The sequence below is a fragment of the Macaca mulatta genome, chromosome 1 (genome assembly GCF_049350105.2).
Source record: "Macaca mulatta isolate MMU2019108-1 chromosome 1, T2T-MMU8v2.0, whole genome shotgun sequence".
NCBI lineage: Eukaryota > Metazoa > Chordata > Mammalia > Primates > Cercopithecidae > Macaca > Macaca mulatta.
Window position 1 is genome coordinate 237,965,383 of NC_133406.1, and position 275,850 is coordinate 238,241,232.

Below are 275,850 nucleotides of genomic sequence, written 5' to 3' on the forward strand. Positions count from 1 at the left end.
GGAGGAAGGAAAGAGCTGCTCCTTCTGGAACAGAAAGGAGGAGGCCGCTCTATCCTGGGGTTCACGGGGCATCCCCAGAAAAGACAGTTGTGTGGCAGAGCCAGGCAAGCGTGCCCACCAGGTGTGCCGGTGTGTATGACAGCAGGTGTAGGAGTGTGCATGCAGGTGTGTGTGTGCAGATGTATGTGTGTGTGCATGTGTGTGCCAGCAGGTGTGTGTGGCTGTTCATGTGTGTTAATACAGGTGTGTGTGTGCAGGTGTGCGGGGGTGTGCATTTGTGTGCATGTGTGTGCATGCAGGTGTGTATGTACATGTGTGTGCATGCAGGTGTGTGTGCAGGTGTGTGTATACATGTGTGTGCATGCAGGTGTGTGTACAGGTGTGTATGTACATGTGTGTGCATGCAGGTGTGTGTGCAGGTGTGTATACATGTGTGTGCATGCAGGTGTGTGTACAGGTGTGTATGTACATGTGTGTGCATGCACGTGTGTGGGTGCAGGTGTGTGGGAGTTGCAGGTGTGTGCATGCAGGTGTGTGTAGCTTTCAGGTGTGTGCATACAGGTGTGTGCAGATGTGTGTGGGTATGTGCGTCCATTCAGGTGTGTACTGGAGTGTGTGTGATATGTGCACATAGGTATGTGTTCAGGTGATTGTGTGCAGGTGTGTGTAGGGAGAGAGGCTGCAATGGTTGGATCATAGAACATAGGCACTGGTCACATGACCCTGCACAAATTCTTGGACTTCTCTGTGCCTCAGTTTCCTCCATTTTAAAATGAGAATAGGGCAGATCCAGGTTTTGTAGGCATGAAGCTTTTCAATTTGGGAGCCCACTTTAAGAGAAAGGATATAAAATTAGGCACAGTGCCTGGAAGAGGCCCATGCAAATGAGGACCCTGAAATTAGCTTTCCAATACACGTGTCCAAACGGGGAAATACAGCCCCCTTTGGACGGTGCCTTGAGATCAGAGGCAGGACAGGACTGTGGGAACACCCGCCTAGGACTGGCGCTGTGCAGGTGTCAGGTTTCACTAATGGCCTGGGGTACACACACACATATGTACACACATGAGCACACATGCACACTCACATGTATAACATGCAACCGAGGCACATACGCACATGTATAGGCACACATGCATATGTTCATATGTACATGTGTGCATTGCACTTTTCCACACACATGGCCATATACATGCATGTCTATGTATGTGCACTCACACCTGGGCACATGCACAGATGCACCTCTATGCACAGGCACACACGCACAGACTCGTAAGCATGGCATCTACACACATGTATGCACACATGCACACTCACATGCAGACACAGGCACACATGCGGAAAGGGCTTTTGTGTTTCTGGTGCCTTGAGAAAGCTTGGGGCTTCCTGGAGAGGAGAACATGAAGGGAGTACTTGAAGCCAGAGCCCAGGGAAGGCCCAAGACCCAGGGGGAGACGGCCAGCATGGCAGCGTCTACTTTCCCCTGCAGCACCACAGGGCAGGCAGCAGGAAGAGCCTGGGGTGCACCCGGTTCCCATGGTGGTTGGTTGTGAGTGGCCCCCACCAAGACCTGAAGCAGTGGGGCCCCCAGTTGACACCCCGGCCCAGTGGGAGGAGGGGCAGGAGGAGTGTGGGCCTCAGCCCAGCGCCCCCAGCCAGCCCTGAGCCCTGGAAGGCCTGGAGGCTTCTACAGCACTGTGGGGATGGGGAGCCCAGAAAAGATGGACACGGAACCCCTCAGGAGACGAGGGAGGACAAAGAGGTGGGTGTGTTTGAGCTGGAGAAAAAAAAACACTAAGAAGATTCAGCACACACCAGTGCCATGGAGTCAAGGTCAAGACCAGCCAGACGGCCAGGTCTCCGTGGGAAGGTCAAGACCAGCCAGACGGTCCAGCCAGACAGCGAGGCCTCCGTGGGCACTGTGGGCCTTGTCCTGGGACTATGGGGAGGCGCGGGAAGGGCTTGGCAGGGGAGCAGCATCCTCAGAACGGGGGCTCCTGCTGACCAGCAGACGAAGAACGTAGGCCACAGCCCACTTCCGAGGACTCCTGTGCCCCCGGCATCCCACGGCACGGGGCCACCTGTAACAGCCAAGGTCCTAGAGCGTTTACTGGTATACTGCCATGATTTCAGCATTTTTAAGAAATCAAAATCCAATCATGAGGCCAAGATCAATAATCCAATTGCTCAATTTATTAAAAAAGACAAACCCGGCAGAGCCTGGAAGTCTAGCGGGTTCCCATCCACGGAAGTCATGACCAGTACCCACAGAGCCCAGCGATTCCAGCTTCAGTCCAAAGGCCTTCTTCCAAAACAGTGAAATGTGTGCCCCATGGTAGGGGGATTGATGCAGTCATAGACACATCAGAACCTCCGTGCAGACGGAGGAAGCCTCAGGACGAAGACAACAGGATGCTCTCTAAACAGTGAGAACTTGCTGTCAAGAGGAAAAGAGCAGGGCCTTCAAGAAGATTTAATTTCCCTGTTTAGAAAAAAGAAAGTGCAGTTTGCTGCCAGTATTCATTTAATTTTACGTAAACACGCTCTTTGAGGCTGAAACAAATCTGACTGATTTTCAATGTGGAAATAAAATATAAAAACTGTTCTTGGAGTTATTTCTAAACAGAACTGACATCCGAATCGTCTGATTATCAGAATTGTCTATTTCAGAAAAATCGGATTCATCAAACCAATCTTCGGCCAACAAGCGTTTGAGAACAATGTCACCATCACACACGGGAATGGCATGGCTTTCTGCAGTGATCGAAAATTACTGCATTTTGTTAAATGGAAATGCCACGACTAAAAACAGAATAACAGAAATAGAATGATGGCTTTTGTTTCCAAAGTCGATATTCCAGAGCAATGGGAAAATAATAATAAAAGCGAGATATTTTTTGGCAAAGCTATCTCAGTAAACGCTGCAGCCGCAGGCACTGCTGGTGAGTATTCTCAGGGCAAACAGGAAAAGGGTTCAAAGAATGTCTCAGAGTCCAAAGAGCAGTGGCACCGTGAAGTGGCTGGGTCTCCATCCTTCCCGTCATGGCATCATTGGCAAGCTGGGATGCTGGGATGGCTACTTTTCCCGCAGGAGATGCAGGCTGACCTCAGCTGCTTCGAGTCCAGGCTGACCACTGGGATATGTGGATGCGGCAGCAGACAAGTTCACAGCAGCCCTGGGGCTTCCTCAGTCCATCTCTTCCTCACCCCAAAAAAACCTGCTTCTGCCGTGAGGACAAGCTCAAGCTAGTTGTTAGAGGATGAGAGGCCACGCAGAGGAGAATTGAGGTGCCTCAGCCCACAGCCAGCCCAGCCCTCGACCATGGAGAGAGCCAGCCTGGACCTGCAGGGTCACCCTACCCCATCCTCTGCTGACCAGAACCACAAGAACAGTGATTGATGTGGATTATTCCAAGCCACTGACTGCTGGGGTGATTTGTTAAGCAGCGATCACTGACCCACATCTACCACCCAGACTGGCATGCAGGGGCATTATCATGGCTCACTGCAGCCTTGACCTCCTCTTGGGCTCAAGCAGTCCTCCATATTAGCCTCCTGATTAGCTGGGACTACAGGTGCAAGCCACCTCTCCCGAATAATTTGACCTTGACCTCCTCTCAGGCTCAAGCAATCCTCCGTGTTAGCCTCCTGATTAGCTGGGACCACAGGTGCATGCCACCACTCCCGAATAATTTTTGTGTTTTTTGTAGAGACAAGGTTTCTCCATATTGGCCAGGCTGGTCTTGAGCTCCTGGGCTCAAGCAACCTGCCCGCCTCGACCTCCCACAGTGCTGAGATTACAGGTGTGAGCCACCACATCCAGCCTCTCCAGCTTTTCTTTTATTACATGATGTTTAATTTTTTATAACATACTTTGCTTTAATTCATTTATCTGCTAAAACTGTCTTTTAAAATAACAGTAAATGTTTGATGTCTATAGTTTTGTAAACATATATTTTTGCTTGATGTTGTAATATACTTAAGAACTTTTACATCTCAAACGTAGCAAATGTTTAGTTTATTTGATTTTTAAATGAGATTTGAATACTTTAAAAATAATATGCTTTTTCAATATCATGAGAATAAACAGCAGAAGAACAGAACCATGGTGGCTATAGCCACCAGTGCCAAAGCCTGGGCAACACTCAAAAATGCGAACAAATCCCAGGTTGGCACTGCCTGATCCAGACCCTGGGGTCCTCGTCCTCCTGCCCAGCATGGGGTGCTGGCTGTGCTGAGGCCGCCGCCAGGACTACAGGAACTGAGTTGCGTGATTAGGTGCGTTCCCAGATGACCTCTGGGCAGAGGCTGCAGCTCCAAATGGGAGGGCCACGGAAAGGCTAGTCTCACCCTTCAGGCCAGGGAGCAACCTGGCCCCAGGTGGAGATGCCTGCTTCCTTCTGCCGAGATCCTTGCCCAGCCTGGCCCTCCTGCTCCCTGTCCCCAAGCCCCAGCTGCCACCCCACAGGGGTCTTAAAAAGTTAAAAACCCAGGAGTTTGAGATCAGCCTAGGCAACATGGTGAAACCCCATCTCCCCAAAAAAGACAAGAATTAGCCAGGTGTGGTAGTGTGTGCCTGTGGTCACAGCTACTTAGGAGGCTGAGGTGGGAGGATCACTTGAGCTGAGGAGGCAGATTGCAGGGAGACGAGATTGCACCACTTTGCATTCTCAAATGCAACAGAGTAAGAGCCTATCTCAAAAAATCTAAAAAATTAATTAAATTAAATTAAATTGCAATCATTTTTAACGGGGGAATAGCTAAATTCCTTAAAACATTTTAGAAGGATTTAAATTTAAATTGAATACAGTTCAATTTTTTAAGTACTTCCATCATCTCATAAACAAACCTTCTCAGATACTTATTAAATGCCTCTTGGAATTTTAGTGAATTAAATTGATACACGTAAAATAATCTTTAAATTATCTTAAAATTCCAAAACTATTTACAAACTTAGTAAAGTCATTCTATACCATTGAACTTAAAATTACAAATCTGAGTCAATTCCTCTATTACAAGTCTTAGAATCAAAAGGCCAACCTATTGGATTATGTAATATACCACATTCTCTTAAACATGGCAAGTGCTAAAATACCAAATAGAAAGACATTATTTCTAAGTTTATCCACAAGATCTGAACATGATTGTTTGGCCTCCCTGTGCCAGTTCCGTGCTGGCGCCTATTCTCCAACGGAGAGAGGTGGTGGCTCACCAGTCAGATGATGACTTGGGTCCAAGCTGCCTTTCTCACGATCCACACAGTAAGGCTTTTCAAAACCACTGTGAAATGGCTCCAGAACTAAACAGGGTTGGTCTCACAGTCCAAGGCTGTGGGTTTCAATCCAGTCATCTCCCAGTGCCCCAGGGAAGTCTGTCACCCTCAACGGGGCTGGCCTCATTCCCTGGCACCAAACAGATTTGAATCAAGACTAGATGAACCCAGCAGAGTCCAGCAGGCTGCAGTCAGCCACAGGTCCTCAGAGAATGTAATCCATAAACAGTCATCGTAAGCCACCAAGATACAGGGTATATTAGTTCATTCTCACACTGCTAGGAAGAAATACCTGAGACTGGGTAATTTATGACGGAAAGAAGTTTAATTGACTCATAGTTCCACATGGCTGGGGAGACCTCAGGAAACTTACAGTCATGGCCGAAGGGGAAGCAAACACGTCCTTCTTCACATGGCGGCAGGAAGGAGAAGTGCCGAGCAAAGTGGGGGAAAGGCCCCTTATAAAACCATCAGATCTTGTGAGAACTCACTCACTATCGTGAGAACAGCATGGAGGAACTGCCCCCATGATCTAATCCCCTCCCACAAGCTTCCTCCCCCAACATGTGGGGATCGCAATTCAGATCACAGTTTAAGATGAGATTTGGGTGGGGACACAGAGCCAGACCATATCACCAGGCTTGTTTCTTACTGCAGCAAAAGCTGGCAGAGGTACTTTTGTTGCTCCTCTTAAAACATAAAAATGGCTTCTCAGCTGGCGTTGCAGACACTAGCATGCTGCCCGCCACATCCTTCAGTCCCCCTGTAACTCCGACTGAACTCCACTGAACTTGGATTCTTTTCCTCTGCCCTCGTAGGGTAGGACAACTCCCTTGGGTGATCAGGTGGCTTCCAGTTGAATTCTGCCTGTCTCTCTCTGCTTGAAATCATGCTACACACAGCTCTCCAAAATATGTAGGTATAATCCTGTTAGTCACTAAGCATACAATTCCAAAAATCGCACACCTCCCCACCTGGATGTGAGAACAGCACCTCGCCACCTGGCCCTGTAACATGTGTGGGGGTTCTCTGGGGCAGGGGAGTGCCTCCTGAGTAAAGACATTTGGTCGAGGTTGTGTGTTAGAGTCCTATTCAGGGACATCACAACACATTAACCAATTAAAGGCTCTGAGAAGTCTTGCTGTGGGGAAACACATTTCGTTGTATTTGACCCTGTGTTTCCCCAAACATGTCGCATGGCAGAGCTGGTTTCCCAAGCCCTGATGAAGGGTGTGTTATTTGCTCACCGTGGTCTGTTTCCTCTCCCACCTTGCCAAGCCTCCCTGTGGGCAGAGTTTTCCTCCGCTGACCCCACTTGGCCCCCTCCCTTGCTTCAGTAGATGGTATGGGAGTGAGCATGCTGTCACAGGCCTCCTGTGGCTTGGCTCTGCCCTTCTTGCACCTGCCCTTGCTATCAGCAGTCCCCATGGAAGAAGACCAAGGAGTGAACTGTTGTAAGCCACCAAGACACTGGGCCCATTTGTTACTGCAGCAAAAGCTGACTGGTACAGGAAAAACCACACCACAACCAGAAGCAGGGGTCAGCCACAGTATCAGCAGCAGCCTTGTGCCACTGGCTTCAGTGGCAAGAAAACCTGCAGGAGGCTAGAAGCACTACCAAGTTGCCACGAAGTTCAGGCAACAGCTGCCCAGGGGAATCGGGAAGGCAGACTCTGCGCCTGATGACCTGTGGCTGTGCAGTTTCTGAGACAGGCTCCAGGCAGGATGCACTGGCTTCCTTTAGCTGCCTTGAACAGGAGGCTCTGCAAGAAGGGGGCCTTTGAGAATCACTGGTCTGCTTACAAGGTGGGATGAAAGTGGGGAAGGTGCACAGATATGCTGGGACTGTAGGGTCAAAAGAGGCAATTCATTCTCAGGGATAGCAGCAAGATGTCCCACGTAAGACACAGCCTGAGACAGAGGCCAAATCAGGGTCAGGGCTCTGTGTCCTCTGTAAGGCCCCTGAAGTGGGGTTAGGGCAGCTCCTCCTAGACACCTGTGATGAAGTCAAAGAGAGAAATAGGTCTGGAAAGAACTGTGGCTTTGGAACATGGATATGGATGGAATCGAATATCTTAATTCTAAAAAGATTTCCAGAAAATCATACTGACCAGAGGGCATCCGGCCCAGCTTAACACAGACGATGCCCATTCAAGGTGAGATGCAGCCCTCGGTCCCAGCTTCCCATGAGCAGGGAGCCAGTTAAGCCCCTCAGCGGTGTTCCTCAAGGCTCTGCAGAAGCAGCCCAGGAGGACACAGGAAGGGAAGGACAGCCCAGTGTCTGGAGCTCCTCCCAGGGTGAAGAACCAGCATTCCTACCCCAGCACGGGTGACATTGCAGCCAGTCCCAGGGGTGTTTCAGAATCCCCAGGGACCAGTGACTGCTGTGGGTCCCCTGATTCCCCTTCTAGGTGGGCGCGTTTACTGAGGCAAGCCTGTCCCCGGCTCCGTGCTGTGTGGGGCCCAGCAGGACCGGTCACTCGTCTTCTTAGTGCACAGTTCTCCAGGTTGAAAGGAGCCACGTGAGCCACAATGGTCATCACCAGATGCCGGGTGCCATGCTTGATGCCATGACTGGCTGAGGCTTTCATGGATTGGGTGTTTTGTGTGCATCAGTGAAGCAGACATTTGTGACCCAGTATTGGGGCAGGCGGTTTCACTTTCCCACCATCACTGGTTCCCCTGTCACCTCCCTGGAGGAGGATGTGTTCCTGGTGCCACTGTGATGCATCATGACTCATGGAATGTGGACACAGATGAGGTGCGGCCCCATCAGCTCCACAGAAAATGCACTTGCAGGGGTCAGCCGAACCCCTCTTGCTCCTTCTCCCTTCTGGTAGTTTCCTATCAAAGATGCAACAAAAACAGCAGAAATTTACTACTGTTCTGGAGGTCAGAAGCCTCCAGTGGGTCCCACTGGGCTACAATCAAGGTGTGAGCAGGGCTGCCTTCCACCTCCAGGCTCCACAGAAGAATCCGTTTCTCACTTCTTCAGCTTTCGGAGGTTATGGCATCCCTGAATCACGGCCCCTTCCTCCACTGTCTCCGTTTCTCACCTCCTCAGCTTCCGGAGGCTGTGGCATCCCTGAATCACAGCCCCTTCCTCCACTGTCTCAGTGGCAGCCCAGCTGAGCCCAGCCTCCACCCTCACAGTCACTCTGCTCTTGGGCTCCAATCCTCCTGCCACCCCTTGTGAGTATCCAGGTGCCAGGGCCCTCTCCATCTCAATATCTCTAATCATACCTGCAAAGCCCCTTGAGCCACAGGAGGTCACACGTCCACAGCTCCCATGGACTAGGGTGTGGACATTTTGGGGGAGCCATGATGCTGCTTCCCACACCTCCATATGAACCTATCATGGTCTAGACAGATTCTCCTGCAGCCTGGGGCCTGGAATGCAAAGGCCAGTGGGGCCAAATCAGCTGAGCTGAGCTGAGCCAGCAGAGCCACAGGCAGCAGCCGCCCCGTGAGCAGCTGGGAACTGCTGAGAAGTGGAGATGTTTGTCACAGCAGCAGCAACTGGCAGATACTTGCTATCCGCACATCCTGGGCACACATGGGCACCAAGGCTGGGGGTGACAGGTGGATTTTCTTTTCTTTGTAGAGATGGAGTCTCCCTATGTTGCCCAGGCTGGTCTCCACCTTCTGACCTCAAGCTGTCCTCCTACCTTGGCCTCCCAAAGTGCTGAGATTACAGGTGTGAGCCACCATGCCTGGCCATTATTTTTAAATATCTTTAAACTATTTTAAAATAATTTTTAAACATCGGCTTTTCTTTTTTCAACTGAAACCTAAAGTATTTTTCTCACTTCGCTTCCTAGAACTTTATACCCTGGGGTTCTCTCCTGACAGCCAAGAAGGGAGTTTTCCTGTCTACCACCGAGAACTTCCCCTGAGGCCTCCCCACATCTAATCATTAGGAAGATAACATGGTCATCAACAATAAAAGCTGCAGAGGCAGGCGCCTGCACACGCGTCAGATCAGAAGGTCATTCAGGCACAGCAAAAGGGGCCCACCCTCCCCAGGGACGACAGCTTCCCCAGGGCCGGGGAGCCACAGTCAAGCCCCCAGGCCCACAAGGCAATTGCAGGAGACTGCAGCCCCCACTCCTCGCTGTCCCCAAGGCACTGCCAGCCGGGCTGTCTTCAGCAGCCACACAGCCAAGCTCAGCTCCTATTTTAGCCGGAGCCTGAAAATGCCGCCATGCAGCCCCCTTTGTGGACAGCCCTCCACACACCTCACACCCCACTACGGCTTCAGCCCCTGGGGATCCCCTGGGCCGCTCTCAGGGGCTCCTCCTCTCTCTTCCCGGGCTCAGACACGGGCCTTAGAGCTAGAGCCGATCCTGTGCCAGCTGCTGGGGCTGGCCTGGAGGGCCCTGTGACAAGGACCTTAATCCCCTGGGAGGGCCAGCAACGCTGAGCCAGAACTGCCCCCGTGGCTGTTCCCCTGCTGGCCTGTGACCCCTGGGGCCCACCCCTACCCTACCTGCCTGGAACCAACAAACCAGGTCATTCTGCCCAGCAGGGCCCACTGGGCTGGGTGCCAGGGAAGGCAGGGAGAATGCAGCTCTTGGCCCCGAGGAATTCATGGCCCACTGGTCCATTCGAGGCCACATCCTCACAGGACAGGGGTCTCTCTGCCTCACAGTAGGAGAAGGGCAAAATGTTCAACAGAGAGAAGAAGACCGAAGTGCTGCAGATTTAGAGCTAGGGCCTGGGCAGTCCGGGAGGGCTGCCTGGAGGTGGCTGCCCAGAGGTGGCGGCCTGGTATCCTGACCTGGGTCCCAGGGTATCCCAAGAGTGGGAGGAAAGAGGGAGCTGAGGGTCCAGACATCTGGACAGCATCCTTGAGTCCCCATGATTTCCTCACAGGGAGAGGCTCGCTCTGCCTCCTCCCAGAGCGTGATCCAGGCCCCCATGTCCAGTCCTGCACCACGGGGTTTCTGGGAGGAACAGAAAGGGCCTGTGCAGTGCTGAGTCCAGGGCCCAACACCAAGGAAGTGGTCAGCAAATGTGCCCGGTCCTAAACACACTGCTGTGAAGCCGCCGTCTCCCCCAAGGTCTCCCACCACAACGCACCTCCAGGAATTGTGCAGACCCCACCCAGCCCCCAGCAGTCCCTGGTGTGAGGGAACGAGGGGCAGGTTCCCAGGCCCTGCACAGGGGCACAGGGAGAGGGTGAACCTGGCGCTGGGGAGGGTGGCACTGGGTGGCTTTGAGGTTCACACCTAATAATACCTGCTGCTCATCCCAGGCTGAGAGAGCTTTGGGGGTCCTGGTCCTGCTGCTGTCCTCACCACAGGAAGGCCGGCCGAGCTGGCAGGGGCACCGAGACAGACGGAGAGGAGTGTGGCATCCCCAGGAGGACAGCTCCCCAGTCAGGGGGCGGTGGAGACGGCTAGCAAGTCCCTGCAGCTGGCAGGAGGGAGTTCAGCTGAGCTCAGGGAACCGACAACCCCCAGTCGTGTGCACAGCAGGGGCTGGACACATGGTCCTCTCCTCGAGGGCGCTGATGAAGTTACGTTAGCAGCATTTAGTCCAGGAGCACATGCGGCCACCCAGCCAGTCTCAGGCCTGGGACAACATGGGCACAGGGAGGGGAGGGCAGGGGCTGCAGGCTGCCAGACCCAGGGGCACATGGAGCAAGGTCCAGGGTTCAGGAGGGCTCAGGAGGTCCTGGGAGGACCAAGTGTCTAAGCAGAGTCCAGGGAACCAGGAAGAAGGTTCTAGAAAAGGAAACTGACCAGGCAGAGGCTGGTGCCAGGAAGCAGGCAGTACGTCCCGTATGCTGCGCTGTGGCCTGCCGGGCCCACTGTGACCAAGGAGCAGTGGGAGGTGAGGGTGGCGGAACCCAGGCCATATGCTCAGCTGGGGCCACGGCCTCCCCAGGGAGTCCACGCGCTTCTCAGAGTGAATCCTCCACATGCTGCCCCAGACTCCCAGGAGGCTCTCGTTCAGGCAGATCTGGGCCGGATCTAAGGAATCGGACTCGCTTGCCATGGGGCCGGGCACCTGCACCACTCGAGGCCTCCCCGGGTGAGGCCCTAGGCCCAAGAGGGCGAGAACCGCCCCACCCCACCTGCCGGCAGAACCTTGGGCCAGGCCCACACTCCCTTCCCATGTGGCAGTTCCCAGGCCAAGGCCGCAGGTCCCTTGAGGCGCAGGGCAGGTGGCTTTGCCCCATCGTCCCCTCCCTACTCTGGGTTTGTGTCCTCACCCTTAACAAGGCCGCCTCCCTCCGTGCCAGGAGTGGCCTGTGCTGGTTGCTGGTGCTTGCTGCCCCCTGAGCCATCAGGCATGTTTCTGCCTCCCCACGGGAGACCCAAGGGCAGGGATGGTGGCCTCTCAGCTGGGGCTGCACAGTCACTCCCCGGGTTGCACCAGGATGGGAAGGCACAAGCAGCCGGCCACAGGCACCCAAGGACAGGCTGAGCGGACCAGGGCCAGCCCGGGAGACCCGAGCAGGACGTGGTCAGCGGCCGAGCTGGGGACTGTGTGCTGCTGCTGGTTCTAGTGCAGGGAGGGCGGGGCACCGCCCTGTGTCCACCACCAACTCTGCTGCGAGACATATGTCCCACGCCTGGGGACACTGCCAGGTCCTTTCCAAGGAGGATCAGCCCCCCCCACCTCAATAAATGGGCACAGGGAACTGAGGGAAGAGCTGCAGTTCTCACGATGACATGGACACGGCCTCCGCCGCCAAGCTCGTCTTTCCTGTGTGGGTGGCTACACGCGGCGCCAGCTGCCACCTGCACAGAGCCGTGGAGCCAGGTCCTCGGCAGCCCTGCCCACCCCAATCACACCTGCGAGGCCGGCAGCCCCAGCTCCTCCACAGCCCCAGACCTTCCTCCGTGTGTCACCACCGGGCTTCTCCCATCACCGCAGCCCTGTCAGCCCAGCGAGGCCAGGGCACCGTGAGGCTGCTTGGCAGGGTCCTCACCGCCCCTTCTTCCCACCAACACCAGGGCCCTGTGGCCCTCAGGCCAGTTAGTGACCCAGCTCCAAAATCCCACCCTAAAGTTCTGCTTTCCAAGACCACCTTGACCTGGGCTCCCCAGAAAGCACAGCCTAATGCAGGGGGCAGGGGGCCTTGGGGCCGTTATCCTAACAGGAAGAACAATCCCCAGAGCAGTGGTGACCGACAGGAGAGGGAAGCCGTAGGAGGTGGTCCCAAGGAAGACAAGTCCCCAGGTGTCCCCTGTACCTGGCCCGGGGGAACCCACGCAGCAACCTGTGCCCAGGGCCGCCTTTCGTGCAGCAGAAAAGGAGAGGTGCTCACACTCCCTGCTCCCCCGGCCTCCCCCGGGCGCTGACTGTCCTGCAGGCTCTGGGCATGGCTGTGTGGCTGCGTCCTCAGGAACCCAGGCAGGAGGCAAGAGACAGCCCTACTGTGTTGGGTGGTACCTGACCGAAATCACCCAGAGCCCACATCAAACGGAGAGAAGGCCAGGGAGGCCCAGAGGGTCTGAAATGGAGCATGGTGGGTGTCTGAGGCGGCAAGTAGCCGGCCAGGTGTCTGTTTTTAGGATGCCAACGTCGGATGCTGCGGGCGCAGGGCTGGCCCGTGTGTCTGCATGCTGTCCACGGCTGCTTTTGTGCTGCCATGGTTGAGTGGAATGTAAACTTTGCAATCGGAACCCTTTCCAAAAAACATCTTCAGCCCCTGCTCTGGAGTGATTCACGGCCAGACGTGCCCCCACTCCACAGTGCTGGGGAGCCTGCTGCACGTCGGGCTGATCTAGGCACTGGGGAGCGGGGGGTCGACGGGACGTGTCCTGCCCCCCGTGAGCCGGCACTCTCGTCAGGGAGACAGACGGGAAAACGCCGACGCTAGGCAAGAACCTGAGCAAAAATACCAGGGAAAGGAGGACGGGATGGAGGCTGAATGGGGCAGTCAGGATGGATGCCAGGGCTCTTTGGGACACAAAGGCCCTGGAGCAGGAACTGCCCGGCGTGTCCAGGGGCAGCAGCGAGGCTGCGGCGTCAGGGCCTGGGACTCACCAGCTAGGGCTGCAGGCCTGGGGCAGGTTCCCACCTCTCTGTGCCTGGGCTTCCTGCTTGCTGAAACAGGGTGGTGGGTCTCAACCCCATAAGGCTGTTCTGCAGGTGGGGGAGGGTGGGGCACATATGTCTGGTTGATTAAATGGCGTCTCTTGGGAGGAGCAAAGCCCCAGGTTGGCTGAGAGGCTCAGGGTCCAGGAGAGGGGCTAGGCACAAAAGCAGAGGACCTGGACTTTGGGATGGGAAAGTCCGGACAGGCTGCTGAGCTCTCTTCTCAGCTCAGCCTCACCTGGGCCCTGCTTTAGCCTGCGGGGTCCAGCTGTCACCGGCTAAGGCAGTTTCAAGCCTATCCCCGCCCTGGATATGGGATCACTCTGCCTTGAGCAAGAACCGATGAAGTGGGTTTGCAAGAATCCCTCTGCCCTGGTGTCCCCGCTTTGTAATCTCCCATCCACCAAGCCCCTACCCTGCTCCTGGGCTGTGAACCCCCCCTAGTCCTGGCATCCGGGGTCGAACCCTGTCTCTCTCTCCTACACAACAGTCTTGAATAAAGTCTTCCTCACCAAGGGTCAGGATAAATTCCCTTTACCAGGGCCCCCCGTTTCCTGGTCTCACCCAGCCCAAGCACCTGCCATTCAGGGGCCAGCCCGAGGTCATCAACCGTCACCTGCTCACAGCACCCTGCTGATGGGCATCCCAGAGACCACCGAGGCCACCGCACTGAGGCCACCCCACCCCACCCCCACCCCGCGGGAGAGGTGGCCTCGCCTGACTTCATTAATCTCACACCGGTTCACGTGTCAAAGTACACGCGATCTCTTGTAAAAATGATCTGGCTGTTAATTAGGCTGTTTATAACTTGTTTCCCCGGTCGCTAATGATAATTAACATGCAAATTAGCTCAGGGAGGGGAGGCTCTGGGGCCCCCGGTTCATTACCACGTTAATTACTGTTTGCATACTTAAGTATCACAGATATAAATGGCAGCATTTAGTGTAACGGGCAAGATGATAATTATACCAATGGCATTTTGAAAAGTCATTTCGCTGTGTTATTTTTCTGCGTGATTAATGATTCTGGGTTGCCTGGTTAATAAACTTCGTTAGTTCAAACCGATACAGGCTGTGTACACAACCCGGCTCCCAGTCCCCGCACCGCGTTCATCAATCTCTCCCCAGTGCCGGTTGGTTGGGAAGTTTCAGGAAAAGGAAAAGACAAAGGGGGACGTGGAGCAGCACCGGGTCTAGGAGCTTCTCAATCTTCTCGGTTCGACAGGAGCAGAACCCTGCCCTGCCCAGCTGAGTCCGGGGAGACCTGTGGCTCGTGGCTGACCTACTCCCAGGGAAGCCGGGCTCTCCCCTGCCCAGTGTAACACAGAGGTCGGAGAAAACATCTCCGCACGTCCTCCCTCCCTCTTTCCTTCCCTCACTCCTTCCTTTGCTTCTCTTCTACCTGCCAGGCACCTGCTGGGGGGCGGGAGCCCCACCCTGACCTCACCTACACACCAAGGCGGGAACGCCACCAATGCAAACAGGAGCTCGTGTCAGTGTCGGGTGGTGAAGGGGTGGGGGCAGGGAGGAGCAGGGGTGGGGCTGCGTGAGATGGGGAAGTCGGCCAAGGTCTGTTGAAGGAAGGATTGAGCCCAGACCTGACGGCTGTGGGGGCAGCAGCCGGCAGTGCAAAGGCCCTGGGGCAAGAACAGGCTGTGGGGAACAGGGTGGGGTCCAGCCCCGGAAGGGGACATCGTGGCTGGGCTGAGTGGCCAGGCACTGGGAGATGATGGTGCAGATCCCGAGGGTGGGAGCGGACAGGACCACGGTGGGCAGCCTCGGGTGTGCAGCCTCACAGCAGTGGGAGATAAGAAGCCATCACGCCCAGGACATGCCTTGACAGGGAAGCTGGGGACCTACAAATGGGCCAGGTGTGGGTGTGAGCACAGACGAGGTCTTGGAGGAGCCACTGGGACTGTGACCCCTTCCTTGCCCTGGCCCCGTCCCCCGGGGCTGGGTGGTCAGATTCCCTGCAGGCCAGGCAGGACGCTGCGGGGTTGAGTGTCCCCTGGAGGCCTCAAAAACCGGCCACACAGGGCTGGGCAAAGCTCCTCCCCACCCAGAGTGCTAGCCCCCGAGAGCCTCCTCCCCCAGCGTCCCCCAAAGGCAATGAGAAGTCCACAACTGAACTGTGGGTCCAAGGGAACCCCCAAGCCTCCACTGTGCCAGGATGTGAATATGGCAAACCTGCTCCTCCCGAAACAGGCATCTGACCCTCGGCCTTACCCACAGTAGCCCCCAGAATGCAAAATGGCCCTCAGAAACCACCCCTGCAACTGAGATCACAGCACAGCGGGAGCAGCTGGCGGGTCGGGGCCAGGAGGGGTGGGGGCTCCTCCCCCCACTGCATTATTGATCAAGGATGGAACAGGAGCCCGGGGAACAAGAGGAGCTCAGGGGCGGGGGTGGGCTCTGCCTCGCTTGCCGGCTGCCAGGCCTGCGAGTAGTTTAACTCGGGGAGGGAGGGCGTGGATTGGAGAGGCCTCCCCCACCCCAGGCTCCACCAGGGAGGGCTGTGCGCTTCTCCGCCTGGCTGTCCACCTGCAGGTCCTGCCTGTGTGGCTCAGGGTCAAGAGGCGAAAATTTCATCTGGTGATGACCGGGCCCTCTGGCCCCACCCTGGTCCTGTGAAGCTGCCCAGGTCTCCTGGACGATACCCCAGGTAAGCCCCGGGCCCAAGGGGCTCCCCTGAGCTGAGATGCTCCAAGTCTTGGGGGAGTGTCCTAAGGTTTGGCATCTGGGGTTTTGAGGGGTCACATACCCTGGGAGGGCACTCTGGGGCACATGGGATGGAGGCGCCTTGGGTGGCGTGGACACCGAGGCCAGAGAAATGGCCAGAGCTGCACCTGCTCCCAGATCAGGAGGGCGGGGAAGCACCCCTGAGAGAGCCCAGGGGCACCCTTTTTGAGGTTTGGGGCACAGCTTCGAGCTGTTGCTAAGGCCTCCCCTCTCTAACTGGGGTTGGCTTAGCCCAAAGTAATCTGCTTCCCCAGGTGAGCACCTGCCTGGGAGGAGGGGCAGGAAGGTGGGGAGGCTGTGGCCCTGGGGAACCTGCAGGGGGGCAGTGCAGGGCTGGGCCCCAGGCCTAGGCTGTGGGGTTCCCTCCCTTTGTGCTGTGATGGTAGGAGGACAAGGACATGCCCCACCACCCCAAGGTCACCAAGGGCCCCAGATTGTGGCACGCTGGCAGCCCCCAGTGGCAGGAGGGTGCAGACCTCCCTCCCAGCTGGGGAGAAACAGCCTTGGGGCTGCTGGTGCTGGTGGGGCCTTGGCAGGGCCTGCAGGCAGGTGCTTGGCAGCAGCAGTTCACAGCCAGGCCCCGACTCCCAGTTGCGTGCCTGACCTTTGAGGGCACTCAAGTGTCTGGAGGGCAGGGGGTTCCTGCTCTGGACTAGGGTGAATGAAGCTCACCTGTTTGTATAAAGACAATACGTGCCCTGGATTCCTCCTACCCGTCCCTCTCGAGGAGACTCTGAGGAGGCCCTGGGAAGGGTTCCTAAAGACTCCCTTGCCCAATAGGCACACCCAGGCCCACTCTGGGGGAGCAGAGAAGGAGCTCCAGACAGGCTGGAGAGCCTGGTCCAGGGGCAGACACCTCGCTGCTCTGTGCCACCTGCAGAAAGGGCAGAGCGAGCCCCGCCTGCAGCCATGCCTGCCACGGCAGCCCCATGCACGACCCTGTGAGCCACGAGTACATGAGGTCAGCCTCGAGGCCGTCCCCAGTTCCTACCAAGTCAACTGCTTTCACTGCCGGCTTCAAGAACATTCTGGTGACAGGGCTCAGAGCTCTTCCCAGAGGATGGCGTCTTTATCCCAGGCCTTCGCTGTGACTGGGATGGGTCCTGCCAGCTGCAGGCCCTCCTGAGGGCATCTCTGGTGGGAACCATGTGCTCCTGCTTGGCCCCGGCGTGGGAGCCAGGCCCGTTCATTTCTACAAGTCTGAGTGTGGGCAGTGAAGGGGTCCTTGCTGGGGGCTGACGCGGAGTCCTGCCCCTCCCTCCACCCAGCCAGGTCTGACCACGTAAACGGGGGCAGCCAAGCAGGCTCAGAGCAGGAGGAGTGGCTCCCAGGGCGTCAGAAGCAGCTCCTGGGCCCTTCGCAGGGGTCTGTAAGGACAAGCGGTTGTTGTGGGTCCAGTCAGGGCCGAATGTTTCCATCACCCTCAAACCCTGTTTTCCCCGAAGCGTCGGATGAGCCAGCTCCCTACGCGGTCAGTCTGCTAATGGTCTTGAACGGGAAAGTGTGCAGAGGGCGAATGATCAGTGTCCCCCGCCCCCCACTAGCCTCGAGTTGGAAATGCTGGAAATCCTTTTGACTCACAAACTAAAGCAACACAAACCCAAACACGAGACCCTGAAGCTGCCAGGCACCGGCCTTAGCCTCCCGGTCCAGCCCAGCCGCCCGCTTTTGTCTGAGGCAGAATCAGAAACGAGAGTGCAGAGTGAGAGGTGACATGGAGGAGGCCCTGGGGTTACCTGCATCCAGGTGGGCTGCTCTCAGGCAGGGGCTGTGATCGTAGCTCGGGACCCTCCGAGACTGCCAGGCTCATCTGGCCGGTGCTTGTGGGCTCCGGGCAGGGCACCGTGCACAGGGCGGAGACGCAGGGGGCCTATCGGCGCTGCTGTGATGGCAACTGTCGCACAGACCTGCCACCTCTGTGCCCCAGGCTCTTCCACAGCCCTGGTGACAGCCCCACTCCATTACAGCTCTCGCCTAATTAGGGCAATTAAAATGAAAGTAATCAACACCGAGTCATGGGAAATCTCTTAATAAACTGCCCCCACTGCGTTACCTGCACAGGCCTTGGGCCCTGGTGAATGTTATGCAGCTGAAGAACGAGGCCAGGCAGCCCTGGCCCTGCTGAGCCCCTGCCCTGCACCCTCAGACTGACCCTGATGGCTCTGCCCACACTGCAGGGGCTCCACACCCTCCCCAATGGGCCGGCGGGCACATCCCAGGAGCCCCAGCCATCGAGGGGATCATGGATGCCACCCCCACTCCCAAGGTCCCCACCCCCAAAGGGCACCCCCAACCCTGCTTTCCTGAGCCCCACAGAGGAGCCAGCATAGGCCTGGTGTCCAGGCACCTTGGCATCCTGAATCGGGAGGGAGCTCTCTCAGGGACGCACCACCCCCATTCCCCCTACCCATGCCTGCCCTCCAGGGCTGCTGCCTGTGCTGAGGTCTCAGCCTCAGGGACCTGAGCCTGCCTCCAGCCACCCCACTCAGTCTTTCTGCTCCTGCGGCATAGGCTGAGGGTAGCCACAGGCTGAGGGTGGCCATGGGCTAAGGGTGGCCATGGGCTTAGGGTAACCACGGGCTGAGGGTGGCCATGAGCTGAGGGTGGCCACGGGCTAAGGGTGGCCATGGGCTTAGGGTAGCCACGGGCTGAGGGTGGCCATGAGCTGAGGGTGGCCACGGGCTGCAGGTGGCCATGGGCTTAAGGTAGCCACAGGCTGAAGGTGGCCATGGGCTTAAGGTAGCCACAGGCTGAAGGTGGCCATGGGCTGGGGGTGACGTTTCCTAAAACAGTCCTGAAGCTGCCACCCCTTCCTCAGCGACAATCAGGGTGCAGCAGGCTCAGGTCATGGCTCCTGCAGCTGCCTCTGGGCCTCAACCCGGTGACGGGGGAGGGGGTGCCCTCGGCTCATGTGCCCTGCCCTCCCTAGGGCACAGCTGGCTCAGCAGGCGCAGGCAGGACAGGGCTGCCTAGGCCTCCCAGAGGGAGGAAGGCCGAGGGAAACGGGCTGGCAGTGCACGAAAGGCCCCAGTCCCAGCCGACACAGGGAACAGCCTGTGGGGAGGGGCCCCAGGACCGGGTGACAGGGACCTGCAAGAAGAGAAGTCAAGCTGGGTGGTGAGGGGCCCGCGCAGCAGCCCAGGCAGAGCTCTGGGGGACAAACCCAAAGCCTGAGTGCACTTGGTGGGCAGGCGGCCCCACCTGCCTCCAGGAAGCGCCCTCCTCATCTGTGTGGAGAGGAGGCCGGGGGCACCCTGGCAGGGCAGGCAGGGCAGAGGCTGGTCCTGGGTGTGGGTTCTCCATCCCACAGGCCCCCTCTCCCCCAACACCCCCATGACCTCAGGGTTCTCTGCTCTGAGACAGCCCATTGGAGCCTGGCTGGGGCAGGGCGGGTGGGACCTCAGCCTGGTTGCCTCTGGCCACAGTGGGGCGCTGCAGGACAGCCAGGAGACCCGAGGGTGTTGACGCTCTCCCGGGAAACCGTGGGCTGTGCCTTCCCCAACCCACACGGGGCAGTCGCAGGAGCCCCTCCCAGGCCTGGGCCCTCCAGCCAGCCACATCCCTCCGTCCCCCACCACCCACGAGGGAATCTGGGTCCCCCGGGCACAGCCGGTTCAGCCTCCAAGCTGCAGGCGAGTGTGAGTGTCTGTGTGTGTCTGAGAGGGATGCTGTGGGCTGCCTGCTTGATGAGGGAAGAAAGGGCTGTGCAGAGCTAGTTCCTCAGGTCAAGTAGCTTGGGGAACGGGAAGAGGGGAGTACCAGGGGCTGTCCCTAGAACTTCAACCTCAGAACTGAACCCCCCACCCATGGGCTAGGGTGGCTCCCCTGACCCAAGGGCCTGGCAGGTGCACTCGGCCCCCACCTCGAATGGCCCAGGTGTGAGAAGGTGGGCAGGGGTGTGGTCCTGGGTCGCACTGAGAGAGCTGCCTGGACTGATGGGGGGGGTGTGCCTTCCTGAGGGGCTCAGGGTTGGGAGAGGCAGAGGGTGGGTCTGGGCGTCCTATCGCTGGGCCCTCACCCCTCAGGCTTCCGTAACCCAACGTGGGCACTCAGGGGTCAGGTGTTCTTAGAGGGAACGGAGCTGGGTGGGGCCACTGTCCCATTCTGCAGAGGAGGAAGCTGAGGCCCCAGAGGGGAACAGTGGGCTGGAAGTCAGCCTGGGACACCTGGTAGGCCCCACCCCACCAGTCCAGGATCCCCCCAGTTTTCACCCAGTGAGGTTCACTGACCCTGGGGTCATTGGGAAGGAGTGGAGGTGGCTCGAGGCTGGGCACAGGTGGCCACAGGGCAGGTGAACTGGCCGCCCTCTGTGCACTCACCACGCTCCCCCACCCCCAGGTACTCTGAGGACAGGACATGGGCCCGTCGGGATCCCGGCCATGATGTCAGCCCAGGAGCTTGTGGCCTGCCTCTGCCGGGAGGGGGAGCAGCACCTGGCACTGGGGGAGCCGCCCCTGGCCACCGCCTTCTACCTGGCTGCATTCAGCTGCCACGCCCCCTCAGCTCTGCAGAGCGTGCGGACTGCCCTGACCCAGGCTCGGGGGGCGGCGGTGGTGGCCACCCTGGAGTCCTGGTGCCGCGGGGACAGCCAGATCCCCGCCATCCACTGGGACGGCATGGCAGTGGTCTCCCTGACAGGGTCACTGGCCTCTGCCTTCCTCGGCGCCCTCTGCCCGGACCACCCCTCTGCTGTCCTGCACCTGCTGGCACGTCTGCTGGCCCGCGGGTGCCATGAGGAAGTGGCACAGCGCTGCAGCACCCTGCTGGACTCTCACACGCAGCAAATCCTGGAGCTGCAGCTGACCCGTGCCCTGGCCTGGGTCCTGTCCGGGGCGCAGGCAGCGGATGGTGTGGCCGCCTATCTCCAGGCCTTTGCCTCCAGTGCCGACCGGACAGTAGCTTTCATTCGCACCCACCAGCAGCCCTACCTCCCCCTGCTGCTCAGTGCTCTTCAGGACTACCTCTCGGGGCACCTGGAGGTTGGGCACAGTGCCGGCCAGTGGGACTCCGGTGGCCAGCGACTCCTGGCGGCTCTAGACCCCAAGTGCACCCGGAGTGACACCCTGTCACCTGAAGCTCTGCTCCACAGCGGCAGGTATGAGGACTGCCTGGCAGCATGCAGCCGGGCCCTCGAAGCCCGTCCCACCGGCAGCAGACCCCAAGGTAGGAGGACGGCATGGCCCCTGCAGAGCCAGGGTGAAAGCTGCCCCCGCCACTCCCTCCCCACATAGTTATGTCCTGCCGTGATGGGGTGAAGCTGTGATGGAGCTGGGGGCCCTCAGTGACAAGAAAGTCAGGCCCTGCCCCTTTGGAGCCCCCAAAGACACAAGCAAACTGCACGCTTTAAGAAATGGGACATGCAAGGTCCTGCTCCAGCCGGTGATCAGGGAAAGCTTCTCAGGAGAGGGGTCATTTAGGCTGAGACTGAGGGTTCCAGGCAGCAGAAGCAAAGTGCCAAGTCCTCACGGGAGCAAGAGCTTGGGCTGCCCCTGCCACTGAGGGGGCCAGGGCGACTGTCGGAAGGAAGGGGAAAAGGGATGGGGACTGCAGACGGCAGCTGTGGGGCTAGATCCTGCTGGCCTCCCAAGGCCCGTGGATGTTACCTTCAGTCTGTGAGGCTGAGCTATGGAGTGAGGGGCTGTGAGCTGCATTTTTTTTTTTTTTTTTTTTTTTTTTTTTTTGGTGAGAAGGAGTTTCATTCTTATTGCCCAGGCTGGAGTGCAGTGGGGAGATCTCGGCTCACTGCAACCTCCACCTCTTGGGTTCAAGAGATTCTCCTGCTTCAGCCTCCCGAGTAGCTGGGATTATAGGCACCCACCACCAATGCCTGGCTAATTTTTGTATTTTTAGTAGAGATTGGGTTTCACCAGGTTGGCCAGGCTGGTCTCAAACTCCTAACCTCAGGTGATCCACCTGCCTCAGCTTCCCAAGTGCTGGGATTATAGGCGTGAGCCACCTCGCCCGGCCTCTGATCTGCATTTTCAAACTTTCCTCTGGCTGCTGTGTGCAGAATGTGCCAGAGGAGCCAGGGTAAGGACAGGACCTGCTGGGAGGCTGGGAGTCTGGGAGTCTGGGAGGCTGAGAGGCTGTGAGGCTTGGAGGCTGGGAGTCTGGGAGGCTGAGAGGCTGGGAGGCTGGGAGGCTGAGAGGCTGTGAGGCTTGGAGGCTGGGAGGCTGGGAGGCTGAGAGGCTGGGAGGCTGGGAGGCTGGGCGGCTGAGAGGCTGGGCGGCTGAGAGGCTGGGAGGCTGGGAGGCTGGGAGGCTGGGAGGCTGAGAGGCTGGGAGGCTGAGAGGCTGGGAGGCTGGGAGGCTGAGAGGCTGGGAGGCTGGGAGGCTGGGAGCCTCGGAGGCTGAGAGGCTGGGAGGCTGGGAGGCTGAGAGGCTGGGAGGCTGGGAGGCTGGGAGGCTGAGAGGCTGGGAGGCTGAGAGGCTGGGAGGCTGGGAGGCTGGGCGGCTGAGAGGCTGGGAGGCTGGGAGGCTGGGAGGCTCGGAGGCTGAGAGGCTGGGAGGCTTGGAGGCTGGGCGGCTGAGAGGCTGGGAGACTGAGACAATGGTTCAGGAGGGAGATGATGGGATTCAGATCAGGGAGAAAGAGTTGCAGAGGAACCATGTGTCTGCGAGTTGGAAGTGACGAGACTGGATGGATTTAACGGTGGAGAGACAGGCACAGAGGAGGAGGGTCAGGAACGTTTTCTGGGAGTTTGTCTCGAACAACTGAACCGCGGAGGGAAGCGCAGATGGGAAAAGGGATCAGAGGTTTAGACACTCCCAGTTTGAGACACTGCTCCTGCCTGGTCCCTTCACTGCCTCTCCCTTCTGGAGGAGCACCCGGGGCCACAGCCCAGCCTCCTGCCAGCACCCACCACCCTCGGACCCCCGAGCGCCTCAGAGACGAGGCTGCGTCCCCACCCCAAAGGCTGCTGTTTGGATTCAGTGAACATGCGTAGCAAACCCTTAAAATAGTTAGTGCTTTACACACAGTCCTTTGAGCCCATCAAGCCTCATATCATTAGGCAGCCGGACAGGTGAGCCCTGAGGTGAGAGGAGCCTAGTTTGAAAGGGGGATTTAGAGTCAGCACAAATAAGGGATTGAAAGTCAAGGCTCCTGACAGAGGCAGGGAGTGGGGCCATGAGACGTTCTGGAGCAGACAGGACCTCCTGGGCATGAGTGTGTCACAGGGCACTGCAGGTCCCTGCCCCTTCCTCGTGCCCCACCCCTCCAGCCCCCATCCCAGGCCAGCAGACATCTGGAGGTGAGGATGGCAGTATTAGCTGCCATTTACTGAAGAGCTAGTGGGTGGGCCCCATTTGATGGGTTTGATATGCATAATCATGGAATCTGCAGAGCAACCACCATCCTCACGTGACACGGGGCTGCCAAGCGCACACAGAGTGCAGGCGGCTGGGACTTGGCCCCTGGGGTGCTCCTAACCGCCCTCCATACTGTGCTTCCGGGGAGGAGCAGCCCAGAAGGACAGGAAGAAGGAAGAAAATTCGGAGCCCACGGGGTGACAAATCAGGGCCAGAAGAGGAGGGTGTTTGCAAGATAAAGATAGGTGGACAGCACTGAGAGCGGCTGCGATGTCCACAGGGAGAGGACAAGGAGCGTGCGTTGGGCGCGTGGTGCCAAGGTTCCTGGTGACCCCAACGAGAGGGTGGGGCAGGAACCGGTTAGAGAGAGCTGCAAAGTGAGAGGGAAAATTTGTTTCTGGAAATATGCTAGCACGGATACGCCAAGATCCAGCCCCCACATTTCTAGTAATGTTATATTTCTGGTAATGTTGAGCATTACCAGAAAATGATCAACAAAGTCACACCAAATCCTGAGCTTCTGAGGAAGGAGGGGACCCCGGGTGCCCAGAGCATAGGCACTCAGGGGCTGGTGGGTGGGGGCCGTGCCCACAGCAAGGGGGCCCCAGGAGGGAGGGGTCTTCCACTTTAAAGATCATGCAAGGGCACGAATTGAGGGTGGGGGTGGGGGTCACACTAAAGTTCCCTGCAGAAATCCAGAACCCCCCAAGGGTTTCAGCCTTGGGGAACGTGAGGGAAGACCCAGCTCCTCCAGGAAGGCCACCAGAAGCTCGTCTGTGTCTGCTGTGGCTCTGGAATGTACGGGGAACACCTGCACTAAGAACTGTGCATCCATTAGACCCAAGTCACTTAGGTCAAGGGACTCCCCATATTGCCACCACCAGCACAAGCATGGTTTACGATGAGAAGAGAAGAAATGAATTTTCCTATAACAGACTTTTTACAAATGTGGTTTCCTGCAACAAATGGCCTTCCATCTGTAGGTTACTTTCCAAAGTCCTTGGAAACGTTGCACAAATCAGTCACTCCATTTGTACCTCTGTGACAGAATGCCACGGGCTGGGTGATCCATAATGAGTAGAAGTGAATGAGCTCCAGTTCTGGAGGCTGGAAGTCCAAGACCAAGTCCCAACAGGCTTGGGGATTCAGATTCCAAGATGGTGCCTTGAATGCTGCATCCTCACTTAGCAGAAGACAGAAGAACAAAGAGGTGAAAGGCACTGAACGTGCATTAATCCCACCCAGAAGGACAGAGCCCTCCTGGCCTAATCATCTTCAAAGGTCTGACCTGTCAATACCATTACAATGGCAGTTAAGTTTCAGCATGAGTTTTGGAGGGGACATTCAAACCGTAGCAAAAGCCTTCTATCATCTGGGAACTTTCTTTTTTTTTTTTTTTTTTTTTTTTTTTTTTGAGACGGAGTCTAGCTCTGTTGCCCAGGCTGGAGTGCAGTGGCCGGATCTCAGCTCACTGCAAGCCCCGCCTCCCGGGTTCATGCCATTCTCCTGCCTCAGCCTCCCGAGTAGCTGGGAGTACAGGCGCCCGCCACCTCGCCCGGCTAATTTTTTTTGTATTTTAGTAGAGACGGGGTTTCACCGTGTTAGCCAGGATGGTCTCGATCTCCTGAACTCGTGATCCGCCCGTCTCGGCCTCCCAAAGTGCTGGGATTACAGGCTTGAGCCACCGCGCCCGGCCCATCTGGGAACTTTCTTTTCCCTCTTTAGTAAGTAGATACACAGGGGCACACAATGTATGAGGATGAGATACAGAATAAATACCACTTCCACTCAAGGTAGCTGCTAAGTAAGCATCCAGGTACCATGATTTCCTACGTGCTTGTCTTCCAAAAGGACCGGGACGACCACTTCCGACTTGTTCAAGGTTCTTCATTAAGAGCTGCTGGGAAAGGTGACAAAGCATAGCCATGATTCCTGCGTTCCTCCCAGCAAGAGACGGAGTCTGTTCCCCATACAGAATCTGGCATGGCCTTGTGCCTTGCTGGGACCGATAGAATATGGTAGAAGTGATGGCTTGTGCTTCTGGAGCACAAGCCTCAGAGGTCCCACAGCTTCCACCTTGTAATGCTCCCAGGGTAAGGAAGCTGGAATCATGATCAGTGAGAGAACACACAGACTCACAGGCTCAGCTGACATCCATCACCAAAGGCCTGGACACATGAGTGAGGCCACCTTAGATTCTCTTGTCCAGTAAAGCCACTGGATGGCTGCAGCCACCTGAGCAACTCCTGGTAAGACCAACCGAAGAACTGTCCATCTTAGCCCAGCCCAAACTGAGGAATAATTATGGGCAAATATAAATGGTTGGATTTTCCTTTTTGAGACAGGGTCTTGCTCTGTCTCGCAGGCTGGAGTGCAGTGGTGCGATCATGGCTCACTGCACTCAATCTCCCAGGCTCAAGTGATCCTCCTGCCTCAGCCTCCCAAGTAGCTGGGACTATAGGTACATACCACCACAACTGGCTAATTTTTTTTTTTTATTTTTTGTATAGATGGGGTCTCACTATGTTGCCCAGGCTTGGTTGTTGTTATAAGCCACTAAGTTTTACAATGGATGGTTATGCAGCAAGAGTTAGCTGAAATAACTGCTGACTAGGTCAAAACATCAGTTTTGATGCATGTTTTAGGCAAAATTTGGTCAAACATTATAATATAGAACTTAAAATTTTATGTTTCCAGAATTATATAATGTACTACATTAATTCTACATTAATTAATGGAATAAAGAAGAACATATTATCATTGCAGTAGATTCAGAAAAAGTCTTTTATAATATTTAACATTCCCAGAATTTTAACAATCAAGAAACAGAAGAAAACTTACTTAATTGAAAAAAGATAATATCTACTCAAAACCTACCATAAATATCATACTCAATGGTGACAATTGAGAAGCCTTCCATTTAAAATCAATTACAAAGAGGCTGTGCACTCTCCCAGTTACTCATCATTGTGCTAGAGATCCTAGCCAATGCAATAAGGTAAGAAAACAAGACAGAACATGTAAGACCAGAAAGGAAGTCACAAAGTTATCATTATTGCAGGCAATATGATTAGCTATGTATATAGAAATTCCAAAAGAAGCAACAAAAAGGTATTAGACATAGTAGCAAAATTTAACAAAATATGCAAAACATTATTTATATTTATAAACACCAGCAACAAATAGATGCTCTGTGATTTTAAAATATACCATTTACCACAGGGACATAAAATGATTAAGTTCTAAGAGTCATATGACTTTATGGAAAAAGTATAAAACTTTATTAAAAGATAATAAAGAATACCTATAGCCATGCCTCAGTGACTCATGTCTGTAATCCCAGCACTTTTGGAGGCTGAAACTGGAGGATCCCTTGAGCTCAGAAGTCTGAGACCAGCCTGGGCAACATAGTGGGACCTGGTCTCTAAAAACTTTTAAAAATACAAAAAAATTATCTGGACACGTGGTGCATACCTGTGATCCCAGCTACTTAGGAGACTGATGTGGGAGGATCTCTTAAGCTTGGGAGATGAAGGTTGCAGTGAGCTATAATCACATCACTGCATGCCAGCCTGGGCAACAGCAAGATGCTGTATCAGAAAAGAAAAAATATCTATATAAATGGAGAGATATTCACTGTCCACAGAAGAAAAAGGAGGATGAGGAGGGGAAGGGAGAGGTAGGGGAGTGGGGATGTGGGACAGGGGAGAAGAGGAGAAGGAGAAGCAGAAGATGGAGAAAGAAGATGTGGCAGTAAGAGGATTTGCTCTACCAGTTAATACGAAGCTATACGAATCAACATAGAAGTTTATTGACTTCTATATATATCTATATATCAGGGATAGATAGAAAGACCAATAAAATGAATTAGAGAGCTCAGAAGCAGACCCACATCTATCTAAAACTTAACGGGTTACAGAGGAGTGTTGCAAATTTATAAGGGAAAAAAAGGAGCATTATTCAATGGACAGTACTGATTTCCTACCTCTCACCTTGCAAAAAAGTGAATTCCAGGTGGAAAGTGCTGCATTTTACAGTTTCTGAAAGAAAATATCTGAGAATGTCATTGAGATTTCTATGTACAGGTGGGCTTCTTAAGATACAAAACAGGGAATCAATAAAGAAAATTTTAATACATCTGATTAAACTAAAATTTAAAACCTCTATTTTGCCCATAACTATAGAAAATAAAAGGACGATCCACAAAAAGAGAAAAATGCTTGCAAAATATACAATGAGCAAATCAATTAGTATGCAGAGTATTTGAAGAACTCCTACATATCAATAAGAAAAAAAAATTCAATACAAGTCTTGGCAAAAGCATTCCCCAAAAGAGGAAACACAGATGGCTAATAAAACATGTGAATAATATTCAGCATCATAGTAATGAGACAAATGCAAAATTAAAACAATGAGAAACCATTTTCCACCCACCAGATTGGGGAAAAAATTTAATAAGTGAACCTCACTAGTCATCAGGAAAATAGAAATTAAAACAATAATGTGATAGCATTTACATTCCCCTCAGCCAGTCAAAAATTGTCTATCTAACAATGGAAGATCTGGCTTCAAGTCACTATGGAATAGCTTGCCTACATGTCCCAGAGATAATGATTATAAAAGCCGGATAAAATATTAAAAGTGACTATTTGAAGGCATGGATAAGTAACCCAGTGCAGGCAGAAACCAGCAGTTGACTCCTGAACAATGGTGTTGTGTGAGGTGAGATGTGCACCCTGCAGCTCTTCGCCCAAGAGGGCTCCTCAATCTATGAGTCATTGTTCAGCAGACACTGAAGTTCTCCTGGCTTGAGGTAGCACAGACAGTTCAGGGCTGAGAAAAATGGATGGAAAGTTAGATAAAGAATCCCGAAAAGGAGGGAGCCACGGAGTGGGTGCAGCCCCAAATCTGTGTATTAAATCTACTTAAATCTTCAGTCCACTGAAGTGCACATACAGGGGAAAGGCTAGGTGGGCTGAAAGAGCAGGCACTGGAAGCTGCAAAAGCTAAATGAAGACTTCAGCGGTGTCTGCCAAAAAGCAATAGAATTTGGAGTTTAAACCCAGTCAATTTCACTGCTACTAAAACAAAACTCAGCCCTCTTCAGAGGAATATAACTGAATTCAGAGTCTCCACAAAGTGTCCATCATGCCTGGTGTGTGGGAAGAAACTACTATTCACGCAAAGAGACAGGAAAATAAAATGTGAGCTACAGTCAGGAGAAAAAGAAATCCCTCAAAACTGACTTCAGGAAAATGTGCCTAATGACTGAACTGATGTGGAATCTTCATAGATAAATGGAAATAATATAAAGGAACCAGGCTGGGCGTGGTTCCTTATAAACAGGAGTGCTAGCACTTTGGGAGGCTGAGGAGGGAGGATCACTTGGGCCCAGGAGTTCAAGACCACCCTGAGTGACAAAGTGAGACTCCAACTGTACAAAAAAATCCAAAAGTTAGGTGGGTACGGTGGTGCATGCCTGTAGTCCCAACTACACAGGAGGCTGAGCCTGAGGTCAAGGTTACAGTGAGCCGTGTTTACACCACTGCACTCCAGCCTGGGTGATGGAGCAAGATCCTGTCTTAAAAAAAAAAAAAAAAAAAAAAAAAAAGTGTATGGCAAATCTAGAGTTGAAAAGTGCAATAATTGAAATGAAAATATTAGAGACAGCAGAAGAGTCAGTGAACTGGAAGACAAAATAGAGATTACTTGATACGAAGAACAGAAGAAAAATGAACAGAGTTTGGGTGGCCTGCGGACAATATCAAAAAAATCTCGTATATGTAACTGGAATCTCGGAAAGAGAGGAGAGACCACCCTTTCACATGGGAAAGTAAATAACAGCCCCCCCATCACCCCCAGGCCCGAAGGGTTCTCCCCTGGCTGCAGCTCCCTCGGATCCATGCACTTCTGCAAAACTCAGGGGCAGTGTTGTGTTCAAGGGTCAGTAGCTGACAGGAAAGGCTCCAAGTGTCTTTTACTTTGGCCACCAGAACTAGACAGAGTGGCCTTGTGGCTGCTTGCCTGGCTAGGCTCAGGGCGCCAGACACTTCTGCACTGGACTCTGCGCTTACCACAAGGGCAGCAGGGCAGGGACCGCAGGGGCTTTGCTTCTGCACCCTGTGTGGTATTTTGCCCTCTCCAGAGTCCTGTTCGAATGCAACGGATTGTTGCTATTGTTACTATTGAATGGGGTTATAAGGAAAAGCTGTTTGAAAATTCTGAAGGAGTCAGTGCAAAAAGCACTGAAGCAGAAGCTCAGAGGTCTGGGATGAACCCTGTGAACGTCCCTCCCCTGCAGCACCTTCATAACCTGTAAAAATAAGGTGGGGCCACGACCTGAAGCCCGCCTGGCGCGGAGTGTTCCCCGCCTCTCTCAGTGGCCTGTGCACCCTGCCTGGGGCCCTTTTTGGGATGGGGCGGCTACACTTCCCTACCAGTTAGAAAGCCGCATTCCCGTTTGCTCAGACACGAAATGTAACATGGGGCAGGGGCGGGGGGCGGGTGTGGGGGGAGGGTACCGCCCCTGACCTCACTGACTCACACGATGCACCAGGCCCCTTGCAGGCACTGGATGTAGGTAGATCCGTTTAATCCTCACACCCTGCGAGCATGGATCGTTATAACCCATTATAGTGCAGACCAGGGAACAGACGCAGGAGACTCCATAAATGCCCAGGTCCATCCTCAGTAAGCGGAAGGGCATGCATCTCCGGTCCTAGACCTAAGGGAAGAGCTCGGCTTCAGAGAGGGAAGCGCTGGGTCCTTACTTGGCCCAATGAAGGCAAGAAACAAAGGTGCCCAGGAATAAATGGCCACCACAAAGGTCATAGAGTTGTAGCCTCAGCTCTGCCCTGGGAGTGGAGGGGCACTGATTCCCGGGCGGGAAACTCAATTCTAAAACCCATTGTTTAAATGTCAGGCAGGGGAAAGGCGTAACTGAATTTGGTTTGCACTGAGCGGTGGGAGTGACTCTGAACCCACCCTGAGAACACAGTGTCGCTGGCAGGCACGGTGGCTGCCCCCTCGCCGCTTGCCCAGCACGGTTCTCTCCCTGACCCATCACTCACGGGCCTCGGGCCTCCTGCCAGCTGGTGTCATACCCAGGGCCACCCGGAGACTGGAGGGAGATGCCCCGGGCAGGAGGACTCACAGGTTCCTGGGTCCAAGCCCCGGACCTAGTGGGGACCTGCAAGTGGCACACCCCCGGGTAGTCAGCCCCCAGGCAGGACCCACGCCTCTGTTTCTCTCCGCAGGTGAGCGCCGGGCCGCCCTGCTGGTCACCCGCGCGGCCTCGGCCTTCTTCCTGGACGGCCGGGCCCAGGACGTGTTTGGGGACCTTCAGGAGGCCTTCCGCGAGAGCCCCTCTGGGGCGCGGAGGCAGTTCCAGGCCGTGTTCTCCGCCCGGGACCAGGAGCGTGTCCGGGCTCAGGCGCAGGAGGTCGCGGACGTGGGCTTCGCCCGCTTCCAGGAAGCCGTGCGGAACCATCCTGAGTTCCGCGAGAACGCGGGCCGCGAGCTGCTGGCCCCGGTAACCCGCGCGCTCCGCGTCCTGCTTCGTCTGGCACCTACCGGGGCGCGACCCGCGCTGGGAGCCCGCCTCGCCGAGTGCCTGCTGCTGGCGGGGGACGCGGCGCGCGCCCGAGCAATGTGCGAGCGCCTGCTGCGGCCCGCGCGCCCTGAGGACCCTGCCGGGGACCGTGCGGGGGACCGAGCCGGGGACCGCGCGCCCCTTCTGGCTCTGCGCGGCTTCTGCGCGCTGCACGCCGGGGACTCGCAGCGCGCCCTGGAGGATTTCCAGGCGGTGGTGGAGCAGGGGGCGCCGCACCCGGGGGGCTGTGTGCGCGCGCTGTGCGGCCGGGGGCTGCTGCGGGTGCTGGCGGGCAGCGCATTCCTGGGCACGCTGGACTATGTCACCGCCTGCAGGCTGCGGCCCGAGGAGGCGCTGCTGGCCGCCAAGGCCTACGTGCCCTGGAACCAGCGGGGGCTGCTGCTGGCCGTGCTGCGGGAGGAGGCCCGTGGGATGCTGCAGCGATCGCCACGCGCCGGGCCGTCGAGAGCGCAGGGCCGGAGGGAGGCCGCGGAGACCGGCGGCCCCAGCACACAGGAGGGGTGAGGACCCGCCCGGGCGCGCTGGGGCTGCTGCTTCTCGTGGGTCTCCTTCGAGGTAGCCAGGGATGTGTTTCCTACTATTTTACAAAGGAATGAACGGAGGCAGCGTGGCGGGTAACCTCCCAAAGCACCCGAGGCAGGTCTAGCTCCGCTGCTTCCATAGTAGGGGCGGCAGTCCCGAAATGGAAAGGGGAAATTAAAAGCCGCGGCTCACATTTCCTTCCAGGCCTTTCGTTTCGTGCATATAAAATAGCTCACCAAACCGAGTCTGTGCTGGACATGCGGTTCATTTGCTAATTTTCTTACTCAATAGGTCATGACAATTCCCTTTGTGGCTAAATGTGTTTCGGTCAGCACCGCCCTGACCTGCGCCCCTGCCACTACTCCTTCCAGCAGTCCTGGGTTACGTTTGTTTTATTTTGTTTTGTTTGTTTGTTTGTTTGTTTTTGAGATGGAGTCTCACTCTGCTGTCCAGGCTGGAGTGCAATGGCACGATCTTGGCTCACTGCAACCTCCACCTCCTGGGTTCGAGCCACTCTCCTGCCTCAACTTACCAAGTAGCTGGGATCACAGGCGAGCGCCACCATGCCCGGCTAATTTTTATATTTTTAGTAGGATGGGGTTTCACCATGTTGGCCACGCTGGTCTCAAACTCCTGACCTCAAGTGATCCTCCCACCTGGGCCTCCCAAAGTGCTGGGATTCCAGGCGTGAGCCACCGCGCCTTTGTTCTTAGCTGGAATCCATCGTGGGTAATGTCCTGTACCCAGAATGTTCTCTCCTTAACACGGAGACAGGCATGCAGTTCCTGGGTCAGGGAGCACGGCCACTTGTAGGATCCTTGACTTCAGGAGCTGCCCCCACCTCACCACAGTCTGGCCACCGCCCATCCCCCACTCACCCCTGATGCTCATTTTGCAAATTCTTTGCCAGCCCAAAGCCCAGTGGGTGAATCTCTAGCTGCTTTGACATCCCTCGTCTAATTGCTGGGAGGTGGCAGGAAGGGGTTTCAGCAAAGTTAAAAGCACTGAGAAGGGGGGCATTCTTGGGGGGCATCATTGATGTCAGCCTCCACCCCAAGGCACACACACAACACACAACACATACATAACACACACACAACACACCATACACACACCATACACACCACACATACAACACACACACACACAACACACACACAACACACAGCACATACATAACACACACACAACACACCATACACACACCACACACACAACACACACACACAACACACAACACATACATAACACACACAACACACCATACACACACCACACATACAACACACACACACAACACACACACAACACACAACACATACATAACACACACAACACACCATACACACACCACACACACACAACACACACACACAACACACACACAACACACAGCACATACATAACACACACAACACACCATACACACACCATACACACCACACATACAACACACACACAAACACACACACAACACACAGCACATACATAACACACACACAACACACCGTACACACACCACACACACAACACACACACACAACACACAACACATACATACACACAACACACCATACACACACCACACATACAACACACACACACAACACACACACACAACACACAACACATACATAACACACACAACACACCATACACACACCACACATACAACACACACACACACAACACACACACACAACACACAACACATACATAACACACACACAACACACCATACACACACCATACACACCACACATACAACACACACACACAACACACAACACATACATAACACACACACAACACACCATACACACACCACACACACACAACACACACACAACACATAACACATACATAACACACACACAACACACCATACACACACCATACACACCACACATATAACACACACACCACACACACACCACACATACAACACACACACACACAAAACACACACCACACACACAACACACCATACACACACCATACACACCACACATACAACACACTACACACACACACCACACACACACCACACATACAACACACACACACAACACACACACAACACACCATACACACACCATACACACCACACATACAACACACCACACACACACACACCCCACACACACACCACACATACAGCACACACACCACACACACACACCACACACACACAGACACACACACACACACACACACAGAGTTCCTCTGCCTTCCGGGTGTTTGATTCGCATGGCTTTGATTTGCTGGTGGTGAGGAACTTTCATTATGTGATGGCGTTTATATTTGTTCTCTGGGAGTTGTGAAATTTGAGGCTCTGGCCCCATTGCCCAGTGAGCGCTTATTAACATTCCCACATGGACACGGGAACGTGCTGCATGCAGCCGCATGTTTCCTTCTTCTGCCTGCGCGCACACCCCTGAGCCCAGCAAGGCCAAATCGTTTGTGCTTTTGCGGAAAAGGAAACTGAGGCAGGGTCTGCTCAGGGTCAGCCCTGCCACTGTCTGTCTATACCGCCTCAATCCCACCTCCCACAGGGTGAGGGAAGGGTGAGGGAGGGCGTGAGGGCCGTGTGATAGGAAGGGCACCTTTGGCCTCTGGGGATGGCATGGCATGAGGGTCCCTCCAGAGGGAGCTGCCCAGGCCAGGTGCAGGAGATGGGATTTCCCCACTGCCCAATCACCTGGGCAGGTGGAGGGGTTGTCAAAAGGGGCAGGCCCCTCTGAGCTGATCTCCACCCAGGGACGCCCGCGGCGTGCACCAGCTGGCCACACTGCTGATGGAGCTGGATTCGGAGGACGAGGCCTCTTGCCTCCTGGCGGCTGACGCCCTGTACCGCCTGGGCCGCCTGGAGGAGACACACAAGGCCCTGCTGGTGGCCCTCTCCCGGAGGCCCCAGGCAGCCCCTGTGCTGGCACGGCTGGCCCTGTTACAGCTGAGGAGGGGCTTTTTCTATGATGCCAACCAGGTGAGGAGGCCCGGGGGGTGAGAGAGGGCAGGTGGAAACGGGCCCAGCTGGGAAGAGGGCATAGGCCTCCTGTGGACTTGGCGCTGGACCCTGCAGTCTGAGCTTTGGACCGGGCGACTGCATTCAGCCCCAGCTCTGCACCTGCTGCAGGCCCTCACCTGTCTGACGCTCAGTCTCCTTATCTGGGTCCAGGTCCCATGGGTCGTCATGGAAATCAGCTGGGGCAGGTCCCTGGGGTCGGCAGATTCCCCGCATGCATAGCTGCTTTGTCGTACTTGCTTCCACTGTGGTTATGAAGCAGAAGGGCCAGGAACCGACTGCAGGCCGAGCTTCTCTCCAAGTCTCTCACATAAACTAGGCTTGGATGCAACCCTGCCTTGGGGAGGGTAGCAGAGGGGCCCTCCCTTCCTGCCTCCAAGACCCCCCGCTCCCAGGAAAGGCAGACCCTCACCTGCTCTGGTGGGATTCAGGCCTTGGGGCCTGGGGTGAGGGCCTTGTCGTGCCTTCTTCCCCCCGGGGCCTGGTTTGGGTTCTGATCTCCTTGCCCTGCCCAGGTTCGGATGCCCTGAACCTGCATCCTCTTGCTCAGCTTGGGGAACCCGTGTGCCCACCAGCGGCCAGCAGGGGGCAGCATTGGGCCTCCTTCGGATGGAGCTGCGGAGAGGGGAGGTTGTGGGGTGGAGGTCTCCCCTCGCTCAGAGACCTGGTCCTACTTGGCCGTGCTGGGCTTTTGCTCTGCGTCGTCTGAAGGACTCCCTGGCGCCTGTTGACCCTTCCTGACCTAAAAGCCCCTTCCTCTGCTTATGGGAGCACACCCATTCCTTGCTCCAGTGGGCCCACTGGGGCGGGGTCTCCACCTCCATGGGACAGAGAAGTCCTAGGCTCAGGACCCTGAGAGCCCCAGCCCAACAGTGCCATGCCACGGACAGACGCGGCTCTGACTGCAGCCCAGAGCAGGCTCACAGCTCCCCTCCCTGCCTGCTCCTCTGCACCAAGCTGGGGACACAGTCCCTGCCTGCTGTGGGACCCCCACCTGTGGGGAAACAAAATGCCCCCAAAGGCTCAAAAGGCCACGCTGCAACACACAGCCAACCTCCTAGTACTCAGATAGGGAGAAGCCCCCAGGCTTATGGACACACAGCCAGGGGCTGGGGGAGGCAGCGAGCAGGAGTACGGGATGATCAGGGTGGCGGCACTGGGTGTGCCCTGGGGCAGAGAGGGTGGGGTGAGGAATTGCCAGGGGCATTGGCACTGGGTGAGCCCTGGGGCAGCAAGGGTGGGGCTGGGGGTGTTGGCACCAGATGGTCCCTGGGGCAGTGAGGATGGGGTGGGGGATGGCCAGGGGCGTCGGTACAGGGTGGGCCCCAGGGCATCGGTCCCAAGGGTGTGGGCAGTGACTGTGGCACTCCTGCAGTTGGTGAAGAAGCTGGTCCAGTCCGGTGACACCGCCTGCCTCCAGTCCACCCTGGACATCTTCTGCCACGAGGACCGGCAGCTGCTTCAAGGCCACTGCCATGCCAGGGCCCTGGCCATCCTGCGGGCACGGCCAGGCGGGGCCGACGGCAGGGCCCACACCAAGGAGGCCATCGCCTACCTCTCTCTGGCCATCTTTGCTGCAGGTAGGGGCTGCCCACCTGCTCCCAGGGCCCAGTCTTGTGCCGGGCACAGGATGGGGAGCCTTTGCCGTGTTGGACAGTGGGGACACGCGTGCTCCCCAGGTGCAGGGGCCTCAGGAACACCCACGGGGTGGACAGGGCAGGGGCCACTCGCTGAGGGCATCTCGCCATCAAGGTGGGTGCACCAAGGCCTGAGACCGGCCTCTGAGACCTGGGGCCTGAGCTGGGATCTGAGCTGTGCCCTGCCTAGTGCCTGAGCTGCTGTCCCAGAAGCCTCAGCCCTGAGGGAAAAGGGCCCCTTTCCCAGTTAATGACAAGGAGGCAAGGTCCCTGCTCCCCTCAGCCCTTCCGAGAAACAATGACTGAAGCTCCTCCCGTGCACGCCTGGCCTCCCCACCCGGGGACACCCAGCGCGGGGGTGCTGCCTGCTTCTTGGAGTCAGTGCTGTTTTCTGGTGGGACCAAGTGTCTGGAGGGAAGGGGATGTTTCCCAGGACTCACAGGGATCTCCCGGGGTACAGGGAGTGTGAGAGCCTGGACCTAGATCAGGCTGCCGCGTGGAACCTGGCCATGCACTTAGTGAGCACCCCTCACCCTCCTCTCTCAAAGGCGGATGGCAGAGTAGCCCATGTGGGCTGGAAGTGGGAGTCGGAGAGCTCATTCTGGGATAGAACCTGGCACGGAGAGCATGCCCTGAACGCGTTGGTGGGAACGTGCACAGCCCAGAGCAGCCCAGAGCAGCCCAGAGCGGCCCGGCATGTTGTCCCATGTCCGTCACCAGACAGACACCTAGAAGGGGCACGATAATGATAACCTCTTTGGGGAGGGGTCTCTTATGCCCAGAATCCAGGGGGCTCCTCCTAGACTGCCCCATATCCAAGCCTCACACCTTCCTGCTGCTGCCACTCCAGGTCCCACCCCAGGACCCTGACCCCCTGCCCTTGCCTGGCCTCAGAGGCAGCTGCAGTGCCCCTTCCCTTGGCAGACCCCCAGCTGTCTCCAGTCCTGGCACGGCTCCTCTTGCCCCGAAGCCAAGGCCCCCAGGTCCGCCGTGACTGTCTCTATGTGTCTCAGTGCCCAGTGGTGAGCCCTGAAGCTCATGCACCCTCTGCCCTCCCCGACCTGGGCAGGAGGGACACTGGGGGAGGGACCCAGCACAGGCTCCTCCCAACCCCATGCCATCTTCCTGCAGGAAGCCAGGCAAGTGAATCCCTCCTTGCCCGAGCCCGCTGCTATGGGTTCCTGGGCCAGAAGAAGACGGCCATGTTCGACTTCAACGCAGTGCTGCGGGCTGAGCCGGAGAACGTGCAGGCACTGTGTGGACGGGCATTGGTGCACCTGGCCCTAGACCAGCTGCAGGTGCCACCCCACTCCCCACCTGGGCCTGGGCAAACGGGTGGGGGACCCAGGGAGTTGCCTCTACCCCAAGGAGAGAGGGAGCCAGGAGGCCGTCCTGAGCAGCAAGATGCCCATCAAAACCTATGTTCCCATCCCCACCTGTACTGCGGCTCATGGGAGCCTGGTCCCCACAAACCCAGTTTCTGGGAGTCCTGCCCTTTCGTCCTCCCAGCCTGTCTGCATGGATAGACGTGCAAGCCTTCAGAGGTACTACGGGTCCTCCCCAGCTTAAATAATGCTCAGTGCATGCAGGGGTCCCTCTGGGGCTGTTGGCCAGGAGGTGTTCCCGCGGCTGCATTGGTGGGGCTGCCTGGCCCCCGGTGTTCAGAGGGTTTTGGAGGACATACGCAGAGGGAGTAAGTGCTGGCCTCGGTCAGCCATGTCTGCCACAGACAGGTGTGGGGATTCAGCCCCTGGACCCTGATCTGAGCTTCGTTTACTTGCTCTTTAAGTTCAGTCTCTATGCATTTAAGACTTTCTTCTGCAGAAACTGCTCCAATGTAAAATAAAAGTTGAGAGAGGGGCAATGGCAAGAAGACAGATCCCGTTCGGCTGGGGGAGGCCTGTGTGCTGGAAGACGGTTTCTGTTCTGTTTGATTATGAGCATTCTTTGCTTGCAACTGCACTGCATTCTGTGTGGTCTGACTCTGAGGGACTCACACTGGACCTGTGTGCTCAGCCCAGGCCTGCTGCCCTAAGCTCTGTCCCTGGAGCCTGAAAGAGTTGGGTCCAGCTAAGCAACCTCAGCCAAATCATTTCACCTCCCCAGGCCTCAGTTTCCTCCTCTGTAAAAGGAGGAGGGGGCTAAACAACCAATGGATCACAGAAGAAATCACATGAGAAGTTAGACAATGCTTAGAGACAAGTGAAAATGAAAACCACACACCCCAAATTATGAGACACAGGGAAAGCAGTGCTGAGGGGGAAATGTATAGCTGTAAATGCTTCCAGTAAAAAACAAGAAAGATCTCAAATCGACAATCTAACTTTACAACTTAAGAAACTAGAAAAAGAACACATGAACAGAAAGAAAAAGAAAGAGAGAGAGATTACAGCAGAGATCAACAAAACAGAGGATCGAGAATAGAGAAAATCAATGAAAACAAAAGTTTGTTCCTTGAAAAGATAAAATTTGACCAACTTTTTGCCGGGTGGACTAAGAAAGAGAAAACTCAAATTATGACAATCAGAAATGAAAATGAGGTTATTATTACCAATTCTACAGAAATAAAAAGAATTATAAGATAGTAATAGGAACAATTGCAAGCCAATAAATCAGCTAATCTAGATGAAATGGATAAATCCCTAGAAACACAAAACCCACCAAGACTAAATCATGAAGAAACAGAAGATCTGAATAGACCTATAACTAGTGAAAAGATTGAGTCAGTACTCAAAAATCTCCCAACAAAGAAAAGGCCAGGACCTGATGGCTTCAGGTGAATTCTACCAAACATTTAAAGAACTAACACCAATCCTCAAAGTTTTCCAAAAAATAAAAGAGGAAGGAACACTTCCTCACTCAGTCTATGAGGCCGGCATTACCCTGATACCATAGCCAAAGACACTACGGGAAAACTACAGACCATTATCCTGTAAGAATATTGAGGCAAAAATCCTCAACAAAATACTAACAAAACAAATTCAGCAATTTGTTAAAAGGATGACACACATAACCAAGTGGGATTTGTTGCTAGAATGCAAGAATGGTTCAACATACAAATGTCAATTAATGTAATATACCACATTAACAGAATGAAGGGGGAAAAATGAACATCTCAACTGATGCAGAAAAGCATTTGACAAAATTCAACACCCTTTTATGATAAGAACACTCAACAAACTAGAAAGAGAAGGAAACTGCCTCAATATAAAATCCATATAAGAAAAACCCACAGCAAATATCATATTCAATGATGAAAAAGAAAAGCTTTTCCTCTAAGATCAGGAACAAGGCAAAGATGATCACTTTTGCACTTCTACTCAACGTTGCACTGGAAGTTATAGCCACAATAATTAGGCAAGAAAAAATTACCAAGCATCCAAATTTGAAAGAAAGAAATAAAATTATCTCTGTTCTCAGATCTTATATGTAGAAATCCCTAAAGATTACACACACACACACACACACACACACACACACAAAACCTGTGAGAACCAATAAATGAATTCAGCAAAGTAGCAGGATATGAAGGCAACACAAAAATCAGTTCCTTTTTTATACATTAATAATGAATAATCTAAAAAGGGAATTAAGAAAATACAGTCACCACTTGGTATCCACATGGGATTGGTTCCAGGACAACCCTCAGATACCGAAATCCTCACATACTGAAGTCCTACAGTCAGCCCTGTGGAAACTCCAACCCCTAGATATGAAAAGTTGGCCCTCCGTATATGCGGGTTTCACATCGCAAGAATTGATCTGCATTTGACTGTGGATTCAGAACCCACCAATATGAAAGGCTGACTGTATTTATTGAAAAAAATTCACATATAAGTGGACCCACATAGTTTTAACCCATGTTCAAGAGTCAGCTATAATTCCATCTACAATAGCATTAAAAAGAATAAAATACTTAGGAATTAACCAATGAGGTGAAAGATTTGTGCAATGAAAACTACAAAACATTGCTGAAATAAATTAAAGAAGACATAAACAAAGGAAACACATTCCACGTTCATGTATTAGAAGACTTCATGTTGGTAAGACGTCAGTATTACCCAAAGTGATCTACAGATTCAATGCAATATCTGTCAAAATCTCAATAATGCTTTTTACAGAAGTAGAAAAGATAAATTCTAAAATTCCTATGGAATCTCAGGGGACTCCAAACAGCCGAAACAATCCTGAAAAAGAACCAACAAGCTGGAGGACTCACACTTTCTGATTTCAAAACTTACTACAAAGCTACAGTGATCAAAACAGTGTGGTACTGGCACAAAAACAGACACAGAGACCAATGGAACAGAATAGAGAGTCGAGAAATGAACCCTCCCATATACGGTCAAATGATTTGACCAAGACCATTCAATGGGGAAGGGACAGTCTTTTCAACAAATGTTGCAGGGAAAACTATGCAAAAGAATGAAGTTGGACTCTTTCCTACCACCACATACAAAAATTAATTCAAAATGGATCAAAGACCTAAAACTATAAAATTATTAGAAGTAAGCACAGGCAGAGGCTTCACAACATTGGATTTGGCGATGACTTCTGGGCTACAACACCAAAGGCACAGGCAGCAAAAGAAAAAATAAAGTTGGATTTCATGAAAATTAATTTTTTTGTACACCAAAGGACACTATTATAACAGAGTAAAAAGGCCACTGACAGGATGGAAGAAAACCACAATATTTGCAAGTCATATATCTGATAAGGAATATCCAGAATACACAGAGAAGTCCTAAAACTCAACAATAATAAAGACAAAAACCCAATTCAGAAATGAGCAAAGGACTTAAACAGACATTTCCCAGAAAAAGATATACAAATGGACAATAAGCACATGAAAAGATGCTGGACATCACCAATCATCAGGGAAGCACAAATCAAAACAACGAGATATGCCTCACGCCTATCAGGATGGCTACTACGAAGTTTTTAAAAAGAAAATAACAAGCACTGGTGAGGATGTGAAGAAACTGGAACTTTCTGCACTGTTGGTGGGAAGGTAAAATGGTGCAGCAGCTATGGAAAACAGGATTGCCATTTCCCAAAAAGCTAAAAACAGAACTACCAGCTGGGTGTGGTGGCTCACACCTGTCATCCCAGCACTTTGGGAGGCCAAGGCAGGCAGATCACAAGGTCAGGAGATCAAGACCGTCCTGGCTAACACAGTGAAACCCCTTCTCTAATAAAAATACAAAAATTAGCCAGGTGTGTGGTGGCGCGTGCCTGTTGTTCCAGCTACTCGGGAGGCTGAGGCAGGAGAATTGCTTGAACACAGGAGGCAGAAGTTGCGGTGAGCCAAGATCACACCACTGTATTCCAGCCTGGGTGACAAAGCAAGACTCCAGCTCCAAAAAAAAAAAAAATAGACCTACCATATGATCAAGCAATTCCACATCTGGGTCTACATCCAAAAGAAATGGAGGCAGGGTCTTTTAGAGACATTTGTACACCATGTTCATAGATGGCATCATTGTTCACAAGAGCTTGGATGTGGAAGGCACCAAGTGTCCACCGATGGATGGGTGGATAAGCCAAACATGTTCTATCCATACAATGGGGAATTATTCAGCCTTAAAAAGGAAGGGAATCCCGGTACACACTACAACATGGATGAACCTCGAGGACATTGTGCTCAGTGAAATAAGCAGCCACCACAAAGGGACAAACACTGTGTGATTTCCTTATATGAGGTTCCTAGAGTCATTGAATCACAGAGACAGAAACCAGAATGGTGGGTGCTTGGGATTGGGGGAGGGGAATGGAGCAGATTTAACGGGGACAGAGTTTCAGTTTGGGAAGATGAGCTAGTTCTGGAAAGGGATAGTGGTGACGGCCACACAACATGAGGAATGTATTTAATGCCACCACACTGTACACATAAAGATAATTAAGAGAGTAAAAGTTATGTTATGTATATTTAACCACAATAAAAACAAATTGGAAAAAGAGGAGGGTGGGTGCTGCCCCTCCTGGGGATCAGAGGAGGCACCCTGGGGATGTGCCAGGTGCTGCCTGGCCCCTCCCCTGCCTGTCTCCCCGCACAGTGCTCCCATCAACCTTGAGTGAATGCAGGTGGGGCGGGAGAGATGCGGCTGAACAGTGGTTCCTCCAGCCTATAAACAGCCAGGACAAAAGGGACATCCCCTGTGATCTGCTGGCCACGGTCTTGGGTACCAGCCTGAGCTGTCGACTCAACAGGATGCAGGGCAGGGGCGGGAGGGTTCCACTCCCAGGCCCATGACAAGAGGCTGTCACAAGGGAGACCTGCCCTGAGGCAGCCACAGCTCCGGGGCCCTGTACTTTCTCGCTGGAGGCTGCCAGAGACGAGGGCACTTTCCAGCCAAGAGCAGTGTTGAAATTGGCTGTCTGCCCTGATGCTTCGCTGGGTGAAAGCACAGCACAGAGGCAATGTGCCTCCCAGGGTTCTGATTTTCTTAAGGGCTGGAGTTCCAGGAAGCAAGGAAAAGCAACTCTAGAGGCCAGGAGGACGACAGCTCCAGAGGCCATGCTTGCTGCTGCAGGGCAGGCTGCCAGCCCAGGGCACCAAGTTTCCCCCAAGCCCACTGGCAGGCCTGACTTCCATGCCAGGCTGGGTCCCAGGGAGGGAGACATGCATTCGGGGCTGGGAGCCAGCTCTCTGCCTGCCCTTTCCTGCACTGGACAGACATCTGTGGCTGGCAGGGACACGCCCATTTAACAGCTGGATGTGGCTATAAGGGATCCTTGGAAACCTACCTACAGGTAGGTGCTGGAACCTCCTCCAAGGGGTACCATGGGATCCTGTCCCTTCCTCCCGCTCTGTCCAGGGCCACAGGGCCAGAGGCAGGGAAAGTCAGCCAGGATGTCGGAGGGCTAGCGTGTGGGAGTGATGGTAGGAGCAGGAGCCCCTCGCCCCATCATGCCTGTGAACTTGCGCATCCAGGAGGTGGGCCGATGCTGCGCCTCCCCCATGCCCTCTGCCTCTTCACCCTGAGAGGAGGACATGGCACAGGCTTGAGGCTGTGAGCTCTGAGTCAGCGCTGGGGCTCAGCAGCAGGCCCCTCCTCTTGGCCAACAACCCTGTCCTGTCTCTGGGCCTTGGTTTCACCCCGGGGAACATGCGGGGTGCTTCTTCCAGGCTGTCAGATGCTCCCCGGGGGTGTGGGGTGCTGCTCCAGGCTGTCAGATGCTCACCTGGTGGAAAAGGACAGCACACATTCCAGGAATTCAGACACTAACCTGGAGGCAGGACTTGTCCACGCTGTCGGATGCTCCCCTGGGGGTGTGGGGTGCTGCTCCCAGCTGTCAGATGCTCCCCTGGGGGTGTGGGGTGCTGCTCCAAGCTGTCGGATGCTCCCCTGGGGGTGTGGGGTGCTGCTCCCGGCTGTCAGATGCTCCCCTGGGGGTGTGAGGTGCTGCTCCCGGCTGTCAGATGCTCCCCTGGGGGTGTGAGGTGCTGCTCCCAGCTGTCAGATGCTCCCCTGGGGGTGTGAGGTGCTGCTCCCGGCTGTCAGATGCTCCCCTGGGGGTGTGGGGTGCTGCTCCAGGCTGTCAGATGCTCCCCTGGGGGTGTGAGGTGCTGCTCCCAGCTGTCAGATGCTCCCCTGGGGGTGTGGGGTGCTGCTCCAGGCTGTCAGATGCTCATCTGCCAGTAGAGGTGCTGTTTTACGCTGCCAGATGCCCACTTTGGGGTGAGGGTGCTGTTCCAGGTTGTCAGATGCTCCCCTGGGGGTGAGGGTGCTGTTCTGTGCTGTCAGATGCTTACTTAGAGAACTGTGGTTCTGTTCCAGGCTATCAGATGTTCACCTGGAAGCAGGGTGCTTTCCCAGGCTGTCAGATGCTCACCTGGGGGCAGTGGTCTTGCTCCATGCTGCTGGAATCTTACCTGGGGTTGTGTGGTGCTGTCCCAGGCTGTCATATGCTCACCTGGCGGTGGGCCTGGAGTTCAAGGCTGTCAGATGCTCATCTCAGGCAGGGGCTTGTTTTAGGCTTTTAGATGCTCATCTGGGGGTGTGGGGTGCTGTTTCACACTGCCAGATGGTCACCTTGGGATTGGGGGTGCTGCTGTGTGCTGTCAGATGCTAACTGTGGGTAGGCACTGCTCTTCCAGGCTATCAGATCCTCACCCAAAGTTTTAGGGTGCTGTTCCAGGCTGTCAGATGCTCACCTGCACGTGGGGGTTCCATTCCAGGCTTTTAGCTGCTCACCTGGCTGTGTGGAGTGCCTATCCAGGCTATCAGATGCTCACCTGCAGTGTGGGGTGCTATTCCAGGCTGTCAGATGCTCACCTGCAGTTGTGGGGTGCTGTCCCAGGCTGTCAGATGCTCACCTGCAGTTGTGGGGTGCTGTTCCAGGCTGTCAGATGCTCACCTGCAGTTGTGGGGTGCTGTTCCAGACTGTCAGGTACTCACCTGCAGTTGTGGGGTGCTGTTCCAGGCTGTCAGGTACTCACCTGCAGTTGTGGGGTACTGTTCCAGGCTGTCAGATGCTCACCTGCAGTTGTGGGGTGCTGTTCCAGCTGTCAGATGCTCACCTGCAGTTGTGGGGTGCTGTTCCAGGCTATCAGATGCTCACCTGGAATTGTGGGGTGCTGTTCCAGGCTGTCAGATGCTCACCTGCAGTTGTGGGGTGCTGTTCCAGGCTGTCAGATGCTCACCTGCAGTTGTGGGGTGCTGTTCCAGGCTGTCAGATGCTCACCTGCAGTTGTGGGGTGCTGTTCCAGGCTGTCAGGTACTCACCTGCAGTTGTGGGGTGCTGTTCCAGGCTGTCAGATGCTCACCTGCACGTGGGGGTTCCATTCCAGGCTTTTAGCTGCTCACCTGGCTGTGTGGAGTGCCTATCCAGGCTATCAGATGCTCACCTGCAGTGTGGGGTGCTGTCCCAGGCTGTCAGATGCTCACCTGCAGTTGTGGGGTGCTGTTCCAGGCTGTCAGATGCTCACCTGCAGTTGTGGGGTGCTGTCCCAGGCTGTCAGATGCTCACCTGCAGTTGTGGGGTGCTGTTCCAGGCTGTCAGATGCTCACCTGCAGTTGTGGGGTGCTGTTCCAGGCTGTCAGGTACTCACCTGCAGTTGTGGGGTGCTGTTCCAGGCTGTCAGATGCTCACCTGCAGTTGTGGGGTGCTGTTCCAGCTGTCAGATGCTCACCTGCAGTTGTGGGGTGCTGTTCCAGGCTATCAGATGCTCACCTGCAATTGTGGGGTGCTGTTCCAGGCTGTCAGATGCTCACCTGCAGTTGTGGGGTGCTGTTCCAGGCTGTCAGATGCTCACCTGCAGTTGTGGGGTGCTGTTCCAGGCTGTCAGGTGCTCACCTGCAGTTGTGGGGTACTGTTCCAGGCTGTCAGATGCTCACCTGCAGTTGTGGGGTGCTGTTCCAGGCTGTCAGATGCTCACCTGTAGTTGTGGGGTGCTGTTCCAGGCTGTCAGATGCTCACCTGCAGTTGTGGGGTGCTGTTCCAGGCTGTCAGGTACTCACCTGCAGTTGTGGGGTACTGTTCCAGGCTGTCAGGTACTCACCTGCAGTTGTGGGGTGCTGTTCCAGGCTGTCAGATGCTCACCTGCAGTTGTGGGGTACTGTTCCAGGCTGTCAGATGCTCACCTGCAGTTGTGGGGTGCTGTTCCAGGCTGTCAGGTACTCACCTGCAGTTGTGGGGTGCTGTTCCAGGCTGTCAGATGCTCACCTGCAGTTGTGGGGTGCTGTTCCAGGCTGTCAGATGCTCACCTGCAGTTGTGGGGTGCTGTTCCAGGCTGTCAAGTGCTCACCTGAGGGCAGGGAGCTCTTTCCCACCTGTCAGATTCTTATGTGAAGTTGTGGGGTTCTGTTCTATGCGTTCCCAGGTGAGCATCTGATAACCTGGAACACATCCTTCATCCCCATGTGAACATCCAAAAGCCTCTAAAATGCACCTTCCATCCCCAGGGGAGGATCTGACAGCCTGGAATGGGACGCCCAGCCTCAGGGGAGCATCCTCACCTGGGTGCGGTCACTGCTGCTGTAGGCTGTCAGACGCTCACCCGAAGGTTCGAACGTCGATCAGGCTTTCAGATTCTCACCTAAGTGTGCAGGTGCCATTCTAGGCTGTCAGACGCTTACCTGGGGATGTGGATTGTTGTTCCTGGCTGTCCAGTGATCACCTGGGGCTCTGGGGTGCTGTTTTGTGCTGTCAGAGGCTCACGGTGGGTTTGTTTCAGGCTGTCAGATGCTCACCTGAGGGGAAGTGCTATTCCAGGCAGTCAGATCACCTGTGGGTGGGGGTGCTGTCCCATGCCATCGGATGCCCACCTTGGGGTGTGTGGTGCAGTTTCCAGTTGTCAGATGCTCATCTGGTGGTGGAGGGTGCTGTTTCAGGCTGACAGATGCACACCTGGGTGTAGGGGAGCCGTTCCAGGCTGTCAGATGCTCCCCTGCGCGTGCAGGGTGCTGTTTCCGGTTTACGGAAGCTCACCTGGGGGCGTGGGTGCCGCTCCAGGCATTCAGATACTCACCTGGGGGTGTGGGGTGCTGTCCCATGCTGTCAGATGCTCACATGGGGACGTGGGGTTCTGTTCCAGGCCATCAGAGGCTCATTTTGCGGTGTGGGGAGCCATTCAATGCTGTCTGGTGCTCACCTGGGGGTGTGTGCTGCCCTTTCAGGGTGCCAGATGCTCACCTGGGGCTGTGGATGCTGTTCCGGCTGTCAGATGCTCACCTGGGGGTGGAAGGTGCTGTTTTATGCTGTCGGATCCTCACCTGGGGGTGGAGGGTGCTGTTTTATGCTGTTGGATCCTCACCTGAAAGAGTGGGGTTCTGTTCCAGGTTGTCAGACACTCACCTGGGGCTGGAGAATACTGTTCCAGGCTGTCGGATGCTCCCTGGAGGTGAGGATGCCATTCCATGCGGTCAGATGCTCAGCTGGGGGTGTGGGCGCTGTTCCAGGCCATCAGATGCTCACTTAGAGGTGGGGGGGGTGCCGCTTCAGGCTTTCCGATGCTCACCTGAGTGTAAGGTGCCGATTGAGGTTCTCAGCTGCTCACTGAAGGTGTGGGCTGTTGTTTGAGTCCGTCAGAGGCTCACCTAAGTGGTGGTACCATTCCAGGCTGTCTTATGGTCACCTGGTGTTTTTCCGGCTGTGAGATGTTCATCTGGGGGTGGCAGGTGCTGCTCTGGGCTGTGAGATAATCACCTGAAGGTTGGTGGGGGGTGATGCTGTAGGGTTTCAGATGCTCACCTGGGTGTGGGAGTGCCTTCCCAGGCTGTTAGATCCTCTCCTGGGGTGCAGGGTGATGGTCCAAGCTGTCACATACTCACCTGGAAGTGTGGGGTGCATTCCAGGTATCAGCTGCTCACCTGCGGGTGGTGATGCCGTTCCAGGCTGTCTGATGCACACCAGGCAGGAGGGTGCTTTTCCTGCTGTCAGGTGCTCACCTGGGGGTGTGGGTGCTGTTCCAGGCTCTCGGACACTCACCTGAAGGTTGAAGTGCTGATCCAGGCTGTCAGATTCTCAGCTAAGTGTGCTGGTGCCATTCTAGGCTGTCAGATGCTCACCTGGATGTGTGGGGTGCCATTCTTGGCTCTCAAATGATCCCCCGGGGATGGAGGGTGCTGTTTTACATGGTGAGATGCTCACCTGGGGTTGTGGGGTCCTGTTCCAGATTGTCACAAGCTCACCTAAGGTTGGAGAATGCTGTTTCAGGCTGCTACACACTCACTCGTGGGCATGGATGCCATTTCAGGCTGTAAGATGCTCACACGAAGGTGGGGGTGCAGTTCCAGGCTGTCTGATGTTCCCCTGGAAGTGTGGGGTGCCGTTCCAGGTATCAGCTGCTCACCTGCGGGTGGTGATGCCGTTCCAGGCTGTCTGATGCACACCGAGGAGGAGGGTGCTTTTCCTGCTGTCAGCTGCTCACCTGTGGGCTGTGGGTGCTTGCTGTTCCATGCTGTCAAATGCTCACCTGAGGTGGGGTGCTCTTCCAGGCTGTGAGATGCTCACCTGGGGGTGCTGGTGCTGCTCCAGGCTGTCAGATTCTCGCTGGGCGATGTGGGATGCTGTTCCAGGCTGTCAGATGCTCACCTGGGGATTGCAGGCTTACAATGTTCCCCTGAACATGTGATCTGCTGTTCCAGGCTTTCAGGTGCTTACCTGGAGGTGTGGGGTACCGTTCCACCCTGTCAGATGCTCACCTGAAGGTTCAAGGGTCGATCCAGCCTATCAAATTCTCACCTAAGTGTGGTGGTGCCATTCCAGGCTGTCAGATGCTCACCGGGGCGTGTGGGATGCCCTTCCAGGCTGTCAGATGCTCACCTGGGAGTGTGCGGTGCCGTTCCAGGCTGTCCGATGTTCACCTGCGGGTGTGGGGTTCTATTCCAGGTTGTCAAAGCCTCACCTGGGGTTGGAGAATGCTGTTTCAGGCTGTCACACATTCACCTGGGGGTGTGGATGCCATTCCAGCCTGTACAATGCTCCCCTGATGGTGTGGGGTTCTGTTCCAGGCTGTAAGACGCTCCCCTGGGGATGTGGGGTGCCATTCCAGGCTCTTGACAGCCGTATAAACTGGATATAATCCATGAGCAAATGTTTCCAGACACCAAACAACAGGCAGCAAAGAGCTGCAACCCTGAGAGACAGGAGGCCGCAGGAGGCAGGCACCATGCACCCCGGTTCCCTGCCTGGGGAGACATTTCTGCTGCTGCCCATGGAGGGCGGCAGTGGATTTCTGAGCTGTGGGGACAGAGATTGGCATCCCAGCCTGCTTTGTGGCTGGAATTTGCATCGAGGGTAATGGAGGAGAGGGGAGGAGAGGGGCTGTGTGGGGAAGGGGTATCTATGTGTCCATGGAATTCTTCACAGGTCCTTGTCTGCCGCCTGGGCTGCACAGGCAGGGGCAAGACTCAACTGCCCAGCAGTGACCACCTGTTGTGGGGCCAAGAGCTGAATGGGGGTACCAGGGTCAGGCAGGGCTGGGATCCACTGGAATTCTAACCCAGCCAGTGCAGAGAGGCTTTCTGAACATCTTGGGCACTCAGTTGAGACTCCAGAAAGGTCACACCCTAAAATTAAGATTATACTTTAGGACTAAGTTCAAAAAATAATCCTTCCCTAACAAAGTACAAGATAAAGCCTGTCAGGGCCAGAATGATCCACCAGTAATCTACCTGCCCACCAGAGTGAAATCAGCCCCCTTGCAGGACAGCACCACAGCCCTGTCTACCACATGCCAGACAGAGCCCAGCACAAAACCAAGAACTGCTAGGCACGCAGAGAACCAGGGAAATGGGACCAATAATAAGAGAAGAAGCACTTCATAGAAACAGACCCGGAGATGGCTTAGATGTTTGGAATTTACACACAGGGGCTTTTAAAAGCAGTGACATAAACATGTAAAAGAACTGTTTGCTATAATGAGTGAGCTGATGGAGAATTGTAGTAGAGGAATGCAAAAAAAAAAAAAAAAAAAAAACTGTAATAATCAAGTGGAGATCCTAGAGCTGAAAAGCAGAATATCTGGAATTAAAAACTCACTAGGGAGGCATATCAGCAGATCTGAAACTGCCAAAGCAGGACTAGTGAACTCAAGGATAGACCAAAGAAAATTATCCAATCTAAGGAACAGCAGGGGGGAAAAAAAAAAACAAACAAACTCCGTTTCAAATGATGAGAGCTGAACTGAGCATCATGGCTCACACCTGTAATTCCAGTACTTTGGGAGGGTGAAGTGGCAGCATCACTTGAGCCCAGGAGTTTGAGAACAGCCTGGGTGACAGAGTGAGACTCCCTCTCAAAAAAAAAAAAAAAAAAGAAATTTTTTTTTTTAGAAGAGATGGAGTCTCACTCTGTCGCCTAGGCTGGAGTGCAGTGGCACGATCTCAGCTCACCGCAACCTCTGCCTCTTGGGATCAACCAGTTCTCCTGCCTCAGCCTCCTGAGTAGCTGGGATGGCAGGCACGTGCCACCACGCCCAGCTAATTTTTGTATTTTTATTGTATTTTTAGTAGACGAGGTTTCACCATCTTGGCCAGGATGGTCTCGATCTCCTGACCTCTGGATCCGCCTGCCTCGGCCTCCCAGTGTGCTGGGATTACAGGTGTGAGCCACTGCACCTGACCTCTAAAAAACTTTTAAAAATTAAAAAAAAAAATGAAGAAAACTTCAGTGACCAGTGGGACAATTTCAGGCTGTCTAGCATACGTGTGATTGGACTCCCAGAGGATAGGGAGAACGAATGGGGCAAATATACACAGGTACTTGAAGAAATAACAGCAGAAAAATTCCCAAGACGCTCAACAAATCCCGAGAGGAAAAGCACAAAGAGAACCACCCCTAAGAAGGCACATCTTGGTCAAGTTCCTGAAAACAAAAGATAAAGAGAACATCTTAAAAGCAACCAGAGGAGTGAGTAAATGACATACAACAATGTGAGCGACAGCAGATTTGTCCCGGAAACAATGGAATCCAAAAGACAGTGGGACAGCACCTTTAAGGCACTAAAAGAAAAAAGTACCAACCCAGAATTACCCATATTGTTAAAATGTCCTTCAGAAACGAGGGTGAAATTAAAGACCCGTTACACAAATGGAAGCTGAGAGATCCGTCATCATTGAACGGTACCACAGCAGTTCCTGAGGGAAGGTGGTGAAATTGAAGAGAACGGATGCCTGATAGAAATTCTCTGCTGGAAGAAGTGAAAAGCATTTGCAAATACAAAAGGATGTATTTATTTCTTCTTTTAATTGCTTTGAACAAAGCTATCTAAATTAAAAATAGGCTTGGTGTGGTGGCTCACACCTGTAATCCCAGCACTTTGGGAGGCCAAGGTGGGAGGATTGCTTGAGACCAGGAGTTCGATACCAGCCTAGGCAATATATCAAGACCCCATTTCTACAAAAAGTTTTTAAAATTAGCTGGGTGTGGTGGCATGCACCTGTGGTCCCAGCTACTCAGGAGGCAGAAGTGGGAGGATCACTTAAGCCCAGGAGTTCAAGGTTGCAGTGAACCAAGATCACACCACTGCACTCCAGCCTGGGCAACAGAGAGAGACCCTGTCTCAAAATATACATTATAATTAATTGACTTGAAATAATGTACTATATGAGGAAATGTATTGCTCAGTGTATGACAACAATAACACAAACTGTGGGATAATGGAAGTTACTGCTGTGGGGATCTCACATTTTAGGTAAAGTGGCACCATATCAACTGTACATAGACTGTGGTTGGGTGCTCACCTGGGAGCTGGGGGCTTGTTCATAGCTGTAAGGCTACGTATTGTAATTTGCAAGGCAATTGCTAGAAAGATAATATACAGAGGCATAGTTAAGGCCAGGTGCAGTGGCTCACACCTATAATCCCAGCACTTTGGGAGGCCGAGGCAGGTGGATCACTTGAGATCAGGAGTTTGAGACCAGCCTGGACAACATGGTGAAACCCCATCTCTATTAAAAACACAAAAATTAGCTGGGCATGGTGGTGGTACACCTGTAATCCCAGCTACTCAGGAGGCTGAGGCAGGAGAATTGCTTGAACCTGGGAGGTGGAGGTTGCAGTGAGCCAAGATTGCACCACTGCACTCCAGCCTGGGTGACACAGCGAGACTCCATCTCAAAATACAAATAAGAAATAAAAATTAAAAAACAAGAAAGAAAGAAACAAACAAACAAGCAAATAGGACACCTGGAGAACCAATAGAAGGAGGACAGCCTTGAAGAGGCTCTAGTGGTCCCCTGCTGATGGCCAGGTCAAAGGTCAGATGCAAATGACTTATCCTGATCAATCCACTGATCACCAGCACTCCCCTGAACAGGCCCAGCCTCTGTCCTGGCTTCCCGTGTGTGGTCAGGGCCTCTGCAAACCTCTTCTCCCTCCCCGCCTCCAGATGGCATGCCCAGTGCTGGGCTCTCCTACCCACGTGCCCACCAGCCTCAGGCACCAGCCCAAGTCCACTTCTGCACCCTGCAGTCTCTCCCTCAGGGTGTGCCTTGGCCGGCTCCACCCTGATCTCTCCCTTGGCAGACCTCTGACCTCTGCCCCAACTGGCTGCCACCCCGTGTCCTGCCTTGTGTTGTGCACCAGATGGGCTGGGCACCCTCCTTCCACCGCTCCTGGGAGTTGTGGGACGGCAGTAACTGGGCTTTCTACACTTCCGGCGTCCCCAAGGCCACACGCACTGGGAGGAGCACCCGGATACCCACAGAGATCCAGCATCCCCCGCTGGGAGGTGACAGATGCCTCTGTGGGGAGGGACAGGCGTGGAGGGAGCCAGCTACAAGCTGGGAGATCGAGGGACCCAGGGAGGGCTCGCAGACCGCAGGCTAATCAGGAGATGGAAATTAGCAGCATTTGGCCTCAGAAAAGGGGTTCTGGGCCTGAAAACTTTCAGGGTCAAGGTCAGCGAGCTGGGTCCTTTCAAATGCTAACCAGAATCAGGAGGGATGGTAGGAGGCTGCAGCCACAGGAAAGCGGGAAGAGGCAGGAAGCTGGATGTTCAGACCCTCTAGGATCCCAAGGAGAAGATCAGGGAATGAAAAAGACAGAGCCAGCCCTCCTACTCTGACCCTCCACCCAGTCTCTCCACCTAGGACAACTCTGCACCCGCCCACCCTCCCACCTTGCAGGAAGCCATAGACGACATCCTCTCTGCTCTGAAGCTCGGCCCCGGGACCGTGGTCCCTGAGCTCCGCTCTCTGAAGCCGGAAGCCCAGGCTCTCATCACACAGGGCCTCTACTCCCGCTGCCGGGCCCTTCTGAGCCAGCTGCTGGACACTGGGGCCCCTCTCGAGGACGAGGACACCCAAGGCCTCCTTGCTGTGGGGCAGGCGCTGATCAAAATCGATGCAGGGCAACTGGACTGGCACCTCCTCCTGGTGGACATTCTCATGGCACGGGGTATGTGGCAGCCCCAAGGTGGGAAACACAGGGTCTGGGCTTCTGTCCCTGCTCCTCTGACCTCTGTATCCTTTTCTAGAAAATGGAAGAAAGAGACGTGGACCACAATAGCTTCCAAGGTCCCTTCCACCCCAAATCCCCTGGCCTCTGGCCCTGCTCCCTGTGTGAGGCCTGGTGTTCAAAAGCCTCTCCTCTCTTTACCCGGCTGGCTCTTTGCTTGCAGTGGAGGAGAAACCGAGGCATGATCTTGGTCCATAAAAGGTCTCGGACTCTCGGCCCCCTCATTGATTCACGCACCTCCAGCTGTTGTTTATCAGGCACCCATGGGATGCCAGGCCCTGTTCCAGGAGGAACTGTCATAAGCCCTATGTGCCAACATGCAGGCCTTTCCTGCAGATTTCCACATCCCCCTGGTGATGTGGAAACCATTTCACCGCTAATTCCCAAGGCAAGCTCTCTCTGCAGTCTGCATTTGCCCACCAAGGGCTTCAGGGACCCCAGGGCTGCTCCCCGCGTGCTAGTCTGCTCCAGCAGGCCCAGAGTTTGCCTCTAGTTGCTCGGGAGAGAAAGCAGCCCCTTGTAGTGTCCATGGTGAGGGGGCTCAGCATCGTGGAGTGGGGTCAGAGGTGAGTCCCTGTGACCTGCCTGGAATCACGGTGCACCTCTGCTCCCAGCTCCTTCTTCCTGGGGCTGAGCCATCATCACCTCCCCGAAAGCCAGTATAGGGCAGGGAAGGAGCAGCCAGCAAGTCTGAGCTCTCTTGCACCTCTGCCCCACCCACACACTGACTGTCCCTCCTGAATCCCTGACAGGCAGCTATGAGGAGGCTGGAACCCACCTGGAAAAAGCCCTGCACCCTGCCTCAACGTCAGAGGCAGCCCGGGCCCGGCTGGGCCTGCTCCGGCTCAAGAAGGGAGACGTGCCAGCAGCTGCACGGGACCTGCAGGGCCTGGCCGAGGTGGATGCCCCGGATCTCAGCTGCCTGCTGCATCTCCTGGAGGCCTCAGAGCGACAGAGCCTTGCCCAGGTGCGCAAAGAACCCCACGGATCTCCCACGCCAACCTTCCCCAGCACACAGGCATGAGACCCCTGGGCCGTCCACCCGGGCAGCCCTTCTTCAGTCTCTGCGGTTGGGTTTTCAGTTGGGTTTGGGGTGGGGTGGGAGACACCCAGTTCTGGCCCAGGAAGACAGTCTCTGGCCATCTTGGCCCTACAACCCCACCGACCTCTCAGCCTCTTTGTATGGGATGTATAAGCCACAGGTGACTTGGGTGCAAGAGAGGGAAGGGGACCTTGCCCTCAGGGCCAGACTGAGCCAGCCAGGGGCACCTTTCCCGGCAGGAAGCCCACCCCAAGCCCAAGGCAGGCCTGGAGAAGGCACGTGGGGGCAAGGCAGGCTGGGAGGCCAAGAGCACAGCAGGCTTTGAGGTCCCAGAGACTCAGAACTACACCCCGGCGGGGCCCGGACGGGATTTCACCTCTTTAATGCTTCCTGACACCAGCAGGTTCTAGCACTCGGGGGCCACTTAGGAAAACAGAAACCACGCTAGGAAGAACAGAGGGATCTCATGGCGGGGTCGGGGCTACACCAGTGTTTAAGGGGCAGTTCGGTGATGCGGAGGGGGCGCCGCCCCTCTGGGCTGAAGAGCAAGGCTGAGATCGGGTTACCGGGACCTGGAGGAGACGGCCGGGCTGGGGGGGTCTCAGAGCTCCCAGAGGGACTGGGGGTTTCGGAGCCAGGAGGAGGGGGCTGTGCTGGGGTCTTCGAGCTGGAAGGAGGGCATGGCAGGGGGCGGGAAGCCTGGCTGGGGCCATGGTCCTGGAGCCCAGAGGCGGCGGCTAGATGGGGTCTCCTGGGCGGGGGTCACGGAGCCCGGAGGCGGGGCTGGGCAGGGGTCTCCGAGGCTGCAGACTGGGGCTGGGCGGGGGCGCCAGGAGGCGGCTCCTGGTCGAGGCAAGAATCTGCGGGACGCGAAATGGTTGCCTGGAGACGCGGACCGACCCGGAAGTGAGCCGACAGCGGTTTCGCCCCGCTTCCTGCGCCCCGTGCCCCGGCAGGCGGACCCCTCCGGGTGGCACTGCGCCTGCGCGGCCCGAGCCGCGGGATCAGGGGCATCTGGGGTCAGATTGAGCCCCCTTCCCCGTGGGGGCGGCCCGGGGGCTCCCGGGGTCCGACAGCTGCTCGGGGCCGCGCCCTCCTGCTGCCATGGACCTGGCCCAAATGTGCGGGGCCTGCGCGGGCCGAGGCTTCGCGACCATCCCGGGCCGTGAGCTACGTGTCGGGGGCGGGGAGGGGGGATCAGGTGCCTCGGCCCGGAGATGGGCGGCCCCGCGGGCCGCACAGCAGGCCAGGGACGTGGGTTCGAGCCCCTGCCTTGCTCGGCGCCGCTCACAGCTGGCAGAAGAGGCCACACTGTGCCCCGCGGGAGCCCAGCAGCAAAGCCGGGGCCGTGGGACCCCCTCGCTCCGAAGCACGGACCCTGGGCATGGACCTGGGCTTCACCCCCTGCAGCCGCGCCCGGCGGGGTCCTGAGTGCGCTGCGCTCCCCGCGGGAGGGAGCGTCGAGGACCGCCTGGCTGCTGGAAGAGAGGCAGGGCCAGCGAGAAAGGCGGGGCCTGCATCGTGGCGTGTTCCTCAGGCGGTGGGGAGCCCTTGCAGGTTCTTGAGCAGAGGAGGAGCCCAGTGAGGCGAGCGGATTTCTGGTCGTGGTTGACTCTGTGAAGACACTGGGTCACAGATGAGGCAATTGGGTCTGGGTGGGTTCAGGAAAGTGCCTGGGAGGAGTGGGGGCACAGACAGGCCTAGTCAGCAGCCGCCCACAGCAGAGGCTGTGCCCTCCGTCCATCAGCCCCAGGAGGAGGGTCTAGGGTGCTCAGAGACCAGGCAAGGGCCATATCTGCCACTGTCCTGAGACCTGGGACAGCCTTCAGAAGGTGGGCAGAGTGGAAAGGTTGGGCAGCAGCCACCTCAGAGGGCCTGTTGGAGAGGTGACTTGGCCCAGAGGGACGGAGGGAGGAGGCTGCTGTGGTCACCCAGGCAAGGGAACCTGGGCCCAGCTGGTGGGGTGGTAGGGCTGCCAGGAGGGGACCATGAGAAGGTAAATCCAGGTCCCTGATCCGAGGCCCAGGGAGAAGAGCGGTGGGCAAGGATGCCAGACCTTGGACTGCCGCTGGACCTCCAAGGGTCAGAACAGCACTTTGGCAGCTTCTGGGGCAGTGAGAATTACAGGGAAGGGTCCTCTACCCTGGGTCCCCCCTCCTGCCCTTGCCTGTGGTCAGCCAGCCCCTCCAGAAGCAGCGGGCAGCTCCTGTGCAGCCCGGGGCCCTGCCCTACCCAGGGAGCCAGCAGAGGCTGGCTTTGCAGAAGAATGCTGTGGGGCAGGGGCGGCCGGGCTTTTGAGGCTGACCCCACTCTCCGTGCCTCTCTCTGTGTCCTCTGTGCAGGCTGCAGCCTGGGAAGCCGGCACCCTACTGGACGCAGGGCAACCCAGGCGGGCGCTGGGCTACTGCTCACTGTCTGTCCTGGCCGATGGCAGCAGTGCTTGTCACCTGCGTCTGCGAGCCACCTGCCTGGCCGAGCTGCAGGAGTTTGGCCGGGCCCTCAGGGACCTGGACCATGTGCTCCAGGAGACTCTGGGGGACAGTGACCTCCCAAGGCGGGCAGAAGACTTCTGCTGTCAGGGTCGCCTGCTGCTGAGCCTGGGGGACGAGGCAGCCGCCGCAGGGGCCTTTGTCCAGGCCCTGAAGCTAGCGCCCACCTTGGCCCAGAACAGCCTGCGCAAGCAGCCAGGCCGGGCCCCCACCGCACGCGTGTTCCTCCTTCGCGGGCAGCGCTGCCTGGAAGAGCAGCGTCACCCAGAGGCCTGGACGGCGGCCGAGAGTGGCCTCCTGGTGGACCCCGACCACCGTGGCCTGAAGAGACTGAAGGCCAGAATCCGGAGGGAGGCATCCGAAGGCTGCTGGCTCCAGTGACTGGGCCCGACCCCCTCCCCGCCCTAATCACGGTCCCACCCTAGCACCTCACCCAATGTCTAGGCCTGGGAGTGCACCCAGCTCCCCAAATCGGGGAGGTACCCACCTTGCCCTCCCCACACCCCCTTCTCAGTCCTCCCCATATCCCCCTTCCCAGCCCTCCCCACACCCCCTTCCCAGCCCTCCCCACATCCCCCTTCCCAGCCCTCCCCACACCCCCCTTCCCAGCCCTCCCCATATCCCCCTTCCCAGCTCTCCCCACACCCCCCTTCCCAGCCCTCCCCACATCCCCCTTCCCAGCCCTCCCCACACCCCCTTCTCAACCCTCCCCATATCCCCCTTCCCAGCCCTCCCCACACCCCCTTCTCAACCCTCCCCATATCCCCCTTCCCAACCCTCCCCTTCCCAGTCCTCCCCATATCCCCCTTCGCAGTCCTCCCCATATCCCCCTTCCCAGCCCTCCCCACACCCCCTTCCCAACCCTCCCCACATCCTGCTTCCCAACCCTCCCCAAATCCCCCTTTCCAGCCCTCCCCCACCCCCTTCCCAGCCCTCCCCACACCCCCTTCCCAGCCCTCCTCACACCCCAATTCCCAGCCCTCCCCACAGCCCCTTCCCAACCCTCCCCACATCCCCCTTCCCAACCCTCCCCTTCCCAGTCCTCCCCATATCCCCCTTCCCAGCCCTCTCCACATCCCCTTCCCAGCCCTCCCCACACCCTGCTTCCCTACCCCAGCATGAGTCAGTGTTGGACAGCCAGCCTCACGCCTTTTTGCCTTGGGAAGGAAAGGGGACAGCTTCCTACTTACATGAAGGGACCATCCTAGAAGCTTCACAGTCCCTTCTACCACCAGCAACCTCATCCCGGAAGTTGGGGCCCTCTTGGCCCACACCTGGGGCTCAGACCTAGAAGCAGCAGCCCCAGGTCTTGTCCCTGGTCTGGGATCCTACAGGTTGGACAGGATTGAGGCCAGACCCCTGGGGCCTTTGGGGAGACGGTACCAGCCCCAGAAGCCCCTCCTTGGCTGTGAAGCTGCATTTTGCTTGGACCCTGGCCTGAGCCTGGGGCCGGCTTCCAGTAGAGCCTGGACCCTCCCCAGAGACAGAGCTCCCAAATGGGCCCAGCCAGCCCATACCCCAAGCTGACCTTTCAGGGTGCTTTTCATGGGGGTCCTTCATTGAGAACCCAGTGCGCTGGGGGTAAACTCCCTCCCTCCTCCACAGGCCCCTCCCTTCCAAGCAGAGGGACCACCGAGGGGCCCTGATGAGCACAGTCCCCAGGCTCCCCCCAGACTTGTCTCCCAAAGCTGCTGGAAGGTATCGGTGGTTCCACAGAGCAAGAGAACAGCTGGTTCCTATACGTGGGTTAAACGTCCCCAGGCCTTGCAGCTGCCAGTGAGCTCGGGGACTTCTGGGTGGGGCAGAGGCGGCCAGCCTTTGCCCATCACTGTGAGTGTCAGACTGAGGCCTCAGCCCAGGGCTTTCTCTCGTGGCCATGAGTGAGAGACAAGCTGGGCGGGCTGGCTTGATGCAAAGCGTGCCCCCGAGCCCTGCCTGACTTCACCCTGGGGAGACAAGGCCACCACCCCCGTCCTGGCTTCTCTCTCCTCCTGGGCACTTGCATTTGTCATCAGCTCTAGGGGATCATGGAGGTTGCAACCCCAAAATTCAGACAGGTGACCTGGCCAGTGACACTGGTGACAATGGTCACCTGCCACACAGCCTCTCAGCTCAGGTGGCCACACTCCTCTGCCCCTGCCCCCTTCCTCTCCCAGGTGGATCTTGACCACACCTGTGCCATTCTCTCTTGTTCAACTCTGCGATAAATCTAAAAAAAAAAAAAACTCTTTTTAGGAGAGTGAAAGGAAAATAAATCTTGGGGCCCGAAAATCACTAAGCTAAAGGGAAAAGTCAAGCCGGGAACTGCTTAGCGCAAGCCTGCCTCGCATTCCATTCAAAGTCATTCCCTTGCTCCCTGAGATAGATGCATATCTGATTGCCTTCTTTGGAAAGGCTCATCAGAAACTCAAGAGTGTAACTCCATGTTACGTATGTTGATTGATGTCTCATGTCTTCCTAAAATGTATGAAACCAAGCTGTGCTCTGACCACCTTGGGCACATGTTGTCAGGACCTCCTGGGGCTGTGGCACAGGCGTGCATCCTTAATTCTGGCAAAATAAACTTCCCAAATTGACTGAGACCTGTCTCTGATTTATTGTAGTTCACAAGTGAGGGAGCAGAGGCTCCAGCTACGGGGGATGGGCTGGTGGCTCAATGACACAGATTCTGGGGCAGCGGGACCACCAGCCCCTTTCCCTCCTGTCCTGGATACCCAGGGCCTGACCTCAGAAGGCAGCTGGCAAGAAAGGTGGGGACCCCAGAGGCCCGGCTGTCGTCCCAGCACCCTGTGTGCCGCAGAAATGCTGGTGAGCCTCTTCTGACCTGTGCGTCTTCTCTAAGTGGGGCTCCTCATTCCTGCCCAGAGCGTAGCTGGGCAGACTTAGGGGAGAGGCCCTGCTCCCAGTGGGCAGAGGAAATGCCTGTTGGGCATGTCTGGGCTGCACCAGAGCACAGGACCTGCCACCAGTAGCCCAGCCTGAGAGTGTGGGGCAGTCACAGGCAAGCATCTCCAGGGCCTGAGGGCAGCCCCCACGGCAGGGTGGACACAGCAGCCTGGGTGAGGGCAGCCCCGCAGCAGTGTGGACAAAGGCTAGTGCCCTTGAGGCACACCCTGGCCCCAGGGCTGCTACAGGAAGCACTTCCCTGACCCCCGTCCCACCTGCCTCCTTGGATCCCTGAGCCAGGGCTTCTCTCCGGATCTCCACATCCCACAGGCTACCCCGAGAGCAGGACAGGCAGGGAACACCCATTTTCCCCCAATCTCCCTAGGAGATGGGATTAATGTCCACCTCCGAGGTGCTGGGCTCTGGCTATGCAGGTGTCTGGGGAGGACTATCTATGCAGGTATTTGCAGGGGATGGTCTGTGTGGGTGTCTGGGTGAATGGTCTGTGTGGTTGTCTGGGTGAATGGTCTGTGTGGGTGTCTGGGGAGATGGTCTGTGTGGGTGTCTGGGGGACGGTCTGTGTGGGTATCTGGGTGAATGGTCTGTGTGGGTGTCTGGGGGATGGTCTGTGTGGGTGTCTGGGGGGACGGTCTGTGTGGGTGTCTGGGTGAATGGTCTGTGTGGGTGTCTGGGTGAATGGTCTGTGTGGGTGTCTGGGGGATGGTCTGTGTGGGTGTCTCGGGGGACAGTCTGTGTGGGTGTCTGGGGGGACGGTCTGTGTGGGTGTCTGGGTGAATGGTCTGTGTGGGTGTCTGGGGGGATGGTCTGTGTGGGTGTCTGGGGATGGTCTGTGTGGGTGTTTGGGGGATGGTCTGTGTGTGTGGGTATCTGGGTGGACGGTCTGTGTGGGTGTCTGGGTGAATGGTCTGTGTAGGTGTCTGGGTGAATGGTCTGTGTGGGTGTCTGGGGGACGGTCTGTGTGGGTGTCTGGGTGAATGGTCTGTGTGGGTGTCTGGGTGAATGGTCTGTGTGGGTGTCTGGGGGACGGTCTGTGTGGGTGTCTGGGTGAATGGTCTGTGTGGGTGTCTGGGTGAATGGTCGGTGTGGGTGTCTGGGGGACGGTCTGTGTGGGTATCTGGGTGAATGGTCTGTGTGGGTGTCTGGGGAGATGGTCTGTGCGGGTGTTTGGGGGACGGTCTGTGTGGGTGTTTGGGAGGATGGTCTGTGTGGGTGTTTGGGGGGTGATCTGTGTGGGTGTTTGGGAGGATGGTCTGTGCGGGTGTCTCGGGGGAGAGTCATCTATGCAGGTGTTTTGGAGGTCTGGGTTTGCACTGCCCTGGGCACCTGCAAGTCTGTGGTGTCCAGTGACTGGGGTAGGTCTAGGGGTCTGCGGTCTCCTTGGCCTTTAGCCTCTTTTCCCAGTTTCTCTTGTCTGGCAGGTGCCAGGCTAGCATCCGAGCCTCCTGCTGTCACCTAGAAGCAGGGAGAACCCGGGAATAAGGGGTCCCAAGTTTGGCAGCCCAGGTCACCAGGTGGTCTTGGGCCGGGCTGGGGGCTGCTGGGCTGGGCAGGCCTCGGGTTGGGGAAGGAGGAGCATGCACATGGCCGACCTTGGGGGATTCAGAGTCCAGGGAGCCCCTGCTGAGAATAGGCCAGACTCCTGCATCTGTTTCTCCTTCTGTGGCTTTGTACCTTAGAGACAAGAACACTGTGACATCCAGAAAGGGCCTGCTGGCACCAGGGCTGTCAGGCAGGTGGGCTTGGAAGGGCTCTGGCCTCTCCCCAGGGCAGGAGCCTCCAGCCAGGCTGGACCCTGGCCCACTCCCAGCTCCCCAGAAAGGGTGGTCCCAGCTTCTTGCTTGGCTGGCCTTGACCTTGTTTCCATTTGGGCCAGCAGCCCAGGCAGCCTGAGGCCAGACTGCAGCTCCTGGACTGGTTGCTGGGCTTGATGGCAGGGGGCTGCCAGGACAGCCAGCAGGCGCCAGGGAGCGACTTCCCTGGCTCAGGGTGGTGTCTGGGATCTGATCCCAGCCTGGCTGCAGCTCAAAGCCTTTCTCCTCCCAGGGCCTGGCCAACCTAAAGGGCCATAGACAAAGCTTCCAACAGCACCCAGCGTGGGCGATCTGGCCGGGGCGGCCGTGAGGAGCAGTTTGCCATGGGACCCCTAGCTCTGTGGCCCAGCCCCGCCCAGATGCCCTGACACATGCCCAAGGCCTGGGCAGGAGGACTCGTTCTGGGGATTCGGAAACAGAAGCTAGGAACCTCATCAGGCCTGGAGAATCAGAAAGAGCCTGCTCTGCCCAGAACCCCCGTCCGCAAGCAGGGCTGGGTGCAGGGCTCACACTCTGATCACTGAGGACCCCCACAAGCCACACAGCTCTCTGCCAGCGCCAGCTCCCCGGCCAGGGCTGCCCACCCTCTGTAGCTTGAGGTCTGAACCTCACAGGTTTTCTGTGGGCAGCGGGAAGCAGCCAAGCCTAGGCTAGTTTCCCTGCGTGGGACCCTCCTGGCAGCCGGCGCCCACCCCCTTCAGGACCACCCCTTCCCCTTGCACCTTGGCAAGGTCCCCAGAACCCACCATCCTCCTTGGAGATTGCAGAGAAAGAACACCCAGGGTGAGGCCTTTGCAACCCCCTCACTGGGTGGTCGGGGCAGAGCAGAGCGTGTGGAGTGGGAGAAGGGCCTGGCCTTCCTCTCAGCAGCCCCTGGGGCCCCATTGGACTGAAAGGTCAAGAGACAGAAGCAAGGGAGGAGGGCGGCTTGGGAGGCAGGCGCCAGAGACCCTGAGAAGGGCACCCATGAGGCAGGGCAGCCCGGGTGCCAAGAAGCTGCCTTTGGCCCCTCCCCCCACCCCCACAACACTCCCAGTGGAACTTCCTGACTCTGAGGCAGGAGTCACCGCCTCCAGGGAGCCCATGCCTGCATCACAAAGGAGGCCCGGAAGCCTGCAGGCAGCCTCAACTCAGCCCCAAGCCACTGCTCTCCCATCCCGGTCCCTGGAAATCCACCCACTTGGCCCAGCTCACCCCAGCGCCAAGCCACTGGGACCCAGTCTCCAGGGGCCTGATTGTGGGTGACGGCCACTCCTGAGTGAACAAGGTGAGTTGTGCTGAAGGAGGCGCCCGGCCTGCTTTCCTGGGCCTTGAAACCCTCTCCAAGCGCCCAGCCCCTTTCTCACGAGGCTGGATGGGGTGTCCTGTGTGTCATCTCGCCTGTGCTGAGGCAGGCAGCCCCCTCTGGCATATGGTTTATCTTACCCAAAGGACCCGCTGTCCCCCATCCATAGTAACCTGGAGAGGCCAATAGTGTCCCCATGGAACCGCAGTGCCTTCGCCTCAGCAGACACTCCACACCTGCCCTGGGTACTCGGCTCAATTTGAAGGTGTTTATTTGATGTGTGCCTTTGGGGCGCATGGAGCCATCTGTGGTCGCCTGCAGGACAGAATGAACTCAGGATGCAAGAGCAGATACATTAATTCTGATCAAAGTAAGAAGTTCTCGGGGCCGGGCGTGGTGGCTCAAGCCTGTAATCCCAGCACTTTGGGAGGCCGAGACGGGCGGATCACAAGGTCAGGAGGTCGAGACCATCCTGGCTAAAATAGTGAAACCCCGTCTCTACTAAAAAATACAAAAAATTAGCCGGGCGAGGTGGTGGGCACCTGTAGTCCCAGCTACTCGGGAGGCTGAGGCAGGAGAATGGCGTAAAAACCCGGGAGGCAGAGCTTGCAGTGAGCCGAGATCCGGCCACTGCACTCCAGCCTGGGCGACAAAGCGAGACTCCGTCTCAAAAAAAAAAAAAAGTAGTTCTCGGAAGCCGAGCTCAGACTTGTCCGAATGATTGATCCATTCATTCATCATTCATTCATTCACTCAACAGGTGTTGACTGAGGTCTCTGGGGTGGGGTTGCCCGTCTAGGTGAAGCGGCCCCCACAGAGGGAGCCCCATCCCATGGAGCTGATGTTCTCAGAGGGCTGAAGAAGTAGCGAAGGGATGTGGAGGTGGAGCCAGGAGTCCCTGGAGAGACACAGAGCAGGGGAGGGGATGAGGCTCCCCACGTTGAACCCAAGACCGGGCCAAGGGAGGCCCCACTGGGAAGGAGACCTTGGCAGGAATCTGGGGAGCCGCCTGAGTGGGTGGGGAGGGTCAGGGGAGAATTCCGGGGGGGCCTGCCTGAGGGTAGGGGGAGGGCATAGTGAGAGGGGGAGGAGGGCCAGACAGGGTCCTGATATCAGGGCAAAGCCCGGCTCTTCCTCCAAGGGTTTGGCTACCAGGGGCCAGGGAGTGATGACCTCTGACTCTAGTTACAGGCCCCTGGGCCCTGTGGTGGGGATCAGTGCGGGAGACAGACCCCTCAGGGGAGGTGATGGGGCCTGGAACAGGCAGTGAGTGGCCCGAATGAGAAAGGGTCCAACTGAGATGGGCTTAGAGGCTGAGGACTGGCACGGGGTGTGGAGGCAGGCAAGGGAGGCAGATGATTCCAAAGTTCAGTTTCAGCCACTGGCAGGACAGGGGTGTCTAGGGGCACAGCAGAGGCCGTCAAAGGAAGCGTCTGCACGAACGCCGCAGTTCACAGGGCCAGGGACTGAGAGAGGTGGTTGAGGGGACAGGAAGGAAGGAGCGAGGGACCTGGAGGAGAGGAGTGAGGTCCAGGTCCCTGTCCCAGCTCCTCACACAGCCAGAGGTCAGGGAGCCCTGGAGGAGTCGCCGAAATGAGCTGGCCGTGCCACCTTTGCAGGGTGTTGCCCAGACAGGCTAAGGGATGTCTAGAATCCCTCAGGGAGTCAGGGACAGAACTCAGGCAAGGCCAACAGAAGGGCGTGGGTGGGGTACAGGGGGGCGGAAGCACATTTAGCCCAGGTGCTGGCAGTCTCAGCAGCCAGTCCCTGACCCTCCCGCAGGCAGGCCTGGGCCTGGTCTCCTTTTGCTGCTCCCCCATTATCCGCCCTGCCTGGTACAGGGTTAGGCCTGGGGCTCGGCACAGCAGGTGTGTGATTGTGTGTGGTGACTGAAAGTGCTGGAAGCCCCAAGCACCCAATCGCTTCCCCAGGGCCGGGCAGCTTCCTAGCAGGGCTCTGAGTGCCGGCGAGGGATGTGCATATCCATGCATCTGCTCACATATGTGCACACTCACACACACACACGTGCATATCCACACACAATCATGCACATGCACACACGCGAGCACACGCACACATGTGCACACTCACACACAGAGACACACATGAACACACGAAGAGTACACACACATGCATGCATATCCACACAATCATGGACACACACGCACGAGCATACACGCACACACGTGCACACTCATGCAGTCACTTGCACACACAAAAGCACATGCACACACGTGCACACACACATGCACAGACAAGAGTACACACACACATGCATATCCACGCACACCATCATGCACACACATACACGGGAGCACACGCACACATGTGCACACACAGTCACACACATGCACACATGAGAGTACCCACACACATGAGAGAACACACGTGCACACACACACATGCACACACCAGAGCACACGCACACGTTCACACTCATGTACAGTCACGCACATGCACACACCAGAACATGTGCACATGTGGTGCATACAGTCATACACCAGAACATATGCACACATGCACACACACAGTCATACATATGCACACGCCCAACCACATGCACACACTCATTTGCACATATGTGTACACTCAGGTTCACACTCACACACACACGTACTCACATGCACACTGGAGCACACAGACTTGGGAGCCTCCTGAATCCGTGTCCTGTGCCCCCAACTCTTCCTGCCCAGCTCCCTGTCCTGCCTATAGCAGCTGCCTGTCCCCAGCCATGTATTTTCAAGTGCTGCCCACTGCCCACCTGGCTCCAGGAGGTGTCCCCTCCATGGTAACAAGGTCAGGGGACGACCAGAGCTGCACACCAGCCAGGTGGCTGCCAGGGCTGACACTCAAGGCTGCCTGGCCCTGCAGGTCCCTTCCTGGCGCATGTAGTCACTGCCTGTGTGGGTGCCTACTGCTCTGGTCTCGCCCATCACTGGCTTCTGGGCTCCAACAGGAAAGGTGGGCTGGGAGCCCGGAAGCCCAAGTGGCCTCCCCGACAGCGTCACTGACCTAGCGCTCAGACCCACAGCTCCAAGACCCCCAGCATGAGCAGCCCAGGCGGGCACCACTGCAGAGGTCCCTTGACAGCACAGGAACTGAGCCTCCTGGGTCCAGCTCGCGACCCCAAGCTGGGAGCATCCCAGTCCTAGAACCTCCATGCACTCAGAGACTGGCCCAGGGGTAGTGTGGAAAGTCCCGGGACCCAGTCACCCAGGGTTGTGGGCTTGGAGAGGGAGACGGGAACAGAGTGTTCCAAAGGCACCCAGCGCCCGCTCCCTGCCAGCATCTGGCCCTTCCAGCTTCAGGCCGGGCTCGGGGAGCTCCACGTCCCTCTCCTCTGCCCTGGGCCTGCAGGTTCCTCCGCGGTGCTCTCCAGTCCAGAACCCTACTGATGGGGAAGTCCGAAGGCCCCGTGGGGATGGTGGAGAGCGCCGGCCGTACTGGGCAGAAGCGCCCGGGCTTCCTGGAGGGGGGACTGCTGCTGCTGCTGCTGCTGGTGACCGCTGCCCTGGTGACTTTGGGTGTCCTCTACGCCGACCGCAGAGGTGAGTGCGGGTGCCCCGCCCCCGCCTGTCCCCGCGCCCGCTCTCTGCGCTCGCCCTGCTGCACCTGCTGCATGGTCCGCCTGCCCCCAGACCGAGCCCGCCCGTCAGATGGGGCAGGCGGGTCTGCGCTGGGCACCCAGGGGCTCCCGGGGCCGAGCTGCGGACTCAGAGGCGGCGGGAGGAAAACTGACCTGCAGGGAGCCTGCAGCGCCTTCCAGAAAGCTCTGCCCCGGCCCAGACTCCCGCGCGGCTCCGCACCCGCCCGCCTCCGCCTCCTCCGCCGCCGCGGGACTCCCGGCGGTGGGGGGCGCAGACCCGGCCCCCGCCCCTCCGCCCGCCCACTCCTTGCCTGGCCGCGCAGCCCCGGCTGGGGACCACCGGCCTCCGTGTCCCTCCCGCCGGCCGGGCTCACCTGGCTGCCTCCCTCCGCCGCTGCCATCCTGCGGAGAGACCTGAGGGTCCTGCAGCCCCCGCCCCGCTCAAGGCCGGGTCAGGTCACCGGACCACGGCGGGAGGGGACCACGCTGGGGTCCCACGGAGACAGAGGCGTGACCAGGGGTGCTCGCTGGGACCTCCGGCTGTCCCAGGAACACCGCCCCCGCCTCCACATCGGTCCCTCTCTTGCTCTCCCCTCTCGGGTCATGGCCTCCCAGGCACTGCAGACCTGGTCACCTTCCAGCCGCCCCGCCAGCCCCTCCGCAGGCACAACCCTGGTCCCTCTGAGCCGGCGCAGCGTGCACACATCGGGGAGCAATGCTCACCCCCGGGGCAGGTGCACAGGGCGCTCCCACGGTGGCAGGTACCGGACTCAGAGCTCACAGCGGACCTCGCACCCCAGGTCCAACAACGGGGCGTCCAAGCCTGTGTTACTAGAATGTCCCCTCATGTCTGGAGCCCTCCACACTGCCTGGGACCACCCCTCCACCCTTGCTGGAGGCTGTGTCTGTGAAGCAGAACGGGGAGCTGCCTGTGGATGTGCAGGGCAACCCGGCCCGGGGCTGCCTGGCGGGGCCCATAGGCAGTGTGACTGCTGCCCAGACCGCCGTCCCTGGCCCTCTAGGGTCTCCCCCTGGGACAGAGGGGCCCTGCGACCTCCACGGGCGCTGGGCAGTGGGGGACAGGAAGGCTTACTCACCCTGAAGAGCCCAGAGCCCAAGGCAAGCTCTGTTCAGAGCCTGCAGGGCTCAAAACAGCTGCTTTCCAGGCTTTCATAAAACAGGGCTGACCCCTCACACACCCTCGGCTGTGGGGTAGGAGGGGGTCCTCTCTCTTCTTCTGGGTCATGCCAAGAGGCCTGAGCCCACCCCTCCTGGAGAGACCCTCCCTGCCCAGCCCGGTGCCTTGGGAGTGCCCCACAGTGCCATGGATCTCAGCAAAGCCTGCATCCACCCGCTCCAGTGTGGAAACGGGCGCTGGACCCCTCGCTCCAGGGCGGCAGAGCCCTCTGTTCCCCCGTCAAGACCCCTGTGCCCCCACAGGGATGACCCCACAGCTGAGCTTGGCCTCAGTCCAGGGTTGTTTCTGGAAGGTTTTCTAAGCAGTTACTATCATTTATTTCTATGTATTTTCTCATTTCCATTATGACTTTTTCATTGACTTATAAGTCATTTAGAAATTTTTTTTAACTTCCAGACATGAGTTTTTAGTTACTTTTTTAAAATTATTTATTTCTAACTTAATTGTGTTGTCAGAAACCACTGTTTATGCCATTATTTATGTGGTTCTTTCTTTGATATTTGCTGGGCTTGCTTTGGAGCTAACATTTGACCAGTTTTATCAATAACCCCTGTGCACTGTGGAACGGGCTTAATCACCGAACGCTGAGTGACAGGGTCTAATACATCCACTACATCAATCCAGTCTTCTACATATTGGCTTTTTTTTCCATTCTTTTGATCTGAAAAGAACGAAAGATTTTGAAAGATCAGGAGAACGATTTCTTAAAATCGTGTACTGAAGTGTACGTGTTAAATCTTGCACTAAAGAATCACCCCTTCTTGTAGTTACATCAAATCTTACCTAATTTACCTATTTAAGGTTATGTTATTATGTGAATGCAAATTTAGGTATGAATTACAAAATTAGTTTCATAAATTTAATAAATGTCATAGTAAGATACACATATGAAGTTAATATAGCTTTCACTGCATGTAACTGTGTAGTCTCCGTTTCTGTCTTAACAAGGCTTTTTGCCTGAAATCCTGTTGCGCCTGACATGAGTGTTAGCTGCTCATTAGCATTTGCTTTGTCTATTTTTCCCATGCTTTTGCTTTGAAACTTTTCATCTCCTTAGCTTTAGATGTGTCTCTTTTAATCGTGTATGGCCGGATTGGGGCTTTGTCTATCTTTTAATTGGAGGATTTTGTTGGTTCATAATTACCAGGATGACTAAAATATATGTTTTTCCTATTGTGTTCTTTTCTGCGGCTCATGCTTTTTTTCTCTCTTTTCTTGCCTTGTTTTGGATCAACCTAATATTTCCTCTATTTTCCCTCAACTAACTGGGAAGTTTTATATTTCTGTCTTTTTGACAGTTTTCTTCGATTTTTTGTTTTAATTATTTTTTAAGTTATAAACTTTCTTTTATAAAATCAGATGTTTTTACAAAAATGACAGTGAGAAATAGTCTCATGTCCATCCCAGAATTCTACTCCTCTGAAGCAGCTGTATTCATTTTCTAGTACAGGGGTTGGCAAGCTGTGGCCCATAGACCAAATCTGGCCCCTTGCTTGTTTTTGTAGATAAAGTTTTATTGGAACACAGCCAGACCCATTCGTTTATGTACTATCTATGGCTACTTTCCTGCTAGGACAGCAAAGTTGAAGAGGTGAGATGGAGCATGTATGTGGCCCACAAAGCCTCAAATATTTACATCTGGCTTTTTACAGAAAGTCCAACCCCCAGACCAGAGTGCCGCCTCATGTGTATAAACCTGGTCCGTGAACACTTCTCTCTTTATCATACAGTTTAGATCATGAGGAGGCATTATCCGATTGTGGTTAGCACCCAGGCTCACAGTTTTTGACCACTCTGAGAGCTTCATCCACATACCTCTTCCCCAAATTTCTTTGTCGCCAATTTTCCAAACATGCTTCTTCCAAGCCCTTGACCATCCAGCCAAACCATTGGCTAAAGCCCATGAATCAGTACATAATCGCACATCTGGCCATTTCTCCTTCCAAGCAAATTGCACAGTGAGGTACGCTGCTTGAAGTTCTGCCCACTGGGAAGATTTCCCTAAACTGCTGTCCTTCAGGGATGTCCTGGAAAGGGGCTATAGTGCTGCAGCTGTCCACTGACAGGTGTACCTGCATATCATGCAGAACCATCTGTGAACCAGGCCCTAGTTTTCTATTCCTCTGTCAACTGGTCATAGGGAACTCCCCATGAGGCCATCGGTGCAGGCTGGGGAAGAGAAGGCAGGGGTGCAGGAGTGGAGACCGTGGGCATTTGAGCCACTTCCTCAGATAACTTACTTGTGCCTTCAGGACCTGCTCAAGCCCGATCACGTATATACCACTTCCATTTGATGATGGAGTGCTGCTGTGCATGAGCCACTTTATGGCTACGTGGGTCAGAAAGCACCCAGTTCATAATAGACAATTCAGGTCACATGGTGACTTGATGACCCATAGTCAAATCTTCAGTTTCCACCAAAACCCAGTAACGGGCCAAGAGCTGTCTCTCAAAAGCAGAGTAGTTATCTGCAGAAGATGGCAGGGCCCTGCTGCAAAATCCTAGAGGCCTCTGCTGTGTTTCACCTAGAGGGGCCTGCCAGAGGCTCCAAACAGCATCCCTATCTGCCACCAACACTTCAAGCGCCATTGGATCTGCTGGGTCATATGGCCCAAGTGGCAGAGCAGCTTGCACAGCAACCTGGACCCATTGCAGAGCCTTCTGTTCCGGACCCCACTCAAAACTGGCAGCCTTTTGGGTCACTCGATAAATGGGCTGGGGTAACACACCCAAATGAGGAATGTGCTGCCTCCAAAATCCAAATAGGTCCATTAGGTCTGAGACACCTTGTCTCAGATGAAACTTTGGGCTCAGAATTTTGAGTTAATGCCAGAATGAGTTCAAACTTTGGGGGACTATTGGGAAGGCATGATTGGTTGCAAAATGTGAGAAGGATATGAGATTTGGGAGGGGCCAGGGGCAGAATGATATGGTTTGTCTCTGTATCCCCACCCAAATCTCATGTCAAATTGTAATCCCCATGTGTCAGGGGAGAAGCCTGGTGAAATGTGATTAGATCATGGGAGTAGATTTCCATCTTGCAGTTCTCGTGATAGTAAGTGAGTTCTCACGAGATCTGGTTGTTCGAAAGTGTGCAGCTCCTCCTCCCTCACTCTCTCTCTCCCCTGCTCCACAATGGTGAGACGTGCTTGCTTCCCCCTTGCCTTCTGCCATGATTGTAAGCTTGCTGAGGCCTCCTAGCCACGCTTCCTGTACAGCCTAAGGAACTGGGAGTCAATGAAACCTCTTTTCTTCATAAATTACCCAGTTTCAGGCGGTTCTTTCTATCAGGGTGAGAATGGACGAATACAAGTAGAGACTGAGCTCAAAAGCATTTGCGCTAGGCCCAGAACACACTGTTAAGAACGTAAGAGCTATTGCTGTCATTAGTAATATTGTGTATTATTGGCAACATCATAGCAATACGCTGCTGTGGGAGGGTCTGAGATACTTCTTTGCAGACTCCGATATTTGTCAAAACATAAAATCAGGAGCCTCATGAACAGTGTTTAAATTTTTACATAATAATACTTTGCACCATTTGGTATATGGGTCTTTTTAAAATGGTATATGCAGATGGGTTTCCTAATATACAGAATTAGGCACACGTCTTCCGTCAGCACGTGAGTGTGAGGGATTAAATTCCTCTGGTTAGGAGTTAGCTGGCCGGGGATTCTACTGCTGTTGTTACCCTCAGTGCACCTCAGACTCACGTTTCTCCAGCAATGAGCTCCTGTTCCCTGTGCTTAGAGAAGTCAGCCTGGGGACCAGATGGTTCTCTCCTCTTGCCTGCTCCAGCCTTGGCCTTGAGCAGCCTGGATGCCCGTGACACAGAGGGCGTCCTCCCCGTGCCCTGGTCCTTCTGAGAGTGGTGGGTTGTTGTTGCTGGTCAGTACTAGGCTCAGGCTGGAGGTGGGGGCTCTCTGGTGTCATGGCCCAGTCTCAGGCTTAGGCAGGCCTGGTATACCTGGGGCTGGGGGTGCGCCTCTTGGCATCCCTACCCCATTCCCATGTCAACCAAGCTTTGCCCTGTGCCTGAGTTGCCCACCCCTCCTCTAGCAGCAGGAGACCACTGCTTGATGTCAGTCTAGAATTCTGGGTCCACGAGGATCTCCTGCCCTTCCATGGGCCGAGGATTTTTACTCCTGACCCTCCTATGGAACAGGGGATTTGCCTGCTCCCTGGGCATAAGAGGGGTTCCACCTGCCTCAGTGATTTAAAGCTTTTGCTCCCTGCCAGACGAGCATAGTTTCATGCCTCAGCCAAAGCAGGTCCCTGCCTCCATCCCTGGGCCACCAAGGGAGGCTCTCTCCAGCCTTCTGAGACCCGCCCCAGTCTTTCTCATAGGCATCTGGGAAAGGCCATGGACAGAACGTGGAGTGAGTGAAAACCTCTTGGTGGTGGGGGCTCCCAGCTGCTCCAAACTCATGTAGCAGCCCACACTTGGCCTGTAAGAATGTGTGAAAAATTTTAGCTGATTTCTTCTGACACACTTGGAACATCTCTTACTCTCAGGTCTTGGCCAAAGTGAAATAATTTACGCATCCGGCCTTTCCCTAGAGGGCCTTGTCACTTGGAAATTTTTTCCCTTATTGTCTTTGACCTCAGGTCTTGGATGGGCTCCAAAAAGTTGGGTTTTTGTAGATTATTTGCCTTTTTCTTATACAGAAGGAAATGATATTCAATTGAAGCTTTTGATGTCCTAGGCAAAAAACAGAACTTCTCTACCTTAAATTTGTATGTGCATATTGAACTTAAATATTAAACTAATCAATATCTCCATTATTTCTTCCAAACAATACAAGCATTTAGAACAGTTTAACTCTTCGCACTGCTACCCACGCTGTTCACATTATTGTTGTTAAGAGCTTGGTTTGGTTTCTTTTTTTTTTTTTTTTTTAAGATGGAGTCTTGCTCTGTTAGTCTGGAGTGCAGTGGCGTGATCTCGGCTCACTGCAACCTCCACCTGCTGGGTTCCAGGGAGTCTCCTGCCTCAGCCTCCTGAGTAGCTGGGACTACAGATGCCCGTCATCATGCCCAGCTAATTTTTTGTATTTTTAGTAGAGACAGGATTTCACCATGTTGGCCAGGATGATCTTGATCTCTTGACCTCGTGATCGCCCACCTTGGCCTCCAAAGTGCTGGGATTACAGGTGTGAGCCAATGCACCTGGCCTTTTTTTTTTTTTTTTTTTTTTTCTTGAGATGGAGTTTCACTCTTTCACCCAGGCTGGAGTGAAGTGACGCTATTTTGGCTCACTGCAACCTCCGCCCCCCAGATTCAAGCGATTCTCCTGCCTCAGCCTCTGGAGTAGCTGGGATTACTGGCGCCCGCCTCCACCCCCAAATAATTTTTGTATTTTTAGTAGAGATGGGATTTTGCCATGTTGGCCAGGTTGGTCTCGAACTCCTGACCTCAGGTGATCCACCCACCTTGGCTTCCCAAAGTGCTGAGATGGCAGACGTGAGCTACCGTACCCAGCCGAGAATTTGGTTTCTATCTTACTTTTTACCTACTACAGATCAGCCACATTACTATTTAACATGGTCAATGTTAACTCAGATCTTCCCCTATCCTCATGAATTCCGTTACGCATCTTTTTTCTTACATCTTGGGCAGTTCTTATTAAATAATTTTTTCTTCTTTCTGAAATATATACTTCGGAGTCTCCTACTCAAAGTGTGGCCCACAGACCAGTGGTGCCAGCCATTGCCCGGGAGCCTGTTAGAAATGCAGAAACTCGAGGTCCAACCAAGGCTGCAGGACCAGTGTTGGTATTTCAGCAAGACCCCCAGGTGATTCATCTGCACATTCACGTTGGGAAGCACTGGTTTAAAACAGTGTTGACCACATTTGCTTGATAATCGGAATCACCTGGGGAAATTGTTACAAATCCAGATGTTGGGCCCTCCCTCAGTTTGCCTGGGCCACAGTCACAAAATGCTTAGGTGGCTTAAAAACAGAAATGTATTTTCTCATAGTTCTGGGGGCTGTGAAGTCCAAGATCTAGATGCCAACTGAATCAGACCCTCTTGTCAATGAAAAGAGTCAAACTCTGTAAAATATTTGCAGAGATTCATTGTGAGCCAAATATGAGTGACCAATGGTCCGTAACACAGCCCCAGGGGGTCCTGAGAACATGTGCCCTAGGTGTTTAGACTGCTTTGAATTTATACATTATAGGGAGACATAGACATCAATCAATACATGTAAGATATGGCTGGGCATGGTGGCTCACACCTGTAATCCCAGCACTTTGGGAGGCCGAGGCAGGCCGATCACCTGAGGTCAAGAGCTTGAGACCAGCCTGACCAACATGAGAAACCCCATCTCTACTAAAAACACAAAATTAGCCGGGCCTGATGGTGGGTGCCTGTAATCCCAGCTACTTGGGAGGCCGAGGCAGGAGAATCACTTGAACCCAGGAGGCAGAGGTTGCAGTAAGCGGAGATCGTGCCATTGCACCCCAGCCTGGGCAACATGAGTGAAACTCCGTCTCCAAAACAAAACAAAAAAAAATGTACATTGGTTCAGTCCAGAAAGGTGGGACAACCCCAAGTAGGGGCCTTCAGGTCACAGGTAGATTCAAAGGTTCTCTGACTGCAGTTGGCTGGAAGAGTTTATCTAAAGACTTGGAACCAGTAGAAGGGAATGTCTGGGTTAAAATAAGGGGTTGTGGGCCGGGCGCGGTGGCTCAAGCCTGTAATCCCAGCACTTTGGGAGGCCGAGACGGGTGGATCACGAGGTCAGGAGATCGAGACCATCGTGGCTAACACGGTGAAACCCCATCTCTACTAAAAAAAAAAAATACAAAAAACTAGCTGAGTGAGTTGGCAGGCTCCTGTAGTCCCAGCTACTCGGGAGGCTGAGGCAGGAGAATGGCATAAACCCGGGAGGCAGAGCTTGCAGTGAACTGAGATCCGGCCACTGCACTCCAGCCTGGGCGACAGAGCGAGACTCTGTCTCAAAAAAAATAAAATAAAATAAAATAAAATAAAATAAAATAAGGGGTTGTGGAGACCAAGATCCTTATTACATAGGTGAAGCCTCCGGGTAGCAAGCTTTGGAGAAAATAGACTGTAGTTCTTATCGGACTTAGTCTGTTCTCTCAGTCTTAAGGTCTCTGGTTTTGTTTGTTTTTGAGACAGAGCCTCATTCTGTCACTCAGGCTGGAGGGCAGTGGTACAATCACAGCTCACTGCAGCCTTGACCTCCTGGGCTCAAGTGATCCTCCCACCTCGGCCTCCCAAGTAGCTGGGACCACAGGCACGTGCCACCACACCTGGCTAGGTTTTTCTATTTTTTGTAGAGATGGGTCTCACTGTGTTGCCCCAGCTGGTCTCGAACTCCTGGGCTCAAGCAGTCCTCCCGTCTCAGCTTCCCAACGTGCTGGGACTGTAGGTGTGAGCCACCACGCCTGGCATGTCTCTGATTTAAGGTGAATGCTGGTCAGCTGTGCCTGAATTCCAAAGGGAAGAGGGTATAATGGGGCACGTCCAACCCCCACTTCCCAGCATGGCCTGAACTCGTTTTTCAGGTTAACTTTGGAATGCCCTTGGCCGAAGGGAGGGTCCACCAGTCACTTGGAAAGCTTAGTTTATTTTTGGTTCACACTCTCTTCCCACAGGCCACATGCATTTTTTTTTATTATTTTATTGTTTAAAAATGTTTTCTCACTTCAATAAGCTAGTCTACCAAATGGCCACCTTCTTCTTATGTCCTCACATGGTGGAGAGAGACAGTGAGCTCTGTCATTTCGTCCTCCTCTTATGAGGGCACCAGCCTTACTGGGTTATGCCCCCCACTGGCCCTGCCCATTGAGCTGATTTTAAACCTCCTCACAGGCCCTATCTCCAAATAGTCACATTAGGGGTTAGGGCTTCAAACCATGAAGTCAGTCCATAACAAGCCCCAAACAGGGTAAGACCCAGGAATCTTGTAGGGTAAGACCTCTGAATCCCACACGCATTTGAAGCCTTGCTTGTGATCAGACAAGTTTGGGGAGCCCTGCTTGAAAATCATCTATCAGCAGTAAACTCTTGGCTCTTGTCTATGTGAAAATTACTTTATTTAGCGCTTGTCCTTCAGTGATCGTTTGATTGGTTAAACGAGTCTGAGTTGTTATTTTCTCTCAATATCTTGAAGGTTTAGCTTTCATGTCTTATGACTCCCCTTGCTGCTGTTCAGATATGGCTTCAGAGAAAAGTGCTGTCAGCCTACCTGCCGTTCCTCCGTTGGGTGAACGATCTTTTCTCCCTGTGCCATGTCCTCTTTGTCTCGGGTATTCTGAATTGTTACCATGAGTTGTCTAGCTGTGAAATTATTTTTATTTATTCTGCTGTGGATTTGTTGTGATTCCTGAAGTTGAGCACTGATAACATTTATTAATGTTGGAAAATTGTACCCATTATCTTCCTGGATTGTGTATCTCCCACATCATCCCTTTTCTCTCCTTTTCCATTTTCCACTGCGTATCTGCTCCGTTTTTCCCACTGTCCTCCATGTCTTTCAGCTTTTCTTTCATATTTTCCATCTCTTTGACTTTCTCCTGCATTCTGGGTCAGTTCTTTAGAACTATACTTCATTTCACTAAATCTCTCTTCTGTTATGTCTATTGCTTAACTCGGCCTTTTGGATTTGTAGTTTTTGTTTTTTAAATCTCAACAACTATGTGGTTTCATTTCTAGAGTTTACAATGGATCCTTTTTCAAATTGATTTTTTATTGTTCCTTGTTCTTGTTTTTGATTTTTTTTTTTTTTTTTTTTTTAGATAGAGTCTCACTCTGTCGCCCAGGCTGGAGTGCAGTGGCACAATCTCAGATCACTGCAATGTCTTTCTCCTGAATTCAAGCGATTCTCATGCCTCAGCCTCCTGAGAAGCTGGGATTATAGGCGCCCACCACCACGCCTGGCTAATTTTTGTACTTTTAGTAGAGATGGGGTTTCACCATGTTGGCCAGGCTGGTCTCGAACCCCTGACCTCAAGTGATCTGCCCACCTTGGCCTCCCAAAGTGCTAGGAGTACAGGCATGAGCCACCACACCTAGCCTAGTTTTGATTCTTTTTAAAGCACTTCAAGCCTACTTATGTTATTTTATTTTAGCAATTGGGGCCTTAAAAACCAGCCCAACACTCACTGGCATAAAACAATGATTTATTGTGAGGCACCTCCACTGTTTGCCTGGGGTCATCTCACCTAGGCTGGGCTCAGCTGGGGTGCTCTGTCCATGTAACTTTCATCCTCCTACTAGAACCAGCAAGCATTCTTGGGCAGATCCATCTCCTGGCAGTGAAAGAAATCCAAAAGGACAGGTGGAAACATGCAAGCCCTCTTAGGGCCCAGGCTCAGAACTGGAACACTGTCATTCCCACCTCATTCTGTTGGCCAAAGCAAGTCTCATGGGCCACCCGCAGTCAAGAGATAGAAGAAAAAAAATCCTTTGTCCCTTTTGTGGGAGCAACTACGGAGTCACATGGCCAAGGCATGGCTGTAGAGAGGACTCAGTCTCCAGAGCCAGTGGTGCCAGCTGCCACACATTCTGGATCAGATCATTCCTAATTGGCAGCCTTTGGGGTTCTGGTTTTGCTGTTTGTTTTCTCTCACTAATGTAAGATTTTCTTTTTAAAAAATGTAAATACATATTCAAATTGGCTTTATCTATGGGGACTCTATGTTACTTGGGCTGAGAAATGTTCCCCCTGGAGAATATGTATTTGTTTTCATCAGGCACCTTGGGACACTACCAGCCTGGAGTTGCTTTAAATTGGCTTCTCAGCGGAGGTTTCCTTGGCCACAGAGTTCTGTAAACTCAACAACGGCATGACAAGCCATCTGTGATCACACATCCATCAGGGAGTGTGTTTCTTTCTCCACTCTATGAAGTTCTTTGTGGCTTTGTTTCTTCTGGAAGAGGGATGGAGAAGAGAAGAAAAAGAAAAAAATGTAAATCATTTACATCAGGGTTGTTTTAGTCCGTTTGTGTTGCTCTTAAGGAGCACCTGAGACTGAGTAACTTACAGAGAAAAGAGGTTGATTTGGCTCACGGTTCTGCAGGCTGCACAGGAAGCATGGCTCCCCATCTGCTTCAGGCTGTTCCATTCATGTTGGAAGGTGGAGGGGAGCCTGTGTGTGCAGGTCATATGGCAAGAGAAAGAGAGAGAGAGAGAGAGAGAGAGAGAGAGAGAGAGAGGAGGTGCCAGGCTCTTTTCAAGCCATTCATGAAGAATCAGGTCTATAACCCAAACACCTCCCACCAGGTCCCACCCCCAACATTGGGGACCACATTTCAACAGGAGACTTGGTAGGGAAAAATAAACCCTATCCAAACCGTGGCAGAGGTCTTATTCAAATCAAGGAATTTGGAAAGCTTTAGGAAAACAAAACTTACAGAGGACATGTCAAAAATAGTGTTTAAAAGGTAGAAAGCCTTTGTAAAAATGATCGGCATATTACAGGAGTTATTCAAGCAAATATAAAAGAACAAAGAGAAGATCCTGTGTCAACTGAGTATTCAGGAAAGCTGCCCCTCTTTGGAATTATGAAAAAGAGAAATCTCCTTTGGGGGAGTTCACTGACTGTGATTCCTGTGATCATATTTTAATATTAGGGTAAGACTTTGTTTCTTTTCAGCCATTGTGTCAAAAGGATCTCACTGTTTTTGCCTTTTCTCTTAGAAGAACAGAGATGTCAAATGGCAGTATGGGGTCTGGAGGTCTAAACCCTTTCACTCCTCCCAGGAAAGTGATCTTGGGTGTATGATCTTGCCTCCCCAACAGTTTTCCCAAGAAAAGTAGAGATGAAGTAGAGATGGGGAACCTTATAAGCTTCTTTTTTTTTTTTTTTTTTTGAGATAGAGTCTTGCTGTGTCGCTCAGCTCACTGCAACCTCTACCCACCACGTTCAAGCGATTCTCCCACCTCAGCCTCCCGAGTAGCTGGGATTACAGGCATGCACCACCATGCCCAGCTAATTTTTGAATTTTTAGTAGAGACAGGGTTTTGCCGTGATGGCCAGGCCGGTCTCAAACTCCTGGCCTCAAGTGATCTGCCCGCCTTGTGATGATTAAATGAGACACTGTAAGTTAAGGGATGACGTGGTAAAAACATGCCTAGCTCATCTAACTCAGTTTTTTTTGTTGTTGTTGTTTCTTTGTGTTTTTTGTTTTGTCTTGTTTTGTTTTTGAGATGGAGTCTCACTCTGTCACCCAGGCTGGAGTGCAGTGGTGCAATCTCAGCTCACTGCAAGCTCCACCTTCCGGGTTAATGCCATTCTCCTGCCTCAGCCTCCCAAGCAGCTGGGGCTACAGGCACTTGCCACCACACCCAGCTAATTTTTTTATTTATTTTTTATTTTTTATTTTTTGTATTTTTAGTAGATACAGGGTTTCACCATGTTAGCCAGGATGGTCTCAATCTCCTGACCTCGTGATCCACCCGCCTCGGCCTCCCAAAGTGCTGGGATTACAGGCATGAGCCACCGCGCCTGGCCTAACTCGGTTTTGAAAGTGTTGCTCAGGAGCCCACTCCATCCTCAGGCAGCCCTTGATCTGCATCATCTGGTGAATTTCCCTGGGGTAGATTTCCCCCAGCAACAAGGCTATGGGAAATCCTATGTTGGGAATGCAGCGGGGGCAGTAGAGGCAGGATGCAGGCATGAAGGAGGCACAAACTCGCCTCTTCAGTTGTCCTAATTTATTCTGGATACATCTGACTAGATGGGAAGCAAATGATTCAGAGGCATTGTTTGTGTCCAGGTCTCCCATCACACTTTGCTCCCTTTACCCTCCCTCAGGCTCCTCATTCCTGCCCACCAATCTGGTCTTCCCACTGGTTTCACATCTCTTCTGAGTGAAGACCTTCTAGCATTTGTTACAGTGCACATCCAGTAGAGACAAATGCTCTTGGCTTTGGTCTAAAATGTCTTTATTTCACTTTCACTTTTGAAATATATTTTTGCTGGGTATAGAATTCTAAGCTGATAGTACATTATTGTTTTTTTCAAGCACTTAAAGAGCTCATTCCATCGTCTTCTGGCCGTCATTCTTTCTGATGAGAAGTCACCATCATTCTTACGGTTGTTCCCCTGAATATAATGTGTCTTTTTTTCCCCCTAACTGCTTTTTTTTTTTTTTTTTTGAGTTAGGGTCTCGCTCTGTTGCCCACGCTGGAGTTCAGTGGCATAGTCACAGCTTACTGGAACATCCTCCCTCCCAGACTCAAGCGATCTTCCCACCTCAGCCTCCCAAATAACTGGAACCACAGGTGTCCACCATCGTGCTCAGCTAATTTTTGTTTTGTAATTTTTTTATAGAGGTGACGTTTCTCCATGTTGCCCAGGCTGGTCTCAAACTCCTGGACTCAAGCAATCCACCTACCTCAGCCTCCCAAAGTGCTGGGATTCAGGCATGAGCCACCATGCCCAGCCCCACTGACTGCCTGAATGTGTCTTGAAATTAGTAATTCTGAATTTCTCTTTATCTTTAGTCCTCCACAGTTTGACTACGATGCTTCTGGGTATGATTTTCTTTGTATTTGCCCAGTTTGGGATACACTACCCTTCTTGGGGTAGATTTATATCTTTTGCCAACCTTAAATATTTCTTGGTCAGTGTCTCTTCAAAGATTGTTCTCTGGGTCTCTAGTTACATATATGTTAAGCCATTTAACATTGTCCTACAGGTCTGAGATCTTCTGTTCAGGTTTCCTTCAGTAATATTTCAAACATTTAGAACAATTTTAGATTTACAGAAGCATTGCAAAATAGTACAGAAACTCCTATATACCCCACCCTCAGTCTCCCCTATTATGAACATCTTTCATTAGCACACGATACATTTGCCACAAGTAATGAACCAACAGGATAATATTACTATTAACTAAAGTTCATATTCAATTCAGATTTCCCTGTTTCTCCTCATGTCCTCTTACTGTCCCAGGGTCATACCCAGAACACCACATCTCAGGCTACTCTTGGCTGTCATGGTTTCTCAGACTTTCTTTGTTTTCTCGTTTGTGTTTTTGTTTCTTATGATCTTGACAGTCTTGAGGGTTACTGATGAAGTGGAATGACCCTCAGTTGGAATTAGCCTAATGGTTTTCTCATGATTAGACTGGGGTAACACATGTTGCAGAGGAAGGCCGCAGGGCACAGGTACACACTTTCAATGACTTGACTTATCACTTTGATGTTAACCTTAATTGCCTGGCTGGAGGTAATGTCTGGTTTCTGCACCGAAAGTTACTTTTTTCCCTTCTTTTTCATAGTGCAGTCTTTGAAAAGAAGTCACTGTGTGCAGCTCACACCTGAAGAGTGGGGAGTTATGTTCCACATCCTTAGAGGCAGAGTATTTGGATTTCTTCTGTATGAGAGATTTGTCTATTCTCCCTCATTTATTTATTTACTCAATGATTTGTGGATATTTCTTTCATACTTGGCATTATAATCCACTACTATATTGCATTGCTCAAATTGTTCCAACCCTGGCCATTGGGAGTTGTCAGTTGCTTCTATGACCCTCTGCTGTATCCCCATTATCATGAATTTGGGGTGAGTTTTTTGGGGGGAGCACTTTCTTACTTTTTGACACTTCAGCATGCTCCAAGCTCATCTTGTATGTTTCCTACCCCAGTTGTATAATCAACCGTTTTTCTAAGGAGCCCTGGCTTATTTTATTGGATAATGGTTTCAAAAACCAAGAGCTTCTAGGATAATGTGGTATCTGAAAAACAAACAGAAACCAAGAGCTGGGTCCTATTCTTTGCTTATTGCTACTCCTCGGTTGGTGTTGCTTCTAGTCTAGCTCACCTGGCAGAGCAAAGGAATATGTGTGTATACTTGAACCCATCTAGATACTCGTACCTATAAATATTTATATGTGCAACCATCCGCATCTGTATTAAGCTAAAAATGAGTTCACACTGATGTCTCCAACTCTACTCCACCACCACATAAACCATTCTAACTTCCTTCCTTTCCTTGTCTGTAACTTCTCACTGCAACAGCAATAAGCCCAGCCACCTACTATCCACTTTTGCCATTCCAATATACATGTGTAGTGGTTTCAGAATTAAGTTGGGATCCCATGAAGGACAACTTTATCAACTAGAGTACAGCGCTTACATACAGCTTCCTTTGCTTTTAGTCTCATAGACTCTACTCATTTCTAAAGTTACTTAGGTCAACACTTTATTCCCCTATCCGTTTCAGTGAGATTGTTTTACACATTTGTCTTGAGTCTTATTCTGCATTTCATCCTGGGATTCCCCTGACAGTCTAAATGATTTTTTAAATTTGCATACAATAAGGTTTACTATTTGTGCTATAAAGTTCTACAGGTTTTGACAAATGCATTCACTATTTACCTTCGCAGTATTGTACAGAATAGTCACCATTCACAATCACAGTATTGTACAGAATAGTTTCACTGCCAAATGCGTTCACCATTTGTCACTTTTTGCCCCCAAGAGTCCCTTGTTCTTCACCTGTTCAACCTTTTCAACATCCATTTTCCCAAACTCCTGGCAATCACTATTTAACATCTCTTCTCTCTAAAGTTTTCTTTTTCCAGAATGTCACATAATTGGAATCAGACAGTATGTAGCTCATAGCCTTTTTGTTTGTTTGTTTTTGTTTTTGAGGCAGAGTCTCAATCTGTCTCCCAGGCTGGAGTGCAGTGATGCAATCTCAACTCACTGCAGCCTCAACCTCCCAGGCTCAAGCAGTCCTCCCACCTCAGCCTCCCAAGTAGCTGGAACTACTGACATGTGCCACCATGCTTGAATGACCTTGCCTGCCTTGCCTGGCGTGTCTGCCCCTCCTCATGCTTTGACTCCAGAGGCAGAGCAGCCACAGGCCTCTCCTCCCCTCTCCTGGGAAGGCCTCATTCCTCCCTGGAATTTGACTCATGCTGGTTTCTCCATGTCCTCAGCTCTCGTGGGTTTCCAAAAGTGCCCATGCTGTAGCTTCTCCAGCTTGCTCTCCTGGCTAGGGTGGGGGCCACAGTCAATTTCAACTTTCTGCATCCTAATCAGAAGCAGAAAGCCCTTGCCCTCCTTGTCACCACTTTGGTCAGAGGTGATGTCCTTCGAATCCACCCTTTTGCTGAGGTGGGGTCCTCTGGAGTCCACAGTCCAATCTGTGGTCCATAGGCTCTGGGTTACTGCAATTGGCAAACCCCACAGAGCAGCCATGTCTTCCACTCACACTCACCGCCTCCTTTCCGTTGCTGGCCTGGGGGGTTCCTTTGCTCTGAAGCTCAGCCTTGCCCTTCAGCACTTTGCCTTGATGTGTGCAGTATGCAGCACTTTCTCCCTGTTTCCACTGGGCAATGGGCTCCTTGAGGCCTGGGCCCTGTTGGGCTCACATGTGAACTCCAGTGCCCAGCATCCGACCTGGCTCAGTCATCATCCAACGTTGGGTTAATGGCTTTTTGAATGGCCAGACCCCCAAGGACCTGATATTTTTGTGGCTTCTAACACCCTCTCTGCAGTCTCTGCCCAGGGCTAGGCCAGGTTCCAGGCCTAACAACAGCCCTGACCTGAATGAGCCCTGTTCCTTCCTTCTACTCAGTCCTCTGTGTGCCTCACTGCTGAGGAAATTTGGCCCCAAGCCAGTTCTGAGGGTAGCCAGGCCTGGTTTGTCATCTCTCTGGACCTGGGGTCCCCTCTTCTGTCCACCCCACCCTCCTCTCCTACACTTCTCTCCAGGCAGTTGACAGCCATCCCAGGAGCCCCTGATGCTGACCAGGCAGGCCCCTCACAGCAGTCAGTGGAGGGATGGAGGGAGGGTGACTTGGCACTTTCAGCAGACAGTGAGGGTGGAGGGGCGGGGAACAAGGGTCATTAGTCAGCAGGAAGTCACCCTCTCTGAAAGGGCCCTGTCCCTCTAAATGAGCCTGCCCTGTGGGACCCCAGGAGCGTGCCACCTTGTGTGGGCCTGGCCAGGGTCAGGAAGATCCTGAGGCAGAGGAGGCTGTCGGGAAGAGAAAGGGCTCATCTCAGGACCCCTCTAGGCCCTGGTACATCCGGGATCTTGGGATGCGTGGAGGGAGAATTAAAGGGTGGGGCTGGCGAGGCAGGACACACTGCCCCCCATTCAAGCCCAGCGGGAGACAGAGAAGCAGGCCCTGCAGTGAACTCTGTGCATCTCCTGTCTCGCTGCCCTGGGGACCAGCCCTCACTACAGAGGTAGGGCTGCAGCACCCAGCACTGTGGAAAAATGCCGTGCTGCCCCAGGGAGGCCCCCAGCACCCCAGGGAGGTGCAGGCAGGAGGCTGCAGCTGAGCGCTGTGTTTCTCCCCAGGGAAGCAGCTGTCACCCCTTGCTAGCCGGCTGGGCTTCTTACAGGAGGAGAGGACCTTTGTAAAACGAAAACCCCGAGGTAGCCTTTGCCTTCCCTTCCAAAACAGCCCCAGACAGGTGGGTGCAGGCCTCCCAAGGTGGGGGGACTCCGTGGAGGGGCAGAGGCTGGGTTCTGCCCAACCCTCACACGCCGAAGGAGGGCCATGGGGAGAGGACAGCGGCGGGGACCTCAGCCGGGTGCACCTGCTGAACGTGGGAGGCTTGCTGGGCACTGTGGATGCTCCGTCCCAGCTCCTGCATGACCTCGGCACATTCAATTTCACCGACTGGCACAGGGGTGGGGCAGGCTGGGGCAGGGCATGCAGAGAGGGGCAGCAAGGCAGGCTGCCTGGAGGAGCTGGCCCTGGCAGCAGGTGAGAGTGGGCTGGGCAGAAGGCAGGAGGGCAGAATGGCCGGCTTCAGCCCTTGGGGCCTGGAGCGGCTGTGGGGGTCCGTGGAGGCAGAGAGTGTAAAGGGGTCCCTGCAGGGGTCAAGGACAAACGAAGCTCACTATCACTGAAGGCCTCAAGCCTGGGCCACCTGGGGAGGACTTGGGCAGCCAGGCTGGACCACCCATGGGGGTGGAAGATGGGGTGGAGGGCCACGCCCCAACCACCCACCCCAAGCCTATGCCCTGGTTACCCTGGCCTTGCCCTACTGGCTTCAGCCCATGCTCCACCCACCCTCACCTTGCCCCGCCCACCCCAGTCTATGCCCAGCCCCAAGCCACACCCACCAGACCTTGCCCCGCCCACACCCACTCCAGTCCTGCCCCACCCTCTCTGCGGCTCCCCGTGCTCAGGCTGCTCCTTGTCCGCAGGGATCCCAGAGACCCAAGAGGTGAGCGAGGTCTGCACCACCCCTGGCTGCGTGATGGCAGGTAAGCCTGGCCCCCTTGCCGTCCACAGCCTGCCCAAGGGCTGGGGGCTTCTGGCTGACACTGACACAGGCCCCGCCCAAGGCCCGGGGAGCAACTCCAAGACACGGCCCTTAGAGCTGGGTGGGCCAGACTCGCTGTGGAGTGGGGGGAGCTGGTGTTCTGCTGGCATCTGGCACCCGCTGGGCCCCCAGTCCCCAGCCTCCAGCAGCCAGGCCCTGCAGCAACAGCCATCCCGCCTCAAGAACCCCAGCGGCTTTTGTCCACATTTATAGAAAGAAAGGTTCAATGAATAGCCCCACTTTCTTACCTCAAATTTTCAACCAGGAATTTGTCTTAAAATTGGGAGTCAGGTACCACTATTTGCAGATGACAAAAACTGTTAACATGCTGTGAAAGCACCAATAGTGGAGAAGCTCTGGACTGTGACTCTTCTGCCCGTGTTGGGGGCTGGGGGGCCTGTGGTCGCGCCTTCTGTGAGGTCCCCAGTCCCAGAGGTGGAGTGGCCAAGACCAACTCGGACAGAATTTGAGGGGGCCGGGCGCGGTGGTTCTCACCTGTAATCCCAGCACTTAGGGAGGTGGGCGGATCACAAGGTCAGGAGATGGAGACCATCCTGGCTGACACGGTGAAACACTGTCTCTAATAAAAATACAAAAAAATTAGCAGGGCTTAGTGGCGGGTGCCTATAGTCCCAGCTACTCGGGAGGCTGAGATAGGAGAATGGCGTGAACCCAGGAGGTGGAGCTTGCAGTGAGCACTGCACTCCAGCCTGGGCGACAGAGCGAGACTCCGTCTCAAAAAAAAAAAAGAATTTGAGGGACGGTCTTGGGTTGGGGGTGCAGCCCAGCTACCCCAGTTGAAAGCTTTCAGTGGGAAGCCTGGGGCTCCCCTGTGCCCTGCACATTCGGAGTTGCTGGGCCAAAGCCAGCCCCTCTGGGAGAATACAAACCCCCATGGTGGTGAGAGTCGCCCCTCCCTCTGGGGATGAGTAAGGGGGCAGGGGGCAGAGTCGGGACAGAAAGGCCCTGGCCGACAGCCAGGAGCTGGGCCCAGCTCACAGGACAGGTCCACCAGCTGAGCACCTCCTGTGAGCAGGCACCGTCTCAGCCATCGCCTCAGCCTGCAAGTCAGACTGCTGGTGTTCCCAGATTCACAGACAAGGAAATGAGTCTCGGAGGGTTGGGGCTCAAGGTCGTGTGGTTAATAAGTGAAAACCCAGCCAACTCATGCCGGAATTCCCAGCAACTCTGGAGGCCAAGGTGGGCCACCTGAGCCCAGGAGTTCCAGACCAGCCTGGGCAACACAGAGAGACCCTGTCTCTACACATAAATGTTTTTTGAAAAGCATTCAGGCAAGGTGGCACACATCTGTGATCCCAGCTACTCGGGAGGCTGAGGTGGGAGGATCATTTAAGCCCAGAAGTTCAAGGCTGCAGTGAGCTGTGATCACGCCACTGCACTCCAGCCTGGGCCACAGAGTGAGACCCTGTCTCCAAAAATAAATAAGTGAAAACCCTAGCACTGAATCCAGGTTGGGGGATTCCCTCTCTGCAGCTCAGAGAGGGTGGTTAACTCTCCCAGGGCACACAGCTGCAACTGGATGGACAGCAGCCCCTTCCCGAGAGACCAGGCTGCCTCTTGGACCGGGAGGCAGGCTTCTGGACTGTCCACAACTCTCTCTGTCTCCCCTCTCCCTGCTCCACGCCATGGGGACGAGCAGCCGCCAGGATCCTCCAGAACATGGACCCGACCACGGAACCATGTAACGACTTCTACCAGTTTGCATGCGGAGGCTGGCTGCGGCGTCACGTGATCCCCGAGACCAACTCAAGATACAGCATCTTTGACGTCCTCCGCGATGAGCTGGAGGTCATCCTCAAAGGTGGCAGAGCATGGCCAGGGGCGCAGCGGGGTGACACCGAACAGGACAGCACTGGGCCAGGAGTTGGTCCTGGCTGTGTCTCGCCCCTGTTTCTGCTTCCTTCTTGGTCCGGTGGGCACGGAGGAGAGGGAATAAAGATCCAGCAGCTGGAGGGCCGCCTCTCGCCGAGCGCTGCAGGGGGTGTGGGAACCTGTGACCTGGCCCCTACAGCCTCGTCAGGCCTCTGTCCAACCTTTTCCTGTGCCCACAGCGGTGCTGGAGAATTCGACTGCCAAGGACCGGCCGGCTGTGGAGAAGGCCAGGACGCTGTACCGCTCCTGCATGAACCAGAGTGAGTGGGGGCCGCCAGAAAGGGGCCAAGGTGGGGGACGGGGGCGGGCTGCTCCTGCCAGGGCCTAGCACAGCCCCAGGACTCCATGGCTGCCCCTAGGGCAGGAGTGGGTGCCTTCGGGACTCATGCCAGAGGGTCTGTGTGCTGTGTCCCGCTCCCAGTCACGGGGTCCAGGCTCACAGTAATGCCAGCTGCCCTGCGGCCTCACTCACACCCCAACCCCAGCACAGACCACACATTCCAGGCTGCAGGAAGACTGTGTGTGTGTATTATACGTATATGAGTATGTGTATATACATGCATGCATATTATACATTTATGTGCATATATGTGTGTTGTGTGTATATGTATGCGTGCACATTGTGTGTGTTTATGTGTATGTGTGTATGTGTATATATGTATGTGTGCACATGCATGTATCTGTGTATATGTGTATATGTGATTTGTGCATGTGTACATGTGGGCACATGTGTTGTGTATGTATGTATGTATATTGTTATGTATATGTGTATATGTATGCATGCAGTGTGTACATATGTGTGTGCAATATGTGTGCACGCGTGTTATGTGCACATCACATGTGTATTGTGTATAGTGTATAAGTGTATTATGTGCATATGCATGTATGTGTATATGCATATATTCTATGGGTGTGTTGTGTGTGCATATGTGTATGTTGTGTGTGCATGTATGTGTGTGTTATGTGTGTGTGTATTGTATACATATGTGCTGTGTGTACTTGTGTACATGTGTATATGTGTGTATGTATATGTATATATGTGTATGTGTGCATATGTGTATGTGTGTATGTGTTGTGTGTGTATTGTATATGTATGTCATATGTGTTGTGCATGTGGATGTATGTGGATATGTGTATATGTGTATGTGTGTATGTGTGTATATGTGTTGTGTGTGTTTTGTATGTATATGTCATATGTGCGTGTGTGTGCATGTAGATGTATGTGGATGTGGATGTGTATATGTGTATGTGTGTATATGTGTTGTGTGTTTTGTATGTATATGTCATATGTGCGTGTGTGTGCATGTAGATGGATGTGGATGTGTATATGTGTATGTGTGTATATGTGTTGTGTGTGTGTTTTGTGTGTATTGTATACATGTGTCGTGTGTGTGTGGATGTGGATGCATGTGGATGTATGTGGATGTATGTGTGTGGTGTGGGGCAGATTATCCATGTTTCAGTTCCCATTAAAGGAATTCACGTGCTTGGAGCACCCCCGGCCCAGCACCGTTTAACTCCTTCACTTGGGGGTCTGCAGGCCCAGCCTGTGGTTGTGGCTGCGTACAGACAGCTCCTCCACTGAGCACCAGGGCTCAGGGCTGGCTGTTCTCCCCAGGGGGTCTCATGGAGCCTCCGCCTGACAGTGGAACTCGCTGGGACCCTGGCTTTAGGGGGCGTCTCCATGAGACCCCTGCTTGGGTGCACTGGGCTTGTCTCCTCCCCACGGAAACTGAAGGCCGGGCCCCCAGTCTGGGCAATACCCGCAGCTGCAGACAACTTCCTGTGTCCTCACCTTTACTTAATTTTTGGCCTGAGAGGCTGAATATACAAAGGGCAGGGGCCAGACCGTGTGGAAAACCGGGACGCGACTCCGGACCTGCAGCTCAGCCCGGAACCCATCCCTTCATCCTCAGTGGGCAGCCCAGGAGGTCAGACGGCACCCCCACGGCATCCGGCCCCAAACAGCCGGGGCCTGCCTCGTCCCGGGCAGCCTCCCCTGGAATGTCTGTCCCTGCTTCCAGCGGAGGACCCGATCCAAGCCCGGAGGAGCCCGGCCTCTAGTGAGCCCACCACAGCGTCCCCAGGCCAGCGGCCCCCACTCGGCCCACCTGGGCCTCCCCTCTTCCACTAGGAAGCCCTGCCGCTCCTTGCAGGCCTTTGACCTGACAGTGCGCCTGCCATGCTGTGCCAGCCCCGAAGCCTTCGCTTTGCCCTCTGGGTGGTCTTCACTGATTCCCACAGTGACTCTCTCCGTGTCCCCACCTTTACTTAATCTTCCACTGCAGGGCTTCTGAGCTGCTTGTCGGGGCCCCACCACGCTGAGCTGAGACACAAGACACACACAGGCCCCAGGGCTCCCCTGCCTCCCCCACACCCCCTCCCAGCCCACCCGGCACCCACCGCCGCTGCCTGAGTCCTCGCCGAGGCTTGGCCTGCGCGCAGAGCCTCCTCTCCTCTCCCAGGCTCCTTGCTTGCTGGCCGGCTCCCAGGTCCCAGGGGGTCCCTCCCACCATCCTCTTTGTCCCTCAGGGCTCGTGCGTTTTCTCAGCCCCCAGGTCTCCTTTCACACCTATGTCCAGCTTCAGCCTCCGCCTCCAGCGCTGCAGAGCTGCCAAGATGCTGCTCTGTGAGGGGAGGGTGCAGGTGTAAAGGCCCAGGCTGGGAGGCCGCCTCTCGCCGAGCACTGCAGGGGGCGTGGGGACCTGTGACACCGGCCAACAGTGCCCCCACAGCTCTGTGTCGTGGCACGTGAGCCACAGGGAGGCTGGGAGAGTGACCACTGCCTCCCTCCTCAGGTGTGATAGAGAAGCGAGGCTCTCAGCCCCTGCTGGACATCTTGGAGGTGGTGGGAGGCTGGCCGGTGGCCATGGACAAGTGGAACGAGACTGTAGGTAAGGCCGGGCCTGGTGGCAGCCTCACAGACAAACGGAACAGGATGAGGGCCAGGACTCCTTCGGCCCGAGACTTTCCAGGAGGGGACCCCACCCCCACCCCCAGCTGCCTGCTCTCAGGAGCCCCAAGAGGCCCAACCCAGCCAGGGCAACCTCGGGGTCCTGGGAGGTGGTTTAGACTCCATGCTGGGGAGTTGGTGCCTCATAGCCAGTCCCATTCAGCCCTGCAGAGGGACGCCCCTCCTCAGCCCCTAGGAGCACTTGACGCTCAGGCCCCAGCCAGGCCCCGGCCAGGCCCCGGCCCCAGGGTTCCCCACTCTAAGCATGCGCTCCATTCCCCTGGGGGCAGGAGTGACGCCCCACGTGGCTGGCAGCCCTGACGACCCCATGCTGCGCCCAACCCCCTCCCGTCACCTGGGGGCCTGTCTGTGGCTCCTGGGCTGTTAGGGAAAGTGTCTCGCATATTCCCCAGTCCCTAAGGCGCACGGGTGAGCTCCCCACCCTATGGTCCCCTAGTTCCTAGCTCCGGAGGCCAGATTCACTGACAAGGGGCCGGGCTGGGACCCCAGGGCCCACCAGTCTCCAGAGCGGGGCGCTGCCTCCCCAGGACTCAAGTGGGAGCTGGAGCGGCAGCTGGCACTGATGAACTCACAGTTCAACAGGCGCGTCCTCATCGACCTCTTCATCTGGAACGATGACCAGAACTCCAGCCGGCACATCATCTACGTACGAGCTGCGCCGGTGGGCAGGGGTAGGCAGGGTCCCCGAGCCTGGCTGGGGGCTCTCGCAGCACAGCAGGAGGACAGGCCAGGCGGTCAGGGAGTTCCAGGGTCTCCCGGGACCCGGGCTCCTGGCTCCTGTCCATGTCCATGGGCCCGGGGATGAGCTGCTGCTGCTGGAGTTTCTGTCGGGCTTCCTGGCCGAGCTGGTGGCCACATCAGAACCCGGCTCTGGTCAGAGGGGCAGGGCTCCTGAACAGCACGGCTGGAACCAGGGCAGGAGGCCTGACCTCAGGGAACCACTGCTGGCCACGGGCTGGAGGCCAAAGAGAAACACACGAAACAAATACACACCCCACTCTGGGGGAGCCGCGGGTGCTGCGAGGCCCAGGGCAGCCTGAACTGTTGCCCCCCACCCCCGCCACCCTCTCCAGTCCAGCCCAGCACCCCACCATCACTCAGGGCAGGGCCTGGGCTCCAGGGTCCAGCACGAGCTCTGCCACCAGCTCCTGGGCAGAGCATGTGTCCACGGGGCACAGTCCTGGGGGGAGGAGGCTGCTGCCTGCCTCAGCCAGGCTGTGGGGACTCCGGGCCCCTTGCCCAGGGTCACACCTTCTGTGTTTCCAGATAGACCAGCCCACCTTGGGCATGCCCTCCCGAGAGTACTACTTCAACGGTGGCAGCAACCGGAAGGTGGGTGGGTCCTCACCACAATGCCAGACGACCCCAAGACACCACCTCGCCCCCTACCCCGTGGCCTGGCCCTCCTGTAGCCCACCTGGCTTTCCTTCCCCAAAGCTGGTGTTATGAGCACCTGTGGAGGTTGAGCCTGGCACTGAGGGCGGGGGGTGCAGACGCAACCCATCGCTTGCCACCATCCTGGGGGGACGTTGCCTCAACACCGGGGCCAGGCCCAGGGACAAACTCAGCTCAGCAGCAGCCCCGTGGGGCAGAACTGCCCTCCCCGTCCCGTCATACAGAACCAGGCCCCGCGCCTGCTCCACCTCCCCCGTCCCGTCATACAGAACCAGGCCCCGCGCCTGCTCCACCTCCCCCGTCCTGTCATATAGAACCAGGCTCCGCGCCTGCTCCACCTCCCCTGTCCCGTCATACAGAGCCAGGCTCCGCCACACCGGATTGCTGGGAGGGCCCCTGGAGATCTGAGCGCAGGCAGCCAGGCCCCGCGCCTGCTCCACCTCAAGGGGCTGTCAACAGAGGAGAGTGATGAGGAACCCCACTGTGGACAAGGGGACCTTGAGGCCAGCAGGCCCAGGGCTAGCCCGGGGTGCAGGGAAGGGTGGGGAAGGACAGGGAGCAGGTAAGGAGGGCACAGGCATCCAAGCACCAGGGCAGAGGTGAATAGGCATGAGGCATGAATGCCCCAGAGGGCCAGACACAATCCAGGGGGCCTCCTGATGAAGGTGGGCTATGAGCTAGACTTTGAAGGATGACCAAACCCAGAGGAAGGGCCATGTGGCCAAAGGTGGGCAGTGGTGCTGAGAGAACCAGGCCAGAGCAGGAGGGACTGGAGCATCTCAAAAGCGCCATGTATGGCCATGTGTTCAAACCAGGCAGCTGTGGGCTGAGCCTGGCCAGGGCATTGGCCTGCACTGGGGAAGCCCTGCCCAGTGTGAAGAAGGCAGCTCCCTGAGGAGCAAGCTTCCTCAGGATCCAACTCCTGACCCTCAGGCCAGGGAGCACCTGGGTAGGGAGGCCCCAATTAGCCCTGGCACCCACCACCCCAGCACCCACAGCCCTGGCACCCACAGCCCCAGCAGGCCCAAATTAGCCCTGGCACCCCAACCCTGGCACCCACCACCCTGGCACCCACAGCCCCAGCACCCACAGCCCCAGCACCCACAGCCACGGCAGGGCCAAATTAGCCCTGGCACCCCCAACACCAGCACCCACCACCCCAGCACCCACAGCCCTGGCACCCACCCTGTGCCAACTCTTATAGGCAGCCACACAGTTTAAGCCCTGAGCAGTCCCGCAGAGTAGGTCCCCTGTCCAGAGGCTCGGGCACAGGTCATGCATCTGAGATGCTCCCACTCGGCACTCTGTGTGCCCAAGAGCCTGCTGGTCAAGGTGGGTGGACGCACGTCAGGGGCTGCCCCGTGTCCTACTCCCACCCCACCCCCACAGAGAGCTCTCTGGGGGTCATGGTGGCCAAGGTCGTCCAGCCCTGCCCGGCGTCCTTTGGCCCAGGTGCGGGAAGCCTACCTGCAGTTCATGGTGTCAGTGGCCACGATGCTGCGGGAGGACGCAAACCTGCCCAGGGACAGCCACCTGGTGCAGGAGGACATGGCACAGGTACTGGAGCTGGAGACGCAGCTGGCCAAGGTAAGGAGGCCGGGGTGGGCGGGAGCGGGCAGGGAGTGAGCTGGGAGCTCGAGGGGGCTTCCTGGCCACCCACCTGTGTGACCGCTTTCCCCGGCGCAGGCCACGGTACCCCAGGAGGAGAGGCACGACGTCATCGCCCTGTACCACCGGATGGGCCTGGAGGAGCTGCAAAGCCAGTTTGACCTGAAGGTGAGGCCACACCACACAGGAAGCTGGCGCTGGTCGGGCGGAGAGTCGTGGGGGACATGGAAGTGACCCTCTGAGAGGGCACCCTGCCTCGCATTTAAGCTCAGAAACATTCCCCATCCCCGAGCAGGGAGACCCTGTATCTGATCACCCAAACCTGCTGCAGAGCAGCACCAGCCCGATTTCTAATGTCACTGGGACAACAGTGCCAACTGTGCCGTCCTGGAACAGAGTCACCCATCGGTGCAGTGCTGTGATGGCCCCGGTCTTCTGAGCAGGAAACGGAGGCCTTAGGGGGCTGCTGATGTGTGGGGTGTGCAGGGTCCCACCCAGGGCTCTCAGACCCCAGGTCTGGCTTAGAACCTTAGCAGGGTGCTGCCTCCCAGTCCTGCCTGCCCTGAGGGTAGCAGCTGCCCCAGGCCACACCCTCAGGTGCTCCCCTCCCCAGTGCCCAGGCCAGGCACTGCCCTGTGCTTTGAGGTTCGGGCTGGAGAGGAGCAGCCCAGCCTGGGAAGGGACAAGTTCCCCACTCCTTCCGCCGACTCTCACCCTGCTGGAGCAGCCGGCCTTCTCAAGGGCCTCCTCCCCAAGGAGGCACAGGTGTGCAGCTTTGGCAAAGGGTGCCCAAGTCAGCAAGGGAGGGTAATGGCAAAAGGGGGTCCAAAGCCCCTGCCCCCTCAACCAGGGGATGTCCCTGAGTGTCTGGAGCCACAGCTCTTGCCAAGGGCAAGATAGAGAGACTCTGGGGAGAGCCTCACCCCAGGGCACCTAGTGCCCTGGAAGGCTGGTGGTCTCTAGATCGGTGCTGGTCTCCAGGGCTGGCCTGCAGGGACACACCTTCCCCAACACCCCGCCGCCCCTCACACCCAGAACACACGCAGTGGGGCCAGGCTCTATTCTGGCCCTGGGCTTTATCCCCTTCCCAAACAAAGGCCTGTCTCGATCCAGGTTCCAGTGCGGGAGAGGGACAGGAAAGCAGAGTGACCTCTAAAACGTATCAAAAAGACAGAAACGGGGCATGGAAGCGGCCCGCTGAGAGGGCACCTTGCCTCACGTTTATCCCCGAGCAGGGAGACCCTGTATTTGATCACCCAAACTTGGTGAGGATGAGCTCAGCCAGGACAGCAGACAGGAGGGAAAGCCTTGCAGAGAACCAAGGGCCATGGCTGTCTGGGGCCAGCGTGTCTCACACAGCAATTCCCAAGGGTCTGGGGCAGGGACTCCCGGCTAGTGAGTGCCAGGCCTAGAGAGAGATGGAGTAGGAAGTAAAGCGGGGCACACCGTGTCTGACCTTGGGGGCCACTTTAAAGTCTCAGACCTGCCCAGGAAGGGTGGGGGTACGACAGGACGTGACCTAGTTCACAAGTAAGAGTGAGTGAAGGGGACGGGGCAGGTGGCAGAGAAGCCAATCAGAGGCTGCCACACAGCCCGGGTAAGAGATGGCAGCTCTGTCAAGTGGGCTGCCCGTGGTGGATTGATTTCGGAGGTGGAGCCAACAGGGTTTGCAAACGGACTAAATATGGAGAGAACTCAGACGGCCTGAGGTTGCTGTGGAGACATCACAATGGCAGGTTCAGGGGAGCGTCCAGGAGCACAGGGTTTTGGGACATTTAGTTTACAATGCGTTTATGATGTTCAGAATTGCCCCAAAGTGAACACGTCCACACAACCACCTCTCAGATCCTCAGATCAAGACATACGTGACCACCGACATCTCAGAAGCCCCCACATGCCCCTGCCTAGCCCCTGTGCACGCCTCCTTCCCTGGAGAAGATGATGCTGACTTCTCCCTGGAGGGAGGCCGGTCCCTGACGTGGCCTCTCGATTGCTGAGTGGCCTCTGACTCTAGGAAGAGACCCTGACTTCTCCCTGGAGGGAGGCCGGTCCCTGACGTGGCCTCTCGATTGCTGAGTGGCCTCTGACTCTAGGAAGAGACCCTGACTTCTCCCTGGAGGGAGGCCGGTCCCTGACGTGGCCTCTCGATTGCTGAGTGGCCTCTGACTCTAGGAAGAGACCCTGACTTCTCCCTGGAGGGAGGCCGGTCCCTGACGTGGCCTCTCGATTGCTGAGTGGCCTCTGACTCTAAGAACATGCGACAACTCGGGTCCCACTGTGCTGTCTCTGGGCCTTTTCTGAGTGACGCTGTCGTGCCCATGCCTGTGTGTGCCTGTGGCAGGCAAGTGGGTGGGACTGGAATTGCTGGGTCGAAGCACACGCATCTGTTCAACAGTAACAGGCACCGTCTTTCCCCAGAGTCATCCAGGGATGTGCGCTCCCCAACAGCGGCTGGTGCCACATGCTCGCCCGTGCTGGGTGGTGTCCGTCCTCACCTTAGCCATTTGTGCACCTGTGTAGTGGGGTTTCATCTGGGTTCAACGTGGCTTTCCCCAAGGGCAGATAAGGTTAAACGCCATCTCCTGTCAACTGGCCAATGTCGTTCCCTTTTGTGGAATGTCTGTTCGAGTCTTGCCCATTTGTTCTATCGGGCGATCTTTCTCTTATTGCTTCTTGGAGTTACCTATTTTAGATGTGACTCCTTGGTCAGCTTATGTGTACAAATGTTCTCCCCACTGGGCAGCTTTGCTTTTTTACTCTCATAAGAGTTTCTTTGTTTTGAAGGAGGCTATTAAATGGTCCAATTTATTGACTTAGCAAACGTGTGCAGATCTCTTCTTCGTGGTTAGTATTCTTTGTGTTCTGCTAAAGAACTCTTTGCCTACCCTCAAGGTTGCTTAGGTCTACAATCTACTTTGAGTTGACTTTTTTAATGAGCAGTGAGATGTAGGAATTGTTTCTTTCTTATGGATTTCCAGTCAATCAGCACCATTTATTAAAAAGAGCCCCCTGTGAGTCCCTGGTCTTGGTGCTTTCTGTGTTATAAATCAGGTGTCCCTGTGTGTCTTTGTGTGGGCCCATATGTGTATTTCTGGACTCTCTTCTGCCCCACTGGTCTCTTTATCTACCCAAGTGATAACCCCTACCCCCTCACTCCTTCAGCTTTATAATGTCTTGGTAGTCAGTAGAGTACGTATGTCAACTTTGTTCTTCAAGAGTGTCTTGATAATTCTCAGTCCTTTGCATATTCATATAAAACTTAACATCAGCCTGCCATTTGCATACACACACACACACACAAAGAGAAAACCCTGCTAGAAATTTGATAGGGATCACTTTGAATCTCTGTATCAATTTGGGGAAGACTTTGCAATGCCGAGTCTTCCAATCCATGAACATGGTATATGCTTCCGTTTATGCTTCAGTTTTTCTTAATAACTTTTGAAACTTTCAATGTCAAGTTCTTATACATATTTTATTAGATATATTCCAGGTGTTTGGTTTTCTACTGTAAATAGAATCATTTTGAAATTATCTTATTTGTTGCTGACATATGGAAATACTGACTTTGTAAATATGCAGTCTTAATGCACTTATTAATTCTGGTTGTTTATTTGTAGAATAAACAAAATCGTATCATTTGTGAAAAACAACAGGGGGCTTGGGTTTTTTGTTTTTGTTTTTGTTTTTGTTTGAGACAGGGTCTCACTCTGTCACACAGACTGGAGTGGAGTGGCACAGTCATGGCTCACTGCAGCCTTGACCTCCTGGGCTCAAGCCTCCTGAGTAGCTGGGACCACAGGAATTCACCACCACCATGCCTTGGCTGATTTTTTGTTTTGTTTTTTGTTTTTCAGAAACAGGGTTTCTCTATGTTGGCCAGGCTGGTCTTGAACTCCTACACTCAAGCAGTCCTCCCGCCCTGGCCTCCCAAAGTGCTGGGATTACAGGCATGCGCCACCGCGCCTGGTCCAGTTTTATTTATTCTCTTTCAGTTCTTACTGGCTTTATTTCATGTTTGCTCTTACTGAACTGGCCAGGATTTTGAGCGTAATGCTGATGTCATGATAGTAGACATTAGAAGAAAAGCACATACATTCTTACCATTAAATTTTATGTTTGGCTGGACACAGTGGCTCACACCTGTAATCCCAGCACTTTGGGAGGCCGAGGCAGGTGGATCACCTGAGGTCAGGAGTTCAAGACCAGCCCGGCCAACATGGTGAAACCCTGTTTCTACTAAAAATAAAAAAAACTAGCTAGGTGTGGTAGCACATGTCTGTAATCTCAGCTACTAGGAAGGCTGAGGCAGGAGAATTGCTTGAACCCAGGGGTCGGAGTTTACAGTGACCTGAGATCATGCTGCTGCACTCCAGCCTGGGCAACAAAGCGAGACTCTGTCTCAAAAATAAATTTTAAAAAAAGTTATGTTTGCTGTGGAGTTTTGTTGCTGCTGCTTCATACATTTCTTTTATCGGATTATAGAACTTTCCTTCTATTTTTCTTTTTTTCTTTCTTCCTTTTTTTTTTTTTTTATTTGAGACAGAGTCTTGCTCTGTCACGCAGGCTGGAGTGCAGTGAAGCAATCTCAGCTCACTGTAACCTCTGCCTCCCAGGTCCAAGCAATTCTCCTGCCTCAGTCTCCCAAGTAGCTGGGACTACAGGCGTGTGCCACCATGCCCAGCTAATTTCTGTATTTTTAGTAGACACAGGGTTTTGCCATGTTGGCCAGACAGATCTTGAACTCCTGGCCTCAGGTGATCCACCCACCTCAGTCTTCCAAGGTGTTGGGATTACAGGCGTGAGCCACTGTGGCTGGCCCCTTCTATTTTTATTTGCCAAGCGTTTTTATTATGAATAGATAGCAGATTTTATCAAATGCCTTTTCTGCACCTGTTGAAATGATCATGTGACTTTCCTCCTTTATTCAGTTATCGTAGTGGATTAAAATGATTTGATTTTCAAATGTTATGCCAAACTTGTATTCCTTGAATAAATCTAATTCAGCTGTGAGGTATTATGGCATTTTGTATGAGTATGGCTAGGTTCTATTTGCTAATATTTTGCTTAGAACTTTTGTATCTATGACATAAATGAGACTGGTTTATTATTTGCTCTGCTTATAATATCCTATTTTGGTATTAAGGTTATTCTTGGCCTCATAAATCAAGTTGAAAAGCATTTTCTCATCTCTGGAAAGTTTTAGTACGATTGGCAGTTTTCTTTAAATGTCAGATAGAATCCACTGGTGAAGCCAGATGGGTCTGGAAATTTCTTTTTGAAAATTTTTTAAATGAAAGGATTCCATTTATTTAACCTAGAAGACTATTCATATTTTCTATTTCTTTTTTTGTCGTTTTTGCTAAGTTGTGTTTTTCTAGGAACTTGCCTATTATACTTAGGCTTTCACATATATCTGCATGATCACTTGGGTTTTTACAGCTGTAGGTTCTGTGATAATGTCACGCACCCTTTCCTGATTCTGATTACCTGCACGTTCTCTCTTATTCCTTGAACATTCTTCAATGGGGGCTGGGTTTCTTAGGTTCGCAGGAACTGTTTCTCCCTCTCTCTCTCCCTCTTTTCTCCCCACTTCCTCTATCCACAGGGATTTAACTGGACTCTGTTCATACAAACTGTGCTATCCTCTGTCAAAATCAAGCTGCTGCCAGATGAGGAAGTGGTGGTCTACGGCATCCCCTACCTGCAGAACCTTGAAAACATCATCGACACCTACTCAGCCAGGTGAGGCCCAGGGAGGGTCTCCAAAGGCCTCAGCATCTTTGCCCCTGCTCTCCCATCCTCCCCAACACAGCTTCTGCTCCCAGGAGGGGACCCTATGAAGCATCTGCCCTGAGGGGTGTGGGACATGACGGGTTAAGCTTTAGTGACCAGTGGAGCCTTACATTAAAGATGTGTCACATCCCAAGCACCCGGGGCAGATGGGCTGGATCTTGGAGGAGGTTTTCTCCAGCACCCGTAACTCTCTGTTTGGGGTGGAACGTGCTGGCCGAGGGCCCTAGGCCATATCTCCTCCCTTGCAAAGACCTCTCACCTGTTCTCCCCATCACCCTCTACCTTCTGCCCCACCAGGACCATACAGAACTACCTGGTCTGGCGTCTGGTGCTGGACCGCATTGGCAGCCTAAGCCAGAGATTCAAGGACACACGAGTGAACTACCGCAAGGTGAGCCCCTGCCCCACCCAGAGCCTGGCCCAGCACTCATTCATTCAGGCCACGATGCTGAGCATAAGCTGTGGGCAGGTACCGAGGTCCACACCAGGGTCACAGCCATGGATGAGGCAGGGCGAGGCGCCTACGCTGGTCAACCATGAGCGGTCAACAAGGCAGAACGCAGCTCTGCCAAAACCACAGAGCATGATGTGGTGCGGAGGCAGGGAGGGACGAGGGCAGGGAGCGTTGCTCCGGGGAGGTGACATTTGAGACCTTAAAGGCCTGAAGAGAAGGCAGGGTGATTTCCCGAGAGAAGAAACAGCCAGTGCCAGTGCAGAGGCCAGAGGCAGGAGCAGGCAGGGACCAGGGGGCCAGACCCGGGGTCAGCAGGGGACAGGAAGGAGAAGAGGGCAGGGAGGGAGGTGAGGTGACTGCGGCTGTGGGCCACAGCAGCCGGTTTGGGTTGTACTCCCTGTCTGAAAACCGCCAGGGTGCTAAGAGCAGAGGCTCGGTCAGATTTCCTGCTCTGTAGTCACTGTGGCTGCTCCCGGCTGGGGTGAGGGTGGAGACAGGGAACCGCAGGGAGGCCCTAGCGGGATTCTGGCTGTTCTGGAGACAGTGAGCTGGGTAGGGGGCAGTGTCAGCATGGAGGCCAATGTGGTCACCCAGGTGAGGTGGCGGGTTTGGGCAGGGTGGTGGCAGACAGACAGACGCGGGGGAGGTATTGGCCACAGCAGCTGAGGGATTGGGTACAGGGGCTAAGGGCAGAGGGGAGTCGGGACTCTCAAGACCTTTGCTGGAGTAATGAGAGGGACAGAGGCCCCCACTGCAATGGGGAGACTGAGGCAGAGGCAAACTGGGGGTAAGTCAAGCCTCCTGGTGCCATGGGGGCTCAGAGACATCTGTGAGCCAAGCGTCAGTGGGGCACTGAGTCTAGGAGCTTCTGGGGAGGCAGAAAGGGCTGCCTCCCTTTCCTAGGGGGCAGGAGGTCCTGCAGCCCAGAAGGTGTGGCAGGACGCTGGGCAGAGCGCTCCCTGGTCTTGCCTGAGTCTGGGGTCCATAGTCTCGTGCCCCTGTGTCCCTGGGGACAGATGAGAAGGTGTTCTCACAGCTGCTTCAACAATGGGGAGACCAGGGCCCTGGGAGCTGGTGGCTGAGAGGCACATGGTCCCAGGCCTTGCTCTGGGTTCAGCGCCATCCCAGTGCCTTGGGACTGGGACTGGAGTCCTGGAGAGCAGAGTCCAGCCAGACAGCCAGGACAGGGACTGGGGAGGAACCCCCCAGCTCCCCAGGGTAAAGGCCCAGCTCTCAGTCGGGGGAGGTCCCCCAATCACAAGGGCATGCCCATCCTCCCTCTGCCACTGCAGCACCCAGAGGCAAGGCTGAGACCATCCCATGCCCCCTGCTGGCCCCGGGGCACCCTGAGTCTGAGGATAGGTGGGTCTGCTCACCCCGTAAGCCCAGGGCCCCATGCCAGGCTTGGCGAGGCTGACGTGGGGGCCGGTGGGATGAACGGGTGGCCCCGCCAGGCACTGTTCGGCACGATGGTGGAGGAGGTACGCTGGCGTGAGTGTGTGGGCTACGTCAACAGCAATATGGAGAACGCCGTGGGCTCCCTCTACGTCAGGGAGGCGTTCCCTGGAGACAGCAAGAGCATGGTGGGCACCCCTCATCCATGGCCCACCTGGGGCCAGCCTTCCGCAGGGACGCTGAGCCTCCCTGCCCTGGGACTCCCACCCTGCCCAGGCCTAGAGGCCCCTGGGAGAGCCACACTTGCTCCAGCGCACCAGACAGAGGGAGGCCAAGGGAAGCTGTGCCGGCCCCCATGCCCCTGACCCCAGCCGACCATTGGGCCCCACTCCTGGGCCCTGCAGGTTCAGCTGGGAAAGGCACAGGTGGTACAAGTTGCCCCAGGCCCATGAGGACCCACAGCCCAGCAGGGAGGACCCTGAAGTTGGGTGGTCATCTCGTCCCCCCAGCAGCCCCACACCTCACCCGAGAGGCCCACAGCTGGGCAGCCCAGGGCCTTGCCCCGGCAAGGCTCAGACCAGACCTCCCCAAAGCCCTTGAAGGTTGGTCATCTGCCCTCCAGATAAGTCTGGGACACGAGGGCCATGCCTGCTTCCCAGGTCAGAGAACTCATTCACAAGGTGCGGGCAGTGTTTGTGGAGACGCTGGACGAACTGGGCTGGATGGACGAGGAGTCCAAGAAGAAGGCGCAGGAGAAGGTACATGGCTCGCAGAGGCCGGGGCAGCCCCGACTGGATCTGGGCACGGGCAGCACTGCCCCGACAAAGCCGCCTGACAGCCCCCATGGGGAGAAGGCAGCCCTGGGAGGCACAGACAGGACCACTCGTCCACTGTGGAGCTGAGGAAAAGCAGGCAGGGGTGGGAAGCTAGGCCTGGGACATCCACAGTGCCCCCCAGGAGCCAGCGGGGGTAGCAGTGGCCTCGGGAGTGAGGGTCAGACCCACCAGAAGTCCCTCTTTACCCAAGTGACAGACGGCAGCCAAGTGACCCCTCCAGGGCCCCTGCCCCCACCCAGGCCCCTGGCGGGCTGTTGGGCTGTAGGTCAGGTGGGCGGAGCCAGACCCCTGGCGGGCTGTTGGGCTGTAGGTCAGGTGGGCGGAGCCAGGCCCCTGGCGGGCTGTTGGGCTGTAGGTCAGGTGGGCGGAGCCAGGCCCCTGGCGGGCTGTTGGGCTGTAGGTCAGGTGGGCGGAGCCAGGCCCCTGGCGGGCTGTTGGGCTGTAGGTCAGGTGGGCGGAGCCAGGCCCCTGGCGGGCTGTTGGGCTGTAGGTCAGGTGGGCGGAGCCAGGCCCCTGGCGGGCTGTTGGGCTGTAGGTCAGGTGGGCGGAGCCAGGCCCCTGGCGAGATGTTGGGCTGTAGGTCAGGTGGGCGGAGCCAGACCCCTGGCGGGCTTTTGGGTTCTAGGTCAGGTAGGCGGAGCCTTCAATGCTCTGTCCCCATTAAACCTCCCCAGAGACTGCAAGGTGAGAGCCAAGTCCCGGAGTCCCCCAGTCCTTCACCCACAGGACAGGGATAACACAGCCAGGATGCCCTGGGCCGACCCCTCCCACAGTGGGGCACTCACTGACCGGCCCCAGGGCTGACCCCATACGCAGTGGGGCACCCACTGACCAGTCCCTCCTCCCCACTCAGGCCATGAGCATCCGGGAGCAGATCGGCCACCCTGACTACATCCTGGAGGAGACGGACAGGCGCCTGGACGAGGAGTATTCCAACGTACGCCCCTCACCCCAGCCCTAAACCGCCCCCTACACCGTGGACATGGGCCCTGATTTCCTGGGGCGTCCTCTGTGCCAAGCCCTGCGCCCTCCTGCTGGATGCTAACATAGTTATCCTCACCGAGCCCTAGGGTGGTGGCTCCAGCACTACTCTCAGTGTACAGATGGGGAAACTGAAGCTTGGAGGGATGAGGGACTTGCTCAGAGTCACGTAAATGCTCACAGCCAGGGCTGCCCCACCCACCTGCACCCACAGCCAATTGTCCACGTGCAGACGCCTGGCGAGGCTTGAAGTCCTTCCCCAACCACCCGAGACCTCTCCCCTTGCCCCTCTGAGGGCCCAGCCCGAGCATCTGGCAGTGACTGCACCTCTCCCATAGCTGAACTTCTCAGAGGACCTGTACTTTGAGAACAGTCTGCAGAACCTCAAGGTGGGCGCCCAGCGGAGCCTCAGGAAGCTTCGGGAAAAGGTGGACCCAAATCTGTGAGTGGCATCGCTGGCACGGCATGGGGGGCCCACGGAGTGGCCAGGAAGGCATACAGGGCTACCTGCCAGGCGGGGAGACGATGCATGGCTGGGGTCCAGTGCCAGCTCAGGGGGGCAGTCACTGGGCCCATCTTCACCCTCTGCTTTCTGGGGCCCAAGTCGCCTCCTCCTCAGGGACCCCAGGAAGGAACCAGATATTGGGATAGGCCTCGGCCCCTCCTCTGGTGTGGCCGGGTTGGGCTGTGGTCCACCGAGGCAGAGAGAGCCCAGAGGGAGGGTCCCCGGAGAGGCGGCTCCCAGAGACCAGTTTGTCTATCACAGCTGGATCATCGGGGCGGCGGTGGTCAATGCGTTCTACTCCCCAAACCGAAACCAGATTGGTAAGTTCCTCCCCCTCCCCGCCCGCCCAAGCCTTTTGGTGCCAGAGTTGAAGGGCAGCTTGCAGCCCCCTGCCCATCCCTTTCTCCTGGGGGCACCCCAGCCTGTTCTCGGAATGCTCTCCTACATCACCCCTTGCTGCCCCCATGGGGAACATTCGCTCCCATGCCCATCAGGGGCTCAGGGAGGGACTTGGCAAGCGGCATGGAGCCTTTCCTGTGGACGGAACAGGATGGTGGGAGGAGGCCGGACTGAGGTCCTGGGTCTGCCAGGCATGAGCCCGCCCAGCCTCTGAACCTCCCTGTCTTCATCTGTAAATTGAGGGGGTCCTGACCTCTGCCTGCCTGTCTGTGGGATCAAGTGTGAGAACCCCTGGCGGTGCCATCCCTGAGCCTGGCACACAGGAGATGCATCTGCTCACAGTTTATTCTTTGTCCCACCCTTGGGATCAGTGTTCCCTGCCGGGATCCTCCAGCCCCCCTTCTTCAGCAAGGAGCAGCCACAAGCCTTGAACTTCGGAGGCATTGGGATGGTGATCGGGCACGAGATCACGCACGGCTTTGACGACAATGGTGAGGGGCCGCGCCTCCAACCACACACGCCCTCCCCTCTCCGCAGAGAAGCAGCTGGGAAGGGGCCTGGGGGCGCTCCATGCAACTCCTTCGTGGTTTCAGTGGGGACACCGAGGCCAGGTCCTCAGGGAGCTGTGGGGGCAGAGCAGGCCTTGAATGCCAGGCTGGGGCCCTGTCTGGGGGCACTGACTCCCAGCATGGCAGAGGGGACCCAGGGACTCCAGCCCATGACCCTGACTCCACCTGGCACTGGGTACTTCCCTCCCACGGCCTGTGACATGGGGATGACGACACCGCCCAGCACAGCAGTGAAGCCCAGATCCCAGCCTGGGGAGCCTCTCCAGGCGGCCAGCATCCTCCGCCAGGGGAGTGTGCCACCCCCGCCATGGCCATGCTGACCTCTGCCCCTTGGTGGGGACTGCCCTGCCTGGGACAGGGGCCCCAGCTGGTTTTCCCCTGTGGCTCGGCCATCGGGACATTCCATGGGCAGCCCTGTGTCCCCAGGGACCACGTGCTCCCCTCACCTGGGGTTTACAGTTTGGGCATCACAAGAGGAGCCCTTAAACCATGATGCCTCCAAGACCACAGGACCCAGGCACTAGGCCCTAGCCTCAGGGGGTGGCATGGGAGACCACTGAAGCCCTCCCTCTCTGGGGGCTGTGTAGCCCCAGGCAGCTGCTGCTCTTTGGAGCCCGTGCCTGCTCAGACCATGGGCTCTCCGTACTGGGGCTGGCTGCAGGAGGGGCCAGGCACAGTGGTTGCCGTGGGGCTGAGCATAGTGCAGCCAGGGGCATGTGGGCAGCCCTCCTCTGCCCCTGCCCAGGCCGGAACTTCGACAAGAACGGCAACATGATGGATTGGTGGAGTAACTTCTCCACCCAGCACTTCCGGGAGCAGTCAGAGTGCATGATCTACCAGTACAGCAACTACTCCTGGGACCTGGCGGACGAACAGAACGTGAGCACTGCCACCAGCACCGAGGCTGCAGGGGGACCGGATCCCCAGCCCCGGCCCTGAGGGAGAGGGGAGTCCGGGCAGGGGCTGCCTCAGTCCTGTCTCCTGTGCGCAGGTGAACGGATTCAACACCCTTGGGGAAAACATTGCCGACAACGGAGGGGTGCGACAAGCCTACAAGGTGGGGCCTGGCAGGGCAAGGTGGGGTCTGGCAGGGGAGGGGGTGTTAGCATGGCAGGGGAGGGGGCATCAGGGGCTCATTCAGGATGAGCACCATGCAGTGGGCTGCCTGGCCAGGGATCCCCCCTAGAGCCCAGTTCAGGGGTCTCTGAGTGACTGAAGTGGTGAGCACTCATCCATGGAGTGTGCGAGGGGCCCTTGCACCAAGTCCCTGCAGCAGCAGGACCCCCACAGGGGTAGGTCCTGGAGCCAGATCTCTGCTCTGCCCTGAGATCTGAGGGTTCTGGAGTCCAGGCTGGCAGGCCTGAGCCCAGCTCCCATCCGGTGCCTGCAGGCCTACCTCAAGTGGATGGCAGAAGGTGGCAAGGACCAGCAGCTGCCCGGCCTAGATCTCACCCATGAGCAACTCTTCTTCATCAGCTATGCCCAGGTGGCAGCCACAGTCCTGTTCCCACCATCCCCATGCTTCCCCACTCATCTCTGGAGGGCCCGCCCTGGGTTGCCTCCAGGGACCAGAACCCAGCGTGCAAAGCCCCTTGGGGGAAAAGCATGAGGGGTAGGGGGCGGGAGCTGGAGAGGATCCCAATGCTGATGGGAGGAGGGGGGCACCTGCTGGCTCCCCTCACCCCACCCTAGAAGGGGCAGCCTGGGGATAGTGGAGACCCTCCCCCACCCCTCCTGGCCACCCCATCTCCATCGCCTGTAGCCACACCCCCCCACACGCCCACAGGTGTGGTGTGGGTCCTACCGGCCCGAGTTCGCCATCCAATCTATCAAGACAGACGTCCACAGTCCCCTGAAGTACAGGCAAGTGCTCCCATACCCACAACCCCTTTGCCACCCACAACCCCCTCACCCCCACCCCAGTGGCCTGTAAGAGTTAAAGAAGAAAGCACAAAAAGCGGCTCAGCAAAGACAGGTTTATTTTGAGAATCAACCTGAGAGGGGCTTCTGGCCAATTTCAGCCAAGAGCATTCTCTTACCGACTAAGGGTATTTAAGGGTTTAGGAAGGGGGAGCCTACCACAGGCTGGGAATGTTTCTGTGTGAAGGAAAGTTTTATTGCAGAATTGGAATATCTCTGGTTGTAAGGGAGGTTATTCTGGGGATTGGCATGTTTCTGGTCAGATGGGGGTTTATCTCACAGTTGAAATGTTTCTGGTCATACTGACATGAGCCATTAGGCTGATGTTTTGGGCTGGTTTTTAATCACGGGGAACTTAAAATGACCGTGTTTGTCCAAGATGGCAATGCTCCTGCTGTCACACCCGCCCACCCACAGGGTACTGGGGTCACTGCAGAACCTGGCCGCCTTTGCAGACACGTTCCACTGTGCCCAGGGCACCCCCATGCACCCCAAGGAGCGATGCCGCGTGTGGTAGCCAAGGCCCCGCCGCACTGCGCGGCCCACGCCCACCCGCTGCTCCGAGGCATCTGTGCGGAGAAGGTGCAGCCAGCGGCGACCCAGCATGTGCCCCGGCCCGGCCGACCATGCCAAGCCTGCCTGCCAGGCCTCCGCACCTGGCCTAGGGTGCAGCCACCTGCCCGACACCCAGGGATGAGCAGTGTCCAGTGCAGTACCTGGCCCAGAGTCCCCTCTACGGACACCCGCGGGGCTCAGCGCCCCTGTCACAGCCCTATAGAGACGATCAACTGTGTCCTGCCCACCCTCCAAGGTGCATTGTCTTCCAATATCCACAGCTTCAGACTTGAGCTAAGTAAATGCTTCAAAGAAATCAGAGGCCTTGCTTGTCTGGGAGGGACCAGGGTGGGCAGACAGGTGGCAGTGGCCTTGGGCACAACAGCTGCCCGGGGATGGGGGGAGAATGACAGCTGGGAGCTGATGGGGAGGGAGCCAGTTCCAGTCAAGTCTCCTAGGGTCCAATGCCAGGGCCAGCAGTGACCAGGATGCCCCCAAGTGCCCCCCCCAGGGACCACACATTCAGATGCGGGGAGCCCCGCTGGGGCGTCGGGGGACCCAGAGAGCTGCAGCTGGGAACCTGACATTTAGCTTTGTGTAACTGAAAACCAGAGGAGGGGCTGAACCAAAGGGACGCGGTGGGTCACCTGCTATGCATTTGTAAATGGCCACTGAGAGGGTGGGGTTGGGGCGGGAGGGGAGCCGGGAGACCCGCAGGAGCCCACAGCGGCCCCAGGTTTGGACCAGGGAGTGCAGGGAGGGCTGCTGTTGTCACCGGCCTGCACGCAAGGGGAGGGCCTGAGCAGGCAGTCTGACCTGGGAGGTAAGGGGTTCTGCTCTGGGCCTGTTAGGATCCCCAAGGGAAGGTGGCCAGGAAGCTGGACATACCTAACTGGACTAAGACCCTCCCAGGCCGGCCGCCCCACAGGCCATCCCCAGCAGGTACAAACAATGATTCTGACATCAGTAAAGGGCCTTGGGGCAGGCTGGCCCATCACCTGAGAGTCTCCAGGGTCTACCCACCCCACCAGGTGGAATCAAGCCCAACTCTGCCCTGAAAACCCAACTCTCCTGTGTGGCTCCCACCAGACACGGCACTGACCCCGACCCCGCTGCAGCTGACCCCACACTCCTCTCCTGACGTGGGTTCGGGTCTGTCGCCTTTGAAGGGACTGACAGGGCAGTGAGGTTACCATCCCCAGTGCCCCACAGGCCAAAGGCCCAAGGTCTCCAGAGACACTCGCAAAGCAGGAAGATGACACCTGGGACTCACAGCTACCCTGCCCGCCCTGAGGGCCTCAACAGTGAGCGAGGCGGGAGCTATGGAGGATGCAGGGCTCGGCGCTTGTGAAGCAGTGCGTGGCCAGGAACTGCAGTGTTTTCTTGTTTTGTTTTGTTTTTTTGAGACGGAGTCTCGCTCTGTCGCCCAGGCTGGAGTGCAGTGGCCGGATCTCAGCTCACTGCAAGCTCCGCCCCCCGGGTTCAGGCCACTCTCCTGCCTCAGCCTCCCGAGTAGCTGGGACTACAGGCGCTGCCACCTCGCCCGGCTAGTTTTTTGTATTTTTTTTAGTAGAGACGGGGTTTCACCATGTTAGCCAGGATGGTCTCGATCTCCTGACCTCATGATCCGCCCATCTCAGCCTCCCAAAGTGCTGGGATTACAGGCTTGAGCCACCGCGCCCGGCCAGGAACTGCAGTTTTAACGGCTGGTTGCTGCCGGCGGATCAGGAGAGGTTCGGCATCCCAGCCCAGCAACTGCACAACGGTTCTTCCACGTGGACTTCCAGCTCACCCAGGGCAGCAGCCGCCGTCCACATCCTCAGAGGCCAGGGCCTTCGCCTCCCTCACACCTCCCTGTCACACTGCGGGGACAGCAGGGTCCCATGGGGCCGCTGGACACTGGACCAGGCAAATGCCTGAGAGGGTCCCCTCAGACAATCCCCAGCCCTCCCGAGGCTGAGAGGACAGGCCTCTCTCTCTGCCCACCATGTGTCGCCCCCACCTCTGAGGACAGCCTCGCGGTACCTGTCCATCCAGCCATGCTGCCCTTCGGCCCCTCTCAGCCTGCCCCCCTCTGCAAGTGGGGTCACAGGGGCATCCACATCCCAGGACACAACTGGCATGACGCCCAAGGTGCTGTGACTCAGCTCCCAGCGAGGCCCAGTGCTCCTCCCAGGGGACCTGGGGGCAGGGCGTGGGTTGGCAGGCAGTGCCCCCAAGGCCTAGCTCACCTGAGGCGGGTTGCTGGCACAGACCTCTGCAGAGATGCCCAGGACCTGCAGGATGTGCTCCTGGGGTACATAATCGCCTGGGGACTTCTGAACGAAATGCAGCAGCACTTTGTCACCACCTGTAGCAGCGGGCAGGCAATCAGGGCGCCCCGAAGGCTGCCTGCACCTCAAAGCCACGTACCAGGAGAAGGGAAGGCGGGGCAGACCTGGCCGGCCATATCCCCCACTCAGCTACCCAGATGAGTGAGCTGTTCTGCCACAGCCCAGCTCAGCCCAGCAGACATGCAGAACCAGGCCACATTGCGGTGGAAGGGCTGTGATGAGATTGACAAGCCAGAGAGAGGGCCTGGGCTAGGCCACCAAGTTCAGCAAGGTCCTCCCTGAGGCAGTGGCCGGGGCCCCTCCCTCAACCCACCTTTGCTGACCACCAGCAGCCCTCCGCTTTGCAGCAGGTCCCCAGACAGGTTCCCCTGGATGCCAACAGCCTTGGCCTATCAGGAGTGGGCAAAGCCTGGGTCAATCCTAGAGGAAAGGCCCCTGGGAGCTCCCACCACCCCCCGGCCTGTACAGCCTTGACCCACACAAACCTTGGCAGCCACATCACGCACAGGCTTCCCCAGAGCCGCCGGGAGGATGCTCAGGCTGTTGTACCTGCGAAGACACCAGGTCGCTTGGCCAGACTCCAGAGAAGCCTGGGTCCAGAGCCTGCTCCAGTGTCCACAGACCAGTTCCTAGGTCGGGCCCCACCCCACCCCACCACTCACCTCACCAGGGCTCAGAGATGGCCCAGGCAGCTAGATCAGCAGCCAGCCTAGCCCACCGGCAGGTTGGACACCGAGCCCAGTGGCTGCTGGCCAAGGGCCCACAGAGGATGCAGGGAGCATGGATGGAGCAGGCTGGGTGTGCTCAGGGATCTGGCTCAGCTGGCAACTGCCAAGCAAAGGGGGCAGTCTGTGGCACAAACACCAGAAAGCTAGGATGGCCCCTGATGGGGCACGAGGCTCCAACCTCCGAGGTAGTCTGGACACCGAGAGTAAGCCCTAGACAAGGTGGCTCGTTACAGTCGCCCAGCACCCAAGAGAAGGCCTGGCAGAAGGGCTGGTCGACAGTGCCACCAGAGCTGCCTTGTCAGCAGGGAGAGGAGGTGGCAGGGAGTGGTGGGCACCCCTGGGCCCTCCGCCCCATGCGACCTGAGGGTGCCCGTCCCCACTCACCGCTTGAAGCCCAGCTCCTTATAAAGCTGCTTGCTCTCATCCAGGTAGAGCTCTGGAAAGCGGAAGCCACAGATGTGTGCCCCAGGCCTGGAACCAGCCCCCAACCCACTCACCACCAAGAATCACCCTCCTCCTTCCGACCCTCTGTTCTTCTGCCCACCTCCGTGCTCAGCCCACCCACCCAGGGCCGGGAGAGGTAAAACAGGGCTGAGTGACCCCCTCCCCTCAGAAGAGGGGCTGAGTCCCAGAGGTGACAGGTGGAACCGGCGAGGCAGAGCTCGCCCAGACTCTGCTGCTAGGCTCAGGTCTGTGCAGGGCATCACCCAGCCACCAGCTGCGGGGAGGGGAGGCAGGGAGAGACGAGGGACGCTGACCTGTGGACATATCAAGGCCACTCCAGGAGACAGAAGAGCCAGGGCTGGGCAAGAAAGGGCCCCGAACGCCCTGAGTTTAGGGAAGGGTGTCTGCGCCGCCGCGTCGGGGAACAGGACGCACCTCCCGCGAAGTAGCCGCCGTCCAGGAACTCCTGCAGACCCAGGGCCTCGGGCCCCACGCCCACCAGACGCACACCGTGCTGGTCCAGGAGCCCCGCGAGGCCGCTGAGGTCCTGGGCGATCCAGCGGCACACCACGCAGCCGAAGCGCCGCAGCCCGGCCACCACGCACGCGCGATCCCGCCACAGGCTCCGCAGCTCCACGGCCTGCCAGGCGGCTGGGTCAAGGGCGCGCCCCGCGGCCCCCAGTCCCGCCCCAGCCCCGCGGCCCCCACCAGCCCATCGCTGCCAGGGCGCCCGGGCAAGAGCCGGGGACGCACCCACCGTCCTGCGCTCGCCCGGTCTCACCTCCCCGGTCACCGCATGCTTCAGGATGCACGCGCCCACGCGGGCAAGGTCCACCGTGCTCATGGCCGCGGCCGCCCGCCCTGGTTCCCAGCTCCCCGCTCCCGGCTCCTCGTTCCCAGATCCCCGCTCCTGGCTCCCAGATCCAGCCCCAGGCCCCGCCTCGAGATGCCCCGGCCACGCCTCTCTCGCGCCGCCGAGGCCCCGCCCTTTCGGGCTCGTCTCCGCCCCGGGCCCCCCCACAAGATGGCCGCAGAGCGCCCAGCCACGCCTCTAGCCACGCCCCTTCCGCACCCCGAGCCCTGCTCCGCCTCCTCGGATTCGCCCCTAGTCACGCCTTGCTTCCCCTCCCACTCCAGGCCAAGCCTCGAGATCGTGGCGCCAAATCCCGCGTCCGCCTGCTTGGGTCCCTCCCGCCTCCTCAATCCGGGCCTTGCTGGATGGTTGCTGTCCCGCGTCCCGGTCCCGCCCCTAGCCCCGCCCCTAGCCCCGCCCCAGCCCCGCCTTCCCGTTGGGCCCAGACTTGGACTCCGTCGGCCATTGGCGCAGCAGGCGGAGCTGGGCGGTGCGACCCTCGGCGCGCGATGCGCCTGTGCGGAATGCAGCGGGAGGCGGGGCAGGCTCACGGTGGTCCCGGGGGGTGGCTGGGACGGCGCACCCAGGGGTGGTCCAGGGAGCAGCGGGGGTCTCCCTGCGGGCTCGCGCGAAACTGGGCTGGATTCAAGGTTGAGGGGAGAGGGTAAGCGAAGGGGTCGCGGGCATAGGGGACCGCGGCCCGGGGTCTCCCGCGGGGCGGGGGTCCCAGCAATGGGGGTGCGAGGGCTTAGCCTTTCCACGTGGTCTGGTTTTCGCTTGAAAATCCCCGCAAATGCGGCGGTATCTCAATTATACATGGACGCGTTGTCTTGAATCATAAAATACTGTTCATGTCGTGCCGGTTGCATATCAGCTTTTAACCCCCCAAACCTTGGGGCGAAATGGACCCCGGGGAGATAAACACAGCTCCCAGAAGTGCACTGCGGGTCAGGAGCCTGGCAGATGCGTCCTGTTCCTCCCCCACTGCAGCCCTGTGATAGCGTTTATCACCGAGTTGGGATGAGGGCCGGGTCACAGGTTCACCCAGCCTGGGCTCCCAGCTGGGCGGGCCCGGCCTGGCAGAGTCTGTGCTCCTGGCACGGGGCCTCACTCCCCAGGACAGTTCCAGGGGCCTGGGCGGGCTGGAGAAGGAAGGGGGAGCCCCCACACTGTATTCCAAATAATGGGAGGCCCGGGGGGGTGCTGCTGCCCTCGCCTGTGCCCTCGCCCTGGGGTGGTGAAGGTCCAGACAGGGAAACGGTAGTCGTTCCTATGTCAGGGCAAAAGGCAAAACAAGGAAGGGGAAGCCCGAGGAGGGAGGAGCTGTGGCAGCCCCAGAGCCCAGGAGTGCAGCCCCCAGAGACCAGGGCTACCCCTCTACCGTGTCGGACTGTGCAGGAGGGGGCGCCTCCACCGTCTCGGGCTGGTCAGGAGGGGCCCTCTGCTGTCTGGGGCTGTGCAGGAGGATGCCCTTCTACCGTCTCGGGCTGGGCAGGAGGGGCCCATCTATCTTCCCCGGCTGCGCACGAGAGGCCCTCCACCGTGTTGTGCTGTGCAAGCAGTGAGCAAGCGCCGCCTCCTTGGGAGCTGGGATCCCAGACGGGATTCAGCCATTTTCAGAGACCTACCGAGAAACAAGAATGCCAGATCAATTCCTCGCCTGGCATCTCCCACCAGCGCCATCGCTGCAGGAGCCTCGCAGGAAGCCAGCGGGCAGAGGAGAGTGGGGAAGGAGCTTGCAGCCTCCCAGCGCCAGTGCTGCGGAGCAGAAGGTGGCTGGGAGGCCGAGAAGCCGTAAGAAAACAGCAGGGCCAGCCCATGTGGCGCTCAGATACATGCTGTGTGTGTTTGCATATGTAGGGCCTGGAAAAACTCCACCTCCATCCTTTTGAGGTCCTGGCTGAGCCCAAGAGTTAAATCAAGATAAGACAGATCATCATGCCAACGTATTTGATTCAGGTTGGATGTGGCTCGGGAGCCCTCCTAAGGAAATGAAGACTCAGTGAAGCGGCCTCAGTCACTCATGTGCTGAGTTGGACGGAGAACAGTGAGGTTCCAGGAAGCAGCTAGATGATGTGAGGGCCTGAAAAGGTGAGAGGCATTTTATCAAGGACTGTACAGCATTTGCTGGTTCTCAGCTTCTCATACTTGAGGATCCGAGCTTTCTAGTGTAGGGAGAGCATCTTTCGCCCGGGAATTTCATCTTCTGCTTTTAAGAAACACAAGAGAGATCAGAATGGTCTTTTTGCACCTGTTTTTTTTTAGCTGCCTTTAATTCCAAATAGTAACTGCCAGAGCAGCCTGTATTGGGGTGGCACCTTCTTAACTCTGCATGCTGTGCATAACTGGCACACATCATTTCAAGTAAATAGACAGGTTTGCTTACTTTTTACTCAGGTGCAACGTAATTCAGAAAAGTGTAGACATGCTCAGTAGGCAGCTCCTTCTACCTGCCTGTCGACTTTCTGTCATCCATGACGTATTGGTCGGCTCTCGCTAGGCTGTGCTGCTGAAACAACTCGCAAGCCTGGGTCGATCACAGCAACCAAGTTTCCCCTCCCACTCACGTTTCTTGTTGGCCACGGGGTGGCTCAGCTCCTGACGCCTCCTTCATTCTGGGGTCCAGGCTCAGCAAGCTGTGGCTCTCTGGAACATGCCGTTCTCCTGACCAAGAGAGGACACGGAGGAGAGATGGAGAAACCATGCCACACTCTCCCAGTGGCCATACACAACTGGGATGTGTCGCTTGCACTCCCATGCCACTGGCCAAAGCAAGTCGTGTGGCCAAGGAGGCTGTCTGAGGGGCAGGGAAGAGCGCTTCCTCCTCCAGGTGGTGTCAGCTCTGGGACTGGGTTTTAGCTTTTCTTACAAGGGAAGAGCTGGCCCGTTACTGCAGCAGGGATGCTGACAGAACACATGAAACTCCAGGGTCAGAGACAAAGGACTTTGTCATTCACGGCATGGCAGGCAGGTGCTCACCTGTGTGTTTGGTCTTATCCCCTTGCCCCCAAGTTCCACGGACACCATGCGGGTAGGCCTGGGTGGGCGCTGCACAGTCAGTGAGTTTGCATGGCCACTGAGGAGCCCTGCACTGGGGGAGTCGGCTGTTTCTGCAGCAAGCAGTGAGCAAGCTGCTCTTTGTCCCTCGAGGACTCTCAGGGCAAACCACCCTGAGAAATGGGGGAGGGTACTCAGGGCCTGCGTTCCTGGCAGGCCCTGTGAGAGGTGGGGGGCACGAGACACTTGTGGAGGACTGCCCTCTTAACAGGAGAAGCTGCCAGTACCAGAGGCCAAAGGGAGTTACTCAGAGATTTCACTGGCATCCCTAGGCTGCCTGGTGCCACATATGTGAAAACAGTCATTTCATTGAAGCTTGTCCACTCAGTAGCTATTGAAGCGGGGAGGGTGTCTTAGTCTATTAAGGCTGCTATTTTAACAAACAAAAAAATATAAACTACCACAGACTGGGTGGCTTTTAAAGAACAGAAATTGATTTCTCACATTTCTAGAGGCTGGAGGTCCAAGATCAAAGCGCCGGCATATTCAGGGTCTGGCGAGGACCCCTTCCTGGTTCCTAGATCGCTTCTTCATGCCGTGTCCTCACAGGGCGGAAGGCACGAGGGGGCTCTCCAGGACCGCCTTTTTAAAGGCACGAACCCTGGCCAGGCACAGTGGCTCACACCTGTAATTCCAGCACTTTGGGAGACTGAGGTGGGCGGATCACCTGTGGTCAGGAATTCAAGACCAGCCTGGCTAACATGGTGAAACCCTGTCTCTACTAAAAATACAAAAGTTAGCTGGGCGTGTTGGCAGGTGCCTGTAGTCCCAGCTACTCGGGAGGCTGAGGCAGGAGAATCACTTGAACTCAGGAGGTGGAATTTGCAGTGAGCCAAGATCGCGCCACTGCATTCCAGCCTGGGCGACAGAGTGAGACTTCGTCTCAAAATAAAATAAAATTAAATAAATAAATAAATAAATAAGGGCACTAACCCATTCCTGAGGGCTCCACCCTCACTAAGCACCCACCTAAGCACATGCCAAAGCCCCACCTCATAATGTCATCGCATTAGGGATTCGGTTTCAGCATATGAACTGGGGGAGGGCACACAAACGGGGGAAATTGGCTCCACTGTGTGAAAATTGTCAATACCAAGGCAGAGTCACTTACGTCAGGACCCAAGCAAAACGCAGCTGGGAAGCCTCAAGGAAAGGTTTCTCATGCCCAGGTGCCTACGATGAGAACTGTTGCAGGGACTCCGACAGCACACAACATTCCAGATCAGCTCCTCCTATGAAGACGCCTCCCCAGCAACAATTGTGTTACCCGTGAGTGATCACTAACCCTGCAATAAGCTCCTGTACCCAGTGAAGTCTATTCCAAAACAATCTGTGTAGACTTCCTCATCTCACCCATAAAAGAAAGCATGCATATCCCAGATTGCAATCCCCTGCCATCCCCCAGTAAACTTCGTTTGGGAGAGCCGGTCTCTCTGTTATTTATTTTACACGGACAAGTTGCAGCATCGTGGCCAGCAGCAGAAGTCCTACTAGAAGTCCTACTAGGCTTCTTGAGTCTGTGGGTTGGTATCTTTCATCAGTTTGGGAATTCTTCTATTTTGTTTATTTGTTTGTTTGTTTGAGATGAAGTTTTGCTCTTGTTGCCCAGGCTGGAGTGCAATGGCTGGATCTCAGCTCGCTGCAACCTCTGCCTCTTGGGTTCAAGCGATTCTCCCACCTCGGCCTCAGGAGTAGCTGAGATTACAGGCACCCACCACCATGCCCAGCTAACTTTTGTATTTTAGCAGAGACAAGGTTTCACCATGTTGGTCAGGCTGGCCTTGAACTCCTGACTTCAGGTGATCCACCCACCATGGCATCCCGAAGTGCTGAGATTACAGGCGTGAGCCACCGCACCCAGCGGGGAATTCTTTTTTTTAACCACTGTCTTACAATGATGTCTCATTCTTTCCTTCCTTCCTTCCTCTTATTCTGGGAAGCCCAATACACATATATTAGATCTTTCAACTAATGCGTCTTGTTGAGTCAGAGTCACGTGAGTCTCCTGTTCTGTGTTGTGCTTTTGTTTCCCACAGGTATTTCGGTGCCTGTTTGCACCGTTTCTGTTGCCCTGTCTCTGTCTCCCCTCCATGGTCCACCTGCCACCAAGTCCAGTCTGCCGTCACCCATCTCATGAGGCTGACCTGCAGCCCTGGGATGTCCATTTGGTTCTTTCATATAGGTTCCAACCAGCTGTGGAATTCTCCATCCGGAGATCCCATTAGACGGCATTTCCTGTTTTTAGTAACACATTAATGAGTTATTTTAAAATACCTGTCTACTGACACTAACTAAACAAATAAAGGTACTAACCCATGTGTTCCTGAGAGCTCCACCCTCACTGCCCACCTAAGCACATGCCAGAGCCCCACCTCATAATGTCATCGCATTCGGGATTCGGTTTCAGCATATGAACTGGGGGAGGGGACACAAATGGGGGAAATTGGCTCCACTGTGTGAAAATTGTCAATATCAAGGCAGAGTCACCTACATCAGGACCCAAGAAACTCACATCTGAGTTTCTGCTCCTGTTGCCTCTGTTTTCTTTTTATTTTTATTTTTTTTTTGAGATGGATTCTTGCTCTGTCACCAGGCTGGCATGCAGTGGCACAGTCTCAGTCACTGCAACCTCCGCCTCCCAGGTTCAAGCGATTCTCCTGCCTCAGCCTCCCAAGTAGCTGGGACCACAGGCACGCACCACCACACCCGGCTAATTTTTGTATTTTTAGTAGAGACAGGGTTTCACCGTGTTGGCCAGGCTGGTATTGAACTCCTGACCTCAGGTGATCCACCCTCCACGGCCTCCTAAAGTGCTGGGATTACAGGCGTGAGCCACCGTGCCTGGCCAGCCTCTGTTTTCTTTTGATTATGGCACACACTTTCCTGCTTCTTCTCATGTTTACATCTCTGTTCTAGCCCTGGGCCCTGCAGACGTTAGGGGAGGTGTGCCTAGTACACAAACACACATGTGTGCACAAAGATGGGTCACTGTCAGGGCGTGGGGAGATCGAAGGACCTGAATCAGACCAGGGCTTGTTCAGATGCTAGCTCTGGCACCGCCCAGCTGGGTCACCGTGGGTAAGTCACCACCTTGTCTAAGCCTCAGTTTCCTCATCTGTAAAATAGACTCTAGTAACCGCCTTTGCCATCCGCACACTCAGTTGGCCACTCTGGCCGGCTCACCTTGCTTCTGAGGAGCAGAAATCACAGCTCCGCTGTGGCTGAGAGGATGCTGGACACACTCAGTTGTCGGCCACTCTGGCGGGCTCACCTTGCTTCCAAGGAGCAGGAATCACAGCCCCGCTGTAGCTGAGAGGATGCCGGAGCACTCCAGCTCCACCCCAGTGGCCCCTGGCCCCCGCCATCCTGCCCATCCTCCTCCAGCAAAGCCCAGGATGTCCCCATGAGACGCCTCAGGGACTCAACCAGGTGGGCAGGCTGCAGAGGACCCCTGGGAAAGGGCAGCTGTTTCCCCAAGTCTCACCCTATATACACCAAAGATGGGATTTGATCGACTTTCTTTTTTATATTTATTTATTTATTTATTTATTTATTTATTTATTTATTTATTTATTTTTGAGGCAGGATCTGGCTCCCTCACCCAGGCTGGAGAGCAGTGGAGCAATCTCAGCTAACTGCAGCCTCTGCCACCCAGGCTCAAGCGACCCTCTCACCTCAGCCTCCCAAGCAGTTGGGACTACAGGTGTGTTCTGTCTGGCTAAGTTTGTATTTTTAGTAGACACGGGGTTTCACCATGTTGGCCAAGCTGGTCTTGAAGTCCTGACTTCAAGCAATCCACCTGCCTCGACCTCCCAAAGTGCTGGGATCACAAACTGAGCCACTGTGCCCAGCCTAAAAATTATTTTGTAATTGTGATAAGATATACGTAATGTAAAATTCACCATGCAGGAGCATTTTAAGATCAGTTCAGTGGCATTACATACATTCACATTGCTGCAGCCATCACCACCATCTATCTCCAGAATTTTTTGACAATCCTGAACTGGAACTCGGCACCTATGAAATGCTAACTGCCTCCCCCAGCCCGGCACCCACCACTCTACTTCCTCTCTATAAATTTGACAATTGTAGGCTCCTCATAGAAGTGGCATCATGGCCGGGCGCCGTGGCTCACGCCTGTAATCCCAGCACTGTGGGAGGCCGAGACGGGAGGATCATGAGGTCAAGAGATGGAGACCATCCTGGCTAATACGGTGAAACCTCGTCTCTACTAAAAACTACAAAAAACTAGCCGGGCGAGGTGGGGGGGCACCTGTAGTCCCAGCTACTCGGGAGGCTGAGGCAGGAGAATGGCGTGAACCCTGGAGGCGGAGCTTGCAGTGAGCTGAGATCCGGCCACTGCACCCCAGCCTGGGCAACAGATCGAGACTCCGTCTCAAAAAACAAAAAAAAGTGGCATCATAATGGCGTTTGTTTTTTATGAATGACTTAAGTCATGTGGCGTAAATTCCTCAACATCCATCTATAGTGCAGCCTGTGTCCGAATTTCCTTTTCAAGGCTGAGCACCCTTCCACTGGACCTTTCAGCCACATTTTCCTTATTCTTGTACCTGTTGATGGACTTTTTCGTGGCGTCCACATTCGAGCTCCTGTGAACGCTGTGGCTGTGAACCTGGGTGTGCAAATATGTGCTCAAGTCCCTGCTTTCAGTTCTTGGGGATCTATGCCCAGAAGCGGAATGGCTGGATCACGTGGTCATTGCAGTTTTAATTTTTTGAGGAACTGCCCTAATGTTTTCCACAACAGCTGCACCATGTCACATTTCCGCCAGCAGTGCACGAGAATTTTAATTTCTCCCCTTCCTCAGCAACAATTATTCCTCTCCCGGCCGGGCGCCATGGCTCACGCACTTTGGGAGGCCGAGGTGTGTGGATCACCTGAGGTCAGGAGTTCAAGACCAGCCTGGCCAACATAGTGAAACCCCATCTCTACTAAAAATACAAAATTAGCGTGGCATGGTGTCAGGTGCCTGTAATTCCAGCTACTTGGGAGACTGAGGCAAGAGAATGCCTTGAACCCGGGAGGCAGAGGTTGCAATGAGCCAAGATCTCACCACTGCACTCCAGCCTGGGCAACAGAGCGGGACTCTGTCTAAAAAAAAAAAAAAATCTTGCTCTCTGTATTGGGGGCTTTAAAAGAAGCCGTCCATCCCGCTGGGCCTGAGGTGGTCTCCCTGTTGTTCTGATTTGCATTTCCCATTTCCCTAACGCTTGGTGGCACTCAGCCTCGTTTCATGGGCATGATGGCCATTCATGTGTCTTCTGTATTCTAGTCCTTTTCCATTTTTTAATCCAATGGTTTCTCTCTGATGTTGTTTGGGTGTAGGGTTCTTTACATATTCTAGACGGAATGCCTGTTCTGATACACTTTCTCCTAGTCCATGCGTTGCCTTACATTCTATTAATTCATGTTTATAAAGTCCCATGTATCTATTTTACATGTTTCTGCCTGTCTTTTTCCTGTCATACCCTAGAAATCACTACCAAGTTTAACATCAAGAGGCTTGTGTTTTCCTTTGAGGTCTCAGAGTTTTAGGTCATACACGTTGAACAAGCACCAGCACCAGCAGAGTGGAGCTGCCACCAGGGGTCACAGCCAAGCGTCTGGAGCGCAGTTGTGCACCGACCAGGGAAGGCCCAGGCCTGGGTGGGCCTTTCCGCAGGATCCTGGAATGTTGCTTAGGGGAGGCTGAGACCAGACTGGCAGTCACCTGTCTGGGAAAGCACCAGGCCCTGCGGAAGTCCCCATGGTGACAGTCACGTCCTGGCCACGTGAGCGAGTGTGGGGGAGGGAGGGCAGGGAGGCGGAAGTCCTGGTATTTTCCTGCAGACTGGCACGGGCAGGACCTGAGCGGCCCGAAGCCGCGAGGCGCTGCCACTGCTCCTTCTGTGCCCGGTGCAACCCCAGCTCATGGGGTCTGGGCTGCCTGTGATCCCGTGCCCCCCACTTCACACTCAGGGTTCTGGCTTCCCTGCTGTGAGCCTGTCTCTCCTCTGTGGGAGGGGCCAGCCTGAGCAGCCATCCCTGTGCCCACTGCCCAGCATAGAGTGGGTGTCTCATAAATGTGGGCTGAACAGAACCTGCCCCTGGGGCCTCCCTCACTGCTAGGCATACAGCAGGTGCCTCATAAATGTGGGCTGAACAGAGCCTGCCCTTGGGTCCCCCAACTTCCAGACATAAGGTAGGCACTTTATAAATGTGGGCTGAACAGAACCTACCCTGGGGGCCTCCACTTCCCTTTGATGGGAGCAGAGAACCTTTGCCGGGCAGTGGCCACTCAGTGCCTGGGACAGGTGCCCCTTTCTCCCACCCTGGCCTATCTCGGGACATCTGAGGGAGGGCAGGGCTGTGCCCCCCACTTCACACTCGAGGGTCTGGCTGCCCCACCTGTGACCTTGTCTCTCCTCCGTGGAAGGAGCTGCGCCGTCTTTTTCACTCTCCACGATGACCATTCAGTGAGACAAGGTGACAGCGGCTCCTGCGTTTAAAAAGGAACCGTCCGCGTGGCTGCTGCCGGCAGGCCCCGCACTCGGGCAGTGAGGCTTCGGCCCTGAGAAGGCCCCGACCCCAGAGGCCTGGCCCTGGCTGGGAGGGAGTTGGAGTCCCCGGACTGGGGCAGCCCCTCTGCACCTGGGGTGGTGGAGCAGGAGCTTGGCTGCCGGCGGGGTTTCCTCCCAGCTCTGGGAGCCACCTCGCTGCAAACGCTGTGACTTCTGAGCGCCGCCGTCTCTGTTTGACACTGTTAATCCTTTAGGTGACTTTTTTTTTTTTTTTTTTAGATGGAGTTGTCTTCGTTGCCCAGGCTGGCATGCAGTGGCACGATCTCAGCTCACTGCAACCTCTGCCTCCGGGGTTCAAGTGCTTCTCCCGCCTCAGCCTCCCAAGTAGTTGGGATTACAAGTGCCCAACACCATGCCCAGTTAATTTTTGTATTTTTCATAGAGACAGAGTTTCACCATGTTAGTCGGGATGGTCTCAAACTCCTGATCTCAGGTGATCTGCCCACCTCCGCCTCCCAAAGTGCTGGGATTATAGGCATGAGGCACCATGCCCGGCCTAGGTGACTTCATGGTGAGATAACGCACAGGCATGGTGAGCAGCGTGGCAGAGGACCCGTGTGCAGGGCCCTGTCTCCCGCCAGGAACCCCTTCATCTGGGAAACCTCCGCTGCAGGACAGGGACGCCGTGTCGTCAGGACGCAGGGTCTCTCCAGGGCACTCGAACCTCCTCTGAGCCTCTTTGAACTCCAGGACAGGGACGCCGTGTCGTGAGGATGCAGGGTCTCTCCAGGGCACCCGGGCCTCCTCGGAGCCTCTTTACACTCTGGCTGCGGGCTTTCTTCTCTGTGGCGAAAAGTACACGACGTTTTATTGACCATTTCAGCCACTGGCAAGTGTGCAAATCAGTGGCTTTAGTCCCTTTGTAATGCAGCTGGACCCCACCCTTTCCCGATTCCCGCAGGCCAGGGCTGAGGGCGGGGAGGGGCCTGTGCAGCAGCCTGAGACCAGCTGTCCAATGGCAGGGCTCCCTTCTGGGAAAGCCATGGTCCCCTGGGGCCAGCCTTCCCCTAGCAGTGGTGGTTCACACGTCTCTCCATCCCATTTCCGGTGCAAAAGCGACACAGACAGATGCAAACCCAAACAATGCAGACGTGGAGGAGGGAGAAAGTGAAAGTGGTTTCGGAGCCCCTCCAGCCACCCTCTGGGGACACCTGCCCGGCGTTCTTCAGACACGAGCGCTCCCGGAGGCCGGCGTGGTTGGTGCTCGCTGGAGGGCTGGCCAGGCCTGGGAGCCGATCCTCTCAACAAAGTTCAACCCCAGGGATGAGCCCAGCCAGAGAAGGAGAGCTCTTTGCCTCCGGAGCTGCTGCCCTGGCAGAGCCATGCCGGGAGCCCGAATTCCAGCCGAGACAGTTCTGGACCCAGTTGTGTCTCCCCTGATCTTCTGTGTGGAGCCCTAAGCCCCAGTGATGCTGCGTTTGGAGGTGGACTTGTAGGGAGGGGAGAGGCACCAGGCCCCCTCTCTGCCCTGGCCAAGGGGAAGGCTGGGTGAGGACATAATCAGAAGGTCCCGTCTGCAAGCCAGGAAGAGACGCTGCCTGGAACCAACCCGGCCTGTGCTGGCTCCGGGGCCTCTCGCCTCCGGGACTGTGGGAAAATGGTGTCCATGGCTTCAGACACCAGGCTGTGGGACTGTGTCCTAGCCAGTGGAACAGACTAACACAGCCAAGAAAAGCCTGCACACGCGGGTAAACATACATGCACAGAGAAGCAAACAGTGCCGAGGGGAGGGGACACCAGACCTTGAGGAAGTGAACCCAGGGCAGGGCCGGGACGGGAGTGGCTGGGGTGGGGAGACCTGGGTGTGCCAGAGCCCACAGTGGAGCAGGTGGAATGCGACCTCCTAAGAGACTGTGACTATCAGGGAAGCAGCGGCCCAAGGAGGCGCTAGCAGGCAGCCAGGGGCAGGGCCCCAACGGGTGTCAACGTCTTCTGAGAGCTGGGCACAGCCTGGGCTTTTCCCAGGATGGGGCTGGACCTCCCAGGGGCTTGGGGGCTGGGCCAAGGCTCCTGGATTCATCAGGTTGCAACCACACTGGGATTGTGGGACACGGGTCTGTTGGGTGCAGACGGACCCAAGGGATGGACAGACATAGGACAGCCTGGTACCAATTCCCACTTAGAAACATCACCTGCTTCAAGGTCCATATGACATCCAATAATGCACATCTGCTGTGAGACTGTGAGCCTTGCCTCTGGCAAGCACCTGCCCTCACATAACCACCCTCATTTTTGTGATGAAGACATTTCCAACAAAGTTCCCTTGTTGAGCTTTTATGAGGTGAATTATGTTTCCCCCAATTCACAGGTCTAAGTCCTACATCCCAGTGTGACTGTGTTGAGAGATGGAGTCCTTAAAGAGCTGGTTAAGGTGAAGAGACGTAATGATGGCCAGCACTACACAGGAGGACGGGTGTCCTTACAGGAAGAGGAGGCAGCAGGGTCCTGGGGGCAGAGGGATGACCCTGGGAGGACATAGGGAGCAGGTACCGTCTCAGGCCCAGGAGGGAACCAACCCCACCTGCCTCTGCATTTGGACTTCCAGCCCCCAGAACTATGAGAACATCACCTTTCCATTTCTTGAGCCTCCAACTCTGTGGCTCTTTGTTTTGATACCCCAGCACCATGAACCCCTTCCCAACCCCTCCCCAGCCCTGGCCCCATCTTCCTTGACCTCTCTCTCCCTGCAGATTAGATCTGTCTGTCCCAGAATTTCACCTGAAGCACAAAGTGTGGCGCCTCGGGGCCTGGCTCCCCTCACGTGGCCTCATGTCTGCACATTCGTCCGCCATGCAGTGTGTGTCCACGGTTGCCAAGTAGCATCTCATTGTGTGGCTCTAGCCCAGTGGGTTAATCTGTTCACCGGCTGGTGGGCGTGGCAGTGGTTTCCAGCTCTTGGTTATCACAGAGAAAGTGAGTGTGAACTTCCGCACACACGTTTTGCTGAGAACAAATCCTTTCATTTCACTTGGTTACTAGGAGTGGAGTTGCCGGGCCCTAGGGAAGGTGTGTGTTTCTCTCTCAAAGAATTGGCCAAACCGGTGTCCAAAGTTGTACCATTTTAGGCTCCCGCCAGCAGCACGTGGGAGCTCGAATTACTCCGTGTCCTTCCCACACTTGGTGTGGTCAGAGCGTTTCCTCTCCATCACCGTGACGGGCGTGGAGTGGAATCTCACGGTGGTTTTCACGCCGTTTCCCAAATGACTGTGGACGCTGACCACCCTTTCGTGGCCGCGGGGGCGTGGATTTGGTGAGGTTCAAATCCTGCCCATTAAAAAACAATAGTGCTGTTTGTCCTCGTGTTGACTTGTAAGAATTTTCTAAGAAGTGTTGTGAGAATTGCCACCCAGTGCGCGGTTTGCCTTTTCGTTTCCTGAAAAACATACTTCCAAGAGCAGGAGTCGCCAGTGTCGATGAGTCCCAATTTCATTTTCTCTCGTGGCTCTTGTGTTCCGTGTCCTGTTCAAGAAATCTTTGCCCACGTCCAGATCACAAATATTTTCTCCAGTGTTTTTCCCAGGAAGCTTTATAGTTTGAGCTTTACATTCAGGCCCATTGTCCGTTTCAAGCTAACTTTTTTCTGTCATGTAGGTAAAGATTAAGGCCATTGTCCCCTGTCATTTATCCAGTATTGTAGAACTTGTTTGCCAAAAAGATTATCTTCTTCATGTTGCATTCCCTCGACACCTCTGTCAGAAACGTTTGCATCATCCGTGAATGGGTGTCTCTGGCCGCTCCTGTTTCATTGACCTATTGGCACTCCTCACGCCCGCCCCACTGTCTCTCAATGGCTGAAGCTCTACAGAAGTCTTTAAGTCAGGAAATGAAAATACCCCAACTTTGCTTTTCCTTTTCACTATTATTTTGGCTGGTAAATGTCCTGTTTTCATATACATGTTTAGAATCAGTTTCTAGATGACCAAGCCTCCTGGAATGTTGACTGAGATTGCATTGGTCCATTTGGGGGAGAATGCGTATTTTCCTCATACTCAGTCTTCTGATTTATCCACATGCCATTCCTTTCCAGTTACTAGGTCTTCTTTCACTTCTCTCGGCAACGTTTTTGCTGGCCTTGCGGGTATTTTGTTAAATTTCCCCTAAGCATTTCCTGTTTTTTGATGCTAATATGTTCTTGTTTCCCTTATACTTCAAAACCCAGTGTTTACTTTTTAAAATATTGGCCTTGCATCTTGTGACCTTGATAATAAAGTTACTAGTTCCCATAGCCATTTTGTCGATTTCTTAGGACTTTTATACACACGAGCACATTCTCTGCAAAGAGGCAAAATGTCTTTTCCCCCTTTGTGTCCAATCTCTTTGCCTTCCATTTCTTTTTCTTGTCTTATTGCACTGGCTAGGACCTCCAGTGCCATGTTGAGTGCAGGTGGTGGGACGGGAGTCCTTGCCTGGCTCCTGACCCCCAGGAAGACGTGTCCCGTTTCACCTGCAGACTTGAGGCATGGGGCCCCTCTGCACGCCGCCTCCTGGCTCAGCTTCTCTGCTGCTCCCTGGTCTCTGCAGCTCTGTCTTGCAATTTCCAGCTGCCATCCTTTTGCTTTTAACCAGCCAATTTTTCTTGTTTTGTGTCTATCTGTTTTCCCCCTTTTTCTGGAGAACAGGGTCTCTCTCTATTGCCCAGGCAGGTCTTGAACTCCTGGGCTCAAGCGATCCTCCCGCCTCTGCCTCCCTAAGTGCTGGGATCACAGGCATGAGCCACCTCACTGGACTTAACCAGCCCATTTCTTAAAATGTAAAGTGGGTTTCTTGTAGTCAGCCTTTAGTTGGCTCTTGGTTTTGTATCTAATATGGCCATGTCTGTATTTAACTGGAATATTTAGATCATTTATAATCAAAGTCATTACCTATATGGTTGAATGTGGGCATACCATCTCTCTATTATTTGCTGTTTCAAATTTCTGACTTCCCGTTCTTCTGTTTGATTATTTTTGTAGCATTTCATTCATCCGCGTGGTTGGCTTCTTAGTGATACATCTTTGTTTTCCTTATTCAGTGGTCGTTGCAGCGTTTGTGACATCCGTCTGCACTTATCACAGCCTGTCTTCAGGTTGTGTGGCCACTGAACACACCTGCACCTTCCCACACAGCGTGAAATGCAGAAGAACCTCACAGTCACGCCCTTGCCTTTCCCCCTCGTAACTTGTGCTACTGTCGTAGGTTTTAACTGTACATGCTATAAGTGTCACAATGCGTTGCTAACATTCTGGCGTTAAGCATTTTATTATTTTTGAAGATATTTAAAAATGAGAAAAATTTCCTCCCACATTTGCCATTTCTTTCATCCATAATTCCTTTGAGCAGATTTCAATTTCCACATGAGGCCAAGCGAGGTGGCTCATGCCTGTAATCCCAGCACTCTGGAAGGCCAAGGTGGGCAGATCACCTGAGGTCAGGAGTCAGGAGTTCGAGACCAGCCTGGCAACACGGTGAAAACCCATCCCTACTAAAAATACAAAAATTAGCCAGGTGTGGTGGTGCACACCTGTAATCCCAGCTGCTCGGGAGGCTGAGGCAGGAGAATCCCTTGAACCCAGGAGGCAGAGGTTGCAGTGAGCCAAGATGGCACCACTGCATGGAGACAGAGTGAGACTCCATCTAAAAAGAAAAAAAGGGGGGCCAGTTTCGGTGGCTCATGCCTGTAATCCCAGCACTTTGGGAGGCCAAGGTGGGTGGATCACAAGGTCAGGTGATCGAGACCATCCTGGCTAACACGGTGAAACCCCGTCTCTACTAAAAATACAAAAAATTAGCAGGGCTTGGCAGTGTGCCCCTGTAGTCCCAGCTGCTGGGGAGGCTGAGGCAGGAGAATGCCTTGAACTCGGGAAGCAGTGCTTGCAGTGAGCTGAGATCGCGCCACTCTACTCCAACCTAGCGACAGAGGGAGACTCCCTCTCAAAAAGACAAAAAATAAAAAATGTCCATGTGAAAAAAAAATTCCTTGTGCTTGAAGAAAGTCCTTGGATGTTTCTTGTCATGCAAGTCTGTCTGCTGCTGAGAAATTCTCTCAGCTGTCAGTATGTCCTCAGTCTTTGATTTGCTTCCATTCATTTCTATATATATGTATGTATATATATATATATATATATTTTTTTTTTTTTTTGCAATATGGTCTCACTCTGTCGCCCAGGCTGGAGTGCAGTGGCATGAGCTTCCCTCACTGCAACCTCTGCCTCCTGGGTTCAAGCGATCTCATTCCTCAACCTCCAGAGTAGCTGGGAATACAGGCATATGCCACCATGCATGGCTAATTTTTATATTTTTAGTAGAGATGGGGTTTCGCCATGTTGGCCAGGCTGCTCTCAAACTCCTGACTTCAAGTGATCCGCCTGCCTCAGTCCCCCAGACTGGGCCCGGCCTCCAGTTCATTTATTTTTGTAACTGAACAGAGAAGATCTTGCCGTGTTGCCCAAGCTGGCCTTGAATCCTGGGCTCAGGTGATCCTCCTGCCTTGACTTCCGAGTTGCTGGGACCCCAGGCGCGGGTCACCGTGCTTGGCCCACTTTTGACAGACAGATTCACTGGGTTTGGAATTCAAAATTGAAATGTTCTTTCAGCATCATAAAAACGCTTTGCTTCCCTTCTGACCTGCACCGTTCCTGGGGACAAGTCCACGCGGCCCTTATCTTGGAGTCTTTGTACCCAAAGGTGGCCTCACCAGAGCCCGGTGTCCAGGTCCCCTCTGTGTTCCTGGTTTCCGGGCATTGATTAGGATTTGCTGTGCTGTGCGTGCCTCTCTATTTACCCGTCTTGGGGTCTGTTGATCTTTTTGCGTTTGTGGGATCACAGTTTTCTTGTAGTTTAGAAAATTTTCATCGCTTTTTCTTGAAATGATTTTCTGTTCCTGCCTCTCTCTGTTTCTCTGGGACTCTAACTGCACTTCTGTTAGGCAGCTCGATATTTTCCAGGAGATCTTTGAGAACATATTCATTTATTCATTTTCTGCGTGCTTTTCATTTGGGGTAGATTCTGATACTGTATCTTCATGTTCCCTGGTGTTTCCTTTTGAGCTGTCTGATCTGTTGTTAATCCTCCTGGTTTTGTTTCTGTTTAGAGGCAGGGCCTCCTCCGTTGCTGGCCAGGCTGGAGTGCAGTGGTGTGATCATGGCTCTCTGTGGCCTCGACCTCTGGGGCTCACGGGCTCAACTGATCCTCCCTCCTCAGCCTCCCGAGTAGCTGGGACTCCAGGTGTGCGCCACCAGGCCTGGCTAATTTTTGTCTTTTTTGGAGAGATGGGGTTTTGCCTGTGCATAGGCTGGTCTGGAATTCCTGGGCTGAAGCGATCCTCCTGCCTCAGTCTCCCAAAGTGCTGGGATTACAGGTGTGAGCCACCACTCCTGGCCTAATCCTACTGTTATCAGCTGAACTGCATCCCTCCAGAATTCACGCTCGGAATGGGACGGGATGCAGAGATTGGACTGTAAAGAGGTGACCGGCTGAATGAGGCCATGTGGATGGGCCCCGATCCAGAAAGACTGGAGTCCTCCTGAGAGGAGGAAGTTTGGACAGAGACACGTCCAGGAGCAGCACGCACAGACAAGAGACCACGTGAGGACACACGGAAAGACGCCATCTGCAGACCACAGCCGAGCTCCCAGGGAACGAAAACTGCTGCCACCCTCACCCTGGCTTCCAGCCTCCGCGCCTGAGACAGCATTTCTGTGGGAGAAGCCAGGCAGACTGCGCAGCCGCCCGAGGGGACTGGTGTGCCTACAAGCACGTTATTCATTTCAGACCTGGTTCTTTGTTTTGTCCTCCGTTTCTCACACCGGGCTTCCATTTTCCTTTAGAGGACGTTGTGATTGTTATCTCAGGATTCACGTCTGACAGTTCCACCGTGGCTGCCCTTCTGGGCCTCTTGCCGCTGACTCACGTTTCCACCGCCACCTTGCCCTGCGTCTGGGCATAGCAGCAGTTTCTTGTTGGGTGTGGACATTGTGTTGTGGCGGCTTTGATCACCCACCTTTTTTGTTGGGTTGTTTTGGCCTTCCGTTAAAGGACTCCGCGCTGTGTTCCGGCGTGGAGTTCAGCTCCTTCCTGTTCACTTTGGTCTTCATGTGGCTGGTTCTGAAGCCTCTTAGAGCAGGTCTGGCCCAGTCTCTCCTGCAGGAAGAGTCCAGCCTCACTCCCAGGACGGGCCTGCTGGGTGGCTGCCGACAGCCCAGGATCCTCCAGGACTCTCCCTCTGGCGGTCGGAGCTCCTGTCTCCCGTGTGAGTTCTGGAGGCCGGGGGGTCCCCCTAGGGCCCCGCCCATGCTGAAGAGTCCACCTTCCACATGCATGGTGCCGACTCCGGAGGCCTCAGAGACCCTCAGGCAGCCTTCTGGAGCTCTGTGTCTGTGCAGTTCCCCCCGTTCCCGAGCTCTGCCTTCTAGGTCCCTCTGTGGACGCTTTCCTGAGCCCTGACCTCCTTCTCCTCAGCCCCCGAGGACCGCCCGACCTGCTTGGACGGCTGCCCCTGCTCGGCCGTCCTCAGTGGGCCTCCACCCCAGGGCTGGGGAACCCTCCTGGCGCTCGAGCCCGCCTGCCCCTCCTGCTGGGGATCCGGCCCCATGGTGCCCTGGTGCTGACAACAGTCCATCCTGAGTTTCAGTCTCAAGCTTCCGCGGCAGAAGGGAGACTGCCAGCTGTGTTACTCCACGGCAGGTGGGGCCGACGGGACCAGCTCCCTTCAGAGCGGCACTTTGGTTGGTTCCAGAATTCTCCTTTGCTATGAAGGCTTCCAGGCACATCCCACACCGGTCACCCTCCACCTCGCATGTGTGTTTATCCATGAAACGCCGCAATGGGACCTCCTGGATCAAATAGTGTAATGATGTAAACACTGAGTATTGACCTGGAACCTGCCTCTGAAAGGGCCGTGCGCTCCCGCCTGGGATCCTGCTGCTCCTCTGCCGGTCACCCCGCACACGCCCCGCTGCCTCTCTGGGCCACCTCAGCCTTTTCAGGTTCCTGTGTGTGCACTGAGATGTCCACCCTGGCACGCTTCTTCCCCTCAGCAGGTGGTCCCCACACTGTGCCTGCCCAGCTCAGAGCCCAGAGGCCCCCGCAGCTCCCCACAACTTCATGGTGCAGTGACCTGAGGCCTCCCCTGGCTCAGTCCCTTTCCCAGGGTCAGGGGTCCATCTATTGAACCAGGACAGGAGGCACCTTCCCCCGAGCTCTGTGCCTGAGCTGAACCTGGACGGCAGTGCCCAGTGGCGGCTCAGACCCCCAGAGCCTCTTCTGAGGTCCGACACTCCTTTGTTTCCCCAGGGAGGCCCCGCTGGCCTGGACCCCAGCTCTCCGTGCCTCGGTTTCCTCACCTGGAAGGTGGGGATGTTGAAGGTGCCTGGGTTGTGGCTGTGCACTAACCTAGGGTGACTGTGAGCTTCGAGAGCTCGAATGTCTGGAAGGAAGGGTGCCAGCTGTGTGGGTGTGAGTGTCCTGATCATGGACACAGAGCCTGGGGCCCCTTGGAGGGCTGGAACCCAGGTGGGGATGCCCGGGTGGTGGGACACAGCGGGGCTAGAGGAGAGGGTCTGAGGAATGTTCTGGCCACAGAGACCCCAAGCCCATGGGAGGTTGGGAGTTGGTCACAAGGAGGGAGAGGTGGGGAACAGAGCTGGGGCCCAGGGTCCTGATATGGGGTGAGAGGAGATGCCATCCCTGAGGCAGAATGGTGGCCAGGGGAGGGGAGGAGGTGGGGGAAGCAGACAGAGGGGAGGTGGGGGGAGCCCAGAGCCAGGAGTGTCGGGGGCGGGTACCTGAGCCAGAAGCACCCTGAGGTTTCCCAGCAGGCAACTGATACCCTGGCCTGCAGCGTGGAGGAAGCAGGGCTGGACTGGAGGCCTGGGGACGCCTGGGGCTGCCCCGATTCCCAGCAGACGCCTCACCCTCTGGGAAGCCCCAGCTGCCCCAGATCTCTCCCACAGTGCTCTGACCACCCCCAGCCCCCAAGTCCTCTCCCTTCTGTCCCCAGGCCCGAGGACTTGGAACTGCCCCCACCCTTGGCCTTGAAAGCTGGACAGAGTCCTCCAGGTTCCACGGGCCTCCTGCACCAGCACCTGCTCCACCCTCTTGTCGTCCCCGGCAGCCTCCCGTGAGGGCCGCCCACCTGGGTGACCCCAGAGCCTCCTCCTCACACTTCTGTCTGCTCTGCACACCGTCCAACCAGCCTGACAGCTGCCCAAAGCCTCCAGAGCACAGAACGGGCCTGGTGTCTCTGTCTCCCTCTCGGGGTGGGCCACGGCCTGTTCTGTGTCCCGTCCCCTCCCCACTCACCAGCAGTGGACCCCAGCTTCCCTCTGCAGCAGCGCTCAACTCAGGCACTTTCTCAGGGAAGCACAGCCCGCCCCGCCCCCCCAGGCTCTTCTTCATCCCTCAGAGCCCCCCATGGCCTGGGCAGTCCATCATGAGTGCCCGCACCACATGATTGTAGACATTTGGCTTCTGGACTTAAATCCTTCACCGGACCATGACCAGGAGGGCAATGACCAGGCCTTGGCCTCAGCCCCCTGCCTGGCCTACACTGGCACAGAGCAGAGGAGGTGCAGGCCAGTCTTGAAGGCCAAGAAGTGGAGGGGGAGCCCTTAGCTGGGCCCCGGGACCCTGCCCTCCATCCCCTAGGGTGGAGCTCCAGTCCTCGGGTACCCACAGCCGCAGTCCCACCCTCTGTGCCCAGAGACTGCCATCAAGAGAAAAGGGAAGCGTCCTTGGGGGTTTCCGGACAGTCCCTTGGAGATGGTCCAGCCGGGAGGTTGGGGCGTGGGGCTGGCCCTGTGGGGATCCACGGAAACCCAGGTCAGGGCTGTGTGGAGGGCCTCACAAAAGGGCAGAGGGGTGACGGGGTGCTGAGACCCAGGGCAGGGGTGATGGGGTGCGGAGACCCAGGGCAGGGGTGATGGGGTGCTGAGCTCTTGGGGGCTGGGGCTTCTCAATCTTTGCAGAGTTGTGGGGGGAGGCCCAGCCTGGGGGTGAGGGTCTGTGTTTTGTGTCTGTGACATGGACCAGTCTCAGCCTCAGTTTCCCCATCTGCCCCAGGGGGAGGTGTGCACAGAATGCCTTCTAAATCCTCAGCCTGGCCCCTGGTCCTGAGTTCATGGGGAGTGTGTCGCCCAGTGGGATCCCTGGGTCTCTGGGCTCAGGCCTTGGCTGTGACAGGAGTGGGGAGGGGCCCTGTGTCCCCGGGCCCAGGTCACAAGGGCATAGGAAGGAGAGGACCTGGGCCACCAGGGAGCACTGGGTCTGGGGAGTCCCTGCAACAGCAGGCACGGGGCTGGGGGGCTCACCTGCCTCCCTCTCCCTGCTGGTTCTGGTGGGCCTGGGGATGGGGGCGGTGATATTCTGCAGGCGACCTTGGTGGTGGGGACGGTTGGGGGCTGGGGAGGGCCCCGTCTCCCGCCTCCCTGGGCTGCCTCATTTCCTCCCTGATGCCCTGATGACCCTGGTGTCCTGGACAGGGCCTGGAGGTGCTGGTGCCGGGAGAGCCCGCGCTGGATGGATGAAGGAGTGAGTGCTGTGCTTAGCGGGGGGCGCTGAGCACTGGGTCGGGAGCCCAGGACCTTTCCTCCTGCTGCCCGGGAGGCAACACCCTGGACCCCTGGAGTCTGCATTCCAGGAGAGCGGGCAGACCACAGAGAGGCGGAAAAGGGGCGGAGGGCCGTGGCAGGGCTGACCACAGAGAGGGGGAAAAGGGGTGGAGGGCTGAGGCCGGTGAACACATGGGGCAGGGAGTGGGGCCAGGGCTTATCAGCAATCAGAGAAGGCCTCACGGAGGAGGTGAGGGTTTAGGTGGTTGGTGAAGGTGAAGCCCCCAGGAATGGGTTAGTGCCCTTAAAAAAGAGGCCCTAGAAGCCTCCCTCATCCTGACCACTGTGTCAAGACACAACGAGGAGCCATCTAGGAACCAGGAAGAGACCCTCACTAGACCCCGAATCAGCCAGCACCTTGATCTTGGACCCCCCGCCTCCAGAAATGTGAGAAATAAACTCCCGTTTGTTTGTTTGTTTGTTTTTGAGATGGAGTCTCACTCTGTTGCCCAGTGGCGGGTTCTCAGCTCACTGCAACCTCTGCCTGTTGGGTTCTAGCTGTTCTCCTGCCTCAGCCTCCCGAGTAGCTGGGATTATAGGCACCCGCTACCACACCCGGCTAGTTTTTGTATTTTTAGTAAGATGGGGTTTCACCATGTTGGCCAGGCTGGTCTTAAACTCCTGACTTCAAATGATCCACTTGCCTCAGCCTCCCAAAGTGCTGGGATTACAGGTGTGAGTCACGGCACCCGGCCACATTTCTGTTCTTTTTAAGCCACTCAGTCTATGGTAGTTTTTATTCTTATAGCAACCTGAATAGACCAAGATACCCTCCCACATTCAACAGCTACTGAGTGGACAAGCTTAAATGAAACAACTGTTTTCAAATATGTGGCACCAGCCGGCCCAGGACAGTGGTGCTAGTGAAATCACTCTCAGGGCTCTGCACTGCTGGCTGCCTCCCGCTTCTCTCCCCTCTCCCTCTGCCGTCCTGTCTTCTTTGCCCAGTCTCTGCTTGTCTCTCTCCTCCTCCTTCCTTCCCCCCACCTCCCCATAGCCGGGCTTGGAAAAGTCAAACAGACTTCCGAGGTCTCATCCCGGAGCTGCCACTAGTCCAGCCTCCCCGGGACCTGCCTTCACCGCCCAGAGCCCTGGGAGCCGGGGACACTCCCTGGGGCTGAGTGAGCACCAGGGGCTGTACCTGCCGCTCCCACGTCCTCTGCCCCACTCCCGCAGGTGCAGCAGCTGGCTGGTGACGGAGGCCGGACCTGGGACCAGCAACTCCTGCTGGGTGTGGTTTCTCTCAGGGAGCCTCATTGTCAACGTCATTGTCTCCACACTTGGCCTTATCATATGCATGAAAAGAAAAAAGCCAAGGGGTGAGCACACAGCAGCCCCATCAGGACTCATGTCTCCAGCCGTCATCTCTCAGAGCTCTGTCCCCCCAAATCTGGGAGGTGGCCCCAGAGCTTTTCCACAATCTGCAGCTCCTCCCAAGAGGAGGAACTGCAGGCTGGGGCAGATGGCCTTTCTGCTGTGGCCAGAGCTCAGATGTCAGGTGGCCTCCCTGGGGGAGGGGAAGGTGGGACCCCTGACCAGGGAGCCCTCTGCTGCCCCTGCCCACTCACTCCATGGCCCTGTGCTCCTGCCTGCCCCCAGGCCTATGGGGAAAAGAACAGACTGTGCTTAGCTGGGGCCTGGCCTCCCATCCAGCACTGGGGGGCAGCCAGGTCCACGAGGTCAGCCTCTGAAGAGCTGCCTTGGAAATGGCCCTGGACGGTGGTCAGGAGCTGGTCCGTGCACAGGGAGGCTCAGTTCCCTGGAGAGCACACCTCCAGTCAGGGAGTGGGTCACGCGGGGTGAGGCAGCCGGAAGAGCTACTCTCTAGGGACCCAGGGCTCCAGCTGGCCTGCATGGGCCTCTCCACACCCCAGGACGCTGGGCCAGAGCTTCCCTAGGACAAGGAGTGACAGGAGAGGAGGTGGGGTGGGCAGCTCAGCCTGGGGGCTCTGCTAGAGGCAGGAGATGACCAGGAATGGAGAGGGGGCAGGGCGGGGTGGAGGGGGGCAGGGCGGGGTGGAGAGGGGGCAGGGCGGGGTGGAGGGGGGCAGGGCGGGGTGGAGAGGGGGCAGGGCGGGGTGGAGGGGGGGCAGGGCGGGGTGGAGAGGGGGCAGGGCGGGGTGGAGAAGGGGCAGGGCGGGGTGGAGAAGGGGCAGGGCGGGGTGGAGAGGGGGCAGGGCGGGGTGGAGGGGGGCAGGGCGGGGTGGAGGGGGGAGGGCGGGGTGGAGGGGGGCAGGGCGGGGTGGAGGGGGGCAGGGCGGGGTGGAGGGGGGGCAGGGCGGGGTGGAGGGGGGCAGGGCGGGGTGGAGGGGGGGCAGGGCGGGGTGGAGGGGGGGCAGGGCGGGGTGGAGGGGGGCAGAGCGGGGTGGAGAGGGGGCAGGGCGGGGTGGAGGGGGGCAGGGCAGGGTGGAGGGGGCGTGCTCAGAAGGGCTGTGTGGCTCCTCCATCCTCATGGCATGGCAGCGGAATCGTTCCCCTCACCGCTTCTAACTCCAGACGTGGGAAAAGGGGCCACATCCCAAGCACAAAATGCATGTGTGGCTCAGAGGCCTGGGGACACCCCTGCCAGCAGGACCTGGGCCTGGCGGGTTCCCGGTGTGGGTGGGTTGGGGGGGAGCTGGGCACAGTGGGCGTCACTGATGCTGGGATTTCTCCATGAACACAGTCAGGAAGTGTAGGTCTGATATAGATCTGGGGTTTCTGTCGGGCAAATCTGAGACCATTTGAGCATCAGAATCAACAGCAACAGCCTCGGACAGAGTCAGCGAGGTCAGGAGAGCCCACTGAGAGCTCAGCTGCTGGGATGTGAAGGAGCGGGTGGGGCTCCTCCCTGGGTGGAGTGAGGGTGGAGTGAACCTCCCGGCGTGCAGGAGGAGGTCAGACATCCCCCAAACAGCCCAGCAGCCATCCTGGAACTCCTTGTTCAGCAAGAAACACTGGGAGGCGACAGTTTGAGGAGAAAAGATATTTACATCTTCCCACAGCATCTCCCCAAATATACTGTTTCACAACAAATAGAAAACAGGAGCCAAATTCAAATCCAATGTAGAAAATTACTTTAAATGTGATATACATTCAATGCCACATTGTGGCCAACCCAGTCCAGCCTTGGCCGTGAGGCAGTGCCCGGGGCCTGTCCTGCTAAGACCGCAATATTCAGACAGGCAGACAGCTGGGGTCTGGCGGGCCCTCTGGGCTGGCCAGGGGGGCTGGGGGTGTGGTCCCTGAGCGCGAGGCAACTGGCGCTCTTCCTCAAGGCTCTGGGGAGCTCAGGCGGCAGCAGAAGGGAGGCCCCAGGCCCTCGCTGGCCCATGGGAATGGCACGGGGCGTCTCCAGCCCCACCCCAGCAGGGGCTCCACCTCTCCCTCCACTGGAGAAGATGGAAGCCAGCCCAGCGGGGAGCCCCCAGGCCTCCTGGCTCCTGTGGTTCCACCAGGTGGACAGCCTCTTTCAGCAGCCGTCGCTCCGGGTACCTCTGGTGTTGGGGTACAGAGTCTGTAGGTCAGCGGTTTCAGCTCCTCCCAGTGAATGCAGGTTCTGTCTCTTCCACGGCCACTGTGGTGATGTCCGGAGGGGCCTGCAGGGCCTCAGTGACTATGGCTTCACCTTCTGCCTCCTGTCTCTTCCGCTGCGGGCACACAAAGCGTGGAGACCCCGCCTGCTCAGGCGCCCCTGGGACTCCAGGTTCTCGGTTCATTTTACTGTTTTCAATTTGAGGAGGTGGGTTCTCTCCTGAGCTACCGTGGCTGTACTTGAAGGACTCAGGACCCTCAGAGAACTGGGAGCCCCCACCATATACACCAGAAACACCAGACTCAGCGGGGAGGGGGGAGGGGGAGGGGAAGGGGGAGGAGATCAATACCTGGACGGAGACGATCACCTTGACTACATCGCCTGCAATGCACAGACACACAGGTCAGGCAGGGGCAGTGTCTGATCAGGGGACACAGGCTCATGGCAATTGGGGTCTCACGGTGGTGGCAGGAGCACCAACTCCTGCTTCTCCCTGGGAGACCGTCCCCAAGGGACTGACCCTCTCTGAGAGCGGAGGAGGCCAGCTGTGTTGGGACTACTAGCCCAGCCTGTCCCCCCAGGAGGCCCAGCATGGGTGAGAGGACTGGGGGTGCCCAGCCCACCTCCCCAGCTGCCGCCCCCAAGTGCATAACTAACCCTAATTCAACCGTCGTCTGTGGGAGGGGGACAAGTGCTTCACAGTGGCAAGGCCCTGCCCACCACACCAGCAGGTGCCCAGCTGGCTGAAACTAAGCTGCTCCCCCGCCTGCCCCGGAGCCTGAGGCCCTGAGACCTCCCTGCATTGGAGGCCCCGGGTGAGGATTGGGGGCTTTGCTGCCGCCTGGCCGGAGGATGGGGCTGACTTTCCCTTCGGACCTCAATGCTTAGAAGCTGCATTCCCAGGGACTGTGCACAGGGCTCCCAGGGCCACAGCCAGGTCCACAATGCTGGGTCAGTGCCCAGGAGGCCAGGCACAGCACAGGTGCCCAGACCAGGGCGGGTAGGTGGAGGAATGAATGAATGAATGGCCTTACTCAGTGAGGACATAGCCTTGTCCCCAGCAGGACGGCTGTTGACCCTCAACCCAGAGCCTCTCCCAGCTGAGCAGAGCCTGCCCTGCTCCCCACAGCCCTGGGGGGGGCAGGCAGGAGCATGGGGTCATGGAGTGCGTGGGCAGGGGTGGCAGAGGGCTCCCTGGTCAGGGGTCCCACCTTCCCTTCCCCCAAGGAGGCCACCTGACTCCTGGGCTCCAGCCACAGCAGGAAGCCCACCTGCCCCAGCCTGCAGCTCCCCCTCCTGGGAGGAGCCGTGGATCCTGGAAAAGCTCTGGGGCCACCTCCCAGGTTTGGGGGGACAGAGCTCCGAGATGCAACGACCGGGGACATGAGCCCTGATGGGGCTGTCGTGTGCTCACCCCTTGACTTTCTTCTTTTCACACATATTAGGCCAAGTATTAGGCCAACAATGACAATGACGATGAGGGTCCCTGAGAGAAACCACCACACCCAGCGGAAGCTGCTGGTCCCAGGTCCGGCCTCCGTCACCAGCCATTTGCTGCACCTGCGGGAGTGGGGCCGAGGATGTGGGAGCGGCAGGTGCAGCACCCGGTGTTCACTCAGTCCCAGGGAGCGTCCCCGGCTCACAGGTCCCCAGGCAGTGAAGACAGGTCCCAGGGAGGCTGTGCTGGTGGCAGCTCCTCAGGATGAGACCTCAGAGGTCTGTCTGACTTTTCCAAGCCCAGCTATGGGGAGGTGGAGAGAAGGAAGGAGGAGAAAAGAAACAAGGAGAGATTGGGCAAAGAAGACAGGACGGCAGAGGGAGGGGGAGAGAAGCGGGAGGCAGCCAGCAGTGCAGAGACCCCCAGAGAAGGGGAGACCAGTGGCAGACAAGGACAGAAAGTGGAGGGAGAGCCAGTGTCGGGACAGAAACGGTTAGAGCTGGAGATGGACAGGACCAGAGGACAAGGAGGGCAGAGTAGGATGGAAGGCCCCACCGCCGCCTCCCTGGGGGCCACCCCTGCTCCATCCCAGGCTCCACTGGAGGACCCCAGCTCCTCCCAAGAAGCTCTGAAGTCTCAGGTCAACCAGGGGCCCGGGGTCAGCATTTAAAGGTGTCCTCCCGTAGGCAGACGAAGAGTAGAGTGCTCACTTTCCCCCTCCCCTGAAGCCCAGGGGCTCCTCCCATGGCCCTGACATTCAGGGACACCCTGGGTCAGTGACCCAGGAGTGTCAGGGAACAGGGGCTCTGGAGGCAGCCTGCCTCTGGGCCTGCTTCTGGGAAGGCCCATCCTGAGCCTCCAGGAAGCTCGGATCTGATAAGGCTTTGTCTGGGCCCATGGAAGGGGTTATCTGGGGCACACAGGCTTCAGCCATGCAGCTCTCCTGGACACAGGCATGTAACCAGGGTGCCATCCTGGGTGAGACCTTCAGGCCTTTCTGCTGGAGAAGACGGTCATCTCCCAGGGAAGCAACGTGGAGCCCCCTCCCCAGGGCACAGCGCTGGGCCTCCCCCGGGGCCACTTACTTGGTCCCGTGCTGGCATTCCTCCAGGGTCCCATTGGAAGAGAAGGTCCCCGGGGGGCAGTTCTGACACAGGGTGTCCTGACTCTCAGTGCCTGAGAAGAGAGTAACAGGCAGAGGACGCTGAGGGCACCAGGCGGGGAGGGGCTGGTGGCTAGGGACTGTTTGTCTGTGAGCTTCTAGACCTGGGTGCTCTGCGGGTGATGGGAGGCCTGGCCGGGAGGGCCAGGCCCGCTGTTGGCAGTATCAGAGGTGAGGCCTGGGGCGGTGGCTCTGGCTGTCCTGGACCTTGAGTAGTTGGAATTTCATGAGTCCAGGAGTCCCTCTGTGTCCACATCCTGCAGTGTTGTGGGGGCTGCCCGGCCAGGTGCCAGGCCAGGGCTGGACAGTTACTCCTCCTAGACTTAGCTTGAACAGTGGCATTGACCGTGGTCATTCCCATAAACCCAGGCACCATGCCTGGGACCCGAGAGTGAGGCCTGGGGACTGGGGAGTCCCAGAACCCCGAGGTGGAGCCACCTGGGGTGGCCTTTCCCTGCCCCCTCCCCCACCTCCATTGCCTGTTCCCCACTAGGCTGCTTCCAGGATAGGACTAAAGTGGGTGGGCCTGGTGCTGGCCAAGGTTCTGTCTCACCAGGGCCCCTGGGCAGGCCATGACGTCAAGGAGACCTGGGGCTCCAGATAGCGGGGCACTAGGGACCAGGGTGGAAATGGGAGGGATGTCCGCCACCCACTACTTACCTCCCTTCTGTACCCTCTGGCCCGGGCTGGAGGTGGCGTAAGCGCGGCACGCGGCGCAGTGGTCCCCGTCCTGGATGATGCAGAAGTGGCCTGGGCTGCAGCCACACAGGGCGTTCGCTGTCGTGGAGCAGTTCCGGCTTGTGCGCAGGCCCATGGCTGGGGTCCAAGAGGAGGGGCTGAGAGGGATACGTGGAGGCCAGGACACCACCCACAGGCCAGAACAGCATCCACAGGCCAAGGACTGCTGCCAGGGCCCCCGGCCAGGCTGAACCCCTGGCTCAGCCAAACGAGGTGCCCGGAGGTGCCTGGCATGGAAGACCTGAGGGACACCCAGGGACGGCAGAGTTGTGTGTGGGATGAGGGCCTGAAGGCGGGTCCTGGGAGGGCCTTGTTAACGGGAGCCAGGCCTCCTGGAGAAACTAGCCTTCTGCCAGATGGGCAGGATGCCAAGCTCGCACTGTCAGTTCCAGAACAGGGTAACTCAGACAGGTCCTCACCCCACGTGCCCACCCCAGACACCTGCCCCTCAGATGGGCTTCCCATCTGTGCAAACCAGGCCATTCCAATGGCAGAGGCAGGTAGGGTGAGAGCCCCACTTCTTCAGGTACTGGTGGAGGGGAGGTACCAGCTGGGCCTGAGCCCCTCCTGAGGGCAGCCTCACCTGCCACCTGTGCCCCCACATCCTCAGCCCAGGCAGACAGGTGCTTTCACAAGAGGGGAGGGGCATGGAAGGGGGCACGCAGGTTGAGGTGTGAGCCCCAAATCCCAGCCTGCATGCATGAACCCCCAAAGCACTCCAGCTTCCTCTTCTGTTCATGGCTAGCCCACCTGCCTCGTGCCTCCCTGTAGGCTCAGGCCCTGCCCCCAGGTGTGCCATCAGCCCTGTCCTGCAGATGCCGTACTGCCTGGCCCCAGGGAGCACTTGCCATGCTGAGCCTGGCATGAGGCTCCAAGAGGACAAAGCCACTGGCCGCATGGACAGGCTCTGCGGTCAGTGACTCAAAGGCAGGCCTCTGGGTCTGGCTCCCCTTTCTGTCTGCCTGGACTCAGGTGGGCACCAGCCTCCAGGTGACCCCTTCCCCTGAGGTCATGGGGAAACCAATATCTGGAGGAGAAAGGGACAAGAAGCCCTGTGGGGAAGCAGCAGGTCCCAGTGCCGGCCGGAGAGCCCCAGCACCACCCCACTCCACTTTGCAGCTAGAGACGTGGGAACAGGAGAGGTCTGGGCACCCACCCAGGGCACCAGAGGAGCCAAGGACGAGGGCTAATGGTCAGTCGCCAAGCTCAGGATGGCCCACCTGATGGCCCCGTGACAAAGTGAGAGGTGAGACAGAGGTAGACGGGGGCCGGAGGCTGGCCTGAAGGCGTCCCCTGCAGGATGCACTCATGGAGATGGGGTCGGGACCTGGCCTGGGGCAGCCAGGGCCCTCCTGGGGCACTGTGGTCATGGAGAGAGGGTGTGGGGTGCCCGAGCGGAGGCTGGGCCGGCTGTATTGGCCTCCTACCTGGGTCACACATTTGGCACTGCAGACACTTGCTCAGGCCATTGAAGTGAGCAATGTAGGTCCCCGGAGAGCAGGGTTCACACACCGTGCCCGTCTGCTCCCCACAGGCCTGCCTCACGTGGAAACCTGCCACACAGAGAGTGGGAACTTCGCGTGTCTGCAGGAGGCCCCTTCGGGAGCCCATCCACCACTCCGCCTGTGCCCGGAGCCTGAGCAGGGAGACACCAGCTAAGGGGACTCAAATGGCCCATGAGCTGTTCCCCGAGGGACACAGCAGCCCATCAGCCACGAGTGGAGCCGCTCTGGGGAAAATCAGAAAGTTCTGGAAGCACATGGGGCCTCCTGGGACACCTGGCCCGGCTCTGGTATGAGCCTGTGTCTCTGGTCACGGTGGGTCAGCCACGTCTCTCAGACCATTTCCCGTGCAGTGTGACTGTGAGGGTCCCCCAGGGTGAAGAGTCCAAGCTGCTGGCCTGGGGCTCCTGCCCTCCATGTCTGTGCACCTGGGCCCACACCCGTGGCCAGGGAGCAGAGAACACAGGGGTGTCTGGGGCAGGACAGGGCAAGAGTGTCTGCCCTCGGCCCACGGAGCTGGCCGCCAAAGGGCCGCACATACCTGGACCGCACTTGGGACAGCACTCAGAGCCCACTGGGTACTCGTCCTCTTTGCAGGAGGGCAGAGCTGGGGCGTAGCAGGGGGATCCCAGGAAGGTGAGATACAGCACCTAAGGGGGTCAGGACAGGCGTTGGGAGATGTCCTGGCTGCCCCTGTGGGCTCTGCCAGACTTGGCGTCACAGCCTGAGTCTCCCCTCTGTGTAGTGGGGAGGAGCGGCAGTGCCTGGTGGAGAGGAGAGAAGCGGGCCCCGGGCCAGGCTCATGGGACAACCTTGCCAACCTGTGGAGCCTGGGACCGGGTGGGGACCGCCCTTCCTCCAGCCGTGATGACCCTGCCTTGCAGCATGGAGCCCTGGGAACTGGCACTCTGCCCTCGCCAGGGACTCCCCACCCCACACCTGTCTCCCCACCAGGCAGACAACCCGTCGGCCCCCTGCTGGCCGGGGCTGGATCTGCTGACCCCGAAGAGCCAGCAGGGGCAGCCGGGGACGGGCCCCAGGGGCTCACAAGCCAGACAGTGGGTCACATCAGGGAGGGTGGCTCTGCTGTGGCCTCGTTCCTGGGCTGGCTCATGGGCAGTCGGGAGCCCCTGATGGGGAAAGGGGCCGGACAGACAGGAGGGTCACATGAGCACGGAGGGTGTCCCCACCCCTGTCCAGCCCCCTGCTGCACACTGATCTTATCACCTGTCACCAAGGTCAGGGCTGCCGGAGAGTTGGGTCACCTGCTCCAGGGCCCCGCCCAGAGACGCCCAGAGACACCCAGCCCCCAGAAGTGCCCACATCCTGCCAATGGGGGCCCACCAGCTGCCCGTGGATGGAGTGGTGAGCGGGCAGCACACACAGAAAGAGGTCTGCTGCGTACGGCTGTTGCTCTGCCACTCACCTCACTGTGGTAAGCCCAGTGCTGGGGGTCTGGGTTAGCCCGAGATCTCCGGGCAGCCGGGAACAGGCTGGACGCAGGACCCAGCAACGGCCAGGACAGGGGCATGGGGAAGAGATCTCTGGGAGGCCCTGGGGTCAGAAGTGGGATCTGCGAGGCTCACCAGCGTCAAGATGTCGGCTTTGGGGGCGGGTCTCCGGGGAGGAGACCCCCAACCTCCAGGAGGCTCCATGCCTCAGGCTCAGACTGGCAGCCCAGGAACCCAGCTAGCAAGACGAACTCCAGCAGAGGAACTCAGCGCCATTGCTGCGACCGTCGGCTAAAAGAGAAAGCAAAAGAGAAACCGCCTCGGTGTGACAAGCTGTGCCTCAGAACCCCAGTGGCAGGAGAGTGGGCAGCGGTGGGTGTCTGGGAGCAGAAAGGGGCTCAGGCCTGCTGGGCGGAGCAGCGCTGGGGGACACAGGTGGGCCCTGCGGGAGGCAGGAGCTGTCCAGGCAAAGCCGAGGGGAAGGGCCAGTGTGAAGGAGGCGCCTGATGGGAGGGGCCAGTTCTCCCCCGGCACCTTTCCAGTCGGCCCTGGGTTTCCTGTAGAAGGGGGAGCCCCCCAAAGTGCATCTGTGTTTCCCCACCTCACTCACACACTCAGGGACCCCTGGCTGCTCCCCATGGCGCTGATTGACATTTTTGCCGAATAAAGGGGCCCTGTGGGTTTCCTGTTCCCATCTCAACTTCTGCTGAACGGGGTAAACTTCCCTTCTGAATCAAACCGCCAGAATGCGGTCTGGCCAGTTTCAGTCACAGGCCCACCAGGGCTGTGTCCCTGTGTGAGGGATGGGAAAAGCCCAGAGTGCCCCCGCCCGTCCCCTGGGAGGGTGGAAGCGCAGCTCTTACTCCCCCTGCAGAGACGCTCCTCGGGCTGGGAAGGCTGCTGGCCTCACCTGGTCTCCCTGTGGACCCTGCACCCCAGCCTCCTGGCTCCCTGTGCCCCACTGGGCTTCCCTGCCCTGCAGAGCCTGGCGGTGGGGAGACCACTGCACGGAGGTGGCCCCACAGCCCCAGAGCCCCAAGACAGGCACCAGTGAGTCCCTCGTGATGGCCTCACTCCCTGCATCACGTGGAACCTTGTGTGACGACACTAGTGCCCCGTGGCCCCTTCCTGCTGCTGGACGTGGTGCAGCCAATGGAAGCCCAGGTCTGTCACGCACCGCCTGTGCTTGCCCAGAGCAGGTCCCGGTCACCCCCTCTGGGAGCTCCGGCTCTACACCAGGAACTCCCACCTCCAGCAAGCCCATCCGCTGGACGCCTGGCCCAGGACTGCCCCAAGCCCCTCCTGGTACTGACGTCTGCCGGGGACTCCCTCCAGGGTCCAGCCCTGGCCCCTGGGGGACTCAGTGGCGTCTGGTGGAAAGGACCTTGGGGATCGTGCCCACCCTGACCTGCAGAAGAGTTGGCAGGGTGGCTGGACACAGGAAGCTGTGGCAGGAGCCCGGGACCCGCACCCCGACTAGAAAGTGTGCGGCCCCGCAGGCCAGCACTGGAGAGCGAGCAGGCAGGGGTGAGGTTAGGCAGGCTGTGGTGTGCGCCCCTGTGGGACCAAGCATCCCGAGCTCCAGAGGCAGGTGCACTGCCGACCACCGTCCGGGGTGGATGAGCCCAGGCCCCAGACTCCAGCACTCTGAGGCAGGGTGGGGGACCAGGTGGCGCCCAGTGGAGGAAAAGCCCCCAAGAGACACCCAGGAGCGTGGACTCCCACCCCACGGCTGGAGCCTGGGAGAGGAGCCCTCTCTGCTGTTTCCCTGGTGCACTCACATCCTTGGCCCTCAGTGCCCCCTGCCAGGAATGCCCCCCACATACAGAGCCCCCCCAGCCCACAGAGCTGCATGGGGCTTTCAAAGAAGAAGGGGGCCCCTTTCATCCTCCACTCCCAGGTGCCCCAGGAGGGCATGGGGGCTCCAGGGTGCAGGGACAGCACGTTCCCTCCCCAACTCCCCAGGAACGCCCAGCCTCCAAGAGCAGACACAGCGCCTACGCCTGCTGGTACAGGCCTCCAACCCCACTCTCTCAGACACGTCCTCAAGTCATCTCATCCACCCCACCCTGGGAAGGAGGGAAACTGAGGCATGGCAAGAGACAAGGCTAACACAGGCATCAGTGAGACTCGGCCCCTCCTGCCCCTTCCTCCATTCCCCTCCTACCCCACTTCAGTTTCCCACGCCAAGGCCCGGTCCTGACATAGGGTCCCAGGTACCAGGCCTCAAGGGGGCTGAAGGGAGCCCATCTGCCCCACCGAGAGTGGAGACAGTGCCAGGTCTTTGCTGAAACGTCACCTCTTCCTTGAGGCCTTCTCTGATTGCTAAATAAGCCCTGTCCCCAGTCCCTGCTCCATGTGTCTGCCCGCCTCGGCCCTCCGCCCGTTTTCTCCCTTCTCTGTGGTCAGCCTTGCCTCGGCCCTCCGCCCGTTTTCTCCCTTCTCTGTGGTCAGCCTTGCCTCGGCCCTCCGCCCGTTTTCTCCCTTCTCTGTGGTCTGCCCGCTCTCCTGGAATGCAGACTCCAGGGGTCCAGGGTGTTGCCTCCGGGCAGCAGGAGGAAAGGTCCTGGGCTCCCGACCCAGCACTCAGCGCCCCCGCTAAGTACAGCACTCACTCCTTCATCCATCCAGCGCGGGCTCTCCCGGCACCAGCACCTCCAGGCCCTGTCCAGGACACCAGGGTCATCAGGGCATCAGGGAGGAAATGAGGCAGCCCAGGGAGGCGGGAGATGGGGCCCTCCCCAGCCCGCAGCCATCCCCACCCACACAGTTGCCTGCAGGATATCACCGCCCCCATTCCCCAGGCCCACCAGAACCAGCAGGGAGAGGGAGGCAGGTGAGCCCCCCAGCCCCGTGCCTGCTGTCCCAGGGACTCCCCAGACCCAGTGCGGTACCAGTGCAGGCCAGGCAGGGGGCTGAGGCCGAGGCCTGGTCATTGCCCTCCTGGTTATGGTCCGGTGAAGGATTTGAGTCCAGAAGCCAAACATCTACAGTCGTGTGGTGCAGACACTCATGATGGACTGTCCAGGCCACGGGGGGCTCTAACAGATGAAGAGGGGCCTGCAGGGGGCGAGGTGGGCTGCGCTTCCCTGAGAAGGTGCCGGAGTTGAGCGCTGCTGCAGAGGGAAGCTGGGGTCCACCGCTGATGAGTGGGGAGGGGACGGGACACAGAGCAGGCCATGGCCCACCCCGAGAGGGAGGTACAGACACCAGGCCCGTTCTGTGCTCTGGAGGCTTTGGGCAGCTGTCAGGCTGGTTGGACGGTGTGCAGAGCAGATAGAAGCGTGAGGAGGAGACTCTGGGGTCAGGCAGGTGGGCAGCCCTCACAGGGGGGGCCGCCGGGGAGGGCAGGAGGGTGGAGCAGGTGCTGGTGCAGGAGGCCCTTGGAACCTGGAGGACTCTGTGTCCAGCTCTCATGGCCTAAGGCAGGGGCAGCTCCAACGCCTCGGGCCTGGGGACAGAAGGGAGAGGACTTGGGGGCTGGGGGCGGTCAGAGCATTGTGGGAGAGATCTGGGGCAGCTGGGGCTTCCCAGAGGGTGAGGCGTCTGCTGGGAATTGGGGCAGCCCCAGGCGTCCCCAGGCCTCCAGTCCAGCCCTGCTTCCTCCACGCTGCAGGCCAGGGTATCAGTTGCCTGCTGGGAAACCTCAGGGTGCCTCTGGCTCAGGTACCCGCCCCTGACACTCCTGGCTCTGGGCTCCCCCCGCCTCCCCTCTGTCTGCTTCCCCCACCTCCTCCCCTCCCCTGGCCACCATTCTGCCTCAGGGACGGCGTCTCCTCTCACCCCATATCAGGACCCTGGGCCCCAGCTCTGTTCCCCACCTCTCCTTCCTAGTGACCAACTCCAGACCTCCCATGGGCTTGGGGTCTCTGTGGCCAGAACATTCCTCAGACCCTCTCCTCTAGCCCCGCTGTGTCCCACCACCCGGGCATCCCCACCTGGGTTCCAGCCCTCCAAGGGGCCCCACGCTCTGTGTCCATGATCAGGACACTCACACCCACCCAGCTGGCACCCTTCCTTCCAGACATTCGAGCTCTCGAAGCTCACAGTCACCCTAGGTTAGTGCACAGCCACAACCCAGGCACCTTCAACATCCCCACCTTCCAGGTGAGGAAACCGAGGCACGGAGAGCTGGGGTCCAGGCCAGCGGGGCCTCCCTGGGGAAGCAAAGGAGTGTCAGACCTCAGAAGAGGCTCTGGGGGTCTGAGCCGCCACTGGGCACTGCCGTCCAGGTTCAGCTCAGGCACAGAGCTCAGGGGGAAGGTGCCTCCTGTCCTGGTTCAATAGATGGACCCCTGACCCTGGGAAAGGGACTGAGCCAGGGGAGGCCTCAGGTCACTGCACCATGAAGTTGTGGGGAGCTGCGGGGGCCTCTGGGCTCTGAGCTGGGCAGGCACAGTGTGGGGACCACCTGCTGAGGGGAAGAAGCATGCCAGGGTGGACATCTCAGTGCACACACAGGAACCTGAAAAGGCTGAGGTGGCCCAGAGAGGCAGCGGGGCGTGTGCGGGGCGACCGGCACAGGAGCAGCAGGATCCCAGGCGGGAGCGCACGGCCCTTTCAGAGGCAGGTTCCAGGTCAATACTCAGTGTTTACATCATTACACTATTTGATCCAGGAGGTCCCATTGCGGCGTTTCATGGATAAACACACATGCGAGGTGGAGGGTGACCGGTGTGGGATGTGCCTGGAAGCCTTCATAGCAAAGGAGAATTCTGGAACCAACCAAAGTGCCGCTCTGAAGGGAGCTGGTCCCGTCGGGCCCACCTGCCGTGGAGTAACACAGCTGGCAGTCTCCCTTCTGCCGCGGAAGCTTGAGACTGAAACTCAGGATGGACTGTTGTCAGCACCAGGGCACCATGGGGCCGGATCCCCAGCAGGAGGGGCAGGCGGGCTCGAGCGCCAGGAGGGTTCCCCAGCCCTGGGGTGGAGGCCCACTGAGGACGGCCGAGCAGGGGCAGCCGTCCAAGCAGGTCGGGCGGTCCTCGGGGGCTGAGGAGAAGGAGGTCAGGGCTCAGGAAAGCGTCCACAGAGGGACCTGGAAGGCAGAGCTCGGGAACGGAACGGGGGGAACTGCACAGACACAGAGCTCCAGAAGGCTGTCTGAGGGTCTCTGAGGCCTCCGGAGTCGGCACCATGCATGTGGAAGGTGGATTCTTCAGCATGGGCGGGGCCCTAGGGGGACCCCCGGCCTCCAGAACTCACACGGGAGACAGGAGCTCCGACCGCCAGAGGGAGAGTCCTGGAGGATCCTGGGCTGTCGGCAGCCACCCAGCGGGGCCGTCCTGGGAGTGGGGCTGGACTCTTCCTGCAGGAAAGACTGGGCCAGACCTGCTCTAAGAGGCTTCAGAACCAGCCACATGAAGACCAAAGTGAACAGGAAGGAGCTGAACTCCACGCCGGAACACAGCGCGGAGTCCTTTAACGGAAGGCCAAAACAACCCAACAAAAAAGGTGGGTGATCAAAGCCGCCACAACACAATGTCCACACCCAACAAGAAACTGCTGCTATGCCCAGACGCAGGGCAAGGTGGCGGTGGAAACGTGAGTCAGCGGCAAGAGGCCCAGAAGGGCAGCCACGGTGGAACTGTCAGACGTGAATCCTGAGATAACAATCACAACGTCCTCTAAAGGAAAATGGAAGCCCAGTGTGAGAAACGGAGGACAAAACAAAGAACCAGGTCTGAAATGAATAACGTGCTTGTAGGCACACCAGTCCCCCTGGGCACAAGAAAACTGTGATCCCACAAATGCAAAAAGATCAACAGACCCCAAGACGGGTAAATAGAGAGGCACGCACAGCACAGCAAATCCTAATCAATGCCCGGAAACCAGGGACACAGAGGGGACCTGGACACCGGGCTCTGGTGAGGCCACCTTTGGGTACAAAGACTCCAAGATAAGGGCCGCGTGGACTTGTCCCCAGGAACGGTGCAGGTCAGAAGGGAAGCAAAGCGTTTTTATGATGCTGAAAGAACATTTCAATTTTGAATTCCAAACCCAGTGAATCTGTCTGTCAAAAGTGGGCCAAGCACGGTGGCGCCTGGGGTCCCAGCAACTCGGAAGTCGAGGCAGGAGGATCACCTGAGCCCAGGATTCAAGGCCAGCTTGGGCAACACAGCAAGATCTTCTCTGTTCAGTTACAAAAATAAATGAACTGGAGGCCGGGCCCAGTCTGGGGGACTGAGGCGGGCGGATCACTTGAAGTCAGGAGTTTGAGGGCAGCCTGGCCAACATGGTGAAACCCCATCTCTACTAAAAATATAAAAATTAGCCATGCATGGTGGCCCACGCCTGTATTCCCAGCTACTCTGGAGGTTGAGACATGAGAATCGCTTGAACCCAGGAGGCAGAGGTTGCAGTGAGGGAAGTTCATGCCACTGCACTCCAGCCTGGGCGACAGAGTGAGACTATATCTCAAAAAAAAAAAAAAAAAATGTATATATATATAGAGAGAGAGAAATGAATGGAAGCAAATCAAACACTGAGGACATACTGACAGCCGAGAGAATTTCTCAGCAGCAGACAGACTTGCATGACAAGAAACATCCAAGGACTTTCTTCAAGCACAAGGAATTTTTTTTTCACATGGACATTTTTTATTTTTTGTCTTTTTGGGAGGGAGTCTCCCTCTGTCGCCCAGGTTGGAGTGCAGTGGCGTGATCTCAGCTCACTGCAAGCTCTGCCTCCCGAGTTCAAGGCATTCTCCTGCCACAGCCTCCCCAGCAGCTGGGACTACAGGGACACGCTGCCAAGCCCTGCTAATTTTTTGTATTTTTAGTAGCGACGGGGTTTCACCGTGTTAGCCAGGATGGTCTCGATCTCCTGACCTTGTGATCCGCCTGCCTCAGCCTCCCAAAGTGCTAAGATTACAGGCATGAGCCACCGAAACTGGCCCTTTTTTTTTTCTTTTTAGATGGAGTCTCACTCTGTCTCCATGCAGTGGTGCCATCTTGGCTCACTGCAACCTCTGCCTCCTGGGTTCAAGGGATTCTCCTGCCTCCGCCTCCTGAGCAGCTGGGATTACAGGTGTGCACCACCACACCTGGCTAATTTTTGTATTTTTAGTAGGGATGGGTTTTCACCGTGTTGTCCAGGCTGGTCTCGAACTCCTGACCTCAGGTGATCTGCCCACCTTGGCCTTCCAGAGTGTTGGGATTCCAGGCGTGAGCCACCTCGCCCGGCCTCATGTGGAAATTGAAATGTGCTCAAAGGAATTATGGATGAAAGAAATGGCAAATGTGGGAGGAAATTTTTCTCATTTTTAAATATCTTCAAAAACAATAAAATGTTTAACGCAACCATTTTAGCAACGCATTGTGACACTTATAGCATGTACAGTTAAAACCTACGACAGTAGCACAAGTTACGAGGGGGAAAGGCAAGGGCGTGACTGTGAGGTTCTTCTGCATTTCACGCTGCGTGGGAAGGTGCAGGTGTGTTCAGTGGCCACACAACCTGAAGACAGGCTGTGATAAGTGCAGATGGATGTCACAAACGCTGCAACGACCACTCAATAAGGAAAACAAAGATGTATCACTAAGAAGCCAACCACGCGGATGAAATGAAATGCTACAAAAATAATCAAACAGAAGAACGGGAAGTCAGAAATATGAAACAGCAAATAATAGAGAGATGGTATGCCCACATTCAACCGTATAGGTAATGACTTTGATTATAAATCATCTAAATATTCCAGTTAAATACAGACATGGCCATATTAGATACAAAACCAAGAGCCAACTAAAGGCTGACTACAAGAAACCCACTTTACATTTTAAGAAATGGGCTGGTTAAGTCCAGTGAGGTGGCTCATGCCTGTGATCCCAGCACTTAGGGAGGCAGAGGTGGGAGGATCGCTTGAGCCCAGGAGTTCAAGACCTGCCTGGGCAATATAGAGAGACCCTGTTCTCCAGAAAAAGGGGGAAAACAGATAGACACAAAACAAGAAAAATTGGCTGGTTAAAAGCAAAAGGATGGCAGCTGGAAATTGCAAGACAGAGCTGCAGAGACCAGGGAGCAGCAGAGAAGCTGAGCCAGGAGGCGGCATGCAGAGGGGCCCCATGCCTCAAGTCTGCAGGTGAAACGGGACACATCTTCCTGGGGGTCAGGAGCCAGGCAAGGACTCCTGTCCCACCACCTGCACTCAGCATGGCACTGGAGGTCCTAGCCAGTGCAATAAGACAAGAAAAAGAAATGGAAGGCAAAGAGATTGGACACAAAGGGGGGAAAAGACATTTTGCCTCTTTGCAGAGAATGTGCTCGTGTGTATAAAAGTCCTAAGAAATTGACAAAATGGCTATGGGAACTAGTAACTTTATTATCAAGGTCACAAGATGCAAGGCCAATATTTTAAAAAGTAAACACTGGGTTTTGAAGTATAAGGGAAACAAGTACATATTAGCATCAAAAAACAGGAAATGCTTAGGGGAAATTTAACAAAATACCCGCAAGGCCAGCAAAAACGTTGCCGAGAGAAGTGAAAGAAGACCTATAACTGGAAAGGAATGGCATGTGGATAAATCAGAAGACTGAGTATGAGGAAAATACTCATTCTCTCCCAAATGGACCAATGCAATCCCAGTCAACATTCCAGGAGGCTTGGTCATCTAGAAACTGATTCTAAATATGCATATGAAAACAGGACATTTACCAGCCAAAATAATAGTGAAAAGGAAAAGAAAAGTTAGGGTATTTTCATTTCCTGACTTAAAGACTTACTGTAGAGCTTCAGCCATTGAGAGACAGTGGGGCGGGCGTGAGGAGCGCCAATAGGTCAATGAAACAGGAGCGGCCAGAGACACCCATTCACGGATGATGCAAACGTTTCTGACAGAGGTGTCGAGGGAATGCAACATGAAGAAGATAGCCTTTTTGGCAAACAAGTTCTACAATACTGAATAAATGACAGGGGACAATGGCCTTAATCTTTACATGACAGAAAAAAGTTAGCTTGAAACGGACAATGGGCCTGAATGTAAAGCTCAAACTATAAAGCTTCCTGGGAAAAACACTGGAGAAAATATTTGTGATCTGGACGTGGGCAAAGATTTCTTGAACAGGACACGGAACACAAGAGCCACGAGAGAAAATGAAATTGGGACTCATCGACACTGGCGACTCCTGCTCTTGGAAGTATGTTTTTCAGGAAACGAAAAGGCAAACCGCGCACTGAGTGGCAATTCTCACAACACTTCTTAGAAAATTCTTACAAGTCAACACGAGGACAAACAGCACTATTGTTTTTTAATGGGCAGGATTTGAACCTCACCAAATCCACGCCCCCGCGGCCACAAAAGGGTGGTCAGCGTCCACAGTCATTTGGGAAACGGCGTGAAAACCACCGTGAGATTCCACTCCACGCCCGTCACGGTGATGGAGAGGAAACGCTCTGACCACACCAAGTGTGGGAAGGACACGGAGTAATTCGAGCTCCCACGTGCTGCTGGCGGGAGCCTAAAATGGTACAACTTTGGACACCGGTTTGGCCAATTCTTTTAGAGAGAAACACACACCTTCCCTAGGGCCCGGCAACTCCACTCCTAGTAACCAAGTGAAATGAAAGGATTTGTCCTCAGCAAAACGTGTGTGCAGAAGTTCACACTCACTTTCTCTGTGACAACCAAGAGCTGGAAACCACTGCCACGCCCACCAGCCGGTGAACAGATTAACCCACTGGGCTAGAGCCACACAATGAGATGCTACTTGGCAACCGTGGACACACACTGCATGGTGGACGAATGTGCAGACATGAGGCCACGTGAGGGGAGCCAGGCCCCGAGGTGCCACACTTTGTGATTCAGGTGAAATTCTGGGACAGACAGATCTAATCTGCAGGGAGAGAGAGGTCAAGGAAGATGGGCCCAGGGCTGGGGAGGGGTTGGGAAGGGGTTCATGGTGCTGGGGTATCAAAACAAAGCAAAGGGCCACAGACTTGGGGGTCCAAGAGATGGAAGCGCGATGTTCTCATAGTTCTGGGGGCTGGAAGTCCAAATGCAGGGGCAGGTGGGCTTGGTTCCCTCCTGGGCCTGAGACGGTACCTGCTCCCTATGTCCTCACAGCTTCGTCCCTCTGCCCCCAGGACCTTGCTGCCTCATCCTCTTCCTGGCCTCCGCGAGTGCTTGTGTCTGAAGAACGCTGGGCAGGTGTCCCCAGAGGGTGGCTGGAGGGGCTCCGAAGCCACTTTCACTTTCTCCCTCCTCCACGTCTGCATTGTTTGTGTTTGCATCTGCCTGTGTGGCTTTTGCACCAAAAGTGGGATGGAGAGACGTGTGAACCACCATTGCTGGGGGAAGGCTGGCCCCAGGGGACCCATGGCTTTCCCAGAAGGGAGCCCTGCCATTGGAAAGCTGGCTTCAGGCTGCTGCACAGGCCCCTCCCCGCCCTCAGCCCTGGCCTGCGGGAATCGGGAAAGGGTGGGGTCCAGCTGCATTACAAAGGGACTAAAGCCACTGATTTGCACACTTGCCAGTGGCTGAAATGGTCAATAAAACGTCATATACCTTTCACCACAGAGAAGAAAGCCCGCAGCCAAAGAGTGTAAAGAGGCTCCAAGGAGGCCCGGGTGCCCTGGAGAGACCCTGCGTCCTGACGACACGGCGTCCCTGTCCTGCAGCAGAGGTTTCCCAGATGAAGGGGTCTCTGGCGGGAGACAGGGCCCTGCACACGGGTCCTCTGCCACGCTGCTCACCATGCCTGTGCGTTATCTCACCATGAAAAGTCACCTAGGCCGGGCATGGTGGCTCATGCCTGTAATCCCAGCACTTTGGGAGGCAAAGGTGGGCGGATCACCTGAGATCAGGAGTTTGAGACCATCCTGACTAACATGGTGAAACCCCGTCTCTAGGAAGAATACAAAAATTAACTGGGCATGGTGTTGGGTGCCTTGTAATCCCAGCTACTCGGGAGGCTACTCGGGAGGCTGAGGCAGGAGAATCGCTTGAACCTGGGAGAATCGCTTGAACCTGGGAGGCTACTCGGGAGGCTGAGGCAGGAGAATCGCTTGAACCTGGGAGGCAGAGGTTGCAGTCACAGCGTTTGCAGCGAAGTGGCTCCCAGAGCTGGGAGGAAACCCCGCCGGCAGCCAAGCTCCTGCTCCACCACCCCAGGTGCAGAGGGGCTGCCCCAGTCCGGGGATTCCAACTCCCCCTCAGCCAGGGCCAGGCCTGTGGGGTCGGGGCCTTCTCAGGGCCGAAGCCTCACTGCCCGAGTGCGGGGCCTGCCGGCAGCAGCCACGCGGACGGTTCCTTTTTAAACGCAGGAGCCGCTGTCACCTTGTCTCACTGAATGGTCATCGTGGAGAGTGAAAAAGACGGCGCAGCTCCTTCCACGGAGGAGAGACAAGGTCACAGGTGGGGCAGCCAGACCCTCAAGTGTGAAGTGGGGGGCACAGCCCTGCCCTCCCTCAGATGCCCCGAGATAGGCCAGGGTGGGAGAAAGGGGCACCTGTCCCAGGCACTGAGTGGCCACTGCCCGGCAAAGGTTCTCTGCTCCCATCAAAGTGAAGTGGAGGCCCCCAGGGTAGGTTCTGTTCAGCCCACATTTATGAGGCACCTGCTGTATGCCTGCCAGTGAGGGGGGCCTCAGGGGTAGGCTCAGCCCACATTTATGAGGCACCCACTATATGCTGGGCAGTGGGCACAGGGATGGCTGCCCAGGCTGGCCCCTCCCACGGAGGAGAGACAGGCTCACAGCGGGGAAGCCAGAACCCCAATTGTGAAGTGGTGGGTACTGGATCGGGGTGGCCCAGACTCCATGGGCTGGGGCTGCACCAGGCACAGAAGGAGCAGTGGCAGCGACTCATGACTTTGGGCGGCTCAGGTCCTGCCCGTGCCAGTCTGCAGGAGAATACCAGGACTTCCGCCTCCCTGCCCTCCCTCCCCCACACCCGCCCACGTGGCCAGGACGTGACTGTCACCATGGGGACTTCCGCAGGGCCTGGTGCTTTCCCAGACAGGTGACTGCCAGTCTGGTCTCAGCCTCCCCTAAGCAACATTCCAGGATCCTGCGGAAAGGCCCACCCAGGCCTGGGCCTTCCCTGGCCGGTGCAGGGCTGTGGCCGCGATCCCTGGCAGCAGGCCAGGATGTGGGGGCCGCCCTGCGGGAGCTGGGGCAGGGCCCAGGGACCCTCCACCTCTGAATTTGTCCTGGTTGCTGAGACTTCCTGGTGGGAGACCTCAGACCTCTGTCTCTTCCTCTGAGCCACAGGGGCTGCAGGTCCAGGCCTTTTGCCTGGACAGGCCGCAAGCCACCAGGGGGCAGCAAAATCCAGGCCCTGCCTCCCCCGCCGCAGATGCGGCTTCCCAGAACCTGGGCGCCCTGTGCCATCACCTGCATGCCTAACCCCGGGTGTGCATTTGCGACCACACCCGCTGCAGCCCTTTAAGAATCCGCCTCCTCCTCCCTTCCCTCCCTCTGGGAAAACACAAGGGCTGCCCTCCATGGTCTGGTTGTCAGTGAGGGACACTGGGCTGGACCCAGACACTAGAATAAATTATTTGGGGGAATACATGGGGTTTGATGAGGGGCCAGGTGAGTCCGTGGGGGCGGGGCAGCCATGGTCAGGGTGGATCGCAGTCCAAGGCCATCCCCTGCTGCTGCAGGGCCTCAGCCCCCACTCTCATGTCCTGTGTCCTTGTCATGGTCCCAGAGTGCAGGAGCCCCCACTTGGTCATCTCTAAAATGAGGTCATGTCGCTCTGCCTCCCGGGGTTATTGGGAGGTGACTGGCGAACACTCCCACAGGTGGCTGACACACAGCGGGGCTCACAGGGGCACTGGGCAAACCGGGGCTCCCCCAGATTGCTGTGGGCAGGAAGGAGCTGTCCCGGGCTCAGAGCAGCCCTGAGGGGCTTTCCAGCAGGGGCCAGGGGAGAGGCCAGAGGGGCAGGGCCCCAGCCCGGGGAGCCCCAAGCTCCCTGCCCATGTCCTGAGCAGAGGCCTCTAATCTCAGGGGCTGCAGTCGGCCAAGCCATGGGCCAGAAACTCAGGAAGAAATTGCAGGGCCAGTGCCTTTATTAAAGCTCCACGGAGGGGCAGCTCCAAGGCCTGCACGCCACAGTTGGCCGCCATTGCTCAAATGACACACCGCATCCCCCCCAGTGCCACCACAGCCCCATACCCCGGGGCAGTCAGCACAGGACCATGCTCTTCCATTGCGCAGCGTTCACCCAGCCCACCACCACTTCAGCATAAACCGTGGAGTCCTTTCCCAGGCTGAATGGAGCCGGGGTACAGCTGCAGGGCCTGACTGGGGAGGCGCTGCCCAGGCCCTCCCCACACACCTGCCCCTCCCCACCAGGCGCCTCCCCACCTCCCGCTGCCTCCAACCGCCTGCCTAACACCCCCCTTTCCCCAGAGCCCCTCCTCCAACACGTAGACTGGCCGCTCCGTCCATGGGAGGGGCTGCTCAGCCCCCGCCCCGCCCTGGCGCTGGGCACCAAGCAGGAGGGGAACGGAAACCCCCTCTGGTTCTCTGGGAGATGAGGGGTCTGGCAAAGTGGCCACCAGGGCGTCCACCGGTCCCCTGTAGGCCGGGTTGCTGGACGCTGCTCCTGGGCAGAGGCCGAGGTCTCTCCGGCCCGTCGCTCTTCATTCACCGTGGTCTGAGGCTCCCCAGTACTCGGTGCAGGGGGAACGCCGGAAGGCTTCCCGGAGGCGGCGCGCCAGGCCTTCCCTGAGGTCCATCCGCGGCGCTCTCGGAGGCCTGGGCTGCGGAGTGAGGCGGCTGGTGAGGCCTGCGGAGCGGGAGGCCGGTGGGACGCGCGTCCTGCCCAGCGCAGGCGACAGACACCCCTGCCGCCACCCCCGCCAGGCTCGCCGGGGACGTTTCCTGCTCTGTCCCCAGCTGGGGGCTGGGCTGGCACCGCAGGAACTTCTCGGACAGCAGGGAAAGCAGAAAGGTGGCAAGGAGCGCCCACCAGCCTGCCCGGCCCGGCACGAGCGCCCTGCGCTGCCGCCGCACCGCCACGCTCCTCACTCTGGAGCACCGGCCTCACCGAGCGCGCGGGTCGGAGGCCGGCCGGGAGGCGGCGGCGGCGGCGGCGGTGCAGGTGGTGGAGGCGCCTTTATGGGCGCCCGGCGGTGGTACACCCTTTCCCACGCCCGGCAGCCAATTGGCGGCCAGGGCCGGAAGACGCATGGCCCCCGCCCCCTAGCTCCGGGTTGGGCTGGGATAGGGACGCGCCGCCCTCCAACCGGCCTCCAGCAGCGGGGTGTGGGCAGGCGTGGCCGGGGGACACGTGGGGCCTGACCCGGAGGAGGCGCCTGCCCCTGAGTCCCTCCCTCAAACCTGCTCCCTCCCTGTTCCCAGCTTTCCGGCCACCTGACCTGTCCTCCGTCTCACAGTCTTCCCGTCTGGCCAGGAGCAGCCCCAGCCCAGGCGTCTGCCCAGGCCTGGCCCCCTTAGGGGTGAGGACAGAGGCCGCAGAAGCAGCTCCAGCTGTGGAAGCAACAGGGAGACAGAAGGGCCAGGGAAGAGGCTGAGCAGCAGTCACTGCACAGGGAGGCCAGGGCCACTGCTCCAGGAGGCCCCCACCCTCCTCCTGCGCTTCCTGATAATCCAGGCCAGCGGCCACCTCCCCCAGGAAGCCCCCTGACTCCTCCTCCCTCCCCTGGGCTGGCTCTCATATTAAAAAGTCATCCTTGGAGGTGCTCTGGGCAGTTAATTCTGGGGAGCAGCCCCCCGCCCCAGCTTCTCCAAACCTGCTATTCGTTAACCAGCCGCCCTCGGGGGTCTTTCCATTAGCCTTGGGAGGCGGCAGTGCTGTCCCACACCTCAGATGAGGAGACAGGTCCAGGGAGGAGGCCTTGCCCAGCTCGCTGCCCCACCATGTCCCTCTCCTGCCCCCTGCACTGAGTGACAGGGTGGGCTGCTGAGTGGGCAAGAGGATGGATGCAAAGGGTGTGAGAGCCATGCAGGCCAGACTTGGAAGCAAGGAAGGTGCAGCCCCGGGGACTCAAGGCCAGAGTGTGGGGGCAAGCGATGGGTGGTCTGACGGTGGAGGCACGACGTCAGGCACGGCAGTGGGTGCCTGCAGGGTCCTCCTAAGCCATCCTTTACCCAGGCACCCATGATAAATGATGGGCCCAGGAAGGGTGCCAGTCTCGGGCCAAAAAAGAGGGGGTGGCAGCTGGCCTGGGTGGTTGCACAAGACTGCCCCTATGCCCCCAGCCCTGCAGACCTCCCGCCCCCATGGCCAGCAGGGAACTGCCTCCCTATCACGAAAGTCCTGCTGGGGGTGGCCAGGTAGGCTGTGGCTGCCTCTCTGCCAGCCCCGCCTGCCTGAGGCCATGAATGGCCGGGAGCCTTTTGTGGGTGAGCAGCTGGCTGCCGGCCCTTTCTGTGGGGCTGTGGGAAAGTCCTCGGGCCAGCCTCTCACAGCCTCTCAAAGCCCGGATTATCTCTGGGTCTGCAGGACACCCTCTCAAGGACGCCCCCAGCATGGCTGGGGGCAGGGGCGCCTCTGCAGAGGCCCTGTCTGCTGAGCTCTGGCCCCTTGGCCAGGAACGGTCTCCTGAGTGGAAAAGCCCTCGGACACCCGGCTCCATGCCCCCTACCCCATCCGACTGCCCAGACTCAGAAATGCCCACCACGCCAGGCAGGCTGTCCTGGAGCCCTGGTCCGCTGTTGTCCTGGCCTCTGGCCCTCTGGGGGAGGGTGTGCTCAGCAGAAGAGTTTGCTGGGGGCTGCCAGTCCCCCGCCGACCCCAGGCCACGTGGCTGCACCCACAGCTGGGCAGACCCAAGCCAGGTCCAGGGCTGAGATCAGACTTGGAGATGCTCAGGGCTGAGGGCCTCAAGGCAAGTGCTCACTTACTCAGCACCTACTGCATACAGGCCATGCCTACTGCATACAGGCCATACCTACTGCATACAGGCCAGGCAGAAGCTGCTCAGAGTCCTGAGACGGGGGCAGGACCACAGCTGCCCCATCCCCACCGAGCAGGGGTGGGACCAGCTCTAAGCATAGCTGCCGGCAGCCAGCTGGCCTTTCCCTGACCCCCAGCCAGTTCCCAGGAAGCCTGGAACACGGGCAGGGGTCGCCCACCCAGGAAACCGAATGAAGAAGGTGAGCAGAAGCAGAGCCTGGCAGTGCCTGGGGCGGGGGTCTGCCTGCTGAGGCCACTGCGCATGCCTCATCCACTCTCCGTCCTCAGCACAGGCCTTGGGTGGGACCGTTATCAGCTCCATTGCACAGTGAGGAAACAGCCCCAGAGGGCCCACCTACTGAGGGGCACTCCCTAGATTTGAACCCTGTGCCCACAGCTCTCCCCACTGGGCCGTGTGCACATAGCCTGCATCAGGGGTAGGGCAGGGAGGCAGGCGCCTGCCTTGGTACCCTCCTGGCGCCTAGTGCCATGCCAGGACCAGAGCATGCAGGGGACGGCCAGGAGGCTGTGGGAACTGGAAGGTTCTGAACAGGCCAGATGTGTGCGGTTTCCAGCGCAGTTGCTCAGGGAGCCTCGGCTGCTTCCTGGGCCTCAAAGGCAGCCTGGAGGGGGCCCTGCCGCCCGCTGGGACGACTGCTCCCCAGATGGCCTCTGAGGCCCGAGCTCAGCACACAAAGCCCAGGCAGCCCGTGGCGAATGAGTTTGTTGCCGCGCACGCGCCTTTTGTGCAGGATGAATGTCCGTGGGGGGGGGGGTGTGGGGGGGGGGTGTGGGGGGTGTGGGGGGGGGTGGGGTGTGGGAACCCACCCAGAGCGGGCGCCAGCCCAAATGCCCCTCCAGGCAGGGGAGGTAGGTGGATGCCTGGGGCAGCACACAGACTCGGTGCCAGCCCCAAGCCCTGACACAGGCACCAGTGCCAGGCTCCCCTCCCTCCCCCACACCTCACGTAGGAGCCACAGGTGAGGGAGGGCTGAGGGTGGCTGCCACTCTGCTCTGAGGGTGGCTCCAGGGCAGGGGAGCTGCCTGATGGGACTGGAGCCCAGTGGGCTGAGGGCCACTGAGCAGGAGGCTGGACACAGCCCCAGGGGCTCCAGGGGCTGGGTCGGGGTGTTGGGGGGAAGCAGGACCTTCTGGAACCTGCCCTGGGCACCTTCAAGTCCAGAGGGTGGCTGCCCTCCAGAAGCCAGAGTCTCCCCTGGTTGGAGGCAGGATGCATCTCAGTCCGGGGGTGGGGACAAGAGGCTGAAGGTCTCTGCCAGACCTGGGGGTCAACCAGAGGATGAAGCCCAGACTCCCAGAGCCCCTCCCATCCCTCTTCCCCCACCGCGGGACCAGCAGAACTCTTAGCCCTGTACCCAGCACACAGAGACCACTTAATGAAAAAGGGTGTTTCCTGCCCTGCTGGGCTGGCAGCCTGACCTCTGCCTAAGCTGGCCAGGCCTTCCCCTCCCTTCCCTCCATCTGTGACGGTGGTGCCATGTCCACTGTGCTGCAGCAGGTCCCGGGAGACCCCCATCCGTGGCTGTCGGAGTGCCCCAGGCATGGGTCCTCCCTGCTGGTCACTGCTGAGGGTCCCAACGCTGGGCTGGAAGCCCCTGCCTGAGACAGCTGGCCCACCGTAATGGGGGTGGGGGGATGGGAGCCCCACTCGGCACCACACCCCAAATAGAGTGCTGATAAAGGCCAGCATCCCCTGTAAGAGTTAGGGTAGGGGTTGGGGGCATGTCAAGGGAAGGGCTGGGATCCAAGGCTCAGAGAGAAATGATCACTGGGGCCTGGGACCTGAGCCCACATCTGTGATCTCCCTGGCCCCCACACGCGGATGACAGAGGCTCATAGACGGAGGGTCCCCCCACCCTGGCCAGACAGTGCTTACAGAGCTAGGGCACCAGATGGGGAGGTGCTGGCACAGGGGCAGTGCAACAAGGCCAGGGCCACAGTAAGGGCCAAGCATCTGCAGGCCAGTGGGACAAGAGAATGGACTTCCAGATCCAGAGTCCCAGAGCTGCCAGCCCCCACCCAGGGCTTCTTAGGTAACCGACAACCAGCAGCCCCCTCCCACCCCCCACCACCCCGGCGGTGTGGCCCAGACCCCAGCCCCTCACAGGCCCTAATCTGCTTCAGGAGCAAGCAAGCTGCCATCCCACAAAGCCCCCAGCACTGCCCCAGGCTGCTGCTCCCCCTGGACTCTGCTCCCCACAGAAGGCATATTGACCCCACCCTGTGTCTGTTTGGGGAGCCCCAAAGATCAACCAGGCCACCCCCTCAATAACCAGATGGGGAAAAAGGCAAAAAGTCAGCCCAGGACCCCAGCGAGTTATGTGGAGCTGCCAGACTAGCCGGGAGGGGAGCTGGTACGCTTTTTGGTACAAAGTGGGTCTTTCCCAGCAGTGGAAGAGCAGATCCACGTGCATGCTCTGTGGCAGGGACCCGAGGAAGTGCTTGAGGCCAGCGTGAGGGCCGGATAAGCAAAGCAGGTGCCCGACCTGGGTGGGTGAGGCTGCCCACCTGCCCTTACCCAGGGTTCTCTCCAGACTCTGCCTCCACCTGGCAGCTGGGCCCTCAGTTTCCATGGGCCTCAGTTTGCCTCCCTGTCCAATGGGCATGATGATGAAGCCTCAGGATGGTGTGGCCACACCCAAGTGCACACTCAGTCCCCTCCTGAGGCTGCCACATCAGCCCCAGAAGTGAGAGGAATGGGGCACACCCCCGGGGGTGGTGAGGACAGCGATTGTGAAAGGCTCTGCCTGGCACAGGTAGTCCTTCACTGTGGGTGGGGCCAGTGCTTATGAAGAGAGCCAAGCAGTAATCACTGCAGACCATGTGGCCAGGCGTCTGTCCTCCCACACCACTGGTGTTGCACCAGGAGGTGGCCCTCCTGGACAGCAGCGGCTGTGGTGCCCGGCTATGTCTCTGTACAATGTTATTTATGGATGCTGAAACTTGAATTTCATCTTTTTCACATGTTATGAAATATCCTTCTCTATTTATTTGTTTCAGCCGGTGCTGAGACCCGCTGACCTATAATCCCAGCTAGTCAGGAGGCCAAGACAGGAGGATCGCTTGAGCCCTGGAGTTCAAGACCAGCCTGGGCAACACAGGGAGACCCTGTCTCAAAAAACAAAAAAAATTAAAGAACACTGTTGGGTGGGGGTGGGGGGTGGTACAAAATCAGTGAGAGGCCCCGACGCTCACTCCTTTTCTAAAAACTTTACAAATATTAATGCGTCTGATCCTCCCAAAACCTAGTGAGGGGGCCTATCACTGTCTCCATTTAACAGATGAGGAAACTGAGGCACGGGTAGGGTTAAGTGCCCTGCCCGAGGTCCCACAGCTGGAGGACACCCTGGGAGTCCTCCCCGCTCCCGCCTCCCCAGCCTCTAAGAACCAGGGATTTGGGGGCTGGGGACGAGCCTCCTGAGCGTTTCCTCAGCCCCTAACTTCAGAGCCCTCCCGACCCGGGCGAGCCGGGACGCAGCCCTCCCCACCCCTCCCACCCCTCCCCACCCCTCCCACCCCTCCCCACCCCTCCCCAGCTCTCCGGTGCGCGGGTTTCCGAGCCCCTCCCTCCGCGGGGCTGTGGGTTCGCGCTCGCCGGCAGTTCCCACACTGCGCGGGCGGGCGGCGAGGGAAGCGTGCCTGGGCCCCCCCCCGCGGCATTAGTGCCGGGGTCTGACTCTGAATGAATGAGGGCGGCGGCGGGGGGCGCGGGGGGGCAACTCCCAAAAGACCATCTGGCTCCGCGTTATAATAGAGCAATAAAGGGCTTGTCTGCCTTTCAGAGGTTGGGAACGAGCTGCTCTCTGACACCGCGGGGTTTTTAACCAGCTTGGGACGGCGACCCGGCCCTGCCCCGGGGCGCACGGGGGCTGGGGGGAGACAGGCAGGGCGGGGCGCGCGGCCACGTGGGCCCGGGCGGCCCCTAATCCCCTGGCCCGTGAGACCGCGGGCCGCGGGCTTTCCCACCGCCCACCCCTGCGCCCCGGGGGAGCCCACCCGGCAGGTGTCCCCATGGCCTCCACAGCAGCCTGGCTTTACACTAGGGAAACCGAGGCCTGGAAGGCTGGGCAGGGGGAGCCCGAGGTTGTGCCCATGCCCTCTGGGGTGTGGACTCCAGCCCCTTGGAGAAGGTGGGGCCTGGAATGGTGCACAAAGCTGAGGCCTCAAGCCTGGCCTCGGACTTGGGAAGGCTGCAGTCTGTCGGGGGTGCCCTCATGGGCTACAGGAGCCCTCTCGGCTTCAGGAACACTCACCCCATCTCTACAGATGCCCAAGTGCCCTAGGAGCAGTTGGTGCACCCTGCCCAGGGGTGTGGGCTACTGTCTCAGTGGGGGCCCCAGTGGCCTGTCAGGTGTCAGCCCCACAAGAATGGGGTCCTGGAGAACCCAGGCCCAAGCCAGGGCACCAAAGGGCTTCAGCTCAGTGGGCCTGGTGCACCCCCAATTCTCCAGCAAGGGCCTTTCCCCCGAGGTTCTTGGGCCAGGGAGCCCGGCCACAGGTCCCGGTGGAGGGATGGAGCCTCACCTTAGTCAGATGAGAAAAGAAGCCCTGGGCCCAGAGCACTCACCAGGCTGTCACCACAGCCTGGAGAGGAAGCCTCACTGCCTCCACTCTTCCCTGAGTAAACGAATTCAAAGCTGAGCAGCTGGCTGGGGGGAAGGATCTGCGTCCCTGAACCACAGAATCTCAGTCTGTGGGTTTGAGACCCACAGCCTCCGCAGAGAGTCAGACCCTAGCCAAGATGGGCCTCGGAAGTGGTACCTCCACGGCCCGGCCCGGCCCAGCCCACCCATAGTGCTCCCACACAAGGCTTTAGGCCTGCCTTCCCTGTTCAGACCCCACAGGTCCCCGTGTCTTGGGCCAGGCTGGTGTGAGATCAGGAGATGGGTAGAGGGCCCTGCCCCCTGACTTGGTGCCCCTCGCCAGGTGTGGTGTGCAGTGCGGGGACTGGGACACCTGTTTGGGCCCACAGGCCAAATTTCAGGTGAGAATCAGACAACAGGTGACCTGCCCCAGCACAGAGACTCCTGGGCTGGGGCTAACTGGGTATGGAGGGGGTGGACGCTACTCTGCAGTGCCCCAGCTCTTTCCCAGCCATCTTCAGGGTTTGTCTCACTTCCAGCAACCTGGAGCCAGGCTTCCTGAGGCCAAGATGAGCCTTGGCAGGGAAAGCCCATTTTACAGACCCATAAGCTGAGGCTCAGAGAGGAGTGGGGTGTGTCCAACAGTCTCTGAGTGAGAAAGACAAGGGCGGAGCCCAGCCTTGGCCTGGACCTGCCGCTTTCACCAAGCCACTCAGTGCCTGCCCCACGGCCTCTCGGAAGGAAACACTCCTGGGGGACCCCTGCAGGTTCTAGCTGCTCCCAGACTCTGCACCCCTGCTCTGCACCCCAGCACGCCACTGAAATGCCACAGGAGACTGGGCAGTCTGTCTCCACAGGCACAGGAAGAGCAGACCTGAGGAACGGTGGGACCCTGCTGCAGGGCCTGGCCCGCTGGCAGAACGATTCCACACAGCCACTGTCCTGGGCATTGTCAGTGGCTGTCAATGGTGCTGCTGGAGATGACAAGCAGGTCTGGAAGGCACCCAGCTCACAGCGGGGGATGTGGAGGCCCCAGAGAGATGGTTTAAGCAGGTGTCTGTGTTCCCAGCCTCAATAACCCAGAGCCTGGGGAGTTGCTGCAGAGTGGGAGCTGAGAGGCTGACCCCCGTGAGGGCCCCAGGAGCACACCTAGACAGGCCGGTCCCCTCACTTTGTGAAGCCTCAGTTTCCTCATCTGTACAATGGACTTGATCATCATAATCCAGAATCACAGAGCTGCTGTGCAGGTGCGAAGCCCTTCTGGGCTGTGCACACCGGGGGTGCTCACTTGGAGGTCAGACTGCAGAGGCTGCGAGCCCTGTCCCACCACAACCCAGCTTCTCAGCCGGGTCTCTTGCCAGTTGTGACACCACTGGGTGCTGCCAACAGGTGTTACTCAAGGCAGACGCTCTAACCCACTTGGGATGCTTAGGCCCCCAGGTAGAATTCAGGCCCAAGGGGTGATTGGGAAGGGGGGTCTGATGTCCTGACCTCAGCAAATGGGAGTGCTTCACATCCAGGGGAGGCGCCACATACTGGGGGACTCAGCACACGGCAGCGGCTCTGCACACAGAGGATGATCTGCACACAAGAAGGGCTCTGCACATGAAAGGTAACGACACACAGGCATGCTCTCTACACAGGAGGGGCTCTGCACACAGGAGGGGTTCTGCACACAGGAGGGGCTCTGCACACAGGAGGGGCTCTGCACACAGGAGGGGCTCTGCACACAGGAGATGCTCTGCACACAGAGGGGACTCTGCACACAGGAGATGCTCTGCACACAGGAGGGCTCTGCACACAGGAGATGCTCTGCACACAGGAGGGGCTCTGCACACAGGAGGGCTCTGCACACAGGAGATGCTCTGCACACAGGAGATGCTCTGCACACAGGAGGGGCTCTGCACACAGGAGGGGTTCTGCACACAGGAGGGGCTCTGCACACAGGAGGGGCTCTGCACACAGGAGGGGCTCTGCACACAGGAGATGCTCTGCACACAGGAGGGCTCTGCACACAGGAGGGGCTCTGCACACAGGAGGGGCTCTGCACACAGGAGATGTTCTGCACACAGGAGGGCTCTGCACACAGGAGGGGCTCTGCACACAGGAGATGCTCTGCACACAGGAGGGGCTCTGCACACAGGAGATGCTCTGCACACAGGAGGGGCTCTGCACACAGGAGATGCTCTGCACACAGGAGGCGCTCTGCACACAGGAGGCGCTCTGCACACAGGAGGGGTTCTGCACACAGGAGGGGCTCTGCACACAGGAGGGGCTCTGCACACAGGAGATGCTCTGCACACAGGAGATGCTCTGCACACAGGAGGGGCTCTGCACACAGGAGGGGCTCTGCACACAGGAGATGCTCTGCACACAGAGGGGACTCTGCACACAGGAGATGCTCTGCACACAGGAGGGCTCTGCACACAGGAGATGCTCTGCACACAGGAGGGCTCTGCACACAGGAGGGGCTCTGCACACAGGAGGGGCTCTGCACACAGGAGATGTTCTGCACACAGGAGGGCTCTGCACACAGGAGGGGCTCTGCACACAGGAGATGCTCTGCACACAGGAGATGCTCTGCACACAGGAGGGGCTCTGCACACAGGAGATGCTCTGCACACAGGAGATGCTCTGCACACAGGAGGGGCTCTGCACACAGGAGATGCTCTGCACACAGGAGATGCTCTGCACACAGGAGGGGCTCTGCACACAGGAGATGCTCTGCACACAGGAGGGACTCTGCACACAGGAGATGCTCTGCACACAGGAGATGCTCTGCACACAGGAGGGGCTCTGCACACAGGAAATGCTCTGCACACAGGAGATGCTCTGCACACAGGAGGGGCTCTGCACACAGGAGGGCTCTGCACACAGGAGATGCTCTGCACACAGGAGATGCTCTGCACACAGGAGGGGCTCTGCACACAGAGGAAACTCTGCACACAGGAGATGCTCTGCACACAGGAGGGACTCTGCACACAGGAGATGCTCTGCACACAGGAGATGCTCTGCACACAGGAGGGGCTCTGCACACAGGAGATGCTCTGCACACAGGAGGGGCTCTGCACACAGGAGGGGCTCTGCACACAGGAGGGCTCTGCACACAGGAGGGGCTCTGCACACAGGAGATGCTCTGCACACAGGAGGGGCTCTGCACACAGGAGGGGCTCTGCACACAGGAGATGCTCTGCACACAGGAGATGCTCTGCACACAGGAGATGCTCTGCACACAGGAGGGCTCTGCACACAGGAGGGGCTCTGCACACAGGAGATGCTCTGCACACAGGAGATGCTCTGCACACAGGAGGGCTCTGCACACAGGAGGGGCTCTGTACACAGGAGATGCTCTGCACACAGGAGATGCTCTGCACACAGGAGGGGCTCTGCACACAGGAGGGGCTCTGCACACAGGAGATGCTCTGCACACAGGAGGGCTCTGCACACAGGAGATGCTCTGCACACAGGAGATGCTCTGCACACAGGAGGGGCTCTGCACACAGGAGATGCTCTGCACACAGGAGGGGCTCTGCACACAGGAGGGGCTCTGCACACAGAGGGGACTCTGCACACAGGAGGGGCTCTGCACACAGGAGATGCTCTGCACACAGGAGGGGCTCTGCACACAGGAGATGCTCTGCACACAGGAGGGGCTCTGCACACAGGAGATGCTCTGCACACAGGAGGGGCTCTGCACACAGGAGGGGCTCTGCACACAGGAGGGGCTCAGGAACTGCTATTTACTTTAGCACAGTGTGAACAGGGAGGCCTGTCCAGCCTCCACCTTGGATGATGAGAGAGTTCTCAGCCCACTCTCTCACCGAGGTCACTCCAGGTCAGGGGTGCAGAGACAGGCCCAGCAGCTCCCAAGGACATCAGAGCCCCCTTCCCCAATCACCCCTTGGGCCTGAATTCTACCCTGGGGCTTGAGCATCCCAAGCGGTTATGGAGTCTGCCTCGAGTAACACCTGTCAGCACCACCCAGGGGTGTCACAGCCAGTGGGGGAGACCCAACTGAGAAGCCACGCTGTGGTGGGACAGGGCTGGCAGCATCTGCAGCCTGACCTCCACCCCAGGAGAAGGCTCTGGCCCCTGCCCACCTTTCCTCGGGCCTCGGCTTCCCCACTGGACTCTGCACGCCCTGACCCCCCTCCTGGATCTGAGCAGCACCTCCTATGGGAAGCCAGTGTCACCCTGGGGAGGAGTGGCTGATCCTAAGCACTGAGGGCCGCACCCTGAGCTCTGTCCCTTCTTGGTTCTGCTGCCAAGTGACTGGCAGCATGCCCCTCGCCAAGACCCGCCCCCGGGCGTGGGGGGGGGCACGACCGTGAGACCTGGGCAAGTTACTTTGCCCTTCAGCACCTCTGTCCCTCACCTGCAGATAGGGATGCACTTACCTGCCTCGGAGGGCCGCCAGGGGCCTGGCTGAGCACTGTTCCTACTGGGCAGGGCAGAGTGGGGGCACTCCTGTCAGGGTTTTCCCCACAGTCACCCCAGGGCCCAGGGCTCATGTGGCACAGAGCAGTGCTCGGCCAATGCGGGCACTCTGGGAGTGAGGGCAGCGGGGCAGGGTGGGGACGGGTGGCCCAGCTGAGGACATCTGAGCAGGTGTAAGCATTCCTGGGCACGTGCACACAGATGCATGTATAGACACACATGGGCACACATGCACACCCACACCGGTACACACAGACACATGGGCAACACACACAAGTACACAAGCGCACACACTGGTACAGAGACACACAGAAACACTTGTACACACAGACACATGGGCACACACGTATACAAGCACACACATTGGTACATAAACACATGGGCGCACACACACTGGAACACACAGGCACATGCACACATACACATACACACAAACACATGGGCACACATACACACAGGGACACAGACACACACATGTACACAAGTGCACACACACACTGGTACACACATACAGGCGCACACACACTGGTACACACACACAGGCGCACACACACTGGTACACACATACAGGCGCACACACACACACGCACACACACACTGGTACACACATACAGGCGCACACACACTGGTACACACATACAGGCGCACACACACTGGTACACACATACAGGCGCACACACACACATACACATGCACACACACACTGGTACACACATACAGGCACACACACACACACACATGCACACACACACTGGTACACACATACAGGCGCACACACACTGGTACACACATACAGGCACACACACACACATGCACACACTGGTACACACATACAGGCGCACACACACACACATGCACACACACACTGGTACACACATACAGGCACACACACTGGTACACACATACAGGCGCACACACACTGGTACACACATACAGGCACACACACTGGTACACACAGGCACACACACACAGGCACACACACACTGGTACACACATACAGGCACACACACTGGTACACACATACAGGCGCACACACACTGGTACACACATACAGGCGCACACACACTGGTACACACATACAGGCACACACACTGGTACACACAGGCACACACACACATGCACACACACACTGGTACACACATACAGGCGCACACACACTGGTACACACATACAGGCGCACACACACTGGTACATACAGGCGCACACACACACATACACATGCACACACACACTGGTACACACATACAGGCACACACACACACACATGCACAGACACACTGGTACACACATACAGGCGCACACACACTGGTACACACATACAGGCACACACACACACACATGCACACACACACTGGTACACACATACAGGCACACACACACTGGTACACACATACAGGCACACACACACACATGCACACACACACTGGTACACACATACAGGCACACACACTGGTACACACATACAGGCGCACACACACTGGTACACACATACAGGCGCACACACACTGGTACACACATACAGGCACACACACACACATGCACACACACACTGGTACACACATACAGGCACACACACTGGTACACACAGGCGCACACACACTGGTACACACAGGCGCACACACACTGGTACACACATACAGGCACACACACACACATGCACACACACACTGGTACACACATACAGGCGCACACACACTGGTACACACATACAGGCGCACACACACACATGCACACACACACTGGTACACACATACAGGCACACACACTGGTACACACATACAGGCGCACACACACTGGTACACACATACAGGCGCACACACACTGGTACACACATACAGGCACACACACACACATGCACACACACACTGGTACACACATACAGGCGCACACACACTGGTACACACATACAAGCGCACACACACTGGTACACACATACAGGCGCACACACACACACACATGCACAGGTGCACTCACACAGGTGTATACGCAGGAGCCTCCTGGGACGGGCACAGTGGCTCACACCTGTAGTCCCAGCACTTTGGGAGGCTGAGGCGGGCGGATCACCTGGGGTCAGGAGTTCAAGACCAGCCTGGCCAACATGATGAAACCCTGTCTCTACTAAAAGTACAAAATTAGCCGAGTGTGGTGGCACGTGCCTATAATCCCAGCTACTCAGGAGGCTGAGGCAGGAGAATTGCTTGAACCCGGGAGGCGCAGCTTACAGTGAGCCCAGATCATACCACTGCACTCCAGCCTGGGCAACAAGAGCAAGACTGTCTCAAAAAAACAAGCCAAAAAAAAAACACAGGAGCCTCCTTCCAGACTTGGAGACGTGGGTCCTGGTCACCTGGTCTCTCCTGCCCCGAGCTGGTGTCCCTGTAGTGCCCTCTGCCTGGAAGGTGCTTCCTAGAACTCCTCACCCAGAACTTGCCAACGCCCTCCTCAGTTACGTCCCCTCTGGAAGCCCCTTTGGTCACCCACCTTCCCCTTCGTCCCCATCTCAGGGATTCTTTCTCGCCCTTCTGAAGATGCAATGACTTCCTCCCAGGCACCCCTGCAGGAACCTATGCGTGTGTATGTGGGTGTGTGTGTGTCTGTGTGTGTGCGTGTCTCCGTGTGTGTGTCTGTGTGTTCGTGTCTGTGTGCATGTGTGCGCGTCTCTGTGTGTGTGTGCATGGGCGTGTCTGTGTGTGTGCGTGTCTGTGTGTGTGCGTGTCTGTGTGGATGCGCGTCTGTGCGCGCGTGTCTCTGTGTGTGTGTGTGTGTCTCTATGTGGGGGAGCCCTTTCGAAAACTGCGCAAGTAATAAATGCTCATTCAAGAAAACACAGACATGAAAAATTAACCAAATCTATGCCCCCAAAACTGTGTTGGCTCTGCCAGGGGGCGTGTTGCTGCCCGATTCTGCCCCCAGTGTCAGGTGGGCTCCAGCCCAGCTGTTGTGCCCGGCTTCACCACAGGTCGATGCCTGGCCCGGTCTACATCCCCAAGGTATCTCAACAGGTAAGAGTGTCCCCCGCCCCCAGTGCAGGAGCCAAGCCTCAGTCCCTGCTCAGCGTGTGTGCCCAAGCACCTGCTGACCAAGGAAAGAGAAGTTGCCCACCGAGGGGGGCTGCCTGGGGGGAGGAGCTGGAACCAGCCCCATTTCTGGACCCAGGTCTTTGGTCCAGTTCTTTATTTAGGAGGGGAGGGGTGCAAGGAACTGAGGCCACAGGGAGGCCACCACCGGCCTAGCAGAGGGCCCAGGGCGTGGAAAGGGCCGAGGACTTCCTCTTGGCCTCATGGTGGTGCCACCACCCCCACAGAGCACCCCCAAAGACGAGAGCCAAGAGGAGCCGTGCAGCCGGCAGTTCCCACACTCCGCGCTCCTGGCAGCCTTCCCTGGCGACAAAGGGCATCGCGCGTGCCTCGCTGGCCGCCTTCATGCTGCAGCCTCCCTTTGTCTGCCCGTCCGTGCAGGCCACCCGCCATCTGGAGCTCCAGCTCCCAGCGCTGATCGGATCGATGCGCTGCTCTGCCAACGCCAGAGGGTGGAGGGCTGCAGGGAGCGGGGGAGGCCACACCGTCCCTCAATAATGCCCCCTCCGCATCAGAGGGCTCCGTGCACGTGAGCGCCCCAGGCTCCCTTCCCCAGCTCCACACACCCCTCCCTTCCCAGCACCCCACCTCCTTCAGCTCCTCAGGAAGAAGAGGGGGCGCACCACTGCAGATCCCCGTCTCACGTCAGACCCTCACCAGTTGTGCGGTGTGAGCACCTCTCTGTGCTGCGGACTCAGTGTAAACAGAAAATAAACAGTGCTTACCTCCCGGCTTCGTAGTCAAGTCTAAACTGGCAAGTACACGTGAAGTGCATAATAAATACTCGAGTGTTGACTCCTCCTGTTAGCTGACCCAGAATACATGTGACCTTGGGAACATCACTTAACCTCTGTGACCCTCTCGCCCCCAGCCCCCCAGCGGTAGAGTGAGCAAAGGGCGTGCGGGAAGTCGGATTTCCACGTTCCATACCTGCCTGGTGCTTCGCAGGTAGATGCTCAGCGCCTGGGACCCTTCCTCCCTCCCCTGCTGCAGCTCCTGCCTGGAGCCTCAAAGAGCGATCTCCACCCCCTCCCAGCCACTCCTCCTCCCGTGAACAGGTGCCCTCCCTGGCCGCGGGTGGAGACTCGGAGCCACACCTGGTCCAGCTGCATCTGTTCACACCTGGGGAAACAAGCCGGTGCCTCCTTGAGGCAGATGGACTGGCTGCTGATGGAGGGGGGTGGCCTGGCCCCAGGGCCACCGTGTGTGGATGGGCCCAGGGCAATGGCAGGCAGTGCCAGCCACCGTTCAGGCAGGGGTCCTGGATGTGGGGGAGGCCACTGTCTCTGAAATCTGGAACGGGGCCATCTCCCTGAACTCGCTTCTCAGGCAGAGGACATTTTGCAGACTTCAAGTAGAGTTGCCACCCAGAGGCCCGCAAGCAAGGGCTTCAGGGGCTGGAAGAGGGAAAAGCTGGGAGCTGTGGTTACCCCGACCCTCCTTCCCCAGGTCAGCCTGGCTCCTGGACCCCACCAGCCTGCCTGCTCCCCACACCCCACACTGGAAACCCTTGGGGACAGGAACACCAGGTTGGGGGTGCCCGGCACCACACCTAGCTCCTCTGCTATGGCCATGAGGAGGCAGGGCCTGAGGGGGATTGGGGGCTATGACTGCCTGGGTGGGGAAGGGGCAGCAGAAGGGAGTTCATGGTTCTTCTCCAAAAAAGCTCCTCCTTCTTGTTTTCTCCGATTGTGGCAATATATATAAAACATAAAACAACCATCGTAGCCATTTTTCAGTGTAGAGTTCCGGATCATGAAGAGTATTCGTGATGTTGTGCCCCTGTCACCACTGTCCACCTCCAGAAAATGTCCATCTCCCAAGCCGAACCTCTGTCCCCAGGAACAGAGGCTCTGCCTAATCACCCCAGCCCCCGGCACCCACCATTCCACTTTCTTTTTTTTTTTTTTTTTTGAGACAGAGTCTAGCTCTGTCGCCCAGGCTGGAGTGCAGTGGCCAGATCTCAGCTCACTGCAAGCTCCGCCTCCCGGGTTTACGCCATTCTCCTGCCTCAGCCTCCCGAGTAGCTGGGACTACAGGCGCCCGCCACCTCGTCCGGCTAGTTTTTTGTATTTTTTAGTAGAGACGGGGTTTCACCGTGTTAACCAGGATGGTCTCGATCTCCTGACCTTGTGATCCGCCCGTCTCGGCCTCCCAAAGTGCTGGGATTACAGGCTTGAACCACCGCGCCCGGCCCACCATTCCACTTTCTGTCTGTGAATCTGACGACTCTAGGGGCCTCGTACTATGGCATCACCTGGGATGGGCCCTTTTGTGACTGCTTTATGTCACTGAGCACAGTGTCCTCAAGGTGCAGGCCTGCTGTGGCCTGCGTCACAAGCTCCTTCTCTTCTGAGGCTGAAGAACGGTCCACTATGTGGATGGACCACATTTGTCTGTTCACGGACACTGGGGTGGGGCCACCTCTTGGGTTAGGGAACCGCACTGCTCTGAAGACAGGACCCAAATACATCCCTGAGGTCCTGCTTTCCATTCTCTAGGGACCTAGAAGTGGAGCTGCTGGGTCCGTGCTTCATTTTTTGGAGAACTGCCAGGCTGTTTTCTAATGTCTGCGCTGTTTGACCTTCCCAGCTTCACGTTCTGCTTTGGAGCTGGGAGCAAATGCCCCTGGAGCTTCCCACCGCCCCCCACCCCCAGGGGTCCCTCCTCTCCAGGGAGCTCTTCACTTTACTGTCAGCCCTGGAGGGGAGTGGTGCTGGGCGTGTGGATTATTTAGAAATGGATCATGGTTCTAGACGCACGCATTCTAACTTAATCATGCCCAACTTGTAGGTTTTGCCTGAAGGCCCCCAGCAAAGTGCCCTGCCTCAACAGCTGCTGAGCTGCAGAGGGGAACAGGGAGCCCGTGTTTCTTGGGGACAGAGGTTCAGCCTGGGGAGAAGGACATTTTCTGGAGATGGACAGTGGTGATGGTGGCACAGCATCGTGAATTGACGCAGCAAAGCGCCCTGCCTCAATGGCTGTGTGTGTGGAGGCGGGAGGAGTATTACCAACTCTAGATGCACCAACCCCACCCCAACTATCGAGCCCTTCAGACTTACGGAGCCCTCCAGGGTTGGGGGCTCAGACAGGTGCAGGCAGGACAAACTCCCTCCCTCCTCAAAGCCGGGCTAGGGGAGGAACTCCCCCATCCCACACCGAGGGGGAGGAACTCCCCCATCCCACACCGAGGGGGAGGAACTCCCCCATCCCACACCGACCGGGAGGAACTCCCCCATCCCACACCGACGGGGAGGAACTCCCCCATCCCACACCGACGGGGAGGAACTCCCCCATCCCACACTGAGGCAGCCAAGGTGGAGGCTCCCAGCCCCCAACACTCCACAGCACGTCTACATGGCAGAGCCTCTGCCAGCCTGGAGCAGCCTCCAGCCCTCCCTCCTCCGGCCCCCTCCGCAGCCCGCCGTGGATGGTGTGAGCCGGGAGCCTAGTGAGTTTCCCACACTTTGGCCCCATTCACAGTGTTAAACGGCCCACAAAGGCCAGGCGTGTGCCTCGGAGGCCGCCAGAGCTGCCATCTGGCCCGAACTCAGGGAGGGAACCAGCCTTTCATCCGGCCAGGATTCAACACCATTCATTTCATATTTCCCACAACTGAAAATTGGATCAAAGCTGCTCCAGTCCAGGGGGAGGGAGGAGGAGGCAGGAGGCGGCAGCCCCCACACGGCCCACCCACCACCCTCACCGCCGGCAGGCCGCCGTCCTGGCCCACTGCGGGTGGGCAGGCCGTGGGGGTGAGGGGGGTTGGACCACATCTCCCGGCGGCACGTGTCTCCTGTGGGCCGAAGAGCTGGCTCAGGGGAAGGGACCAGGACACAAGCCCCAGCCACCTGCCCCTCCAAAGCCTGCAGGAACAGGGCCTGGCCTGGGTGCCACCCCCATATCTGGGCACAGGCCCGGGTCCTCGCTGCCAGCAGCCGGGTGGTCAAGGCACACGTGGCTCAGGTTCTGTTTCCTGCTGGCAGAGGTGGTGGCCAGGGCCTGCCTGGGCTGGGGCCACCTGCCCATGCTCCTGCATCTCCTAGCCCGTGGCTGAGCACCTCCTTGGTGTGGGCACTGGACCAGCAGGGTGTAGGTCATGGGCACACAGGTGACTACCTCATCCTGCCCTCCCCATCCCGAGTCCAACCCCAGGGAGCCCGTAGGCAGGCAACGGACATGCCACAATGTCACTGCCGCCAGTATGAACCCCACTTTGGCTGCAAAATGGCTCCACTGAACACTACCAGATCCCCTGTGTAGCTGGGAGTCCACCACCCATAGTCAGTGCCAGCTGCCATCAGTGCTCAGAGCTGTGGGAGCCATGGCATGAGCATGTGGCCTGGACACCCCCACACAGGTTTGCCCTCCTGCATCCATCAAGTGCCAGAGCATTCTGGTGGGACCCCACCTGCTCAGAGAAGAGCCCCCAGCTCAGGGTGCAGCAGTCCCAGCCCCCAGTGTCACTGCCTCCCTCTGACAGGCTGGGGCATGAGTCCCCTTCAAGGGAGGTGTTGTGGGAGTCCAGCGGGGGTATGACGGTGAATAGGGGTTCCCTTCCTGCCACCTCCAAAGTCACCTGATGTTTCTGCCTGGGAGCCTCCCAGCCTAACTCTTCACAATGGCATCCAGCCGGCCTGTGGGAGGGCCACCCTGCACTGGCTTGAAGTCCTGCCTTCCCCTGCTGTCCCAGCACTGTCCTGGTTGCCCCCTGGACCATCCATCCTTGTGCTGAGGGCCTCCTGGAGCTAGGCCCACCAAGCGGGTCACTCAGAGCTGGGGGTCACTGCCAAGAGCCTCAGGGGAAGGCTCCTCATTGGACTCTGCCAGCTGGCCAGGGAACCCCACTCCTGGATTCAAACTCTGCCTAACCAGCCCTGAGGCCAGCCCCAGCTCCGGGGGCTGAGGCCCTTCCGCTAGGACCTGGCAGGGTCCCAACCTGTCCCTAGGAGGCAGCCCAGGCCCCGAATCCTCTCCCAGTCTCTGCTGCAGAGCATCAGAGGAACTGTGACCACAGGCTGGGGGTGGGGGTCTCCCAAGGGACCCTCCCCTAAGGACCCAGGGTGGGATTCATTGCCCCAAAGTGGCTGCGGGCGCTCGGCTCAGTTGGCCAGGTACCAGGGTTATTAGCTCATCCCATGGACCGGTGGGGGCGAGGGGGGTCTAGGGCTGGCATGGCCTCTGATCCTCAAGTCTGCCACCTGGCACCCACTCCCCTCCCACTGGCAAAATGCCGGAGGAAAGCAAGCCCTACAAGTGCCCTGGCTGCCAGAGGGATGAGGTGGGGCTGTGGCATGCAGGAACAGTGGCCACAGCAAGTATGCCAAGAGCCGAGGCCTCCCAAGCTGCGTGGACACCGAGGTCAGATCCCTGGCCAGATAGGGGTGGGGAGAGGCCCCTGAGGGACATCTGCCAGCTCGTGGAGCAGCCCCAGTGCTGCTGTGGGTTACAGGGCTCCTGGGAGGACAGGGTGCAGGAAGCAGAGAGAGCTGCCGGGTGCCGGGCTCCACGTGGAGCACAGGCCCCAGCTTCGTGGAGCTGCCGGGAGCCCAGCCAGGAAGGAGCGAGGCCCATTTTCTAGGTCTGGAGATGTCAGGAGTCCCAGGTGACAGTCAGGGGACTTGTAACATAGGCACGTAGGGCTGATCCTGAGTGTAGACCCCTCTGTCCCCCTCCCCTGGAAGGGCAGCAGGTCCCAGCCAGGGAAGATGCCCATCCCCCAGGAAGCCGTGGCACTTGTTCATTCTACAGCTTTTCCCTTATCTGTGCCTGCGGCCTCTGCCAGCCAGCAGTGGGGAGCCGCTGGGGAGAGGCAGGGGAGGGGAGCTGAGGGGAGGGCGGGAGAGGGGGCCCTCCTTCCTGCCCCCCTCCCCGCTTGGCGGCCTGGGAAAAGGCAGCATATTGAGGCGCTGGGCTCCCGGCATCAGGCCCCGGGATGCTAATGAGGGCGAGCGCGTTCCCACAGCCCGGACATTGTGCCGCGCGGCCCACCTGCTCCTTGGGGAGCGCCCATTGTGCCCGCGCCAATTCACAGGCAATTTAGCGTGCGCTAATGGGCCGGCGCCTTTGTGCGGCCCGCGCGGCCATTGGTCGTGGAGTGTGGGAACGGCGGCGGCGCCAGGACCCCAGGCGCCAGGCCGTCGCCCGCGCCTATATAGGGCGCCGGCGCGCGGGGCCGGTGTCCTCTCCAGCCCGGGACGCGCTTGGCCCTGCCCGCGCCCGCTCGGTTCGTCTTGCCCGGCCTCCCCGCCTTGCCTCCTCGCCTGTTCCGCGCCAGGCATGGCCCCCAGCACCGTGGCCGTGGAGCTGCTAAGCCCTAAAGAGAAAAACCGAGTAAGTATCAGGCTCGCCCAGCGCGCTGTCCCCGCGGCGTCTGGTCCCCGGGTGTCCCCGCGCCGGGCCGGGCCAGCCTGACGCCCCCTCCTCCCGCAGCTGCGGAAGCCAGTGGTGGAGAAGATGCGTCGCGACCGCATCAACAGCAGCATCGAGCAGCTGAAGCTGCTGCTGGAGCAGGAGTTCGCGCGGCACCAGCCCAACTCCAAGCTGGAGAAGGCCGACATCCTGGAGATGGCTGTCAGCTACCTGAAGCACAGCAAAGGTGAGCGCGCCCGGGCCCCCCGGGCTCCGAGTTCCCACCGCGCCCCGGCTCCCCCGCGCCCCGCCGTCCGCTCACCGCCGCCGCGTCTCCCCGCAGCCTTCGTCGCCGCCGCCGGCCCCAAGAGCCTGCACCAGGACTACAGCGAGGGCTACTCGTGGTGCTTGCAGGAGGCCGTGCAGTTCCTGACGCTCCACGCCGCCAGCGACACACAGATGAAGCTGCTGTACCACTTCCAGCGGCCCCCGGCCGCGCCCGCCGCGCCCGCCAAGGAGCCCAAGGCGCCGGGCGCCGCGACCCCACCCGCGCTCTCCGCCAAGGCCACCGCCGCCGCCGCCGCCGCGCGCCAGCCCGCCTGCGGCCTCTGGCGGCCCTGGTGACCCGGCGGGACCTGCGGGCGCGCGGCCCGAGGACCGGAGGGCGAGCCTGCTCCTCTCGCCCGTAGGGAAGCGCCTTCCCGCCGTCGTCCGCCCAGGGCTTGGACGCGCCCTTCTTCGGAAGGCTCCAGCCCCAGGCTGGCCGGCCCGCAGGAGCCCCATTCTCAGAGAATGTGTGTGCAGAGTCCCTGCCGTTTTAGGACAGTCAGGGCCCATCTTCTGCCAAGTCTGACCCCATGGGGTTGTTCTGTGTTTGCATTTAAGCAAGTGACTTCTGGGAAGTCCCTGGCCGCCCGGGGTTCTATGATATTTGTAGTGCCGGGGTTCGCACGCCGGTGCCCCCAGCCTGTAGAGGACTTTCTTCAGGGCCCGTAGCTGCTGGGCGCACCCCTGGCAGGCGGGCTGTGCCGCGGGCACATTTGCCTTTTGTGAAGGCCGAACTTGAGCTGTATCCTCATAGGAAGCGGTGATCACCCCGGACGGGCGCCCAGGACCCTGCGGGCTGTGGCCAAAAGGCTCTGAGTGTGCCTGGTGGTCTGGCTGGAGCTCACAGTGGGCTGTCTGGGGAGGGTGGGTGCCTCCACTATGATCCTTAAAGGATTCCTCTGTGTGGGTGGATGCGTGTGGGCATGACTGTACTCAGAAATTGAACTCTCGGTCACGTGGAAGCCACGGGACTGCTCTGAAGCCGCTAATAAAATCTGACTGTTCAGCCCCCCCCTCCCTGCCCATGGTCTATCTTCTGCTGTGCCTCACACCTGTCCTTGGCAGCCACGGGGAGGGTCTGCAGGGGGTGAAGGGGAATGGGCAGGGCCTCGGTAGCAGTTAAGCAGGGAGGGACCCCTGCCAGTGGCCCGCTGGACCCAGGAAGAAGGGTGGGGTCCTTGCTCCCGAAGAACAGCGGGAGGGAGGGAGGAAGGGAGGGAAAGCAGGTGAGGAGCAGGGGCAGGGGAAGGTGGGCTGGAGGGGTGGACGTGGTCAGAGCCCTGGGTGGGTCTCCCTCCCAGGCCTTTCACTAGCTCCCAGAAGGTAGGGGTGGGGCAAGATGACAGTGCAGGGCCTTAGGCTCTGTCCACTGAGAGGGGACCCAGGGCCACAGCCCACAGTAGACCCCTCGCTACAGTCAAAGGGGCTTGACTGGGCCAAACAGGAGAAAACATTTGCCCCAGTTGCTGCCGTACTCCCACAGCCTGCAGCACCCATCCTGGCATGGGCTCCAGGGACACCTGCCCGCTGGCCACTGTGACAGAGCAGAATCCGGCAGTCCTAGCAGGAGCCTGCACGGGGCCATCCCTCGCCTCAGAAAGGGCATGTATTTTTAGGCAGGCCACAGGGTGTTGGCTGAGTCTGCAAGAACTGAGGCCTACAGCTCCCAGGAACCAGCTCCCAGGGGGCAAAATCCATCCAGCAAGGATTGGGCCGGAGTGGGCCGCATTCCCATCCCCGTTGAGTGGCAGCCCCGGGTGTGGGCCTGCCCTGCCTGCTCCTTCCTGCTCAGCCCCTCTCACCCCGCTCAGCCTTCAGCCCCTTTCTGGCTACTCCACAGGCAATGTCTAGACAGGGTACCCCCGCCAGGCCAACCCAGTGCCTGCCAGTGGCCTCCTGAAGTCCCTACCAAGCCGCCAGGAATGGTGGGCAGAGCACAAGGAGGGCTCTCATTCGCCTGTATTTTTCCTGCATGTTCAGTGGGCACACAGGTGGGCGCCCCTCGTGGAGGGCACCTCCTGCCAGGCTGGCCCACGGCACACCATGCTGCCAGGGGTCTGAGCTGCCAGAGGTCTAAGCCGCCTGGGGTGTGCTCCAGTCTTCCACTCAGGCCTCCCTGGAGCAGGCTCCGAGTCCAGAGCCACACACCCACACCCTTGGCAGACACAGGCAAGGACGCCTCCTCTCCAAAGCCTTGCCCCACGCACACAGATGCTTTATCCCTGGAATTTGTGCTGCCCCACAGGCCTGTGCTCCTAGGAGCCCTGCCAGACAGCTGGTGGCATTCTCCACGTGCAGACAGAGGCTGAGGGCCAGAGACGTGCAGTAATGACCCCGGGTTACCCGGGAGGGGCTCATCTGTCTGCTTCCAACACTGGGCTCTTTCCCAAGGTGCCCAGAGCCTCTAGAGAAGATGCATCTCTTCATGCCAGCACGGCTTCCCAGCCACTCACCCTGGAACCCTGGCCTGCCCCACCTATACCCCTCTCCTGGCTCTAGCTGCTTCCGAGGCGTGTTCCTGCAGCCTCCCAGGCACCTATCTTGCCTGCAGGCAGCCTGCCTGGCTTCTCTCGACCACAGCACTTTCCACGGATCGCCATTACAGCACACATCTTCCCTTCCCGCAGGTGCTATGCCAGGCTGGGCTCCTCCCACACGGGGCACGGTTCCCTACTCCTCTAGTTTGCATGGGACTTTTAACATTGAAAGTCCCACGCCCCTGGGAAGCCAGGATTGAGTCACCCTAGCAAAGACCGCATCACATTCGCCCTGGTGTGCAAGGCCAAGCTTACAGCAGGCACTCGCTGAAGGGCAGGGCTCTCTGACGGTCTGCAGACCCACGTGCCCCCTTAGAAGCAGGTGGGCGGCCTCTGCGGCCTCCCTCAGCAAGGCTCAGAGCACCTGAGTTAAGCCTGTGGACAGCGCGGTAAAAGAACATCAGATGTTCTGCGCTGATGTGCGATCTCTGGAGGATAACCACCCGCCCGCCCGCCGCCCCGGGCCTCTCGGACCCCTGCCCAGGACTGGCCCTAGTCAGCGGCCGAGACGTCAGAGGCCGGGGGGCGGGGCCGGAGTCTCATTAACATAATCTATGCGAGGGGCGTTTAGCAGTCAAATATATGCGCATATATCTCCATGGCTGATGAGCTGGCCGGGCACTTTCAAAATGGCGGAGTGTGGAGCAAGCGGCAGCGGGAGCAGCGGGGACAGCCTGGACAAGAGCATCACGCTGCCCCCCGACGAGATCTTCCGCAACCTGGAGAACGCCAAGCGCTTCGCCATCGACATAGGTAGCCGCGGGCCGGGCGCTGGGTGCGGGCGGCGGGGGCGGGCGGGGCGCCGGCGGTGGGCCGGCGAGCGGGGGCGGCGGGAAGGACGAAGGGCGGGGGCGCGGGCCTCGCGCACAGCCTCACGGGCCTTGTAGTCCGCGGACCCCGCGCACAGCCTCACGGGCCTTGTAGTCCGCGGTGGCGCCGATGCGCAGGCTCGGGGCGACGGCCGGACTACAGCTCCCGGCAGGCGCCGCAGGGACCAGAGCGGGGCCTGCCGGGCCTGGTAGTTCGCGCGGTTGTCCTGGGAGGCTGGGGGCCGGGGTCCAGCGTTACCCGCCGCGAGGTGGGAGGGTCGGCGGCCAGCCTGGCCCTGGAGCAGACGGAATTTTTTGTCTTCGGCCGCATGGGCAGCTGGGCGCCCCGGCTCTGCCGCTTGGCCGGTGGCTGGCCTGAGAATTGGGGTCCTTAGTTCTGGTCTAGATGAGGACGAGCTCGGCGGGAAGCCCTTGGCAGAGTGGCCCCGAAAAGGCCCCGCGTTCCCGAGGCCTGGGCAGCTGTGGCCCGCGGGCCGGACAGTCCGTGCATAGGCCCGGCTCTCTGGAGAGTGGACACCGGGCGTGAGTTCAGGCGGCCGTGGACGTACGTCCTGGGAACTCGTGCCTCTGGTTTAAAAGCCACTCGTGCCTTCCGTGGCCTTCAAGGCGGCCTGCATGTCTGCCCTGGCCTCTTCAGGGTCCGCTGCAGACCCTCCTGCCTGATGGCAGTGCTCTCAGTAATGACGGCTGGCCAGGCTCTGTTCTAGACCCTTTTCCCACACTCCTGACTCCTAGATCACACCCCTAGAGGAGAAACGCGAATTACTCCCATTTCCTAGATGAGGATACTAAGACCCAAAAAGGTGAACTAATTTGCCCAGGGTCGTCCGGCTAGAAAGTGGCAGAACCAGGATTTGAACCTGCCACTCCCTACTCTCCTACTCTGCCCATGTTTCAGACATGAGGGCTTCCTGGGGGCAGCTTCACCGGGAGAAACCCCCTTGAATAGCCACTGCCGCTTCACACATCTCTCCCTCTTAGCACACGTTTCTGCTGTAGGCTGAGTCCGCTTATGTGTGAATCCCACAAAAGCGGGGGTGTGTCTTGTAGCCCCAGCCCCCAAAAGGATACCCGACCTGTCTTTGCCGCCCAGTAAATACTGGGATGAATGGGCCTCCCGCTGACTGCTTCCCACCTCCCTGGAAAAATTGGGACTCAGACCCAGGCCATTCCCTCTGAACTGTATGCTCCTGGTGCATCCAGCGTGTTTGCTGCTGTGATGTCCTTGGGGTCGTTGGTGTCACCATCTCTCTGAGGTGCCCAGCCAGGGAAGGGTGTCCTCTAGGGAAGTGGGGGCATGAGAATGGAAGCAGCTGTAGGTCCTGGCTCCCACCTTGCAGTGAGCTTATGAGAGGCAGTGCTTCTTAGGGGTGTGGCCTGGTGCCAGGTATGAGGATGTGTGAGTAGCATCTTTAGGGAACCCTGATAGGACTTGGAACCGGCTGCCTATTGGACTGCAGGTGCTGAGCTTGCAGCCCCAGCTTAGGGGATCGTCTACTGCAGGCCTCGCCAGAGGCTCCCCAGCCTTCTGAGACCTTCGGGCTCGGTAGAGCGTGTGCCCTGAAAGGTTCTGCTGCCCTTACACTGGGGGATTCTGTTACCGGGAACAAGTCAGGATTAAATATTTGTGAAATGCAATTGCAGTTGACCTGCATAAGTCACCTGGGGAATGGCCAGGAGAACAGGGCTCACCGTGGATGTTCTGTGTGGCCACCAGAGGCCAGCGAAACCGCAGAGCTGGAACCGTCCAGGAAGGGCTGTTGCAGCCCTGGAGGGCCCTGGAGCACCAGCCTCTTCTCCGGGCTGAGCCCAGAGGGTTTCTTGGTAGAAGGACACTCTAAGAGGTCTGTTTAGTGCTGGTATTTATTTCCTCTCTTCAAAGTTTCTCCCTGTGTCTGGGTCCTGTGTCTCTGGTTCTTAGGAGAACCTATTGACTGACGCTGAGAGAAGACCTTTTGTTTGTTACTCCTGACCCAGCTGCTGGGAGGCCACGGCTGAGGGTGGGGTGTCTTCAACCCAGGAACCCTCAAAGACAATGTGCTTGTCAATAGTATTGTTTAAAAGCAGGCTTCTCCCATTTCCTCTTCCCTTGCCCATGTTTCCCGATCCAGGAAAGCTCACCTGCCCTGGGTTTTGGCAAGCTGTTTTCCCCTCAATGGGATGCTAATATCTGCTGAGCAGATTCACCTCTTTGAAAGCAGCAGGGACATTGTGTTTCTCAAAACACACCTGCAGCTTTGATCTGATTTTAGGTTTCTGCGGGCCGTGGAGAGGGTTTCTCAGGGGCATGTGGGACAGGAAGGGGCCACAGGGCCGTGGTGTCTGCTGGGCTGTCCTGCCCTCTATTGGTGCCCAAAGAGGAAAGACAGGACCAGAGAGAATGGAAGAAGGGACGGGGGCCTATGGGACAGAGAGAACTAGAAGGCCTTGGCTCAGGTGTGAAGAGCACATGTGACCAAACCTCTGGGAAGCCCCCTTCCCCACCAGCCAGGCGATGCTGTTGGCCTCAGAGCGGAGCGCGGGCAGCCTGGAGAGCCCAGGGGGCAAGCCTGTCACTGCCTTGCCAGGTGGTTTGTTGTGATTCCAAGGGGCCCCTGAGCTCAGCCCGGAAGGATCCCCGCCCACAGGCTCCCTCTGCTCCAAAAGACCTCCTGCTCTGGGTGCCCTCCTCGCACCTCAGGCCCCCTTTTGTTCCCCCCGGGTGTGGGGAGTAGGAAGAGGGAACACTGGCTTTGCTAGGCTTCTCAGCGCAGGGGGTCTCGGGGAGGGAGGATGCGTATCTTGCAGAAACCAACCCACCCCCACCGCTGTCCCAACCCCAGTACATCCTGTTTGGGCGTGTCTTTAACACAAAAAACCCAGGTCCTGAAACTGGATTTCTGTGACCTGAGAGTTTGTTTATAGTGACTTTTGATGAGTCTCTTAAAATAGATCTTCATCCTCTTGCATCATCTGTCATTTTAGAAAATGATTTATTTGCCGAGGTGAGTCGACAACATGGTGCATTTTAGTGAGACTCTCCAGGCCTGGCCAGGATTGGGGGCAGGGGGAGGGACAAGGAGGCTTAAAGCCACGGGCCAGGGGATCAGGTTGATCCTGTGACGCGTCCACTGGACTGTACGCCGGCCGTCGGGGAGCCCTCACTCACCACCAGGCAGGCAGTGCCATGAGGCGGCTGCTGTGGGGCCTGGTCACGATGGGTTTTGTTACGTGAACAACACTGGCTGTTTCCAGATCTCTTTACCGATGAGTGTTTGTTCTCAACCTTATAGTATTTTGTCAAAACACAATCATTTGAACATCGCTTTAGCCTCCTTACTCTCATGATGCGGGATTTTTGCCTCTTTTTTTCAGGCCCCATAAAAAATGCACTCTGTTCAGTCACTGTAGCACCACACAGTGAACTTAAAGTCACACATTTTGTTTCTTTTTCTGTTTGTCATTCATGGAGCTTCAAATCTATGAATACTACTGTAGCCTCAAAAATGTCCTTTTTTTTTTTTAAACTTAGAAGAATTGCCGGGCGCGGTGGCTCAAGCCTGTAATCCCAGCACTTTGGGAGGCCGAGACGGGCGGATCACGAGGTCAGGAGATCGAGACCATCCTGGCTAACACGGTGAAACCCCGTCTCTACTAAAAAATACAAAAAACTAGCCGGGCGAGGTGGCGGCGCCTGTAGTCCCAGCTACTAGGGAGGCTGAGGCAGGAGAATGGCGTAACCTGGGAGGCGGAGCTTGCAGTGAGCTGAGATCCGGCCACTGCACTCCAGCCTGGGTGACAGAGCCAGACTCGGTCTCAAAAAAAAAAGAATTTGTCCTTAAAGGTCTTCTCCGAGAATCTTTTCACCTTTCCCTGAAACCTGGCTCAGGTGCGTAAAGCCCCTTCCAACCTTTGATCACAGCATCATCCTGGGAGCCGCAGGGGTTCTGTGGAACCACAGACAGACTCTGGCCCTTGGGGAAAGAGACCTTGGTGGCCTCTGACTTCTTCTGGCTACTTTGGGGCTGGGCCTGCATTTTCTGCCCAGAGCCTCTCAAGGGTAGCCAGCGGCACTGTTTGCCTCTCCAGGGTAGGGGAGCTGCTCAGGCCGGGTGACTGCCCTGGGCTGTGAAAAGAGCCTCCTTTGTGTTGAGGGTGTACTTCTTAAAACGAGGGTGTACCTCTTAAAACGCCTGGATTTGTCAGCTTTTCGCTTTGGGTCATTAGCAAGATCACTTGAAACTGAATTTTCTTAAAGCAATGAGGATAACCAAGGTTACCCAAAGCAAGCCAGCTCTCCCTTTCATCTGCAGGACTTGGTGCCATGGGGAAGTGGGACCTCTTGCACTCAGTTTGGCCAGGGAGCTGAGGAGGAGCAGAATTTAGAAAAAGAAAAGTATAGATTTGATCGTTCATTTTCCCGTCGTCTCTTTTGCGCCCACAGGGTTTTTAAGTTCCAGTAGCCCCAAACCCCTCATCCACAGAGATTTTAGTCTCCAAGACACCCAGAGAGCGTGGGGGATGGACCCCCAGCCCCGCTCTGTCCTGGTCCTGAATTCTGCCCGGTGTATGTCTCCCCTGCAGGCGGGTCGTTAACCAAGCTGGCCTACTATTCAACAGTGCAGCACAAAGTCGCCAAGGTGCGGTCTTTCGACCACTCGGGAAAGGTGAGCGTGACCTCCCGGGGCGGGACAGCCACTCCTCTGTCATCTTGAACCTGGCACTTGTCACTCAGTCACCCCTCTGCTGCCGCAGACCTCGGCTTCCATGTCCTGGGAGTTTCTAGCACGGACAGCCTCCCCTGCCTTCCACCGTGTCCCTGTAAGACCCTTTTCAGGAACCTGTGCCCGCCCGTGCTCCCGCTGGGGAGGCTTCTGCTCCTGCTGGGTGGCCCTGAGGTCGCCACGGTCCTGGGCTCCTCCCTCTTGCCCAGGATTCTGCCTCAGAGCCCTGCCTGGTTGAAGGCTGGTGTGAACGGCCAGCTCCACTAGGGCAGGGTGTGCCCGGCCCAGCCCAGCACGGTGCCCCACACTCATGCGGCCTCCCCTACTCTGTTTTCCAGGACACAGAACGTGATCACGAGCCGCCCTACGAGATCTCAGTTCAAGAAGAGATCACTGCTCGACTGCACTTCATTAAGTTTGAGAATACCTACATCGAAGCCTGCCTGGACTTCATCAAAGACCATCTCGTCAACACAGAGACCAAGGTCATCCAGGCGACCGGGGGCGGGGCCTACAAGTTCAAGGACCTCATCGAAGAGAAGCTGCGGCTAAAGTGAGTGGGGACCTCGAGGGCGAGGAAGGAACATGTGGCTGCCCCGAGTCCCTGGTGCTCATGCGTCCGATCGTGCCTCGGATCGTGCACGGGCCCGGCTGCCCCTCTGGGCCGGGCAGGCCTGCGTGTTGCACCCGTCTGTGGCCTGTACTCTTTAAGGGGTTGGCACTTTCTTTTCAGAGTCGACAAGGAGGATGTGATGACATGCCTGATTAAGGGGTGCAACTTTGTGCTCAAGAACATCCCCCACGAGGCCTTCGTGTACCAGAAGGATTCTGACCCTGAGTTCCGGTTCCAGACCAACCACCCCCACATTTTCCCCTATCTTCTTGTCAATATTGGCTCTGGAGTCTCCATTGTGAAGGTGAGACCCGGCTTCGTGAATGAATGAGTGGATGGTTCAGCCACAGTTTGTGAAGCTGTGTGCAGGAGCAGGAGCCAGGACTGGGGCCCAGTGGGTGGGGGGTGAAGCCGTGAGCTCAGAGCCGCTGTGGGAGGGGCATCAGCGCCCCCAGGCTCTGCCATCGAGAGAGTCCGCCCACTGGCGGTTCTGGGGTGGGGGCGGGGCTCGCCCCAGCGCAGCACACGGTGCGGTGCAGGGATGGCGGGGGGGACCTGTGTGGCTGAGGGCCTGCTGTGCACGCACCTGCCCTGGCTCTGCTGCAGGTGGAGACGGAGGACAGGTTCGAGTGGGTCGGCGGCAGCTCCATCGGAGGCGGCACCTTCTGGGGGCTCGGGGCTCTGCTCACCAAAACGAAGGTACACGGCGGCTGCCAGAGGCCCTCCGGGGTCTACAGAGATGTCCACTTCCTGTCCTCCGAAGGCCTGTGGCTGGGAGGTGCAAAAGCTGCTTCCGGGCCTCCGTCCTGACTCACTTCGGCGGGTCTCTGGCCTCTGCGGCTCGGCTCTGCGCCCTGAAGGACGGGTGTCCCAGCAGCCAGAGCTGCTCCTGACTGGGTGGCCTGAGGGTCCCCCTTGCTGCCTCCTGCCTTTGGTCCCGCATGATGAGGGCCCATTCACCCTCTGCCCACGTGTGCCTCCTCCCGTGGGCTTGGTTTCTGGGGTTGTGGGGATTCCAGCCGCTCCTGGCGCCTCACCCGCCCCCTCGCCATGTCCCGCAGAAGTTTGACGAACTCCTGCACCTGGCCTCGAGGGGCCAGCACAGCAACGTGGACATGCTGGTGCGGGACGTCTACGGTGGTGCCCACCAGACACTCGGGCTGAGCGGGAACCTCATCGCCAGCAGCTTCGGGAAGTCAGCCACCGCCGACCAAGGTGCCGGTCCTGGCCTCTGCCGCCAGAGAGAAGGGGGGTGGGGACACTTGGGGTCTTGGGGACAGGAGCTTCCCCCACTGTTAACTTTCCCACACCCGCTCCCTGGAGAGTCGGGGTCCTGCAACCTCTTCCTGCCGAGTCACCATGGCGCAGGCCGAGTGCTCAGAATGTTGGCGAATAAACACCGTGGTCTTGGTTTTGGAGGAAAAAACAGTTCCTCTGAGTTAGGAAAAGCGATTCGGGTTTTTTTCTCTCTGAAAACAAAGCCTAATCCGTCCAGGAATGATTCACGCATCATACACAGCCTCCCACGCTCGGGCTCCGGTTCCCCCACTCAGCTCTCTCTCCCCTCCCCTCCAGCGCTCGGGCTCCGGTTCCCCCACTCAGCTCTCTCTCCCCTCCCATGCTCGGGCTCAGGTTCCCCCACTCAGCTCTCTCTCCCCTCCCCTCCGGCGCTCGGGCTCCAGTTCCCCCACTCAGCTCTCTCTCCCCTCCGGCACTCGGGCTCCGGTTCCCCCACTCAGCTCTCTCTCCCCTCCGGCGCTTGGGCTCCGGTTCCCCCACTCAGCTCTCTCTCCCCTCCCCTCCCCTCCGGCGCTCGGGCTCCGGTTCTCCCACTCAGCTCTCTCTCCCCTCCCCTCCGGCGCTCGGGCTCCAGTTCCCCCACTCAGCTCTCTCTCCCCTCCCCTCCGGTGCTCGGGCTCCAGTTCCCCCACTCAGCTCTCTCTCCCCTCCCCTCCCGCGCTCGGGCTCTGGTTCCCCCACTCAGCTCTCTCTCCCCTCCCCTCCCACGCATAATACGCAGCCTCCCACTCTGGGGCTCTGGTTCCCCCAGTCAGCTCTCTCCCCCTCCCCTCCCGCTCAGCTCTCTCCCCCATCCCCTCCCACTCAGCTCTCTCTCCCCTTCCGCTCCCGCTTGCTGTCACATCAGGCACTTGCTGTGCTTGGACGCGAGCGCCTTTTCCTTCCCTTCTCCAGAGTTCTCCAAGGAAGACATGGCCAAGAGCCTGCTGCACATGATCAGCAACGACATCGGGCAGCTGGCCTGTCTCCACGCGCGGCTGCACAGCCTGGACCGCGTGTACTTTGGAGGCTTCTTCATCCGGGGCCACCCCGTGACCATGCGCACCATCACCTACAGCATCAACTTCTTCTCCAAGGTAACGGGCGCACCGCCCTCCCCAGCCTCTGACGCGGACCCCCAGGGTCTTCAAAATCAGTCATGCTGGTCAGACACCACAGCAGCCCAGGGAGGTCGAGAGGCCGGGGGGCCTGGAGGGCGGGTGGCCGAGAAGCCCAGCACCCCTCTCTTCTGGCTGGTTCTGGGGAGCCTACATTTTGTGGCACCGTGGCCGCCTGAGTCTGAGCAAATCACCAGTGATGAGCATTCTAGAGAGTTCTGGGGGAGTCCGCCGATTTGCGCTGGGGTCAGGGTGCCTGTGCCCCTGCAGAGGCGCGCCCACCCACGTCCCGACGCAGACACTTGTGGGCTAGGGACTCGCCGCATGGGAGAAGCTATCTCACCCTTAGCTTTCTTCGAACAGCAGCCCACCCTCTGGCGCCCGGCGCGATTCCACCGGCAAGTATGCCGTGGATGCCTCTTGGAGGGTTTGGGCTGCGCAGTGCGAGGCCCACCCGTGTTGAGTTGGTTTGCGGAGGCATCGGGTGTCGTGTGGGGCCGACGGCAGCACGTGTGCTTTGGCCATGGCAGGGGGAAGTGCAAGCGCTGTTTCTGAGGCACGAAGGCTACCTGGGAGCCATCGGAGCGTTCCTGAAAGGAGCCGAGCAGGACAGTGAGTTGCGGTGCTGGTGCCCCTGAGCAGCGTTGGGCCTCAGCTGTGGTCTGGGCCTGTGCTGTGGGCCAGAGCGGCCCAGGGTGGAGGTGGGGTGGGGAGCGTGAGTCCTCAGAAAGTGACAGCAGCAGGCATGTCTGACGTTTTAACAATTTAGTTAATCGGTTTTTATACCCTTTCCTCCTCCACTCTCTTGCTTTTGAATCAAGGACAAGGTTAACACAGGTGATCTGACTCTCTGCTTTCCAGATCCCAACCAGTACAGCTGGGGAGAGAACTATGCAGGCAGCTCCGGGTTGATGAGCACATCACCAGAGCTCGGCCCAGCGCAGCGGGCACGGAGTGGCACCGTGAGTAGTGGGCTCTGGCCGTCCCGGGCCCCGAGGGAGCGGCCTGTGCCGCGCTCCCTTCTCCTGTCCCTGAGAGAAGCCTCTTGTGGCTGTCCCGGCTGAAAGGTGCCTCTACCCATGGCGAATCCTTCCAAGGACCTGGGGTATAACTAGGGGCGGGAGGAGGACACTGTGGCTTGCTTTCCTCTCTCCCTCATTGGGTGCTTTCGTGTTTTGGAAACGTTCAGCAGAAATTACGGAGTCTGTGTGATCCGGTCTTCTTGTTTGCAGAGAGATTACTAAAGTTCAGGGGTGACGGGGGCATCTCCCACACCCGGGGGCCTCCCCCACACCCGGGGACCTCCCCCCACCAGAGGGCCCCCCCCACACCGGGGTGCCTCCCCCACACCAGGGAGCCCGTCCACTTTGGAGCTGAAACCCGAAACCTCGGGAGCCACCCAGGGCCCTGCGCTAGGACTGCGCACTCTGGCTGACGGTCTCTGTCGGTTAGCGTCTGCTCTCCTCGGGGTGTCCAGGCTCATTCCTCGGATCGACAGTGGATTTGCCCTGGCCTGAGCTGGGTAGCACTGGCGGGCTGGGAGATGCACCCCATGTCTGCCGAGTTAGAGCTGCTTTGGAAGGGTTCCCCACCAGGACCTGTGTCAGCCACATGGAATGCCCCCAGCACAGCCCCACGTGGCAGAAACCACCCCCGTGTCACAGGCTGTCAGGGTCCTCGACCGTGTCCCCCCGGGGGGCTCGTTCCTTCTGTAGCTGTGAACAGTTACCTGAGGTCACGTACAAAGCTAGTCGGACCCCTCAGGACAGGCCACTGGCATTGTTGGCAGGAAGTTGCTTGTCGGTTGTCGACACGGGGCTCCTTACAAGTCCGCGTCAGTATTTTCAAGACCGCGCCTGGCTGAGTTCTGGCTTCTCAGGAGGGCGCCTCCCTTTTGGGTGGGTCCTGCGGTTCCCCCTGGGCCACGGCCCTGCACGGATGCGCCACACTGGCCGCAGCCCTGGCCTGCCTTTCCCTCCGCCCATACTAGGCCCGGGAGTGGGGGCAAGGCCCTGGGGGCCTGGCAGAGGCCCAGCCTCTCGGCTTTTGCCCTGGTGTTGGGCAGAGGGGCTTGGTGTCTCCCAGCCTTTGTTTCTGCCACATGTGCATAATTTGCCAAATGTCCTGTACTGTAACCTGGAGTGACTGCGCGGGCGGCCACAGCGCCTAGGGGGGCCCGGTTCAGGAGACGCTTGTTACCTGTTTGGTGCCCACCAGCGGCACAGCCCTGCCAGGCAGGAGGTGCCCCACCTTACTGAGGATCAAACTGACATGCGGAGAGATGGAGTCATTTTTTCGAGTTTATATTCTCCCAAAAAGGCAAAGCAAAGATTTGAACCCGTTTGTCAGGATAGAAGGAGCCTGCGACCCGGCATGGCAGCACCGGGCGGTCCCGGCTGTGGTCCGTGGTAGTTAACGTGGGGCTCCTGCCGCCTTCTGCGCTGGCTTTGGGAAGTCACTGGCTTTTTCCTTGTGGAGCTTCTGCCCGGCGTGGGCTTCCCACCCGGAAGGCATCCCCCTTGCTGTGGAGTTCCTTGCCTGGAGGTCCCTGCCCACCCGGAGGCTGCTTCTCCAGCCCCAGCAGTTGCCGGCAGGGGTGCCTTGGTGGAGAAGGGCAGAGGGCTGGCATGTGACCTGTGGGGTAGTCACCGGAGGGTGGGAAGAGGCGGCCAGCTGCACAGTTCCCCCCACAGCCCCTCTGGTCCCAGAGCAGCGGCTGCTGCAGTTAGCGTGCAGGGAACTGAGTACTGGTGTGTGTGTTGGCTCAGCTCAGTTCAGTTCCTCCCGGAATAAGGTAGAAGGAGCCAGCAGGGCCCATGAGCACGCCTGTGCTGGGTACAGGTGGCTCCGGGGTGCCCTGGGCACATAGTGGCCTGGCCTTGCCATAGCCCTTCATGGAGAAAGGAAGGTGCGTGTGGGGCGTGGGGGCTGCCTGCCTGGCACGGGGTGGAACACTGCCCAGCGCTTAGTGAGGACAGCACCCAAACCTCTGTGTGCAGACATGGCCACCTGGAGGACCAGAGGTGGGAACAGCGTGACTGCAGGGGTGACGGGGAGGAGGTGAAACTGTAGGGGTGACAGGGAGGGGTGATTGCAGGGAGGTGGTGATGGGGAGAGGGATGGTGGGGGAGGGGTGATGGTAGGGTGACTGCAGCAGTGATTGGGGAGGGATGGCTGCAGCAGGGAGGTGATGGGGGCAGGAGGCGTGTGGTGAGCAGACGCGACCTCAGTGTCAAACCAGGGGGTGAGTCAAGGTATCCGGCTCAGGCTGCTGGGCAGCTGAGAGGGCTCCGTGGGGATCTTCTCTGTGGCCCAGAGGCATGGCAGAAGAAGGCGTTACATCTCCTCCTTTATTAGAGTGGAAGATTCTGAGTGTGGCTTAGGTGGTTCTGAACTGTGGTGACGTTTCCACCCTGCCACTGCCTGTCTTCCAGTTTGACTTGCTGGAAATGGACCGGCTGGAGAGGCCACTGGTCAACCTGCCGCTCCTCCTGGACCCGCCCTCCTATGTGCCCGACACGGTGGACCTCACCGACGACGCTCTGGCCCGAAAATACTGGCTCACCTGCTTCGAGGAGGCCCTGGACGGGGTGAGGGCTCTGGGTGCCGACTAGAGGATTCCGAGGCCGCGGCCGGGCTAACCTTCCAAGGCTCCCGGGGGCAAAGACAAGGTGGCGAAGTGGGACAGGGCAGTGTTTTCCAGAAACCCCTTGATCTCCATCTGAGTGTGAGGGGGGTGGTTTCTGTTTCTCAGGCAAAAATACCGCTCTTGGTCACTTGGTGGGTCAGTTAGGACGTGACGTCATCGAGGCACGTTTTGTCAGCTATTACATTTCTTCAGAAAGCTATTGAGTAGACTTTTCCGCTCCACCTGAGGTGCAGGAGGCCCTGTGGGACCCTGACTCTGAGGGTGGGGTGAGGCTCAGCCCCAACAAGCTCCGGTGAGGCCACCTGGGGGCTCCTGCGTCCCACCTCCAAGGCCGGGGTGGTCCAGTGGAGCACATGCCAGGCCCGGGGCCACGCTGCCCCTCGGGAGCTCAGCTCAGGGCCGGGGAGCCCCAGTAGCAACATGCATTCGTCATGAAGCCCTCGCAGAGGCCGGGTGCTGCCACGGTTTGTCCTGAGGGAAGAGTCCCAGCCCTGCCGGGGCCCGGAGTGAGCTCTGGGCATCCAGAGCCCCGTGGCCCCGGCACAGGGTGGGGCTTGAGTCCAAGGACATGGGTCTCAGCCTCGGGTTTCCAGAGCCCTGTGTCCCCGGCACAGGGTGGGGCTCGAGTCCCAGGACATGGGTCTCAGCCTCGGGTTTCCTGAGTGGTGAGGAGCCAGGGTCACTCCTGCTCCTGCCTCCCAGGGCAGCTGGGAGGGGCGAATGCCAAAGGGAAGCCTCAGGGGACTGTGAACTGTCACCGTCAGCCTTTCCTGTTCCAGTAGGAGCTGCCCTGACCACAGCCTGGGCAGCCCCCACCCTGCCCCAAGTCCCCCACAGCAGGCCCTAACCCTGCCCTGGGCAGCCCCCCACAGCTACCTCCTACCCTGCCTCAAGCAGCCCCCGACAGCTGGCTCCCACCCTGCTCTAGGCCCCCTTTAGCCGCCCCAACCCGGCCCTGGGCAGCCCCCCACGGCCAGCCCCCACCCTGCCTCAGGCCCCCTGTAGCTGTCCCCGACCATGGCCTGGGCAGCGCTTAACAGGCAGCCCCCACTCTGCCCCGAGCCCCCGGCTGTCCCATGAGGAATTCCCAAGCAGCAGGGCCATGCTTGGCTGACCCCTCCTGTCGCTGGCAGGTAGTGAAGCGCGCAGTGGCGAGCCAGCCAGACTCCGTGGATGCAGCTGAGAGGGCGGAGAAGTTCCGACAGAAGTACTGGAACAAGCTTCAGACCCTGAGACAGCAGCCCTTGTAAGTGCCCAGCATCCTGGTGTGTGACTGCCTTTTCTGCCCAGAGGGCCCCTGCACCTCTGAGAAAGTGGCTGTGATGCTGGCATTTGGACCCCAGCTGGCTGGGGGTGGGTGTGGGCCCCGGTGGCACAGTCCCCCCGGGCCCCACCTCAAGCAGCGTTTGCACTGCCGGGCTCCCGAGGACATCCGTGGCGCAGCCCAGGATGTGCAGGTGGGCGGGTGTTCAGCCTGTCCTGCTCAGCACCCTCTGCCGTGTCTGTCCCCAGCGCCTATGGGACCCTGACCGTGCGCAGCCTGCTGGACACCAGGGAGCACTGTCTGAACGAGTTCAACTTCCCAGACCCCTACTCCAAAGTGAGTGCAGTGTGCCCTGGCCTTCCGCTCACTCCTGTCCCCGTCCCGCTGGCGCCGTGGGTCCTGTCTCTCTCCCGCTGACTTGGGGCGTCCTGTCCTCTCTGAGGCCATGCAGGTTTGGTAGCAGCCCCACCTCCGGCACTGGCACCACACTAGCCAGGGCCTCTGTTGGCAGCGTCTGCTGAGGAGCTGTGTTACCCCCACAGATGCTGGCGCCAGTTAGGGGTGGGGACCACTGTGACTGGAGAAGAGGCGTGTGAGCCCCGTGTGGACATGTGTTCCTGAGAGACACAGGCTGCTTGTCTGCAGGAGCCGAGGGCCTCCCAGCTTCTGCGAGGGTGGGCGATTGTGGTTGGGGACTGCCTGCCTCTCCTGGGGCACCCTCGCTGCCTCCTAGGAGGCTGGGCAGTGACCAGAGACCTTTTACCCCGGCAATGTGCAGGGCCATGGGAGCCTTCTGAGATGGGCCTTTCTGGGCATCCATCTTGCTTCCCCAGGTCCGGCGGCCAGAGCCCTCCTTGGCCCCTTCTGCCAGGAGGCAGCAGCAGCAGCAGAGGCACGGACTTCTCCCTCCCCTTCTGGGAATGGCCCGCGCCACGCCTCCCCTCCCCTCACACACCGAGCCTCGTGACAGGGAAAGTCTGGGTGTTGAGGGTTTTGGGGCCAGGGCTGTGGGTACCCGTGGGGGCCTTGTCCTCCACCCGTGTCCTCCCCTTCACCCACTGCTGTCACGTGGGGGCTGAAGCTGTCCTGGGCCTCTCTTCAGAGCCCTGTGCAGCTGCGCGCTGGCCGCTGTCCCGGGGCCGATAGGCTTGTGCCTGGTGGGCTTCCGGTTGGGCCTGAGTCTGTGCTCCTGAGGGGTGTGGTGTGGAACAGGCTGGGCCTGGCGGGTGTCCGGGATGGTGCTCTGCCGAGGGCCTGTGGAGACGCGGCCTGGCGGAAAGCCAGGAGCAGCCCTGTAGGCTGAGGCCATGTCTCCGCTCAGGCCTGGCGTCTGGCATTTTCCGCAGGTGAAGCAGCGGGAGAATGGCGTGGCACTGAGGTGCTTCCCCGGGGTCGTGCGCTCCCTGGACACGCTGGGCTGGGAGGAGCGGCAGCTGGCGCTGGTGAAAGGCCTCCTGGCGGGGAACGTCTTCGACTGGGGGGCCAAAGCCGTGTCTGAGTAAGTGTCTGCGGGCTCGGGGCGGGCTCTGCAGCCTTCGGGTCCCTGTCCTGCCCCAGGCTTGCGTGCAAGGAGGTGGAGCGGGTCCCTCAGGGGTTGTGTAGCACTTGGTGGCTTGGTGGCTCGGGGCTTTGGGGCCCAGGGAGTGCACATGGCAGCAGCCCCAGGGGCTGTGCAGGGCCCAGCGCCCTTGTCTGTCCCCTCAGGCTCTGAGGGTGCCCCTTCCTTAAGCACAGATGCTGAGGAGGCCTAGGGCTGCGGCTCCCGAGATACGGGGCTGACGTTTTCTTTTTTTTTTTTTTTTTTTTTTTTGATGTTTTTATTTTTTTTTTATTTTATTTTTTTTAAATTTATTTATTATTATTGTACTTTAAGTTGTAGGGTACATGTGCATAACGTGCAGGTTTGTTACATATGTATACTTGTGCCATGTTGGTGTGCTGCACCCATCAACTCGTCATTTACATCAGGTATAACTCCCAATGCAATCCCTCCCCCCTCCCCCCTCCCCATGATAGGCCCCTGTGTGTGATGTTCCCCTTCCCGAGTCCAAGTGATCTCATTGTTCAGTTCCCACCTATGAGTGAGAACATGCGGTGTTTGGTTTTCTGTTCTTGTGATAGTTTGCTAAGAATGATGGTTTCCAGCTGCATCCATGTCCCTACAAAGGACGCAAACTCATCCTTTTTGATGGCTGCATAGTATTCCATGGTGTATATGTGCCACATTTTCTTTTTTTTTTTTTTTTTTGTGACGGAGTCTTGCGCTGTCACCCAGGCTGGAGTGCAGTGGCCGGATCTCAGCTCACTGCAAGCTCCGCCTCCCGGGTTCACGCCATTCTCCTGCCTCCGCCTCCCGAGTAGCTGGGACTACAGGCGTCTGCCACCTCGGCCGGCTAGTTTTTTGTATTTTTTAGTAGAGACGGGGTTTCACCGTGTTAACCAGGATGGTCTCGATCTCCTGACCTCGTGATCCGCCCGTCTCGGCCTCCCAAAGTGCTGGGATTACAGGCTTGAGCCACCGCTCCCGGCCTATGTGCCACATTTTCTTAATCCAATCTGTCACTGATGGACATTTGGGTTGATTCCAAGTCTTTGCTATTGTGAATAGTGCTGCAATAAACATACGTGTGCATGTGTCTTTATAGCAGCATAATTTATAATCCTTTGGGCATATACCCAGTAATGGGATGGCTGGGTCATATGGTACATCTAGTTCTAGATCCTTGAGGAATCGCCATACTGTTTTCCATAATGGTTGAACTAGTTTACAATCCCACCAACAGTGTAAAAGTGTTCCTATTTCTCCACATCCTCTCCAGCACCTGTTGTTTCCTGACTTTTTAATGATCGCCATTCTAACTGGTGTGAGATGGTATCTCATTGTGGTTTTGATTTGCATTTCTCTGATGGCCAGTGATGATGAGCATTTTTTCATGTGTCTGTTGGCTGTATGAATGTCTTCTTTTGAGAAATGTCTGTTCATATCCTTTGCCCACTTTTTGATGGGGTTGTTTGTTTTTTTCTTGTAAATTTGTTTGAGTTCTTTGTAGGTTCTGGATATTAGCCCTTTGTCAGATGAGTAGATTGCAAAAATTTTCTCCCATTCTGTAGGTTGCCTGTTCACTCTGATGGTAGTTTCTTTTGCTGTGCAGAAGCTCTTTAATTTAATGAGATCCCATTTGTCAATTTTGGCTTTTGCTGCCGTTGCTTTTGGTGTTTTAGACATGAAGTCTTTGCCCATGCCTATGTCCTGAATGGTACTACCTAGGTTTTCCTCTAGGATTTTTATGGTATTAGGTCTAACATTTAAGTCTCTAATCCATCTTGAATTAATTTTCGTATAAGGAGTAAGGAAAGGATCCAGTTTCAGCTTTCTACTTATGGCTAGCCAATTTTCCCAGCACCATTTATTAAATAGGGAATCCTTTCCCCATTTCTTGTTTCTCTCAGGTTTGTCAAAGATCAGATGGCTGTAGATGTGTGGTATTATTTCTGAGGACTCTGTTCTGTTCCATTGGTCTATATCTCTGTTTTGGTACCAGTACCATGCTGTTTTGGTTACTGTAGCCTTGTAGTATAGTTTGAAGTCAGGTAGCGTGATGCCTCCAGCTTTGTTCTTTTGACTTAGGATTGTCTTGGAGATGCGGGCTCTTTTTTGGTTCCATATGAACTTTAAAGCAGTTTTTTTCAATTCTGTGAAGAAACTCATTGGTAGCTTGATGGGGATGGCATTGAATCTATAAATTACCTTGGGCAGTATGGCCATTTTCACGATATTGATTCTTCCTATCCATGAGCATGGTATGTTCTTCCATTTGTTTGTGTCCTCTTTTATTTCACTGAGCAGTGGTTTGTAGTTCTCCTTGAAGAGGTCCTTTACATCCCTTGTAAGTTGGATTCATAGGTATTTTATTCTCTTTGAAGCAATTGTGAATGGAAGTTCATTCCTGATTTGGCTCTCTGTTTGTCTGTTACTGGTGTATAAGAATGCTTGTGATTTTTGCACATTAATTTTGTATCCTGAGACTTTGCTGAAGTTGCTTATCAGCTTAAGGAGATTTAGGGCTGAGACAATGGGGTTTTCTAAATATACAATCATGTCATCTGCAAACAGGGACAGTTTGACTTCTTCTTTTCCTAACTGAATACCCTTGATTTCTTTCTCTTGCCTAATTGCCCTAGCCAGAACTTCCAACACTATGTTGAATAGGAGTGGTGAGAGAGGGCATCCCTGTCTTGTGCCAGTTTTCAAAGGGAATTTTTCCAGTTTTTGCCCATTCAGTATGATATTGGCTGTGGGTTTGTCATAAATAGCTGTTATTATTTTGAGGTACGTTCCATCAATACCGAATTTATTGAGCGTTTTTAGCATGAAGGGCTGTTGAATTTTGTCAAAAGCCTTTTCTGCATCTATTGAGATAATCATGTGGTTCTTGTCTTTGGTTCTGTTTATATGCTGGATTATGTTTATTGATTTGCGAATGTTGAACCAGCCTTGCATCCCAGGGATGAAGCCCACTTGATCATGGTGGATAAGCTTTTTGATGTGTTGCTGAATCCGGTTTGCCAGTATTTTATTGAGGATTTTTGCATCGATGTTCATCAGGGATATTGGTCTAAAATTCTCTTTTTTTGTTGTGTCTCTGCCAGGCTTTGGTATCAGGATGATGTTGGCCTCATAAAATGAGTTAGGGAGGATTCCCTCTTTTTCTATTGATTGGAATAGTTTCAGAAGGAATGGTACCAACTCCTCCTTGTACCTCTGGTAGAATTCAGCTGTGAATCCATCTGGTCCTGGACTTTTTTTGGTTGGTAGGCTATTAATTATTGCCTCAATTTCAGAGCCTGCTATTGGTCTATTCAGGGATTCAGCTTCTTCCTGGTTTAGTCTTGGAAGAGTGTAATTGTCCAGGAAATTATCCATTTCTTCTAGATTTTCCAGTTTATTTGCGTAGAGGTGTTTATAGTATTCTCTGATGGTAGTTTGTATTTCTGTGGGGTCGGTGGTGATATCCCTTTATCATTTTTAATTGCGTCGATTTGATTCTTCTCTCTTTTCTTCTTTATTATTCTTGCTAGTGGTCTGTCAATTTTGTTGATCTTTTCAAAAAACCAACTCCTGGATTCATTGATTTTTTTGGAGAGTTTTTTGTGTCTCTATCTCCTTCAGTTCTGCTCTGATGTTAGTTATTTCTAGCCTTCTGCTAGCTTTTGAATGTGTTTGCTCTTGCTTCTCTAGTTCTTTTAATTGTGATGTTAGAGTGTCAATTTTAGATCTTTCCTGCTTTCTCTTGTGGGCATTTAGTGCTATAAATTTCCCTCTACACACTGCTTTAAATGTGTCCCAGAGATTCTGGTATGTTGTATCTTTGTTCTCATTGGTTTCAAAGAACATCTTTATTTCTGCCTTCATTTCGTTATGATCCCAGTAGTCATTCAGGAGCAGGTTGTTCAGTTTCCATGTAGTTGAGCGGTTTTGATTGAGTTTCTTAGTCCTGAGTTCTAGTTTGATTGCACTGTGGTCTGAGAGACAGTTTGTTATAATTTCTGTTCTTGTACATTTGCTGAGGAGTGCTTTACTTCCAATTACGTGGTCGATTTTGGAGTAAGTACGATGTGGTGCTGAGAAGAATGTATATTCTGTTGATTTGGGGTGGAGAGTTCTATAGATGTCTATTAGGTCTGCTTGCTGCAGAGATGAGTTCAATTCCTGGATATCCTTGTTAACTTTCTGTCTCGTTGATCTGTCTAATGTTGACAGTGGAGTGTTGAAGTCTCCCATTATTATTGTATGGGAGTCTAAGTCTCTTTGTAAGTCTCTAAGGACTTGCTTTATGAATCTGGGTGCTCCTGTATTGGGTGCATATATATTTAGGATAGTTAGCTCTTCCTGTTGAATTGATCCCTTTACCATTATGTAATGGCCTTCTTTGTCTCTTTTGATCTTTGATGGTTTAAAGTCTGTTTTATCAGAGACTAGTATTGCAACCCCCGCTTTTTTTTGTTCTCCATTTGCTTGGTAAATCTTCCTCCATCCCTTTATTTTGAGCCTATGTATGTCTCTGCGTGTGAGATGGGTCTCCTGAATACAGCAGACTGATGGGTCTTGACTCTTTATCCAGTTTGCCAGTCTGTGTCTTTTAATTGGAGCATTTAGTCCATTTACATTTAAGGTTAAGATTGTTATGTGTGAACTTGATCCTGCCATTATGATATTAACTGGTTATTTTGCTCGTTAGTTGATGCAGTTTCTTCCTAGCCTCGATGGTCTTTACATTTTGGCATGTTTTTGCAATGGCTGGTACCGGTTGTTCCTTTCCATGTTTAGTGCTTCCTTCAGGGTCTCTTGTAAGGCAGGCCTAGTGGTGACAAAATCTCTAAGCATTTGCTTATCTGTAAAGGATTTTAAGCCGGGCGCGGTGGCTCACGCCTGTAATCCCAGCACTTTGGGAGGCTGAGGTGGGCGGATTATGAGGTCAGGAGTTCCAGACCAGCCTGACCAACATGGTGAAACCCCATCTCTAATAAAAATACAAAAATTACGGGCACCTGTAGTCCCAGCTACTCGGGAGGCTGAGGCAGGAGAATGGTGTGAACCCAGGAGGCGGAGCTTGCAGTGAGCTGAGATCCGGCCACTGCACTCCAGCCTGGGTGACAGAGCGAGACTCCATCTCAAAAAAAAAAAAAAAAAAAAAAGGATTTTATTTCTCCTTCACTTATGAAACTTAGTTTGGCTGGATATGAAATTCTGGGTTGAAAATTCTTTTCTTTAAGAATGTTGAATATTGGCCCCCACTCTCTTCTGGCTTGGAGAGTTTCTGCCGAGAGATCTGCTGTTAGTCTGATGGGCTTCCCTTTGTGGGTAACCCGACCTTTCTCTCTGGCTGCCCTTAAGATTTTTTCCTTCATTTCAACTTTGGTGAATCTGGCAATTATGTGTCTTGGAGTTGCTCTTCTCGAGGAGTATCTTTGTGGCGTTCTCTGTGTTTCCTGGATTTGAATGTTGGCCTGCCCTACTAGGTTGGGGAAGTTCTCCTGGATGATATCCTGAAGAGTGTTTTCCAACTTGGTTCCATTTTCCCCCTCACTTTCAGGCACCCCAATCAGACGTAGATTTGGTCTTTTTACATAATCCCATACTTCTTGCAGGCTTTGTTCATTTCTTTTTGTTCTTTTTTCTTTTGGTTTCTCTTCTCGCTTCATTTCATTCATTTGATCCTCAATCGCAGATACTCTTTCTTCCAGTTGATCGAGTCGGTTACTGAAGCTTGTGCATTTGTCACGTATTTCTCGTGTCATGGTTTTCATCTCTTTCATTTCGTTTATGACCTTCTCTGCATTAATTACTCTAGCCATCAATTCTTCCACTTTTTTTTCAAGATTTTTAGTTTCTTTGCGCTGGGTACGTAATTCCTCCTTTAGCTCTGAGAAATTTGATGGACTGAAGCCTTCTTCTCTCATCTCGTCAAAGTCATTCTCCGTCCAGCTTTGATCCGTTGCTGGCGATGAGCTGCGCTCCTTTGCCGGGGGAGATGCGCTCTTATTTTTTGAATTTCCAGCTTTTCTGCCCTGCTTTTTCCCCATCTTTGTGGTTTTATCTGCCTCTGGTCTTTGATGATGGTGATGTACTGATGGGGTTTTGGTGTAGGTGTCCTTCCTGTTTGATAGTTTTCCTTCTAACAGTCAGGACCCTCAGCTGTAGGTCTGTTGGAGATTGCTTGAGGTCCACTCCAGACCCTGTTTGCCTGGGTATCAGCAGCAGAGGCAGCAGAAGATAGAATATTTCTGAACAGCGAGTGTACCTGTCTGATTCTTGCTTTGGAAGCTTCCTCTCAGGGGTGTACTCCACCCTGTGAGGTGTGGGGTGTCAGACTGCCCCAGTGGGGGATGTCTCCCAGTTAGGCTACTCAGGGGTCAGGGACCCACTTGAGCAGGGAGTCTGTCCCTTCTCAGATCTCAACCTCCGTGTTGGGAGATCCACTGCTCTCTTCAAAGCTGTCAGACAGAGTCGTTTGCGTCTGCAGAGGTTTCGGCTGTGTTTGTTATTGCCCTGTCCCCAGAGGTGGAGTCTACAGAGACAGGCAGGTTTCCTTGAGCTGCTGTGAGCTCCACCCAGTTCGAGCTTCCCAGCAGCTTTGTTTACCTACTTAAGCCTCAGCAATGGCGGGCGCCCCTCCCCCAGCCTCGCTGCTGCCTTGCCGGTAGATCACGGACTGCTGTGCTAGCAATGAGGGAGGCTCCGTGGGTGTGGGACCCTCCCGGCCAGGTGTGGGATATGATCTCCTGGTGTGCCTGTTTGCTTAAAGCGCAGTATTGGGGTGGGAGTTACCCGATTTTCCAGGTGTTGTGTGTCTCAGTTCCCCTGGCTAGGAAAAGGGATTCCCTTCCCCCTTGCGCTTCCCAGGTGAGGCAATGCCTCGCCCTGCTTCAGCTCTCGCTGGTCGGGCTGCAGCAGCTGACCAGCACCGATCGTCCGGCACTCCCCAGTGAGATGAACCCAGTACCTCAGTTGAAAATGCAGAAATCACCGGTCTTCTGTGTCGCTCGCGCTGGGAGTTGGAGACTGGAGCTGTTCCTATTTGGCCATCTTGCTCTGCCCCTCTGACATTTTCTATTGTCAGAATCCAAATTCATGTTTCCTACATGTGGTAGGAATTAAACATTTCTGATGTGATGATCAAAGGGGCTTTGCAAAGGAGTTCCCTAGACTGGCCTGTGGGACAGGCAGGTGTCTAAAGCTCGGGGCTCTGAATCTTGGAAATGAACCATTCCCACGGTAATTTACCTTCACTCCTGAAGAAGCTGCTTCCGGTCTCTGAGCCTCCCCAGGCGGCCGCACCATGTCTTGTGGTCCCTGCTTGTTTTACATGTGGGGCTGGAGGGAGATGCCTGGGTTCCCGGCCCTCCCTGGGTTCCACTCGTGTCTCCAGACATAGACAAGAATGCTGCCCCCAACCGTGGCTGCCCTTCTGGGACACAGGTCCCTCCCGCAGCCTGTCGGGAGCGTTGAAGGAGGGTCCTGACCCATGGGCTTGGCCTTGTGGCCGGGGTCTCCCACACCGCCCGCGTGGGCGCCGAGCACGGGGACGTACTGCAGCTGCCAGTCACCGATGGGCTTCCCTGGTCCCATGGCTCTGAGTCCACCTTAAGAAACAGCCTGCGCTCTCTCAGACCTTTGCTCGGTGGTCCCCTGAGCCTTCTGCTGATCACCGCGTATCAAGAATGCTGCATCTGTTCTGCCTGGGAGCGATTGGGGTCTTCACATTGAGCAGCTGCCTCCGTCCCGCCTGGGAGGGATTTGGGGTCTTCACATTGAGCACTCTGGCCGAAGGTTTTCGTTCTGTTTTTTCTTGACTTTCTTTTCTCCTCCTGCATGCAGTGTCCTTGAATCCGACCCCTACTTTGGGTTTGAAGAAGCAAAGAGGAAGTTACAAGGTACGGATGGCCAAGTAACCTGCGTCTTGAGCTGGGGCCGTGCCTGAGCGTTCTCTGCAACAGCGAAAGCAGTTGCGGTCAGGGTCCAGGCACCTCCCCTGTTCGAGGCTCTGTCAGCCAGGCTCGGGGGCGGGGAGAACTTGCTTCCTGGAGAGACGAACCCCTGAAGATGCGTCTCCTAACCCCTGGCCTGGCGCGCCGAGCTGACCGGGTGTCCCTCCCTCTCTCTCAGAAAGACCGTGGCTCGTGGATTCCTATAGCGAGTGGCTTCAGAGGTTAAAGGTATGTGGAGGGGCTTCCCGCCTCTGCCCCTGGGGACACAGCGTGGGGCCCGGGGGGCGGGTGGTCACTGGAGGGAGGTAGGCATGGGCTGCCTCCGGAGGCCCTCCCCTCCTGTTAGAGTCTCACAGTCCTGCAGGCCGAGGCCTCAGCGTCCCCTGCTCCACACTTGCCCTCCTGTCATGACCACTTCTTAGGTCACCTGCTCTAGGCACAAAGCCTTGCCAGAAGAGACAGTCACTGGCCCCTGCAGGCTGATCCATCCCTGGTGCCTCTGGGGCCCTGAAGCCCCCGGTCTCGGCCCCTGCAGGCTGATCCATCCCCGGTGCCTCTGGGGCCCTGAAGCCCCCAGTCTCGGCCCCTGCAGGGCAGCGGGGCGGGCGGCAGGGGTGGGGTCTGACTTGCTTGGATGCACCTGTTCCCAACTGAACGTCCTGGTTTTGTCTTACAGGGGCCCCCTCATAAATGTGCCTTAATTTTCGCAGATAACAGTGGAATAGACATCATTTTGGGAGTCTTCCCCTTTGTCAGGGAGCTACTCCTTAGAGGGACTGAGGTGAGTGGCGAGGTGGTGGGTGGGGCCCTTCCCCTGGGCTTCTCTGCTCTTGGTGGGGTTGGCGCCACCCTGGGCCTCTGGCGGTGGTCGGGCTCCTGCAGACGCAGCAGGTAGGTGCAGGTGGCAGCGTGTGGGAGGCGGCCCAGAGCCCTCATATGCTGGGGTGGAGGCTCCCAGCCCCCCGGGCTCAGGCCGAGGGTCCATGTGCTGAAGCCCAGGGCTGAGGCCAGGCTCCTGGAAGCGTGCGCCCAGCAAGGAGGCTTTGGGACTGTGACTTCATGCCAATTGGAGACAGGCAGGTCCCAAGGGCAGGCTGTGAACTCGGTTCTGCCCCTCGGCTTGGCTCCCTCCCAGGGGCCACAGAGTGGCAAGGTCAGGCAAGGTCCCTGCTCCTCAGCAGCGGGTGGCTGGCCAGGCCCGCAGAGCACAGCACCCTCACCCAGGCCAGCCACTCGAAGGCTGGGGTGCACACAGGCACCATGCTGGGCCGGCACAGGTTCCTAAAGAGCCTGGGCCCTCCTCCTGCAGGTCATCCTGGCGTGCAACTCAGGCCCCGCCCTGAACGACGTGACCCACGGCGAGTCTCTCATCGTGGCAGAGCGCATCGCGGGCATGGACCCTGTCGTGCAGTGAGTGTTGGCGGATGGTGCTGTGGGGGCCTTGACGGGGAGGGGCACCCGCTGGGCAGAGTGGGCCACGAGGATTGTCACTGAACTGGGAGCTCCCGGGGGCCACCCTGCTGGGGGCGCTGACCACCTTGTGTCTGGCAGCTCCGCACTCCGGGAGGAGAGGCTGCTGCTGGTGCAGACAGGCTCCAGCTCCCCGTGCCTCGACCTCAGGTAACCCCGCAGCCTGCACCTGCTCTCTCCCTCCTGGGCTCCCTGGTAACCCCGCAGCCTGCACCTGCTCTCTCCCTCCTGGGCTCCCTGCCCTCTGCGCCGTGCACCTGCTCTCTCCCTCCTGGGCTCCCTGGTAACCCCGCAGCCTGCACCTGCTCTCTCCCTCCTGGGCTCCCTGCCCTCTGCGCCGTGCACCTGCTCTCTCCCTCCTGGGCTCCCTGGTAACCCCGCAGCCTGCACCTGCTCTCTCCCTCCTGGGCTCCCTGGTAACCCCGCAGCCTGCACCTGCTCTCTCCCTCCTGGGCTCCCTGGTAACCCCGCAGCCTGCACCTGCTCTCTCCCTCCTGGGCTCCCTGCCCTCTGTGCCGTGCACCTGCTCTCTCCCTCCTGGGCTCCCTGGTAACCCCGCAGCCTGCACCTGCTCTCTCCCTCCTGGGCTCCCTGCCCTCTGCGCCGTGCACCTGCTCTCTCCCTCCTGGGCTCCCTGCCCTCTGTGCCGTGCACCTGCTCTCTCCCTCCTGGGCTCCCTGCCCTCTGCGCCGTGCACCTGCACCCAGGCACATGCGGGACACCGACCTCAGGACTGCCCCTACGGCCTCTCCTGACCCCAGGCCCGGACTGCCCTCGGGAGGCGACAGAGACGCCATCCCCCAAGGTGGTCTGGGGAGAGTGAATGGATTCAGGGTCTGAGGTGGCTACACCTGGGCTGGGTTGGGGGACTTGGGGCAGGAGGGGCTGATGTCCCTGTGGCCACTCAGCTGAGGCTGAGGGCGACCTGGGCAGCTGCCCGGTGTCCGTCACCTCTGCGTCCCGCAGAGACAGCAGGCTCTGCTTCTGTGGTTCTGGAGGCCCTTAGTCGATTGTATGTGGTGCTCTCTGTCCTGCTGATTGCAGAGAAAGGAACCCTTTAAATGAGCGGGTTCTGAGTGCTGGGGCCACTGGTCTTCTCTGCTTGGTGGGATTCTCCAGTGCGGGCTTCATCTGTGCTCCAGTCCCACCTCACCAACAGGGAGGGCGTGAAGGTGACAAGGAATCAGCCCCTAGAGTTCGAGGGAGATCTCGGGCAGTTTCCCGGCTGCAGCTGCTCTGGCGCTGCGGGAGCTGCCGCTCTGAGGAGGCCCCAGGCGGAGGCTGGGTTTGGAGGCCCCCACATCAGGGATTGAGGGGTGGGGGTTTCGGCCTTCACGTTGGTCGCTGCCCTGTATGGGAGGTGGGGTCTGGGGTCCGCTCGTCCAGTCTCTCTCTCTTCCTCCCCAAAGCCGCCTGGATAAGGGGCTGGCCGCACTGGTGCGGGAGCGTGGCGCGGACCTGGTGGTCATCGAGGGCATGGGCCGTGCTGTCCACACCAACTACCACGCGGCCCTGTGCTGTGAGAGCCTCAAGCTGGCCGTCATCAAGAACGCGTGGCTGGCCGAGCGGCTGGGCGGCCGGCTCTTCAGTGTCATCTTCAAGTATGAGGTCCCGGCCGAGTGAGGCACCGCGGCCGCCGGATGGTTCCGCTTGTCACTTGTCAGGAATGTGTTTTTGCCACCACAGGGAGACTACGTTCAAATCAACATATTTATATCGCACTACCGTGACACGGCACGTACGCCCCAGCCCGCACAGATGCGTGTGGCCGAGAGGCGAGACGCAGCTTTCTCCTGGGAGACATTCGTGTTGGAATCTATTTAACTGCTAAAGAACCTTTTATATATATGTATAAATAGAGAGATCTATCCAGGTATGTCTGACGGGACGCAGCGCCGTGGGCATGCACCAAATAGAGTTTTTAAAAGAGGCCGGAGCTGCCTGCGCTGTTTTGTTTTGGAGCAGGAGGCTCTCCCGACTCTTCCCGTGTGGGGAGCCCAGAGCGGGAGCCCTTCCCTGCGCCGCTTCTAGACCTCGTGGGCACCGAGCGCCAGCTGCCCCACAGACCCGGGCCCCTGTGTCTCTCACTGCTCCCACCGGGCCAGAAGAGCCGCCCTCGTCCCTCTGGTGCCCTCCCGCTGCGCCTGCAGGACGTGTGGGTGCTGAGCAGCACTCCTGACTCAAGTGCCTGGGAAAGGAGCCCTCGGCATCGATCGCCCTCAGGGGTTCTCAGGCAGCCGGGCGCTGACGCGGCCCCTGCTAGGAACTGTGCGGACCGTGTGGGTTTTGTTGCTATGGCCTTGGGACCAGACTCCCCGGGGCCCTGTTCTGTGGCTAGGGTGGGCATGGCTGAGGGGAGCTGGCAGCAGGGAGGCCTGCTGGTCCTTGCCCCTGGGAGCTCCAAGGCGCCTGGGGGTCCCTCCCGTCTCAGCCCAGGTGTGGGATTGAGACCACACAGCCTCGTAGAGAGGACAGGAGGGCGCGGAGCTTGCGGAGGCCCTGCTGAGGTGGGCTGGCTGCAGGCCACCGGCTTTGATTTCATGTGGTGGGAACTGTTCCTGGTGCTGAGCTGCTGGGCAGGCCCTGAGGAGGCTGAGCTGCTACCTTGCCCCCACCACCCCCCGACTAGGGTCCCCTAGATCTGGGAGCTTCACTGAGACCTCCAAGCATAGGCTGTCCTAGGCCAAGGAGGTGGGGTGGCATGGACCACCTTCCAGACAGCTTTGCTTGGTGGTCTGGAACCTGCAGAGGCTAAGACCCCTCCCCCATGGAGACCCGGCCTGCCCAGAGGTGCCCAGTGACCATTTCTGGACCCCACGGTGGTGTCTCTTCATGGCCTACCCTTGGAGTCTGCGTGGAGCCTGAGGCCCAGCCTCGTGCAGCGGCCACCAAGGGGGCTCCTGTCCTGTCCTGAGGTTGACTGTCCACCTGGCTCCAGCTTCTCCCTCCTGTGGGTCCCCAGGGCAGAGGCCCAGCCCCCAGGATCCCATCGGCCCTTACCACTTTCCGGCCCTCTCCTCAGGCCCTGCTCTCTGATGGGGAAGCCCTCCCAGCCTGCATCTCGGGCCTTCCCTGGCACTCCTCAGCCCCTCCAGCTCTTGCTACCATCCTGGCCCCCCTCACTGGTGGTGGATGGCAGCAGTGGCCTGGCCACTCTGGGCACCTGGGTGTGTGACTGCCCGGCCTGACATCCACAGGGCTTGACCCCAGGGTTGGAGAGTCCATCTGTGCTAGGGGACGCACCCACTGCAGAGGTTTGGCCAGAGCCTGGCCCAGACAGGATCCCAGGAGGAGGTGGGGGATGCACAGAGGCCTGGGAGGACAGAGCCAGGACAAGGACACCAGGGCCCAGCCCAGGCTGGTGAGCCCCTGCACACCCCCACGCAGGGCCTGCTAGCCTGCCTGTGGCCCTGGCCTCAGCTCCCCTCCTGCAGAAGAGGCCACCCAGCCTATGGGCCAGGCACCCCTGTGCCTCCGGGTAACCTTAGCCTCTGTGACCCCAGCCCTTCCCCAGCCAGAGCAGGCGGGCTCTGGCCTCCGCCTTGCTCCCTTGACGTGGCCATTTCGACTGCGCTTTTCTCAAGACACGATCTGGCCCCAGGCTCTCAGCCCCTCCTTGACTCCCGCAGACCCCCAGCTGGCTCCTCAAGCCCTGCTCTGCCCACAGCACCACTCAGGGGCTCACTGGGAGGCCTCGGTCATCAGGCTGCTGTCATTGTCATCGCCAGGGGCTCTGTGAGTCCCCTGTCCCAGAACTGAGACTCCTCAGGCTCAGGTGCCGCCCTGGGCCCCAGGCAACCAGCTCACCACACCCCTGCTCTCGGTGGGGCCACAGCTGCCCGCACGCAAGCGTCCCGGGGCTTGACGATGGCGATGTCTCGCAGGCTCTCTCTGAGGGGCCTGGTGGGGCTCGGGGAAGGGGAGCACCAGTGGCCCCTCTGCCTGGCTGAGTTGGGGAAGTGATGACAGCGGTTCCTGTGGCCGCCCACGATCCCTGCCAGTGCAGGAACATGATGAGGGCAGAGCAACTCCCCAGAACTTCCCCAGCACCCCAGGATTCCAGCCTCCGGGCCTCATGCCCACCTTCCCAAGGGCCCTGCCTAGGTGCAAGGCAGCCAGGGATGAGACGGAACACCCCGACAGCAGCACTCATCCGGGTGGTGGGCTGGGCGGGCCCCTTGGGCAGCAGCAGGTGGTGGAGCCTCATGGGGCAGGACACTCCCTGACCTTGGCCACGGGGTGGGCCACACCCACTCCCATTGTTGGGGCAGCAGAGGATGAGCTGCAGCACAGGCCTCTGGAGGCCCAACCAGCACCCCAGCCTCTCCAGGGTACGGCCTTTCTGGAACCACCATCCTCCAAGACTGCAGGCAGAGCAGCCCCCAGGGTCGGGGGGCCGGCGGCCCGGGGTTAGGGTCTGCGCCCTGAGGAGCAGGCTTTGCAGCCCACTCTGGGAGCCCATCCAGCTCAGCCCTCTGAGGACGGGCCAGGTCTTTTCTTGGGGTGTCCTTTGGGCCTGGCACAGGCTCTGACAGACACCTGGTGTCGCACAGGAGGCTGAGCGAGCGGGAGGCCCGTGCATGCTGGTGAGCACGTTTATTGGAACCACGTTCGGGAGTTTACAGAGGCTTAGGCCTGGTGCAGAGGGCAGCATGGTCGCAGCAAGGCAGATGCAGCCTTCAAGGCGAGGCCCAGGTAGCATCCTGAGCAGCCCTGTGCCTCACAAGCACCCCAGCCTGTGCCGTGGCCAGGTCAGCTGCATCTCCCAGGGCAGGCTCAGGACAGGTGTGCACAGATGCACACCACACACACCCGGGGCGAAAAGCCAGGTAAAAATGGAAAGGGACTTGGTATCATTTTAATGTTGTATAAGTTTTGCTTCTAAAAATTTAAATATTTCTGTATGGATCGATCCTAAAACACCGGAAAATCTGCCTGGCGGGGCCAGCCTCGACCCCCTCCTGTGGGCCCCAGGCCGGCAGCTTCAGCCTTTCCTCCCCCGGGAGCAGGGGCAGGAGGGAGGCAGGGGCCAAGGGGACACAGGGCAGCCAGGGACACAGTTTTGGGGGCCTGGCTGCCCTGTTTCCTGAGCAAACAACACGCCCACCCCTGTCCTGGGCCTCCAGAGCCCCCCAGGTTCCCACCACTGAGGTGGTCAGAGGCGGAGCAGGACCGGGTTTTCCGCGGCCACGGGTGCTGACCCAGGGGCTCCCTTGGAAGGTGCTGGCGCATCCACACCGCCCTCGTGGCCCACGGAGCAGGCGCCCTCGGGGGTGCCCCGCTCCTCCTCTGGGGGTCCCTGCCGGCCCAGGTCCTGTAGTCTCTGCTGCCGCTCCTGGGCCTGGCGGGCCCGACTGGCAATGGCACGCACACGGCTCTGGCTGCGGGAGGAGGAGCGCCGCAGAAAACCGGGGCCCCCCGCCACCCCCTCCCCAGCCGGGCCCAGGCTGGTGGGTGACGTGATGTCTCCTGCCTGCTGGAAGACCGTGAGCCAGCGCAGCTGCTCCGTCAGGGCGTCCCGTCTCACCCCTGGCCCCGACACCCGCCGTGTCCCTCCCGGGAGGCCCAAGCTGTGGCTCAGGCTGCGGGAGCCGCCCTCAAAGCTAGGGGCAAAGTCATCAGCAGTGAGGTCCCCCAGGCTCTTGGACTTGGCAGCCACGGGGCAGTCCTGCAGGCCCACCAGGGAGAGGCAGCCCCAGGGCAGCCGGAGTGGGAGGCCAGGCATCCGTGGGGCCAGGGGCCTGGGCCGCAGTTCGTCAGGCGTGGGAGGCCGCTGGCCCGCAGCCCGCAGGTTGGGGTTGGATTTGCTTTTGGTCACAGGTGGCAGGTCTGGGCGGGCAGCTGAAGCTGAGTGGGGCCTGGGGGGCAGGCGTCCCACATGGGCTCCGAGGAGGCTTTCACGACTGCGGCCCAGGCCCAGGCTGGGCAGGGAGAGGTCAATGACAGTGTCGCTAGACGACATGCTGGAGGAGGAGGAAACGCTGTCTCGGTGGCCACATGGCTCCAGCCGCTGCCACAGCCGGTCACCGGCCGTGGCATCGAAGTACACGGCAGGGGCTGGAAAGGGACCAGCCAGGGGCCGCCATCCTCCCAGGGGCTCTGTGGGCACCTGACCCTCACTCTTCACCCTTCTAATCACGGGCAGGTGGCCCGGGGTCCGGGGCTGGCTCCTGCCGTCTGACTGGCTGCTGGGGGCCCCCTCGTATGCCCCGCTGGGACGCTTGCCATTGCACGGCCGAGGCCTGCTGTCTCGGTGTTCCTCAGTGTCCTCTGGGGGGCTTGTCACATCGGCTCCCGGTCCTGTTGGGTATGGGGGCCGTTCCTGAGAAGAGCTGGTGGGGACGGCCGCTGGTGGCGTGGGGCCAGGGCCTGGGGCGGGCTCCTCGGCAATGGTTTCCAGGCTGCACGGTGGAGGGAGCGGCCGCTGCGTGGAGAGGGGGCGGGTGTCTGTGGGGAGGTAGGGGAGTGAGAGCGAGAGAGCCAGAGGGAGAAGCAGAAGAGAGGAAGAGAGGAAGACAGGGAGAGAGGCGGAGAGGAGTTGAGTCAGGGTGGTGTCCCCAGTACCCTGTGCCGAGGGTCGCCGGGCCCAGCTCCCACCCCGAGGCATCCCCCGGGCGCGGCACACTCAGTGTCCCCACCCTGCTGCTGGTGAGGCCCAGTCCATGCCCTGTGCCACACATGGGGCCCTCCTGGGGCTGGGACAGCACGGGACAGCAGGGCTGGGCCCCGTTACCTGTCGCTCGCCGCTCTCAGTTCCTAACTACGGAGGCAGCGTGGGTGGGGGCAGAAAGGAAAGCTTGGTCAGGGGGTCTGGAGGGGCAGGGTGGTATGGGGTGGGCTCCGTGTATGTCCCTCCCTCAGGGCCCAGGGAATCCACTCCACACAGCACTCGGCAAGCTCCAGGCGTCCCAGGGACGTAGGAGACACCCAGCAGCTGCACTACCTGCCCACATCAGACTTCCCAGGAGGGACCCCTGGAGCCTGCCCTGGAGGGCGGTGGGAATGGGATGGGACGTGGCCCCCAGTCCCAGGAAGGGCATCAGTCGCCAGCCGCCCGGGAGGTGAGTTTGAGGAAGCGCCCAGTCAGAGGGGCCCAGCATGTCAGGCCACGCTCCTGGCCCCGGACCCTCAGCAAGAGCAGCTAGTTCTTTCCAGCCTGTCGGGCCTCAAACCAGCTCCACCCCAAGTCCCAGGGCCTCAAGGTCAGACAGGAGGGCTGGGGCTACTGGCCACAGGCAAGCCAAGGGAGCAGAGTGCCACGGAAACAGTGCCACGGAGACAGAGCCACGAGCACACGAGACGATGCCGTCTACGCAGAAGCAGCAGCAGGTGACCCAGGCCCAGCCATGCCGGGGGCGTGCGGGAGGACCGCGCAGGGCAGAAGGGGCTTACCGGTGGAGAACATGGGGGATTTACTCCTGATCTCCTCCAGCTTTTGAGCAAACAAGGCACTCATCTCTCCCTGCAGGGCCCCCGGTTGCCTGCAGGCACCCTCAGGCCAGTGGGGGGACCTTTCAGGGATGCCCGGGCTGTCTGGGCTGCTGGAGTCCGAGGAGCCGCTACCGCCTGGACCCTGCCTCCAGGCCCCGGGACCCTTGGGTGCCTCTCTGCTTCTCCCTGCGATAGCTTGAGGGTCCAGGCCGCAGCAGGGGGCCCCCAGTGAGTCAGCCCGGGCCCGGGGCTGCTGGCGGATGGCTGCCTGCGTGCTCGCGAGCCCCGGGCTGGGTGGCCGCTCCCTCTGCAGGCCCTCGGTGTTCACGCCGGCGCAGGATCCCACCACACACTTCATGCATGTGGCGGCCATCCCAGCAGCCCCGGGGCCGTCCAGGGCGCGCAGGGGCCGCACTCGCACAGGGCTCTTCTCTGTCACTGAAGCTGGTGCCTTACCTCGGGGGCTGCCGCTGCCGGGCCCCTCCTGGGCTGGGGCTTCCAGAGCAGGTCTGGGGCTGAGGGGCACCATGTCATCCGCCACCCCCTGGGAGCCTGTGTCCTGAGTGCCCAGGACCAGCTCCGGGAAGCCCTTGCGGCCCGGCTTCTGGCTCTTGGTTGGGGCGCTGGCTGTGCGCCGCAGGAGCCTCTGGCTAACGGAGGGCCGGGCCAGGGGCCGCCCAGCAGCATGACTGTCCAGTGAGCCGGGCTTTGGGCCTCGGAGGAAGAGGCCTTTTAGGCCCAGAGCCTGCTTGACCTGCAAGAGAAGGAACCTGCATAGCTGTTGCCAGGGGTCCCAGCCCAGCTGCAGCTGCACCCCCAGGGCCAGCTTTCCAGACCGTGCCACAGACGTGTCTCGGTCCGAGGGGCCAGGCCACCTCAGGCTGGGGGCGTGTGGACACACCTGGGCCTTCAGGAGCAGGGTCCCTAGGGCATTCTGCCTGGGACAGTGGCTGCTACAGATCTAAGTACAGATGGCCCACCCCACCCTCCTGGGCATGTGGGGCCTGTGAGGGGCATGGAGAGAAGGTCCTTCCTCCGGAGGAAAGACCTCAAGTCCCAGCCTGGCCCACCATAGCCTGCACCTGCTCAGAGACCTGCAGCCCCATCGCTGGCAGGGGACACTGGTGTGGCACTCCCTGGTTGCGTGTGCCCCTCTCTCAGGCAGGAGCAGCTGGTCTACAGCAGGAGTAACCAGGTGCAGTGGGAGGCCTGCTCGCCCAGCCCACGTCCTGCTCACTCTCATGGTGATACTCCTGCCCTGGGAAGTACCACCTCTTCCAGGAAACCTTCCTGAATTCCCCCAGACAGCCTTTTCTGGTCTCGCCCTGCCCTCTGCTCATGTGAACCCCCAAGGCCCACAACTGGCTTGCTGACCCCTGAACCCTGCCAAGATGGGCTCAGGCTCCTGGCCCACCAGTACCTGGCCACAGCCAATCTTCCTGGACAGCTAGGTCCAGGCGGTCCCTGCCTGAGCAGAACAGCTGCTGAGAGGGAGGCAGCTGCATCTCCAGGGTGCAGAGGCCAGAGGGGCCCTCACATGCCAGATGCCCCCGAGACCGGCAGCACCCACTGTGCCCCCATGATGAGCCGTGCTTGTGCACAGAGCGGCCCAGGCCCAGCAGGTGGGTCACCTCCCTGCAGGGCGCCTCTGGGCAGATGCGTTCAGATGGCCAGCACTTGAATCAGCTTCCTGATTCAAGATTCCAAATCCACGCATTTGGTCACAGTGGCTGGGAAGCCATTTAGAAGCAGATCCGGGATTCCAGCTCGGAGCACCGGCCTCAGGGGTGCCCTCATCCCAGGCACTGGGCATGGTTGGCAAGGACAGGGAAGGAGCGGGAGGGGAACTCAGAACCAGCAGCCTGAGGGTCCGACAGGGGGGCAGGAGAGAGAAGGAGGGGGATAGGAGGGGCACAGCGGGGGCTCCAGCGGGCTCCCCACCAGGGAAGGGGCTGAGGGAGGGGAGGGAGGATTGAGGGAGAGGAGGAGAGGGGAGGCCAGTGAGAAGGCGGCCACCCAGCTGAACCCTGGATCTGCCTCGTAAATGCCACTCTGGCTGGGGATGGCCAGGGCCCCCAGAGCCATGTCATGATCCACGTCACAAGAGCGACAGTCCCCAAATGCTACCAGGAATCACGGATGCTAATGGGGCATGGCCTGGGCATGCAGGGGTGGCGGGCCGCACTGTCCCGCGCACCGGGTACCTTCAAGGCTCCTAACAGAGCTGGGCTTCTAAAGGTAGAGACTGAGGCCATAGAGAAGCCGACTGCAAGACCAAAGAGACAGAGGGAGCAGGTGAGGCAGCCACAGCAGCGGCCTGGGGAGCCCTGCGGCCTGGGGAGCCCTGCGGCCTGGGGGACGAGGAACAGATGGGTATATAGACAGCAGAGGCCGGATGGCACTTCTGGGCCCAAGAGCACGGCAGGAGAGTCAGCACTGGGCTTGGGCAGGCCCCTCGTGCTGTGTGAGCAGGGTCCTCCAAGGGCCAACTGCAACCAGCAGGACCCAGGGGGCACTGGGCCTCGGCTGAGAACCAGGGCATCCGGCTCTGCAGGGCAGCAGGGCCGGCACCAGCACCCCTTCCTGCGGAAGCCGAGTCCCCACTCTGACCTGGGGCAGGGGACAGACATGCTGGGTGTGGAGTGACAGGCAAACCGGGGCAGCTGCCTTCCATGTGACAGCAGGAAGTAGAGGGGTAGGGGGTGAGAGAGGGGAGGGGGCACCACTCAGTCCCTGCTGAGAAGCCAGATGGCAGCACTGTGGGGGTGGAGCCTGCGAGGCCGGCGGGGCAAGGCCCAGAGCACTTGGGACCTGCCCTGCCGGAGATGCCCACAGCCAGCCCTGGGGTCAGAGGTGGGCACTGGTGGCTCAGGAGCCAGACCCCCACAGCACCCCCTCTTGCAGGTAGAGGAGCAGAGGCCCGGGGAGGGGACCCTAGGCCTCACTGCCTGAGTTCAGGACCCAGCCCTGGGGACACATGGGGGTGCATAGGACAAGGGGCTGGTGCGGCCCCTCCCCACGATGGCTGGTGGCAGGGGGTGATACTCACCTTACCACTGATGTCACTGACAGCCACGTGCACGAAGATGGAGGCCTCTTCTATCCCCTCCAGGTACACGTGCCTGTAGCCTGGAGCAGTGTGGGTCAGCAGGGTCATGAGGTCACAGCCTCCCGAGGCCCCCACCTGCTCTGTCCCCCACTCTACTCAAAGGTCCCAAGACCCCAAATACAGCCGACAAACCCAGGCCTGGGACCTCTGCCTCCCATGGGCCCAGCACTACCCCCACCTCCTCCAGGAAGCCCACTGGCATTGCACCAGCCTGCAGGGACCTCTTCCTGGGGGTGGCCCCTCCCCCACAGGCCGTGCCCCCCGCCCCCCGACCCGCAGGTCCCCAGGCTGGCTCTTGTCCTGTCCTCAGCCCTCTTCCTGGGGGTGACCTCTCCCGCACAGGCTATGTCCCCATCAGACCCACAGAGCCCCAGGCTGGCTCTTCTCCTGTCCTCAGCTCCTGTCTCTGGTGCCAGATGCAGGCCCGCCCACACAGGCACCAACTCGCAGGGGAAACAGTGCCTGCCCTGCCTGGGGGCCCTCAGCCAGTGCGGGGGGCACCGTGTCCACACCTGCCCACCTGGCATCATGCTGCTGAAGGCCAGCGTCCTCTGGCCAATGAAGTCACGCCCGATTGGGTCATGGTCCCAGACGAGGAAGCGGACCAGCGCGATCTCCGGCATGTGCACTGTGAACACCAGGGTCTCCTCCCAGGTGGGGTTGAACCCTGGGGAAGCAGCGCCAGGAGGAGTGTCCCGTGGGCAGGGCCCGGCCCAGCACCACTCCAGCCTGGAGCCCCGGCCCACACCACTCCCAATGCCGCTCCCGGTGCCGCTCCCGGGACTGCCCACCTAGAGGGGAGCGGCACCCAGGACTGTCACCGAGGGAGGCCTGGGCAGAGCACCCGGGCACACCAGGTAGCCCCAACCCTCCCCCTCAGACTTCCATCACCAGCGTGACAGAGCCACGGCTGAGCCTCACCGTTGTCATCCACCACGCGGGTCTGCTCCCTGCTGCAGTCCACAGGGAGCCCGATGATCTCCACCTCCACAAAGGGGTCGATGATCTGGGACACAGGAGTGGGGCTGGCTTCGGGGCCCATCACGATGCCCGGCCCACTCCCCACTCCCACCCGCCTGTGCAGGGCTGGCCCCCACCTCCCCGCGGTCCCCCAGCATGGAGTCGCGCGGCTTGGGGAGCTGCTGGCCACTGATGATCCGGAGCACCAGCTGCTTCTTGAGCTGCCCGGGCAGGGGGTCCTCCGAGTTGGGGTTGAACACACCTAAGGGGATGCCGGGCAGGTGGTCAGTGGCCCAGCCCTCAGCAAGCCCCCTACTCGCTGGGGCATGGCTGCCCCTCCCCGGCCCCCACATAGGAGACTGCAGCCAGTGCCAGGTGGAGGGAGGGAGGCAGCAGTCCGGGGGGGCACCTCAGGGGGGCAGGTGCGCCTGGCCCAGTATGGATCACCTTTGTGGCCACCGCAGCACATGGGACAGAGCCCATGCCTCCCACGGCTGAGCGGAGGAGGTCACACAGCTTCTGGGGTTGGGTCTGGGTCCCTGGGGGTTTGAGGGGTGGGGTCTCTGGTGACAGTGCCCTGGGGCCCGGTCAGGCTGAGAACTCCGAGGAGGGCAAGCCAAGGGCAGAGGTGGAAGTGGCCGGTCCACAGCAGTAGCCAGGTCCAGCGGAAGGTCCACTCGCCCGTCCCCTGTCCTGCCCACTCCCATGGTGATACTCCTGCCAGGGCCACAGGGGGACCAAGCTAGAAGTCATCCACAGCAGACAAAACAGAGGTGTCTGAGAGCTGGGAGGAGGTTCCCTCCAACACCCAGCCCAGACCCAGGTCCTGAGACCCACAGAGGGGCCAGGCACAGGGGGCTGGGTCGCTGGCACTGGGCCCCCCTCAGACAAGTCCTGCCATGAATCTCACATGGGGCCCAGGCTCCCCAATTCTCCATCCCTGGATTCCGGGCAGAGCTGGGCCCTTCTTTGCAACCCTAGCAAGGAGGGTTTCCCCACCCACCTCCCCAGCATCCTGGGAGCTTCGTCCCAACCTGACCCTCCAGGGGACTCTGCCAAAGCCGCCCCCACCCCCTTGCTAGCCCGTGGGGCTCCGATCTCCGTTCTGGGGACACCCAGGAGGCCCATCCGAGCCCTGAGCATCCGAGCGCCTCACCCTGGCACATGCACTCGGGCTTGAGTACGTAGCCGCAGCCACCGTTGGCGCTGAACTTGGCTCGGTTGAGCTGCAGCATCCGCCCCTCTGACTGGTAGTTCAGGGCAACTGTGAGGGGGATACAAGGCTGCCCCGGTCAGCACCCGACCTTCCAGGGGTGTCCCCCACCCACCTGCCACCACACGCTAGCCTCCCCTGCACAGCTGCCGCGGATCTGCTGTCTGCCGCTCGTTCACCCAATATGAATGGGACGCTGAGGCTCGCACCTGTGCAGAACTGAGGCCAGCACATCCTGGAGGAACGTTCCTGGAGCTGGCGCAGCCAGCCTCGCAGGCAGGTGTCCCTGGGAGTACGTGGACAGGCCTGCATCATCGCTCCCACATCCCCCTGAGGCTTGAAGGACCCTGCCCCAGTGCTAGCCTGGTGTCAGTGGCAGCCTGGTGTCAGTGCTAGCCTGGTGTCAGTGGCAGCCTGGTGTCAGTGGCAGCCTGGTGTCAGTGCTAGGCTGGTGTCAGTGGCAGCCTGGTGTCAGTGGCAGCCTGGTATCGGCAGCACGCCGCGGAGGTGTGGAGGCTCCAAGGGCAAGAGAGCTTGGACAGAACCAAGGCCCCAGCAGGAACCCTGCTCACCGCTTGGGCTCCAGGGACCATCTGAGCCGAGCCCTCCCACCACGCCCAGTGCGCCACGCCCGCACCCACCCATTTGGCAGCCGGCATTCCAGAAGGGCTGAGGGTTGTAGTTGCTGGAGTCCACGCGGTAGGAGGAGGGGTAGATGCGGGAGAGCTGGTGCTGGTTGAAGCGCAGGTACTGCGCCGGCTTCTGCTGCAAAATCTGGTGGGCCTTGGTCTCGCTGAAGGACGACACCTGCCAGCTGGACACCGCTGTGGCACCGGTGACCGGTCGTCAGACTGCGAGTCCTCGACCTCGCCCGGCGCCCAGCAGCATAGCAGGGATTGGGGACAGGGAGGCCTCCACCTGTGCCAGGTCCCTGAGCCACTCACCCTCCATCTCTATGTCGTGGGTGGCCACGGACTTGGTGTACTTCACCAGGTCAGAGAGGGCCCGGGACAGCTTCATGGTCTTCTTCTGCCGGGTCGTCCTGTGGCAGGTACAGGGTGTCAGAACCCCTCCCATCCAGGGCCAGCCTGGCACCCAGCTCCGTGAGACGGGCTCCAGGACTCAGGCAGGTTCATTAATTCACGCAGCGGGCCCTGAACCCTGAGAGACAGACCCCAGACTGGGCTGCAGGCTGCGGAAACCCGAGTGCCAGGCAGGATGTGGGCTGGCTCGGAGCTACCGGCAGAGGCAAAGGCTCCAGGCACTGTGTGCAGTGGAGGATGATGTGGTCTGCCAAGCGTGGCAGGTGTGGGGGCTTCTGGAAGGTTCTGAGCAGGGGAGAGCTGGGGTCAGGGCCTGGGTCTGGACTAGAATCACTATGTGGAGAGGAGGCCGGGGGGGCCTCCGTGTCACCCAGGTGGCAGCAGCGCGTGTGGATCAGGTGTGTGCTGAGGGCAGAGCCCGGCTGGCACGTGGGACGGGACTGGACAGGAGGGGGCTGCACCCAGGCGAGGGGCACAGAGGAACCGCTGGGGGATGGAAGTGAGGGGAGACGGCAATAGGAGGGAGTGGGCAGCACGGGGGAGCCCAGGGTTGGGGAGGGGCGGAAGCTCCTTCTGGGCTTGTAGGTTTGAGATCCCAAAGAGACTCCAGACAGTGGTGAGGGGAGCCTCAGACACAGGGGCCTGGGCCTTGAATTCAGCCTGACTGGACGGGAAGTGGGGGAGCCACTTCATGGCAGGCATTTGATGCCCCCTGGGGAGGGCATGAGGCTGGAGGCCTCATAGGAGGAGGTGAGGACCAAGGGCCGACAGCCCAGCAGCATCCAGGCCTGTGGGGACCTGGGCCCTCCAGCCACCTGCTCGGCCACCCCTGCCCCCACTGCTCGCAGCCACCAGCCTGCCCTGCACACCACACTCCCCACCACTTCCCACTGCTTCCAGGGGCCAAGAAGGGGGTGGGTCCTGCCCGGCTCGGGGTTGTCCCTGGTGGGGTCACCACAGAGAAGGGGCTGGCTGGGCCAGGCTCCCAGGAGCGTACAGGGCCTCCCCATGGGGCAGGGCACCTACCCTCGGCTCTGACCTCCCGGGGAGTCCTGGCCCTCATCTCCCTCCTCCATGCTGGCCGCCTTCTTCAGCTTGCTGCCCTTCTTCTGTGTGGGGGGCAGAGGCATGAGCTGTAGGGCCCCTGGCCCAGGTCAGGCCTTGGCGAAGCTAGGGCGTTGGGGAGGGCCTGTCCTCCAGGGTCCCCGGTGGCCCACACAGCCTCCCATGTCCATCCCGCCTGGCTGGGCCTGCCAGAGCCTCCTCAGTGCCCTCCCAATCTGGGCTCCGGCGGACACCCAGGGCAGCCACAGGGCACCTGAGCTTGGGACAAGGGCCAGCGTGGGCCAGAGAAGGGATGTGAGCCAGCGAGGCACCTGCTCCCACCAGCTCCAAGCCCAGGCTCCTGGCCCAGTCCCTGGCACCTGCCGCCGATAGCTCAGCCCGACTCAGAAGGGATCCTGCAAGCCAGGCTGGGAACCCTGGGGGCTGGGAACCCTGGGGGCTGGGGCAGGGCCTACTGGGGCACTGGGAGCAGGGAGAACACTGGGCCCAGACGGGGACCCTGGCCTGGGAGCTGCGCCGGACCTTGCGCCTGGAGAAGCTTCCCACGACGAGGCGCCCGTTGCGTCTGCTGGCCCCGGCATCCTCCCCAGACTCCACGTCCTCTTCAGCCTTGCTCTGAGTCCAAGGGAGAGACAGGGACATGGTGAGCCCAGCCTTGAACCAGGCAGGGAGGCCGGGACAGCTCCCTGGTCGCCACAGGAGGCCCTCCTGGAGGAGGTGGGCTTGAGCCAGGTCTGAAGTAAGGCAGACAGGGGAGGAGAGGGCAGGGCGGGGACAGGTTGGGGAGCCCCGTGGCCGCCGTTCCCAGTCCGCCCTGGCGCAGAGCCAGCTGCTGAGGAGAAGCAGCCTGGAAGGCAGGCCCCGGTGGAAACATGTGCTCACACCTGCCTCAGCGTCTCTCATGCGTTATTTTAAACTCATTAAGTTCGGAATTTTTTTTCCCCACCAGTGGTGACTACATAATAACTGCATTTGTGTGTCTGGAATATTCCTCGGCCAGGCCTGCTTGCATAACCCTTTTACGAGCGTTCCGTGGCCCTGCCGCCCTGACCTGTTCCCATAACGCGCAGGTACCTCGTCATCAGACAGACAGCTCCAGTGGGCGCTCCCTGAGGCGGGCCGTAAACCAGGGAACCCCAGGAAGCCACTGTGAGCCTTCCTACCACTGTGTAAGCAGCAGGCACATCCGGGGCTCCCCTGCTTGCCCCCCGCTGAACCCCGGGCCACATCACCAACTGCTCATTCATCCCAAAGCTCATTCCCAATGGAACCAGCAGAGCCTGTGCTGCCACTTGACCCCTGCAGCCCCCTCCACAGATACCCCCAAAACATGGCCTGGCTGTGCTCAGGAGGGGCTCCCATGCACATCCTGTCCCCCACCAAGGGTGGGGGCTGCTTTCTTCGAAACACTGCGAAGCCCTGGGCTTGCAGCAGGGGTCCCTGTTAGAGAGGAACTTCCGCCAGAAGCGGACACAGCACCCACCCGTGGCCATGCCCCTGTAGACGCCCACCCCTCTGGACACACCCCTGCAACACCCACAACACGCCCCTGCACACACGCCCTCCTACACCCGCGGATGCTCCCACACTGCTGCAAAGAGGCCACTGCAGCTCTCACGACCACAGACTCGGCGCTCAGCCACGCCGCAGCAAACCGCTCCTACTGCTCCCCGCTCTCACCAGCCTGGACCTGTGCCTGCCTGGACACTCCCTCACCGGACGCATCGGAAATCAGGACACATTGCGCCCGCAGGCCCCATGCCAGGCGGGCCTCTCAGTCCTGTTGACACGGCCGGGGAGCTCCCGCCAGCCTCCCTGTGCTCTGGTACCATGGCCCAGAGGTGTGGCCTGCCCCTCCTTCACCCTCACAGGGAGCCAGGATGGGATTGGACGGCCCTTCCCACAGCCCAGAGTGGCCGCGGGGCCTTCCCGTCACCAGGCTGCACTGGCCGGAGCCCGAGGCCCCGCGTGCACCGCAGCAGGAGGCTTCCGGGTTGTCCGGGTCCACACGGCTCTCAGACGTGCTCGTCTCTCTCAACCTCCAGAAAAGCCAGCCCCGGTTTCCTCTTAATTTATTGACGCCACAGCTGCCGGGAGAGGCTCCAGGAGCCGGATTCACAGTGCGCCTGGAGCCAGTCGGGGCCACCACACTTCACAGCTCCTTAAACATCCCCAAAACGCCGCAGTGACCCAGAGCCACGAGTGACTGTAAATCCAGGCATGACCGAGGAGAGGCACGCACTGACCCAGGAGACGGACGGCCAGACACAGCCCGTACTGCATGGCCAGACCTGCTGTCACCCCTGGGACTCCCAAACAGAGGAGACAGCAAGACCCGACCATGCTCCAAGGGGCAGCAGAAGGCCCAGGAGGCGAGGGGGCCTGGAGGGTAGTGGAGGGTCTCAGCCGCCCCCCAGCCCTGCCTCTGTCGGGGAGGCTGGGTGCTGGGCCCCAAGGGGGTGCTCAGGGAAGGGTGCCTGCCGGGCGAGGCTGTTGGCAGTACAAGCACTCACTGGGTTGTGCCCAGCTGTCTGGGGGTGGGTGCCCTCCTTACCCATCCGGCTTCTCTCCCCAAGATACCCATTCCTGCTCCCGGGCCTCAGGGACGCATGAGTAGAGGCCTTACGTCCTCAAGGTTCATGGGCAGAGGGGACACCGGCTGGCCCAGGGGGACAGAGAGGCACAGGTGTCCCTCGGTGGGATTTGCCATTCCCACGACCCCCAGCGCACAGACACCCCCTTCACCTGGGCCACGCGCCCAGTGAGCTCCAGGACTGAATGCATCCCGGCCTGGCCTTGGCATCAGCTCCGCCCCTCTCCTGTGCTAAAGGCTCTGGGACCTTTCTGGGGTGTGTGTCCACACCCAGCAGGGAGTGTCTCTCATCAGGGTGGGATTCCCGCTCCTTCTGCAACCTTAGTGGCTGTGCCTGAGCCCCTCCTCCTCCTGCAGGAAGCCGTCCCTGAGCACAGAACCCCCAGCAGCAGCTCAGACGTGAGGTCTGCAGGAGGCCACTTTCCTGGACCTGCAGACGCATCTCCAGGTTTTGCACAGGCCCAGCTGGCTGCCCAGCGGAGCCACAGATGGCCACTCTCCCCCACCTAGACACCTTGGGATAAAAATAAAGGAACGCCTGTCAGCTCGGGCCCCGCAAGAGCCACCTGCACAGGGCATGTTCCTCGAGCTCTCCTGCGGTGTCAGCTGTGCCGAGTGCTCCGAGGACCGTGGGCGGAAACGCAAACACCTGAGTCTAAAAATACTGGTCCTGGAAGGGGACACAGCACCCCCACTTGGCCAGGGAGAAGTCACCTTCCCACCCTCTCCAAGGGTTAGGAAAACAGCAAGGTCCCTGCAGGGACAGGCAGAACAAGCCAGTGCCACAGGGCACAGTAGGGCTCTCCAGGCACCAGGAGACTGTCCCCAGCACAGGCGCCCACCAGCACTGTCACCCTGTGGAGGGTCTGTAGGGCCCACCCACGCTCCCCACTCGGTCCCACCCACAGCAGGACTGCAGGATCTGCCGGCCACAGCTCCTGGCTCCTTTGAGGTCTGCAAGGAGGCTCTGTGACCACAGGACCCGGCCCGCCCTGCCTGTCACCTCTCACCCCACACACACTCCACTGTGTCTGCCATGACAGCCCCTGAGGGCCATTCGCTCCACGTGGAAGCTTCCCCACGTGGCCACAGGCAGCTCCAGGCGGGGTGTGGGGGGCTGGGCAGGGAAGGCCGTCAATTCCCCACAGCGGGGCAGCTCCCACGACTGACTGGGTTTTGAGACCCCGCTGGTAGGTGGGTATGGATCATGCAGGTGTATGTGCAGAGGTGTGTACAGAGGTGTGCTTGTGTGCAGATTTGTGTGTGCACAGGTGTGAGTGCACACCTGGAGGTGTGTGCGCACAGACCCATACGTTCGGGAGCCCTGGCTGGCCCACAGGCTGGCTGTCGGGGAGACCTGTTGGCATCAGGGGTGTCACCTTTTTGGCCTCTACCTTGCGTCCGAGCTTTCCAGATGGGGACAGTGTGGAGACGGAGAAGTCATTGGGGTCCTCACAGTCCCGAATCTTCGACTCCTTGATGAGGGAATCCAGTTTCCTCTTAGCAATGTTTTCTACACGCTTTCGATTGGTGGATGCCTGCAGGAGCCAGAGGCTGGCCTGTTGGCATCTGCCCCAGCCCTGTGAGCAGTGGCAGTGACAACCCGCAGGGTCACAGCACTCTGCCCACCCCAGGCTCACGGAAGGCGTGAGTCACTTCGGGGCCTGCAGGCAGCCACAGGCAGGACAGGAACCCAGGCCCACCTGACTCCTCCAGCAGCACGAGGCTGCCCTCAGCAGAATGTGTGTGGCTTCTGGCCCCGTGGCCTGAGAGGTCAGTGCGCCAGCAGGCGGCACAGGGTCTGGAGTCCCACCACTGGCCGCCATGTGCCTCAGAAGATGGCAGGGCCAGGGGCAAACTTCAGGGTGGCCTCTGAGCTGGGCTGGATGCCCTTCCCTGCCAGTGCAGCCCCTCGGGTGCCCCTGATGAACTTGGAATCCTTGAGGGCAGGGCCTGGGCCTTGGGTGTCATATGCCCCTGGTACCAGGTTGGAGTGGGCACAGAGCCAGGAGCACCGTGGAGCTGGCTTTGCCGTCACACAGGCCACACAGAGACGTGCGCTGCACATCCCAGGCAGGAAGAGTGCTGCTGCCTCAGGACTTTCTAAAATGGTTGGCCGCGTGACCAGGAACACGCCACACAATTATCTTCCCATGCACGGCCCCTCTGGGAGCAACGGCCTTCGCTGCCTCGCAGCAGCAGCCCCAGAGCAGTGTCCAGAGGAGAGGAGATCGGCGCCCCCGAGCCCAGCACCTCACAATCAGGGGCTTCTGACTCCGCAGCCCCCCGCCCGGGCCCTGGTGGGGACACGGTGACAGCACTCTGTGGAGGTGCTGCTGATGGGAACCCCACATCAGAGTTGACCTTAGAGATGGCACTGCTTGGAGATGAGGCCAGCACTGGCCACGGGGGTGGCTGGGCAGGACTACCAGCCACTCAGCGTCTGGCCAGACTTGGTGGGAAAAAGGGCAGGAAGCTGGGAAATCCTGTGCCAGGGCCTGGGTGGGCCAGGTACCAGTGGGAATGGGGTGGAGTCTGGTGTGGGACCCAGCCCCCAGTGCTGCCCCCACTTACTGAGGGGCCAAGAGGACAGGGCAGGGGGAGTGGATGGCACCCCAAGAGTCAGCTCAAATGTGGGAGCTGAAACGGAACAGGCAGGCCTGCAGCTCTCATGCAGAGGGGTGGGTGGGCAGGGAGGACCCCCCAGGCTCCGGGCCACTGTGCACATCTGCCCCAATGTCCCTCTGTCCCGGACACCTCCCTTTCTAATTCGCCCCAGTAGCAAGGACGGACAGCTGTTCTTGAGAACTGCAGGCTGCACCCGCCCCCCCACCCCCAGCCCGACTCACATCCCCATTGAGGAGCTTGCAGTCATCGTCAATCTCATCAGCACTGTCCTCATCAGACACCTCGCCTTCCTCCGCATCCTCGCTGATGTTGGCTGGGAGCTTCTTCCCCTGAGGGAGGAGGTGCACGATGAAAGGGGCCCTGGAGAAAAGGCTGGGAAGCCGGCACCTGGCACCCACAAAGAGCCGCCGACCAAGGAGAGGGGCCTTTTCTCAAGCTCAGTTTTGGAATCTCAGCCATGGGGCAGGGGCCAGACTGGCCAGTTCCTTGTGGCTGCAGCAGCGTGGAGGGAAGGGCCTGGATATGCATGAGGAGGTCCTGAGCCAGAGTGACCACCATGGGGAGATGGAGCCAGGTCAGGAGCATGGCCAGCCCTCAGCCCCCCAGATCTGCCCACAGATGGCATGATGCTCCTGCCTATCTGGAGCAGGGCACTGCCCCAGGCCCGAGACTCTATGTGAGCTGGTGCCAGGAGGGCAGGAGCTCACTCACCTTCACAAGGATCTTGCCCTTGAGCATCTGTGGAGAGGGGAGCATGGTGGCATCCTCACTGCTCACTGATGACAGGTCCAGCTTGTCCCCAAGGATGTCAGTCAGATACTGGGCCATTTTCTTCTGCTGGAGGACACTGCAGTGGTTCTCGATGGACAGGATCACTGGGTACCTGTGGCCCCAAAGCAGAAGGAGCAGGATGGGGCCAGGGCCTCAGAGGATGGGTAGACCCCACCTCTGCAAGGGCCCACCCCAACCATTGAATGAGGAGGGGTCTTCACCAGGAACCCAGGATAGCTGGGACTACCAGCAGCTCTGGGAGGTGGCCCACCCATCAGTGGCTTTGAAAAGCAACTGAGTGGGTGGGAAAGGAGCTGGGAGAATCTTAGGGACTGGTAAAGACAGCATGAGTTTCTTTCCCCAATAAGGAAAAAACCAAAGGCAACTAGAAACTCCAGGAAAATAAAAGGAACGTTTGAAAAAGTCATGGTTTTAAAACGATGTGGACAAAACCAAGGTACAGTGTGGAGCAATAGATAGGCTGGGAAATAGAATCCCTTTGACCTAGATACTGGGGACACTGTCCTCTGAATGGCCCTGGGGTCCTGACATTGGTCCCATAAAGGAGACATAAGCCTGGCACACACCATCTGGTGGAACATGGTTATTACCTGCACAGTGCAGAATGGGGAGTGTAGCAGGGACTTTTTTTTTTTTTTTTTTTTTTTTTTGAGACAGAGTCTTGCTCTGTCGCCCAGGCTACAGTGCAGTGGCGCAATCTCAGCTCACTGCAAGCTCCGCCTCCCAGGTTCACGCCATTCTCCTGCCTCAGCCTCCCAAGTAGCTGGGACTACAGGTGCCTGCCACCTCACCCGGCTAGTTTTTTGTACTTTTTAGTAGAGACAGGGTTTCACCATGTTAGCCAGGATGGTCTCGATCTCCTGACCTTGTGATCCGCCCGTCTCGGCCTCCCAAAGTGCTGGGATTACAGGCTTGAGCCACCGCACCCGGCCCAGGGACTTTTAATTAGAAGCTTTTCAGCTTCATTTTTTTTAACCATGTATACATTTTACTTGGATTTTTACCAAAAGGCAGCCATTATTATTTTAGAAAATGTAAGTGACCCAGAACAAGAGGTTAACCAGGGCAAGAGATGAGCAAGTCCTGTGATGTGGAGCAGGCAGGCAGGGCACCAGGGTGCAGGGGCTCATCTCCCCACTTCTCAGGCAAGAAACTGAGGCCTGAAGCCCAGGGCCTACAGGAAAACATTGTGCCTGCACAAATTACACTGGTCACAGGTGCAACCCTGTCCTGAGATCCCAGCAGGCCCCTGGCTCATCCCTCCTCCCCCTATCCCCACCCCTGTGCCCTGTAATGCCCTCCCCACCTACAGTCCCAGGGATGGGGCTGGCTTGAGACAGTGACAGCAAGGGCCAGCTCTTCCAGGGAAGGCCCATCTATTTCTGTCTCCTAAATCAATCTTGCTTCTCCTCTCTTTCTTCATGCAATTAGCTCCTTCCCCACCTGCGAGCCTCGCGTAGCCAAGACTCAAAGGTAACTCAAACCACACGGGGAGGTGGTCTTCTAATTCCAGAAACTAAATTGGATTTTTTTCAACAGTGTCTACAGCCACAGCTGAGTGACAGCAAATTGAGTCTGGACATAGAGTGGTTTCTCAGGGGTGATGAGTGTGGGAGCCACGGCTGCTGTGGGCACTGACACTGGGAGGTGCCACCAGGCGTGTGGACGAGCTGCTCCTGCGAGGCCCCTGCCTAGACCTGTGGCCACAATCTCTCCCTGCCCTCTCTCCTCAACCAGAGATGCCAGAATGAAACCAGCCCCCTGGTCACCACAGTCACTGCTCCCAAAGAAAGGACATGTGGGTGTGGCAGGAAGAGCTAGAGCCTGGAGACCCTACACTGCCCACCCCTGGGGCCAGCCGCCCAGGCCCAGCCACTCACTCATTCTTGATGAAGGCGTATTTGTTGATGGTTTCGATGACATCCTTGAAGAGGATCTTGGAGGTCAGAGTGTAGCCATGGTGCACGATGGGCTCCCCATCGGGCCCATCCCAGCAGTCCACTGTAGGCAGGTAGACCTTGGTCAGCCCAGGCAGGCTGAGCTTTGACCAAAAGAGAACCTGTCCCATTGCTCAGTGAGGGACACAGAAGAGGCCCTCCCAGCCTCTGCCCAGAGATCCCCCTAGGGAGTTCCTCAGAGGCAGCCCATCTCCCACAGCAGATGCCAGCCCACGGCCACCGCCCAAGGTCCAGGGCTTACCCTCCACGCAGCGGCAGCCAGCCTGCAGGACCCAGGCGTACATGTCCACCCGCGACTGGGACATGAGCTGGTCACCCACGAGGTAGGTGTTGTGGGACGAGGTGATGAAATAGTGGCTCAGTGGCTGCGTCATGTCCTGGTGCACGTGGTGGTGGTCAGGATTGAAGATGTCACCAGCAGGGCTCCTCGTGTAGTTGGTGAAGCCTGCAGGATGGCGTAGTGTAGGGGCCATGTCAGCCCACCAGCAGCCTCATCTCATGACCACCTGCCCCCATGCCACACAGAACACAGAGAACCTGTCCCGGCCCACAGGCTGGGCCCTCGTTGCCCCTCCAGCATCCCAGGACAGCTGGGCTGAGAGCAGCACCCCACTCACCATCAATGCCCAGCAGCCCCTTACTCTTGTTTTCTGGGCATGGCTCAAACTGCTCGATGATGTCCTGGCAGCTCTCGAGGGTCACACCCGTCATCTAGGCCAGAGCAGGGGCATGAGCCCAGGTAGCCCATCCCTGGCCTGGGATAGCCTCAGGCAGCTCCCCCATCACCACTGTCCCCTGCCTGTCTCTTACACCAGGGATGACCATGGTGCCCAGGGGCACTGGCCAGCCAGCCCCAGTGTCACATGACTTGGGACTACCATGGATCACGTGGCTTTTGGATGACTTGCTCTGACTGTGAACTCTGACAGCACAGGAGGGGCCTCTGACCTCATCAGCTGGACCACCCCCAACCAGTGCAAGAGCTGTGGCCCAGAGTGGGCCTGGCGTGGAGCAGAGGCCATATATGGGTGGGTACAGGAGAGCGAGAATCTTCATGCCCCCTTGGCAGAGCCAGGCAGGCACAGGCAGCCCCCTTATGCAGCCCCTCCCACTGTCTGCCCAAGTCCCCACACACAAACCCTCCCAAGAGATCTGAACACCACAGTCCAGTGCAGCCCAGCCCAGGCCGCCCCAGGCATCACAGGCTGAGGAACCTCCAGGGTGCTATGGTGCAGCTGGGCCAGGAGCTACACAGCCCACCGACGGGGCTTCTCGGAGTTCCCTGGGAACATGGTGAAGTAACAGGTGTGGGATCCCAGAGCCAGCTGTGGGCCCCTGGGGAGGCCCAGCAACCAGGAGGCCAGGAAAGGGCACCAGTTGCCGGCTGGAGGACTCTGGCTCCTGAGTGCAGGGAGGGTTCCAGAAGGCTTGGGGCAAAGGTCAGGGAGGGAAGGGTCACTTCTGCCTGCCAATCCCCCAACCAGGCCCCATTCCCACCTCTGCCTTTACTGGGACAGAGGACCTACTGTCTGCAGCCAGGTCACCCACAGACACATGCCGGTGCCGCCCCTGGTGGCCAGGGCACAGGGCGTCTGAGACAGTGGGGTCCAGCCAGCTGATGCTAGCCTCCCCAGCCTGGGCCATGCCTCCCAGGCATCGTGCCTGCAGGATTGGAGAAGCGGCTGCCACGGGATGGAGCCTGGCAAGCTGCGCTGTCAGGTCGGGGCATCCCGGGAGCTCAGGCCCAGGGGCAGCCCCAAAGACCAGCTCTGGGTTTGTAGTAAGCTTGGGGTGGGGTACTGCTGGGAGATCCTGGGTAAAACCCACCCAGACCCTACCTGGGATTCCCAAGGCTCCTCCTGCCATTCCCATCCTCCCCCTCAGACCATCACTGAGAGGCTGACGCAGCGCAGGTGGCCAGTAGAGTGGAGGTGCCTGAGCAGTACCCCCAAGCCGAGCCATCTTGGCCCCCTAAGGCTTGCCCTGTCCCTGCTGTCCTCCCTGAGGAGGGTCCAGGGTCCTCACCTGCACTCCTACAAGGCCGGAGGGTGGCCACACAGAGTCTGAGCCCCTCCCACGGAGCCCTGTCCCCACTGGGGCTCTGGCCTTCCCGTCCACTGCCTGGCTGGACCTGCAACTCCTGCCACCAGGGCATGTGGTACCCAGTCTCTGCCTAGGCCTGGTACAAGATGGCCAGAGCCCTGAACCTCTGGACATGAGGTCCCCGGTCAGTGGGGCAGCGTCCAGGGAGCACGTGGCCTTTGCATTGGTCTCTAAGGATGGTCAGGACGTCTTGGGGTCTAAATAAAGGGGTGAACGTGCCCCTCTGGACTCCACGAGGCATCTGAGTATCTGCTGGACAAACGTGAGTGGACATTGTGGCGGGCCTGGCACCCTAGGGGAGCGAGTCAGCCAGACCCATGTGGCTGGAACACAGGGGCAGATCTCAAAGGCTGGGCCACAGAACACTAGTTCACAAGATGCTCAACACCAAGGCAGGAGGCGTGGTCAAGCTGTGGGAGGCGCAGGGTGTCCACAGTCAGGACCAAGCCATTCAGAGGCCCCTGGAGGAGAAACCGCAAACCTTCCGTACCTGCTTGGCTGCCCCATAGGGTGCACCCTGTAATATCAAAACTAAAGCCAACTTGGGGGGCTCTCAAATGCCAGGCTGTGACCTGCCCCACCCTAATCTCTCCATCTCAGAGCAGGGGCATGAGCCCAGGTAGCCCAGGGATGGCCTGGGATAGCCTCAGGCAGCTCCCCCATCACCACTGTCCCCTGACTGTGAAGCTCAAAGCTCAGAACAGAAGGCAAGGCCTGATGGCTGGCCCCCCAACACCTGCCCGGGCAGCGCACCTTCTGTTCCACCTGCAGGAAGCGCTGAAGGCTGGCGGCATCCAGGTGGTCCTTGTGGTTGCTGTAGGTCAGCATGAGCAGGTAGAGGTCCCGGCGGGTGGACATCATCTTGTAGAAGGCACAGAACTCTTCAAAACCCAGCGTCCCTTGGTGGTCGTCCGTATCTGCTTCCTGCAGTGCAAGGCCTTGGGTCCCCATTGGCACCTCGACCAGGGCTACGTGCACAGGGGTCCTTCAGGGCCGCCCCGCTCCCCAGTCAAGACCAACACTCAAGCCCACCCTCCTCTACTCCACTGCCCTTGTCACAGCCTCCAGTCACTCCCCAGGGCACGGGCCCACCCACCATGAGGACAGCCCCATGAAAATGCAGAACTGACACACCTGCCCAACGCCATATGCCTTTCACCTTCAACCCACAGCCAACTCCATATACTCACCCCACACAGCAGTTAACACCACCCACACGGAAGCCACCACCACCCACATGGGAGCCAACACCACCCAGACAGGAGTCAACACCACCCACACGGGAGTCTACACCCCCGCACACAGCAGTCAACACCACCTACACGGGAGCCAACACCACCCACACGGGAGCCAACACCACCCACATGGGAGTCAACACCACCTTACACGAGAGTCAATACCTCCTACACGGAAGCCACCACCACCCACACGGGAGCCAACATGACCCACACGGGAGTCAACACCACCCACACGAGAGTCAACACCTCCCACACAGAAGCCACCACCACCCACAGGGGAGTCTACACTCCCCCACACAGCAGTCAACACCACCCACACAGGAGCCAACACCACCCACACGGGAGCCAAAAACACCCCCCCACACGGGAGTCAACAACACCCCACATGGGAGCCAACACCCCCCCAACTCAGGAGCCAACACCACCCAAACGGGAGTCAACACCACCCAAACGGGAGTCAACACCACCCACATGGTAGCCAAAAACACCCCCCCACACGGAAGCCAACGTCCCACACACACACAGGAGCCAACACCCCCCCACACAGGAGCCAACAGCCCCCCACACAGGAGCCAACGCCATCTACCTGGGAGCCAACGCCACCTAACATGGGAGTCAACACCACCCACACGGGAGCCAATAACACCCCACCCAGGAGTCAATGCCACCCACATGGGAGTCAACGCTCCCCACACAGGTGCCAACGCCACCTCACATGGGAGTCAACACCACCCACATGAGAGCCAACAACACCCCACCCAGGAGTCAACGCCACGCACACGAGAGTCAATGCCACCCACATGGGGGTCAACAACATCCCCTGGGCTGGAGGCCGGGCAGCCCAGCAGAAGCCCAAGGTGATACAGGGGCCGTGGGAATCCCATGTCGGCAATAAAGTCCCCATGGAAGGGGATGCTTGAAATTCCTGAGCCCTAAGGATTGAGGCCTTTGCCTCACAAGGGTATGGGAGCCCAGGGCTGGGCAGGGCAGAGTGAGAGCATGACCTACTTGGAGGTGACACGGCCCCAGTGTGACACCCCAGCTCAGTCGCCACTCACGAGGAACACCAGGCCTGAAAGGATGCAGTGCCTAGCTCTGCTCTTCAATGAGTTCCAGAGCTCAACATTTCAGGCAGGGGCAGCCCCCCGACAGCTCGTTTCACACATGCCCAGCTGCCCAGCATCTTGAGGGGTCCTAGGCTCCCGGTGAGCCGCCTGCTGTCGCTTCGGCCCTGTTCCCCCACTGAGGATGTGGCCAGAGATGGGATGGACTGATCAGATGTACCTTGAAGGCAGGGTTCTGCCCTGTGCCTGCTCACCCCAGGCCTGGCCACACCAACATCCAGCCAGCAGGTGTCCACCTACACTGGCTGAGTCCTCGGGCCTCCACAGAAGCCCCAGACTGGGTACCCCGAGATCAGGAAATGCCTCCAAAAGTTGAGGAGGTGCTGCATCTGCCACAGTGGTAGCCTAGAGGCTTTGTGATTCGGGCTTTCAGACAAGCCCCACCAGGTCCTCTTCCCAGAGCCCACACAGGCTCAGGACGGCGTGCTCTCAGCAGCCCACCCGGGGGCTCCAAGGGGGCCTGCGAGGAGCCCAGAGTGGGGTCGAGGGAGCAGGCCACAAAGGGCTACCTGCACGCTGGCCACGCTTCTCAGGACAGCTCAATGTCCTGGTCCACAGGAGAGTGCCCAGGGCCCCGCCTGGCCTCCAGACGTGCCTCAGCTGAACAGGGATCAGGGCCAGCTCAGCACCATGGACAGCAGCAGCCACCAGCCTGCACTGGGGAACAGCCTTGCCTCCTCCTGGGGCCACGATCTGGGGTGGCCAGGGGTGGTGGTGCCAGCTCCCCTGGGATCCCCTCTGCGCCAGGGGAGTCACTAGTCGGGTGGCCCCATCACCCCCTTTGTCCCTGTCCCCAGGGCAGAGCCCTGGCTGCTGCACGCCCTACACCCATGGCTTAGCATGAAGGTCAGGACCCCAGGGACAGGCTGTGTGCCCACACTAAGGCTGGGATGAGGCCAGCATGGCATGAAGGGCCCAGCTAAAGCACTGGGACCCAGCAACACCAGATGAAGCCGCGGGTTGCCTGGTGCGAGGTGTGAGGGTAGCCCCAAGTCTGGGGGTGCCCACTCACTGTACCCAGGACAGCCGTGAGGGGGACAGGCTGCAGCTCAGAGGGCCCCCATGGGACAGAATCTGGGCTGGTGGCCCTTCCAGGGCCTGTGGCTAAGCTGGGCAGAGATGCAGCCCTTCCACAGAGTGGCTGTGTGCCAGGGTGAGCCACTCGCCAATGAGCAGGAACAAAAATGCTCGGACAGTGAGGCCCTCGGGGGGCCGGAGCCCAACCCTAGAACGCCCCTGACAGTCACGCGGTATCTTTTCTTTCCACAAAGGGAAGCCACCGCTGTTGAACATGTACCTCGGCCGAGCCTGCCTCGGTGCCCACCCAGCACACTCTTTGGCAATTAGGCCCCACTGGGTCCAGCCCACTTCCAGCCTTATCTTAGGTTTGATGAAATTAGCCTCAAGCCAGGTGTTTATCCACCATGCACGTCTCTCTGATTCGGCCGTGCCACGCAATGGGAGCTGTTTCCAGATTTCTCTACAGTGAAGCTGATGCCACTTCTCAGAGCCCCTCCAGCCTGGCTGCAGGCTCCTTCTTCCCTCGGCTCTGCAGGGCCGACAGAGGATGCAGCACAGATGGGCGGGGAGGCCCAGCACTTTGAAGCTGGAGCCATCTCCACCTGGCTTGACCACCAAAGGCCAGGGCCACTGGGCCTCCACTGCATAGGGCTGGAGTGCCAGGCCTGTGACGTGACAGCAACAGCTGCCCTGCCATTCCTTTCCAGAGCCAGCCCCGCAGCCTGGTCCTGCCTCCGCCTGCCTGGGGTTCCCTTAGGGAGGTCTGGTTGGACCTTCAGGCCCCAGAAGCCGTGCGCTCTTGCTGGATTCAGTGAGGGGCATCTGTCTCCTCCCACTCAGAGGCCACTCTGGAGCCCGCACCCTAAGCCAGCCTGCTGCCCGGGCCCTGGCACAGTCTCAACTCTGTGGAGGGGCCTGCTGGCCCCAGAGCTGCCCCTGAGCCCAGAATGTGGCTGGGGATGGCCCTAGGCAGGCTGGGAGAGGGGGTGCAGACGTGCAGACTCAGCCACCTGCCAGCCACCACAGCCCAGGCAGACTGTCTCCCCACTGGGGCCTTCACGACTCCGGACAGTCCCCAGAGTGTCTGCGAGCACCCAGCCCCTAACTCACACACAAACCCCATGCTGTGAACAGTCCAGCCTCCCTCGCTCCAGCCAGACATGACCAGCCATCTACAGTGAGAACAGGCAGGAGCAGACAGAAGCTGACAGGTGCTGGACACGGCGGAGCTGTCAGACTGTGAGCATGTGTGTGTGTGTGCACGCGTGTGCATGTGCGTGCCTGTGTGCATATGTGTGTGTGCACATGTGTGTGCAAGTATTTATGCACGTGCATGTATGTGTGTGCACCTGTGTGTGTGTGTCAGAGACCCCGGGGCCTGGCGCTTGCGCCCACAGAACCCACTTTCCAAGCTGCAGCAAAGCAGCAAGGCCCTAGGGCCTGGTTTGCTGGCTCAGCCGGTGCCGCCCGGAACCAGGACCTGCTGACGGGCAGAGTTTCTCTCCCCCGGCCCAGCAGGCGTTCCGGAAACAGAAACTAATTACAGACAATAAAGGCCGCAGCTCAGCTGAAGGCTGCATTTTCATAACTCCTAACATCAGGGTGGCTGGGCGAGGGCCACACGGGGAAAGTAACAAGAAACTGGGCCCCGCCAGGGCTGGGGTGCTCCCCTCGAGGCTCGCCTTACCCTGAACATCTGCTTCACCCTCTGCCGGGGCAGGTTCACGTTGAGCTTGTGCAGCAGCTGCAGGACCTCGCCGATGCTCAGGCTGCCATCCCCGTTCTTGTCGGCCTCATCAAACGTCTGCTTCAGCCACTTTGGTGCCGAGTTAGGGGCCAACAGGGATCCATGGGTCCAGCTCCACCACCCCCACCCTCTGGCCTAGGGAGGAAGGAATAGGGGACCCCAGCCTACTGGCCGCTTCCCCAACATGTGACCCGGCAAAGGGCAGGGGCCCTCCCAGGGTGGGCAGCCAAGGGGCCGGTCCCTGGGTCTGCCCTGCCTGCTCAGTGCCCAAGGATATTGGTCCCTGGTGCGCTGGCGGCGAGCCAGGCTGTCCTCGTCGCTGATGCCGGCCATGAGGTAGCGCAGGCCAGTGACCCAGGTGCGCGCCACCTCGCTGCTGGTGGAGACCAGGTCCAGCGACTCGTGGTGGCTGCCGTGGTAGATACTGAAGCAGCAGTTGGGGTCAAAGCTGCCGTCGGGGTAGCGCTGGAAGACCTCCGACTGCCGCCCCTCACTCACCTCCTGGATGGAGTCGATGGAGACTGCGGGGTGGGGAGGGAGCACAGGTCAGGCCAGCCAGGGCCCAGCGTCCCCCTGCCGGCAGCCCCAACACAGCAGTGACCAAGCAGCTGGGAGCTCCTTGCCCACCTATGCGGGACCCTCGGCAGGGCTCAGGGTCCAGGGTTCAAGAACAAAGGGTGAAGATCTGCGAGACTGCACAGCCCCCCACTGCTGACCCGTGTCCCTCCCCCTTTCCCTTTCCTGTGGAAAAGACACAGCCCCCACGAAGGAGAGCGTCCGCCTCCCCCCACCTGCAGCCCCTGGTGCCCGGCTGGCCCAGGGCTCCACGTTTAACCAGCACGTCTCCACGTTCCAAGGAAGCCCCGGGCCACCTCCAGGGCCCCAGTGCCACAGGTGGGGACAGCGGCTCCAGGGACCCCCACCTCTGTGCTCAGGTGCATCGAGGCTGTCATGACCTCAGGACCGCCTGGGGGCTCCACAGTGCGGCTCTCTCCAGGGGCCCAAAGTGGCTACATGCTTGGCAATTGCTGGGCTGAGGCCTTGCCGGGCATGCCTGGGTCCTGCCCATCAGCAAAGCCTGCGGAGACCCTGGCTGCACCCTTATCCCAGCCTTTGAGGACTGCCATGTCTCTCCCCAAACCGTGGGACCCCACCCCGTTCCCCGTGTGCCTCAACCCTGCCCGCGCACCCCCTGCACAGAGCCTCCATCTCCGGTGGCCCCTGCTCCCTCCAGCGGCCCTGCCCAGTGGCTGCCTGGGCCACCCATCAGCATACCCCTGTGGGGTTTGTTTCTGTTTATGGGGAGCTGTAACCTCCCCAGCTAGACGGACAATGCTGTGCTCCTCCTCCCAGCCCAGCACTCAGCACAGGGCTGGGCGCAGCGCTACTTGCTCCTCACTGAGTCCCAGGGAGCTCTGCCAGGCGGGCAGGGGACCTGGATCCCTCCTGCCCCACAGCCCAGAGGTCACTGTGGATCCCCAAGGTCACTGAGCCCAGAGGTGTCCAGGCCTAGGGTCTCGCTGCTCCTCAGCCATCAGTGGCTGCCCTGGGAAGGTCCCTACCCTCGTGTCCCCCCGGGGACTCTGACCTGCCCCCCTCCCCAGGGCTCCTACTCACTCTTGGCCTTCTCATTCTTGCGTGAGGGCCTCCAGCGGATGCAGGAGCGGTGCTCATCCAGGTAGTAGAAGCGGACCAGGCCCTTGGAGCCGCCACGCAGCTTCACCATCTGCATCCCCTCCTGCATGGCACCCATGCACCGCTCCACTGGACATGAGAGAGACACGGCCGTCAGCAGAGGCACGACCACTCCTCACGGGAGAGACACGGCCATCAGCGGAGGCACGGCCACACCTCACAGGAGACACACGGCCATCAACGGAGGCACAGCCACACCTCACCTCGCCCGGCCCCACCCACACCACCCTGCCAGCAACAAGGCAAAGGCCAGAGCCCAGGGCCACCTCCACCCCAGGTGCCGGCTTGCCTGGGTCACACAGCCCAGCTGGGCCCCGCCACTCCTCCCCAGATGGTCCTGGGGACTGAGGACCCTGCTCCCCACCCTGCTTAGCCACCTGCCGCTCCCAACACCTCCTGGACCAGTCCCAGCAGCCCTGGGAACCAGTGCTGGGTCTGGGGCCCCCAGAGCCACCACTCAAACGGAGCCAGCAGTGAACTCAACAGTGGGAAGGCCGGGCACAAGGCAAGACAGACGAGGTGGCTGGGCCTGCTGTCTGGGGCCACAGTGAGGTGGAGGCCCCTTGCCAGGCACAGGGTGGGCCTAACAGGCAGCAACCCATGCCCCCGCTCCCACCCCCGGTCACAGGCCACTTCTAGGAGCAAACAGTCACATTCCTGAGTGACTATGCCCCTGCCTGGGGTGTCTCCAGGAGAGCCCTCACCCCTCATGTGCAACAAGGGCCACGAATGGTGCCACAAATGTCCACGTCCCAGGCCCCACACAGCAGTATGGACTTGGGAGGCTGTGGTGCCGGATCCGAGCTTCACAACCCCTCCCCTCCCTCAGGCCGCCTGCCTCGTTCCTTCTCTCCCCTCCTCTGCCCATTCAGCCTCCTGCTGTAGCTTGTCCCAGGGGAGGGGGCTGCAGGCTCCAGGGAGTCCAGGCCAGAGTCAGCTGTCCCACCCCCTCGGTTCCTGTGCACCTGCTCACAGAAAGCCTGGGTCCCAGAGGTACCATCTGCCAAAGCACAGAGACGCTAATCCCACCCCAGGTCTGCACACTGAGGGACCCCGGCACGGTGTTGTGGAGGACCAAGGGCAGTACTGGCCAGGCCTCCCTGGGGAAGCTACTCCATGATCACAAGCAGAGGGGAACTGAAGGGATGGAAAGCATGGCACAGGGGGCTGGGCTCTTCGGGGCACACGGCAGGTGAAGACACAGGTATGGCTGCAGGGATTCAGGAGAGGGGTGAGGCAGGACACGGGGGCGGGGGGTGGGCAGAGGCCTGCAACAGGGCAGCCTGGATGGGACCCCGTCTGCCACTGGAGCAGAGAGCTGGCAGGCCAGCATGGACCAGGGCCCTCCACAGGCCACCACAAGACACACACTCCCCCCTCCCAGCCATGCCCAGCCAGTCTCCTCTGCAGAGTCTCCTAACAGCAAGGGCCCCTATGTCCAGCGCCAGCCCAGCTGCCTGGGCTGCAAGCACCAGTGACCCCAGAGCACAAGGGACCCCATTAATGAGAGCATTGGAGCCACCTGAGATCTCCCCCTGCCCCTTGGGTTCAGCCCCCAGGCCCCGCAGGTGCCTGGGAGACCAAGGTGTGCGGAGCATGCCTCTGAGCGGCCGAAGGGCAGGGCCGGCCGACGCTGCTGGACCCACATGACCCCTAGAGCACCCAGGGGGACGGGAGAGGCGAGTGCAGGGATGGGATGGAGGCCCAGGCTTCCGCCACCTCCAGGAGCAGCCCCCACCCGCCAGGCACCTGGACAGGGCCAGCACTCATTCCGGGTCACTCCCCTGCCCCTTCTTACCCAGGGGGCCGAGCTGCCACTGTGAAGACAGCGCCACACTCCCTCCAACCCAGAGGAGTACCTCCGCCAGCCAGGCCACCGTTCCCTTGGTCCGGCTCTCAGGGGAGGGCCAGGGGCCAGACATGTCCTGACGACAGCTGGGCAGTTCACGGAGGCCACAGAGGCCTCCCCCAGCCCCCAGGCAGCAGAGGTCAGGCACTGGCAGTGCTGGCGGCAGGACCTCTGTGGGGCCTTCTCTCCTCCGCCTCTTCCTCCTCCTCCTCAGGGCCCTCTGAAGCCCGCACAGGGCTGTGCCCGGGCCCGGCTGGCATTGGCCTGACCGTCACCTGCTGGCCTGATGGCACCCAGGCCAGCCTACCCACCCTCCAGGGCCACCAAGGAGTCCCTGACGCAGCCGCCTCCCAAGGCTGGGGGAGCGAAGGGCCTCAGCCCTGCCCAGCCCCGGGCCCAATCCCTGTGCTAATCCCAGCTCCAGCCCAGCTGGCAGAGGATTTAGGCCGAGGGAACTCCCAGCTGGGGACAGGAGGGCACTGTGGAGGCAACAGTGTTTCCCAAGGCCCAGACTACCAGACCCCCACCAGGGCTGCGGGACAAGAGCAGGACCAGTGGGGGCCCTCCTGAGACCAAGGTCCAGACCCACACCAGGGCTGCAGGACAAGAGCAGGACCAACGGGGGTCCTCCTGGGACCCAGAGGGTGCAACTGGAAGGCCTGCAGGGCACCATCCTCAGAGGACCCTGTGTGGGGTGGGCCTCCCCGCTGTGTGCCCACCACGGATGCCGAGGCTGGGCCTGGAGTGGTCCCTGCCCTCACCCCGCATCCCTACTTATGGGGACCTCTGAGTGGATCCCCAAAGTCCAGAGGCAGGCGGCTCGGAGCAGGGGCAGAAGCTCACCTCATCCCCACAGCGCCCAGCCCGGTGGCTGCAGAGGGGAGCCAAGCCGGAGCCCTTTCAGCAGCGACTCCCAGCCCAGGCCCAGGACGTGGGTCCCTGAGCCTGGGTTGGGGTCTCCGTGTCTCCCTCATGCAGCTGCAGCCCCAGCCTGACCTTTCTCCCCGGTCACCGAGCTGTGGCGGAGGAGGTGGCCCCATGCCCAGGGCACGTTTGTCCCCACATTCTGCCCTACAAGGATGACAGTTGTCTGACCTGGAGAAGGGCCGCACCCAAGGAGGACCCACCCCACTGTCTCAGCTCCCACTGAGGTAAGGACTCAGGTCCCACTGCCACCAGGACCACACAGCCCACCCTGTTTACTGGCCCAGCACTGCAGGACGGCACAGGCTCTCCCATCCCTGAGTCCAGGCCGGGACACCAGGGGCAGCTGTGGGAACGGGAGGTGGCAGACCCCGGCTGAACACCAGCCACCTGTGTCCTGGCCATGCCCGTGCTTCATGACTACGCGGGGGGGAACCCCGCCCTTCTTCCCACCTACTGCCCAGGCTCTATTGGCTCCAGCAACAAGGACTGCAAGGTCCCGGGCAGTTGCCCTCCTCCCCTGACACCAAGGGAGGAGTTTGGCCTGCAGAACCCAGGACAGGGAGGTGCCAGGGCTGGGCATCTTGGCAGAGCTCCGGGGCCAAGGTCAGGCGTGGGAGGTGGCAGTCCCTGAGGAGATGGCCACGCATCTCTGGCTGACCACTGACGACCGGGGCCACACCCAGCCAGATCAGATGCAATCAGCGCAGGGTGAACCCAGGCCCCACCAGGGGCCCCGTCACAGGCTCTGCTGCTCTTGGCGGAAGCAGGTCAGCAGGCGTTTCTGGGCTCTGCCGTGGAATTAGATTAGGGAGTCATGAGCCGTGGAGAGAGGAGAGGGGCTGGAGTCCCGGGCGTCCTCAGGAAGACAGGGCCTCGGGGCACAGCCACCGTGTAAGGGGCAACACAGGGGCCAGGAGGTGGCCCGAGGGCCTGGAGACAGACCAGACGGCCACAGCCCTGGCCCAGGGCCCCTGCCTACCCCACACTGGGCTGCTGCGGGCTTCCACTCTGACACAGGGGTCCAATTCTCCTTCCTGCACCTCAGAGACCTCCTGGCCTGCGACACACCTGCTCTTCCCTCACCCTGGGCCTGGCCCCGGCTGGGGGTGCTCCCGCCTGTCACCCGTCCCTCCTCGAAGCTCCCCAAGGCTGGGCCTCTGCCCCCTCCCTCTCTCCCTTAAGCTCTCAGCCACTAGCTGATCCCCCATCAGCTGGGGTGAGGGCGCGGAGGCCCCCATCTGCCTGGGCAGGGGTTCTGAGAGGGGCCACGCATAGAGTGCCTGGCCCCAGCCCCCAGCGTGGGGCCCAGGCTCCTGCACCCCAGGTCCCCTGACCTCCTCGGCAGCCGAGTCGGGCTCCTCCACTGAGCAGGCAGGTGGAGGCCCGGCTAATCCTTCCTGACGCAGGCCTCTGCCGGGGGCTGCCCCGCCTGCCCTGAGGACCAAAGGGACCACCCACTCCCCTCCAAAACTCAGGCAGACACAAAACTGCAGCTGCAGAGTGAAGCCAGGGGTGCCCCAGGCCAAGAGACGTGGCAGGGGCCCAGGCCCAGGGACTTAAAACCCCTCCCCACGTGCTGCCTATGAACCAGCCCAGGGCCCAGCCCAGCCCCCACACAAGGTCAGGGAGGGGGTGCCCCACCCCCATGCCGGCAGGCGAGCCCAGCCCCACAGCCTGCACTGGCCGGCCCCCATGCTCACCCTGCCTGCCCTGAGCCAGGGGCCGGCCATCCTGAAAGCCCACAGGGAAGTCGAGGAAGCCATGCTCTGCTCTGCAGTTCCACACAGGGGCCCAGCCCTCAGCCATGGTCCACACCCACCCCAGGCCGCTCGGCCCCTCCCGTCAGCCTGAGCCAGGACACCTGATGTGGGACCTCAGGTGGGCTTGAAGCAATGCACCTGACTGTAGGCCCGTGCCGGGGGCCGGACTGGGAGGGGCCGGCAGTCCTGGTCAGGGGCAGATACAGGCTCCGTCGGGTAGAGGAGGGCCCTGGCTCACCTGCTGCTCCCCCAGGTACCTGCACACCACAGTGGGGCTCCCCAGTCTCAGAGCACTGCCTGACCCCGAGACATCCCTGGGGCAGGGACCTCAAGTCCTTCTCCCTGCTCTGCCCCTGTGAGGCCATGACCCAGCACACAGCAGGCACTGGCTGGACGCAGGTGGACAAGGAGGGACGGGCAAGACAGAGGCGGCTAAGGCCACCAGGCCTGCGCTGAGGAGGTGACAGGAGCCAGCGTCCACACTGGTGTCCTGGGTGCAGCTTACCAGGGTCTGGTCGGCTTCAGCCCTGGGCCTGGAGAAGCCTCCCACACAGATGCACCCAGACAGGCGGATGGGCGGGCAGACGGGGCCGCACCCCAGGTGGGGAGAGCGCACGGGAGGGCTGTGCGGGCCCCACGGTGACACCCAGAGGAAGGCGCCCGTGATCCCCTGGGCTCGGCCCCCGCACCTGGGCTGCACCGGCTCACCCTGACTGCCTGGCTCTGGCGGCTGCCGGGAAGCAGGGGTCCTGGACCTGCCCCTGACCTTGGGTTGTCCTCCCTGGCTCAGTGCCTCAGTTTCCCCACTCTGAGAAGTTTGCTCCTGCAGCCCCTTCCTTTCTTCCCAAGGCTGGAACCGGGCGGGTGGCAGCGGATTAGAGGACGAGCGCGTGCTGTCAGAAGCCAGGGCGGTGTTGGCTTAATTTTGTTTTTATGGTGGAGATCGATCTTGTCCTAACACAGCAGGCAGCACGGGCCTCGCGGCTGTCATCGACAAGGGGCCGGCGGGGGCTCAGCGTCTCCGCCTCTCCCCGGGGAAGGCTGGAAAATCAATGGAACCTTCCAACAAAACCCACAAATCACACCCACAGGCCTCCCGGCGCGTACACACACCTGGGGCACCTTTGGGTGCCGCAGCCCCTCCCACGACGGGGGTACGGGGACTGCACACGCCCCTCCACCAACCTCTTCCCTTCGAAAGCACGTATGGGGTGGGCAGGGGCCCCACCTCTTCCAGGCCTGTCCAGAGGTGGCCCTGGCTGCCTTTAAGCCCCCTCCTCTCCCAACGCTTGCTGCCTTTCAGCAGGACCTTCCACCAGGCCCACCCGTGTCTCCCTCTGAAGCCCCCACAGGGCTGTGCCTGGGCCCAGCTGGCATTGGCCTGACCATCACCTGCTGTCCCGATGGGACCCAGGCCAGCCTACCCACCCTCCAGGGCCACCAAGAGTCACTGAGGCAGCCGCATCCCAGGGCTGGGAGAGCAAAGGACCTCAGCAGCAGTGAGGCATGAGGGCTGGACACTCCTGCAGCCCTTCCTGGCCCTGGCCCTTCTGCAGCCCCCGCCTGCCCCTCACAGCCCCAGTGTCCCCCTCCTGTGCTGCCCCCAAGGGCTGGCCCAGCATGCAGGAGGGGCTGAGCCTGTGCTTGGGTGGATGGGAGGGAGGAGGAAGTGGCCGCCTTGTCCCAGCCACGGTACCCACTGGAGATCAGCCGGGCCCCTGGACTGGCGCCGCACAGGAGGGAGGGCCGGGCCCACACACATATGGCGGAGATTATTTAAACGTCTGAGAGAAGCGACTTGTCCCCCCGCACGTCTGGGAGCCTCGTCCCCAACTATTTTTATTTTATCAGGAGTGTGAGTTGGTGCCTCGAGCCCTCCCCGCAGGCAGGACCCCAGGGTGGCCGTGCTAGAAGCTCAGGGATCCCAGAACCAGGCTGGGCCTAAGGGGAACCAAGGGCAAGTGCCTAGGGCCCGTGGGGCTGGGGCCGCTCCAGACATGCCTGGAGGGCACCGCAGGGACAGACGCTCTGCCCTTTCCTCTGGCAGCGCCCTCCGCGTGGCGACCATGCCAGCTCTCAGCAGGAGGTGGGGGCATTGTGGAGGGGAGGGCCTGACCCCATGGCAGTACCCAGCTTGGCAGGGGAGCAGGCCGGAAGGGGCCCTGGGGCCTGACTTTGTTCTGCCCCCTTGGGTGGCTCCTGGTCAGTATGCACAGAGCCCTGGGGGAGCTGGAACTGCCAGGGCCCTAGAGGGTGGGGACAGGTTCTCCACTGGCTGCGCTGCCTGACCTGCCCACCACCTTCCACCGGCTGCAGAGCAGGGGGAGGACGGCAGCCAGGCTCATGCTCCCCTGGTGGCCCAGCTGCTGCTAGAAAGATCCGGCTCCCACGGGGCCCAGAGGGAGGGCCAGCAGACACCTTCCTTCTGTCATCTGGCCACCCAGTGTGGAGGGATGCACAGGAGGACTTGTGATGGTCACAGGTGTCCAAAGCAGTCCCAGTTGCACAGAAAGGTGCCCCTCATCAGGAACTTGAGGCCACTGGACCCTCCAAGCAGCCAGCAGTGGCAAGTGGGCAGGATGGCCTCTGAGGCCAGGGGACCTGTGCCCTGTACCTTCCCCCGGAGCAGCCCCTTCTTATGCAGGTGGGCACCTGCCCAGCCCAGGCCCAGGCCTCCACACTCTCCAGCCAGCCCGCTATGGCCAAGGAGGCCCCAACATCTGGCCTTTCTCTAGCTGCTTCAGGACAGCCAGGGCCAGGTCCCCATCTCAGTGAGGGTCCCTCCCAGAGTGGGCTCCCCTTCCTGCCCCCTCGCCGTCCCCAGTTGGTGGCAGCCCAGCTCACAGCGGCGGTATTAATCGCACTTGACAGCCCCGTCAGGAAGGGGACCCTATTAATAGCCCACTTCACAGTTCCCCCCCACCACAAGTGCCCCCCGCTGTGTGTCCCTGGGGGCTCCTGTCCCTGCCACCAGCCGCTCCTGTCCCTGCCACCAGCCACTGGCTTCTCTGAGGCCCTGGCTGCCTCTCTGTCCTCACTGAGCAGGGCATGGCCAGCCGGGGCATCGCACCCACCTGGCCTGGGGCTCTCTGCAGGCAGGTGCATGGCCTTGCCCCCAGCCACTGTCCAGGACACCCCAGAGGAGCTACAGAGGGAGCCAGGCTCGTGGCAGCCACAGTGTGCGGGGGGGGGGGCTTTCCTGAAAAGTCACCAGATGGAGCCTGGCCTGCCAGCTGGGAGAGAGGGAGCGCCTGCTGAGTGAGGGGAGGGGGCTGCAGCTCCAAGGGGAGGGTCCTCGGGCCAAGTGGGCGGAGCCAGCCCTGCCCCCAGCCCAGAGCCAGGCACGGGAGGGAGGGTGGCAGCTGGGCCGCTGCCAGGCAGAGCAGGCACAGAGCCATGGAGGAGGCGAGGAAACAGAAGGAGGCTGAGCCCGCCACGTCCGTCCCGGCACGGGGCTGCTCTTCCCGGCCAGAGCACCCCAGGTCACTGCCAGGCCGGAGAGCAGCTTCCTCGAGCAGCCTCATGAATGCGCTGCCAGAGAGCCTTGGACAGACAAGGTGTCCTGGAGATGAAGCTGGCCCTCCGAGCTCCCCTGCCTGAAGCTTTTGGCGTCTTGTACATTCGTTCCGTCCCTGTCTGGACCTCCTTGCTCAAGCTGGCCCTGGGGCTGGGCTGGCTGCCCTTTCTCCCACTCCTGCCTTTTGGGAGCCAGTGAGGTGCTCCCTGGGTTGGCCCCCACCCACACACCAGCTGACCCAGGAAGGGCACAGGGCTGCCCCTGAGAACTGGGCCACCCAAAACCCAGCCCTTGGTCAACTCCACAACAGGGGCCTGAAAGTCGGAGCAGCCGGGGGTCTGATCAACGTGAAACCACAACCACTCAAGTCCCTCAGAGGCGTGTTCCTGGGTTGCCAGGTCTGAGCAGGTGGAAGGAACCTACACCCAGGACAGTGTGGCCACCGTCCCCAAGTCAGGGCTGCATCCTGGTGCTAGGACCTGCCTGCTGGAAGAGCCCCCTGTGGCCCCCGCCCAGGTGCTGCTCTCTGGGGCAGAGCTGGAGGGGGCCCCACAGCCCCACCAGAGTGGCTCACTTGTGTCTCCAGTGACCGTAAGCCACAAGGCTCCCTCTTGGGGTCTTCACCCAGCTGGCATGGAGGCCCCCATGCCTGGGGCCACCCCGGTAAGTGACTTCTCAGGAACCAGAGGAAACGTCCTGGGAATGGTGTCCACCAACTCCACCCTGCCCCCACGCGGGAGGCCCGCGCCCACTCGCCTTGCCCACACAGGAAGTCCGTCCAGCCAGCGGGAGCCCACGTACGAAGTGCTGGGAGCAAAATCCCGGGAAGAAACAGGCACGTCGGATTACTCATCCCCTTCCCCAATCCCTCCCCCAGCCCACCCTCAATGAAGGTGGAGCCGCTGAGCCTGGGTCCCTGAGAGGGCCCAGGCATCCCCCACAAAACTGCCCCAGCAAAGGGCACTACCCGGGCAGGGCCAGCCCATGGCTTCTGCAGGAGAAGTTGGCAGGAACTGGGACGCCATCGTCATCAGCTCATTAGTTGTGCAGATGGAGGGCTGGACCCAGGACACCGGCCCATCTGCTCCGTCCTCGGTGGCACGTGGAGTCTGTAAGGACCGTGCTGCTGGCTCCCCTCCCTCTGCCCAGAGGACGCAGGCACAGAGGGTGGGCTCAGAGCCACTCCCACCACTGCCCCCTCCTAAGACTAGGCCCTTCCCTGGCTGGCTGCAGACCCCAGGTGTGCTGGGTCTCCTGGAACCTGCGGCTTTGGGGCCAACTGGCAGCAGCCAGCCCCTGTCCACAGCAGGCAGGCATCCTGAGCCCAGTGGCCAGCACAGGGCAGTGAATCCAGGGAGCTCTCTGCAGGCCAGACAGGCAGGAACCAGGGACAATGTGCTCAGGAAAGCCCTGGGATGGGGGCTGCGGTCAGCGAGTGGGTGCACTTGGAGTGACCTGAATATGCAGCACATCCTACAAGCAGAGTGTCTGCCCCAGCAGCCCTGGTTACACCTGCCACACTGACCTCCATTCAGAGAGGGCACCTCCGACAGGGGTAGGGCAGAGGAGGGGACGGGCACCCTGGAGCAGTGGCACGGGCCAGGCACGGCACAACCACTTTGCAGACACGCTTGCTCTGAACGCTCCCAGCCACCCTGTGAAAGCACCCCATGCTATCCCTCTCGCCCATGGAGGCTCAGAGAGGCTCAGTCCCTTGTGTGAGGTCACACGGTTCATCAGAGGCAAAAACCAGCAACCCATCCCCAGTCTGCCCCGCAGCGATGCCATGTCCCAGCCCACGTGTCCACGTCGATCAGAGGACAGAGCAACCAGGTTCCAAACCACCAGGAGGCTCCTACCGTCCCTGGAAGCGCAGGAATTTCCTCCTGGTAGCCGGCCTGAGCCACTCCTTCTGCAGCCGTGGCCACTGTCCCCCTTCACCTTTTCCGCTCCCTGCCCCTGGCCCAGAGCTAGCGCTGTGTTTGGGGGGCTGGAGACCCTGCCCCAGCCAGTGCTGAAGGTGCCTTCCCAGAATGCCCTTTGGAAGCTCCTGCTGTGAACAGCCCGGGGCTCCCGCCACCCCTGTGACTCTGCTCTGTCTGCACAGGGCAATGTCCGGTTCCCAGGTCAGGAAAGCGTGACAGATCACAGCAAGAAATCTCCAACCCGGAGCAGAGTGTGATGGACCGGGCCAGCGTGTGACTCCAGGGAACCCTGAGGATGCACAGCAACTGCAGGTCCCCAGAGAAAGCGGCAGCTGTTCTGTCCATGGTGCTGACTGCAGCTCAGGGCCACCCTGCCGACCTGGATGAGGGGCTGGGGTGGGGTTGGGCCAGGAGAGCCCCCAGAGCCCCAAAGGCCAGAGCCTACCAGCCCCTGGCACCCCCAGACCTGCCCCCCACCAGGCAGTGTGCATCCGCTGGGGTCAGGCTGCAGGTCAGGACCTGTGTTAGCATGGCTGAGGGCGCCTCCCCCACTGCCCACCTGGACTGTGTTGGGCCCCTTGCAGGGAGCAGACCCTCTCGCTGCCAGGTGTCAGAACACGGCAGATGAGGCAAGGTGCGGGCGCCAAGGGGTGGGGGCCACATCCCTCCTCTGGGACCGCATCTGAGGGATGTGCAGGTAAAGGGGTTGTTGGGCCGTGCTCCCGGAGACCCTGCTGGGAGGGGCCCTGCGCTGCCCTCGAGGGGTCAGTGGGTCACCAGTGAACAGCTCCGGTCCTGGGCTCCCCACGGGGACCATCACAGCCCCCTTCTGGGACCCCACCTGCCCCCCTTACCTTGGTCCTGGCTGAGCCCACCCGGGGGCCCAGGCTCTTCCATGGCTGGCAGGCGCCAATCCCAGTTACCGGCACGGCCCGAGGGACACCGGGCCCTGTGCTGGCCCCCGGCGTCCCCTGAGCCCCAGCCCGAGCAAGGGCACCCCGCGCGCCGTGCCCATGCCGATTGCAGCCCCACACACTGCCGCGCCCGTGAAGAAGGCGAGGGGAGGGAGGGACGGGCCGCTGCTGGGACCGCCCCTCCCGCGGGAGCCCCTCCCACTTAACCCTTGGCTGCCCAGCCCAGGCTCAGCAGCCTCTGCTGGGGTGGCAGGGGAGGGCACCCGGGCCGGTGTCTCTGGCGGGAGCTGAACTGGCTCCACTGAGAGGCCAGAAGGGGAGGCGGGTTGCCTGCTGACTCTTCCCATAGCAGCATGAGTGACCACCCGCTGTCCATCCTGCCCTCCCTCCCTCCTGGTGGGGCTTCTCCTACTGAGGGGTGGCTGCTCTCCCAGGACCAGAGCCAAATGCTCCCTGGCTGGCTGCCCCTCCATCACAGGGACCCTCTGGTCATTACACCCCAGGCCCCGCAGGCTGCAGCCAAGAAGAGCCACTCACCCAGGAGGGTCTCTGGGAAGGGTTAAGCACTGCCAAGGGTCACTGAGGTGACATTTCACTGGCTGCCCTGGGGGGCGTCCAGCATTGGGGGAGGCCGAGCCCCAGCAGTAGCTCCTGGTGATGATGATGGTGATGGCTGCAGCCCCGCGTGCTGCTACACCCCTTCCTGCACTCCCTCAGCCCCTCGCCTCCCCATCCTGTCTGTCCAGTGCTGAGCTGCCCGCCCTGGGGTCCTCGCCCTTGCCAAGCCAGCATTCTGCCTCCCCGTGCACACGCTGCTCCCAGCATCTGAGAGACATAACATTTTCCAGACAAAAGAGACATACATCCATGAGGGGTGTTCTGAAAGGAGCCACCTCTGCCCCAAGGGGCCTCGAGCCCCCATCGCAGAGCGCGGCCTGGGAAGCTTGTGTGGATGCTGAGTCCTGGATGTGGGCAGGGCAGGCAGGCATGCACGCCCGAGCAGGAGGATGCGGGGCCACCTCTGGGCTCTCTGAGCTGCTGCCATCTCAAGGTGTGACCACCTACTGCCAGGCGGGGCCCCAGTGTGGAGGAGGAGGGGAGCCACCAGCAACTGCAGTCACCACCTGGGTCCTGCCAGGGAAGACCCTTGGGCCCAGCTGCCTGGCATCCTTAAAGGAGCTGCTTCCTGCCTTCACCACCACTCAGGGTGACCTGGGACCCTCGGCTGGACCAGCCCCTGCCCTGGGCTCTTGGGACCTGCCCTCGTGAATGAACAGTCTCACGGCCCGTTCGGCACAGCCAGGGCCCCAGGGCCTGTGTCCACCTGGCTGGGCACAGCTGCCAGAAGGGAGGGGTGGTCCCTCCCTGTGGGTCCCTTGTCTCAGTGGGTCCCGGCGCTGAGCTGAGTGGCAGGGCTGAGGGGAGGCCAGGCCACAATGGGGGCTGTCCGGGCAACGACACTGCAGTGCGCGTGTGCCAGAGGTAGCCAGTGACCCAGGAGCAACAGGCATCCCAGCACCCCCCACACCTGGGCTCTGCGTGTCCCCTGGGACAGTCCACTCAGGAAAGGGCCAGCAGCCCCAAGTCTCAGAAGGGAGAAACTGAGGTGGGGAGAGGAGACAGAAGGTGAAAGCCACAGACACGCCCGAGGGTGGGAAGGAGGGAGAGAGGTGTGCGGACTGCAGGTCCCGACCCAGCCACACCTCCCTGGAGTGGACAGAGGCCCCTGAGCCCCCCTCCAGAGGTCGGTGAAACCCAGGTTCAGGTTCTAATGAATAATCCATCCTCAGGGCCAGCCCCGCCCGCCACTCAGCCAGGAGATGATTTCCATCACCGCGGCCTGCGATTAAAGGCGGTGATTAAAAGCCGCCCACTGCACATGTTAATTTGCTTAAGATTCTGATCTCCTAAATCTCTTTTCTGGGCATTTAAGCAGAATTCTGTCTTTGAGAGCATTTGGCCCGGCAGGCGGCGGGTGGCAGGCAGGGAGGTGCCATGGTGGCAGGGGAACCAGGCCCCCGGGAGTTTAATTTTCTCCTCATTTGAAGAAGGCGACTGGAAGCAACAAACGTGCCCAGGGACGAAGAGCCAGCCAGGAGCCCGCCAGAACCCCTGCCCCTGCCCATGGACCAGCACAGCTGGGAGGACCACACCTAGCTCCTGCCTTGGACCACACCTAGCTCCTGCTCCGTCTTGGTGGACGGCAGAGGGCAGAGGGTCCCCACCCTATGGGCCCAGAGCTGTGTCTCCTCAGCCCCGCTTGCTGGGATTGGTCCTTGCCTTCTGGGTCTGAGAGGCTACCCCTGTCCCCACAGTCTAAGGCTGGATCTGGCTGTGAGCCCTGGCTGGATCTGTCCTTGGGTTCACAGGCATTGCCAGGACAGAGGCCGGAGGACACCACACCCTGAGACAGGGCGAGCTTAGACCTTGGGCCTGCAGCCCTGGGTTCTCAGCTAGGCCTGTAGGTGGACAGAGCTGATCCCCCTTCCCCTGTGCCTCAGTTTCCTCGATGTGCATTGGAAACACTGCACACCTGTGCCCCGGGCCCAGACACTGCACACAAAGGCAACCACTCCCCTTGCCCTCCTGGGCTGCAGTGACACCAGACCCAGCCTCAGGGCCTGCTGAGGCCCTAATGCCTCCTGCAGAGCCGAGCCTGAGGGTCCCATCTTCAGTCTGTGTGAGTTGACCAAGAACCAGCCATGAGCCCGAGGCCACCTGCACCAGGTGCTTCCCTGACATCCACGCTGCCCACCCCAGACTCCACAGTGTCTCCATCCTCTCTCTCTCAGCTGGAGGGGCTTTCTTGCCCTGCAGGCTGGACAGAAGCCCCAAGTGGGCAGGGCACCGCCCAGCATCTCACAGGGGTAGGGGCAGGAGGCAGCCGAGTCCAGACAGAGCCCAGGCCCCGGCTTCCCTGCAGCGCACCTTCCATTCCTGCTTTCTCCATTGGCTTGGGGAAGCAGGAGGTGATCCCTCTTCTCAGCCATCCTGCAACAAAAATTCCTTTACCTCTCATCTCCAAAGAAAATCATTTAGGTGGCCCCTGCCCCAGGGCACAGGTTCGGGAAGACATGGCCAACCCAAAGACGGGGGCCACAACAGGCCAGGGTTGCTCCAGTCTCCCGGGCACCCCAAGGGCCTGTGTGTACTCGTGTGCATGCCCAGGGGCCAGACAAGCGATCTGTGCACCAGTCTGCGTCAGGATCGCCAATTCTGGGCCCTTGGGTGACCCAGAATTTGAGCAGAAACAGCCCCAGAGAAAGCCAGGGATGGAAGATGGAGACGCACATCAGGGGAAAACCAGAGTGAGGGCAGAGTGGGGAGGTAAGAAGCTCGTGAAGCCCCCCTGCCCACACACGAACCCCACGAAAAGAGACCTCACCCCCAGGACTTCCCACAGGCCAGCTGCTCCGGAGCCCCAGAGCCCTCTCCTGGACAGTGGGCCGTACCCTGTGCAGCTGGGGAGGCCAGTGGCCTGGTCACACCCACAACCAGCTGCCAAGCAGTCCCACTGTGCAGGAGCCTAGCACCATGTCCTCTGGGGCTGCTGGCGAGCGAGGGGTGCCCTGAGTGTGTTCCAGAAAATGCCACTGTAGACAGGAGCCAGGAAGGGCAGTGCTTCAGCAAGCTCAGGAGACCCCAGTCCACACCCTGGCTCTGCCTGACTCTGTGTACCCCATGGGAGTTTAGTGTCCCTCTGGCTTCAGTTTCCCCGTGTTAAACCAGGGAGGACCAGCAGTTCTCCAAGGGCCTGGCCAGCTGGCGCCTTGGCTCAGGCCGTGGAGGAGGAGGGTTCCCGGAGGAGGGCGGTGGACACCTTCAGTGGAGTCTGGCGGGAGACATTCTTGCACCAAAGTCCAAGTGCGATATCCCCCTGGGTGGCCACTGCTGTGCGGAGGGGCTAGGAGCCCTGTTCTCGGGTCACGGGCTCTGACCAGTCCCCGGGCGGCAGCTGTGTCCCAGCAGCCTCCAGGAGCAGAGCCCTGAGAACCGCCTCCCGCCAGCGGTGTGGGGCCTTCGTGGGGCGCCTCGGTTTCAGCTTCCGAGTTCTGTCCTACATATGTCTCCAAGGAAACGCTTCCCGATGACCTGCTGCAGTAAACAGATTCTCAGCTGCAGCCCCGTTCAGCAAACTTCAGCAGGCAGGGCTCTGCATCCTGCCTACCAGCACCAGGGCGACCCGGGGACACAACGAGGTCCCCCATGTGTCCCTGATTCTGCTCCTCCACCACCTTGGAATGCCTGAGTTAGACGGGCCCCCAGAGGCCCCTGGATCCAACCTCTTCACTTTTCAGATAGGGAAACTGAGGCAGGGGAATCTTGCTCGGGGTCTCACAGCCCAGCTGACCCTGCAGCTCCCCCTCCAGCGTGTGCTGGTCCCCAACAGTCGCACTGGCCCTGCAGCCCCCTGGAGGTGAGCACCCAGCCTCCTCATCGTGCACAGAATGTCCTAATTACCTCTCAGAGGTGCCAAGCGCATGTTTAAAGACAGAAATGCAGGCCCCTCCAATGATGAGACGGTGCTGACAGCTCTGCGGCTGGGAGAGACACAGCCCAGAAGCCCGTACCTCAGACGTTGCATTAATTATTCAACATCAAAGCGAATTCCGTGTTGCTTTCTCGCCTGGTTTAAGAGTTCTGTGGATGTTACGGCTTCGGTTAGGAAACTAAGCCCACTGTGGGGGCCTTGAAGGTCCAGACTCACCCCCACCACCCCGACACACATCTCGGCACCAGGATGGGCTGAGTGACCTCCTGTCCTGGGCAGTGGCTGGGGGGTGGGAGCACAGGGTAAGGCAAGGGATGCCCCTCTAAGGCCCTAGTGTGTCCCCAACACAAAGATCCCCCTACTGCCTCAGCCCCCAGGGCCCCAGGTGGAACCAGCCCAGCGGTGCCCAGCGGTGCCCAAGCCCAGAGCTTGGTTCTGGAGCTCTAAGGTCACAGAGGAGCCCGTAGCCTCTGGCTGAGGAGGAAGACAGACCAGTGAGGACCTGGCCAAACTGACCACAGGCCACCCAAACTGACCGCAGTTGCCCCAGATGGACCAAGATGCCTTGGGACGACCACCTGACAGCAGGCCATGGGGACAAGACCACATATCAGGCAGAGGGGGTGTCAGGCGGAGGGGGTGTCAGGCGGAGGGGATGTCAGGCAGAGGAGATGTCAGGCAGAGGGGGTGTCAGGCGGAGGGAGTGTCATGGGGTGTCAGGCGGAGGGGGTGTCAAGCAGCGGGGTGTCAGGCGGAGGGGGTGACATGGGGGTGTCAGGCAGAGGGGGTGTCAGGTGGAGGGAGTGTCATGGGGGTGTCAGGCAGAGGGAGTGTCAGGCAGAGGGGGTGTCAGGCGGAGGGGTGTCAGAGGGAGTGTCATGGGGGTGTCAGGCAGAGGGGGTGTCAGCTGGAGGGAGTGTCAGGCGGAGGGAGTGTCATGGGGTGTCAGGCGGAGGGGGTGTCAGGCGGAGGGGGTGTCAGGCGGAGGGGGTGTCAGGCGGAGGGGGTGTCAGGCGGAGGGGTGTCAGAGGGAGTGTCATGGGGGTGTCAGGCAGAGGGGGTGTCAGCTGGAGGGAGTGTCAGGCGGAGGGAGTGTCATGGGGGTGTCAGGCGGAGGGGGTGTCAGGCGGAGGGGGTGTCAGGCGGAGGGGGTGTCAGGCGGAGGGGGTGTCATGGGGGTGTCAGGCGGAGGGGGTGTCAGGCGGAGGGAGTGTCAGGCAGAGGGAGTGTCATGGGGGTGTCAGGCAGAGGGGTGTCAGGCGGAGGGGCTGCCAAGTGGCACAGCCAGTGCAGGCAGAGTTCCAGAGAGGGGCCTCTAGAGGAGGCAGCCCCAAGAAAGTGGGACTCAAGCAAACACAAGCTGGCAGGACAGGGCATCCCGGGTGGATGGCCAGGGAGGGCCAGATGCAGAGGCCCTGGGTGGGGATGAGTCTGACATCCCCAGTTGCCCTGTCCACCTTCCACAGTGCCATTCCCCAAACAAAGGCCCCAGCCCTGACCTGGTCCCCCCAAGCCTGGGGGAGTTGGCAGACAGGTTCAAAGGGAACACTGTTAATGCCAAGGCAGAGGCGCAGAAGAAACAAAGAAGAGAGAGCAAGAAACAGCTGGATTTGAGGCCCACAGAGGCGGGAGGCATGGGGATGCGGTGTCCAGTGGGTGTCACTGTCCCCACAGTGTTCCCTATTGCGGGCAGGAGGGGAGCCGAGGCCCCGAGGCTGCGGTCCCTGAGGCTGGGTAACGCAGCAGGGAGTGAAAGCTGGGGCAGCCTCAGGGACCGGAGCTTCGGCAAGGCTCTGGCCTGAATCATCTCAGCAGGCCCCACACATCCTGGCCTCCCGGTGCCCAGGGGCTGGGTCTCACATGGACCGAGCTCAGCCCGCCCTGCTAGCAGCATCCACAGTCACAGCAGGTGCCCACATGCCTCCCTCCTCCCTGCCACAGGACAGCCTTGCCAGGGAGTTCAGGCACCGCCAGAAGGGACCTGGCCAAGGTTGGTGGGTCAGGTGTCCAGCCCCGGGCTGTAGAGCCCCACTGGACCTTGAGGGAGCAGGCACTGCCCTGGCTGCCCAGCCCTACCCCCCTGCACCAACCTGACCTAGATTTTGTGCCCGCGTGCAGCAGCCATGCAGAGCCTTGGCCAGCCTGGCACGGAGTCCAGTGAGCAGGATTCCAGGACGAACACTGCCACATGACCACCAATGCAGCCACGTCCCAGGACACACACCCTCAGCCGGGTCTGTCAGGAGCTGCTGGCCACCTGGCCCCACCCAGACCCTTCCCATGTGGGAGTGTGAGATCCAGCCCCAGAGAGGAGCACTGGGCAGACTTCCGAACCCCTGCCCCACCAGGCTGGCCCCCAGCCTCAAGGGCCTGCTGAACGAAGGGCAGAGAGAAAAAAGGCAAACTGGTGGCTGCTGCCCTGCAGGTGGGGAGTGTCACCCTGCACTGAGGGGTCAAAGGCTCAGAGAAGCTGTGAGACCTGCTAAGGCCACACAGCCAGTCACTGTGAAACCTGAGCTTGAGTCAGCGCCATCAGTCTCTGGCTGCTGCTCAAAGGCCCCCACAGCCTTGGCCCCAGAGGCAGGCCAGTCCCCATCCCCAGGACCAGGCGCCCCTTCAGCCTCACCAGCCTCCACCAGGGTCATCAGGCCAGAGCAGCCCAGCTTACACCTGGGTGCTGCCCCAGGCCTCCCAGCTGCTCGCATCATTAAAAATGTGAAAATCCTTGAAAAAGAAGCAGTGTCCCTTTTCTGCCACTAAGCCCCTGCCTTTGGCTCCCACGATCCCAGTCCTCAGATTCGGTTCTCAGGCCAGAGGGAGCCCACACGGTCCCTGCCTCAGGGCCAAGACTGGCCACCCCCTGCGTCCTTCCTTGCCTGTCTCCAGCCCACCTGTTCCGTACCCCCAGCCATCAGCCAGGGTTTATTAAGCACCTACTGTGTACTGGGCATGGCTTAGCACTGGGGAGGAAGTAAGGAAACGAGAGGTAGGCCCCACACCCAGAGGGCTTCTGGTCTGGGAGACACAGAGCAGTGGTCAGTGGTCCTAGCTCTTGGGGTAACCTGGCCTGGGACCCCAGGGCAGCATGGCCTTAGAAAAGACCTGGAGAGAATGGGCTGATTTCCTAGACAGCAGGGCCCCTAGGGGCATGAAGGGCCAGTCCCATGGGGGCACGGGCCCCTCCCTCAGGCCAGGCTAGAGCAGCAAGGCGAGGAAGCGGAGGGCAGAAGCGGCCTGGGTAGGGCTGGACGGCGCCAGCTGGGCCCAGTCACTGCCGGAGCAGAAGAGCGCTTGGCCCAGGTCCCAGCTCAGGGTGCTTGCTTGGATCCAAACAGGCCAGAGGGGAGCCAGCAGAGTGGTGAGGGGCCGATGGACCCTCCCCTGGCCGTCTGGACCTGCCCCGCACTGTGCCAAGGAAAACAGCCCCACCATGAGGCGCTGAGCGGAAACTGGCCTCCAAACACTGCCTGCCCCGGGCCTTCCACAGCTGTCCTGTCCCGCGTGTGAATGACTCAGGAGCATATTCCCCAGGTATCAGCACTGCATTCGGATGAGTGCTGGCTCAGTGTTGGCCCAAGGACTGGAAAGGAAGACCACGGGCAAGGAAGACCACCAGAAAGGAAGACCACCGGCAAGGAAGACCACCAGAAAGGAAGACCACCGGAAAGAAAGAACACTGGCAAGGAAGACCACTGGAAAGCCTGCAAGGGGGCACATGTGTCTCCAACAAGACAAAATAAACAAGCCAGAGAGGACCTGTCACCAGCGTGGCATTTGTCACCACGTCCCACGCAGGGCCGACAGGAGGCCCTGGGTGGACGCTGAGGGTGCATGGTTTTAGCTCCAGTGAGGTTCCTGGTGGGTGGCAAGAACCCACTGACCTCCTGGCATCACCAAAGCCCCTCCTGAGCCCCACCTCCAGATGGGGACAACCCGGCCCCAGGGAACAGGACTCAGGGCTGAGGCTGCAATGAGGGAGCCAAGTCACCATGAGGCAGTGGCTCGAGAGTGCCCAGGAGCAGCCCCACTGCAAGACCGGCGTGGCCCAGGCTGCTGTGAAGACCCCTTGGAGCAGACGGCAGAGACCCTGGAGCAGGGCGCTAGCAGGGGGCGGAGCACCTGCAGCAGGGGCCGTCAGCCGGGACCCATGACGCAGGAAGGGCTGGAGGCTGGGCTGGACAGGCCCCCGTGGGCACTGGCCTGGCCTGACCTGGACATGCCGAGTGGCTGGGGAACGGGCACCAGGCTGGCCCAAGTGGCCTTCCTGCTTTCACAGGAACTGGCAGGCGGGGTGGACCCAGTGGGACCAGCAAGGTCAGTGTGACCCCTCGGGCCCCCGTCTGCAGAGATGGTCAAGCACACATCACACTGCACAGGGACATCCCAGATGTAGTCACTTTTTACCATGGTTGCATAAGTGCAGATTAAAAGCCAGTGAGAATCGGGAGTACAGGAGGCTGATGCAGGAATGAAACGTGACCTTGAGACCGTCCCTGTGCAGATGGGTCTTTGGGGGGCTGCCTGTATTGGGGGGGGGCTGCCTGTATGGGCGCGGTCTGGGCGGGAGCTTCCCTGAGGGAAGAGCCAGAGCCTCCTCCGGCATCTCCCCCGGCCACCCAGCCACTGGCCACTCCGGGGGCACAGATGGAGCCCAGCTTCTCCCCAGGCCCAGGAAGTGGGGGTCACACCGACCTTGCTGGTCCCACTGGGTCCACCCCGCCTGCCACCCCGCCTGTCTGGTGCAGGGATGCACCAGGGAGCCCAGCGCCCACCAGCCCCGTGCCTGTGTGGCCCCCTTGGTGCCTGAGGCCCGCTCCTCGCTCTCCGCGCCCCCCACCACCTGCCCGGTGGACAGCGTGGGCTGGGTGGCCATCAGGGCTATGCAGGCAAATGTTCTTTTCCTTTTTATTTTTTTTCAGGTCAAAAACAGAAAAGAAGGCAGGCTGCCTATTAGGCACGAGGAAAGATCCAAGGGCTGGGAGCCGCCCCCAGCACGCACCTCCTGGGACCGGGAGGGTTCATGTTCTGCGCCAGGCCGTGGGTACCAGGATGCAGCCAGGACTCGGGGTGAGCCACCCTTCACCTTTGGGGAACTTGTGACTGCCCTGTGGTCAGACACTGAGGAAACCGCTTCCTTCAGGGAGTCCTCCGTGACTGCCTGCAAGTCGCTCTTGGGCCCCTCAGAGGCGGGAGGCCATCCAGCGGCTCAGCCACTCCCCCAGGGTAGGTGCAGCCCTGTCCCGCCACACACAGCCCCCATCTCAGCAGATCGAGAACCCAAGGAGCGTCCTGGGAAGGAGGCCAGGAGACACTGGGGAGCAGGCGACTTGGGAACCCTGGCGAGAAGCTGCAGTGGCAGGAAACTGAGGCAGAGGGCACTCAGCCCCTTGAGATCACAGCCACAAGGCTGCTGGGAGCATGGGGCCCCCAGCTCCTGGCCACTCACAGGTTCCAGCCATGGCTGGAAAGTGCCCTGAAGCCCAGCGGGGAGGGGAGGAGGGGTCCCCACTGAGTGGAGGACAGGCTAGCCCAGCGTGGCCAGGCAGGCCCAGGTCTCATTCCTGTCCTTGCTGATGGACGGAGCTACCAGCCGGTCAGTTCACATCTCAGCCCACCTGAAAGAGCCCTGGGTCCCCCCCACCCCACACCATCCTGTACAAGGGCTGGCCAGTGTGAGATGACCACCAGGGCAGGACCCAAAGCCACCACCGCCACACCAGGTGCCTGAAGACTGGAGCCCCAGGGGGTTCTGGAGGTAGGTGACTTTTGCCCCTTAGAAAATGGAGACAACAGGCAGGGGCCCTGGCTGGACAGAGAGGACCTGCCCAAGGCCTAGGGGAGGTGCGGATCACCCCTCACAGTGCCGGAGTCATGCTGTGAACCTGGGGTCCCTTCCCACCTGGGAGCCCCCCGTGGCTGTGAGACCTGCTCTCCGCAGACCCAGCACGGGCCCCTCCGCTGGACCTAGAAGGGGCAGAAAAGGTCCTACCAAGTGGGCCCCTGCTCTCAGGAAGGGTGGGCTCCTCCCACCAAGACCCCCGGACAAATCAAGGCCAGAGGAAGGCCCAGCTCCCTGGCTTCAGAGGGGGAAACTGAGCCCCAGGGAGGGAGGCTCCCTCAAGTTACAGCCATGACAGGAAGCCGACAGAGGCCGAGTCTCACCAGCTCCAGCACCTCCCCCATGTCCCCCAACCCCAAGGGGTCAATGGGTCTGCTGGGCGGGGGTTGCACAGGATGAACTCCCCCAGTGACCTCAGGTGTCCCCAGAAGCAGCGGCAGCGGTGACTGTGATGGTGACAACTGAGTCACCACCCGCAGCTTTTTAAGGCACAGCTGAGAGCAAGGGGCAATTTAAGTCTTTTTGACAAGCGCCAGAGTGCGTGGCTAGAGCGCCACCCACCCCCCAGCGCTGCCCCGCCTCCCAAGCCGGGCTGCAGCCCCTCCAATACGATACCCCGCAGGGCTCAGAGGCCACAGGTCAGGTGGGAGCCAACGCCCAGGGGACGAACTGTGGGGGCTGCGCTCGGAAGCCAAGGGAGGCCTAAATCCGACAAAGGCCCAGGGGAAACTGCCCGCCGGGTGACCTGGTGCTGGCGGCTTGGTGACTCCGATGACCCCGTGACAGGCCCAAGGGACACGCTAGGCCTTCCCTCGGGGCTCCACGTCCCACATGGCATCAACACCCCCGCCCACAGCCAATGCTGCTCCAGGCGACGCCGTTTCCTTACAAACATGGAATCTAATAATTCCAGTATTGCCAAGCCCAAAATAACCCACAACGCGCCTCTTGCCGAGCTCCTACCAGAGAATGCAATGGAGTCAAACACAGCTGCAGAGTCGCTTTAAAAATACACTCAAACACACGAGCACACAGCACGCACACGCACACAGCCCGCCCGCGGGACGCTCGCCTCCACCCACGGCGTGGCTCAACAGGTATGGAGGGTGAAGACGGGGGCACAGCCGGGGAGGGAGGCCCTGCAGTGAGGTGGAGGGGCTGAGGGGCTCCTGGGGGCCATACTCCCTGAGCTGGGCCCTCTCACACCTGCCGCAGGTGCACTTTGCCCCCTGGGAGCCTCCCACCTCCATTTGCAGCAAAGGCCTTGGGGCCACTCCTCTGAAGATTCTGAGTGCTCCTGCCCCCGCCTGACCCCCAGGACCCCAGGGAACAAGCGTTGGCACCCCCACAGGCAACTGCTCCAGCTATGGTGGCCACAGAGCGTCCTTCACACTCACTGAGTCTAAGTCCACCTGCAGGAAGGTGGGCTGCCAGCCTCCCTACGCCCCCGCAGGCCCTTCTCTGGGGACCCGGTGCCCCTACCTTCTCTCCCTGGGGGGTGTCTCACAACCTAGCACAGGCTCTGGGAACAGCAGGTGAACCATCAAATGTGGGGACCCGCACCAAGGGATTCAGAGGGGGCCTGGCAGGGCCGAGGGTCCTCCTGCCCTGACACCTTGGCGCTCAGGCCAGGCCAGGGAACAGGGACCTGCTGAGCCTCTGGGCAGCGCCCAGCCTAGACTGGCCATCACACAGCCAATGTCCAGTTCCAGGTGCCTGCCCGTCCCAGCTCCCACAGCCAAGGGTCCCATGCCCAGGCTAAGCCTGCAGACGGGTCAACTGGGTTCCTATCTCAGAAAAGAGCATGGTCTCAAGGGTGAGGGGAGAGCCAGGTCCCAGCCCCACTGGGGGCTCAGCATCATGGGGGTCCAGCCTGTGGAGGCTGCAGGGAGGAGCAGAGCCTCCTGGAGCAGGTGGGGATCAGGACACAGCTGGGCGTGCGTGCTCAGGCCGCACGGGGGGGCCGAGGCCCGGCTGCCCCCAGACAAGGAGGCCCCAGCCTGGACAACAGGTTTCTGGGGGTGACGTACACTCCGCTGGTGACAGTAAGAGGACTCCAAGGGGCTCCTGAGCCGTGAGCCACCTGCTCTGTCCCACCCACGCTGCCACAGAGCCCCAAACCTGGCCAAGGACGTAGTGCACAGACCTTCAGGAACAGGTCCTGTCCCAACAGCCCGGCAAGGGCCGAGACACCAAGGGGCCAAGCCAGGGCTGCTCTCAGGGAAGCCACCATTCCCGGTTTATCCCAGACCCTGGGGGACCCTGGGGAAGCCACTGGGGCTCACGTCCTGGCCCTTCCCCACTCGGAGGCCTCACCTAGGAGGGGGCTCCAGAGGCCCTGCAGCGTCCCAGACAGGAAGGCCTGGGGTCCGCCGTCAGGCCACCCCTTCCCAGTAAAAGGACATGCTCCATTCAGGGCATTGCTAGTTCAGCCCCTGGGGAGTAGAAGGTCCGTGGCCTTGAGCCTCCACAGACCATCCTCCCGGACAGGGCCACACCACATCGTGTCACATCAAGCCTGCCACGTGGTGCCACCTCCTGCCATACCACACCATCAACCCCTCCCTGAGCAAGTGCCTGCGCTTCCAAGGATCCTGCAGAGGCGGCCCTAAGACCCTGTCTCGGGGCTGCCTGGGGATCCCCACGTGTCAGGGTGAGTCAGGCATGGTGGGCGGGGAGCTGGCCAGCGGGGAACTGGAGGGCCCAGGCCCGGGCCACCTCCAATGCTGCAGGGCAAGAAGGGAATAGGCAGTGCCTGCCCTAGGAGCTCAGCCAGGCAGGCCAGGACATGCCCCAGAGAGGCCGAGCACCAGCCCGGACTGCTGGAGAAGCCAGGTGGCCCTCACGGCTCTGCCCACAGTGGGCACCTATAGGTGGGTGACAGACTGGGGGCGGGGCTGGCTTGCAGCACCCCCAGAACCCACTATCAGCAAGCCTCAGCTCTCAGAGGCTCCCCCACACAGTCTGGGGCCTGCCCTCTTTTCCCTACCCGACTCGGGAGACACAGGCCAGGCCTCTCCAGCAGCCCCCACCACCATTGCCCAAAATCCTGGGGACCCTGGAAGCCATAGCAGCCCTCCTGACCGGGAGACGGGGACAGGCACGGGGTTGGACCCAGGACTGGCGTCTGCTGGAGTCAGGAGAAGGTGTCCAGGGGCTACACACAGGAACAAGGACCCCAGAAAGAGGCAGCGGAGACCAGGTACTGGGGTACACTTTTCTCCGCTGAGAGCTCTGCCCCACTGGGGTGGAAGGAAGGGGTGGTGGAGGGTCCTGCCCCTGCCAGAGCGGGTGGCCCTGGGAAGCATGGAGGGCAAAGGCCACAGGGCCCCATGAGGACGCTGGCCCCGGAACACGTGAAGGAGGTCCTGTGAGCCCCGTGTCTCAGCCCAGATCACCATCAACGTGCTGGGGCCAGCAGCCCCCTCTTCCAGGCTGGGGAGGGCCTGTGGTGTGCACAGACGCTCCCCGTGAGCCCTCCAGATAGTACAAGGGCCTCCCCTGCACCGCCTGCCATCCCCAGCCTCAATGGCCTCATCTTTGCAATGGGCAATAACAGGGCGGACCGGAAACATACACCTCAGGGGCCTTCACCTCCCAAGTAGCACCACATGGGGAAGGGCCCCAGGGAGCATGGCGCCCGCAGGCCACATCCCAAGCACAATGGGGGCACTGGTGCCGTCGGGGGGCAGACTTGCGTTTTGGTAAATTGTCCCAGCTGCCCCACTGGAAGATCGGGGGACAGGCAAGAGGCTTGTGCCACAGTGGGGGACGGGCGGCCCAGGCCTGGGTGGAGGTGGTGAAGAGTCCCAGCTCTGAGAGCACTGAGGGGGCGCCCCCACCGGGAATGGATCCATGGGAAGGGGTGGGGTGAGCCAGGACTTCCCTCCTGAGAAGCCAGGACCAGGTGCCAGCAGGCATCCCTTCCTCCAGGCTGTCCTCCAGGTTGTCCTTCTCTAGGCTCTGCTGAGCTCTGGGCAGCAAAGGCGCGGCCCTGATTGTGTACTTGCTGCACTCAGGGCCAGGCCCAGGGGCAGTCAGCTGAGGACAGTGACTGGCCAGGCTCCAGGCCCTCCCAGGACCAAGTCTGACCGGGTGGCCAGGCGTGTCAGAGGGGAGGTTCATGCCCAGGCTCTGGTTGGGGAGCCCTAGGCCGCATCCCCAGTCCCCGGGGTCTGGGGATTATTTAAGCCCCTCCCTGGGCCCATCTGCTGCTCTCTGGGGTGGCTTGGGGTCGGGTGAATGATGTATTTGCCCCCCTCATGCCTGCGAGGGGGCCGCTGGAGGGAGGTGGACCCACCCCAGTCCCGGCCTCGCCTCCTGCTGCTCACGGTGGCCACTCCCAAAGGCCAGAAGGGCTGAGGCAGGAAGGGCCAGGGCAGGAGGGAGAGGAGGAGGCAGGATCAAGGGCTCCCATCCCCACCACAGAGGCCCCCCTCCATGGGGCTCACTCCAGGACGGCAGCTGTTGCCTTTGGGCCGAGATGAAATACTCCGTGGGGCTGCTACCCGCAGGCAGGGCCGGGGCATAGCAGGCAACAGGGGGACCCAGGCCTCAGCGGCTCCTGGAGAACCTCCGGATTGCTCCCTGAAGCTCCACCGTCCTGGGTCGTGCGGCCCGGCTGCACTCAGCCTCCACCGTCCTTCCGCACACCTGGCTGCACACGGCACCCACTGCAGCTCCAGGCTTAGCAGTGCAGTGGGGGCTGCCCGCTGGCCCTACCAGCAAGGGAGCCTCGGGCCGGAGGGAGGGGGCGCCTTCCCGTGCACTGCCGAGGCTCAGGGCCCAGACGGAAGCCTCTGCTCAGCCTCCTCCGACAGGCCTGCAGCGGAGCAGACCTCACTTCACAGGGTTGGCATTTCTGAAGGATGACAAAGATCCCGGGGCTCAGAACGTGTTTTCTGTGTGAACAGACACTTCCCCACCAGCGTGCCGATGACAGGCGTCCGTGACAGCTCAGCCTGAATCACAGTCCCCCACCACCACCCACCATCCCCCGGCAGCCCAGATGCAGTGGGGGCAGGGCTGGGGCCGAGAGCACGTTAGGGTCCCAGGCCGGTGGGGCCAACTTATCCAGGCCCCTGTGATGCCACCCAGTCCCCAGGGAGGGGTCCCATTGGCTTGTCCTGCGCCTGTTACCGGGGCTGCGGTCTGGGGGAAGGGCTCCCTGCTGCCAACGGCGGCTGACCCTCTGAGGGATCAGAGCCCCCGAGAGCCCCCAGCCCACCCATGGCACAGACCCCCACACGGCTGCCCCCTCCACGGTGAGAGGACGTGTTGGTGGGTGGCGGCTCTCTGGCCTCACAGTGGCCCTTGGAGCCAGTTCCTGTGGCTGGAGTAGAGGGGCTTCCTCCAGAAGTGGGGGTATGTGGTGGTGGCCCCACTGGGGCTACCAGGGGTTAGCCGGGCAGCACTGATCAGTCCAGAGAGCTGGCACTGATCTGTACAGCCCGGAAGCGCACCTCCATCAGCCACGTTCTCCGCAACAATCTCTGCCTGTCACTGCTGGTGGCGTCCCTCGGAGACACAACTGCATATGATCGTGGGGGGCTGGGGAGGCACACACGTCTCTGGCCCCAGACCCCACAATCAGGACGCGAGGCAGGCCCACCACCGCCTGCCTTGGCTGGGACGGGGAGGGCCCTGGGGAGTGGAGCGGCACCCGGCATCTTGTTGACGTGGACACCAGCAACAGGCCTCCCTCCTGGAGCGCACCCAGCCCAGCTGCTGGACTGGACCCCGGGCTCTGTCCCAAATTGCACCTTGAGTCCTGTTTCCAGACAGTGTGTGCCAGGTGGCCAAGCAACAGCCCCTGAGGCAGGGCCAGGTTCAGGGCCGTGTCCTGGGAGCTGACGTCCCTAGCATGGGCAGGGGTCCCCCTGACGGGCTGTCCCTCCTTCTCTACAAGTCACCTGCTCACCCTCACAACCACTGTCACCCCCTTTTCACAGATGAGGAAACTGAGGCCCAGAGACACAGGTATCTCTCCAAGATCCATAGTCCATGAACTGGTGGGAGGACGGGTGGGGATTTGAGCCCAGGCTGGGGTCCCACATACTTGGCCTTAAATGCGCCTGGTACAAGGATCTGGAGCCTGGGATGCAACAGTCAGATCTTCACTTCATGTGCAAGTCTCGGGGTACAGAGGCTCTGAAAAGCGGGGCACGTCCTGGTGAGCTAAAGAGGAGCCCAGAGGACCAGCCGCCTGTGCTGGAGGCCCCCAAGGAGGGAGGGAATGGCTGGCAGCGACGCGTGAAGCCACCTCTGCCCAGGGCGCCTGTTCCTGGACAAGCCTCAGGGGACGGGCCCAGCTGGGAGGAGCCGGGGCTCCTTGAGGTGGCTCAGGAGACCCCAGGGGAGCCAGGGAGACGCTGTGTGCAGAGAAACAGCCTCATTCACCCACTTCCCAGGGTTGAGCTTGGCGGCCGCAGCCCAGCTCGAGGCCGGCCTTCCACTTACGCATCAAAGATGGCTGCAGCCGCAGCTACAGCTCAGTTCTGAGGGCTGCTGGTTCTCCAGAGAATGGATGAGTTCCAGGGAGCGTCAGGGAGCAGGGGCAGGAGGGGCCCAGAATGGGGCAGCCACTGTCCCTCAGAGGTGGCTAGGCAGAGCTTACAAGCAGCCTCGCAGTTCTGTCCACAACACACTACTGCTGGCCCAGCTCAGCGGTGAGTCCCACTGCCCAAGGCCACACAGTTGCAGATTTGGGATCCACGTCTGCCCAGCTCCAGAGCCATGTCCTCCACCCTAGTGACGCCACCCGGGCAGAGCTGCCCCACCCAGGCCAGGCAGAGGCTGCTGCAGACCTGGACCCCCACCTCACCTGACACCACTCCCTCGAGTGTGGGCCTTGACACCCTGGTTTGTTTGTGTCTTTATTTATGTTGAGATGGAGTCTCACTCTGTCACTTGGGCTAGAGTGCAGTGGCACCATCTTGGCTTACTGCAACCTCTGCCACCTCCCGGGTTCAAGCGATTCTCCTGCCTCAGCCTCCCAAGTAGCTGGGATTGCAGGTGCTTGCCACCACACACAGATACATTTTTGTATTTTTAGTAGAGACAGGGTTTCACCATGTTGCCCAGGCTGGTCTCGAACTCCTGATCTCAGGTGATCCACCCGCCTCAGCCTCCCAAAGTGCTGGGAATACAGGCGTGAGCCACCGTAGCTGGCCAGACACCCCAGTTTAAAACGTCCTTTTCTACTGAAATAGCTCCAACCTCTGGGCGGCAGGGGGTGGGGGTGGTGAATCTGCATTTTCCTCTGTCCAGGGGGACGTGAAGCTGCTACAGCTCCGACCAGGACTCCCAGCCCCGTCTGAGCCTCCTCAGAGCAGCTGGTGGGCCCTGGAGCCTACAGAGCCACTGATCCTGGGATGTGCTCCAGGGCCCAAGACCACGGCCCTTTCCCAACACCCGCAAAGGAGCCACGTGCAATGGTTTGACGAAACAAGCCTTCTGGAGGCCCCAGCTGCCTTGTGGGGCAGCGGCGATGTGATGAGTGGTGGGAACCAGGAGCAGCTGCTCCCTGAGAATGCAGTGAGGCCCGTCCAGGCCTCCAGCACCTCTCTTGGTCACCTGTGGAGCCAGGGCCCCACCCAGGGAGAGACTGGGATGGTGGGGAGCCAGGAGGCTGGGCTAGGGGACCTGTGGGACCCCAGCAGCGTGGGGTCCAGGGCCTGCCTCGGGTGGGGGTGCTGGGGTGGAGCACATGGCCACAGTAGGAGGCTGAAGGGCGACCACCTCTGACAAAACACACACACACATCCCAGAACCTGTGAATTTGGCCTTATTTGGAAAAAAGGTCTCTGAGGACGTGCTTCAGTGAAGGGCCCTGCACCGAGGAGATCGTCCTGAATGACCCAGGCAGGCCCTAAATCCTTACAGGAGAAAGCAGAAGACTCGAGGTGCAAGAGAAGACGGAGAGAAGGGCGAGGGACGACAGGCAGAAGCAGGAGGTGGCCACAACCCAAGGGATGCCGGAGGCACCAGAGACTGGAGGAGGCCAGGAAGGTCCTCCCTGGGAGCCTGCAGGGGAGCGTGGCCCCACCTGCACCCTGACCTCAGACTTCTGGCCTCCAGGACTTCGAGAGAATGAGCGTGTGGCGTTTTCACTGGCCGGTGCACGGCAGCCGGCCCCAGCAGCCGCAGGAAACACCCTGCCAAGTCACGGTGTGCCAGACACCCGGGGCACCTGGCGCTCCAGGAGGGTGAGGGCAGCCCAGCTGTCAGCAAAGCCTTCCCGACAAGGAGTCACCTTTGCCTGGCAGCCAGGGGCACCATGCTCTCCGCCCACAGGCACTGTGCCACAGCCTGGTCTCAAAGATCTCACTGGCTCTCCTGGTGCTGCAGGGGAAGGAGGGACATGCACTGCCAAGGTCCCGCAGCCAGGGAGGGACGGAAAGACCTCGGGCCTTGCCGCGGGGCACATGAATCCTCGGGGAATACATCCTCTGTATTCCTCGGTTCTGGTCGGCTGGTCCCCGGTGGGAAAGACCCCAGACTCAGAGCAGCTGCCCTGAAGTGGGCAGACGGGGTCACATCAGGGAGGAGTGAGGCCAGGTTACCACGGCTGAAGCTCTGGTCAGACGTCTCCCTGGGCCCGAGGGACCAAGCTGGGGACATTTCAGCAACTTGCCCCCACCCCCCAAGCCCTTCCTGCCATCCAGTCTCTCCAGGGCCAGCAGCTCAGTCACAGCCAAGGGTCACAATGGAGCCCCAGGTCAGCAGCCCCTCCCTGGAGCTGCAGGCCCCCAACATGGCCGGCTGTCTGTGGAATCTCCACCCACTACGCATGTCCGCCTTGCTCCCCAGTGGGAGGGCACCCTGTGAGCACAGCAGAACCTGGGGGAGAGGGAGCGGGAGCCCTGAGAAGCCCGGCTGAGCCCCTTCCGTTGTCTTGGGAGTGACCGTGCGCAGGTGTGTGCGGAACACAGGTCCAGCGATCGGGGAGAAGGAGCTGACGGCAGAGTAGTCCTGGAGGATGCAGTTGAGGTGAGCAAATGGGCCTCCCCACACAGACTTGGGGCCCCACCTTGCAGCCACCCTAGCCCTGGAACCCCCCAGGGTCCCTGGTTTCTGCCATCAAGCCTGACTCCTCCTGGAGCCTCACCCACAGGGTCTGATCTGCACTGGGAGCTCAGAAGGCAGGTGTGAGGAGCCTGCTCCCATCTGCGGGGGTGGAGACCCCGGAATCCACACCCAAAGGCTGCTGGAAGCACATAAGGGGGTGGGAGGGGAAGGCAGGAAGAGGAGTCCTGAGGGCAGCTCTGAGGCTGGGGTGGGTACCCTCCGCCACCTCCACCTCCGCCAGGCCACTGTGCTGCCCTGAAGCTGGCCCCAGAGAGGTGCTGGTGCATGGGTACACAGGTGTGCATGCACACACATGGGGCTGCAGGAGCAGGAGGAGGAAGGAGCCCCAGCCCAGACTCGGCCCAGCCCTGGGGAGTATGAGGCAGTGAAGGGACGCCCGCATTCCTGCCGGCTCTGACCCCTCTGCAGGCCCTGACTCCTCTGCCAGCTCTGACCTCCCTGCCGGCCCGACCCCTCTGCATGGGCCCAGACTAGCCAGCTCTCGGCTGGGCTGGGCAGCTGAGGCAGCCTCCTTTGTCCCTTTGTGCTGGGCGAGTGGAAAGGACAAAAGCTGTTCTCCCGGCTGGCTAGCTGCTGCCGCCGGAGATGTCTCCAGGAGCCCTTCCTCCCTCTGCCTCCAATGTGCGCCTGTTACACAACAGACCTAAGAATAATCCGGAGGGCGGTCGGAGTGGAGCTGCCCCGCCTCCTGGGACCCCTGCAGCTGGGGGGAGGGAGGGGCTCGAGGCACACAGCTGCTGCTTCTGCCTGGGGCCCCAGTCTGTCAAGGGCCACCCCACCCCCAGCCCCGAGAGACCTGGCTGCAGGGTCCTAACTCCAGCCTAAATCCACCAACTCACAGGCAGGGCTGAACCACAAGTTGTGAATAGGGGGGCAAGTGGCAGTGGGACCCCAGAATCCAGGACCACTTGTGCCCAGGGGCCCTTGGAGACAAGAGTCCCAGCTGGGCCTGTGACAGCCCCAGAGTGGGCAGCAGCGGGGAAGCTGGGCCTTCAGTGGGTGCACTGATGTCCAAGCCCCCAGTGGCCACCCCTTCCTGGCAGCCAGGGGCAGCACCCAGGCTAGGTCTGAGGCAGACAGGGAAGCAGGACAGGGGTGGGAAGGCCGGCCAGGCAGCAGGAGGGACCCACTGGGCTGGTCCTCAGCCCCCCTCCCGTCAGCGTGCCCATCACCGGAGCAGGTGGCTGGCAGCTCGTGGGGCTCTGGCATGGGGCTCGGGCCAGGCTCCCTCCGTTCCCGGACAGACGGCACTGTGGGTGCGACAGTTTGCAGCTAATGAAGTGGTCCTATTAGGCGCACTAATAGGACAGAGTAACAGAAGATATGCAAATTGGTCCGAAGCTCTTCATGTGTTGTGGACATTAAAAATTAAAATCCAATTACAACTCGTATTGTCAGACCTGGCTGCTGCGGCTTCCGGCAATCCGTGTGTGCGGTGCGGATTATGTAACCTGAACTCCGGCAGTGGGAGTGAGGGCCTCGGGAACTGGGCTGCCGGGCCCCCACTACCACCTAGGAGGGTCTGTAGGGGGTCTCTCCTGCCCACCAGCTCCTCTGCCCCCCACCCCGGGCGGGGTCCCTACCTGGTCACCCACAGGAGGGGCCACTGCCAACCTGTCCCCACCCTCGCCCGTGCCCCCAGCTGTTTCCCACTCACAGCCAGCTCTGCCAGAGGCTGGACATCAGGCCTGACCCCAGCCTCAGGCTCAGGGATTTGAGGCCAAGACCAACAGACTGAGCCCCGAGCCCCGTGTCTTCCACACACTGTCCAGCTGACACTCCCACCAGTTCCCCGGCTACTGCCCAGGCCGATTCCAGCCTCTTCTCTCACTGCCCTGGGTTCCCTGGGGACATGCCAAGCAGGCGCCAGTCTCCCTCCCTGCCTCATCCAGACGAGGCTGAAAGCTCAGCTCTCACCTCCCAGAGGGCAGGGCCATCAGGCGGTCAGCCTCCGGGAAGGGGCCTGTGGGGACCCTCAGCACAGCCACAGGCACCCACTTGCCCAGTGCACACCTGCCTCCCTCATCCTTTCCAGACCCCAGACCCTCCCCTAGGGCGGTGCAGAGAATGTGGCTCTGGCTTAAGTGCAGAGGGAACGTTGTGGGGGCCAATATAGAGCCGACTTCTCTCATCAGCCCAGGGTCCTAGGGGAGACCAACAGGCTGGCTGTGTCCCCACCAACCAAGCAGGAGGTAGGACAGTGGCCTCTCTCTCTGACTTGCCCCTCCCTGGCCTCCCATGGTGCCTGAATCCTCTCTGAGGCTGCACCTCGCTGAAGGAGTCTCTGGGATCAGACACCCAGGCAGGCAGACACCATGGGCTCCCCAAAACAGGGGTGTTGGGCACCGTGACCCCACCTCACCAGACCAAAGTGTCAGGGGAGGAAGAGGATGCGGATCGGGTCCATTCTCATGGAGGGAGAAGGCCATGGGGGAAGGGCAGTCCCAGTGGTCTCAGGGGTCACAGTGGGGATCAGTGGCCACCTTGGCTGCCTCCAGTGTCACCAGACAGTGTGGGAGGCGGGGAGTGGAGGGGAGGGGAAGCCGCCTATCTCCTTGGCATCTTCCTCCACCCGCTCCAGCAGAGCCCATCACCCCTAAAGAACAGCCTGTAGCTCTCTGCCGCAGGTCCAGAGTCCAGGAGGCTCCTCAGCAGTGGACACTCAGACACTTCCCCCTCCCGTGTCCTACAGACCACCCCGCAGGGCCGCCCCAGGGCCTCCTGAGCTCCCGCCTGCCTGGGCAGTGCCTGCTGCACCCCACCTGCTAGTGCCGGGAGAGGCCGGCTCCCCCCAGACGCGCACCTGCAGCCCAGGCAGATGTGCCCATGCGGCAAGTCCACGCAGCACCTCCCGGACCGACACAGGGTGCCCTGCGGCACCATCCGGCAGGGGTCAGAGGTGTCCGGCCGGGGCTCAGCACGGATCATTCTCAGCATGGTCACAACCCCAGTGCGGCCTCCGCGGAAGCCCGGGGAGGAAAGTTTTTAGAGGGGCGGCCCCCGGATCCCTCACCCGTCACCTCAGGCCGCGCGGAGAGCTCAAGACGGCTCCGCCCGTCCCGCCCACAGTCCCGCACCCGCACCCGCACCCGTGCCCGTGCCACCGCGATCCGAGCCTCCGCTCCCGGGTCTGAGGCCCAGGCAGCTCGGCTCGGACCCGCACCAGGGCTGCGGCGCCCCCGCGCGTCCACCCGCGCATCCCGGTTGGCGGCGGCGCAGCGGCAGGAGCGGCACCTACTGTGCTTCTGCGGGGCGGCTCCCGCGTCCATTGTCTCCGTGGCGGCGGCAGCGAGGGCGGCGGGGGCGGGGGCGGGGGCTGCGGACCGGGGGGCGCAGTCAGCGGCCGGGCTCTGACTCGGGCTGGGACGCCGGCTCCCGCGGCATCGCCCCGCCGACTCGGGCGGCCCGCGGCGGGCTGTGCGCGGTGACACTGCGCCCCGTGGAGGCGCCGCGCGAGGAGCGCGCTGTCACTCGTGCCGCCCGCACCACACCCCCTGCCCGCCCCGCGCCGGGAGGGGGCCGGGGGCGCGGGCTCCGCCACAGGCACCGGGCGGGGGGCAGATCAGGCGCAACCGGGAGAGCGCGGCGCGCAGAACAGGTGGGGCGCTGGGCGCACGGCGGGACCAGCCGGCCCGCCCCGCGCCCGCCGCAGCCAAAGTACTTTCTCCGCAAAGATGCTCCCTCGGCCTTCGGCTTCTCCCACCTCCCCCTCCGCCTCCCTCCGGCTCCCCGTGACCCCAGCCGGCGGGACCGGGAAGGGGGCGGGGCCGAGAGCGCTTCCCATCTCCAGGCTGGGCGTTTGCCCAGGCGCCGGGAGAAGCCAAGACAGGGGCCTCGGCGACATTACTCCCCACCCCCCACCACATCACCCTGGTGTTCGAGGACTGGGGATTGGGCCACCCCTCCCCCAACTAAGATATCAGGGGCACGTGCAGACCCTTGCAGAAGTGCCTAGCACTGCTGAGGAGGGGGTACAGCCCAGCCCCAAGAGGGTGGGAGGGCACCCTTAGCTCCCATCGGGCGGCCATCCACCCACCTCTGGTGGGAGGGAGCTTGGTGCTGCATCCTGTGCCCCGGGGACAACCAGGAAGACCCTTCCCCTGGTCAGGTCCCTAGCCCCACACCAGCCACCCCTTCCACTGTTCCAGACCCTGGAGGCCCAAAGTCGCCACACAGACAGGACCTAGACCCTGAGGACCCTCCCTGCCCACCAGGTTTCTCTGCTTCCAGGCACTTCCTCCTTTCCTGGCTCTGCTGCAGGCAGCCATGAAGGAGGAGGGGGGAGACATGTCAAGAGAGACTGCCCAGCTCTCGCCTGTGTCCAGAGAGGCCTCAACTCCCCCAGGCCTGCCTTGGCCACAGAGCGAAGAGGCAGAACTTGGCAGACTCTGGAATAAGAAGGGCTCCTGCGCTCAGAGCCCCCCAGTTTACCCACAAGGCCAGCCTCTGGCCTTAGAGGGAAGCCACAGCGTTCACCCTAGGGCAGCCCCGTGCACCCACACCATGCTGCTTCTGCACCCAAGGGTCCCTGGACTTTGTTCTCTGGGTCTGATATGAGTGGTTCAGACCGGGAGGGGGTCCTCGCCAGAGCTGAAAAAGGGGCACAGGCCACTAAGGACGCACACATCCCTGGGCCCGCCAGCTCCGCCTGCCAGGGACAAGAAAGGCTGAGTCTTAAGATGAGGCCCAAGATGGGCACCAAGCTGGGAACCAGGGAGGAGGCCAGGGGCGGGGTAGGGGTGCGTGGGGGCATGTCACTCGGGACCCGTGTTGCCAGAGTTTCTATTTTGCTCTCCAAAGCAGACCCTGCCCACCATCTGGCCCTGGCATAGTGACTGAAGAGGAGACGGAAGACACAGGTGCACGTCGTGGTTCCCCACAGATTCACGAGGGGCCTCAGTCTCCCCTCCAGGCCTCAGTCCCCAGGAATAGACTTGCTGGTGTCGATGGTTCTTTCCCGATTGCTGCAGCCCAGGTGGTTTCTGACTCCCCCAAGCAGTCTATTGCTTGGCTGTGCCCCAGAGCCTGGGCGTGGTCAGGATTCCTCCTGGTGCAAAGCTCACCGCGGAGAGACTGCATCCTGCCGCCTGCAGGGCCAGCTCCGCTCCCGAGGCTTTCTGCTTTCCAGGAGCACCAGGCAGTGCCATCTCCACACAGCCCTGGAGACTCTGTGCCGGGTGTGTGTTCCCGGATGTTTCATCTGGCTGAGGCTGGGGAGGGTCCTGCGGCCTCTGCCCAGGGCCATGAGCCTGCAGTGAAGCCTCCATCACTACCGTGAGGGGCTGACAGAGCCCTGTGCCCTGAGGTGTAGCTGCCTTAATGGGGGCTGTGGATGGAAGGCGAAGAGAGCTGCTCCTCCCCCGGCGAACCCTGCCGCAGCTCCAGAGCTTCCTCTCGAAGGAAAGGCTAGTTCCGGGCTCCCCTGGCCACACCGGCACACAGGACTCCCGGACTCCACCCTGGCTTCCTCTCCCGGGGTGCTGGCTCCCGCAGCTTCTCTGCTCACCCCTACACCAGGGACCCAATGCCCAGGCCAGGGCAGAGCTGCTGCTCCTCCCTCTCCTCCCCAGGAGGAAACCCCGCCGTGACAGCACCAGCTGGTCTGGGATCCCAAAGTGAGAGTGGACTCAGCAGATGAGTGGAGGATGGACGTGCCAGTCGACGCTCAGAAACGTGCAGGAGGAATAAATGAGGTGTGGGTGAATGAATGAGTACCCACAGAGCTCTGTGCTGTGAATGAACGTGCCCAGGCTCCTGCCCACCCCCATGCCCCCACGCTCAGCCCCTCCCAGCGCAGGCCCAGGAGCTGGCAGAAGCCAAGCCCAGGCCGGATGGGATGCCTGCGTGGAGCTGGGAGTTGCTCTGGGACCACACCTGTGGTGCCAGCACCTCTTGGCTCCTGAGGCTTCATTCACAGCAGGGGCCGGGCAGCAGGGGCTGGCAGCGGGGCTCTCTCCTATGCTTTTCCCATTCCCCGGCCCTCTAAGGGCTTGTCTCAGACTAAAGCCTGAGCACCCTCTTCACTGCCTGGCTTAGAGACGCCCGGGAGCTGGGTGCAGTCAGGATGGGAACCCACCCCCTCCACTTCCTGGGCACCTGGAGCGGGCAGTGCCCTCTGAACCATGCCCATCGGCACCCCCTTTCCCGGACAGCATGGGCAGTTTCCTGGGGGCAGGACCACCCGGGCACAGCCAGATCTCAGCAGTTGTGGAGCTCAGTGGCCTCAGATGAAGCCCCAGGAGGAAAGACCCACAGCCTTCGGTCCCCAGGGGGATGTGGCCAAGCACCAGGGACCCAGGGACAGAGGCAGAGAGATGAAACCAACAATAATGAGACAGAAGCCTGGCCTCCTGCACGAAGCCAAAACTGAAATGCAAATTGGAAACCATGAAAGAAATCTCCATCCTGAGCCAGAGGCTCCAAGAATCCCTGGTCGGAGCACGCAAGATCCCTGGGCAGGTTGGGCAGGGCCAGTGACAGACGTGGAGAGAGGCTGCCTGCTCACGGCAGGCTGTGTGGAGGCACCCACCACCATGCTGGGTGCTCCTGGGGCCAACGCCAGCAGCCAGGGCACACCACCTGCCCCCCACCCGAGAGCCTCCCCAGCTCCAGCCCTCCCAGCCAGTCTTCCTTCCCAGGCTCTCCCAGATGGGCCACTTCCTGGACCATACCCACAGACCCCATCTGGCCTGCAGGCCTCACTCCAATACACCCACCCCTGCGGCTGGACCACAGGCTACATCAGCCCACTCAGCCTGGCACCCAGGGCCCTGTGGACAGGCTGCAGCTGCCTTCTCTATCCTGTTTACCTTCCCTCACAGACACTCCCCCAGGCCTGACTCCCCCTGCTCCACAGGCCCCCTGCTCACCCCTGCCTGGTTTCCAAGGTCAGGAGCAGGGCACCTCCTCTGGGAAGCCTCCCTGGTTGCCTTGTCCCCCACAGTGTCCCGACGACCTTGCCCTGATTTTGAGTCTGCCCTTCACATTAAGATCGTGAGGCCCCTGCAGGCAGGGAGCTGCGTGCCCACTGCCCTCGAACACTCCGGCAGGCCTGGTGTCTCTGAGGCAATGCCTTTCCTCAGTGGAGAAGAATCCAGCCTGACTCTGACGGCCCCTCCCCACAGACCCCGGGACTCTCCCCCGCGGGCAGCAGTATCAGCTCCAGGTGAACAGATGGCTCCAGGCCAGAGACCTGGGCGGGAGGTCTCAGAGGCCTTACTGCAGCCTGAGGTCACCACGGAGGACAGACAGGCCGGAGAGGCACAGCTGAGCACTACAGAGAGAGCAAGTGCACGCAACCCAATCAATGGGCCTAATTAGGTAAACGTGCAATCCTCAGAGGCTAAATTTAGAAAGTATGTGTTTCATTTTCCACCAGCATCTGGTCTGAAGACATCCGGTTCTCAATCAGAACTCAAGACAACGAACGGGTAGGATCGGATCAGCTGGCCCTGGCTCAGCTTCCCATGAACAAGGCCCAGAGCCGTTGTCAGGGACCAGGTCTGGCCAGCACTGGGGTGGGTGGGAGCCCACAGGGCATGCCCAGGCCCTGACAGGGAATGGCTGAGCCTCCTGCCCTGAGACCCCCAGGCACTTTGCTGCATGGGCTGGTGCCAACAAGAAGAGTGAGGACACCCTCTGGGGGCCAAAGGTCTTTATGGGCACTGCCTGCCCTTAGGAATCATTGAGGCCTGGCACATGTTTTTCTCTGAGGGGGAAACTGAGGCACAAAGAGAGAAAGGCACCTGCCCAGGGTCCCCAAAGACTTGGTATCCTGCCTTGAAACAGCCTTTCTCATTGGCAAGGAAGATAATTCCATCCAGGTCTAGCAAGACAGGGACCCTGGGAGCTGGGTCAGGGCTGGGAGGGCATAGTCAAAGCCACTTCTACTCGGAGCCACCCATGTGGCCAGAGCCGGGCTCCATCGGCCCGCCCAGATCCCTGGGCAGGGCAGCCCACGCCGGCGGAGGCGGGCAAAACACTCAATGCTGCCGCGAACTGCCCGGGATCCCCCTGCACACGCTGCGCCCCCGGAGGCCCCCAGGTCTGCAGGGAAGGTGTCCATGGGACCAGAGGCCCTTCTGGCACACAGGGTGGCAGACTGGTGGGCAGACAGCGTGACGGGGGGTGCTCCCAGCCGGAATGATTCAAGCCAATCTGGAAGAAAATAGACCTCCAGGCTGTGGGAAGCAGGTGTTGGGAGGAGGGGGCAAGACGGGGCCTTCACCTGCACCAGCCACGGTGGCCGGGGTGCCCCCTCCTGGGCAATCAACGAGGACGATGTGGAGAAGCACAGGCCCCCTCCCCTTCCTGTTGGCACCCACACCCAGAGCCCTCACGCTGCCCTCTCTGACGGAGCCCAGGGCCACGTGTGCACACCCCTGCTGGGGGTGAGTTGGAGGGGACATGGCAGGGAGATGGGAGATGGCACAGGAGGGACTGCCTCCTGGACAGAGACCAGGGGGCAGAGACCAGTGGGACCCAGGGACACTGGGCCCTGCCCTTTCTTCTTACTCCATGCCAGCCGGGCCCACTGCGCACTTCCTCATAAACCAACTGTCGCCTGCACGGGGCCGGGCGCCAGCGCATGCCGTCTGCTGAGTGCCGTTCATCTCCGCGCTTGCTCATTTCCACGGCGGCTGACAGGCACGCTCTGAGCGTCCCCAGGCTCTGAGCCAGGTGGCTGGGAGTGCCGTGTGACCCTGCCCTGGGGGAGGCCTCAGGCCAGGGACCTGCAAAGCCAGCACCCAACCAAGTCGCCTAGAGCTTTACTAACGCTGAGGCAGCAGGTGCCAGGTGGGTCTGGAGGGAACTTGGCAGCCGCTCAGTGGGGGTGGGGTGGCAGAGGCAGGCAGGGTTCAGATTGTGGAAGGCCTTCGAGGCCAGAGGAGGCAGTGACAGGCGAGTTCCAGAAGACCACTGAGATGGACGGCCATGTGTGTGGGTGCGTGTATTGTGTGTGTGTGTGTGTGTGGTTTGGGTGTGTGTGAACATGTGCTGTGTGTACGTGCACATGTGTTTCCCTATGTGTGTGTGGGGGGCGTGGGTATACATATATATGTGCACATATGTGTGTGGCGTGCACACGCGTATGTGCATGTCTGCACAAATGTGTGTGCGTGTGCATGTGTGTGTTGCCTGTCCCTAGAGGGAGAGGCAGGGAGCAGGCGATCTGGCTATGGCCCCTGCTTAGCCAGGTGTGACTTGAGGTGGTTCTGAAGGGGTGGGGGCTGCAGGGGTGGAGCAAAGAGGGGACACGAGACAGGAGAGCAACCCCCGGGGTGAGTTGGATGGTGGGTGGGAGTGCGTTCCCAGGATCTGGACCCCCCCATTTGCGGTGGGTGCTATTTGTCCAGCAGGGAGGCCTGGAGTCGGGGTCTGAGGTTGAGTTTTCAGGGATGATGAGTTTGAGATTTGGGCAGAGCCGTCCAGCCAGCCAGGGGAGGTCTGTCCGTCCTGGGCAGGAGTAGGGGCTGAGCACTGCATGGAGCAACCCTAGAGAATGTGGGGGGCTCTGGAACAGGAGTCCGTGCTCAGAGAGGAGGTGCTTGCAGCCCACCAAGGCGCTGAAATTGGCAGAGCAACCCCGGGCCATAGCCCAAGCCCGCTCCCTTCCAGCCAAGCCCTCCCCCTTCCAGCCAAGCCCTCCATGACCCAGGGACCTGACCTGGCCTTGCTGCTCCCTCATCTGCCCGCTGGGCCCGGCGCAACACTGAGCACCTGACCCATGGGGGCTGCCCTGCCCCACAGAAGGCAAGAGGCCCGGCGGCCCTGTCTGGGCTGGGGACTGTGGGAGGGTCTTGGGAGCAAAGCCCCGGGGAGGGGCCCTAGCAGGACCTCAGGTCCCCATGCTTGCTCCCACCCAAGGTGCACCCTGGCACCAGAGCTCCCCACGAGGCCTCAGCTGGGTGGTCTCTTGGGACGCTCTAAACAGATGGGCCATGCTGCCCACACCCTCCCCTGCCTGCAGGTCGCTACCCACCCTGGCCTGGGAAGACCAGCCCTGCCCGCTTCACCAGACTCCAGGAGCCACTGTGCCTGGGACAAGGCTGCATGTCCCACTCAGTGCCAATTTTCAGGGCACTAGGAGAAGGGACTAGCCTAGCCCTCGGGCCATGCCTGCCAGCACAGCCTGCATAGCCACCCACCCCTGCCTCTCCAGGCCTCCCAGGAGACAGAGCCACAGGTGACAGCTCAACCCTGGGGAGCTGCCACTGACCTTGGAGGGAGGAACGGAGGAGGGAGGAAGGAGAAAGGGGGGGGGGGAGAAGGGAGGAGGAAGGAAGTAGGAAGGGAGGAGGGAGGAAGGGAGGAGGGGAGGACAGGAGGATGGGAGGAGGGAGGAGGGAGGAAGGGAGGAGGGCAGAAGAGAGGAGGGAGGAACGAAGGAATATGGGAGGAGGGAAGAGGAGGAAGAGGGAGGAAGGGAGGATGGGAGGAGGGAAGAGAGGAGGATGGGAGGAGAGAAGAGGGAGGAAGGAGGAAGGGAAGAGGGAGGAGGGAGGAGGGGAGGAGGGAGGGAAGAGGGAAGAGGGGAGGAGGGAGGGAAGAGGGAGGAGGGGAGGAGGGAGGGAAGAGGGAGGAGGGGAGGAGGGAGGGAAGAGGGAGGAGGGGAGGAGGGAGGAGGGGAGGAGGGAGGGAAGAGGGAGGAGGGGAGGAGGGAGGAGGGGAGGAGGGAGGGAAGAGGGAGGAAGGGAGGAGGGAGGAAGGGAAGAGAGGAGGATGGGAGGAGAGAAGAGGGAGGAAGGAGGAAGGGAAGAGGGAGGAGGGAGGAAGGGAGGAGGGAGGAAGAGAGAAGGGAGAAGGGAGGAGGAGGAAGGGAAGAGGGAGGAGGGAGGATGGGAGGAGGAAGGGAAGAGGGAG

At 58.9% G+C, this 275,850-nt stretch overlaps 7 protein-coding genes and 5 long non-coding RNA genes across 40 annotated transcripts; 6 read left to right on the top strand and 6 right to left on the bottom strand.

Annotated features, from left to right (window-relative positions):
- Positions 1–19,526: 19,526 nt before the first annotated feature.
- TTC34 (tetratricopeptide repeat domain 34) lies at positions 19,527–58,836 on the top strand. Its single transcript, XM_015136837.3, has 9 exons — positions 19,527–19,703; positions 20,404–21,228; positions 30,633–31,488; positions 34,271–34,496; positions 35,911–36,115; positions 37,304–37,470; positions 52,750–53,020; positions 53,833–54,047; positions 56,465–58,836. Exons 2-9 carry the CDS (start codon positions 20,445–20,447, stop codon positions 56,990–56,992), a joined length of 3,252 nt encoding a protein of 1,083 aa, XP_014992323.3. The 5' UTR covers positions 19,527–19,703; positions 20,404–20,444; the 3' UTR covers positions 56,993–58,836.
- Positions 58,624–66,720, bottom strand: LOC144337175 (uncharacterized). Its single transcript, XR_013409903.1, has 3 exons — positions 66,575–66,720; positions 62,755–62,929; positions 58,624–58,820 (listed from the first exon to the last, which is right to left on the bottom strand). It is a non-coding gene; the product is annotated as an uncharacterized LOC144337175 (long non-coding RNA).
- MMEL1 (membrane metalloendopeptidase like 1) lies at positions 65,985–106,270 on the top strand. Of its 2 annotated transcripts, XM_015136540.3 has the most exons (23): positions 66,009–66,162; positions 83,698–83,775; positions 84,556–84,615; positions 86,335–86,496; positions 86,747–86,827; positions 89,366–89,461; positions 90,069–90,187; positions 90,808–90,873; positions 92,389–92,523; positions 92,623–92,712; positions 98,153–98,289; positions 98,638–98,731; positions 100,249–100,377; positions 100,849–100,947; positions 101,879–101,962; positions 102,345–102,448; positions 102,773–102,831; positions 103,282–103,401; positions 104,225–104,358; positions 104,471–104,536; positions 104,870–104,965; positions 105,266–105,342; positions 105,817–106,270. In XM_015136540.3, the coding sequence occupies exons 1-23, from the start codon at positions 66,009–66,011 to the stop codon at positions 105,914–105,916; spliced, it is 2,340 nt and encodes a 779-aa protein (XP_014992026.3). In that variant the 3' UTR covers positions 105,917–106,270. The 2 variants fall into 2 exon arrangements, with proteins under 2 accessions (XP_077835730.1, XP_014992026.3); XM_077979604.1 differs by lacking the exon at positions 83,698–83,775 and having other exon boundaries at positions 65,985–66,162.
- On the bottom strand, positions 105,442–110,742 carry PRXL2B (peroxiredoxin like 2B). Of its 9 annotated transcripts, XR_013409759.1 has the most exons (8): positions 110,217–110,413; positions 109,895–110,099; positions 109,400–109,451; positions 108,950–109,115; positions 108,773–108,836; positions 108,601–108,676; positions 108,186–108,304; positions 105,442–107,816 (listed from the first exon to the last, which is right to left on the bottom strand). XR_013409759.1 is itself a non-coding variant. In XM_002801736.4 (7 exons), exons 1-7 carry the CDS (start codon positions 110,301–110,303, stop codon positions 107,799–107,801), a joined length of 597 nt encoding a protein of 198 aa, XP_002801782.3. In that variant the 5' UTR covers positions 110,304–110,742; the 3' UTR covers positions 105,442–107,798. The 9 variants fall into 9 exon arrangements, 7 of the variants coding, with proteins under 7 accessions (XP_002801782.3, XP_002801783.4, XP_077836235.1 ...); XR_013409758.1 differs by lacking the exon at positions 108,950–109,115 and having other exon boundaries at positions 108,186–108,341; positions 108,556–108,676; positions 110,241–110,728; XM_002801736.4 differs by lacking the exon at positions 108,950–109,115 and having other exon boundaries at positions 110,241–110,742.
- A 1,167-nt stretch (positions 110,743–111,909) lies between these two features.
- LOC114674387 (uncharacterized) lies at positions 111,910–114,792 on the top strand. The gene is made up of 2 exons (XR_003725437.2): positions 111,910–112,403; positions 114,539–114,792. It is a non-coding gene; the product is annotated as an uncharacterized LOC114674387 (long non-coding RNA).
- LOC144337169 (uncharacterized) lies at positions 112,179–113,426 on the bottom strand. The gene is made up of 3 exons (XR_013409889.1): positions 113,292–113,426; positions 112,880–112,976; positions 112,179–112,395 (listed from the first exon to the last, which is right to left on the bottom strand). It is a non-coding gene; the product is annotated as an uncharacterized LOC144337169 (long non-coding RNA).
- A 2,145-nt stretch (positions 114,793–116,937) lies between the features above and the next one.
- LOC144337159 (uncharacterized) lies at positions 116,938–124,173 on the top strand. Its single transcript, XR_013409840.1, has 3 exons — positions 116,938–117,072; positions 118,911–119,161; positions 120,170–124,173. It is a non-coding gene; the product is annotated as an uncharacterized LOC144337159 (long non-coding RNA).
- A 10,395-nt stretch (positions 124,174–134,568) lies between these two features.
- Positions 134,569–144,068, bottom strand: TNFRSF14 (TNF receptor superfamily member 14). Of its 14 annotated transcripts, none has more exons than XM_078004308.1 (9): positions 143,956–144,055; positions 141,476–141,631; positions 140,431–140,539; positions 139,815–139,940; positions 138,310–138,465; positions 137,573–137,663; positions 136,464–136,609; positions 135,399–135,430; positions 134,569–135,164 (listed from the first exon to the last, which is right to left on the bottom strand). In XM_078004308.1, the coding sequence occupies exons 2-9, from the start codon at positions 141,542–141,544 to the stop codon at positions 135,048–135,050; spliced, it is 846 nt and encodes a 281-aa protein (XP_077860434.1). In that variant the 5' UTR covers positions 141,545–141,631; positions 143,956–144,055; the 3' UTR covers positions 134,569–135,047.
- A 31,438-nt stretch (positions 144,069–175,506) lies between these two features.
- HES5 (hes family bHLH transcription factor 5) lies at positions 175,507–177,019 on the top strand. 2 transcript variants are annotated; one of them, XM_015136334.3, is made up of 3 exons: positions 175,507–175,659; positions 175,759–175,924; positions 176,021–177,019. In XM_015136334.3, the coding sequence occupies exons 1-3, from the start codon at positions 175,606–175,608 to the stop codon at positions 176,299–176,301; spliced, it is 501 nt and encodes a 166-aa protein (XP_014991820.1). In that variant the 5' UTR covers positions 175,507–175,605; the 3' UTR covers positions 176,302–177,019. The 2 variants fall into 2 exon arrangements, with proteins under 2 accessions (XP_014991820.1, XP_014991761.2); XM_015136275.3 differs by having other exon boundaries at positions 175,759–177,019.
- Positions 177,020–179,161: 2,142 nt separating this feature from the next.
- On the top strand, positions 179,162–204,882 carry PANK4 (pantothenate kinase 4 (inactive)). 3 transcript variants are annotated; one of them, XM_001086116.5, is made up of 19 exons: positions 179,162–179,294; positions 183,935–184,017; positions 184,413–184,627; positions 184,808–184,991; positions 185,294–185,386; positions 185,749–185,902; positions 186,881–187,062; positions 187,614–187,695; positions 187,945–188,045; positions 190,518–190,673; positions 191,866–191,978; positions 192,245–192,332; positions 193,343–193,494; positions 201,376–201,431; positions 201,664–201,713; positions 202,162–202,266; positions 202,795–202,895; positions 203,037–203,105; positions 204,365–204,882. In XM_001086116.5, exons 1-19 carry the CDS (start codon positions 179,171–179,173, stop codon positions 204,576–204,578), a joined length of 2,322 nt encoding a protein of 773 aa, XP_001086116.3. In that variant the 5' UTR covers positions 179,162–179,170; the 3' UTR covers positions 204,579–204,882. The 3 variants fall into 3 exon arrangements, with proteins under 3 accessions (XP_001086116.3, XP_028696838.2, XP_077835450.1); XM_077979324.1 differs by lacking the exon at positions 179,162–179,294 and adding an exon at positions 179,567–180,174 and having other exon boundaries at positions 183,795–184,017; XM_028841005.2 differs by lacking the exon at positions 201,664–201,713 and having other exon boundaries at positions 202,196–202,266.
- LOC144337164 (uncharacterized) lies at positions 203,027–203,257 on the bottom strand. Its single transcript, XR_013409868.1, has 2 exons — positions 203,213–203,257; positions 203,027–203,169 (listed from the first exon to the last, which is right to left on the bottom strand). It is a non-coding gene; the product is annotated as an uncharacterized LOC144337164 (long non-coding RNA).
- Positions 204,883–207,536: 2,654 nt separating the features above from the next.
- PLCH2 (phospholipase C eta 2) lies at positions 207,537–245,689 on the bottom strand. Of its 4 annotated transcripts, XR_013409442.1 has the most exons (24): positions 245,507–245,689; positions 234,597–234,743; positions 233,247–233,500; positions 232,920–233,048; positions 228,604–228,774; positions 226,365–226,458; positions 225,989–226,192; positions 225,670–225,790; positions 223,709–223,880; positions 223,219–223,326; positions 221,764–221,907; positions 218,299–218,391; positions 217,738–217,820; positions 216,613–216,710; positions 216,310–216,492; positions 215,612–215,719; positions 214,593–214,717; positions 214,417–214,501; positions 214,016–214,162; positions 213,436–213,515; positions 210,348–211,140; positions 209,689–209,715; positions 208,878–209,402; positions 207,537–208,696 (listed from the first exon to the last, which is right to left on the bottom strand). XR_013409442.1 is itself a non-coding variant. In XM_077978914.1 (22 exons), exons 1-22 carry the CDS (start codon positions 245,547–245,549, stop codon positions 208,111–208,113), a joined length of 4,674 nt encoding a protein of 1,557 aa, XP_077835040.1. In that variant the 5' UTR covers positions 245,550–245,689; the 3' UTR covers positions 207,537–208,110. The 4 variants fall into 4 exon arrangements, 2 of the variants coding, with proteins under 2 accessions (XP_077835040.1, XP_077835047.1); XR_013409438.1 differs by lacking the exon at positions 209,689–209,715 and having other exon boundaries at positions 210,325–211,140; XM_077978914.1 differs by lacking the exon at positions 209,689–209,715 and having other exon boundaries at positions 207,537–209,402.
- Positions 245,690–275,850: the final 30,161 nt, after the last annotated feature.

What these genes read in the sequence shown, in the direction of transcription:
- MMEL1 (XM_015136540.3), top strand. Translation starts at nt 66,009, where the DNA reads ATGGGGAAGTCCGAAGGCCCCGTGGGGATGGTGGAGAGCGCCGGCCGT. An exon ending in CCGCTCCTGCATGAACCAGA is followed by an intron (nt 86,828 to 89,365) that starts GTGAGTGGGGGC and finishes CTCCCTCCTCAG; the next exon opens with GTGTGATAGAGAAGCGAGGC. An exon ending in CACGAGTGAACTACCGCAAG is followed by an intron (nt 98,732 to 100,248) that starts GTGAGCCCCTGC and finishes TGGCCCCGCCAG; the next exon opens with GCACTGTTCGGCACGATGGT.
- TNFRSF14 (XM_078004161.1), bottom strand. Translation starts at nt 141,420, where the DNA reads ATGCCCCTGTCCTGGCCGTTGCTGGGTCCTGCGTCCAGCCTGTTCCCG. An exon ending in CTGTCCCAAGTGCGGTCCAG is followed by an intron (nt 139,941 to 140,430) that starts GTATGTGCGGCC and finishes TCTGTGTGGCAG; the next exon opens with GTTTCCACGTGAGGCAGGCC. An exon ending in GTGCCAAATGTGTGACCCAG is followed by an intron (nt 138,466 to 139,814) that starts GTAGGAGGCCAA and finishes CTTGGACCCCAG; the next exon opens with CCATGGGCCTGCGCACAAGC.
- PANK4 (XM_001086116.5), top strand. Translation starts at nt 179,171, where the DNA reads ATGGCGGAGTGTGGAGCAAGCGGCAGCGGGAGCAGCGGGGACAGCCTG. An exon ending in ACCCTGAGACAGCAGCCCTT is followed by an intron (nt 191,979 to 192,244) that starts GTAAGTGCCCAG and finishes GTCTGTCCCCAG; the next exon opens with CGCCTATGGGACCCTGACCG. An exon ending in TACTCCTTAGAGGGACTGAG is followed by an intron (nt 202,267 to 202,794) that starts GTGAGTGGCGAG and finishes CTCCTCCTGCAG; the next exon opens with GTCATCCTGGCGTGCAACTC.
- TTC34 (XM_015136837.3), top strand. Translation starts at nt 20,445, where the DNA reads ATGATGTCAGCCCAGGAGCTTGTGGCCTGCCTCTGCCGGGAGGGGGAG. An exon ending in CACCGGCAGCAGACCCCAAG is followed by an intron (nt 21,229 to 30,632) that starts GTAGGAGGACGG and finishes TTCTCTCCGCAG; the next exon opens with GTGAGCGCCGGGCCGCCCTG. An exon ending in GGACATTCTCATGGCACGGG is followed by an intron (nt 53,021 to 53,832) that starts GTATGTGGCAGC and finishes AATCCCTGACAG; the next exon opens with GCAGCTATGAGGAGGCTGGA.
- PLCH2 (XM_077978914.1), bottom strand. Translation starts at nt 245,549, where the DNA reads ATGGAAGAGCCTGGGCCCCCGGGTGGGCTCAGCCAGGACCAAG. An exon ending in GGGTGAAGCAGATGTTCAGG is followed by an intron (nt 228,775 to 232,919) that starts GTAAGGCGAGCC and finishes CTTGCACTGCAG; the next exon opens with GAAGCAGATACGGACGACCA. An exon ending in CTTCAGCAGCATGATGCCAG is followed by an intron (nt 213,516 to 214,015) that starts GTGGGCAGGTGT and finishes ACACTGCTCCAG; the next exon opens with GCTACAGGCACGTGTACCTG.
- HES5 (XM_015136275.3), top strand. Translation starts at nt 175,606, where the DNA reads ATGGCCCCCAGCACCGTGGCCGTGGAGCTGCTAAGCCCTAAAGAGAAA. An exon ending in GCCCTAAAGAGAAAAACCGA is followed by an intron (nt 175,660 to 175,758) that starts GTAAGTATCAGG and finishes CTCCTCCCGCAG; the next exon opens with CTGCGGAAGCCAGTGGTGGA.
- PRXL2B (XM_077980100.1), bottom strand. Translation starts at nt 110,303, where the DNA reads ATGAGCACGGTGGACCTTGCCCGCGTGGGCGCGTGCATCCTGAAGCAT. An exon ending in AAGGAGCTGGGCTTCAAGCG is followed by an intron (nt 108,891 to 109,399) that starts GTGAGTGGGGAC and finishes ACACTGGAGCAG; the next exon opens with GCTCTGGACCCAGGCTTCTC. An exon ending in TGCGTGATGTGGCTGCCAAG is followed by an intron (nt 108,677 to 108,772) that starts GTTTGTGTGGGT and finishes CACTCCTGATAG; the next exon opens with GCCAAGGCTGTTGGCATCCA.